Source organism: Eschrichtius robustus, chromosome 1, assembly GCF_028021215.1.
Source record: "Eschrichtius robustus isolate mEscRob2 chromosome 1, mEscRob2.pri, whole genome shotgun sequence".
NCBI classification, from domain to species: Eukaryota; Metazoa; Chordata; class Mammalia; order Artiodactyla; family Eschrichtiidae; genus Eschrichtius; species Eschrichtius robustus.
In genome coordinates, this window is record NC_090824.1 from 12,832,657 (window position 1) to 13,054,760 (window position 222,104).

General features: G+C 46.1%; 2 protein-coding genes and 1 long non-coding RNA gene across 3 annotated transcripts; 2 read left to right on the plus strand and 1 right to left on the minus strand.

The window, feature by feature from the left end:
- Window positions 1–3,714: 3,714 nt before the first annotated feature.
- On the plus strand, window positions 3,715–42,484 carry PPP4R3A (protein phosphatase 4 regulatory subunit 3A). Its single transcript, XM_068541498.1, has 15 exons — window positions 3,715–4,717; window positions 17,430–17,485; window positions 20,536–20,634; window positions 24,580–25,197; window positions 28,372–28,449; window positions 28,531–28,647; window positions 29,082–29,237; window positions 31,098–31,229; window positions 31,331–31,433; window positions 32,723–32,881; window positions 38,013–38,182; window positions 39,066–39,208; window positions 39,884–40,074; window positions 40,508–40,734; window positions 41,754–42,484. The coding sequence occupies exons 1-15, from the start codon at window positions 4,576–4,578 to the stop codon at window positions 41,862–41,864; spliced, it is 2,502 nt and encodes an 833-aa protein (XP_068397599.1). The 5' UTR covers window positions 3,715–4,575; the 3' UTR covers window positions 41,865–42,484.
- Window positions 34,584–94,908, minus strand: LOC137762943 (uncharacterized). Its single transcript, XR_011073653.1, has 3 exons — window positions 94,715–94,908; window positions 36,446–36,515; window positions 34,584–34,762 (listed from the first exon to the last, which is right to left on the minus strand). It is a non-coding gene; the product is annotated as an uncharacterized lncRNA (long non-coding RNA).
- Window positions 94,909–95,844: 936 nt separating this feature from the next.
- Window positions 95,845–218,691, plus strand: CCDC88C (coiled-coil domain containing 88C). The gene is made up of 30 exons (XM_068555346.1): window positions 95,845–95,904; window positions 96,649–96,749; window positions 103,556–103,664; window positions 146,989–147,058; window positions 159,673–159,731; window positions 160,533–160,616; window positions 162,991–163,131; window positions 163,526–163,710; window positions 164,425–164,506; window positions 164,861–165,019; window positions 171,905–172,051; window positions 172,699–172,843; window positions 175,943–176,127; window positions 180,668–180,805; window positions 182,308–183,330; window positions 185,612–185,742; window positions 186,805–186,946; window positions 187,357–187,545; window positions 188,701–188,862; window positions 190,330–190,607; window positions 193,850–193,993; window positions 195,809–195,995; window positions 197,817–197,962; window positions 200,406–200,495; window positions 201,847–202,085; window positions 207,019–207,207; window positions 210,881–210,949; window positions 213,161–213,229; window positions 214,035–214,324; window positions 217,687–218,691. The coding sequence occupies exons 1-30, from the start codon at window positions 95,845–95,847 to the stop codon at window positions 218,689–218,691; spliced, it is 6,018 nt and encodes a 2,005-aa protein (XP_068411447.1).
- The last annotated feature ends 3,413 nt before the right edge of the window (window positions 218,692–222,104 follow it).

Genomic DNA, 222,104 nt, shown 5'->3' on the forward strand with positions numbered 1-222,104 from the left:
TATAAAACTAATGACTGTGACATGGATAAAGGTAAGTAACATAGAGTAGGTATAAATATTGTGCAATGAATAGACTCCACTGCATATTTTATAAGTTTATGTTATGTATGTAGGTGAAGGTACAGGGTTCAGGGGAAAAGCTTTATATTTAGAGCACAGGAGGAGTCAGTATCTTATTTAATCCTTACAACAACCTTAGAAGCTATTATTATTCCTATTTTACAGGTGAAGAAAAGGAGGTAGAGAGGTTTAGAAACTTGCAAATATCACATTGCTACTAAGAGGCAGGACCTGGACTCACAATCTGACACCCACATCCTTGACCACTATGGTAATGTATCTCAACCTTTTGTGATTTGCAACCTCCCATTAGGAATTTTCTTACATTGTATCACTATTTGCGCATGGCATATGATTAAGTGATTATAAATTAAGGTATTTATTTATTACTGTGATGGTTAGTTTTGCGTCAATTTGGCTAGGCTATAGTACCCAGTTATTCAAACACTAATCTAGGTGTTGCTGTGAGGGTATTTTGTAGAGTGATTAACATCTACAATTAGTTGACTTTAAGAGATTATCCTCAGTAATCTGGGTGAGCCTCATCCAAATCAGTGGAAAGGCCTTAACACCAAAACTGAGGTGCCCCTGAGGAAGAAATTCTGTGGATTGCAGTGTCAGCTCCTGCCCAAGAGTTTCCAGCCTGCTGCTGACCTGCCCTACGTACCTCCAGACTTGCCTAGCCAGATCCCACTACCGTATAAACAAATTCCTCGAAATCTCTTTCTCTCTGTAGATGTATCCTACTGGTTGTTTCTCTGGTAGAACTCTAATACAACTCAACTGTTGTGTAAGATTATATTAAAAAGTTCATTTAAACATAATTATTAATATTAGTTGTATATATAATTTAAAATCTTTTTGCCATTTAATAAACCCTGCTGTTTAATTTACCTTAAAAAGATATAAAATAAAGTATGTTTTTTTTCCCCACAAATTACTTCATGTTTGGTTTGGGGATCGAATAAGTAATAACATGTGAATACATTTAAAGATGTCTGTGTCAAAAGTAGACATAATTGCTGTCATGCCCATATGCTTGAAATTATTGCATCTTACTTTTTAGAAAAAAAATTGCTCTGTTTTTATAATTTTCCAGTTTTTTTTGTAAATGGTGAAAGTCTCAGGCTGTTCTTGGCAAGCACTTCTTTGTATTTGACGTGGTAGGGGAGGAAGGTTCCAACTTCTGACTTTAAAACTGATATTCCCACATCCTGTGAAACCCCTTTGCCCTGGTCATTCGGTCAAGGCCTCTGTCTGAATAGATGGGTATAATTCAAAATGCTGTACATTGCAGGTTTGGTGAGATTTCTGATAATACTAAGCACCTGAACCTGCCAAAATGGTAGCCAGTAGCCACATGTGGGTAATGATGCCAAAAACTCAGCCTCTGTGCACTGGTGCCGAATCAAATCTCAGAGACAGAGTTTTGGGTGAAGTAGAAAAGGATAGCTTTGTTGTTTTGCCAGGCAAAAGGGGACACAGTAGGCTCCTGCCCTCGAAAACTGTGTGTCCCAACCCGGGAGGATTTGGTGAGGAGTTTTATAGCAATGGTTCAAAGGTGGGGTTGCTGATAAGATTAGGGTGTGTGCAGGAACTGCACTCCTTTCATCTGGTCTCAGGTAATCTCTGGATGAGCTTTTCTGGTTCCTTGAATCTGGCCTCAGGTGGTCTTCTCTGGAATGAAGAATCCTGACATCTTCCATTTGTTAGGGGTTTTAGTTCTATAAAGAGCTTAAAGATATTGTTATGTGCATCCCTTGAGGAACCAGGATCCTGCCCCAAAGCTGCACTATTGTTTCTTGGCTGTTCTTCCCTTGTCTCTGCATCCCCTCCCTTCCCTGATTAGCAACTGTTTGAATCTGCCCTTTGGGACTCAGGGAAGATCACAGAAGCTGGGGTCTGTTACCTACAAACAAGGAACGGGGGACACAGAAAGGCTTCTGTGCCCAGGAGTCCCATAGGGTCCTGCTCGGTTTTAGTACTAAGGCCTGGAAATGTGGCTAGTGGGACTGAGGAACTGAATTTTAAAACTTACTTAACTTTAATTAAAGTTTAAAAATACTCGATTTATTTTTGGAAAAAAGGTAAGTATATTTCAAGTAACTTTAGTATGTGAATCTACTATTTCAACTGTAAATTTAGTGAAACCTAAATACACATCAGGTATTTCCAATGAAAATTCAGCATCCAAATAGAAATTTACACTAAAGGTAAAATACACATCACATTTTGAACTTAGTATGAAAAAAAGGTAATTCAAAATATTTTTCATTTTATATTGAAGATACTGCATTAGACTGTCGACTGAAGTAAAGAGGCAAAATGTAAAAGTTGTGAGTTAAGTTCTGTTCTGGGACCTTACTGAGGGCTGCCCAGGAGGCAGCCTCTCGGATAGCTCTGAGGGACGGCTCCATAGAGGTCAGGGAGGAGCCAGGAATATATACAAACTTTTTTGCCGGGAAAGACATTTGTAGTCAAGCATGAAAAGGTTACTGCTCATCACAAAGAACAGACATCTCAATGATTTTAGTGCTTTTCTACGTTTGGGAAGATGTGAGAATCTCGGGGTCACTGAAATTTTTCCTTAGCTATGTTTCTTATTTTTCCAGGGGCCAGTGTATCCAAAGCACAGAATGCTTCCTGTTTTTCTCCTTCCTGAATTCCCCTCAGGGTGCACTGTCCGTGAGCCACTGAAGTGGCTAATGGCTGGAATGTTGTAGAAGTGGAACGGCAGGCAACATTTTTTTCTTAACACAACAAAATACATTATAAAAACAAATTTCAGCAGTTTCTTCAAACATTTTAAAGAAGCGGCACCATAAATGTAAAATTACATGCGCGCCCCACATTTTATTGCCAGTGGCCAGCAATGACCTAGACGGCGTGGCAAAGAGTAAAAGCCCCCCAAATGGTGGCTATCATTTGTGTGACAGGAATGGGAACGATATTCCTTTGTGAAGATTAACAGTGCTTAACAGTGAACGTTGAGAATTACTCATCCTGATTATACAGTACCCCGTTTGTTTTCGTAAGCCCCTCAAGTTCTTTTTGCAACATGAAGAGCTAGAAAATAACAATTCTGGAGGAACAGAGGTAGCAGCTATTGTAAGGAGAGGTTTCAGACTGGTCACTTCAGGCTTGGTCCTACGCCCAGAAATATAAAACTGTGCCAAGTTTCTAGACTCCCATCTCAGTGCGTGCCCTATGGCAGCTCCCAGGACCTACGGCTGACCTCGCTGCGCAAACCTGCGCTCTTTCCCGAAAACTTCTCAATTTCTTCCCAAAGGAGAAAGGCCCGAGTCTGCGAGGCTCCGGCGCCACCGACCTCCGCGCTCCGGGTGCCCAGTCCAGCCCCAAAGACGGCTCGAACGGCACAGTCGCGGAGGCGGGCGCGCCGCGGAAAAACCCCAGGCCGAAGCCGCCCGACGCCTGCAGGGAGCGGCGGCTGAACAGCGAGCCACCCGAGTAGGCGGCGGGCGGACCCAGAGCCGAAGACTCCAAGCGCCCGGCGGGCAGAGAGCAGCTCAGGGCTCAGCAGCCGGAGGCGGGCTCCACGCCCCTTTCGAATCCCGAGGGGGGGCTGATGACGAACACAGGGAGCGACGGACGTACACACGCCCCGCGCTCGCACGACAGTACGTGCAGGGAGCGCGAGGGAGCCTCGGTCCGTCACCGGCGCGACCAGCGTTCCGCCTCCTCCACTCTCTGCGCTCCCGCCACCTCGGCAACCCGACGCCCGCCTACCGCCTCCGTCCGAGGCCTCCGCCGCTGCGAGGCTCGCGGCTTCCCTCCTGTCTCTTTAAATGGTGGGGCCAACGGGCCGCCCCTGCAGCTGCTGCCGGGGTGGCCCCGCGCGCCGCTATTGAGGGGCGAACCAAGATGGCGGCGGCTTTGGCTCTGTGAGGAAAACGGAAGAGGCGGCGGCAGCGGCGGAGGGAAAAGGACTCCCAGTAGCCAAGAGCGCTCGTGCGCCAGGGGGCTCTCGGAGTCTCCCGCGTAGTGGTGGCAGCTGCAGCAGGACCAGGCGCCGGTCGGCTTGGGACATTTGAAGCTGGGGAGCGGAGCGCAGTCCCCGGCTGCGGTGGCAGGGCCAGGTGTAAGGAAGGAAAACATGGCGGCGGCGGCGGCCTGAGGAGGCGGCGGCGGCGGCGCGGGAAGCAGATTCACGGAGATCATGGCGGAGGCGGGAGCAGGGCAGTGAACGGCGCCGCGAGTTCCTAGCGCGTTGGGGCGGGAGGCTGCGAAGCGCTGCGCGGCCCCCTCGGGGCGGCCGGGCTTGCCGGGCCTGGACAATAGCGCCGAGGAGCCGGAGGCGAGGAAAGGCGGGGGCCAGAGCTCGGGCCCGGCGGCGGGCCATGCGGGCGGCAGCGCGGCCCCGGGGCGGCCAGCGGCGGCAGTGAGGCCGGGGAGCCCTCCGCTCGTGGGCGTCCTCTCGCCTCGGCTCCCGCCTTCCCCGGACCCCTTTCCCGGGCGACTCCGGCGGGGCCTTTGCCCCGGCCCCCGGGCGGCACGATGACCGACACCCGGCGGCGGGTGAAGGTTTACACGCTCAACGAGGACCGGCAGTGGGACGACCGGGGCACCGGGCATGTGTCGTCCGGCTACGTGGAGCGGCTGAAGGGCATGTCCCTGCTTGTCAGGGCCGAGAGCGACGGTGAGTGAACCCCTCGCGGCGGGACCCTCGCCTCGCCCGCGCCCCTGGGCCACCTGCCCGGTCCTGTGGGGCTAGCGGCCCTGAGAAGACGGAGGGGACGGAGGCGACGGCCGCCGCCTCGGGGGAGACGGGCCCCCGGCACCCCTGTCCTCCCGGAGCTGCCCGGAGAGCGCTCCAAGTGTTTCTTTCTCTGAGCGCCCCGTCGCACTTGTGCGGGCCCGGGCGGAGCCAGGCGCGTCTGAGCGGTGCCGCCGGGACGTGTGCAGAGGTCGGGGGCCTGGGAGCGGGAGCCCGGACCGTGCCGTTCCTTTGCACTAGAGTGACCTTGAGAAAGCTACTGATCTAACCGATCTGCTGCCTTAGTTCACGCGTCTGTAAAGCAGGCATGAAACTTTCTTCGGAGCTGAGAAAGTTCTTAGCTGTTTCACTTTTTGGAGCATAAACATTTTGTTGTGCTTTTCTTCTTCTTTTTCTTCTTTTTTTTTTTTTTAAACGTATCATTGCTGCATCTTTCCGATCCTGTTGCAGGTTCGCAACCCTGGCTCTGGATCTGGCAACTCTGCACTCGGCAGAGGAAGTGCTTCTTTGCCGTGGGAAGAGAGATTTGTGTTCCCGCAGCGTTAGTTGTCTTTTTCATTAGAAATGCAGAACTTTGTGTGTAGTTTCACTGGGTAAACGGCCTGCAAGTTTGGAATCATTTTATCCGAGCATTTTATCCGATTGCTTAAATGTATATTCATAATTTGGTTCAGCTAACAGGTGGGGAGAAGTTGACAGAAACCTTTAAAACCTTTCGAATCTGCCCTAGTGATGCATATGCTTCACATATTTTGAAACAGCCCTTCAAGATTCAAAGACCAAGTTGCTTGAAGATAATAAGTGTTTCACATTTTTAAAGACTTAACTCAGTTTAAGGATTGCCACTTCCTCCGGTGGCGTACCATGAATTTCCCTTAAAGAAAATGTTCACATCAGGTAAAACTTTTCAAAATAGTTCTTTCTGAATTTGAAAATCTGCCTTGTAACGATAGCCTATAATTTTATGGTAGCTAACTGTCTGAGTTTATTACGGTTGTAGGTCTGTATCTAAATTATTACAAACTCATTTCAAGGACCTTTAATTGGACTTCCTACCCAGAATTCCAATTCCACGGAAAACAAATAAGACTCACCATTCTGTAATTGAAGACTGTAGGGACATTGCTTTTCAATTTGAATTGAAAGAAAAATGGTAACTTGGAGTATATTGCCCACAGATTACTTTATAAGCCTCCCCAAGATAACTTAAAACTGGAGAAAAATTATTTTTCCTTGGAGGCATTTAAAGGGTTTTGAACACATTAGGTAAATTTTTCTGAGGCCTATATTATTTGTCTCTTAAAATACAAGTTTGAATGTGAAGTGTTAGTGTACTTTTCTGTATGACTATCATATAGTAACCAACTACTCGAACTTCTACGTTTTTGCTTGTTTGGAAAACTTTTTACATAGTGAGTTGGAAAGTATAGGCTTTATAGGTTCAGTTAATCATGTGTAGGTTTGAGATGAACTCTTTGAAACCTCATAATAATTTGAAATAAGACATACCTTCACATCATGTGTTTAGTTGGACTCATTATACAAAGTCCTTTGTTTAAAGTATTTTTAAGCATTAAGTCTTAATGTCATATTGTCATTGGGAATCATACTCTTCTAACACAATAATATAGGAATCTCGGTTTTTTCCATTTTTATCTAATAGGGAAAGAGCTGAAATAAACTGTGCCATTGTTAAATTTATAAATTGTTAGGAAAACTAAATCCAAAGAGTAGGCTTAGAAAATTCCAGGATACTTGTGAAATACTTTGTAAATAATCTTTAATTTGATGATTTATGGGTTTTTTTTTTTCCTAACAGGAAAACTCCAAATAAGAATAATAGTCAAAATTTATTGAGTATCTACTGTGTGCCAGAGATTCTTCACTTGTATCCTCTGGTGTCCTCTTGGTGTAGGTACTGTTATTAGCCGTATTTATAGATCAGGAAACTGAGGCTCAAAGAAGCTAAATAACTTAAGATCACATAGCTAGGTTAAAAAGCAAGGAAGAGGGCTTCCCTGGTGGCGCAGTGGTTGAGAGTCTGCCTGCTAATGCAGGGGACACGGGTTCGAGCCCTGGTCTGGGAAGATCCCACATGCCGCGGAGCAGCTGGGCCCGTGAGCCACAATTACTGAGCCTGTGCTCCACAACAAGAGAGGCCACGATGGTGAGAGGCCCGCGCAGCGCGATAAAGAGTGGCCCCCGCTTGCCACAACTAGAGAAAGCCCCCGCTTGCCACAACTAGAGAAAGCCCTCGCACAGAAACGAAGACCCAACACAGCCAAAAAAAAAAAATTAAATAAATAAATTAATTTAAAAAAAAAAAAGCAAGGAAGATCAGTGTTCAAATTGAGGTGGGGGAGAGGTGTCAGGGACTGAATAAGACTTCTAGTCTATGACTTGAAACTAGTATTATCAATTATTTAATTACCATCATTAAGTGTTTACAGTGTGTTTTAAACCCCCATATTATTGTCTACTTGCATTTGCTGCTTTATACTTAGATTCAAGGTTTATTTCAAAGAAAATGAAAACAATTTTTAGCCTAAAGATGTTAAAAATTATAGTTTATCTCCAAGCCACATGTAGGAGTTTTGTATTGGCTGCTAGCTCGGATTATCCATTATTGTGTGCTTCCCTCATTTTCCATTACAGGATAATTGAGAATTTTCCTTTTATTGCGATGAGCAAAATGGAAAGTTGTTTCTGGTATTCCATAAAATGAGTCATTTATCTTGTTAGAGGAGCGTATACACTTATCTGAAAATCAGGAAGGAAATTTCTGAATGGAAGTACTTGTGTCTTCCCTGTTACAGGGCACATCTGTCTGGGTACATATGCCCTTCCCCTCTGGAGCTGAGTGCTTGGCAAATCTGTAGCTCTCCTAGCCTTGGAGGAGAGATGTCCCACTTAAGTTACTGAGCCCATTTTCTGGATTGCATCCTTATTCAGTAGGTTCCTACTGGCAGATATGTTGTAGGAACATATCCTTTTTTAAAAACGAAGGTAGATTACCTCATTACCTCATAGCCATGTACCTACAAAGTTCTATCTTCCAATAAAGATTACTTAGTATTGTTTTTTTTCTTCTCCTAGTTTATGCTGTACCTGCTAGCTTGCTGAAGTGAGGGTAATGATGTCATCCTTTACTTACTCTCTCACTTTATGTTCAAATCATTCTACTTTTTTCCTCCATTATTATTTTTACCACCTCCACCTGCCAATTTTAGAATTGATAAAGAAATTGGAATTTCTCCACACACTGAAGGATGTCTTTGAACATAAAATCATGTTTATACTCTTTATTCTGGATTACTTTGCCAATCATCAAGAATATTGTTCTTATATTTGGTTTTCACCTTAAGTTTTATAAAGTATTTTTTACGTTTCATAATGGTTTTAATTCTGATTTGTCTAGTCAAAGTTAAAAAGATTTCATTTTCACTGTTATTTGAGGCATGAAGAAATGAAACATGGGGAAATGTTTTGTTCAAGGTAGTGCTGCTAGCTAATGGTAAAAACTGGAATCCTGTGCTTCTTCCTCTTGATAGAACTTGGTTGTAGGTAGATCTGCCTCTACTTCTACTATAAATAGAAAAGGAGGTCAACAGTTTGGGTAGGAGAGTCTGTTTTGTTTTGTTTTGGCTGCGGTGGTGAGAAATGAACAGAGATAGCATCAGCACTTTTTATGTTATTCTTATAAATCAGTAAGTAGTGTATAATCTTGCATATAGTAAGCACTCCAAATTTAGCTACCAAGAAGAACCCAGTGTCAGTACTGGGAGAAATATTTCACTTTGAAAAGCTGATTTAAATGCGCTTTTTTTTCTCTTGTGTAGACCTACTTTGTGGAAAATTAATAGGCTTAGGATAACCAAACCCTTATTTATCATCTGTTGCATGTGATAACTTTTGAAAGTTTGAGGGCCATTGTCTACATTGGGTATAACTGATGGGGTTGGAGTGTAGTGAAGGCTTGACACGGGGGTGGGACCTTTTAACATAATTCTACCAAGTTTTTTCTTTCCCAGGCCTTCATTTTAGGTTTTAAATGCCATGTGTAATCTGTGGTCCACAAAATTGGGAGGGTGGGACCTGGAACACAGACCTGCTATAGGTTTGAAACATACACTAGTCTCCTATCTGGATGAGATTTTGGACTTCCATTAATTCATTTTGATGGTGTTCTCTTCCTACTAAGGAAGCATAGTACCTAAGCTCTTGCCCTTAGCTTTGACCGTTGATAATGTCAATATATTGGAAAAGCCAGTATATTGCCAGTAAGGTTGAACTGCTTGCTTAAGAGCAGCAGACCTGGAAGCTCTTCATTCTGAAATCCTTAAGTATTTATCCAAATCTGAACCAAGAATCTAAGTTTCTTAACCCCAAACCATATACTCCCATATTACCCGAATCTGATTGATTGGTTGGTATTGAAAATAAAACCATAAAATTACAGAAACTATAATATATCATTTCTCCAGTGAAGGGAATTGATATCTTCTGAACAAGTGAATTTTCCAGCTAAATTAAACTGTGTAACAAGATTAAAAAATCTCAACAATTTTCATGGAATATTTCCTAAATGCTATATATTAGAAGGTTTTTCTTAGGCAGTCTAATGAGCCTGTGTTGGTTAGCCTTTTATTTGTAATGTGTTTCTGGATCATTGTTCTACTATTCAAGATTATAGTGATGCCAGGGAAATATTCTGATCATGCTGTTAAAAAAAAAGTATTGAGTGCTGGTTATGTGTTAGGTTCTGGGGTAGGCACTTTAATATAAAATTTCAGTTAATATTCAGAAGCAACCCTAAGAGGTATTATTTTTTTCTAACCATAAGTCTTGGTGCATTGATTCTTTGATTGGACAGTTCTGGGGTCTTTTTTTTCCTGTACCCAGCCAGAAATCTAGATTTTTTTTTTTTTAATGTAACATCTTTCCATTGTAAAAGATTTGCATGAATTTAGTGTATGAGTATGTTTGGTAGAACTAGGAATCAAACAAGCTGTCTGCTGGCTGGATCTATACTACGGGCACTAGTTTTAAGTTCTCTGATTTCAGCTCTTCAGATGAGACTTCATTCTGCATTCTTCATAACTACCCTCCCCCTGTCCCTGGAGGTGTTTGTTTTGTTTTGATAGGGGTGTATTGGGGGTTTGCAGCAGGATACTAGAAAAGTTCAAGAGGAACCAAGATGTGAAGTAGGGAGGGAACGTTTTTAATGACCTAATTGTTTATACTCATAATTGTACTGTTTGTTTTACTGTCACTTTTTCTTGCTATCAGCCTATGACAACTTTACCTGTAGTTGTCTTGGTGATGTTATGAGTGGCATTTCCCCTTCTTTACCATCGTCCCCCCATTTCCTTAGTGTACAGATCTCCTTTTTATCAGTATATTTGGGGCCTCTAATTGTGTCAGGATATACAGATCTATCTCATCTAAAACTAGCATAGTATTCCACTGTATATATTGAATTCACACAGTACAGTGTTGGCATAGAGTAACATTTCTCAAATTTTTTCCCTCAGGATACCTTTATAGTACTAAAATTGAGGATCCCTAATAGCTTTTGTTTATGTTTAAACAAGAAATATCTATCAATATTTACCACATTGTAAATTAAAATAAGACTTTAAAAATCTTTTCTAAAACAAGAATTCAGTGACAAGAATGCCACTGTTTTACGTTTTTACAAATCTCTTTATAATGTCTGGCTCAGTTTTTTTTAAAGTATTCTTTTCTGCTTCTGCATTCAATCTGTTGCACTATCAGTGTAGACACCGTGAGAAAAATAAGAATGAAAATGGCAAGTAATCTCTTAGTAATATTATGAAAATAGTTTTGATTTTTCTAGGCCTCTTGAGATCCCCACACTCTCCAGCTGGCTCATACATTGTTTCTAGTTTTTTTTTGCCTTTACAAACACTGCTAATGACATCTGTATTCATATACTTGGCACCTGTATGAGGGTGTAGGATAGTTTCCTAGGATTGTTGGACCAAAGAGTCGTATGTGTTTAGAAGCTTTGTAGATAAAGGTAAATGACCCTCCAAAAAGGTTGTGTTGATGTTCAGTTTTGGTAATAGTAAATGAGAATTAAGGACCCTCTTTATTTTTTGAAGAAGTATATGTGCAAATATGGCCTTGCACGCCTGTCAGAATCTTTGGGATGGACTCTGACAAGCATTTGCTGTGCAGGAGTATTCTTCAGTTCACCTGAGCGTGCCTGGTTTTGCTAGTGGTCTGAATGATAGATTCTGCAGTGACAAACTTAATTACATGTATTGATGCATTCCCCTTAGCTACATCAACCTCTCGATTTTTGTGTTTCCATATCCTTCCATATCCTTCCCAGTCATTCAGGTGGGAAGTGGGAAGGCCTTTCTCAAGTCTTGATATTGGGGTTTGCTATGTAGGCTTGTCTTTCTCTTGTCTGTGTGAGTGTCTTTCTCAGATGTGTGAGGAGACGGTGTCATGGTGGGGTGGTGGTGGTGAGAATGAATTCCTCTTGGAGGATAAAGGCATCTATTTCATTGGATAGGATGAATGTGTTTCTCAAATTAATTGGGGTGGGGGCTGTTTTACGTATGTTTCAGTTACTAAGATATACTGGATCTACCCATTATCAAAAGCATGTATGGAATCTAAGAAAAAAAAAGTCATGAAGAACCTAGGGGCAAGACGGGAATAAAGACACAGACCTACTAGAGAATGGACTTGAGGATATGGGGAGGGGGAATGGTAAGCTGTGACAAAGTGAGAGAGTGGCATGGACATATATACACTACCAAAAGTAAAATAGATAGCTAGTGGGAAGCAGACACATAGCACAGGGATATCAGCTCGGTGCTTTGTGACCACCTAGAGGGGTGGGATAGGGAGGGTGGGAGGGAGGGAGACGCAAGAGGGAAGAGATATGGGAACATATGTATATGTATAACTGATTCACTTTGTTATAAAGCAGAAACTAACACACCATTGTAAAGCAGTTATACTCCAATAAAGATGTTAAAAAAAAAAAAAAAGCATGTGTTCCCCTTAATGAGAACTTTAACTCCCTTGATGTCATTTAAGGTCTCCTATTAAGGAACATTTTCCTCATTTCTCCCCTTGTTATCTCTGCTACCATGACAAATGCCTCACACCTACAGTTGAACTCTACATCCCCTTCCATACCCACTTATTATTACTGGGATGGAACTACTGTTCCCAGTACTGTAGCTGTAGCAATCGATAACAGACTTGTTGGGGGGAAGGATTGTGTAAATGCATATTAACATTCAGCTGGATCTTTTTCTTTCAATTGATTGGATAAGTGCTTATAACTTTATTCAGTAGAAACTAGGAGATGGGAATGGGGAACCTAATAGATGGACTAGGAATAAAACTAGAAATGTGTCTTTTCATTATTATCTTACTTAGCCCCCCCAGTTAAAAGGCTGTTTCCCATATTCCAGCCTCTACAGCCTACTGACATCTTAGGGAACCTGGTATTTGGGGACCAGAGCTGGACTTCCTGAAGTTATGTCTTAGACTAAAGCCATTGGATATGGCTGAAATGGTTTCAGGAGAGATGCTTCCCCCTGACATCTTGAATGGCCCAAGAAAAAGAAAAACTTACTAACATCAGAAGCTTCTATTATGTGCTTATTCTTGTTTTAGCCAGCACTTTGGGAGGGAACACTTCAAACTTTGAATTTGTGATTGATTTTTCCTTTCTAGTCATCTTAACACTGTAACACTACTGAGAGAGTTTTGAAACAAATGCAAAAAAAAAAAGGCAAAAAAACTTGTACTCAAAAAATAATAGTTGGTGTTGGTGTTTTGTTTTAGCAGTTGCCAAGTCAGGTGTGTGGGGTTTTTTTTGTTTTTTTTTTTAAATTATTTTATTTTGGCTGTGTTGGGTCTTCGTTGCAGTGTGTGTGCTTCTCATTGCCGTGGCGTCTCTTGTTGCAGAGCATGGGCTCTAGAGCGCAGGCTCAGTAGTTGTGGCGCACGGGCTTAGTTGCTCTGCGGCATGTGGGATCTTCCCGGGCCAGGGATTGAACCTGTGTCACCTGCGTTGGCAGGCAGATTCTTAACCGCTGCGCCACCAGGGAAGTCCCAGGTGTGTGTTTCTTGAAATCACAACTTGAAGTGATAGCTCCAGCCCCTATGCCATGTGTCATTTTACCCCTTCTCTTAAACTTAAAAAAAAAAAAAAATTTTTTTTTGAAGTATAATACATCAAAAAGGTACACAAATCATAAGTATTCAGCTTGATGAATTTTTCACAAAATAACCAGCACAAAGATGAAGAAACAACATAACCAACACTCTGGAAGCCTGCTTCATGTCTCTCTTCAGTCACTATCTCTCCCCTTCCCCTCAACAACCTAACTTCTAACACCATAGATTAATTTTTGCCACTTTTTGAACTTCATGTAAATGGACTTAGGGTATATACTTTTGTCTGAGGCTTCTTTCATTTATGTTTATAAGATTCATACACATTTTTGCATTTACATATATTTGGTTCATGCATTAACATTGCTGTATGATATTCCATTGTATGATTATTTACACTTTAGCTTTTTTTAACAGAATTCACATGCCATCTCATTCAAAGTGTATAGTTCAGTATTGTCTAGTATATTCACAGGGTTATGCAACCGTCACCACAATGAGAGACCATTTTGTCCTCTAAAAGAAATCGTGTACCCATTAGCAATCACTACCCATTTGTTCCCCCTTCCTCGCAGTCCTAAACAGCCACTAATCTACAAATCCTCTAAATTTGCAAATTCTGGACAATTCATATAAATGCAGTCCTAAAATATGTGGTCCTTTGTAACTGGCTTCTTTAACTTATGTTTTCAAGGTTCATCTGTTACAGCATGGATCAGAACTTCATATCTTTGTATAGCTGAATAGTATTTCATTTTATTTACCCATTCATCAGTTTTTGGACATTTGGATTGTTTCCACTTTTTGCTATTACGAATAATGCTGCTGTGAATGTATGTGTACACAAATTTGTGTGGGCAAATGTTTTTGTTTCTCTTGTATGTACCTAGGAGTGGAATTGCCGGTAACTCTTACTTTTTGAGAGAACTGCCAGATTTTTCCAAAGTGGATGCCTTTTTATATACCTACAAGAAAAATGTATGAGGGTTCCAATTTCTCCACATGGTTGCCAGCTCTTGTCATTGTCTGTCTGATTATAGGCTTCCTAGCTGGTGTAAAATGGTTATCTTTTTGTGGTTTTGATTCGCATTTCCCTAATGACTAAAGACGTTGAGCTTCTTTTCATGTTTATTGTCCATTTGTATATCTTCTTTGGAGAAATATCTATTCGGATCCATTGCCCATTTTTAAATTGAGTTATCTTTTTACTATTGAGTTGTAAGAGTTCTGGATGCAAGTCCCTTATCAGATATATGATTTCCAAATAATTTTGCCCATTCTGTGGGTTCTTTTCACATTCTTAACGGTATTGTTTGTAGCATAGAAGTTTTTAATTTTGATTATGTCCAGTTAGCATCATTTATCAATGATGTCCGATTTTTTTCCTTTGTGCTTTTGTGCAGTTTGACTTTTAAGGTGGCATTACTTACTCAGTTTGGTTCTATGACGTTGGATCTCTTGCATCTTCTGAAATATGTTATAAACTAATCCATTTGTTTCACTCTATTATTTATGTAGTTTTCTGCAGATGGATTGTTTTTGAGAACATGATATATTTCAAAGTAGGGTTTTTGGAATGTATTTTCTCATAGAAACCCATGTTTTGAATATGATTATATGCCATGACTCATCTTTTAAAAGTTTGATCCATAATGTACCTGACATACTTTGTGATTTCATTGGGAAATAATAGGGTGCAATTTTTGTTCTAGTAATTAAACAACAAACAGTGAAAGAATATTTACAGAGATAGTTGGAAATTTTAATACTTTTAAGGGACTCTAGACATTGAGTTCGTTTGCTTGCTGCTTTTTCTTGTTATAAATATATCACTAGACAGCTCATAGTAATTACCAAAATAAAAATTTGATGATTGTGCATAAAGAAAATTAAGGGTCACTGGAAAATTTATTTTGATTATTCTGGCAAAAGTTGGAAAAATGGGAAGAAGAGTAATCAGGTTTCCTGCAGAATGTGAGCATATTTGTCTGAACCTCAGTGAGCCAAAAATAGTAAAAAGAAAAGAGCCTAAAGAAATGGGGTGTTGGAAGTACAGGTGGGAAAAATAGGGAGACTGTTTAGTTACCTTAAGTACAGAAAGGATAAGAGACAGGTTTTGGGTTAAGCAGTTCACCTGTGCTATACACTGGAAAGATTCAAGTAAAGTGGGAAGCTTTCTTGTGCACAAGGTGTTTGCAAATTAAGTCACTGCAACTTGGCAAATGCTGGTATTTTACTATATATCTTCAATATCACTGAGCACCATTACCAGCACGTGGTAGTGAATGGTCAGTAAATTACTAACACGGGGCAGTATCATAAAATTAGTAAACAAATTTTATCATTAAGGCAAAACTAGTCAAATTTGGAAATGTTAAGAGTGCCCTTTTCTCAAGTGTCTAGCCACTATTTGGAATGGATAAAGCAACTGTTAAATGTAATATGAGAAGAGTTGAAAGCTTTGGATGAGAGACAGCTGCAGAGAAAATGCTTTTTCTCAAGCATTTTGGGTCAGAACTTGGCTTTAAACTGGAACTGGTTGAGGAAGGGAGAGGTATACATTTAGTCTTAAAATTTGCTCTTTGTGGAGACATACAGATGGCCAACAGGAACATGAAAAGATGCTCAACATTGCTAATTATTAGAGAAATGCAAATAAAAACTACAATGACGTACCACCTCACAGCAGTCAGAATGGCCATGATTAAAAAGTCTACAAATAACAAATGCTGGAGAGGGTGTGGAGAAAAGGGAACCCTCCTGCACTGTTGGTGGGGATGTAAATTGGTGCAGGCGCTATGGAAGACAGTATGGATGTTCCTCAAAAAACTAAAAACAGAGTTGCCATATGATCCTGCAATCCCACTCCTGGGCATATATCTGGATAAAACTATAATTTGAAAGGATACATGCACCCCAGTGTTCATAGCAGCACTATTTACAATAGCCAAGACATGGAAAACAACCTGTCCATCGACAGGTGAATGGATAAAGAAGATGTGGTACCTATATACGATGGAATACTACGCAGCCGTAAAAAAGAGTGAAACAATGCCATTTGCAGCAACATGGATTGACCTAGAGATTATCATACTAAGTGAAGTAAGTCCGACGGAGAAAGACAAATACCATATGATATCACTTATATGTGGAATCTAAAATATGACACAAATGAACTTATCTGTGAAACAAACAGACTAGCAGATATAGAGAACAGACTTGTGGTTGCCAAGGGGGAGACGGGGTAGGGGAGGGAATGAGGGAATGGATTGGGAGTTTGGGGTTAGCAGGTGCAAACTACTACATACAGAATGGATAAACAACAAGGTCCTACTGTATAGCACAGGGAACTATATTCAGTATCCTGTGATTAAACCATAATGGAAAAGAATATGAAAAATATGTGTGTGTATATATATACACATGTATAACTGAATCGCTTGTACAGTAGAAATTAACACAACATTGTAAATCAACTATACTTAAATAAGTTTTAAAATTTTGCTCTTTGTCACAAAGCAGTAGTTATCTTCTAATACCTTGAGTATTATGATACTGCCAGGGGAAAAACAGAAATGTGCAAATTAGCTTATTCTGAGAAGTAAATTGATAATTTGAAGATGGAGAAGTGTGATTCCTGTATTAAACAGAAATATAAGACTTTCTGGGGCTTCCCTGGTGGCGTAGTGGTTGAGAATCTGCCTGCCAATGCAGGGGGCACAGGTTCGAGCCCTGGTCTGGGAAGATCCCACATGCCGCGGAGCAGCTAGGCCCGTGAGCCACAATTACTGAGCCTGCACAGGCGAGAGGCCGCGATAGTGAGAGGCCCACGCACCGCGATGAAGAGTGGCCCCCCGCTTGCCGCAACTAGAGAAAGCCCTCGCACAGAAACGAAGACCCAACACAGCCATAAATAAATAAATAAATAAATAAATTTAAAAAAAAGAAATATAAGGCTTTCTGAAGGTGAATCATAATTTGGGGATGTACTTGGGCAATGGATCATATCCTTGATGTTTTCAGACTTTTACCAATGAATTCTTATTTTCAGTCTTGAGAGAGACCAGATTTTATTTATAATGCTTATTTGCATGTTTTAAGTTATTTCTCTAAATAATACTGTATATTAGAGATTTAATCCCAGATCATCTGGCTTCACACTGTGCTGTTTCACTACCTTCTGCTGCCCAGGAGTTGTTAGATTTCTATTACCATCTAGTGCTCACTCTTTAGATGATCGTGTCTGTTTTGTTAAAAGTAAACATGTATAAAGCAAGCATTTCTTAGGTTACAGGCTATTATATTTAAATTTGTATTGTTTTAAAATAATATTTCCTCAACTAAAGTTGTATGTGCATCAATCCTTCAAAAAAGGAAATGTGTGTGTATGTAAGGGAATATAATTTTGCTGCTTTACAGTTACATAATGGAATGTGTTTGTTTTTTTTTTCCTCTTTCCTAGGTTCTCTACTTTTAGAGTCCAAAATAAATCCTAATACTGCATACCAGAAACAACAGGTAAAATTTTGAAGATGTTGTGCTTTATCTTGCATATTATCCTCTCAATTTGGTGATTAAATGAAAATTTGCCATCTGATTTCTTACAATGAAAATTTCGGAGTAGATTATAAGATGCTTTGCCAGTCTAATTCTAAAATCCAGTTCTACCAGTCTCTATATGTATAAAGCAATCATTTTAAATTAAAAAAAAAAACTTGCTTCAAGTTAAGCTAAGTTCTAGATATTTGACTAACAGCCTTATTCTCAAAAGTTAAAACCTAAAACGACAATTTTCTTGTTTCTACCTGAAGAGAATTTAAAAAGTGACCACTGATGGAATAATCACCTACTAACACAACTAAATGGTAGAAACTCCTTCCTTCACTATTGTAAATGCTAGTGCAGGAGGAACATTCATATCTCTATACAGCAACTCAGTATAAATACGAATCTGATTACTTATATAGCCTGACTGGGACCTTATAATGATGTAACAGTTTTTTAAGAACTTTCAATTTGAGTACACTCTCTTTCTTGTACCCTTCTGATGCAAGAGATATCTGAAAGTAAATCTCTCACTTAATACTTGCAAGCACTGTCATCAAAATTGGTATTTATTCAGAATATACCCATGTAGATAATACTGAGTGCTTTACAAAGCCAGTGAAATCAGTAGCAGTTCCCTCATTGCCCTGAAGGTGCATATATAAAATAACTTAAAGTAAAATATACTACCAACACATTTATATTTATATTACTTTATAAATATATAACTTTATAAATAAATTAGAAAGTGCTTTGCTTCATCATTGACCAATAAAATACTACTAGATTGAAGTTAGTTTTATTTTGCACATAAGATGAGGCCTAAAGATTGTGGCTTGCTTGAGGTCACACAGATAGTACATAGGAAGTCGGATATTTACTCCTAAATTTATTTAATGGTGATTTATTTGTCCAACAGGTATTGGTACAATATGAAATATTTTCTTGATGGTTCAGTGGTCTGTTAAATACACTTTGTTGCATTTGGTGTTCTTAAGAAAACTCTCAGGTTAGATTGCAGTGGCTGGAGACTAGAGTATTATTTGGTTTTGATATTCTATACTTAAATTCACGTTTTGAGTTTTCAGTCAGCTGAAGAGTAAAAAGCACATCCTAAGAAAAAGAAAAGATCAAGTCTATTTTGAGGATGAATGAACACATCTATATGTCTTAACCTATAGGTTGTTGGATGATAAGCAAGCAGGATGATTTGGTGAAAATTAGGCTCTTCAAGGAAAACAGAAGAGTAATTCCTAAAAATTTTCAAACTTATGAATTTGTCAAATGGATAATTAAGAGCGTATTTCTAGCTGTGCCCTGATGTAAGCCTCCAAATGATTCTGAATATACACCGTAACAGAGTAGTTGCTTACAATTGTCTTAAACTTATCTTATTACTAATGTGATAGTGGTTTTAGACTTCTTCCAATAGATCTTACCTTATTACCGGTTTTCAAAACAGTATGATCCCATTTATTTAAAGACGAAACTGAGGCCAACTGACTAATTTCTGACATGTTGATCTTACAGTGTTAATGTAAATTATTTTGAGCTGGAACAGCTACTCAGTAACTGGAACAGATTGCTTGCCTGGGATCTATGATCTCTTGAAGTTCTTGAAGATAATAAAAAGGGGTCTTTGAGCTCTTTTTTAAAATTCTGAGTAAGACTTATGGATTTATCCTCTTAGTAATGCTGCACAGCCTAATCAGAGGATTGTTTATTTACTTCTGGCTGGCATCACTTTAGTTCAGTAAGAGACTATTGGTCTCATGATTGACAGTTAAATAATTGACTGAACAGAGTAAATATGCAATTTAGCAGACAAATTTTTAAACATGGGATCCATTTGTGTAGCATAAGCGGTGTCCTTATGAGGTACTGAAAAGTATTAGAACTTACATAGATCTTTTAAGATACCTTAAAATATAGTCATGTTTCCTCCTCAATACAGGAACTTTTATCATTTCAAAAGATGCTCAGCCAGCCTTGGGTTGGCTCCTTTCAGTTACTTATTAAATTATTTTTCTTTATATTGTGTTCACATCTAATTTCTACTCCTAATTCGTCTCTTTGGACCAGTTTGAAAAAGGCTACATGGTAGCTGTTACATGAGGCTTCTTTTTCAAGTGTAACTCTCCCTAGTGCCATTCAGAAATTCTTAATATGATTCATAGATCCCTCTGGAAGAAGGCTCTTTTTTGAAATGGTTAATTGCTATGAAAGTGTATGTGTTTATTTATAGTCAGTAATTTCGAAAAGATACCTTAGACCCTATAAATATTATACCATGCATATTGTAGGATACAGGCTATTTGTACTACAGTAAATATAAAGTGGTCTCAGTATTGTAATTGTAGTGTCTTGCTGAGATTACATCTTAGTAAAAACTGTTGAACTGTTTATTAAACTTACTATCATTAAAAAACCAAAAATTGGTATGAAATGATTAAAAGGGTGGTAGGTGGTAGGAGCAGCTTGCTTCTTGAACTTTGGTAAAAGTTAAAAAACCTCTGTCCAGGTAAATGCTCACATATTACAAATTTAGCCAATAATTTCAGGGGCATCATGGGCCTCAAGTGCCCCAGGTAAAGAACACCCGATACTGAAAATTAGAGAGGAGGAGCTATGTTTATTAATCATCCTCCTAACATGCCCTTGTTATTGAATACTCAAGACTCCCTCTTTGAGTGTTTTGACTAGAGCATAAAATGTAACTTAATGTGCAAGCAAAGGATTGACATAATGTTTAGTTTGTATCTTTTGATATATTTAGATTGTGTGCTCAATTTGTAGTGCTTTTCATATATTGGTTCAACTTCTCCTTAAGGAGAACGTTGTTTTTATTTTATAGATTGGATAAAGTGAAGTGCAAAAAGGCATTGGAAATTACTGACATCAGTGTTGCAAAAAGTTAAAAATGAGTACTGTTCTCAATTCCCTATTGCTTTGTTCATTTGCCTTATACTTTGAAGTAGTTTGTGATAATATATGTTAATCATTCAGACTTCTTTTCTCTCAAGGACACTTTGATTGTGTGGTCTGAAGCAGAAAATTATGACTTGGCCCTTAGCTTTCAAGAAAAAGCTGGATGTGATGAAATTTGGGAGAAAATATGTCAGGTAATTTTAAAAATCAGAAAATCAACATGCTTTCTTTTTAAGCATTTTGTTTTTTGCTGTGCTTTATGCTAATGCCCCAAATTTTAAATAGAGACACATTTCATATAGATCTTCTAAATTCACTGCTGTCTGTGCAAAGCTTGATTTATAGGAAAGTACAGTTTATTGACATTAATCTACCCAGCCCAGACCTTTTCTGAACTCCAGAGTTTTACATCCAGCTACCTTTGAGAGCTCCTCCATGAGTGCTAACTAGCATCTCAAATTTAATAGTCTAAAACTGAACGTAATCTCACAGAGATTTGTTCATTCTCCTAGCTATCTCTCTTATCTCGGTAAATGCCACCCAGTTGCTGAAGCCAGAAACGTGTTTATCCTTCCTTCATCCTCTATATCCATTCAGTCCCTCAATTGTAAGTCTTAAATGCATTCACTTATCTTCATTTTCATTGCTATTAGTTTACTAAGCCACCATCATTGCTTGCCTGGTTTATTGCCTTCATCCTAAATCTGTACCACAGCTGGAGTGATCTTTTTAAAAATGCAAGTCTGATCATGTTACCCCTTGTTCAGTAACTTCTTGTGGCTCTTGACTATCTCTTCAACGTCATCATGCATGTTCTCAATTGATTCTGGAATTCCCTAGTGGTTCTAGTACCTCAGTGTAGTGATAAAATCTCCACAGTCTTTTGAGAATGGTCATTTTTTATGCGCTCTGATGGCTAAAGCCACTGGTTCTTGTTATGGACTTATTTAGACCATTACATCCTAAGGACACTTTCTCTATCTTCATGTTTATTTTATCTGGAGAATAAATAACTTACAGGAGATTCTTTAATTCATTGGTTCTCAAGGTGTGGTCCTCAGACCAGCAGGATGAGCATGACCTGGGATCTGATAGAAATGCAAATTCTGAGATCCCCATCCCAGATCTACTGAATCAGAAACTATGAGTAGGTACCAGTAATTCTATTTTAACAAGCCCTCTAGGTCAGATTTTCTCTGTAAAGGGCAAGATGGTAAATATTTTAGGGTTTGTAGACCATACAGTTTAACAGCTATTCTGTTCTGCTGTTGTACTGTGAAAGTAGCCATAGATAACACATAAATAAATGGACATCATTCTCTTCCAGTAAAATTTTATTTACAAAAACAAGTGGTGGGCCAGGTTTGGCTTGTTTGTCAATGCCTGCTTCAGGTGATTCTGATGCACCCTGAAGTTTTAAGAGCCACTGCCTTAAGAGAAGCCACAGTGCTCTTGAGGCACAGTTTCTCCTTAACTTGCAGAATTTATTTCTGCTATATAATTCTACTCAGCTGTGTTTTTCATAAATTAACCTGCCTGTTAAGCTGTCCCTTTCCTTCTCTTAACATGTGAAAAACTAACATTTGTATTTATGCTTTCTTCATGTTTTCTTTGCTTTCTGTCTCATACAGTTGTTTTTACAGCATGTTCCTCTAGATTTTTGTCATGTGGAGTTCTTCCATAGAAAGAGAAGAGATTAATGAGCTCAGGGTGGTGCTGAAAGCACCCGTTATTCAGACAAATCTTGTTCTCTTTCACCTTTCTAAGATGAACAGTCCCACCCTGGACACAATCTTTTATTGGGTCAATATTTAACTCAGACCTGGACTCAATCTGTTACTGTCATGCCTGGCTCTCCTTTAAAATTGTCAGAGCTTTATTATACTTTTCCTTAGTCTGTAACACTAAATTTTTCCGTCATTTTCTCTTGGGGCACAAGTAGTAGTACTTGTATACTTTTCTCTACAATAACATTCCTGGGAATCACTGCCTGCTTTGTTGTTCCTTTCTGATCTTCCCCTCCCAACTTTTACATAGTTTATGTTCAAGATGTCATTTCTCAATGACTCTTATGATCCTGTCTGCACTTCTCAATTAATTTCTGGATCCTGGCTTATTTTGGGGAATTTACTATATTTTGTTCTCTGAGATCTTATATGTTTCTCTGTTTCTTGAACTCATTATTTTTTGATCTAGAAACATCTAAAAAATCTCCCCATTTTCTAGTACTCTCCTTGAGAGCAGTTATGTCTGGGTGCATCTCTTTTTCCTTTTTATATCTTTATGATCTTCACATTCTCACTTTCTTCATATCTGTCCAGATTGACTTCTGAGATTTATCCTTTCTCATAAGTAAAGCTCTCTCTTCTAGCTTAGTCTACTTTCCTTTTTAAATTTTCATTCTTCTATTGCTTCTCTTCTGAAAGTAAGACTGAAACATATTTGTCAGATTATTACAGTTTCACCATGTTTCCCTGAGCAGATCAAATTCCTAAACACAGGTCTTTTTGATTACCTGTTCAGCCTTTGTATTTGCAAGTTAACTCCAGAAGATGGCATTTTTCATTATAATAAGGGCTCTCATCCCTTATCATTGGTTTTGTAAACAAACCCCTACCATTTTTCTATAGGTAGAGCCATAGCTTGAATACTAGGAGTCTAAAGCTGTGATGAGATCTTATGTAATTTTAAAAAATCCAGGGCCAACTTGAGACCATGCCAGGTAAGAGTTGTGAATGTGCCTAGCCTCCTTTTAGTGGTGCTGTCCACTGGGTTAAGGTCAAGACGGTATTGCCTTGCAGCATTTTTCTAGACTTAGTCCAGGACTTCTTCCCTTCTAGTATTCATCAACATCTCTTAACCATGCTAAGCAATTTAAGTTTGTTGGTCATTTCATATAAGGCCTAATTTTTCCATCCCTTTGCCATTCAGCTTGGCCTTTTGGGCTGGTTTAGTGGCAGTGTCTCAAATTACAGGGCCAAGATAGCAAAACTCATTTCATTCCAAAATACGTCTTTGACCTTTTGTAAAAATTTTCTTTTACCTTAAAATGTATTTAATTGTGAAGACTTATAACTTATCTTTTTATAATTAGAGCCCCTACACTGACATAAAGTTGGGGTTTATGACAAACTTTAGAGCTTCTAGGGGATCATGAGAGGTATAGGTTTGGGTGTGTAGAAAGGAGAACTTCCATGGTTTGGTTACTTTAAGCAGGTATTCTTAGGGGATAGCTCTACTACACATAGGTTGCAGTACTTTTTATGTGGTTTTATTTTTGTGTGGGTGCACTTGTTTCCCACTCAGTTTTTCTTAATCATCATTTTGGGCTACCAACCAGCTTTTTCATACCAAATCAGTGACCTACTTTGGTCCAAAGCCAGTTTGTAAATGCTCTTGGCCCTTGGTTTCTAAATTAACTGATATTAAATATTTTTCTTATTGCTTACAATTACATATATTTTCTATGGTCACAGCATTTGTTTGAATTTTACTTAAACTTTGAAGAGTTTGGTGGCTCTACCAGAGCACAGTGCTAGGAGTATTTCTGAGATTTGCCCTGGTCTGTTGGAAAAGAGGGCCATGGATATAAAATGTGAGTGGATGTTTTACCATCAGGCCTCTATATATTATGCGTCTGCAGGGCACTCTAAGTCACAGTCACAGTTAGTTTAGTGGATCTTTAGAATGTTTCCGTTGCTGGTAAACCTTGTACTTACAAGAAAGCTCATTCCATTTCTGAACTTTGAACTTTCTTCCTTAAAATCAAAAGTGTATGTTATTTGTAGAAATGTGTTTAGAAAAGTAGGCAATTGTGTCGAGCTTTGTTTTTTTTTTAACATCTTTATTGGAATATAAATTGCTTTACAATGGTGTGTTAGTTTCTGCTGTATCACCGTGAATCAGCTATACATATATCCCCATATCCCCTCCCTCTTGCATCTCGCTCCCACCCTATCTATCCCACCCCTCTAGGTGGTCACAAAGCACCGGTGTCAAGTTTGAAGACTTAAAGTTTGTCTAGTCTTAAACTTGAAAATTATCATTATAGTTTTCTTATAACATCTCTTGTATCTAAGAATATCATTTAGATTTGCTTTGATTATATTTTGTCAGCTATCATAAATCTTGTTTACTAGGTTCAAGGAAAGGACCCATCAGTGGACATCACTCAGGACCTTGTAGATGAGTCTGAAGAGGAGCGTTTTGATGATATGTCATCGCCAGGTTTAGAATTGCCATCTTGTGAATTAAGTCGCCTTGAGGAAATTGCAGAACTTGTGGCATCATCTTTACCTTCCCCCCTGCGTCGTGAAAAACTTGCACTAGCACTGGAAAATGAGGGTTACATTAAAAAGCTCTTAGAGCTTTTTCATGTGTGTGAGGATTTGGAAAATATTGAAGGACTGCACCACTTGTATGAAATTATCAAAGGCATCTTCCTCTTGAATCGAACTGCTCTTTTTGAAGTTATGTTCTCTGAGGAATGTATAATGGACGTCATTGGATGCTTAGAATATGATCCTGCTTTATCACAACCACGAAAACATAGGGAATTTCTAACAAAGACAGCCAAATTTAAAGAAGTGATTCCCATATCAGATCCTGAGCTGAAACAAAAAATTCATCAGACATACAGAGTTCAGTATATACAAGACATGGTTCTACCTACCCCTTCAGTCTTTGAAGAAAATATGTTATCAACACTTCACTCTTTTATCTTTTTCAATAAGGTAGAAATTGTTGGTATGTTACAGGTGAGTTAGATCATTCTTGTTTTTCCTACTTAAAAAGATACTGATTGCCTTCAGCAGAAATAATTTTCTGTTCCTTTTAGGCATCCAAATTGAATTTTAATTTTTGTCTAAAGGTATGTATTTTGGTGATACTACAAGAGATTATAATATATAATACTGTGGGACCAGAAGGTTGTGTTGGATTAGGTATGATAAATGTAATTTTTTTAAAAAAAATCTAGCTTGAAGAAATTTATAGGAAAAGGATCTTAATGAAATGCTTGAATGTGGAATTTTAGGGATATTAATCTATCAGTTATGCATAGAACAGAATAGATTGGAAGAGGAAAGAAAAAGAAGCCAAGAAATATGTCATTATTATAGAATACAAATTCTATAGCATTTATAGAACTCCCAGGTAATTATTTATTAGAGGTACAGCAGATGTTGGCAAGTTATAGCTGCATGTCTCCCTACCAGAAGGCATGCTTTTGTAATGGATGAGAGTGTGGGGAGGTTAGGCTTGAGTATGAGTTTCAGCTCTGCCTGTCACTTAATAGCTATGTGGCTTGGGCAACTTTCTTAATCTCTTAAAGCTTCAGCTTCCTGATCTTAAGTTTGTGATATTAGTACCTACGCTATAAGGTCATCTGAAGATTAAATCAGATGCATGCTTATAAAGCATTGAACATGATACAAGACTCTTGAGTATTATTTTAAAGTATCTATTAATAATTGCCTATTAAACTCCAAATTTTCTTTTCATAGTATGCCCAGTCTCTCAGGTGTGGTGTGTTAGGGTGCTTGCATCAGAACTGCCTAGGATGCATCCTGGATTCTGCACATAACACACAATCCAAATGTCTGAGCTGGCCGGTAATCTGCATTTGTAAATACTCCCAAAGTCAGAGAATCTCTCAGTAAATTATCCCATGGTGCATGAATTAGTCTAGTCCAGTTGAAATACAAGTTTGCATAGTGCAAAGATTTGTGAGTCGCACACTTCCTGTGTGTTTTGTTTCTTTATGCCCAAGATATTGTAATAATAACAGCTATGTGATATGATTTGAAAGCTATTGTAAGACCTTACCTCAGATCTACAAATAAAATAATTATTTGAAACCTGGATTTGAATTAAAAAAAAAAGAGGCAAATAAATGTCAGTAAGAGCTGCTTGGTAGCACATGTTATGAGTAAAACAGTAAATTTAATTTTTGTCTGTTCCTTTTTAGAAAATTGCTGTATTTTCAGTGACCCTGGTTTTATCACCGTAATATATATATATGAATTTAGATAGAAAAGTCAATTTTACCAAAACTGCTTTCCTGAAGCTAATGATTAAGTTCAGTTCACGTTGATTAATTTGACATGTTTTCCATTCATTTAAGACAGAGAAATAATATAGGCAATACAGTCTGGTAAGTACAACAGTATTCCTTGACATAGTGTATTGTGATTGATAATGAAAGAAGGGTGTTCTGGTACCAATTTTCATTTGTTCTTTGCTAAGGAACTAGTTCTTGCTAGCTACCTAATAGATCCTCTGCTCTGGTCTAGTTTTGATTCCTGGTTTCCTTGGATAGTCCTAAGCACTACTGGTCCTTTTCTTTAGCTCCACATGGTTCTCATTTTGTTATATAGGGATTTGTCACTTCTTTGTTTTCTTGGTCTTCAGACCTGTAAAATGCCAGTTTTACTTATTAAGTATGAATAATTTCAAATTGTTAAGTCTTTGTTTCCCTACAATATGCTCTGTAAAATGCAGGCTGCCAATGCTGTAGGTCTTTCTGTTTCTCTTGATGCTGAGCATTTATATTCAAAGTGCTGCTATGAAGGAAGGAGAGTTTCACAAATTTTTTGACAAGGAGTAATTAAAGCAGGTTCTTACCCACCTTGTACACAGTCATAACCCTTACTGTTGACTGATTCTTTGTAATACTGTTGAACCTTCTTAATTCTCTGTACTTCACAGCAGTTCAGAGAATCTTTTTTAATCATCTGATTTCCATTTGGTGGGATATATTATGTCTGAGGTGGATCTTGATATTGGATGCCATTTGAGGTGTGGCCTATTTGTACACTGCAGAAAAAGTAAAGGTGGGAATAGCCAAACTAATTTAGTGTCACAGAAAATGTTTCTTGAGCACCTGCAGCAGTGAATAAGGGGTTTATAAACTAGTGGGAGATACACACATACATACGTACATACACATATACATGTATATATATACACACACACTATATATATATATACACACACACGCATACATATATACATTTAGGCTTAGGCATGTCTGTAGGGCATGTAGTGTTGAATTTATTTCTACTAGCTGAGATAGTATGGAATTAAAATAAAACAAAATCTTAACTAAAAATAGTGACAAAAAATTGAACAGGCAATCAGGAAGGCTCTACCACCTACCTGCTAACTGATTGGGCTTTGGGTAAATTTCTTAATCTGTCTCAATTATAAAATAAGGAGGTAAGATAACATAACATGTGAGGTTATTTCCAAGTTCTGTACTCTTTTACATGCCCAGATGAGTATCCTCTGAGAGTATCTTTTGAATCATTTCCAAAATAATTTAATACATTTTAATTTAATATAGAGTAATTTAATAATGTATTAAATTATTTTGTATGTCTGTAGGTGGATAGCTTCAAATAATAGATGTTTCTTTAAAAGTTCTGAATTGAGCTTTTTATATAATTGAATCATTTCTGTTTTTAAAACATGAAGGAAGTTTTATCTTTGAGTGATTGTAGAACCTTAACTTCTAAAGTTAAGATTATGAAACCCTATGAAAATCACGGGTCTACAGACCATGTTTGTTTTTGTAATAAAGTTTTATCTGAACACAGCCATACTTGTTCATTGACATTGCCTATGGCTGCTTCCTACTATAACGGCAGAATTGAGTAGGTGTGGTAGAGTCCGCAAAGCCTAAAATGTTTATAATGTGGCCCTTAACTAGACTTAGGAAATAGAGCCTTGCCGAAATATAAAGGATAATCTTTCTGTATAAATCCCCAATTTATCCTTTAATAGTTTTTTCCTTCTCTTTTAAAAAACAGCATTGCCAATACCATCTTCCCCTTTTCCAGTTGTTGCAATTTATATCTTCTGTATTAGCGTCTTGAAAATATATTATACTCTTACTATTAGCATAATTAATTTATCCTTTGATTTCACAGGAAGATGAAAAATTTCTGACAGATTTGTTTGCACAGCTAACAGATGAAGCAACAGATGAGGAAAAAAGACAGGAATTGGTAAGAAATTTGATATTATGGAGGGCATGAAGCTAAAACAACACACCTTTTATGTTCACTTATCCTTTTGCCTAATTTCAGGTTAACTTTTTAAAAGAATTTTGTGCGTTCTCCCAAACGCTACAACCTCAAAACAGAGATGCTTTTTTCAAGACTTTGTCAAACATGGGTATATTACCAGCTTTAGAAGTCATCCTTGTAAGTTTGTTTCTCCTTATACTTAATTACCATCATATTTTTAATCCACAAAATAGTATATTTTTTATGTAGCATGCAACTGTTTGATTATAGCCAATATTTAATATCAGTTGTTAAAGTTAAAAAGCTATAAAATTCTAGTATTAGAGAGTCCTTGCAGAGAGTACTGAAAGGACAGAGGAATTTTCCATATTTTTAATATCAATAATTTGTTAACTTTGCAGCCTATTAGTTGAAATGTTAAAGTAGAAAAAAAACAGGAATAAAAGTAAGTATAACTTTATCCATAGAACAAGAATTTTACATAAGCAGAGTTTCCTTGAACTCTCTTTTTATTCAAATGTTTTCTTATAATTTGTTAGGTTTTGGATTTATATAGCTGCAAGTTCCATATTTTTATTATTATAGGAGAAATAAGTGCTTTTTATCTGCAGGGCATGGATGATACACAGGTGCGAAGTGCTGCTACTGATATATTCTCATACTTGGTTGAATATAATCCATCCATGGTACGAGAGTTTGTCATGCAGGAGGCACAACAGAATGATGATGTAAGTAAGAAGTTAACAGAGCAAAAAATAACCAGCAAGGTAAATATTATTTGCACTAACAGTAAGTATTTATACATGGGAAGCTATAACTGTATTTATTATTCATTTCTTAAAGATTTAAATAGTTGATGTTTGAGAAAAGTATAGCCATAATATCGTGGCTTATTCTTCCCCTAACTGGCTCCTGTCTCAGTTTATAAATTGTCTTACAGCAGTTATTTGTTAATGCTCAACTTAAATTTCTTTAAAAATTTTTGAGATTGTTTCTTAATTCAGAAGTTAATGTGCTATGTTGTGTTGTTTAAATCATTTAATCAATAAATTGTTCTATATGTGGAATTATGAATAACTTACCTAGGAAAACATTGGCTTTGCTAGGGTTAGAGTCTCAAAATCATCAAGAATGATGAAGCACATTCCTTTGGAAAGTGTTTAGGGTGTTTTCTTTACTGCCTAACCATAGGGAACAAGCTGTTGTGTGTACACGTACACACACACACACACACTCTCACACTCACACTCACACTCACTCACTCACTCACTTACCCACCCATCAGTTTCAGAGTCAGTGAGAGAATGTATCCTGGTGATGTGAAAGGTTCTCCCAGAGTCTGTGGTACATGGCATATGTGGAAGCCGTAAATGTGTGTGCTCTGTTTTCTTTTCAGATAATTAAACCTATCATCCTGATTTTTTATTTTCTCTTTCCCCCATAAAATCTCGGAAGTAACTTTTTACTTAAGAACAAACTAAGATATTCTGCCCTCAAACAGAGGGGGTAAAAAGACAACCTCTTAGAAAAAAATATATGTAGAATTCCAGCTTATCATATTTTTACAAAATGAGAAAATAGACTTTTTAAAGAGATCGTAATATGTTGTGATGTCAAAATGAAGTGGAATGCCTAGTAACTTCTATACTTAACACTTGTTTAAAAAATTGTAATGTCAGGGTAGGTGCAGGAAGTGCCAGTTTGAACTGTTGAATATTATGTCACATTTTGCTTTTATAAAACAGTCCTATCTTGAAAACCAAAAAATATATATATATTAAAAATAAAGGCTATTCTTGTTGGCACTGTAACCCACTAGTTGAACATACATTGATGTACTTCATTCATATGCAGTAGTCTTCTTGATTCCCAGTCTTGATTGTTATTTCCATGTATGTCTGCATTTTCTGTCTATCCTACCATTGCATATATAGGCAAGAGCAGGGATTTTTCTCACTGAATGCCTCTCAATTTTTCCTCTTCAGCCAGGAAAACCAGTCATAGTAGAGCATCAGGAAAACTAAGTCAATTTTGTATGTCATTTGGAATATCTATAATATACTTGTTCTCCTGTGTGCTCTCTAAATAACGTAATCTTGTTTGCCCCAATTTCAGACATTCAGGTACCAACTAATTTTTTCTTAAATTTATTTTAAATGGAAATTTTATATCATTTCCATAAATGGAGAATAGATGCAGTTATCATCTGCCATAAATAGAAGGAATCTATAAAAATGCAGTGAAAGAACCATGTTATAAATTCTAGCTAAACATTCTCACTGTTAAAGCCCATTAGCTTTCTTCAGAAGGGAGATTTTGTTATCCAGAGGTGTAAAAGATCTGTTAGCACCAAACTGAAACTTTGTTTTTATTTTAATCGGGATTTAAAGATAAATCCCCTTGATTAAAGATAAATTCTTTTTGGTACTATTTGTGTAATGTGCCTATACCATACTTTTGGAAAACTGCTCTGTATCCATTAAAGAAGTCAGTCAAACATTTCATTTTGTTTGCAGTTAACAAGATATCCATAACTAGGTATAATGCTGTAGCATGTCTCATAGTATATGCTTTTTCCATTCCCTCCTATAATAAGTGATCCTTATTATGTGTATTTTTCTCACCAGGATATTTTGCTCATCAACCTCATTATAGAACATATGATTTGTGATACAGACCCTGAACTTGGAGGAGCAGTCCAGCTTATGGGCCTCCTTCGAACATTAGTTGACCCAGAAAACATGTTAGCTACTGCCAATGTAAGCCACGGGCATTTTTCTCTTTTTCATACTAGTATAATTTTTATTGCTGGTAGGAACCAATGCAGTTAAAGTTCATGGAAGTGTTTTCAATTCCTTAGAAAACAGAAAAGACTGAATTTCTGGGTTTCTTCTATAAGCACTGTATGCATGTCCTTACTGCTCCCTTACTGGCAAATACAACAGAAGACAAACCTAGCAAAGGTAAGATTATACAGGTTGGTAGTTAAGTTCTTTGTTCTTGAATTCTGAAACTCAAAAAGTTGGTGTTAACCTAGAGGTCTACTAATATATTTTCAAAAGAGGTAATTTCAAGGTAAAATTTCTTTTAAAAGTGCTATAATCAGAGGTAATAGAACTGTGAAAGAAGATACTAGAGATAATTTTTTGCTTTCAGAATTTTAAAACAATTTTTTTTATTAAAGCAATATTTGTATTTAGTTTGCATTTACATGTATGAAACAAATAGAAGGAAGAAGCTATTAGAAGATTCATTTTATTTGTACTCCAAGTGTGTAGATACAGAGCAGAGCTTGTGCTTAGTATTAAGCAGTTTTTCTTTGCATTGAGGATTATTCCACGGTAGGATTATTTATTTCTGCATTTTATTCCTTTAGCTTTGTGTGTGTGTGTTTGATTTAGAAAATAGTTTTTGGGTCTTCATTGGGAAATTCCTTATTGAAGCTTTGAGAATAAGTAAGTTATTTTGTCATGAATTATCAATATAGTATATTTAACTTATGACACCACTTAGAAAAAAAATGTTAAATTTACCTTTTTTAATGACTCTAGAATCAAGTCTTGGAAATGTGATACTAATTTTTCCTGTCTACTTTATTCATAGTAGGTAAAGCTTGAGGCTTCTTTCCAAACCCACATATTCAATTCATCAAACATTTATTGAGAACCCACTGTGTGGAAGTCACTGTGCTATATATATAATCTTTAAGGGTTAAATGGGGGAAATAAAAAGTGAGTAAAACAGTTTTGGAGGCTTACTGCCTGGTGAGGAAGATAAGCCAGTAATTATAATTCAGCATGGACTCATGTGTAGTAAAAGGAGGCACAAAGCACATGAATCAAAGGAGCAGAGAGAGTAGTTCCATCAAAGCCAGATGATGTGTGGTAGGTGGACCTCCTGTGATACCTGTATATCCGTTGAGGGACATAAGACATGGTAGAGCATTCCTGCCCTTTGGAATAAAACAGATCTAATAGATTTGTATCCCAGTTTGCCTTACTAATAACATTTCACACCTGGGTCTTGTGACACTAATTCTTCACAGAGTTATTTAAATTAAATGTGAAAAAATGGAAAGCACAGTTCTTGGCACATGGTAGGCATTCAATAAATGTTAGTTCCCTTTTCCTTAACTTTAACATATTTGGGTTAATAGAAGGGATTTTACTTGATTGGAATTCGGATTCTTACATTTGGGGAGGAAAAGAATATAAGCCATTAAATATAATTGTGTTTGTTTTGTTTTGTTTAGATGATTTTCAGACTGCCCAGTTGTTGGCACTTGTATTGGAATTGTTAACATTTTGTGTGGAGCACCATACCTACCACATAAAGAACTACATTATTAATAAGGACATTCTCCGGAGAGTGTTAGTTCTTATGGCCTCGAAGCATGCTTTCTTGGCATTATGTAAGTGTTGCTTCTGGTAGAATTACTTACTGTCTGTATATTATTATTGTTATCTTTCGGTCTTATTGCCTGAGAAGAAAAGATCACTGCTTTCAGGAGACCAAGGTTCTAATACTAAACTACACTGATAATGTACTTTTGCCACATTTTGAGCAGGTGATTTTCCTGACTCTTCTTTCTCAATATACAGTAAAGGGGTTAGAGTGTACCTACAAAATGTATTAAAGTATTATTAAAATGGCACCTTAAATCATTTTATTTACCGTATTTATTTATTTTTGACTTTACAGATATAGCATGACAATCACAAATTAGACATTCTTGTGAGACTAGAGTCTCACACTGAGTCATGAAGAATACATTCGTAATTTGGAAAACATAGCTAATAGCACCGAGTTTCCAAAATAACATTTTTTCTAAGTTACAGAATGCCTAGCACAAATGCCTGCAGATGGTCCATTCATTCATTCCACAAATATTTTTCCCCCAGCTTTACTGAGACATATTTGACATATTACATTGTGTGTACCTCAGATATTTTAGAGAAGGGGTGACAAACCACAGCTGTGGCCAAATCCAGTCCATGGTCTGTTTTTGCACAACCTGCAAAGTGAAAAATAGTTTCTATGTTTTTAAAGCATTGTTCAAAAAAAAAAGCTACAGAGACCATATGTGGCCCACAAAGCCTTTATGGGAAAGGTTTGTCACCTCTCTTAGAGCAACGGATAGTCTTTTAACAAGGCTGTTCTTAGTTATACATGTTTTTCAAAAGTTGACTTTCACTGTATTCTTAAGACCCTAGTTTACAGAAGTAAAACATGTTTCTGAATTAGAAATAGGTTAACCCAGAATATTCTTCATCATGTAGCAGGTCAGCCTTCTTTGGTAAGTTGGCACACCAATTTTAGAGTACCCTAGAGGCTCAATAAGAGATGTCTGTTGGTAACTAACTCTTTTTGGCCTTTTGGTTTTTATGGGTAGGTTTGGTTTTGTTGTTGTATAAAGGCATCATAATTAGAAGCCTGAACATATACATCCATTTTTGCTGTCTTTTTTTACTTCATTTTAAATTGTTTTGCTTGGGAATTCCCTGGCGGTCCCCAGTCAGTGGTTAGGACTCTGCACTTTCACTGCCGAGGGCCTGGGTTCATTACCTGGTCGGGGAACTGAGATCCCACAAGCTGTGCAGCGCAGCCAAAAAAAATGTTTTGCTTAATTGACTTTTAAAATATCCTTAAATTATGAAAACATTGTTTATAAGGATATTTCTGACATTGATTTATTCTATCAACATTTTATCTTTAAAATGGTTTTCAAAATAGAAAGTCTAATGCATTTTTCTTAGAAGGAAACCTATTAGGGTGACAGTTGTTATGTTGAATTAGTTTTTCAGTCTGGTGTACACACTGCAGTATGAACTGAGAATACATGTGGTCAGATGTTTTTCAGCCAAAAGGAATAGTGCATATAAAGGGCTCTTAAACTCATATTCATTTTCCTTATAAACCTATCATAGCAAAAGTGAGAGTCCCAAAGCAAGTTGAGAGGAAGTTAATAATGAACACTTCTTTGTTCTTTCATGTCAGCATAGAAGGTTTTGTTTGAGTGTGGGAAAGGGAGTTTGAGCAGATGGGACAGAATGGGAAAACTGAATAAATTAATAAATTAATCAGTTTTATTTCAATAAATTTAACACCCACTACCATGTTTTATTGATTCTAAGATATGCATTTATCATCTCTCAAATCAAGGTGAATCTTAAAACTAATGGCATGTCATTATGATTGGTAGCTTTTTTTCTTTGGATTGTCTTCTTAGTAGTAGAAAGGAAGGTTTTTTGCGATCAGTGGCATCTTACATTTGATGACGTATGATGCATACCTAGTATTAGGAAAAAGATGATTAAGACCTGAAGTCAGTTGTCAAGTGGCTCAGAGTTCATTAGGAGGAGATAGTCTGTAAATACCAAAACAACATCAAAAGCACTATATCGAGGTGTGTTTGGATGTATAGTGGAAATGATTTATTCTCCCTGAATGAGGCAGATCAGGAAAATCTTGCAAAAAGAAGTAAAGTAAGTTGTGTCTTGATCATGGGAGAGTGTGAAATTCTTGGTTGAATACACAATTCAGATGAACAAATGTGGAAGTGTGGTGTGTTAGAGGTTTGGTATAGGTAGAACACATGAGTCTAGTGGGAGAGTGGCAGAAAAGGGAAAGGCCTTTTCTTTAGTCCTTCATCTCATTTTGCTTACAGTATTGCAAAGAAAATGTCTCACAGTTCAGTGAGAACTATGAAGAGAATCATGACAAATTAATGAGTTTATATTGTAGGAAATTAAGCATGCTAGCAAAAATCTTAGTTATGTTTTATTATTGTTAATATTTTCCAAACTAAGTTAGGTTATCATTAATTAAACCTTACTCTTTCTCAAATGATTCTCAGTGTGGCTTTCTTCCCAGGATTAAGAGAATGAGTAGCTTCTGAAAGAAGATGCCAGTCATTAGGAATGCACTCTTTAGGACTGGCTATACAGTAGGAGTTTTTATCAAGGATTTCTAAAAGAACTAAGCATAAATTTGCGGAGATTTAATATCTATTCAGTCTTAGAAAAGAGTACATTAAAATATTAAGTATAGTTTTTTTTTTTAAGGGAGATTTTATAAGTAAATTTAGATGTCCACTTGTAAAGACAAAAGATTGGTTAAATGTACACAGTTTGGGGACTTTGAATTTTTTACATCTGCTGCTTCTTAATTATTATACTTGTATCATATTTAAAGACAATGTAATCAAGTCTGTGAGTGAGAACAGCAATCCTATTTAATCTTTATAGGTTAGATATGTATGTGTATATACACACAGACACACACACACACAGTTTTATTGTCTTGGCCTTTACCAGATTCTTGGATCTTAAATTGTAGCTTTTTAGCTCATACCTATATGTTGTCTGGCTGTTTTTTAAAATATGGAAATCTATAAGAAGAATGAAGTAAAGAAAAATTTTGTGGTAGATGCTTTTATTCAGCTATCATTAGTTACATATGCGGCAAAAAGTTTCAGACTTACATAAAATGTCATGTTGTGTAAGGTAAAGATTTAGTATTTGTTTTAGAGATGAGTGAAACTAAGCGTAAGAGATTCCTGGCATGTTAATAAAGGTTAGAGATGTGAGTGGAAGCAGAGTGCACTTTTACACTGAAAATCCTACATTTGTGCTAACTTGACCTATCGCAAAAGCTTTCTCTAATCTCCTTCGAGCAACTTGACTTCATTAGAACTCACTGGTAAATTTTTGAAAGTAACTTTATTCAACAGCAAGAATAGTGGCTGGATATTTTTCATGCAAATTTCTTTTTGGGGAGAGGTTTGGGTGGAAATGACACGATTCTTGATATAAATAAATGAGGGCAAATGAAGAGCAAAACAAAGCCCATTAGAATTACCTTCTATCTACCTTAGCAGTTTCTGAACAAAACTGCTCTTGAGGAGATGGCAGTGGTGCCAGCTGCATACTCTGGTCTTAGTGAGTTCTAGGAAGGGAGTTTTCTTTTCACTTACCTGGGAACTGCATGCAGACCACAGGGTTCAATTAGTGTGTGTTATGGTAGGACACAAGTCTTCACAAAGCCTGCAAAGTTGGAGTAACAATTTTTAAAATAACAGCACTTGCCTTAATTACTAAAAGCTTAAAATTTGGCCTATTAGCATGAGCTCTAAAGTATTGATTTTTATTCTAACAAGTGGAACTGCCTAAGTTCCTTTATCAAGTAACATTAAAAAAAAAAAAAAAACAAGCTCTCAAATCATTGTTTTGGGAAAATAAACCCTTATTAGGCTTTGACTTATCACAAAGAAAGATGATGCTTATTGTTTAAAATGTCTTATTTCACCATGCTTATGTATTTGAAAATACTCAGTAGTTTAAAAAATAAAATGCAATTACTCTTCTATAAACTATTTTGAACTCCCTGCCCAGAGTGTCTCTTTAGTAAGAGACACTGTTAAAGAAGTTGGATTGTTAAGGCAGTTTATAATCAACTGTACCTAATTGGGCATTCACTTGTGGACCTCTTTTCTGCCAACTAAAGAAAAATTGAGCTGCTTTACTCCTCTGCCTTCCTACCCAGAAACCGTGTCAGCATGGTTGCCTGGCTACCTGCTCATGAAGGACTTGATTAATAACAAATTGGCAATTTAACGAGCCACTTCCATGATCTCCAAAGAAACCAAAATACAAACACAATATTTAATCTTGCCAACCGAAGACGATGTGACTGCATGAAGTGAGTATGCTTTTTTGAACTGTTTACAATAACCGGGGCATTAACTTACTGATAATTCCATTAGGTAAAGAGGGCTTTGTTGAAGTCTAGCTGTCTGAGTATATTTGGATCTTGACGAATGGTGACTTAAGTAACTCCCCATACCTCAAGATGTAAATATACCTTTTAATCTGTAAGTTAAAGCCTAATTAATTGTAAAAAGGAAAACTAGGGAAAAAAAATAAAAAGCATACTCGCTGCAGTAAGCATAGAGGACCACATTTTAAAAACATCCTCTAAATTGATTCCTAAACTCTGGGAAGGCAAATTTTGGGTCATGCAGATTTCTGTGGGTTTATGGCACTTCTACAAACACATCCAAAAACAAATCAATGTAAACACCATTAACCCTGATACAAAATAATAATAAGAGTGTCCAAAAATAAGGAAGATAAAATTATAGAGTGGATTGCCCTAATAAAACAATGTTTTTTCTATTGTTTTGAAGGTATATACAAAAGGATATATTTGGAATTTTCTCATCTTAAGTAGTATGATAGGTTAATTCATTTATTAGCCCTATCTTAGCTCTAATTTCAGATGTAAAGTACATTTTGGTAATCAGTAACTTATTTCCAGAATTCTTCTGGCTCTCTAAGACTTGTGTTCTATGATGACATACACTGCTTTTAGAATACATTTTTCTGATAACCTTTTTGTAATCCTTATCTTTAGGTTCATACTTCTGGAAGCAGTAACTTATTACTGCATGAAGAACTATGTTTATTTAACAGGTTTTTTTGTAATTCTAAAATTTGAAGATATGGTTATGTAATTTGAACAACAATGCCTCTGTGTTTCAGGTGCTCTTCGTTTTAAGAGAAAGATTATTGGATTAAAAGATGAGTTTTACAACCGCTACATAATGAAAAGTTTTTTGTTTGAACCAGTAGTCAAAGCATTTCTCAACAATGGATCCCGCTACAATCTGATGAACTCTGCCATAATAGAAATGTTTGAATTTATTAGAGTGGTAGGTTCTATACTTTTTCGTTAGAATTTTGGTTTTGTTTGAGAAAATCAAATATGCATTGTTGGTATTTTGGTTTATTTGAGATTATTATATTTGGAGAGAATTTTTGAAAGAAAACCAGTGTTACCAAAAGCTTATGAGATTCAATATGAACTAACAAAAAACAAAATAATCTCTCTCAGCAGCTAGTTTCAAACTATCTCAGGATAGTTTGAAAACTGATTTAACACTGTCACGGTAGTCGTTTTAAGAAAGTAAAATTATAGTTGACATAAGTATTTGGATGTGTTTTTTGTTTGTTTTGTTTTTAACTTTGAGGTTTTTTGAATTTTTCTTGACATTCCTCCATATGTCTCTAAAGAGCAAACTTCATTCTTTAATGATATATATAGTAGGCTAGTAGTTCTCAAACATTGGTGTGTCTCAGAATTATCTGTGGCATGCTTTTTAAAAATTTCGGTAAAATAAACATAACAAAATTTGCCCTTTTAACCATTTTTTAAAGTGTACAGTTCACTGGCGTTAAGTGTATTCACATTGTTGTGCAATCATCACTGCCATCCATCTCTAGCACTTTTCTGTAGTGTGATTTTAAATATATATGCCTAGGCACCACCCCAGACTTAGTGAATGAGAATCATCTAGGGTAGGACCTGAGCATTTACTGTGGAAAGAGCCATGGATAATTCTGAGGTACACCAAAAGTCGGGGGCTATTGAAGTAGCCAGTATTTGTTATGCCCATTTGCATTTGTTTGTCCCTAAGACTGGATAATAATTTTATGAAATTAAACCATTTTGGGTGGGTTTATGAGTTCACTACAATTAAGCCTCATATTTTGCTAATTTTTCCTATCATTTTTTATTATAATTCTTTTTTATAGGAAGATATAAAATCATTAACTGCTCATGTAATTGAAAATTACTGGAAAGCACTGGAAGATGTAGATTATGTACAAACATTTAAAGGATTGAAACTGAGATTTGAACAACAAAGAGAAAGGCAAGATAATCCCAAACTTGACAGGTAGATTACCACATATTTGAACCTATTCATTCAGTGACAAGTTTATGATGGTAGCTCTTTTTTGCTTGTTTATTATTTAGCTTGGCAGCAGAGGGGAAAATAAACAGATGGAGGTTGTAGTTTTCTCTAATGGTCAATGTAAATGTTTTCCTGACGGTGTTAGGTGGGTATCAGTATGATCTGTAGACTTTTCTCAGGCATATATCAAGTTAGATAATGCAAAAGAAAAAAAGCAAAACACTGATATGGCAATAAGGCTACTTTTGTGTCCGAAGTAAAATCAGAATATTATTGTATTTGCTTTGCTTTAAGGTTACAAATTATTTTAATGCAATCGTGTACATTTTTTTTAAATACCTGAGTTCACATTACTTGTGGTATATTTTAAAATCTGTAAATTAAGACTTAATTCCTAGTGTTAGCAAGTTTAATAACTGATCTGTGACAGTACAATTTTGATAATGGGAATTTTGATTGCACTAGTTAACACTAGATATGGTGGAGTGTAGTTTTTTGTTATATGCTAGGTAAAATCTGTTTGTTTTTTTTTCCCACCTTTGTGTGATAAATCTGTATTATTCCATTTATCTATTAAGACTGTAATTTGGGATAATATTTGAAGACGAAAGTCTTTATATGAGTCTATTAATTCTACTTTCTTCTCTTTACTCATAGTATGCGTTCCATTTTGAGGAATCATAGATATCGAAGAGACGCCAGAACACTAGAAGATGAAGAGGAGATGTGGTTCAACACAGATGAAGATGACATGGAAGATGGAGAAGCTGTCGTGTCTCCATCTGAAAAAACTAAGAATGATGATGACATTATGGATCCAATAAGTAAATTCATGGAGAGGAAGAAATGTATGTTGAATAGATGGGCAAGGAAAAATTGAAGGCTTTCTCACTCTGGGTTTATCCTTTCTTTCTTGACAGAGTGATTAGTATCTACTTTGTGTCACAACAGATATTAAAAGACTCTTGCTTTATAGAGTGTGAATTTAATAGCTCTGTTGGGAAGGTATAGACTAAATTTTCCTAATTTGTCTTGAGTGAGATATTTCAGGAAGGGTAGGAACACTGACTATAATACTGAAGGTCTCCTTCCTTCTCAGTAGTAAAGTCCTGTGGATAAGGATGCTTAGTATTTTGCTAAGCTTTGTTCATAAACTGAATTTCAGTGTCGCTCTCTGGCAAAGGAGTAAGCTAGTTAATTGTGTTTTTAGTGCCATCTCACTTGGAGGTTTTTAAAAAGATGCGTATGGGTGACAATTATTGACAGTATTCTCATTTTTAGTAAAAGAAAGTGAGGAAAAGGAGGTGCTTCTGAAAACGAATCTTTCTGGCCGGCAGAGCCCAAGTTTCAAGCTTTCCCTCTCTAGTGGAACAAAGACTACCCTCTCCAGCCAGTCACCTGCAACAAATCTGCCTGGTTCTCCAGGCTCACCTGGATCCCCAGGATCTCCAGGCTCTCCTGGATCCATCCCTAAAAATACATCTCAGACGGCAGCTATTACTACCAAGGTATGTTTCTGACTCCCAGACCTACCTAATTGAAGCTTTCCCAACAATAAAATTGTTGTGATTAGTAGTCCCTTTGGTTACTGCCTTTTGGAACTGGTTTTGTGAACTAGAGAATAATTCTCCCACCAGCAGTTGAGAAATTTCTGAAAGTTTTTATGACCAATTCAGAAGTTTGAATACATTCTTATTTTGGTTATTTGCATTTTAGAACCTTAAGTTCACATTTGTATGTGTCAAAACATTTACAGAAATTTTAAAGTTAAATTATTCTTTACTTTTATCAGCTTTCCCAATTAATACCCAGATAAAGACTTCATAGGAAGAAGATAATCTAAATATCTGGACACTCCTAACTTAATTTTGTCAAGCAAGGTTTATAAAAAAGAATTAACTGTCTACTATCACTAACATTTCATTTAGGAAGGATCAAAATTTTACCACCAAAAATGTAGGAAAGACATAATCTCAGAAAAAACCAATTCTTTTGGCCGCCTTATGTTTCCCCGGACTAGCAGTTAACAGACTGGCATGTGGAATTCATTGATCTGCGTCAGGACTAAAGTGAGCTGCAGTGGCTTCCGGTGACGGAGCAGGGCTGAGAGGAAGCCTGGACGGAGTAATGAGGAAGGGACAGGGCAGAGTCACTTGCCTAGCCTTGATAGTCTGTCTACCCTCATTTCTAGTGGTCTGTTTATTTTCTGTGGTTTTAATTTTGATGCTGTTTAGACTCTGTTAAAGAAAATTTTTTTAATGCATAAAGTCTTAAAACTTAAGTTTTGAATTTTAAATTCAGTAATTAGTGTTTATCTCCTGGGTGTTTCACAAGGATCATAAACTGCTTAAAATTTTATCATGGAAAACTTGGGAAATATGTAATGAACTTCAGCTGCATACAATCTCACCTCCCAGAAATAACCAGTTAGTATACTGGGGTGGGGGGGTATATCCTTTACCCAGGCTTAAGACATATGTATTTGAAAATGTAGTGTTTTCTTAAAATAATCCTTATTTCTGAACAGGGAGGCCTCGTGGGTCTGGTAGATTATCCTGATGATGATGAGGATGATGATGAGGACGAAGACAAGGAAGACACGCTCCCTTTGTCAAAGAAAGCAAAGTTTGAGTCATAATGGCAACTGCCTGTGATCAGTACCTGTTGAGAAAACTGGTTCTCTGCCCCTCCCCACTACAAAATCTATAACAAAGCAGTGGTCTCTTGTGAATGACTGACACAGATCAGCTTGCACACTTGACTTCTGCTCATCAAGTGCCAATTCAGTGGAGCAGGAGGAGGGGATAATTATACATTTAGGGGGAAGACTGACTTACACCTTTGAGGTCTCCAGCTTGGACCACACATTGCCCTTTTCTCAGGGAAGGAAATGGAAACAAAAAGCCAACAGGGCAGGGGTTTTGTAAGTGGAACTCTGGATTGACTTGTCAGTTGCTACAATCAGAATATGCTTTCTCGGACCATGTTTGAGACTCAGAAGAATAGGCTTTTCTGCCCTAATTCTTCACTAGTTAAGAAGAATGCCAGCAGTTTCTTTGTATAAAGAGACCTGCCTTTAAAATCGTACATTCTGAACATTTTAGTCAAGCTACAGCAGGTTTGGAAAAACCTCGTTGGGGGAGGGGCGAATATGAAGTTTCCTCTTTTTTATCTGTTCCCTTTGCCCTTCAAACTGCAGATTTTTTTTTTTTAAGTGGGGATTTGTCCCTACTTGATTAAAGATTGAGTGGAATTCTAGATGTGGTCATTTGTGTCATAATTTTTTTTGTTTCATTTTGTTTTTGATTTTTTTTCTCCTGAGTGTATGCTTAGTTGTTGAGTATATATATTTGGGACCATTAAAAAATTTTTTGATGTAATATAACCTAACGTTGTGCTGGTACCTGTTTTACCATGTGTAATTTTTGTTCTCCATCACAGTTCTTAAATTTGTTTAGAGTTTTATGAAAGAAAGATGGTATAGTTTTTATTGACAAAAGCAAAGTAATCTTACAACTATGTGCATACAAAAAGCAATACTATTTTGTGACTAAATATTTTATATTAAAATTTACATCAGCAACTGTCTTGAGAATTCAGGGAAATAGAGTGGAATTTAAAATTTCAGCAGTTTTGTTAAACCTAGAAACATGAAATTAGTATTCCAAAGAGATTCTGAAATTTCATATCTTGGGGAAATGATGGTACATTAAATCAAAATTGAGGATGAATAATTTTAAAATAACGTATTTGACTTTTGAGTAATAAAAAAAGTGAAGAGTAAGAGAAATTGTATTAGTTGTATTTTTCTTTTTTCTTTTTTTTAACTACTCCCTTTGGAATACCAGTTGGAGTTGTAAGCGGTGGTTCCTAAATAAATACCTGGTCAGAGGACCATCAGATACCACTTCATTAAAACAGTATGTTTAAATAGGTTCTTTTTATTGTCTTAGGTGTGCTAAAATTCTTTTAAGGAAATGAAAATAAATATCTCAATTCCACATACCTTCACTTTTTTAAAAAGTGAAGATTTTAGAACTTACTGAAGAATGTATTTGCAAATGTGAATAAAAATTCATATCTAGTAAAAGGATACTATTTTAAGTATCATATACTTTAACTGGATAATCTAGCAAGCACTGTGTGCTTCTACCTTCCTTAGCTCCTCTTTTGCTTAGCCCTCAGTACATTGTGATACCAAAAACAAGGTTATATGGAATAGTTGCATAGAAAACCAGAAAGCAACAACTTGCTACAGTCAGTCATGAAAAGTCTTATTGTTGGCTAATTTTTTTTTTTAATGAAACTTTGGGTGCGTTATTAACTGTAAGAGTTTAAGTGTATCTCACTACAGTATAGAGCTACTTCTGGGTCACAAGTTCTGGCAATTAATAATTTTAATCAACTTATCTTGCAAATAAAGAGAACAGAAAATAGGATGTAAGTTAATTATATTATGTCTTCCTTTATTACCTAGAAAGTCCCATGTGAAATGTTTGTGCCTTAAACATACAGTTTAAACTGACCTTTCTGATGATTGACTCATGGAACATGTATTTGTCTTGGTATTCTGGGGGTTCTTGGGTAGTGGGAAGAACCATCTCTTGTTTTCATGAATTGTGGTCCAGTATATTAAAAAAAAAGGTACTAACTATTGGCCTTCAACATTTAAGGGATGCCCTTTCATTGATGGACAGATGGGTTACTGAAGCGGAACTTCACACATGCTGCTACAATAGGAGAAAAGTCTAAACAGCTGCTTGTTTCATGGAGGAAGACTATTAGCAATAAATTGCTAGAAACACAACACTTGAATTGACACAGTTCCGTCTGACTGACTCAGAATTCCACACTTTGAAGTATAAATACTATTTTGATAACCGATGTGAATATAATGATGTAAATACATATTTTAATGATACCTGTTGGTTCTTTTGCTCATTTTAAAATGAAAAATTTCACTTCTCAGAGTGATTACCTAGCAATTGCTGAAAAATATCTGTAATTGCTACAGAAAACACCCTGACATCCCATCTTGTCCAGAAATGCTACCCTGGCATTTTTTTTGATAGAATGAAGCCTGATGGGTTTTCTATGCCTGATTGTACTCAGATCCTGCATGTCATTTTCTCTGGAACACCAATGTGCAAGTCAGTTTTGTGAATTTGGAAATGAAGGGGAGACATGGAGCAAGGGGGACATTCCTCGGTTTTTATTCTTTATTTAAGCAGTGGCCTTTGTAAAGCTTGCAAGATTAGAACAGCAAGGAGTTTACACTGGAAGATTTCTTTAAGTGGATAACTTTATGTTATCAACCTATTTCTAGTATTCACCATGAATAACTTTGATTAAACAGCATTGTCAAAATCCCTTTGGGGGAAAATTTAGGACCTTCAAAATTCTTCTATACAAGGAAACTTTTTCTGCCATAACATCCATTTTGAGCAAGAGAATTATAGAAACATTTTTATGGAATGGATTATTGTCTACCGTTATAGTGGGACATTGATACATGAAGAAATGGGGCAATCATCAGTGTTTGTGCTCAGTGCTAAATCAGTCTGATTTTTCTCTTTGGCCTTAATGCTTCATCTTGGCTCTTTTGAAAGGAAACTGTAGAGAGGCTCTTTTCAAATAGGTAAACGTCCTAACTGTTGGAGTCAGATGTCTTGGTCCTTAAAATAACTCTGGTTGGAGACACAACTTTCCTTGACCTTTCTGCTCGCCTAGGTGAGTTCTTCCATGGACTCAAAGGGCACAGTGATTTCTTCAACATGATGCTAAATTGGCTTAATTTCCATATATTCCCACCATGGTCTAAGTCACATCCTACCTGCAAATTCAGTGGACCCTCTCCATCTTTATATTACTTGACACTTAGGCAGCATTTGCTACTATCCATTGTCTTCTTGATACCTTATTCTCTTGGCTTCTCTAACATCATGTGCTTTAACGTTACTGACCTTTCTACTGTTTGATAGCTCCCTACTTTACGTCTTAAATGCTGGGATTCACTAGGGTTCCATCTTGGGTACTCATCATCTTTCCAAATTCCAGCCAGCCACATTACTTATATGTCCTTGATCCAGTCGTTCTGTGCCCTGAAAGACTGCCTTAACCTGTCATGTGCCCCTCTGAATGCTTTTCTTGCCTTGCCTGCTGATGAACTCATATTTATCATTCAGAATTGTTCCCCTGATACTTGGGACTCCATCCTTGAAGGAAGGGGTTATATCTTTTTCAACTTTGTATCCTTAGTATCTAGCATGATACCTAGCCCACAGATGGGTCGCCACATGTTTACTGGATGAATAAAGGAAAGACTGAGTAATGTGCATGCAGTATAGAGACTGGGAAAGTCTTTTAGCTGATGCCCTTACACAGTCAAGTTTGACTCATTCTTGACCATGAAACTCCCTCTGTGGATATAAAGGGAGGACTCAAGACCTCTGTCCTGTCCTTCATACCTTTGAGCCTTAGGGTTAACAACACAAGGGGGTATTTTTGGTTCATACGATTAGCCTATCTTAAGTCATTTCAACAACTACTAAAATTCTACTTAAGCTTTCCTGGTCTGTTCATCCTGGGCTCCAGCATCTCTAACTAACTCTTTAACTCTCTTACTGGTCTGTTGGTCACAGTTCTTCACCTGTAAGTACAGACCCCTGCCTTTTATTGCTAGACTTAGCCATAGCTGTAGATTTCACAAACCACTTATCTATTGGTCTGATGTTTATTTTATTAAATCTCATGCTCTTAAACTTTTATATCTTGGTCTTTTTCCTGGGGTGTGAGTTCCTAGAAGGCAGGCACAGATTTAGATGATTAGGTATATAGGTAGATTGGTTGGGTAGATAGATTTTCTATGTAGAATCAATGGATACTTCACAAGAATGATAAAAGGGATGCATTTTCTTCATTTCTGAAAGAACATTTTAGATAAAGAGCCTGAAGAATGTGATCACTCAAACTGTAGTACTGCATTCTAGCATTAAATAACCTTATACAGGAATGTGTTTCTGCTGTTTTGCAGAAAAGAAGCAGATCAATTAATTTTACTTTAATGCTGGTGTAATTCACAAAGGAATTGCTACTTCAGGTTTTCTCATCCTTCTAAAGTACTATTCTGGAAGAAGATGAGGAAATAATGACATGTTTTGTTAACAACTTCCTAGATGGTTCTCTGGCTCATAGATGTCCCAACAAAACCAAGAGCCCAGAAAAAATTGGCTTTTAGAATTCTCGGGTAGCTTTCAAAAAGGGTCTGAATGTGATTTGAATTGTTATTAGTGAAAACCTTTTGCCCAAAGCCCTCCCAATTCAAGTGCTTCTTGGACCTACATTGGAAGACTAGAATGGGGGTGGCGGTTGGGGATGGAATGAACAAGAGGTTGAATGAGCACTCAAGAAACTCACAATATGTGCTCCACACATGTTGATTAATCCAATTGATACCAAGAACAAATTTCCTGGGAGAAAGTGGTGTAAAGCTGCAGAGACAAGGTGTAATTGCAATAGCATTGTCAGAATGGCCTGAGTTTGAATTCTTACTCCGCTACTGAGACCTTAGACAAGTTCCTTAAGCCTTGGTTTCCCCATCTGTAATGGGAGTAACACTACAAGTGTGAGGATTGTAGAATGAATGTGTGTCTGTGTGTGTGTGTGTAGATAAAGCAACTATCCCAAAGGTATATATTCAGTAGATGGTAGCTATTTAATATATTAATGTAGTCCAAATATGGAGGGAGACGGCTAAGATGACTTTGTCTTTAAAACTTAAAACTATCCGTTTTCAGGAGTCAATTCAGTCTATACAGTGGGGGATTGATACCTAATATATTGGTTAAAAATAGTACATTCAGGACTGGCAACATGACGAGCTTGGCAAATCTGCCCCACACAAAATAATTTAAAAACCGGGTAAATTTGTCAAAACCAACCATTTCAGGACTCTGGACATTAGCCAAAGGCATATAACAAATTGAGAAGAGTTCATTCAAGAATCTTCTTTTTAAAAAGTGAGAGTCTGGCATTTTGGCCTGGGGTTACTCCCATGCCCATCTTCCACTATTCCCTCAGCTCAACCAGCTAGGTAGTTCTACCAATGCAGGACAGCTGTGAAAACAAGCAGTTTCATTACTGGAAGCGGCTGACTTGATTGGAGTGGAGGAAAAAAAATACATGCCCTCGGTTGTTCACAGCAACAGTAGCCTGACCAAGAAAAATAGAAGATTCAAATTACTAAAATCAGAAATGAAAGATATTTGGTTGGGACACTGTTACAGAAATGAAAAGGATTACAAAGGAATACTATGAATAACTATGCCAATAAATTAGATGAAACGGACAAATTCCTAGCAAGACATAAAATAACTCAATAAGAAATAGACAAAAGTTTGAACAGACCAGTTGTTAGTAAGGAGGTTGAATCAGTAATCAAAAACCTCCCAACAAACAGAAGTCCAGGACCAGATGGGTTCACTAGTGAATTCTACCAAACATTTTAAAAAAATTAATACCATTCCTTCTCAAACTTGTCCAAAGTTTAGAAGAGGAGAGAACACTTCTAAATTAATTTTATGAGGCTAGCATTACCCTGATACCAAAACCAGACATGGATGCCACAAGAAAAGAAAATTATAGGCCATATCCCTGATAAACACAGATGCAAAAATCCTCAATAAAATAGCAAACTAAATCCAACAATACATTAGCAAGATCATATCCATGGTCAAATGGGATTTATTCCAGATGTGCAAGGATGGTTCAACATCTGCAAGTCAATGTGATAAGTCCCATTAACAAAATGAAGGATAAAAACCGTATGATCATCTCAATAGATGAAGAAAAAGCATTTGACAAAATTCAACATCCATTTATGATAACTCTTAACAAAGTGAGTATAGAGGGAACGTACCTCATCATAATAAAGGCCATATATGACAAGCCCACAGCTAACCTCATACTAATGGTATAATAAAAAGCTGAAAGCTTTTCTTCTAAGATCAGGAACAGGACAAGGATGCTCACTCTAACCATTTTTATTCAACATTGTATTGGAAATCTTAGCCATAACAATTAGGCATGAAAAAGAAATAAGAGTCATCCAAATTGGAAAGTAAAGTATAACTGTCACTATTGGCAGATGATATTATATAGAGAAAACTAAAGATTCCATCAGAAAATAATTAGAACTGATAAACGAATTGAGTAAAGTTGCAGCAACAAAATCAATATACAGAAATTGGTGGTGTTTCTAAATACAAATACATTATCGGAACGAGAAATTTAAAAAACAAATTCCATTTACAATTGCATCACAAAGAGTAAAATATCTAGGAATAAATTTAACCAAGGAGGTAAAAGACCTATACACGAGAAACTTTAAGACACTGATGAAAGAAACTGAAAACAAATGAATGGAAAGATATTCCATGTTCATGGATTGGAATAAATAATATTGTTAAAATGTCCATACTACCCAAAGCAATCTACAGAGTCATTGTAATCCCTACCAAAATTCCAGTGGCAGTCTCACAAACAGAAAAAACAATCCTAAAATTTGTATGGAACCACAAAGACCCTGAATAGCCAAAGCAATCTCGAGAAAGAAGAACAAAACTAAAGGCATCATATGTCCTGATTTCAAACTATATTACAAAGCTAGAGTGATCAAAACAGTATGGTATTGGCATAAAAACAGACACATAGATAAATGACATAGTACAGAGAGCCCAGAAGTAAATCCACACATATACAGTCAATTTATGACAAAGGAGTCAATATATAATGAATGGGGAAAGAATAGTCTCTTCTAAATGGTGTTGGGAAAACTGGACAGCCACCAGCAAAAGAATGAAAGTAGACCACTATCTTACACCATACACAAAAATAAACTCAAAATGGATTAAAGAATTAAATATAAGATCTGAAACCATAGAACTCCTAGAAGAAAACAGATATTAAGCTCTTTGACATCAGTCTTGGCAAAGATCTTTTTGGATTAAGCAACAGAAGCAAAAATAAACAAGTGGGACTACATCAAACTAAAAAGCTTCTGCACAGCAAAGGAAACCATCAATAAAATGAAAAGGAAATAAAACCAAATGGGAGAAAATATTTCCAAATCATGTATCTGATATAAAAGGTTAATCCAAAATATATTAAGAACTCATACAACTCGATAGCAAAACCCAAATAATCCAATTAAAAAATGGGCAGAAGACCGAATAGATATCTTTCCAAAGAAGACATACAGATCACAACAGGCAGGTGAAAAGGTGGTCAACATCACTAATCATCAGAGAAATGCAAATCACAACCACAGTGTGATTATCATGTTAGAATGGCTATTACCAAAAGCACAAGAGATAACTAGTGTTGGCAAGGATGTGGAGAAAAGGGAACCCTTGTGCACTGTTGGTGGGAATGTAAACTGGTGCAGCCACTATGGAAAACTGTATAAAGGTTCCTCAAAAAATTAAAAATAGAACTACCATATGATCCAGCAATTCCACTTCTGGGTATTTATCCAAAAAAAAACCAAACACTAACTTGAAAAGATATATGCCCCTCCCCTCCATATTCATTGCAACATTATTTACAAATAACCAAGACATGGAAGCAACCTAAGTGTCCATCAATGGATGAATGCATAAAGAAAATGTGGCACATATATACAATGGATATTATTATTCAGCCATAAAGAAGGAAATCTTGCCATTTGCAACAACACGGATGGACCTTGAAGGCATTATGCTAAGTGAAATAAGGCAGACAAAGAAAGCCAAAGTATGATATCACTTATATGTGGAATTTTATAAAAACAAACCAAATCATAGATACAGAGAACAGATGGGTGATTGTCAAAGGTGGGGGATGGAGGGTGGGCAAATAGTTGAAGGGGATCAAAAGTTACGAACTTCCAGTTATAAAATAAATATCATGAGAATGTAACGTAGAGCAGGATGACTATAGTTAATAATACTGTATTATATTTTAAGATCTACTCTCTTAGCAACTTCCAAAGTTCTTATCACGAGAAAAAACAAATTGTAACTGTGGGGTGATGGATGTTCACTAGACTTATTGTGGTGCTCATTTTGCAATATATACAAATATTGAATAATTATGTTTTATACCTGAAACTAATATAATGTCATATGTCAATTATATCAATAATAAAAAAGAACTAGACAATTTGAACAGATCTATATAATACATGAAGAGATTGGATTAGTGACCAAAAAGCTACCCATAAAAAAAAGCCATATGGCCCCAAATGGTTTCAAAACTGAATTCTCTAATTTTTTACAAATTCTTCCAAAAAACAGAAGAGGACTCATTCTGTGAGGTCATTATTCCCTGATACCAAATCCAGACAAAGACATCACCAGAAAACTACAAAGCAGTATCTTACACATATGGTCATAAAAATTCTCAACAAAATACTAAGAAATGAATCTAGCAACAAATAAAAAGAACTAGACACCATTACTAAATGGGATTTATCCCAGGATTGTGTGGTTGTTTACCATCTGAAAATCAATGTAATACACCATATCAAAAGAAAAAAATACAAAACCTACATGATCATCGTCACAGATGCAGAAAAAAGCATTTGACAAAAGTCAACCCTCTTTCATGATAAAACACTCAACACTCTGGGGGGAGGGAACTTCCTCAACCTGATAAAGGACATCTACAAAAAACCTACGGCTAACATTATATTTAATGATGAAAGAATGTTTTCCACCTAAGATCAAAAACAAGACATAGATATCTGCTTTTGTTACTTCTATTCAACATTGTACTGGAGGTTCTAGCCAGGGCAATTAGGCAAGAAAATAAAAGGTATCCAGATTGGTAAGGAAAAAGTAAAACTATTTGTAGATGACACAATATTACAGACAGAAAATACTAAGAAATACACTATAAAACTATTAGAACTAATAAATGGGTTCAGCAAAGTCTCAGGATACAAAATCAATAAACAAAAATCAATAGTATTTCTATACATTTGCAATGAATACAAAAATGAAACAAAGGAAACAATTCCATTTACAATAGCGTGTGAAATTAGGAACACATTTAACAAAAGAAAAGCAGAGTTTATAACCTGAAAACTATAAAACACTGTAGAAAGAAAGAAGATCTAAATAAATGGAGAAACCTCCTACACTTACGGATTGGAAGACAATAGTGTTAAGATAGCAATGCTCTTCAAACTGATCTACAGAGTCAATGCAATCCCTATCTGAATCCCCACCTGACTTCTTTGTACAAACTGAAAAGCTTGTAAAATGTATATGGAATTGCAGGGGACACAAAATAGCTAAAACAATCTTCAAAAAGAAAAAGTAGGAGGACACACACTTCCAAATTTCAAAATTTACTAGAAAGCAACAATAATCAAGAGAGTGTGGTACTGTGACTTCCCTGGTGGCGCAGTGGTTAAGAATCCTCCTGCCAATGCAGGGGACACAGGTTCAAGTCCTGCTCCAGGAAGATCCCATATGCCGCGGAGCAGCTAAGCCTGTGCGCCACAATTACTGAGCCTGCACTCTAGAGCCTGCGCGCCACAACTACTGAGCCCCATGCCACAACCACTGAAGCCCGCGTGCCTAGAGCCTGTGCTCCGCAACAAGAGAAGCCACCACAATGAGAAGCCCGCGCAGTGCAACAAAGAGGAGCTCCCGCTCACCACAAACTAGAGAAAGCCCGTGCACAGTAACAGAGACCCAACACAGCCTAAATAAATAAATAAATAAATAAATAAATAAATAAATATATTTTTTTAAAAAAAGAGAGTGTGGTACTAATATATAGAAATACAGATCAATGAAATAGAATTGAGAGTTCAGGAATAAAACCACATCTCTATGGTCAACTGACTTTCAACAAGGATACTGTTATTGGCTGAACTATGTTCCCCCAAAACCTATATGTCAGAGTCTTAACCCCTAGTATCTCAGATTGTGTCTGTCTAGGTCTTTCAAAAGGTAACTAAATTAAAATGAGGCTTTAGGGTGAGTCCAAATCCAACATGACTGGTGTCCTCACAAGAAGAGGAAACTCGGACACAGATACACACAGAGGGAAGATAACAATCTTTAAGCCAAGGAGAGAGGCCTCAGAAGAAACCAAACCTGCTGACACCATGATCTTGGACCTAGCCTCCAGGACTGTGAGAAAATAAATTTGTGGTGTTTAAGCCACCTAATTTGTGATACTTCATTACCACAGGCAGACCTAGCTAATAAAGGTTTTGGTACTAAGAGTCATTCGAGAGAACAGAACCTTAAGGATAAATTTTCTAACTTGTTCTGAGATTTCTGGAATTGGTTCTCTAATCTGATTAGACTTAAAGGCACTAATGACTCTATTTCCAGAAGTAAAGAAAGCACAAATAGTCCATGGTGTGATGTGGCATGGAGATATTCAAAATATCACCAGTGGACCCTTCTAATCAAATACTTGTAAGAGGCAAGGTTCTGGGCAATCATGTATATGATACCACGGAACATTTTTGGTCAAACTAACAAGTGTAATGAGATTGGCTGGTTGTTCCTAATTTCACTGAACAAAGTAGGGAAAGAGAAGGATGAGCCCAGGGATTCAAATTTCCAGTTCAAACCCCACATAAATGACTCAAATGCCTCTATGTCTGTCTGAAAGAGATCCTTATCTCCTATAGCTGTAAAGCAAGCACTGCAGAAAATAAAACCCAGAACTTCATGCTGTGAGTGGCTGAATTACAATGCAGATTGAATTCTGAACCTCACAGGGTATATACAGTTAAAGCTTGAGCATTGACTGGTGTTGTAGACTAGATTGTGTCCCCTCACAATTCCCATGTTAAAGCCCTAACCCCCAATGTGACTGTATTTGGAGCTAGGGAGGTAATTAACCTTAAATGAGGTCATAAGGGGAGGTCCTTAATCTGATAGGGCTGGTCTTTATACGAAGAAACACTGAAGCCCTCTGCACTTGTGCAGAGGAAAGGCCATGTGAGGCCACAGCATAAGGTGGCCACCCGTAAGCCAGGAAGACAGCCCTCACCAGAAATCAAATTTGCTGGCATCCTGATCTTGAACTTCTAGTCTCCAGAACTGTGAGAAAATACATTTCTGCTATTTAAGCTACCCAGTCTGTGGTATTTTGTTATGTGGGCCCAAGCAGACTAATGCAATTGGGAAGCAATGTGATCCTGAAAGTTGTGATAAAAGATATTTTCACATATTGAGGTATGGGGAAGTCATTCTGGCTTATACGTGAGTTAACCTGAATTTTATGCTAACTAAAACAGCCTGTTTGTGGCCTGTCAAGCATACACTGTACATCTGCTTTAATTATTAAAGAAAAGGGCACACTGACCAGAAGTAAAGAATGTCCATGTTAAAAATAAAGATTAAATGCCTCCCTTCTTGGGATGCCCCTGCTGGTCCCCCATCCAGGATAAGACTCCCTTCCCAGGTGCCAACGCCATATTGACTCGCTGTGTACGTGCTGATCCGTTTTTCTCTGAAACCTTGAAGGAATGTATCCCTGACTTGTCTGATGTTCTTTATTCTGACAAGACATAAAACTGTGCTGAAAACCATGCTCCTCTGGAGCAGTTCCTCACAGTTATCTGAGAGGCTGTCTTCCACGCTATAGTCCTCAGTTTGGCTCAGATAAAACTTGTTTCCCTTCCTATTATAGACTGTTTATTGATTATTTTCATCAACAGTTGGAATGGGGATATATGCAGAGATCCTGACGAATCTGGGAGCAGAGAACCCCTTAGTTCCGATGAGTCTTCTTTGCCAGCCTATCCAAGGAGATTACCCTGCTTTGCCTGAGAAAGCTGTAATGGTCCCCCTTGCGACAGCTGCCTTGCTAGACCCTGTGGCCTCACCTCAGTGCCCACACCCCACCTCCCCTTTGCTTCTACATCTATAACTAGACTCAAGTCCCTTCAGGCTCCTCAAGGTGGGGTAAAAATTGTGACCTATGAGGAGGTGCACTATTCCAAAAAGGACCACATAAAATTTCCAGTCAATACAGAAATCCGGGGAATGTGTGTGGGAATGGATATTAGAGTATGGGAAAATGGTGGAAGGAACAAGAAGGTGGGTCAAACCGAATTTATTTATAGGGCCCCACTAGGCAGAGATTCTGTATTTAATGTTGTACTTTAGGGGGTTAAACAGGGTTCTAACAGTTTGGCTGGCTGAAACCCGAACCAAAAGGCGACTACAGTAAACGAAGCTGAAATGCCAGACCTGCCTTGGGATACTACAGAGGGAAGGATCCGAAGGCTTAGGGAGACAGGAATGTTAGGGACATCTGTCATTTGAGATCTGCTAACTCATCCTGGGTGGACACGATACACCTTTCACTACACCCAAGAAATCTGTGAGCCGAGTCCCAGCCACCTGGAAGAGCTGCGTGATCCATCATTCTTTTCTGTAGGTCAGGAATTTCGGTGGGAGCTGCTGCAATTAAATCGGGCAATCTAGGTGCAACAGGGGTCACTGGATCTGGGGGGCAGGGGCCAACACACAGCACGTGAAGGGAAATGCCCACAGTGGACAGACCTTCGAGCAGGGCACCTAGCTGTCCAATTTGCTTGGGAGGAGAAATGGCCAGGTGTGTGATTATATACCAGTTCATGAGCTGTAACCAGTGGTGTGGCTGGATGGTCAGGGACTCAGAAAGAACGTGATTGGAGCACTGGTAACAAGGAAGTCTGGGAGGAGGTACGTGGGCAGACCTCTATGAATGGGCAAAAGCCACAAAGATATTTGTTTCCCCCGTGAACGCTCACCAAGAGTGACCTTGCCAGAGGGAGATTTTAATCAAGGGACCAGGATGACCCATTCTGTGGATATCGGTCAGCTTCTTTCCCCAGTCAACCCTGTCATCACCCAGTGGAGTGACTATGGTGGCAGGGATGGAGGTTATGCACAGGCTCAGCAACATGGACTTCTACTCACCAAGGTCAACCTGGCTACAGCCACTGCTGAGTGTCCAATCTGACAGCATCAGACACCAATACAGAGTCCCCGATATGGCACCATTCTCTGGAATGACCAGCCAGCTACCTACCTGGTAGTAGGTTAATTATACTGCACAGCTTCCACCATGGAAGGGGCAATGTTTTGTTCCTGCTGGAATGGACGTTTACTCTGGATACAGATTTGCCTTCCTGCACATAATGCGTCTGCCAAAATTGCCAACTGTGGTCTTGTAGAATGCCTTGTCAACTACCATGGTACTTTACACAGCATTGCTTCTGATCAAGGAACTCACTTCACAGCAAATGAAGTAAATGCATGGGCTCGTGGTCATGGAACTCAGTGGCCTGACCATGTTCCCCACCATCCTGAAGCAGCTGGCTTGATAGAAGATGTTGGAATGGCCTTTGGAAGACTCAGTTATAGCATCAGCTAGGTAGCAATACCATGTAGGGATGGGGTAAGGTTCTCTAGCAAGCTATATATCCTCTGAATCTGAATGCTTGCTGTTTTTCCAATAGCCAGGATTCAAGGCTCCAGCAATCAAGGGCTGGAAATGGGCATGGCACCACTATTACCCCTAGTGACCCATCAGCAAAATTTTGCTTCTTGTCCCTAAAACCTCATGCTCTGCTGGCCTAGAGGTCTTAGTTCCGAAGGGAGGACGATTCCATTAAACTGTAAGTTAAGACTGCCACTTGGCCACTTTGGGCTCCTCATGCCTCTGAATCAACAGGCAAAGAAGGGAGTTCTGTGCTGGCTGGGGTGATTGATCCTGATTACCTAGGAGACATTGGACTATTTCTCCACAATGGAAGTAAGGAGGAGTGTATCTGGAATAAAGGAGAACCCTTAGGGCATCTCTTAGTATTACCATGCCCTGTGATTAAAGTCAATGTAAAACTACTACCACACAATTCAGGCAGGACTTCTAACGGCCGGGATCCTTCAGGAATGAAGGTTTGAGTCACCTCACCCAACTAGTGAAGGTAAAGAGCCATGACCATCTGAGGTACTTGCTGAGGGCAAAGGGTATATGAAATGGATAGTGGAGGAAGAAAGTTATAAATACCAGCTCTGACCATGTGACCAGTTACAAAAATGAGGCCTGTAATGGTCATGAATATTTACTTCTTCCTTATTTTGTTACATGTGTGTCCATGTGTATGTTTGTGTGTATATATATGTCACAACTATCTCTGTTTTTTCCCCTTCCTCATTCCCTTATCACATAACATAAAATGTTCTGACTTTATATATTTAAGTGTTGTTAACTGCATCATAGTATTTAAGTTACAGGATTTCAAGGAGAAAAGTGAATATCACCCAAGGACTTTGCATTCTTTTCTGGGGAAAGAATTAGTACATTCTTAGTTGTATGCAGAGTATCTGTTACCACGTTAGATGGAAGCATAACCTTGTTATTGTCTTTATTCAGAGATCAAGTATGGTTTAAGGAGATGTGTTTGGGTACCAAGTTGATAAGGGTTACACTTGAGATGGTTAATTGTATGTGTCAACTTAGCTAGGCCATGATATGCTGAGATTTCATTAAACATCTGAATGTTGCTGTAAAAATATTTTTTAGATGAGATTAATATTTAAATCAGTGGACTCTGAGTAAAGCAGATTACCCTCTACAATGTGGGTGGGCCTCATCCAATTAGTTGAAGCCCTTAAGAGAACACAGACTGAAGTCCCCCCAGGAAGAGGGAGTTCTGTCTCCAGACTGTCTTTGGACCTGAGCTGCAACATCAACTCTTCTTTGGGTCTCAAGCCTGCTAGCCTGCCCTGAACATTTGGACTTGCCAGCTCCCAAACTGCATGAGCCAATTCCTTAAAGTAAATAACTCTTTCCCTCTCTCTCTCCCCACCGTCTCTCTCTATATATTATAGATAGACATAAGTACAGATACACACACATCTTATTGGTTTGCTTCTCTGAAGAACCTTGATTAATACAGACACCTAGATCACTCAATGGGGAAAGGATAGTCTTTTCAACAAATGGTGCTGAAATGATAGATAGCCACATGCAAAAGAATGAAACTGTGCCTTACCTCATACAAAAATTAACTCATAATGGATCAAAGCCTTAAGTGTAAGAGCTAAAACCATGGAATTCTCATGAGAAAACATAGGGGTAGAACTTTTTGATCTTGGATTTGGCAATGGATTCTTAGATATGACACCAAAAACATGAGTAACAAAAGACAAAACAGATAAATTAGACTTGAAATTTAATCAATGTTTAAAACTTTTGTACGTCAAAGGATACTCAAGAGGGTGAAAAGACCACACACAGAATGGGAAAAAAATATTCAAGTCATATACCTGATAAGAGACTTGTATCTAGAATATATTAAGAACTCCAGCAACTCAAATATGAAGACAAATGACCCAACTAAAAAAATGGCAAAGGATCTGAATAGACATTTCTCCAAGAGAGATATACAAATGGCCAATGCCATGAAAAGATGCTATACAGTATTAGCCATCAGGGAAATGCAAATCAAAACCAAAATGAGATGATACTTCACACCCACTAGGATGGCTAGAATGAAAAAGTCAGATAATAACAAGTGTTGGCAAGGATGTAGAGAAATCAGAACCCTCATACATAACTGGTGGGAATGTAATATGATGCACTTTGGAAGACAGTCTGGCAGCTTCTAAAATTAATGAAAGACATGAACTAGCAATTCCACTCCTAGGTATATACCTTAGAGAACAAAAACATACATAAATGTTTATAGGAACGTTATTTGTTAAGAGTAAAAAGGTGGAAAACAACACAAATGTCCATCAACTGATGAATGGATTAAAAAAATGTGGTATGTCCATACAATGGAAAATTCAACCAAAACAAGAAATGAATTACTAATACATATTAGCACATGAAGGAACTTTGAAAATATATGCAAAGTGAAAGAAGCCAGTAACAAAAGACTACATACTGTATGAATCCATTTATATGAAATGTCCAGAATAGGCAAATCTATAGAGACAGAAAGTAGATTAGTGGTTACTGAGGGCAGAGGAAGGGGGGGAAAAGAATGTGACAGCTAAAGGATACAGGGGTTCTTTTTCTTTTTTTCTATTATTATTATTTTTTAATCAGTCATCAATTTTATACACATCAGTGTATACATGTCAATCCCAATCGCCCAATTCAGCATGCCACCATCCCCACCCCACCGTGGTTTCCCCCCCTTGGTGTCCATACGTTTGTCCTCTACATCTGTGTCTCAACTTCTGCCCTGCAAACCAGTTCATCTGTACCATTTATCTAGGTTCCACATACATGCGTTAATAGACTATATTTGTTTTTCTCTTTCTGACTTACTTCACTCTGTATGACAGTCTCTAGATCCATCCACGTCTCAACAAATGACTCAATTTCGTTCCTTTTTATGGCTGAGTAATATTCCATTGTATATATGTACCACAACTTCTTTATCCTTTCATCTGTCGATGGGCATTTAGGTTGCTTCCATGACCTGGCTATTGTAAATAGTGCTGCAATGAACATTGGGGTGCATGTGTCTTTTTGAATTATGGTTTTCTCTGGGTATATGCCCAGTAGTGGGATTGCTGGATCATATGGTAATTCGATTTTTAGTTTTTTAAGGAACCTCCATACTGTTCTCCATAGTGGCTGTATCAGTTTACATTGCCACCAACAGTGCAAGAGGGCTCCCTTTTCTCCACACCCTCGCCAGCATTTGTTGTTTGTAGATTTTCTGATGATGCCCATTCTAACTGGTGTGAGGTGATACCTCATTGTAGTTTTGATTTGCATTTCTCTAATAATTAGTGATGTTGAGCATCTTTTCATGTGCTTCTTGGCCATCTGTATGTCTTCTTTGGAGAAATGTCTATTTAGGTCTTCTGCCCATTTTTGGATTGGGGTGTTTGTTTCTTTAATATTGAGCTGAATGAGCTGTTTATATATTTTGGAGATTAATCCTTTGTCCGTTGATTCCTTTGCAAATATTTTCTCCCATTCTGAGGGTTGTCTTTTCGTCTTGTTTATGGTTTCCTTTGCTGTGCAAAAGCTTTGAAGTTTCATTAGGTCCCATTTGTTTATTTTTGTTTTTATTTCCATTACCCTAGGAGGTGGATCAAAAAATATCTTGCTGTGATTTATGTCAAAGAGTGTTCTTCCTATGTTTTCCTCTAAGAGTTTTATAGTGTCCGGTCTTACATTTAGGTCTCGAATCCATTTTGAGTTTATTTTTGTGTATGGTGTTAGGGAGTATTCTAATTTCATTCTTTTACATGTAGCTGTCCAGTTTTCCCAGCACCACTTATTGAAGAGACGGTCTTTTCTCCATTGTATATCTTTGCCTCCTTTGTCATAGATTAGTTGACCATAGGTGCATGGGTTTATCTCTGGGCTTTCTATCTTGTTCCATTGATCTATGTTTCTGTTTTTGTGCCAGTACCATATTGTCTTGATTACTGTAGCTTTGTAGTATAGTCTGAAGTCAGGGAGTCTGATTCCTCCAGCTCCGTTTTTTTCCCTCAAGACTGCTTTGGCTATTCGGGGTCTTTTGTGTCTCCACACAAATTTTAAGATGATTTGTTCTAGTTCCATAAAAAATGCCATTGGTAATTTGATAGGGATTGCATTGAATCTGTAGATTGCTTTGGGTAGTATAGTCATTTTCACAATATTGATTCTTCTAATCCAAGAACATGGTATATCTCTCCATCTGTTGGTATCATCTTTAATTTCTTTCATCAGTGTCTTATAGTTTTCTGCATACAGGTCTTTTGTCTCCCTAGGTAGGTTTATTCCTAGGTATTCTATTCTTTTTGTTGCAATGGTAAATGGGAGTGCTTCCATAATTTCTCTTTCAGATTTTTCATCATTAGTGTATAGGAATGCAAGAGATTTCTGTGCATTTAATTTTGTATCCTGCAACTTTACCAAATTCATTGATTAGCTCTAGTAGTTTTCTGGTGGCATTTTTAGGATTCTCTATGTATAGTATCATGTCATCTGCAAACATTGACAGTTTTACTTCTTCTTTTCCAATTTGTATTCCTTTTATTTCTTTTTCTTCTCTGATTGCCATGGCTAGGACTTCCAAAACTATGTTGAATAACAGTGGTGAGAGTGGACATCCTTGTCTCGTTCCTGATCTTAAGAGGAAATGCTTTCAGTTTTTCACCATTGAGAATGATGTTTGCTGTGGGTTTGTCGTATATGGCCTTTATTATGTTGAGGTAGGTTCCCTCTATGCCCACTTTCTGGAGAGTTTTTATCATAAATGGGTGTTGAATTTTGTCAAAAGCTTTTTCTGCATCTATTGAGATGATCATATGGGTTTTATTCTTCAATTTGTTAATATGGTGTATCACATTGATTGATTTGCATATATTGAAGAATCCTTGCATCCCTGGGATAAATCCCACTTGATCGTGGTGTATGATCCTTTTAATGTGTTGTTGGATTCTATTTGCTAGTATTTTGTTGAGGATTTTTGCATCTATATTCATCAGTGATATTGGTCTGTAATTTTCTTTTTTTGTAGTATCTTTGTCTGCTTTTGTTATCAGGGTGATGGTGGCCTCATAGAATGAGTTTGGGAGTGTTCCTTCCTCTGCAATTTTTTGGAAGAGTTTGAGAAGGATGGGTATTAGCTCTTCTCTAAATGTTTGATAGAATTCACCTGTGAAGCCATCTGGTCCTGGACTTTTGTTTGTTGGAAGATTTTTTAAATTAATTAATTTATTTTTATTTATAACTGTGTTGGGTCTTCGTTTCTGTGCGAGGGCTTCCTCCAGCTGTGGCAAGCGGGGGCCACTCTTCATCGCGGTGCGTGGGCCTCTATCGCGGCCTCTCTCGTTGTGGAGCACAGGCTCCAGACGCGCAGGCTCAGTAATTGTGGCTCACGGGCCCAGTTGCTCCGTGGCATGTGGGATCTTCCCAGACCAGGGTTCGAACCCGTGTCCCCTGCATTGGCAGGCAGATTCTCAACCACTGCGCCACCAGGGAAGCCCCCTGTTGGAAGATTTTTAATCACTGTTTCAATTTCATTACTTGTGATTGGTCTGTTCATATTTTCTATTTCTTCCTGGTTCAGTCTTGGAAGGTTATACCTTTCTAGGAATTTGTCCGTTTCTTCCAGGTTGTCCATTTTATTGGGATAGAGTTGCCTGTAGTAGTCTCTTAGGATGCTTTGTATTTCTGCAGTGTCTGTTGTAACTTCTCCTTTTTCATTTCTAATTTTATTGATTTGAGTCCTCTCCCTCTTTTTCTTGATGAGTCTGGCTAATGGCTTATCAATTTTGTGTATCTTCTCAAAGAACCAGCTTTTAGTTTTATTGATCTTTGCTATTGTTTTCTTTGTTTCTATTTCATTTATTTCCGCTCTGATCTTTATGATTTCTTTCCTTCTGCTAACTTTGGGTTTTGTTTGTTCTTCTTTCTCTAGTTCCTTTAGGTGTAAGGTTAGGTTGTTTACTTGAGATTTTTCTTGTTTCTTGAGGTAGGATTGTATTGCTATAAACTTCCCTCTTAGAACTGCTTTTGCTGCATCCCATAGGTTTTGGACTGTCGTGTTTTCATTGTCATTTGTCTCTAGGTATTTTCTGATTTCCTCTTTGATTTCTTCAGTGATCTCTTGGTTATTTAGTAAAATATTGTTTAGCCTCCATGTGTTTGTGCTTTTCACGTTTTTTTCCCTGTAGTTCATTTCTAATCTCATAGTGTTGTGGTCAGAAAAGATGCTTGATATGATTTCAATTTTCTTAAATTTACTGAGGCTTCATTTGTGACCCAAGATGTGATCTATCCTGGAGAATGTTCCGTGTGCACTTGAGAAGAACGTGTGATCTGCTGTTTTTGGATGGAATGTCCTATAAATATCAATTAAATCTATCTGGTCTATTGTGTCATTTAAAGCTTCTGTTTCCTTATTTATTTTCATTTTGGATGATCTGTCCATTGGTGTAAGTGAGGTGTTAAAGTCCCCCACTATTATTGTGTTACTGTCGATTTCCTCTTTTATAGCTGTTAGCAGTTGCCTTATGTATTGAGGTGCTCCTATGTTGGGTGCATATATATTTATAATTGTTATATCTTCTTCTTGGATTGATCCCTGGATCATTATGTAGTGTCCTTCCTTGTCTCTTGTAACATTCTCTATTTTAAAGTCTATTTTATCTGATATGAGTATTGCTACTCCAGCTTTCTTTTGATTTCCATTTGCATGGAATATCTTTTTCCATCCCCTCACTTTCAGTCTGTATGTGTCCCTAGGTCTGAAGTGGGTCTCTTGTAGACAGCATATATATGGGTCTTGTTTTTGTATCCATTCAGCCAGCCTGTGTCTTTTGGTTGGAGCATTTAATCCATTCACATTTAAGGTAATTATCGATATGTATGTTCCTATTACCATTTTCTTAATTGTTTTGGGTTTGTTTTTGTAGGTCCTTTTCTTCTCTTGTGATTCCCACTTAGAGAAGTTCCTTTAGCATTTGTTGTAGAGCTGGTCTGGTGGTGCTGAATTCTCCTAGCTTTTGCTTGTCTGTAAAGCTTTTGATTTCTCCATCAAATCTAAATGAGATCCTTGCTGCTTAGAGTAATCTTGGTTGTAGGTTCTTCCCTTTCATCACTTTAAGTATATCATGCCACTCCCTTCTGGCTTGTAGAGTTTCTGCTGAGAAATCAGCTGTTAACCTTATGGGAGTTCCCTTGTATGTTATTTGTCATTTTTCCCTTGCTGCTTTCAATAATTTTTCTTTGTCTTTAATTTTTGCCAATTTGATTACTATGTGTCTCGGAGTGTTTCTCCTTGGGTTTATCCTGTATGGGACTCTCTGCGCTTCCTGGACTTGGGTAGCTATTTCCTTTCTCATGTTAGGGAAGTTTTCGACTATAATCTCTTCAAATATTTTCTCTGGTCCTTTCTCTCTCTCTTCTCCTTCTGGGACCCCTATAATGCGAATGTTGTTGCATTTAATGTTGTCCCAGAGTTCTCTTAGGCTGTCTTCATTTCTTTTCATTCTTTTTTCTTTAGTCTGTTCCGCAGCAGTGAATACCACCATTCTGTCTTCCAGGTCACTTATCCGTTCTTCTGCCTCAGTTATTCTGCTATTGATTCCTTCTAGTGTAGTTTTCATTTCAGTTATTGTATTGTTCATCTCTGTTTGTTTGTTCTTTAATTCTTCTAGGTCTTTGTTAAACTTTTCTTGCATCTTCTCGATCTTTGCCTCCATTCTTATTCCGAGGTCCTGGATCATCTTCACTATCATTATTCTGAATTCTTTTTCTGGAAGGTTGCCTATCTCCACTTCATTTAGTTGTTTTTCTGGGGTTTTATCTTGTTCCTTCATCTGGTATATAGCCCTCTGCCTTTTCATCTTGCCTATCTTTCTATGAATGTAGTTTTTGTTCCACAGGCTGCAGGATTGTAGTCCAGGGTTTCTTTTTGAGGTGTTGAAAATGTTCTAAAATTGACTGTGGTGATTATTGCAATATCTAGGAATACATTGAGTTGTATACTTTGAATGGGTAAATTGTACAGTATGTGAATTATCTCAATAAAGCTATTTTTAAAAAGAAAAAAAGGTCTCAAAACAACGATTTAGTTTCCAGTCTAAGAAGCTAGAAAAAAAAAAAAAAAGAGGAAATGAGACCCAAATCAAGAAGAAAATAAAGAATAGAAATCAATTAAATTAAGAATAGAAAAATAGACAAATATTTTTCCTTTCAAAAAAAAATCAAAGTTGATAAACATCTACCTAGAATTATCAAGGGAGAAAAAAGAGAAGATACAAATAACAAACAGCAAAACTGCAAGCTGAAAGGAACATCAATAAAGACACTCTAGACATTAAAAGGATAATAAGAGAATAGTATGAACAGCTTTTTGCCCTAAACTTGACAATTTAGCTGAAACAGAGAAATTCCTTAAAAGACACAAACTACCAAAATTTAATCAAGAAGAAACAGATAACTTGAATAGTTTATATCTGTTATAGAAATTAAATTTGTAGTTTAAAACCTTCCAGCGATTAGAACTCCAGGCCAAGATGCCTTCACTGGCAAATTCTACCAAATATTTAGCAAGAATAATGCCAACTGTACACCTCTTGGAGGATACACAGAGGAGAGAACATGTTCTAATTCATTTTATGAGGTCAGCATTACTTGACACCAAAATCAGACAAAGACATTACAGAAAAAGAAAACTCCAGGTCAATATCCCTCATGAATACAGATGTGAAAATTCTCAACAAACTACTAGCAAATTGAATCTAAGAACACATAAAAATAACCAATCATCATGGCCAACTAAGGTTTATCCCAGGAATGCAGGGCTGGTGAAGCATTTGAAAATCAATTAATGTAATCTACCATATTGATAAATGTGACTATGTAACAATGCATAATTTTTTCATGGCAAAAACAAACACCACAAGCAAAGTCAAAAGATAAATGATAAACTGGCAGAAAATAGTGCAACATATATCACAGATAACGGGGCAAAAAACTCTTATATGAAGAACCTTTAAAAAACTTTTTAGACATCCAATAATCTTAGAGAAAAAATGGACTAAAGATTTTTAAACAGGTAATTCACAAACAGAGATTCAAAGGTAGCCTATGAATATGATGTTGAAGTTCACTCACAATTAGAGAAATGCAAATGCAAACTACACTGAGATTCCATTTCTTTCTGATGGGACTGCAGAGGCTCAAAAGCTTGACAACACCCTTTGCTGGTGGCGTGGTGGTGCAAACAGGTACCTAGGTCTGAACATTTAATCATAAAACGGTGTCTTCAGACCCCGAGAGTCAGGACACCAGTCAGAGCCTGCAACAGGCTCTAAAAACGCTTTGTCCTGTTCTGCCTTGGCCGTACGAGCTGAGGTTTTCAGGTAACTTTTTCAATGGCCAGGAGAAGTCGATTTCCTGTTGATTTTTTTCAAATCCCCTTAAACAAGTAAGCCTTTGTTGAAGATATGCTCACTCTCAAGTGTTGAACAACAGACAACAGTCTCACCTATAGACTGTTCCAAATGAAAACATACTACAAGTCTGGAGTTTTGAAGTGAACCAGCCCGGTCTGGGACTCAGAGAATTGCCCTCTTTGCTTCTTCCTGCCATCTCTCTCCTCACTCTGTGACACTTGGGTAGGCCTGTACATTTCAAACCTTGTTTCTCCTCCACTACCCACATACTTCTGATGCCAGACACAACTGAACATGTTTACACTGTGATGTGTCGTTTAATCCTGCATCTTTACAGTAAATCTACTTTTGCCAAAATGGAGGCTCATGCTAGAGGCCAGCTGGCAATGAAAGGGTGAATGGAAGCAGTGCGTTCTAGAGCCTTGCTTCTCCAACTTGCAAGTGCACAAGAATCAATCAGAGATCTTGTTAAAAATGCAGATTCTGATTCAAGTTGATCTTGAGAGGGTTCTAAGGTTTTGCACTCCTACTAAGCTCCCCGGTGACACTGATTCACAGACCAGGCCTTGCGAAGCAACAGGCTGTGCAAGACGTTTGGGTAAGGCTCCCAGGGATGGCGGCATCACGTAGTCTTCCTCCCTACCCCAACATTCAGGGAATCACCAACTCTTCTCTCCACCTCTTCTGCTCTAGTTTGGATCCTAATCATCCTTCAGGTGGATGACTGAAAAAATCCCCCAATTTACCTGCCTTTTCCCCTCTCTGATCCAGTCTTTGAGATTGCACAGAGATGATCTTTCTAAAACGCCAGCCTAACCAAGTCCCACCCTGCTTCAGCCCTTTTGATGACTCCTTCTTTTCCTTAAGATAATGTCTAAACTCCTTAACTGGGCCCCTCAGGCCGCTCACAAGCTGGCCCCTGCCAGCCCCACCAGCATCACCTCCCTTTATGTCTCTGCCATGTGGGGTTACCTGCAGTTCCCTCCACATGCCCTGCACAAGGAGTGCCCACCTCTCTGCAAGACGAACTCTTGTTCACCCTTGAAAACTCTGGTCAGAGATCACATTCTCAACAAAGCCAAGGGTTACCCACGTTCTCCTTTGTACTATTTCTATACCTTATACAGGCTTTCCAAGATGTTCTTTTATAAATTTATTTATTTATTTATTTATTTTTGGCTGTGTTGGGTCCTCGTTTCTGTGCGAGGGCCTTCTCCCATTGCGGCGAGCAGGGGCCACTCCTCACTGCGGTGCGCGGGCCTCTCCTGTTGCGGAGCACAAGCTCCAGACGCACAGGCTCAGTAGTTTTGGCTCACGGGCCCAGCTTCTCTGCGGCATGTGGGATCCTCCCAGACCAGGGCTCGAACCCGTGTCCCCTGCATTGGCAGGCAGACTCTCAACCACTGCGCCACCAGGGAAGCCCCAAGATGTTCTTTTAAAGTACTTTATTCACATGCTGCTCCTCCCTCCTATGCACCATAACACTCCCAAAGTCGAGAACCACGTTTTAGTCTTCACTGTGTTTTCATTGAACACAGAGTTCTGAGCGGACACACAGCTTTGCGATCTGGCACATGTCTTCCATGTAATCAGGATGAGAGAGCAAGGGACTCATTCTGGATGCCTGGCTCTCAGTTGCGAATCTGCCAACGCCCAGCATGTTTAGGCAGATCACTTAACCTAACTCCTCCACTGAGATGTGATGATAAATGACGACGTAAGTGAGAATGCTTTGAAAGATATCGAGTGCTGTAATGATTTTACCAATTAAAAGTCACTTTTCATTGGTCACCTTGGGTATGCCAAGCACTTCACAGCGATGCTCCCAACCCTCACAACATCTGTGTGAGGAAGGTAGTAGGAGCCCACTGTGTAGACAAGCAAACCACAGTTAAGAAAAGTTAAGAATCTCATTTAAACCGACACCACTAGGATGTGGAAGAGCCAGGACTCACACCCAAATTTTTGTTGGCCCCAAATGCACACATTTTCTAGTCAGATTTCACGTAAGGTTTTCTCAATACCTAAAGGTATATTGCCTCATTTAACAATCCAGCTTCATAACAAATGACAACTTTTATTTTTATTGGCCTAGATGCAGCTTTTTAAAACACTAAAGATTTAACTTGACCTGTGTTCATTTCTTACTCCCTGTTGAGAAAAGGTTCATGTCTTTTTTTAAAAAATAAATTTATTTATTTATTTATTTTTGGCTGTGTTGGGTCTTCGTTGCTGCACACGGGCTTTCTCTAGTCGCGGTGAGCGGGGGCTACTCTTTGTTGCGATGCACAGGCTTCTCATCACAGTGGCTTCTCTTGTTGGGAGCACGGGCTCTAGGCACACGGGCTTCAGTTGTGGCACACGGGCTCAGTAGTTGTGGCTCGCAGGCTCTAGAGTGCAGGCTCAGTAGTTGTGGTGCACGGGCTTAGTTCCTCCGCATCATGTGGGATCATCCCAGACCAGGGCTTGAACCCGTGTCCCCTGCATTGGCAAGCGGATTCTCAACCACTGAGCCACCAGGGAAGTCCCTATTATAAGTTATTTATATATATATATTGGGTGGGCCAAAAGGTTTGTTCAGTTTTTTCCATAAGATGTCTCTAGTAGCACTCAGAGCCATTCATTCGAAACAATTTTGCTAGATTGTATGTTACAGCTGTCATATCAAGGTGAATTTAAAAAAAGACATCAAAATTGGTGAATTTTTGCGTAGCCATTTTAATATTGAAGATGGAAGAAAAAAAGCAACATTTTCAGCATATTATGCTTTATTATTTCAAGAAAGGTAAAAATGCAACTGAAACGCACAAAAAGATTTGTGCAGTGTATGGAGAAGGTGACTGATCGAACGTGTCAAAGTGGTTTGCAAAGTTTTGTGCTGGAGATTTCTTGCTGGACAATGCTCCACAGTTGGGTAAACCAGTTGAAGTTGATAGCAATCAAATCGAAACAATAATTGAGAACAAGCAATGTGATACCATGTGGGAAATAGTGGACATACTCAATATACCCAAATCAAGCACTGAAAATCATTTGCATCAGCTTGGTTATGTGAATCATTTTGATGATTGGGTTCCACATAAGTTATCCGAAAAAAACCTTCTTGACCATATTTCCTCATACGATTCTCTACTGAAGTGTAATGAAAACGTTCTGTTTTAAAACAAATTGTGATGGGTGATGAAAAGTGGATACTGTACAATAATGTGGAATGGAAGAGATCGTGGGGCAAGCGAAATGAACCACCACCAACCACACCAAAGGCCGGTCTTCATCCAAAGAAGGTGATGTTGTGTATATGGTGGGATTGGAAGGGAGTCCTCTATTATGAGCTCCTTCCAGAAAACCAAACGATTAATTCCAACAAGTACTGCTCCCAGTTAGACCAACTGAAAGCGGCACTCGACAAAATGCGTCCAGAGTTAGTCAACAGAAAACGCATTATCTGCCATCAGGATAACGCAAGACCGCAAGTTTCTTTGATGACCAGGCAAAAACTGTTACACCTTGGCTGCGAAGTTCTGATTCATCCGCCATATTCACCAGACATTGCACCTTCGGATTTCCATTTATTTCAGTCTTCACAAAATCCTCTTAATGGAAAAAATTTCAATTCCCTGGAAGACTGTAGAAGGCACCTGGAACAGTTCTTTGCTCAAAAAGATAAAAAGTTTTGGGAAGATGGAATTATGAAGTTGCCTGAAAAATGGCATAAGGTAGTGGAACAAAAGGGTGAATACATTGTTCAATAAAGTTCTTGGTGAAGATGAAAAATGTCTTGTATTTTTACTTAAAAAACCGAAGGCACTTTTTGACCCACCCAATATATTTATACACTTTTCAGATTCTTTTCCTTTATAGGTTATTATAAGATACTGAATATAGTTCTCTGTGCTATACAGTAGGTCCTTGTTGTTCTTCTATTACGTACACAGTAGTGTGTTTCGGTTAATTCCAAACTCCTAATTAATCCCTGCCCCCGCTTCCCCCTTTGGTAACCATAAGTTTGTTTTCTATGTCTGTGAGTCGATTTCTGCTTTGTAAATAAGTTAATTTGTGTCATATTTTAGATTCCACATGAATGATATATTTGTCTTTCTCTTTCTTACTTCACTTAGTATGACAATCTCTAGGATGGACCTAGATATTGAGACGACTTACATGTTGCTGCAAATAGCATTATCTCATTCTTTTTTATGGCTAATATTCCACTGTGTCTGTGTATGTCTGTATCTATATCTGTATCAATATATACCACATATTCTTTATTCATTCATCTGTCAATGGACATTTAGGTTGCTTCCATATCTTGGCTATTGTAAATAGTGCTGCTATGAACACTGAGGTGCATGTAGCTTTTTGAATTAGAGTTTTCGTCTTTTCCAGATATATGCCCAAGAGTGGGATTGCTGGATTACATGATAACTCTATTTTTAGTGTTTTAAGGAACCCCCATACTGTTTTCCATAGTGGCTGTACCAATTTACATCCCCACCAACAGTGTAGTAGGGTTGCCTTTTCTCCACCCCCTCTCCAGCATTTATTATTTGTAGACATCTTGATGATAGCTTCACACATGACTAGTGTGAAGTGATACCTCATGGTAGTTTTGATTTGCATTTCTCTAATAATTATCGATGCTGGACATCTTTTCATGTGCTTTTTGGCCATCTGTATGTCTTCTTTGGAGAGGTGTCTATTTAGGCCTTCTGCCCATTGTTTTGATTGGGTTGTTTGTTTCTTTAAGATATTGAGTTGTATGAGTTGTTCATATATTTTGGATGTTAACCACTCATCAGTTGCATTGTTTGCAAATATTTTTCCCATTCTGTAGGTTGCCTTTTCATTTCGTTCATGGTTTCCTTTGCTGTGCAAAAGCCTTTAAGTTTAATTAGGTACCATTTGTTTACTTTTGCTTTTGTTTTTTGCTTTCCTCTAGGAGTTTTATAGCGTCCAGTCTTACATTTAGGTCTTACTCCACTTTGAGTTTATTTTTGTGTATGGTGTTAGAGAATGTTCTAATTTTATTCTTTACATGTAGCTGTTCAGTTTTCCCAGCACCACTTATTGAAGGGACTGTCTTTTCTCCATGGTATATTCTTGCCTCCTTTGTCATAGATTAATTGACCGTAAGTGTGTACATTTATTTCTGGGCTTTCTATCCTGTTCCACTGATGTACGTTGTCTGTTTTTGTGCCTGTACTATATTGTTTTGATTACTGTAGCTTTATATTCAATAGTATAGTCTGAAGCCAGGGAGCATGATACCTCCAGCTCCATTCTTCTTTCTCAGAATTGTTGTGGCTATTTGGGGTCTTTTGTGTTTCCATACAAATTAAAATTTTTTTTGTTCTAGTTCTGTGAAAAATGCCATTGGTAATTTGACAAGGATTGCACTGAATCTATAGATTGCCTTGGGTAGTATGGTAATTTTAACAATATTGATTCTTCCAACCCAAGGACATGGTATATCTTTCCATCTGTTTGTGTCATCTTCAATTTCTTTCATCAGTATCTTATAGTTTTCAGAGTACAGGTCTTTTTCCTCCTTAGGTAGGTTTATTTCTAGGTATTTTATTCTTTTTGATGCTATGGTAAGTGGGATTGTTTCCTTTTTCTTTTTCTGATAGTTCATTTTTTAAAAAAAAATATTTATTTATTTATTTGGTTGCACTGGGTCTTAGTTGTGGCAGGCAGTCTCCTTAGTTGTCGGCTCACGGGCTCCTTAGTTGCGGCTCGCGGGCTCCATAGTTGCGGCTCACTGGCTCCTTAACTGCAACACATGGGTTCCTTAGTTGAGGCAGGCGGGCTCCTTAGTTATGGCTCACAGGCTCTGTAGTTGTGGCTCACTGGCTCCTTAGTTGTGGCATGCGAACTCTTAGTTGAGGCATGCATGTGGGATCTAGTTCCCTGACCAGGGATCAAACCCAGCCCCCCTGCATTGAGAGCATGGAGTCTTATCCACTGTGCCACCAGCGAAGTCCCTGATAGTTCTTTGTTAATGTGTAGAAATACAACAGATCTCTGTACATTAATTCTGTATTCTGCAACTTTACCGAATTCATTGATGAGCTCCAGGAGTTTTCTGGTAGCATCTTTAGGATTTTCTATGTATGGTATCATGTCATCTGCAAACGGTGACAGTTTTACTTCTTCCTTTCCAACTTGGATTCCTTTTATTTGTTTTTCTCCTCTGATTGTTGTGGCTAGGACTTCCCAAACTATGTGAAATAAAAGTGGGGTGAGTGGGTACCCTTGTCTTGTTCCTGATCTTAAAGGGAATGTTTTCAGGTTTTCACTGTTGACTATGACGTTAGCTGTGGATTTGTCATATATGGCCTTTATTATGTTGAGGTAGGTTCCCTCTATGCTCACTTTCTGGAGAGTTCTTATCATAAATGGATGTTGAATCATATCAAAAGCTTTTTCTGCATCTGTTGAGATGATCTTATGGTTTTTATTCTTCAGTGTGTTAATATGGTGTATCACACTGATTGATTTGCGAATATTGAAAAATCCTTGCATCCCTGGGATAAATCCCACTCGATCATGGTGTATGATCTTTTTAATGTATTGTTGGTTTCAGTTTGTTAGTATTTTGTTGAGGATTTTTGTATCTATGTTCATCAGTGATATCGGCCTGTAATTTTCTTTTTTTGTGATATCTTTGCCTGGCTTTGGTATCAGGGTGATGGTGGCCTCACAGAATGGGTTTGGAAGCATTCCTTCCACTGCAGTTTTTTGGAATACTTTCAGAAGGATAGGTGTTAACTCGTCTCTAAATATTTTGTAGAACTCATTTGTGAAGCCATCTGGTCCTGGACTTTTGCTTGTTGGGAGTTTTTTAATTACCAATTCAATTTCAGTACTGGTAATCAGTCTGTTCATATTTTCTATGTCTTCCTGGTTCAGTCTTGGGAGATTGTATCTTTCTAAGAATTTGTCCATTTCTTCTAGGTTGTCCATTTTATTGACATATCATTGCTCACAGTAGTCTCTTATGATCCTTTGTATTTCTGTGGTGTTGGTTGTAGCTTCTCCTTTTTCATTTCTGATTTTACTGATTTGGGCCCTCTCCCTTTTTTTCTTGATTAGTCTGGCTAAAGGTTTATCAGTTTTGTTTATCTTTTCAAAGAACCAGCTTTAAGTTTCATTGATCTTTGTTATTGTTTTCTTCATTCTATTTCATTTATTTCTGCTCTGATCTTTATGATTTCTTTCCTTCTACATTCTTTGGGTTTTGCTTGTTCTTCTCTCTCTAGTTGCTTTAGGTGTGATGTTAGGTTGTTTATATGAGATTTTCTTGTTTCCTGAGGTAAGCCTGTATTGCTATAAACCTCCCTCTTACACCTGCTTTTGCTGCCTCCCGTAAGTTTTGGATCATTGTGTTTTCATTTTAATTTGTCTCTGGGTATTTTCTATTTCTGCTTTGATTTCTTCAGTGATCCACTGATTGTTTAGTAGCATTTTTTTAAGCCTCCACGTGTTTTGTATTTTTTGCGGGTTTTTTTCGTATAGTTGATCTCTAGTGTTATAGCATTGTGGTTGGAAAAGATGTTTGATATGATTTCAATTTTCTTAAATTTACAGAGGCTTGTTTTGTGGCCCAGCATGTGATCTATCCTGGAGAATGTCCCTTGTGTACTTGAAAAGACTGTGTATTTTGCTTTTGGATAGAATGCTCTATAAATATAAATTGAGTCCTTGTGATCTAATGTGTTATTTAAGGCCCGTGTTTCCTTATTGATTTTCTGTCTGGATGATCTGTCCATTGATGTAAGTGGGGTGTTAAAGTTTCCTACTATTGTTGTGTTACTGTTGATTTCTCCTTTTATGTCTGTTAATATCTGCCTTATATATTGAGGTGCTCCTATGTTGGGTGTATATATATTTACAATTGTTATATTTTCTTCTTGTATTGATCCCTTGATCATTATGTAGTGTCCTTTGTCTCTTGTAACAATCTTCATTTTACTTTAAAAAAAATTTTTATTTATTTATTTATTTATGGCTGCACTGGGTCTTTGTTGCTGCATGCAGGCTTTTCTCTAGTTGAGGCAAGCAGGAGCTACTCTTCATTGCGGTAGACAGGCTTCTCATTGTGGTGGCTTCTCTTATTGCAGAACATGGGCTCTAGGTACACGGGCTTCAGTAGTTGTGGCACATGGTCACAGTAGTTGTGGCTCGTGGGCTCTAGAGTGCAGGCTCTGTAGTTGTGGCGCATGGGCTTAGTTGCTCTGTGGCATGTGGGATCTTCCCAGACCAGGGCTTGAACCCGTGTCCCCTGCATTGGCAGGCAGATTCTTAACCACTGCACCACCAGAGAAGCCCACAATCTTTATTTTAAAGTCTATTTTGTCTGACATAAGTATTACTACTCTAGCTTTCTTCTGATTTCCATTTGCGTAGATACCTGTTTCCATCCCCTCACTTTCAGTACATATGTGTCTCTAGATCTGAAGTGAGTCTCTTGCAGGAGGCATATATACTGATCTTGTTTTGTATCCATTCATCCATTCTGTGTCTTTCAGCTGGAGCATTTAGTCCATTTACATTTAAGGTAATTATCAGTATATATGCCATTTTGTTAATTGTTTTGGATTTTAAAAATATATTTGTTTATTTATTTGGCTGTGCCAGGTCTTACTTGTGGCATGCAGGATCTTCGTTGCCACATGCAGGATCCTCATTGTGGCATGAGGAATTTTTTTAGCTGTGGCACGTGGGATCTTTTAGTTGCGGCGTGCAGGATCTTTTAGGTGCAGCATGCAAACTCTTAGTTGTGGCATGTGGGATCTAGTTCCCTGACCAGGGATCAAACCCAGGCCCCCTGCATTGGGAGTGTGGAACCTTAGCCATTGGACCGCCAGGGAAGTCCCTGGATTTGTTTTTGTAGGTCTTTTTTTTCCCTTTCTAGTTTTGTTTTCTTCTCTTGTGATTTGATGACCATCTTTAGTGGTATATTTGGATTCCTTTATCTTTTTTTGTGTATACCTATCATAGATTTTTGGCTTGTGGTTACCATGAGGTTTTTTTATAGCAGTCTATGTATATGCATGATTGTTTTAAGTTGCGGATCTCGTTATTTCAAATGCATTTTAAATACCCTGCATTTGTACTCTCCTCCCCTCATGATTACTGTTTTTCACATATTTTACATCTAATTGTTTTGTGTAGCCCTTAACTGCTTATTATGGATACAGATGATTTTACTACTTTTGTCTTTTAACCTCCCTACTAACTTTGTGTGTGGATGATTTCCTACCTTTACTATATGTTTGCCTTTACTGGTGAGCTTTTTCATTCCATAATTTTTTTGTTTCTTGTTTCCCGTTGTGGCCTTTTCTTTTTCACCTAGAGAAGTTCCTTTAACAGTTGACATAAAGATGATTTGGTGGTGCTGAATTCATTTTGCTTTTGCTTGTCTGTAAAGCTTTTGATTTCTCCATCAAATCTGAATGAGAGCCTTGCTGGGTAGAGTATTCTTGGCTGTAGGTTTTTCCCTTTCATCACTTTAAATATATCATGCCATTCTCTCCTGGTCTGCAGAGTTTCTGCTCAAAAATCAGCTGATAGCCTTATAAGAGTTCCCTTGTATATTATTTGTTGCTTTTCCTTTGCTGCTTTTAATATTCTCTCTTTAAGTTTTGTCATTTTAATTACAGTGTCTTGGCATGTTCCTCTTTGGGTTAACCCTGTATAGGACTCTCTGTGCGTCACTGGACTTGGGTAACTATTTCCTTTCCCAGGTTAGGAAGGTTTTCAGCTATTATCTCTTCAAGTATTTTCTTGGGCCCTTTCTCTCTCTTCTCCTTCTGGGACCCCTTTAATGCGAGTATCAGTGTATCTGATGTTGTCCCAGAGGTCTCTTAAACACTCCTCATTTCTTTTCATTCTTTTTTCTGTTTAGCAGCAGTGATTTCCACCACTCTGTCTTCCAGCTCACTGATCCATTCTTCTGCCTCCTTTATTTAGTCTATTATTGATTCCTTCTAGTGTATTTTTCATTTCAGTTATTGCATTCTTCATCTCTGTTTCATTCTTTGTATTTTCTCTTTGTTAAGAACTTCTAACTTCTCATTCTGTATCTCCATTCTCCTCCTGAATTCTTTGATCATCTTTACGACTGTTACTCTGAACTCTTTCTTGGGTAGGCTGCCTATCTCCACTTCACTTAGTTCTTCTTCTTGGCCCTCTGTAGGAGGCATCCTATGCATCCCAGCAGAGCACTCCCCTTGCATCACCCAAGCTATATGCTCTAGGGGTTCCCCCTAAGAGAGCTGCATGGGTCCTTCTGTTGTGGCAGGCTAACTATGAGGGTGGTCTGGTAGGCTTGGTTGGCCCCTAGTCTGAATAGGTTGCCAGGCCCTGCCTTGTATAGATGCAACTGGCTGCTGTTTAGTGGGGCCTGGTCACAAGGTGGCTGGTTGCAGAATTCTAGGGGGCCCCAGGGCTAGGGTTGGCTCACTGGTGGGTGGAGTCAAGGTCCTGAAGACTCTGGGGCTGCTGCCCACTCCCTGGCAGGTGAAGTCAGATCCTGGGGTTAGTGCCAGACTACTGGCAGGCAGAGCTGGTTCCTGGAATCTGGCTGCAGGGCTCAGGGATTCCAGAGCTCGTTTCAAATCACTGGTGGAGTGGGGCTGGTTCCTGACACAACTGGGTGTGGGGTCTGGGGTGTCCTGAAGGTTGCACTGGCCTGCTAGTCAGCAGGGCCAAGGCCCAGATGGGCTCAGGGTAAGGTTGGGCCTGCTTTGTGGGATCACAGTTTTCTTGCTTCTGGTGTCTGCCCCCTGGTGGATGAGGCTGGTCTAGAGGCTTGTGCAGGCCTCCTGGCAGGAGGGGCCTGTGCCTGTTCACTGGTGGGTGGAGTTGGGTCTTGGCCCTCTGGTGGGCTAGGCCATGTCTAGAGGTGGCTATGGGCTCTTTAGTCTTTAGGCAACCTAAAAATCCAATATGTCAGCTACCAGGAGTGTTCACACAGCTAAATTTTCCCCAATATTCACAAGTGTCTATGTTCCCAGCATGAGTCACAGCTGCCCCCCTCCTCTCCAGGAGACTCTCTGAGACCAGTAAGTACGCCTGGCCGAGGCTAATATCAAATCACTGCTTTTGCCCTGGGTCCTAGCACATGTGAAATTCTGTGTGTGCACTTCAAGACTGAAGTCTCTATTTCCCCCAGTCGTGTAGGGCTCCCGCAGTTAAGCCCTGCTGGCCTTTAAAGTCAAATACTCTGGAGACTTGTCTTCCCAGTGCTGGACCCCTGGAATGGGGAGCCTGATGTGGGGCTCAGAACTCTCACTCCTGTGGGAGAACCTCTGAAATATAATTATCCTCCAGTTTGTCATTTGCCCACATGGGGAGTATGGGATTTGATTATATTGTGAGTCTGCTCCTCCTATCCATCTTGTTGGGGTTCCTTCTTTATATCTTTAGTTGTAGATCTTTCCTGGTAGGTTTTGGTTCTTTTAAATCAATGGTTGTTCTGCAGATTTTGGTGTGCTCATGAGAGGAGGTGAGCTCAGGGTCTCTCTACTCCACCATCTTGGCTGCTCTCCTCTATAATTCCACTTATTTCAATACTTCAAGAATTTCCAAAATGTCAGATCTGTGACAGAATATAAAACTATTATAGAAGATGGCTTTTTATTCTATATGCTTGTATTTCACTTATTTTACACTGGTTTATGCAGAAATTATTCTGAAAAAGTTGTATTTAAATCAAACCTTTAAAATGAAAAATGAAATATCAAAGTTAAATGAATTCAACTGAGAACTGACCATTGAATGGACAGTTGTGACAAACTCTGCAGGCATCAATATCCATTCAACTTATTTTTTAAGGTCAAGTTTTCTTATGTAGGTTTGACTTTTTAAAAATATATTTAAGCTTTTCCTCTAAGATCAGTAACAAGGCAAGGATGTCTGCTTTGACCACTCCTATTCAACATAGTACTGGAAGTTCTAACAAGAGCACTTAAGCAATAAGAAGAAATAAAATACATTCAAATTGAGAAGGATAAAATAAAATTATTTATGTTTGCAGACGATATGATCTTAAATGTAGAAAACCATACAGATTCTGCAAAAAAAAAAAAAAATGAATTCAACAAAGTAACATAATATAAAATTAAAACTCAAGAATCTGTTGTGTTTCTATGCACTAACAATGAATAATCAGAAAAGGAAATCAGGAAGACAATTCCATTTTCAGTAGCTTCAAAAAGAATAAATACTTAGGAATTAACCAAGGAAGTGAAAGACTTGTATAATGGAAACTACAAAACATTGCTGAAAAAAGTTAAAGGAGACATAAATAAATGGAAACACATCCCATGTTCATGCATTTGCAAGACTTGGAAAATGTCAGTAGAACTGACCCCTGAGCAACATGGGTTTGAATTGCATGGGTCCACTTACATGCAGATTTTTTTTCCAATAAATATGTATTACAGTAGTACATGATATGAAGTTGGTTGAAACTGTAAATGTGGAACCTTGATTACAGAGGGCTGACTATAAAGTTATATGTGAATTTTTGACTATGTTGGGGGGTGGCATCCCTAACCCCCCTGTTGTTCAAGGGTCAACTGTATTATCGAAAGCAATCTATAGATGCAGTGCAATCCCTACCAAAATCCCAATGATTTTTTTTGCAGAAATATAAAACCCACCCTAAAATTCATATGGAAGCTCAAGGGACCCCAAATAGTCAAAGCAATCTTGAAAAAGAATAAACCTGAAGAACTCACACTTCCTGATTTCAAAACCTACTATATAACAAAAATAAGAGTTGGTTCCTTGAAAAGATAAACAAAATTGACAAACCTTTAGCTAGACTAACCATGGAAAAAAGAGACGAGAACCAAATCAACAAAATTATAAATGAAAAAGGAGACATTACAGCTGATACCACAGAAACAAAAAGGATCATAAGAGGCTACTATGAACAACTATAAGCAAACAAACTAGAAAACCTAAAAAAATGGGAAAAAAATCTTAGAAACATGCAACCAACCAGGACTGAATTAGGAAAAAACAGAAAATCTGAATAGACCAAACGCCAGTAGGATATTGAATCAGTAATCAGAATCTCCCAACTAAGAAAAGCCCAGGACCAGATGGCTTCACAGGTGAACTTTAACAAACATTTAAAGAAGAATTAGGGACTTCCCTGGTGGTCCAGTGGCTAAGACTCTGCACTCCCAATGCAGGGGGCCCAGATTCCATCCCTAGATCCCACATGCTGCAACTAAAGATCCCACATGCCGCAACGAAGATCCTGCATGCTGCAACTAAAACCTGGCACAGCCAAATAAATAAATATTAAAACAAAAAAAAAGAAGAAGAATTAACACCAATCCTTCTCAAACTCTTCCAAAAAATATAAGAGAAGAGAATACTCTAAAACTCATTTTATGAGGCCTTATACCAAAGCCACAAAGAACACTAACAGAAAAGAAAACTACAGGACAACATCCCTGAAGAATATGGATGCAAAAACTCTCAACAAAATACTAGCAAACCAAATTCAGAAGCACATCAAAAATATCATTCACCATGATGAAGTGGGATTTATCCCTGCGATGCAAGGATGGTTCAACATATACAAAATCAATGTAATATATCACATTAATAGAATGAATGAAAAAAAACCATATGATCATTTCAATAGATGCAGAAAAAGCATTTGACAAAATGGAACATCCATTTATGGTTTAAAAAAACTCTTAAAAAATTAGGTATAGAAAGACTGTACCTAAACATAATAAAGGTCATACATAATAAGCCCACAACTAACATCACATCAATGGTGAAATGCTTCCTCTAAAATCAGGAACAAGACAAGGGTGCTCACTCTCACCACTCCTATTCAACATAGTACTGGAAGTCCTAGCTAGAGCAATCAGGCAAGAAAAAGAAATAAAAGGCATCAGAATTAGAAAGGAAGAAAAAATTGTCTATATATGCAGATGACATGATTTTATATATAGAAAATCCTAAAGACTCCCCCACCAAAACTGCTAGAATAAATGAATTCAGTAAAGTTGTCCCCCAAAACTGCTAGGATAAATGAATTCAGTAAAGTTGTAGAATACAAAATCAACATACACAAATCAGTAGCATTTCTACACACTGACAATGAATTATCTGAAAAAGAAATAAAATGATCTCATTTACAATAGCACCAAAACAACAAAACACCTAGGAATACATTTAACTAAGGAGGTGAAATACTAATCACTGAAAACTATAAGACACTGATGAAAGAAACTGAAGAAGACACATATGAATGGAAAGGTATCTTGTGTTCATGGATTGGAAGAATACTGTTAAAATGTCTCTACCACAAAAGCCATCTATAGAATCAAGGCAATCTCTATCAAGATTCTAATGGCATTTTTTTTTAAAGTAATAACTAGGATTATTACTTATAACATTATACCAGAACATATAAGATTTTTAGAAATTTCATGTAATGTCTGAAACATTTATATTAACATATTTCCATACAAATACAAATACAAGATTTTTAGAAATTTCATGTAATGTCTGAAACATTTATATTAACATATTTCCATACAAATAACCCAATGAAAGTTTAGTATTAGTTGTTTTGTTTGTTTTTTTATACTGCAGGTTCTTATTAGGCATCAATTTTATACACATCAGTGTATACATGTCAATCCCAATCGCCCAATTCAGCACACCACCATCCCCACCTCACCGCAGTTTTCCCCCCTTGGTGTCCGTATGTCCATTCTCTACATCTGTGTCTCAACTTCTGCCCTGCAAACTGGCTCATCTGTACCATTTTTCTAGGTTCCACATACATGCATTAATATACGATATTTGTTTTTCTCTTTCTGACTTACTTCACTCTGTATGACAGTCTCTAGATCCATCCACGTCTCAACAAATGACTCAATTTCGTTCCTTTTTATGGCTGAGTAATATTCCATTGTATATATGTACCACATCTTCTTTATCCTTTCGTCTGTTGATGGGCATTTAGGTTGCTTCCATGACCTGGCTATTGTAAATAGTGCTGCAATGAACATTCGGGTGCATATGTCTTTTTGAATTACGGTTTTCTCTGGGTATATGCCCAGTAGTGGGATTGCTGGGTCATATGGTAATTCTATTTTTAGTTTTTTAAGGAACCTCCATATTGTTCTCCATAGTGGCTGTATCAATTTACATTCCCACCAACAGTGCAAGAGGTTTCCCTTTTCTCCACACCCTCTCCAGCATTTGTTGTTTGTAGATTTTCTGATGATGCCCATTCTAACAGGAGTGAGGTGATACCTCATTGTAGTTTTGATTTGCATTTCTCTAATAATTAGTGATGTTGAGCATCTTTTCATGTGCTTCGTGGCCATCTGTATGTCTTCTTTGGAGAAATGTCTATTTAGGTCTTCTGCCCATTTTTGGATTGGGGTGTTTGTTTCTTTAATATTGAGCTGAATGAGCTGTTAATATATTTTGGAGATTAATCCTTTGTCCGTTGATTCCTTTGCAAATATTTTCTCCCATTCTGAGGGTTGTCTTTTCGTCTTGTTTATGGTTTCCTTTGCTGTGCAAAAGCTTTGAAGTTTCATTAGGTCCCACTTGTTTATTTTTGTTTTTATTTCCATTACTCTAGGAGGTGGATCAAAAAAGATCTTGCTGTGATTTAAGTCAAAGAGTGTTCTTCCTATGTTTTCCTCTAAGGGTTTTATAGTGTCCAGTCTTATATTTAGGTCTCTAATCCATTTTGAGTTTATTTTTGTGTATGGTGTTAGGGAGTATTCTAATTTCATTCTTTTACATGTAGCTGTCCGTTTTCCCAGCACCACTTATTGAAGAGACTGTCTTTTCTCCATTGTATATCTTTGCCTCCTTTGTCATAGATTAGTTGACCATAGGTGCGTGGGTTAATCTCTGGGCTTTCTATCTTGTTCCATTGATCTATGTTTCTGTTTTTGTGCCAGTACCATATTGTCTTGATTACTGTAGCTTTGTAGTATAGTCTGAAGTCAGGGAGTCTGATTCCTCCAGCTCCATTTTTTTCCCTCAAGACTGCTTTGGCTATTCGGGGTCTTTTGTGTCTCCATACAAATTTTAAGATGATTTGTTCTAGCTCTGTAAAAAATGCCATTGGTAATTTGATAGGGATTGCATTGAATCTGTAGATTGCTTTGGGTAGTATACTCATTTTCACAATGTTGATTCTTCCAATCCAAGAACATGGTATATCTCTCCATCTGTTGGTATCATCTTTAATTTCTTTCATCAGTGTCTTATAGTTTTCTGCATACAGGTCTTTTGTCTCCCTAGGTAGGTTTATTCCTAGGTATTTTATTCTTTTTGTTGCAATGGTAAATGGGAGTGTTTCCATAATTTCTCTTTCAGATTTTTCATCATTAGTGTATAGGAATGCGAGAGATTTCTGTGCATTAATTTTGTATCCTGCAACTTTACCATATTCATTAATTAGCTCTAGCAGTTTTCTGGTGGCAGTTTTAGGATTCCCTATGTATAGTATCATGTCATCCGCAAACAGTGACAGTTTTACTTCTTCTTTTCCAATTTGTATTCCTTTTATTTCTTTTTCTTCTCTGATTGCCGTGGCTAGGACTTCCAGAACTATGTTGAATAATAGTGGTGAGAGTGGACATCCTTGTCTCGTTCCTGATCTTAGAGGAAATGCTTTCAGTTTTTCGCCATTGAGAATGATGTTTGCTGTGGGTTTGTCATATATGGCTTTAATTATGTTGAGGTAGGTTCCCTCTATGCCCACTTTCTGGAGAGTTTTTATCAGAAATGGGTGTTGAATTTTGTCAAAAGCTTTTTCTGCATCTATTGAGATGATCATATGGTTTTTCTTCTTCAATTTGTTAATATGGTGTATCACATTGATTGATTTGCGTATATTGAAGAATCCTTGCATCCCTGGGATAAATCCCACTTGATCGTGGTGTATGATCCTTTTAACGTGTTGTTGGATTCTGTTTGCTAGTATTTTGTTGAGGATTTTTGCATCTATATTCATCAGTGATAATGGTCTGTAATTTTCTTTTTTTGTAGTGTCTTTGTCTGGTTTTGGTATCAGGGTGATGGTGGCCTCATAGAATGAGTTTGGGAGTGTTCCTTCCTCTGCAATTTTTTGGAAGAGTTTGAGAAGGATGGGTGTTAGCTCTTCTCTAAATGTTTGATAGAATTCACCTGTGAAGCCATCTGGTCCTGGACTTTTGTTTGTTGGAAGATTTTTAATCACAGTTTCAATTTCATTACTTGTGATTGGTCTGTTCATATTTTCTGTTTCTTCCTGGTTCAGTCTTGGAAGGTTATACCTTTCTAAGAATTTGTCCATTTCTTCCAGGTTGTCCATTTTATTGGCATAAAGTTGCTTGTAGTAGTCTCTTAGGATGCTTTGTATTTCTGCGGTGTCTGTTGTAACTTCTCCTTTTTCATTTCTGATTTTATTGATTTGAGTCCTCTCCCTCTTTTTCTTGATGAGTCTGGCTAATGGCTTATCAATTTTGTTTATCTTCTCAAAGAACCAACTTTTAGTTTTATTGATCTTTGCTATTGTTTTGTTTCTATTTCATTTATTTCTGCTCTGATCTTTATGATTTCTTTCCTTCTGCTAACTTTGGGTTTTGTTTGTTCTTCTTTCTCTAGTTTCTTTAGGTGTAAGGTTAGATTGTTTACTTGAGATTTTTCTTGTTTCTTGAGGTAGGCTTGTATAGCTATAAACTTCCCTCTTAGAACTGCTTTTGCTGCATCCCATAGGTTTTGGGTCGTCGTGTTTTCATTGTCTTTTGTCTCTAGGTATTTTTTGATTTCCTCTTTGATTTCTTCAGTGATCTCTTGGTTATTTAGTAACGTATTGTTTAGCCTCCATGTGTTTGTCTTTTTTACGTTTTTTTCCCTGTAATTCATTTCTAATCTCATAGCGTTGTGGTCAGAAAAGATGCTTGATATAATTTCAATTTTCTTAAATTTACTGAGGCTTGATTTGTGACCCAAGATGTGATCTATCCTGCAGAATGTTCCGTGCGCACTTGAGAAGAATGTGTAATCTGCTGTTTTTGGATGGAATGCCCTATATATATCAATTAAATCTATCTGGTCTATTGTGTCATTTAAAGCTTCTGTTTCCTTATTTATTTTCATTTTGGATGATCTGTCCATTGGTGTAAGTGAGGTGTTAAAGTCCCCCACTATTATTGTGTTACTGTCGATTTCCTCTTTTATAGCTGTTAGCAGTGCCTTATGTATTGAGGTGCTCCTATGTTGGGTGCATATATATTTATAATTGTTATATCTTCTTCTTGGATTGATCCCTGGATCATTATGTAGTGTCCTTCCTTGTCTCTTGTAACATTCTTTATTTTAAAGTCTATTTTATCTGATATGAGTATAGCTACTCCAGCTTTCTTTTGATTTCCATTTGCATGGAATATCTTTTTCCATCCCCTCACTTTCAGTCTGTATGTGTCCCTAGGTCTAAAGTGGGTCTCTTGTAGACAGCATATATATGGGTCTTGTTTTTGTATCCATTCAGCCAGCCTGTGTCTTTTGGTTGGAGCATTTAATCCATTCACGTTTAAGGTAATTATCGATATGTATGTTCCTATGACCATTTTCTTAATTGTTTTGGGTTTGTTTTTGTAGGTCCTTTTCTTCTCTTGTGATTCCCACTTAGAGAAGTTCCTTTAGCATTTGTTGTAGAGCTGGTTTGGTGGTGCTGAATTCTCTTAGCTTTTGCTTGTCTGTAAAGCTTTTGATTTCTCCATCAAATCTAAATGAGATCCTTGCCGGGTAGAGTAATCTTGGTTGTAGGTTCTTCCCTTTCATCACTTTAAGTATATCATGCCACTCCCTTCTGGCTTGTAGAGCTTCTGCTGAGAAATCAGCTGTTAACCTTATGGGAGTTCCCTTGTATGTTATTTGTCGTTTTTCCCTTGCTGCTTTCAATAATTTTTCTTTGTCTTTAATTTTTGCCAATTTGATTACTATGTGTCTCGGAGTGTTTCTCCTTGGGTTTATCCTGTATGGGACTCTCTGCGCTTCCTGGACTTGGGTAGCTATTTCCTTTCTCATGTTAGGGAAGTTTTCGACTATAATCTCTTCAAATATTTTCTCTGGTCCTTTCTCTCTCTCTTCTCCTTCTGGGACCCCTATAATGCGAATGTTGTTGCGTTTAATGTTGTCCCAGAGGTCTCTTAGGCTGTCTTCATTTCTTTTCATTCTTTTTTCTTTAGTCTGTTCCGCAGCAGTGAATACCACCATTCTGTCTTCCAGGTCACTTATCCGTTCTTCTGCCTCAGTTATTCTGCTATTGATTCCTTCTAGTGTAGTTTTCATTTCAGTTATTGTATTGGTCATCTCTGTTTGTTTGTTCTTTAATTCTTCTAGGTCTTTGTTAATCATTTCTTGCATCTTCTCAATCTTTGCCTCCATTCTTATTCCGAGGTCCTGGATCATCTTCACTATCATTATCCTGAATTCTTTTTCTGCAAGGTTGCCTATCTCCACTTCATTTAGTTGTTTTTCTGGGGTTTTTTCTTGTTCCTTCATCTGGTACATAGCCCTCTGCCTTTTCATCTTGTCTATCTTTCTGTAACTGTGGTTTTTGGTCCACAGGCTGCAGGATTGTAGTTTTTCTTGCTTCTCGGCATTTTTTTTATAGAAGTGGAAAAAACAATCCTAACATTTATATGGAATCATAAAAGAGCCTCAATAGTCAAAGCAATTCTGAAAAAAAAGAACAAAGTGGTAGGCATCACACATCCTGATTTCCAGCTATATTTTAAAGCTACAGTAATCACAACAGTATGGTATTAGCATAAAAAAAGACACAATGGAAACAGACCAATGGAACAGAATAGAGGCTCCAGAAATAAATCCATGCACTAACAGTCAACCAATATTTGACAAGGTGGCCAAGAATACTCACTGGAGTCTCTTCAACAAGTGTTGGAAAACCTGGATATTCACATGTAAAAAAATGAAACTAGATCTCTATCTCATACACCTTACAAGAGTTAACTTGAAGGTGGTTCAAGATGACAACATAGGAAGACCCTGAAATCACCTCCGCCTTCAGACACACCGAATCTACAACTACATTTGGGGCAATTTTCTTTGAAAAAGACCTACAAACCAGCTGAGCAACTCTTCACATTAGGCAAATGAGAAAAAGGAAACACAGAAGCAGGTAGGAAAAGCTGAGACACAATCTTGCCAGAAACCCCACCCCTAGGGCAGTGACCCACAGTTGGGAGGGAACTCAAACCTGGAGCTTCTCCCTGAGGAGCAAAGGGTTCCTACCTTACACTGGACACCACAACTTTTTTTTTTTTGGCTGTGTTGGGTCTTAGTTGCCGCGCACGGGCTTTCTCTAGTTGCGGCGAGTGGGGGCTATTCTTTGTTGTGGTGCGCGGGCTTCTCATTGCAGTGGCTTCTCTTGTTGCGGAGCACGGGCTCTAGGTGCGCAGGCTTCAGCAGTTGTGGCACTTGGGCTCAGTAGTTATGGCTCATGGGCTCTAGAGCGCAGGCTCAGTAGTTGTGGCGCACAGGCTTAGTTGCTCCACGGCATGTGGGATCTTCCCAGACCAGGGCTCAAACCCATGTCCCCTGCACTGGCAGGCGGATTCTTAACCACTGCACCACCAGGGAAGTCCCTGGACACCACAACTTTTAGGATCTGCACCTGAGAGACAAGCCCCCAAAACATCTGGCTTTGAAAACCAACGGGGCTCACATTCATGAGACCCTAAGGGCTGTAGAAAACTGAGAAATGACTCTTAAAGGGCTCAAGTGTGAACTTACTCACCCCAGGCCCCAGTGCAGAAGCAGCTATTTGAAAAGTACCCAAACTTTATACTAAAGAGATTCATTTGATAAACTTAAAGCATCACCCAGAGGGGCAGGAGTCTTCTGGGATACTCTCTGGGGATGGAGGCTGTTGGGTGCCATTTTATGCTCTCCCTCTGCCTTGCTAAAGGCGGGGGGCATCATCTTTATTCCCATGCTCAGTGGGCACCATCTTCACACTCAGTCTCTGCTGTAATCCAGAGCAATGGCAGCTCCTGGAGGGGAGCTTTTACATGTCAGGTGCCCCCGTTTTTATGTCTGGTTCCCAGGGTTTTGTGGCTGCTGTCCAGGGGACACCCCTTGATCATTTAGCTCTGGTGGTCAGTGGGGCTTATACTCACAGGTCCCAAAGGACGTAACCAATAAAGAAAGAGTTCTTAAACAGTTATGACCTTCAGGGCACAGCAAGAAGCAACAGACCCCAGGAGCTCAGTCTTTCTCTGAAAGCAGCCTAGTAGTTTATCATCATAGCTGCAGCCTGAGGGGAGCTGACTGTAAGCCTTTCCAGAGACCTCGAAGGGTGGGTGCCATCTTCATGCTCTTCCTCTTCTGCATCCCCAGAGCACCAGTAGAGCTCTTACACATGTATGGTGCCCTGGATTTTGTGGTTTTCCCCCAGGGAATGCTTCTTGATCACCCAGCTCTGGTGGCCTGGGGGGCTTGTGTCCCTGAGCCCCACAGCACAATAACAATTAGAGAGACAGTTCTTGGCAGACACCACCCCCAGGGCACTGTGCAGACAGCAAACTGAAACACACCCCCAGTCCTTCTGTGAAAGAGGCCCACTTGCTTGTCCTGGAGCTTCTGCCTGAGGGGCAGGCTTCAAGTCTGGCACACATCCAGGTGCCTACAGAGATGCTCTCAGGGGATGTAGGGCAGGGGACTCCGTCTTTGCATTCTCCCTCTGCCTTGTTCCAGCTTGCCTGTATCTCCCGGAGAAAAGCTTTACACTCATTTACAGCCCCAATTTTCACAACTTTCACCAAGGGGACACCTCCAAACTGACGGACTCTGGTGGCCAACAGGGCTTATGCTTGCAGGTCTACAGAACTGTGCACAGTTGGATACTTTATAATTGCATACTTAAAAGCTGCTGCCTGAGGGTCTGGCTTCCAATCAGCCTGAATCTAGGTGCTGAGATCCTCCCCTTTGAGACGTGAACAGGTCTTGGCACACCCTCAACTACTGGGAGGCATTAAAAGTAAAATAAGCTTGCTTGCACAATCATAAAGGTTTGAAAGACAACCAAGAGCTAGGGCAAGTGTGAATGACAAAGTTCATCTTCTACATGAGGCCACTCCTTCAAGACAAAGAGAGGTGGCTGTTTTATCTAATGCACAGAAACCAACACACAGTCAAGCAAAGTGAGGAAACAGAATATGTTCCAAATGAAAGAACAGGAATAAACCTCAAAAAAAAACTTAATGAAAGAGATAAATAATTTACCTGATAAAGAGTAATGGTCATAAAAATGCTCACCAAACTTGGGAGAAGAATAGATGAACATAGTGAGAACTTCAACACAGAGAAAATATAGAAATTAGCAAATTGAAGTCACAGAGCTAAAACATACACTAACTGTACTGACACTAGGGGGGTTCAACAGTAGACTAGATAAAACAGAAGACAAGATCTGTGAACTTGAAAACAGGGCAGTGGAACTCATGCAATCTTATCAGCAAAAAGAAAAAAGAATTTAAAAAGTGAAGACAGGGAATTCCCTGGCAACCCAGTGCTTAGGACTCGGTGCTGTCACTGCCATAGCCTGGGTTCAATCCCTGGTCGGGGAACTAAGATCCCGCAAGCCACATGGCATGGCCAAAAAAAAAAAAGTGAAGACAGCTTAAGGAAATTATAGGACAACATCAAACACACTAGCATTCTCATTATAGGGGTCTCAAAAGGAGAAGAGACAGAGAAAGAAAGGTGCAGAAAAGTTATTTGAAGATAGAATGGCAGAAAACTTCCCTAGCTTGGGGAAGGAAACAGACGCCCAGGTCCAGGAAGCATGGACAGTTCCAAATAAGATAAACATAAAGAGACCCACACAAAGACACATTATACTTAAAATATCAAACGTTAAAGACAAGAGAGTCTTAAAAGGAGAAAGAGAACAACAACTTCTTCTATATAAAGAAATCCCCATAGGCTATCAGATATTTCAGCAGAACCTTTGCAGGCTAGAAGGGAGTGGCACAATATATTCAAGGTGATAAAAGAAAAAAACTTCCTGGCAAAGTTATTATTCAGAATTGAAGGAGAGATAGAGTTTTGCAGACAAGCAAAAAACTAAAGGAATTCATCACCACTAAACCAGCCTTACAAGAAATAAGGGACAGCTTTACACTGAAAAGAAAGGGTGCTAATTAGTAACAAGAAAACATATGAAAGTATAAATCTGACTGGTAAAGGTAAATATATAGTAAAGATAGCAGACTAATCACTTATAAAGTTAATATGAAGGTTAAAAGATAAAAGAAGTAAAAAATAACTATAACTACAGTAATTAGTCAAGAGATACAGAAGATAAAAGATGTTAAATATGACATCAAAAACAAAAAACTTAGGGAGTAAAAATGTAGAGCTTTAGAGCATGTTCAAACTTAAGTCATCAACTTATAATAGATTGTAACAAATATAAGTTATTATATGTAAGTCTCATGGTAACCACAAAGCAAAAACCTGTAGTAGACACACAAAAGACAGTGAGAAAGGAATCTAAGCATACTACTAAAGAAAGTCATCGAAGCACAAAGGAATAGAGCAAGAGATGAAGAAAGGAAGAGAGAGGAACTACAAAACATCCAGAAAACAATTAACAAAATGGCAATAAGTATATACCTATCAATAATTACTTTAAATGCAAATGGACTAAATTCTCCAATCAAAAGACAGAGCAGCTGGATAAAAAAACAAGAAAAACACCAGTATATGCTTCCTATAAGAGACTCACTTTGGATGTAAGGACACATATAAACTGAAAGTGAAGAGATGGAAAAAGATATTCCATGCAAATGAGGAAACCAAAAGAAAGTTGGGGTAACTATACTTACATTAGACAAAATAAACTTTAAAACAAAGACTGTAAAGAAGAATAGCATTACATAATGATAAAGGAGTCACTCTGACAAGAGAATATAACATTTGTAAATATTTATGCACCCAACATAGGGGCACTTAAATTTATAAAGCAAATATTAACAGATCTAAAGGGAAAAATAGCCAGCAATACAATAATAATAGGGGATTTTAATACCCCAATTACATCAATGATCATCCAGAGAGAAAATCAGTAAGGAAACATCAGCTTTAAAGGAAACTTTAGACCATATGGCATTAACAGATATATACAAAACATTCCATCCAAAAGCAGCTGAACATAAATTCTTCTTGAGGGCACACGCAACATTTTCCAGGATAAATCATATGCTAGGCCACAAAACAAGTCTTAGTAAATTTCAGAACACTGAAATCATATCAAGCATCTTTTGTGACCACAATGATATGAAACAAAATCAATTATAAGAAGAAAACTGGAAAATTCACAAATATATGAAGATTAACAACATGCTGATGAACCAATGGGTTAATGAAGAAATCAAAAGTGAAATTAAAAATACCTGAGACAAATGAAAACTGAAATACAACATACCAAAATTTATGGGATGCAGTAAAAGCAAGTCTAAGAGGGAAATACATAGTGATGAATGTTTGCCTCAAGAAACAACAACAATCTTAAACAAATAACTTTATACCTCAAAAAACTGGAAAAAGAAAAACAAAGCCCAAAGTTAGTAGAAGGAAGGAAATAACAAAGATCAGAGTGGAAATAAATGGAATACAGACTAAAAAGACAATAGAGAAGATCAATAAAACTAAGAGCTAGAAGTTGGTTCTTTGAAAAGATAAACAAAATTGGCCAACCTTCAACCAGACTGACCAAAAAAAAAGAGAGGAATCAAAAAATAAGATCAGAAATTAAAAAGGAGACATCACAACTGATCCAAAGCATGGTAAGAGACTACTATGAACAACTATAGAACAAACTGGACAACCTAGAAAAAATGAGTAAATTCCTAGAAACATACAACCTTCCAAAACTGAATTATGAAGAAATATAAAATCTGAATAGACCAACCATTAATAAGGAGACTGAATCAATAATCAAGCACTTCCCAACAAACAAAAGTCTAGGGCAAGACAACTTCACTGGTGAATTCTACCAAAACATTCAAGGAATAAATATCATTCCTACTCAAACTCTTCCAAAAATAAGAGGAAGAAACACTTCCAAACTCATTTTATGAGACCAGCATTACCCTGATAATGCAAAACCAGATAGGGATGCCACAAGAAAATTACAGACCAATATCACTGATGAACACAGATGCAAAAATCCTCAATAAAATATGAGAAAGCCAAATTCAACTATACATTAAAATGATCATATCCATTATCAAATGGGATCATTCCAGGGACGCAATCATGGTTCAAAGCCTTCAAATCAATCAATGTGATACACCAAATTAACAAAATGAAGGATAAAAATCATATATGCAGAAAAAGCATTTGACAAAATTCAACATCTGTTTATGGTAAAAACTCTCAACAAAGTGGGTAGAGAGGAAATACACCTCAACATAATAAAGGCCATCTATGACAAGGCCACAGCTAACATCATACTCAATTGTGAAAAGCTGAAAGCTTTTTCTCTAAGATGAGAAACAAGATAAAGATGCCTACTCTCACCACTTTTTTTTCAACATGGTATTAGAAGTCCTAGACAGAACAATTAGGCAAGAAAAAAAATAAAAAGGTATCCAAATCAGAAAGGAAGAAGTAAAACTGTTACTGTTGGCAGATGACATATTATATATAGAAAATCCAAAAGACTCCACCAAAAAAACTGCTTAACTAATAAATGAATTCAGTAAAGTTGCAGGATAAAATATCAATATACAAAATCTGTTGCATTTCTACACACTAATAAATATCAGAAAGACAAATTAAGGAAATAATCCCATTTAAAATTGCATCAAAAAAGGGACTTCCCTGGTGGTGCAGTGGTTAAGAATCCACCTGCCAATGCAGGGGACACAGGTTTGAGCCCTGGTTCAGGAAGATCTCACATGCCGCGGAGCAACTAAGCCTGTGAGCCATAACTACTGAGCCTGCGCTCTAGAGCCCGCAAGCCACAACTACTGAACCCGCGTGCCACAACTACTGAAGTCCGTGTGCCTAGAGCCCGTGCTCTGCAACAAGAGAAGCCACCATAATGAGAAGCCCATGCACCGCAATGAAGAGTAGCCCCCACTCACCACAACTAGAGAAAGCCTGTGCGCAGCAACGAAGACCCAACGCAACCAAAAAAAAATATTGCATCAAAAAAAATAAAATACTTAGGACTAAATTTAACCACGTAGGTGAAAGACCTATACACCGAAAACTATTAAGACACTGATGAAAGAAATCAAAGACACAAATAAAATGGAAAGATATTCCATGTTCACGGATTGGAAGAATTAATACTGTTAAAATGTCCAAGCTACCCAAAACAATATACAGATTCAATGCAATCCCTATCAAAATTCCAATGGCACTTTCCACAGAAATAGGAAAAAATAATCCTAACATTTATATGAAACTATGAAGACCATGAATAGCCAAAGAAACGTTGAGAAAGAAGAACAAAACTGGAGGCATTATGCTTCCTGATTTCAAACTATATTACAATGCTGTAGCAATCAAAATAGAATGGTATTGAATAAAAACATCACATATGTCAATGGAACAGAATAGAGTCCAGAAATAAACCCACCCATATATGGTCAATTATTTTATGACAAAGGAGCCAAAAATATGCAATGGGGAAAGGACGTTCTTTTCAATAAACAGTGTTGGGAAAACTGGACAGCTACCTGCAAAATAATGAAACTAGACCCCTATCTTATACCATACACAAAAACTAACTCAAAATAGATTGTTGAATGTAACACGTGAAAACAATAAAATTCTTAGAAGAAAACATAGGCAGTAAGCTTCTTAACATCAATCTTGGCAATGACTTTCTAGATCTGACACCAAAAGCAAAGGCAACAAAAGCAAAAATAAACTCAGACTAAAAAGGTTCTGCACAGCAAAGAAAATCATCAACAAAATGAAAGGCAACCTATGGAATGGAAGAAAATATTTGCAAATCATATATATCTGATAATGGGGTTAAAATCCAAAATATATATATATATATTTTTTTCAAAATATATTTTTAAAAAACTCATACAACTCAACTGAAAAAAACCAAATAATCCAATTTAAAAAATGGGCAAAGGACCTGAACAGACATTTTTCCAAAGAAGATATATGAATGGCCAACAGGTACGTGAAAAGATGGTCAGCATCATTATAATCATTAAGGAAATGCAAATCAAAAACCCGAAAGAGTACCTCACACCTGTTAGAATGGCTAGATTCAGAAAAACAAGAGATGACAAATGCTGGCAAAGATGTGAAGAAAAGGACCCCTGTGGACGGTTAGTGGGACTGTAAACTGGTACAGCTGCTATGGAAAACAGTACGGAGGTTCCTAAAAAAATTAAATATAGATTTACCATACGATCCAGCAATCCCACCTCGGGGTATATACCCAAAAGAACTGAAAGCAGGGTCTTGAAGTGATACTTGTACACCCGCGTTCACAGGAGCGTTATTCACAATAGCTAAAACATGGAAGCAACCCAAGTGTCCATCCACTGACGAATGGATAAGCAAAATTCAATATATACATACAATGGAATATTATTCCGCTTTAAAAAGGAAGGAAATTCTGCAATATGCTACAACATGGTTGAATCTTGAGGACATTATGCTAAGTGAAATAAGGCAGTCACAAAAAGACAAATACTGTATGATTCCACTTAGAGTAGTCAAAATAATAAAGACAGAAAATAGAATTAGGTTTGCCAGGGGCTAGAGGGAGGGAGAATGGAAAATTATAGGTATAGAGTCAGATGTACAAGATGAAGAGAGTTACGGGGATGGATGGAGGTGAGGATTGCACAACAAAGTGAATGTATTTAATAAAATTAATTAAATTGTACTGAACTGTATACTTAAAAATGGTTAAGATGGTAAATTTTATGTGTATTTTAACACAAAAAATTTAATTATGAAATTAACATATGCTCATTATAGCAAAAAGTAATTAGACATTAACAAATACCCAGTCTCCCCCCCTCCTCAAAGTTGTACAAATTATTTAAGCTCCTATCAAATTACAGAGATGCCCTTAGCTTACATTGCTGAGCCAGCATTTTCTGAGAAGGGGGAAAAAATTCCTTTATCAGAATGAAGAACATAATTAAAATACTACTTCTGTCTAAGAAGCAATGCATAAAGCAAAGAAATTATTTTTCATGCAGAAATGAACAAGAAAAAAATTTAAGTCTCAGACACATGGAGTGAAAGCCAAGGTCTGGAGGGACAGGCAGGGGATAGAGGGCTACTGCTTAGTGTTTAGTAGATGGTCTGTGTGTTTGCTTCCTGAAGCTTATGCCCCAACCCGATGGAGACTTAGGGGAAACAACTCCTATTAAAGTAGTGGTAGAAGGGGGCAAAAGATGAGACGACAGTGAGGAAGATACCTTTATAGACCCTTTTACATGCATCACCTGAACCTCAAAATTACTCTGTAATGCCATACAGGGAAAATGTTCTTATTCTGATTTTATGGAGTAAGAGGATTTCTAGGAAGTGCCTTGTCCATGTCATCCAGCCCTCTGAAGCCTTCCACCCCTGCAACCTGGGCACCATCCAGTTTACCTGACACCCTGCCTCATGTAGGAACAATATTGCTGAGCCAGCTCCTTCTGAAAGGGGTGAGATGGGGTTGAGCCAATGAACTGCTGATGCGTCAATGATAATGAATCAACACAGCAGCTAACTGACCCCAAAACACAAATTCCTGACGTGTTTGTGGCGCAGGGACTGTCAATAGCCCCTGGTGACAAATTCTCTCCCCAGGAAGGGAAATGTCTTACCACAAATGTCAGAAAGCATTTGTCCAATGTATTTCTCAGTGTGAAAGATTATGCTTATCAAATAACTTTAAAGATCACCTCCTTGTCTTTCCAGAAGAGTTGGGGTCAATGTGAAAAAATTTTTCGCGTGCACAGAACGGGGCTTCTAAACGGAGATGGGCATAGATACACATTTTACCTATTTTCCAACTGATTTTACAATATAGGCAATTAAGTAATCAAGGAATTAATGAATTTCTGGTGCACAAGAAAACCACATAAGCTCGAAATTTTAGTTCTTCTGCAGTCTCCCGCTTTCTTTTCTGTCACCCTGACTTCCACACTTCTCTTTAGGGACCCCCTAGCCGACTTGGCTACTGGGGCCACAATCTCACCCCCTCTCACCAGCTCAACAAGGTACTGCAGAACTCGGCTGCAATGCCACACTTCACCGGTAGATGTCGCAGCCCCAACACTTGACAGAGTCAACGTTCACATCACTGACAAGCAAACCAGCAGCCATTTAGCGCCTACTGTATACTTGCCGACAATTATTTTAGGCGCTTTCAGGTCAATACCGCACCGGTGGGCTCATCTGGGAAACGCGTGAGGATTCGATTAGTTAAATCGTATAAAGTGTTTTGAACAATGACTGAATCGTAGTGTGAAATTATTACCGGCCCAAGGTGAGGTGGCAGAGACCACCCGGGGTCCACCGCAGCTGTCTCAGCAGCGAGGTCTGCGTCTGGGCCCAGGGCTTGCTTTCCATCCAGTTGGGGCACTTGTCCTTTTTCCTGTCGCCTACCACCAAGCTGCTGGTACGTCCTCCAAGTTGGGATCCGGAATTTGGCTCCTCTCCGGCAAAGTGGCGGTGTGCTGGTGGGTGGAGAAAGGGGTGTCACAGTTAGGGCGGGGCCAGGTCAGGGCGGCCCCATCACCGCTTTCCTGCGGGCACTTCTAAAAGGCGGGCAGCCTGGGCGGTGGCACGGTGGGGCGCAAGAGGTCGCGCTCCTAAGGTCTAAACTCAACACAAACTTTCCTCCTTTGACTTCCGGGCCTGCGCTCTACCCGCCCGCGAGACCGACCCCGGCACCTGAGGCACGCGGGCTTGGCCCTCCCGCCACGGAGCCGGGCGGGGCCTCGGCTGCACCTGGGAGGCTGCACTTGCCTGGGGCCGCCAGTCTCGGGCTGGTGGGCTCCGCTGGGCCCCCAGCGTGCGGCGTACCCGGGTCGACTTCGGCCGGCAGGGCGCCCCGGTCGCCCGCCTCCTGGGGGAAGCACAGGCTTGGACCTACGCTCCAGCGCTCCGGCCCTCACTTGGCGCTAGGGCCCTGTGGCCGACGCACACGCGCAGAGAGGAGCCAAGTGCTGCGGCCCCAAGCGCGCGGAGGGTGCGCTCGGCGTAGGTGCGCGGCGGCCGCCCCAGGTGCCGGCAGCCGGGACGCCCCCTCCCCCTGCGCACGTGCGGGCCGCCGCCCCCTCCGGGCAACCCGCGCAGCCGCGCCCGCGCCCGCGCCCGGGCGCCTGGCCCCGGCACCGCGAGGCGGCGCGCCGACCGCCCAGGGCCGCCGAGGGGCGGGGCCGCTGCCCCCATTGTTCCTCCCCGAGCGGCGGGCCCTCCCCTTCCCCCAGTCCCGGGCGGGGCGCGGGGCCGCCGAAGCCGCGGAACGTGGACTCGCGCCCCGCCTTTGTCTCCCGGGCGCGAGCCGCCGCAGCCCCGCGCCCGCCGCTCGCTGCCACAGCCGCTTTGTGCCGCGGCGCGGGGGACGGGGACGCGGGGTGCGGAGCCGGCGGGCGCAGCCTCAGCATGGACGTGACCGTCTCGGAGCTCATGGAGCTCTTCCTGCAGAGCCCGCTGGTGACCTGGGTGAGTGTGCCCGGCCCCTCGCCCCATTGTTGGGGCACTAGCTCCTCTCCCGCCCGCCTGCAGTCGCAACAGACCCGACCCGGCCGGGGCCCCGGAAAGCCCCTGGACGCAGAGGATTCATCAAGTGCCCCCGGCCGGTCATCAAGTGTCCCGGAGTCCGGGGGTATTTCCAACTCTGGAGCCGACGCACCCGGCGCAGGACCCCGCCGCGCTCTCGGCCCGGCTGGGGGCTGAGCGGGTACACCTGTTCCCACCGGGGCGTTGGGCTGGAGGCCCTGGAGCGACAGGCTTCCGGTGGTCACCCTGGCTCCCCATGGCTTTGACCATTCGAGAAAAGGACCCATTCCCCAAAATATCCTCGTGTAGTTTCTGAACCCTTGAGACCAGCGGGTGAATGGCGGTGGGGATTAGGGGGTTCCCAGTGAGAACGTGTACAGGCTGCGCTGGGCGCACTGATTTCCAATGGATTTGAGACGTGAGAAATTTATTGAAAAGTCCCTTTTATTTTTTTTTTCCGCTCTGACACGCCGGAGAAAAGTGGCGAGGAAGTTTTCTTTCTGCTGTCTCGCGTCTGTTGCCTGGCGCGGGGAGGGGAGCGAGGCCCTGGAGAAGGGTGCTGTTGAAGGGTGGGTGGTCTTGGGTGACCCCCTTCTGCCCACAGGGGCTCTGCCCTCCTGGAGAGCTTTAGACTGTGCGCGTGGAGGTGACTTTTTCTGCCTTTCTCTCCGCGTCTCCTCCCCGCAGGTGAAAACTTTTGGCCCCTTTGGAAGCGGCAACCAGGACAACCTGACAATGTACATGGATTTAGCGGACGGCATCTTTTTGAACCAAATCATGTTGCAAATGTAAGTTATATTCGGGGAGGAAGGAAGGAGGGAATGATGCCTCAGCAAGTCGAAATATAAGGTTGTAGAAATGGAATGTGAAGTTGCAGTGGAGGGTTCTTTGCACGTCGGGCCACTGGTATCTCAGCATTAACGTGTCTTTTCCTCGTTTGTGGGGTATGGAGAACTGGCAGGACGGTGGGTTGGCAGCTTGTTTGATGAAAGGAATTTGAAATTGAGTGACTGTCGTCCACATGGTGTAGATAGTGCAATTGACTTCGAACTCAGGGACCTGATTGTTGTTTGAGTAATGACACCAAAAAAACCCTTTCTTTTTGGGGGCAAGGAACTGTAACGGAGAGTGTCTGGTTACAGGAAGTGTCGGGTGGGACCGGAGCATCCGTGAGTGACTATAAAGTTTCATTCGAGGTCAGGACGCCTGTGTTTCTGAGCTCCCCTTCATCTTCCATTTTCAGTTGCCCCAGAGCAAGTACAGTTGGTTAAGTCCCTTCTCAGGAACTGGATTTAAAGTCACTATGTTGGGAGAGGCGCAGGGAGCCAGAATACTATGGTACTGTTTGTCTTGAAGCTTGAGGCTTAAACAGGGTCTTGGTGGAAGTTACACTTGTTAGCATGCTGGTCTGACCACATCCTTTCCTGTTGCTGAATTCTGCAGAGCCTGTCTGATTGACAGCCTGCCACATGTAGGTGTTGGCTCCTGCCGCCGCATTCTGTTTTTAACTCAGGAACTGCAGGGAACATATTGGCACTGAGTGTCAGTGTGATTCACAGGCACTTGAAGCAAAATAAAACATCCTGATGTTCTCTGTGGATCAGGCCCTTATGCTCACCTACTCACCTGCAACTAAGCAAGTTGTCATACTGGAGCATGAACCCGTTAGCTGATGAGAATCAGCTTCGTTTTTGGCCCGCGTGGGAGGAGGAACAGTCAGCTTTTGTATATTCAGAAAGTGGTTTAAATACATCTACCTACAAAGATCTATTTTAAAAAAATTTCCCGAGAACATTGCTTCTTTGGTTTAAGAAGTTACCTGATGTCGTGCTCTGGGAGAGACATCTCAGTCTTAATGTTTTTTTTTTTTTAAGGCACTACCACTGTTACCAGTCTTGAGTTTGATTAGATTCGAAAGAGACAACTCTGTCGTCAGCTTTGGCAGCACGTGTCCGAGAACATTGATGAGAAGGAGTTTTCCTCGGGTTGTCTTGTGGCATATTCAAGTTCTGGCAACTCTTCCCCCCTCATCCTGTTAGACCCCGAAAATTGCTGGATTCCGTGGGTACAGCAACCAGTGAAACTTAGAGCTGTCCTGTTTAATTAAAAAAAAAAACAGCAGTATCCCCCGGCCTTTTCATTCAGCTTTTACACCCAGGCGAGGGGAGAACAAAAGCCCTGGGACTGTTTCTTTTTCTTCCCTGACCTTTGGAATTCCTGAAGCGTTTACCACTTGCTTGTAAATCAGGAAAGCCTGTTGGACCATTCCTTTGCGAAATGCCATCTCCTCACTGGTTCACACTCGGCTCGCGGCTAAATTCAGTTTGAAGGGCTTCTCCCTTCCCCTTAACAGTTTTAAACGTTATTTTCTCCTCTGTGCTTCGCCAAGGTAATCGTGCTGGAAGTGGGAACTGGTATGTTTGCGGCTCTTCGGGCCTCTAGCAGCGCTTCTGGGTCCTCTGGCCAGGTTTGGACACCGAGGAGGGGACAGTGGGGAAGATGGGTGGCTTTCCAGAAGGAGGAAATCAAGGAGGGAGAGGCGCAAGCAGCACGCAGTTTACTGACTGGGTGATCGGAATGACCCTGCACCAGGTGACAGAAATCAGAGCATTGTTTGCTCTTGAAAATGGGCAGGGATTGACTGGAAAGGGGGCACAAGGGAACTTCAGAGGGTGGTAGAAATGTTCCGTATATTGACTGGAGTATATTTCATCTTTCAAAAGTCATCAAGGTGTAACTTAAGATATATGCATTTCACCCTAAGTGTACAAGTTACCTCAAGGGGACTTCCTGGGTGGTCCAGTGGTTAAGACTCTGTGCTTCTAATGCAGGGGGTGCGGATTCGACCCCTGGTCCGGGAACTAAGATCCCACATAAAAAATTACCTCAAAAAAAAAAAAAAAAAAACAAAATAAAAAAACGAATTTCAACCCTAGTGTTGAAAGCCTAGGTAGCCAGCTTGGGTTCAAACCCTAGGTCTCTCTCATGCATGCTTTGTGACGCTGGGCACATCACTCAACCTCTCAGTTTCCTCACCTGTAAAGTGGGAAGGAAAGTACCTTCCTTAAGAGATGGTTGTGAGGATTAAATGATGTTAGCAGTTAGCATAGTGCCTGCCACTTAATAGGTATTGGCATTGGTTGTATCCACCTTCTTAATCCAGAAAGGATTTGGGGCACCCCCTAAGAGTTCTTTTTTTTTTTTTCTCTCTAGCTTTCTCCTACATTCCTAGTCTCCTAGATTACTGCATACTTTTTAGCCTTAGCTCTCTCCCAACAAGATCTAGGACAAAACTGGACTCTGGGACCCATATCCTAGCCCCACATCTAACACTACTTAAGCCAAGCCTGTTTTCACTTCTGCCAAGTGGAGACACGTTGGGCTAACTAGCAGGTGAGTGATAAGGCTGTTCTGCCTTATCTCCCACGCTAGTAGCCCCAACTGTGTTCAGTTCGCCTATTTTGATAAATTCTCTCCAAGTTGGTAGGACCTGAGAAAATTGCAGAGAGCATTGCGCTAACCTGTTGCTGGAGTTCAGATAAGAGGCGTGTTACCTAACACTTCAGAGCCATATGGACGCTGGCTGGGGGTCACGTGACTGCACCTGGGCATTGTCTCTGGCAACTGAAGAAGGCTGCGGTAGTAGTCTCTGGGCCCTGGCCTCCTGGTGACATCAGTGCCTGGAAGCTGGAAAGCCCTGTGGGCTCAGCTTTCAGGGGAGGCCCAGGTCTAGGAGAATTCCTGAATGAAAGTGAGGCATTGAGTGGCGTGGATGGAGATGCTTGGGAAAACTTGCTTAATAGCTTCTCTGTAAATGCAGTTTCTCTGGGTACCTACTGGTAGTCACGGGAAAAACTAGGTGTCTGCTTCACTTTGGACACATTTTTTGTGGTCTCATAGGAAAATTAAGAGCTTTGACTCTAGCATCAGGCAGACAACTTCACATCCTCCCTCTGCCACTTACTAGTGCTCTTATCTTGGGCAAGTTACTTTTACTCTCTAAGCCTCAATCTCCTGATTTGTAATAAGGGGGATGGTATTTTATGGATTTGGGGAGGATTAAATAAGATTATGCATGTATAGGAAATGCCCAACAAATGTCAGTCATCATTATTGTTAGCGTGAAGCCCAGAGCTGGGTTTGTGTGTGTGTGCCCACGTGCGTGTGATGGTGCACATCTGTACACGTGAGAGTGGACACCTGAATTGACGCAATGGCTGTTGAGTTCAGCTGAGAACTTAGGACTGGCTGGGGCTGAGAGCTTGTGCTTGGGCAAGGCCTGCGTTAAATCCAACACTGTTTGCTTTGTTCAGACTCCTTTCTAACCCCTTGTACTAGCTGCAAAATTACGGATAATATATTAGTTATTCAGAAGTTGGTAATAGCCTCAGACCAATGCGAGAGTTTCTTAGGCTTCTCAAAAGCATTTGAATGATAATTTTTTGCCTTAGTGTGCTGGAAGAGGGGTTATGTTCCCATTTTGCAGATGTAAAAGCTGAGTATACAGGGGCAGATACTGATTAGTTGAATGAGTTTGTGTTGGTGCTAGAGAGTTGGAGCAAAAAAGATTTTTACTCATGAACTTGAGTGATATTCTTTCATGGCTGCAGCATATGACACTCTTCATGCGGCCTTTGAGTCTGTAAAAAATTACACAAAATTCACGTTTGTTGGAGGGAGGTTGGAACATACAGATGAGCAAAACAAACATTGCCTGTAATTTTACCATGTCGAGGTAGCAGAGTTAATATTTTGGTGTTTCCCAGATGTTGTCTATGGTATATACGTATAATATATGTTCCTAATGTACTTTTATACAAATTTGGGCTCAGGTTACTGCTTAACACCTTTTTTATTAACCTATGATAGATTATCAGTATCTCCATCATCTGTATCAAACATAGTATCTCGATTCAGGGTTTTTTTTTTTTTTTGGATTCAGTTTTAAATTTAGGAAGTCTTTGGAATATGATGAAAAGTTGGGGGCTGGCCTTTTCACAAAGGAGGGAGGCAAGGTTGCTATAAATCTAAATTATAGTTCTCTTTAAAATTTTAGGGAGAGTTGATTTCTTTTTTTCAAGTTAGAAGTTTTTATGAGAAGGAAGCCCCGGGGGCCCACACTTTGGACTTGTATCTCTCCAAGTTCGGACAAGGTACCAGATGCTTTGTTGCACCCTTGTCTCTGTCCTGTCCTCTGACATCCTGATGTGGGGCTGTGTGGCTTTGCTTTCTAGGGCTGTCATACAAAGAAGATCCTTATTCTTAAGGATGGCTTTCAGGGAAACAGTCTTGCAGTGGTTCTATGATGTCCTCTTCCTGGGATCAAGAACCAGGTACCACGTGTGCCAGTGCGGACCTGGCCTCCCTAGAATGATAACCTTTTAGTGCTGGAAGGATCCTGTGGTCATCTTGCAGATGAGCACAGTGGGGCCCAGAGAACTTTGGCCAGTCCTGGCCCCATTTCCAAACCAGAATCAGTAGCTCCTAACCCACTTCCTGCTGAGGGACAGGTCGGGGTTACACAGTGCTGGGCAGAGTGGGGATAGGCCTTCCTTCACCATAATTGACTTTTGTTTCAATTTGTTTCCTAATCTCTCTCTACCCTGAGAGCCTGAGTTAAAGGAGGGAGTGCTAATGATCATGATAATTAGTCTAATTATTCATATAGAACCCCCTCCCCGACCCACGTCACCTGACAGCCTCCCAGGCCCCGACCCTGGATCCTGGGTGTGTGTTGTGCCATTGCCCGTGCAGTGAATGTCCACATGTTTGCCAAGGTCATCCAGCTTCTGGCACTCCTCAGGGGGTCCCGTCTGACTTAATGAAAGCTGGGACTACAATAATGACAAAACAGAAAAAGCCCTGCATGTTCTCGAAGTTCTGCTATTTTAGGAAGCACGTTCATTACTTTATGAAATTGCTTCTCATCTCTTAAGGTTTCTATGGTCAAGGGAGGAGAACTGCACCCTTAAGATAAATTACTTTGTTGTGCTAGGTGCACTTCTGTAGCTAAAATGCCTTTGTGGTTTAAATTCTGTATGCCTCCTCTGCTGCTAAATTAATTTCCACTGAACTGTTAACCTTTATTTTCTCAGTAATGAATGGCTCCAGGAGAAACATGTAACATGTAAATGGGTTGGCCAGATTCTAGTACTGTGTGGGGACAATAAGAAACGTTGTCCCAGGACAGTTGAAAAGAGGTCCTCTGGTTGTCCCAAGGAGCCCATATGACTGTTTTAGGAGATACAGGATGATTGAATAAAGTCCATGGCTGATTATATTGCATGTGATTCATAAAGGGGTTTGCATATACACAATACAGTGTAGGGACTCATAGTGTTTATATCAAATATTTACTTAATGGTTGAATTTTAAACAGCTTGTGTTATTAAGAAATTGTGCTTATAGTGGCATTTGAAATAATTTCTATTTTTAGATTTTTTTCCTGTTTGCCAACTTTGTATAAATTATTGGCTTTGAATGAGCTGAATGGCATTGAAATTGATTTGCTTAACTCCCCAAATTCCCCTTCTTGTGCTCTCATCATCATCATCACCATCATCATCATCGAGGAGCCCGAGTACCGAGGAAGGAGGAAGAGGCCTGTCTCTCCTCCATCACACCAGCCCCTGGGAGGCTCAGCACCCTTAGCACAGGGCTCAGATGACAGAAGAAACTGTGAAGACAGCCCTCATTTGAATGAAACATCCTTTGTGGTGCCTTGGGACAGTCGAATGGCGGGGAGGGCTATGTTAGGAAAAGCAGTGTGGGGTACATGGGGAGAGGGAAGAGAAATCCGTTCCGTTGAATCTGTTCTCTTCAAATAGGAAATATTTTTGACACTGAGAATTTTTGAGAAATGTCCTGTATGGAGATGAGTGAAATTATAAATCACTTGATTCAGATTTCTAGTTTCATCACAAGCAGACCTGACTTTTGCCTGAGATTGGAAAATAAATGACACTTTGGGGGTTTCCCACATGAATTATTTGTGTCTCTTCGCATTTCTCGTAGGGTGTGTTGTACACCACATAGTATCGCAGACTCACGGTGGCGGTTTTTTGAGATAGAATTGTGCCCCTGGAATGTAAATCACAGGCAAGAGCAATTTGGTGACATAGGCAGGAGACCAGTTTGAAATGGAACATTAATGATTTTACTGGTTTATGAAGTCAGAAAGTGTACTGTTTTCCCCTTTTCCATCTTTCTTGATACTTCATGTATTTTGTTTTGGTCAGCTTTGAATCCTTTTTAATCTTGAAATATATTTGGGGGTAGGTTATTGATGTTTACACAGTGCAACTTTTGGGTCTGCACTGACACTTGGTTGTTTATGGGTGCTCTGGGGCCAGAAATAACATTGCTTAAGGGCTGGTGGGGGGCTAGGTGCTTGGGGGGGACAGGAGGTGATGTGGCTCCCCGGAGGTCCACGGCTTGGCAGTGGCAGAATTAGGACTTGACTTGAGCCACACTGTCACAGCTGCATAGTAACCTAGGCTTGGAGAGGACCGAATGCTCAGTAGCAGCTGGGGTAGGATGGGGTGTGACAGATGCTGGGAGATGCAATTTTCCATTCTCATTTTTCTTCCCCTAGAGATCCCAGGCCAACAAATCAACGCATCAACAAACACGTCAACAATGATGTGAACCTTCGCATTCAGAACTTGACTATCTTGGTGAGAAACATTAAGACCTACTACCAGGTGAGGCGGGCCCCTCCGCGCCGCCCTCCCCGGGTTCTGTGCGTCCGGCAATACCGTCATTTGAACGGTTTCCCCACAGGAAGCCGAGAGGAAACGATGGTCAGGCATCTGCTTGTTGAAACTTGGTGTGTTTGCACATGCATCCCTTTTTTTGGCATTGTGAGAAGGGTCAGAGGTGGGATTGCTTTACTTTGTCCAGGGAATGTTCTTTGAGCCGTGTGCAAAGCATCGTGCCTGGTGCTGTGAGGGCCCCAGAGACGAGCCTTGGTTCACAGCCACGGCCCAAGCACACAGTCGAGTGGGGCCTGGCTGGCACGGGCTCTGGGAGGGGCAGCCCGACACGGTTATCACCCACAGCGCCGTGAGTCTGTGCAGGAGTGAGTCAAAGGGTTGAGGGAGAGAAGGGACCACAGAAGGGTTATGTTCAGGCCAAATATATAATCAGTGAGTGCCCAGCTGGCAGACGGGAGCACCGGGTTCACAGTATGGGGTGTCTGCTTGTGAAATGCTCCCCATATCTCATTAGCAGGTAGTCGGTGGGTCAGACGACAGGGCCCAAAGGGGGAAGGGCTGTGAAAATCCCCATCCCAGCCTCGGGAAGGTTGGGTGAGAATCTTTGACGATGTTCATGATCTTAAGGTGGCCGGCGTCGATGGGAAACAGATTTCAACTTTGCACCTCAGAGCCCTGATTGTCAGACTCAGCAGTGAAACGTTTTCCCCCATATGATTGTCTTGAGTCCCCAGGTGAAGCCCTAGCAACTCTGGTTGACTTGAGGGCTGGGGGACTCTAGCGCCCTCAGTTCAGCCCCTCTTTCTCCAGGGCATCTCTGTGGGTTCCCAGGACCCCAGGGAACACAGTTTGAGAATCGCTGCTCAAGAACCAGTCCCTTCCAGATTCATACTGGGGTTTCACTGAGCGCTCTGCCTCTGAGACCTCCCCCAGCACTCAGCTTCCTGGGCTGTAACTTAGTCTTGGTTCTGGGGCTGGGGAGCATCTTCAGAGTCATGAGGCCCCTGTCACCATGAGGAAGCCCTCCGCCCAGCTGTGGCTTCCCTCTCTGCCCTCGTGCAGTGGTGCTGCTTCTGAGGTCACTGAGGTCGCTGGCCAGGTGGCCAGGTGGAGTTTGCACTGTGGCGTTGGGCTGGGTGCTGGGTCCAGTTCCTGCAGAGGGCTGTGGTTGCTGCTGGATTTGAAGAAAGGAGGGAAAAGGAGGGAGTGGACAGTGTCTTGGGTTTTCTGAGATGGTTATTTCCATTTTCCTCCCACTGGGGTCGGGGTACATGAGAGGGGGCTTGGGGTGCTGGGATGTTTTGCTTGTGTGGCCAATTCAGCAAGCCCCTTGTGCTCGTTCCATGGCCCGTTGGTGGCACAGCACTGTGGACACTCCGAGCAGCCTTTGGGAGGCTTAGCACCAGGCCCCTGCTTTAGTAACAGATGCCAGCTGTGCTGAGGAGGGGTCCGGGGGTGAGCGAGAGCCCTGTGAGAACTGGATCTATAGGGGTGATAGGGGTTTGTTTCCTTGCTGAGGAGGGCCACTGTCAGGGCTGGGCATGCTGTCAGCAGGTGGGTCTCAGCTAGTGCTTCCCTCATGACAGCCATAGTCAGGGGAAACAGGTGCTGCCAGTGAACTTGGGCCTGGGCGTGGAGGGGGCTGCCCGGTGGCCGTGGTGGTTGTTTAGCAGCTACTCGGGGCTTGATCTCTGGCTGCAGTCACCATTCATGGTAAGCAGTGTTTTCGATGCTGTGTGCTAAGTGCCAGGGGAAGCAGATGGTGCTAACAGTTGGAGACAAGACCCCTAACTCTGGACAGGTGAGTCTCTCGCCCCAGGTGTGGCTGGGAGGCGGTAACCCTCCCTGGAAGCACTGGGCTGGAGGTGAGGTTTCTGGCTCTGTGCGCAGCATGGAACAGTCAGGTGCTTGCTGCAAGCTGTTTGGCCTGGCAGATGCTGCCCTCTGGGCTTGGCGGCCCAGTAGGACACATGCTGGTGGCACTCAGCAGCTCTGACAGTCCAGTCTGGGCCGGCCAAAGGGCTTGAGACCCTCTACTTGGAGGTAACGTGCCCCTCTTAGGGCACCATGCCGAGTTCCAGAAGATGGGAAACAGTCACAGGAAGGAAACGATCACTAGTCCATTCTCAGGGCCCAGAAAGACTTACGGGTGGAAAAGAGGCCCCTGCATCCTTGTTCTGTTTCTGCACTGTTAGCTCTTTGAGGGCAGGTCTGGTGTGTGTTGGCAGCCTCAGCTCCAACCCGGAGCAAATGTTTGCTGAAAGCACTTGCTAAAGGCCATGAGCCGTCCCTGACCCTCAGCCAGCCTTGCTCACTTGGAGGAAGCTGGCAGGACACTGCCATTTGGGCTGACACAGCTTAGGTGTGGGCAGTGTTCTGTTGTGTATTTTTTCCTTCCAACTTATGATAAAATAAAGTTTAGTTCTGGTTGTATAAGTAATATGTGCTCTTAATAAACAGCTTAGAAAACAAATAAGTAGCAAGAAGAAAAGAACCACTCATAACCCCACCACCCAGAGACAATCACTATTAACATTTTTAGAGCTTCCTTCCAGTTTTTGCATGAATAGTTTTTTGTTGTTGTTTTGTTTTTTGTTTTTAGCATCTTTATTGGAGTGTAATTGCTTTACAGTGGTTTTAGTTTCTGCTTTATAACAAAGTGAATCAGTTATACATGTACATATATCCCCATATCCCCTCCCTCTTGTGTCTCCCTCCCACCCTCCCTATCCCACCCCTCTAGGTGGTCACAAAGCACCGAGCTGATCTCCCTGTGCTATGCGGCTGCTTCCCACTAGCTATCTATTTTACATTTGGTAGTGTATATATGTCCATGTCACTCTCTCACTTTGTCCCAGCTTACCCTTCCCCCTCCCTGTGTCCTTAGGTCCATTCTCTACATCTGAATCTTTATTCCTGTCCTGCCCCTAGGTTCTTCATGACCTTTTTTTTTTTTTTTTTTTTTTTTTTGATTCCATATCTATGTGTTAGCCTGCGGTATTTGTTTTTCTCTTTCTGACTGACTTCACTCTGTATGACAGACGCCTGAATAGTTTTTGTTTTACACCATTGTGGTCGGGCCATATATACAATTGCTTACCCTGCCTATTTCCTTAGCACCTGACAATTGTAGCATAAACATACAATAACAATAATTGGTTATTATTGTAAAGGGATATTCAAGGAAGTTTTCCAAAAGCAGTACTGCCCAGCATCTCCTTGTGAGAGAGACCCTGCAGGTTGTAAGGGCTTGGGGTGAAGTGAGACAAACGTGGTTCTTCCTCTGGCTGGGGTGGCTGGGGAGGGCGGGAGGTCACCCCTTCGGGAGGGAGACTTCCTCTTGCCATGGCTTTTCAGTAGACACGCCAAAGTCATGGAGTCCAGCCCCGGGTCTTGTCTGCAAAGCAGTGGTCTGGCCGCCCCCAGGCTGTCCCCTTCTTTTCTGAGGCACGTGGGGCGGGAACAGTCAGCAGGGACAGGGGCCTCTCGTGAATAGCATGGGCTTCTTTCACAAGGAAGCTCAAGTTTTGCCCCTGAAAACCTCTGGAGACCAAAAAGGTCCTTGACATTTTTCTGGGGCAGAGGACAGGCAGTGGGTGAGAACCAGCACGGCCAGGTTCAGTCTGACGACCAGTGTCTCAGGCCTCCCTCTGACCTGCTGCTTGGACTCTTCTGGGGTTGGCGCCTGGAATCGGCATTTTCAGAAGTTCCCCAGCTGTTTGAGTCTTCACATCCTTCCGACAGGAGGGGGAATCAGCAGGCTGGAGAGAGAGGGAGGTGGTTCTCAAAGTGTGTCCCCAGACCAGCAGCGTCAGCGTCACCTGGGAGCTTGTTAGAGACGCAGGTTGTCAGGCCCCTCCCCCAGACCTGCTGTGGGGGTCCAGTAGTCTGCAGCTGTACAAGCCCTCCAGGTGATTCTGATGCACATTCGTGGGAACTAGTGGGTTAGAGCATTTCTGGTGATGCCTAGGAGAGACACCTTCAGCCAGGTCTCCTGGGGCGGAGAGGGCTCAGTTCTCACCAGGTAACTCCTCTCCATCACATACAATGGACACACATCTCATCTGCCCCAGGACGGGAAGAGCAGAGGCTCTGAGGAGAGGCTGCAAAGATGAGAAGGTGACCAGAGGGAATAGGTGTCACTGAGGGAGTTGCTGGGAAAGGGGCAGAGGAAGCCAGAGTTGGACAGGACCTTGGGCAGAGCTCCCAATTCAGTCTGTGAATTTTAAGGAAGGAAAGGCTGGTCAGGATGAGCATCCACAAATGGGACATCTGCGGAGAGGTCTGGAGGAAAGGCGGGCCTGGACCAGAACTGCATGCTGCTTTGAGCCGCCTGGCTGGTTAGTGTTGAGCCCAGCATCACATAAGGCTTGTTTTTTTTTTGTTTTTTTTTTTTTTTAAATTGGTCCTTCAATTCACTTCTTTTTTTTTTAAGATTTATTTTTATTTATTTATTTATTTTGGCTGCGCCGGGTCTTCATTGGGGCACGTGGGCTCTTTGTTGTGGCATGCAGGGATCTAGTTCCCCAACCAGGGATCGAACCCGGGCCCCCTGAATTGGGAACGTGGAGTCTTACCCACTGGACCACCAGGGAAGTCCACATGAGGCTTGTTTTATTCACTCAACAGCCAAACTCTTTTTCATCTGAGTCCTTTTCAGTTAAAATTTGGATTTATAGAATGGTTCATTGTTTACATTCAGGGCCTTGAGTATGGACATTGAATGCATGTTCATTTGATCGTGGAATCAGTAGGAAAATAAGGCTAGTAGTATACGCAGAAATCCCCGGCGTGGCAGGTGGCTGATATATGTTTATCCTTGGGGGATTGCTCATGGTGTCAACTGCCGTCCCCTGCCCTGGACACCTGTGATCTAGCTCCTTCTCACGACACTTAGAGCCTAATTGTCATGTGAAGTTTCTGAGGTTTCTTTGGCTTTCTGCTGGTGGGAAGCACTTCACACAGCGGCCTGGACAAGTGCAGTGTGTGTTGGTGGAGATGTTAGTCTTCATTGTTGACTCACATGTGGATATCGATCCTGAAATCGGGACCCTCAGGTGCATGTAGGGACCCACCTGCAGGACTGACTCTGAAATGGGAAATTGGCTGAGTTTCTCTGAGCATCTCCCCTCGCTGGCCAAGCACTGGGACAGGCAGCTTTCCTTCTGTGGGCCTCCTGAGTTCTCATCTGTCCGAAAGAGGGTGGGCCCTCTGCAGTCGCATAATGGCCAGAGACCACCAAGATTTAGAGTTTCAGGTGACCTCGAGGAAGCTCTGTAGTTCTGTATTATGAGTTCCTGGAACTCGGCTCTTCTGGTTTCTCACATGGCTGGAAGGCTAGAATGGACCCAGAATATTGTTCTTTATCTCAGAATAGTTTCTTCTCAGCAGAAGAAACAGTCCAGGGTTGCCCTATCTTCTATAATCTCTTTTTTCCTTCATTGCTTTGAAAAATTAAAAATAAAACAGTACAAATGGTTATAATGAACACCTGTGTATCTGCTCGAAATAAATATGAACATATGTGTTCATATTTGTGAGTTATTTTTCATATTTGCTTCAGACCTCTCTTTCAAGAATTTTTTTCTGATTGAAGTCCCCGGTGTGCCTCTACTGCATCCAGGTATCCTTCCCTCCCTCCCTGGAGGTACCGCTGTCGTCAACTTGTGTGCGTATACGTATTGTTTTACGTCATCTCTTCAGATAAAACCTCCGTATACTGCCTGTACCCCTTGTCCACTCAGCCTTGCTTTTGCTTTTGAGATCTGTCAGCTTTCTGTGGCATTTGTATTAGATAAGCATGGGCTGACTACTAAAAGTTAGAATTATCTTTAGGAATGTGCGCACTCAGTTTGAAAAAACGGAAGACTTGTCAAAAGTAAGAATAGAAGGAAATGTGTATTTGACATTGTTGGTGGGAACAAAGTAAACTGTCTCATTCGTGTAGTCTCAGGGTTTTTAGGTAAAGTGATGTCTCCTTAGGTGGGTGTGATGTGCTTTGCTTTGGTGGCTAGAGACCGTGTTCAAGGGAACTTAGAGTCTGCTCAGTCCCTGTCTACAGGTACCAGTGGCTTTTGCTTTATGAGTAATACAGTGTATTGAATTTGTAGGGGAGAAATTACTTTGTCTACTCTTTAAAGGTTAAAGAGTAAGGCTGTGAGACGGGTGTTCTTGTTGTAGCTTATATCTGTGTTTTGAGGAAATTAAAAGTAATGTTTTTGATTATAATTTCTTTTTAACTTTTTTTTTAACATCTTTATTGGAGTATAATTGCTTTACAATGGTGTGTTAGTTTCTGCTTTATAATAAAGTGAATTAGTTATACATATGTCCCCATATCTCTTCCCTCTTGCAATGATTATAATTTCTGATTGCAGATTGGGAAATATAAAGAAAATTAAATCTGCCCACTATCTCATCACCTAGGCATACCATTGTTAACATTTTGGTATTTATGCTTCCTGATTTTGTGTCTGTTACTACATGTGCTTCAAGATGTGGATTGTATGTAACCTTTATTTCCATTTACTGTGTAGTGAGCATTTTCCCATGTCATTAAATATTCTTTCATAATATGAGTTTTAGTGTCTACATGGCACTTCATTATGTGGCTGTACCACTATCATTGATACTGAGTTATTTCTGTCTTAGAATTATAAACAATACCCCATGAACATACTTGGTCCATAAATCTTTCAACAACTGTTTTTATGTTCTTAGGATAAATTCCTAGCATGGAATTCCTGCGTCAAAGGGCATGAACAGTTGGAGGACTTTTGCTACTTATGGCCAAAATTACCTTCTTTACAGGCCTTTTGTTTTTCTTTACTGAATTGCACCTTTGGGCCCTTCACCCATTGTGATGGTACCTGTTAAAATGATGTGTTCTATGTTGCCACGGAACACTGAAGTTTTCTGTGTCTCTGCCATGTGGATGAAGGTCTGAGATTATTTTTACCGTACATCTGGGCGAACTGCCTTGAGTTGGTGGATCACTGGATCCTGGTTTGGAATCTCCAGCGGGGTTGTGGCCTGGTGACCGAACACAGCAGTGAGGCGGGGTGGTTCGGCCTTAGGACCGGGAGGCCTTCATCAGAGGGGGTCCCGTGCCCCATCCCCATATCAGCAGTGGGAGCCTTTGTCTGCCGCAGACTTGACCCAGGAGATTACCGACTTCCCTGTGAATGCTCTCAGTCTAAAGTTCAAGAGAAAGCCTTCCAGACTGAGTTGGGCGGTGAGGCTGAGGAGGGCGGTGGTCTGTGTGGACCCCACCTTTCCTCTTTCCTTCTTCTTGCTTCCCGTCCCCCATTCTCTCTAGTGTAGGGTCGTGAAGTGTGGGATGAGGAAGCTCTGGTGGCCCTGCCGGGGGTCACCCAGTTCTCTTCTCTGTTCCTCCTCCTTGTTCTTAAGGCCAGTCTCCATGCCTGAGATGCTGTGTCTTGCGGGGTGGGAGATGGACCAGGTAAAGCAGCTGCTAGAACACCTGTATGTGCACAGAACATGATGTCACAGGACATGGGAGGGGGTTTCCCAGCCTGGGAAGGGGCGAAGCTCACAGAGAGCTTTCTGAAGGGAGTGACGCTTGGCCTGAGTCCTGAAGGATGGGCAGGGAGTTAGACTGGCAGAAAATGGGGTGCATGGGGGGTGTCCTGGGAGAGCAAAACCTGCAAAACGTAGAGACATAAAGCAGCCTGCAGGCTGTCACCTCTGAGTGGCTAGAGCTTGGGGCTTCTGTGAGGAGTGGTGATGGTGAGGCTCGAAAGATACGTAGGTTCCAGAGGGCGGATGCCACGCTAATGAATTTGAACTTCATCCTGAAGGACTTGGGATTCTTTATAGCATGTTTAAAGAAGAAAGTTTAGAACAGAAAACTCTTGACACCCGTATTGAGAACGGATTGGTGTCAGGCGAGAGTGGGGAGTCAGGGCAGGTCGTGGCGGCCTGGACCAAAGCAGGCGCAGAGGAGAGACGGGTATTGGCCACGTGGGGCCGCGGACGGCAGCTTGCTAGGTGCCCCACCTGGAGCGAACATCTGGGGGGGCATAAAGTGCTTTCTCAGGTCCGGGAGAGCTGAGCCCTGCAGCAGGGTGCTTGCCCCCAGGGCTTCAGGGCAGGGTCCGATGGGGTTGAGTGGCAGTGGCTCCAGGTCAGCCCGACAGGGGCTGGAGGGGGGCTGCAGCAGGGTGGCAGCTTTCAGGGTCACCCGAATTCTCTTTCTCCACACTAAGCAGAAGGCGTTTAGTCCTGGCCTGTGACCCTCCCTGTCTTGCTGGCCAAGGATGGAGCGGGCAGGGCTTTGGACACCTGGTCATGGGCCGCTCAGTCCCACACCTTTCCAGAGGCAGGTTTGTTTCTGCAAGATGTGAGACCAGGTGCCAGTTGGACTTGGTTTCTTTTTTTCTCTTTTCTGTTTTTAGAAGAAATGCTATGGAGGCGTATTGAATAGTAAGCAGGAACTTTGGGACCCAGCTCTGTGCCCCAGTCAAAAGGCTGAGAGAATATAACTGGGTGCCTGCTGTAAGCCACGCACTATGCTAGGAGCTTTCAGCCCTGTCACGGTGAGGAAGAAACTGCTGTCCCCATTTTACAGATTAGGAAAGTGAGGCTCGTGGAGTAAGGTGCGGAAGCCCCTGGGAGCTGCAAGTTTTCTTGGTCATCGGCTGCTTGGGGAAACGTCTAAAAATGAAGCTTTCTGCAGTCATGTAGGGAGATGGCTTGCTGTGGGCAGACCAGCTGTTCTTTGAAGGTGGGCAAGGCCATTCAGGATATCTGCACCAGTGTGGGATGGGTCCTGAGCCCGAAGCCTCGTCCGGTGGGCCAGGCTGGGAGTGCTGCTTCCCCAGGGTCTCCTGCTTGGGCTCCCCCTTATTAACCAGATTTCACACCAGCCGGGAGCTGCAGAGGAAGGGGCTAGATTGCTTCAGGCGCCTCCTGAAACCAGCACTTCCGGGGTTGGGCAGTGGGTGGGACAGAGAGAGCAGCTGGCCTCAGACTTCACCCTGCTGCACCCCCCAGAGCAGCAGGAAACAGAGAATCAGGGCTAATTGCAGAGGGTGGGGAGGGGTGAAAGGTGGGTCTGATGTAATTAGCGGAGCCAGAAATTGACCAGGCCCTGCAGGCTTAAGGCCCGGAGACCGGGGCGTGGGAGGTGGGGTGTGTGTGTGTGCGTGTGCGTGTGTGCGCACGTGCGCGTGCACAGCTGTTGACAGAATCTTTCTGGTCTCTCTGGGCTCCTCCTCCTGGCCTTGAGTCCAGACCTTGAATTGCTGGGGGTTTCCCTGCTCTCTCTGGGCAGCCAGGCTCTCCTTTGCCTTGAAGGAAAGGAAACAGCTTTCTCTTGGAGTCTTCCCTTTGCACCCGGGATGGCCCCTGAGGCCCCCGTGGGCTGCCGCCTCGCTTTGATCTGTTCTACACGGAGCTGAGCCCAAATGCGCAGTACACAGTTGGCCCTAAGACCTCCTCACGTTTACAGATCTGGACTTCCTCAGTGTTTCTGATACATGTTCTCTCGCCATGTGTTTACTTTTTTATCTTTTGCTCAACTGTTCTCTTAATCCATGGCCATTCGTTTAAAGTGTTAAGTTTTCGAGCCCTTCATGGAAGGTCCGTGCACCCAATTCCTTTTGTAACAAAAAGGAGGGAAATGGATTTCTCAAGTTTTTAAAAAGAGAAAGAGTCTCTCCCTCGCCTTGGGTTTTGGTGTTAAATGCCAGGATCAGCATGTTTGATATTATAACTGGTTTGTGAGAGGGACTCATGGGAGAACTTGCCTGGGCAGGCTTTGCCCTCCATAAAGCCGGCTGCGTGGCTCGCGTCCAGGGCTAATAACAGTTTCTCTTACTCAACTGTTCTTTGTGGAAAGGCAGTTTCTCTGCTGCTTTGCCGTGGCATTCAGGGCCTTGGTCCTTTACGATAATAACTTCAGTCTTATTTTTCTAGTAATGAGAATGACAAAGTAATGAGGATGAGGAAGCGCTTGTCTTAAGTCGGTGGGCTCAGCTGGGATTGTTGGAGAGGCTACAGCTTGTACCCCCAATTCTGAGTTTGAAGTTTTGAGAGGAGGTGGAGGTTTCAGGAGGGTAAAGAGGCTGTCAGCTGAATGCTGCGAGGGTTCCACTGGTTTGGGATTGGGTTTCAGCAGGTTAAGGGAAGAGGGATGGTGCTCTAAATATGGGGCCACTCTCCGTGGGAAAAGGGGGGTGCAGTGTAACTTTGGGGAGGAGACTTGCATTGCCCCCCATAGCTGCCCACCCCCCTGGGCTGGCCCTGGCATCGGCTCCAGCTCTGCAGGGAGAAGTCAGGTTTGCTTTCTCAGCTGGGGGTAGGCGCTTAGCCGCCGCGCAGTGGCAGAGGACGAGCTATCTCTGTGGGGTCGCTTCTCCAGTGCCCTAGAAGGTCAGGAAGGTGAAGCCAGAGGAGTAGGAGCAGGATGGAAGGGGAGAGGGCAGAAGCAAGGGCGAGTCATTTAACTTTTTCAAGGGTCTAGAAACTTGTGTGTCACTGTTCCTAGCCATATGACTTGGGGTGCATCATTTGATTTCACCTCTAAAATATGGGTAACACCATATTACAGATCGTGTGGGGCTCAGGTGAAATGGTGCCTAGTTTCTGAGTCAGTGAAGAACAGTAATAGCGGTAGCTCGTCCTCCCAGGCTGACTTTGCGGGGCTGCTCCCGTGTGTTCACGCTCTGCAGATGCAGGGGCCACGTCACCTGTGTAGGTGGAGGACCGGGGACACAGGAGATGCGCACCAGGTACAACTAAGAAGAGAGGAGGAAAAGCAGCTGCGGCCTCCTTTGTCTGCAGAGGCAGAAGGTGGAGTCGTGGGCTCCATTGAGCTCAGCTCTCAGAGTTGTGGCCTTGGGTAATTTCATCTCTGAGAGTCTTTCTTGTCTGAAAAGTGGGGATATTAATAGTGCCTGCCTCAAGCATTGCAGCGAGGGTTAAGGAAGGGCCTTGGACAGGTTCATGCTGGCAGTGCTAAGATGCCCACCAGTCTAGCAGAGGTGGGGGGTCGTTACAGAGACCCGCCACTCTGGGCTGTGCTTCCCCCGTTTGTTAGTGGTCGGATTATGGAGGGGCCCTTCCAAAGGTTACACTCTGATTTACTTGGATTAGTCCAATACGCGTGCGCATACGTGCTTGACTCTTGCCCTACACATTTTTCTCCTATATGATTTTTTAATTTAAAGCATACTGTTTGCTTCCAGTGAACTGACTGTCTGAGGCACATTATCTCTTGGCAGCCTCATGAATGTCTCTCCCACCAGCAATGACACGCCTTAAAAGTAGGTATCGCATCTCTGTCTCTGTTTGCCTCTTACCGCACCAGCATGGAAACTTGCCCGCCATCAGTCAGCGTGTGCTAGTGACAAGATACAGGGCAACAGAAGCCATGACTCAGTGGAGTAAGTAATTCAGAGAATAACGTCATTGCTTTCAGGAAACATATTACTGGCCTGGGCCCAGGATCTCTCTCCAGGCTAAATTAACCCTATAAAGGTCCTCGACTCCTTCCCCATTGCTAGACAGTTGAATAATTGGAGCACAGGGCCCTCCTTCATTCATTCTCTGTCCCTTGAGTGCCTGACACATGTCAGGGACTCAGGCCCTGACTGTTAAGGGGGTCAAGGGGGGCAAACCAGGATGGAGATGCAGTGCAGTGGGGTGAGGGGGAGACCGGAGCCTTTGAATCCCACTCTTACAGGGGTCCCCCGCGGCTTTCACGCCAACCTGCAGGCTTTTCACGTGGTGTTTGCTTTGTTGATGGAGATGCCATATGTCAGGTACCCGGGAGGCCCAGCCCCTGGGGGGTGGAAGTTAAATTGATTGTTTTCAACTTTGTCTAGCCAGCTTGGCTCCCTTGAGCTTGCCAGTGTTTAGGCTTAATGACTTTGAAACTTTAAAAATAAATGCCTCCTTTTCCAAACCACAGTAACCAAACAGGCGGTCCTCCTGTTCTTGGAACCAGTCAGAATAGTTGATTTCCCTTTACATTGTGGAATCATGTTGCTTAAGATATCAGAAACTCTAAAGCAGTTTTGGCGTTTCTGTGCTAAGTTGGTCTTCTAAACACCTTCCCCCTACCCGCCCCATTGTTCGGATGAGAATTTGTGACATTTAAGTGTGACAGAGTAGAGCTTACAAAATTGGATTTTTGCAAGGTGAATGGACTGAGTCTCAGCTGTGGATGTCCCAAGCTTGAGATGCCAAAAGAAGAAATGGTGGTTTCTGATAACTCCAAGCTCTCCTTGAGCCACCTGAGACTGAAGCTTGTCCAGACTTTTAGAGGAAAGCAGAGGAGGACTGAGGTGTGGGTCGCCTGGGAGGATGGCCGTGCTCGGGTCTGTCCGGCTTCTCTTCTCACCTACCATTACCCTGCTTTCTTCCTTTGGGAGGGAAACTCCTCTCAGGCTGCCTTTACCTTGTCAGCCCCTCACCTGCGTCCCAGGGGAGCCTCAGGCCAGTGTCCTCCCCATCATTCTGGAAACAGCCGGCAGCTGAGTCTGTCACCCCTGCCCCCCCCCCCCGCAGCCTCTCCAGGGGCTCCTCATTCTCCTGCACAGGTGGGAATCCCCTCCCCCACCAGACACCACACACAGCGCTGTGACCTGGGGCAAGCAGCCCGACCCCTCCAAGTCGTTTCCTCCTTTGTCCAGTGGGGATAACAGCCAAACTCGAAGCCCTGGGTCGTGACAGTTCAGAGAGGGCGCCTGCGTGTGAGATGCCTTGGCTTGGTGCTGCTGTAGAGCTGGAGCTGGTGAGGGTGGACCGTGCTGGTTCCTGGGCTGCAGTGCTGTTTGTGCTGCCCCGTCCTCTGCACTCAGGCATCGTGCCTGGGCACTTCTCCCGCCGGGGCACCTTCCCTTTGTCTGCCTCGGTGAAGCCCACGCAGATGCTCTGAACCTGAGTTTAATTATTTTGATGATCACCCTCATCACACTTTTCAGCTCTCATCTGCTTTCTCTGGGTCCTGCACGAGTTTGCAGGCTCCCTCAGGGCAGGGACTTTGGCGACCTTTGCTCTCCCAGGGTCTAGGAGCACAGTAAATGCCAGCTGATGGGCTGCCCTAATACCTGCTTCCATCCCGTGAACTGGGTCCAAAAGAAGCAGACGTGACTGGCCCAACCGTGCCCGCCTGGGCCGAGGGTCCTCCCTAGGGCACGTTTATGGGATGGGCTGGACTCTCAAATGTTCCTACTTTAATGCGTGGCCTGTACTGAAACCCTGGGTCTTTATTGACCCTGGGGTTCAAAAGGTGGGATAAATTGATTTCTAAAGGCAAAGCCACTTTGATAAGCCTTTAATCTCGTGCTTTTTAAACAGAAAGTAATTGGAAGTGGGACCAGTGAAGCCTTCCTCTGTTTTTTCCCTTTGGAAGTATTCTCCTCTGGTTCTGACCGAGGTTTCCTCCCTTGCTCTGGAAGGTCAAAGTCAGTACCTCAGAGCTCCGTGTCCATACCATCCCCAGCTCCAAAGTTACTGGGTTTGGTTTTGGGGGGGCATGGGGGGGCACATTTGGGAAGGGGTGATCCAGTGCCTAAGTTCATAGGTCATTTAAATTCCAGGGTGTGTTTGAACTCCTCCTAGGTACCGTCTCAGGAAGGGAGAGCTTGAGCCCCTGGAGATGGCCAGCTTGGTGGGAACAGGGCGAGCTGGAGCAGCTGTGGTGGTGGCTCAGTGGCCGCCACCCTGAGAGATCCCAGAGGTTTGGGAGCAGACAGATGGAGTTGGGAGGTGAATTCATCATGTGGCTTTGAAATCGAAGCGTACATTCAGCTGTGGCTGGAAACAGTTTAGAATGTGTGAGAAGCGGTAACTAGACTTTATTCTAGAGTAGACCAGAAATAAATAAGAAAGGAAGAATATGGTATGCTCAGGAGAACTTGACTTTTGGTCTTTTAGGAAGCTGCTTGATTTGGAAATCATCTTTGACTTTTAAAAATCAAGGAACTGGGCTTCCCTGGTGGCGCAGTGGTTGAGAATCTGCCTGCCGATGCAGGGGACACGGGTTCGAGCCCTGGTCTGGGAAGATCCCACATGCCGCGGAACAACTGGGCCCGTGAGCCACAATTACTGAGCCTGCGCGTCTGGAGCCTGTGCTCCGCAACAAGAGAGGCCGCGATAGTGAGAGGCCCGTGCACCGCGATGAAGAGTGGCCCCCGCTTGCCACAACTAGAGAAAGCCCTCGCACAGAAAAGAAGACCCAACACAGCCGTAAATAAATAAATAAATAAATAAATAAATAAAATGACTAATACCCTTAAAAAAAAAAAATCAAGGAACTACACCCACTTTCATAGTGTTATTCACAGAAGCCAAAGGTGGAAGCAGCACAAGTGTCCATCTGTGGATGAATGGATTAAGAAAATGTGGTACATGCATACAATGGAATATTATTCAGCCTTAAAAAAGGAGATTCTGACACATGCTCCAACATAGATGAACCATTAGAACATTATGCTGAGTTACATAAGCCAGTCACATAAAGGCAAATACTGTAAGGCTCCACTTATATGAGGTACTTACAGAGTAGTCAAATTGAGAGAGACAGAAAGTACAATGGTGGTTGCCAGGGCCTGAGGGGAAGGATGCTGGGAATGGGGAATTAAGTGTTTAATGGATGGAGTTGAGTTTTGCCAGAGGAAAGGAATTCTGAAGATTGGTACAACAGTGTGAATGCACTTAACACTACTGAATTGTACACTTAAAATTGGTTAAGATGGTAAATGTTAATGTGTATTTTATGTGGTCTTTCTGCTATGTGTATTCTACCATAATTTTACCCAAAAAGGGACTGAACCCACACTTTTTCCTTCTGGAGGCCCTTGTTCTTTCCATTCTCTCATTCAGGTAGGTACACCTGTGATGCAGGCAAAGGAAGTATAATAGGATGTTTCCACTCCATTCTGTGGACTTGGGGATTTTCTGTGTTGTTTGGGGTTTTGTGTTTGTTTCTAACTTGTTCAGGCTCTGGGAATAGAATGAGACCAGCTGTTGGCTCTTGGCGCGTGGAACCTGGAAGGTGGCTTCGGTGACACCTTTAGGAGGATGCGGTGGGTGTGACTGTGGGCTGACAACCTCCTAGGGTCCAGCAGTGTGGATTTGGAACAGCCAGTTAGAAAACCAAGAAGTTGGACTGGTGGGTACTCCAGCCCAAGGTTTGTACAGTCGGGGCTTAAGTTAACGCTGATACAGCTGAGGTGCCAGCTGTGTCACCTCTGCATTTAGCATAGAGCATGAGGCGGGATTTGGGCATTGCACTGAATTAGATAGGTCCCCACCCTCTCTAATATAGTAATGAGGTGGAGATGCTAGGAGCATAAATTGAGAGGAGGATAGAAGGTTTTTGTGGAACGTATGGCCGTGTGCCAGATGCTGGTCTCAAGTATTTTCTGAAGGAATGAAGAGGGCATCCAATAAGAATGCCCGTGATGTTAATCATACAGGGTGTGGAACCTCAGCCCCAGCTTTAAAAGTGGTGGGTCTTTCCCACTTAGTGGCTAAATGACCATACATGGCTAGCTGAGCAGAATCACTAAGCATTTCTTTCCTTTCCATTTTCTTTTTTAAACGCCGCCTTTTTTGTTTGTTATAAAGAAAAAACCTTTTCACTTGGAGTCAGCATGGGGGTTTTTCCACATTGAAGCACTTAATCTTAAGTCTGAATAGCCAAGATACTCCTGTTGGTGATGGGTAGTCCTAGGGTATGAGGACTTCTTAGCAGTTCATGCCTAAATCAAACCGTGATTAAACTGTCAGAAACAGAAGCATCCCTTTCTTTTTTTTTTTTTGATGCTCAGTGAACTTCATTTATTTTTTTTTTACTGAAGTATAGTTGATTTACAATGTTGTGTTAATTACTGCTGTATAGCAAAGTGATTCAGTTGTACACACACACGTGCACGTATATACACTCGTTTTTTCTATTCTATTCCATTATGGTTTATCACAGGATACTGAATATGGTTCCTGGTGCTATACAGTAGAACCTTGTTGTTTATCCATTCCATATATAATAGCTTACATCTGCTGACCCCGACCTCCCACTCCACCTCCCCTCCTTGGCAACCACAAGTCTGTTCTCTGTCCGTGAGTCTGTTTCTGTTTCACAGATAGGTTCATTTGTGCCATATTTTAGATTCCACATATAAGTGATATCATATGGTACTTGTCTTTCTCTTTCTGACTTACTTCACTTAGTATGATAATCTCTAGTCACATCCATGTTGCTGAAAATGGCATTATTTCATTCTTTTTCATGGCTGAGTAGTGTTCCATTGTATATATGTACCACATCTTCTTTATGCATTCCTCTGTCAGTGGACATTTAGGTTGCTTCTTGGCTATTGTGAATAGTGCTGCTATGAACATAGGGGTGCATGTATCTTTCTGGATTAGAGTTTTGTCTGGATATACGGAAGCATCCCTTTCTTCTTGAGGTCTTTTGGGTCTAGGTCATTGATATCAGCTTTAGACTTGGAATCACATGTGTCTAGAAGAGCAGTTGGTGACTTGCCCCTGACGAAGCCAGGGGGAATGAGGAGGAAGGTGGTGGAAGAGGTCAGGGTACACAGTGCCCGCTGTTCCCATTTTAGTGTCTGGACTTGGAGGGAGGGCTGATGGAACCACTTCTTCTTTCTCCTTACTTACCCCTGCCTGACCTGTAAAGGCCCCACTCCATTAGCCGTTAGCTGCTGAGGCTTTAAAATGAACTAATTTGACCCTCTTCCAGGCAGAGGACAGGAGTGTTCCCTGCATGCTTGGTTTTCCTTGGATTTGGTGCTGGTCTGGCATCCAGACTAATATCCTGCCTTGGGCTGGTGAACAGTTACTGGGGGAGGGGTCATATTCCATCTGGGAATGAGCTTTCCCTGCCCCTGTGAGGGAGACCTTGGCCCACTGTGCAGAATCAGGAACCTGGATGCTTTCTTGTCCGCCTTGTATTTTTATCACATAAATGATAGTAATCAGAATAAAACTTTGCCTAAGAAAAGAGAAGGCAGATGTTCCGCAGTATCCTGCCAACTCAGCACATTAAAGTGGTTCATAGTTCACTATCCTTTGGAGCCTGTGGCCGTTCCCTGGGAAGGGAATCTGTGGCTCTCACGGGGACAGCTGATGGCTATTAATACCCCGAGGAAGTCCTCTGTGCCAGCCGCAAAGAGGAGGGGTTAACATCTTCCTCCCCAAGCATGCTTCTGGGCCACGGCCCACTGTGAGAACACATCTCTGTCTTTCTTTGGATGAAATGTCACGTGTTGCGCTCCTTTTTTTAGTCATCTTCTGTGTTCCACAAGTGGCTGTCGGCTTTGCCATGTGCATCTTTTGTTTACGGATCTGTTTGAGAGCTTACTGTGAGCATCTGAGCTGAGCCTGAGCACAGACGCAGTCTCGGTCTGTTCTTCAAGGTTGCTGTAGCTTGTGTCACACAGGGAGGGCTGAGACCCTCAGCCAGGATCTAGAGTCCCCGTGGCAGAGATGACAGACACCCTAGCCTGGGGCATTTCCAGAGCAAGTGCCGCCTGGTACCTGCCCGGACTTCAGAGGGCAGGAGGCCTGGGGGTTAGAGGTGGCATCAGGAGCTGTGGAAAGCTGGGCTGAGGCGGCCCAGAGCTGCAAGGAGGGGGACCGGGTGGGGGTGGGGAGATGGGCTGTGGCCACATGGCGAGTTATCAGCAGAGCTGGAAGCCAGTTCCCACGTGACGTGACAGAAATCTGGTCATAGTTGGCTGGGGCTCATTACCACCCATCCTCTCTTTTTCTTGCTGGCCAGGGGCACAGTCGGGACATCCCTGGGCTTCATAAATGTTCCTCTGCGTTGTTAAGGCTCAGGTGACTCTAATGGAGGGTTTTGAACGAGTCCCGATGGCGTGTGGCTGGTGGAATGTTGAAGCCGGAAGTGGCCATGGGTGTTTCTGACCCCGCCGGCCGCATAGCGGGATGCCGGGAAGGTCCCTCCACACAGTGTGGAAGCCCCCTCCCCGGAGAATGAGAGATTCTGATGTAACTGGTCGGTGGGCTTGGGTATCAATATCGTTTAAAAGCTCTCTTAGGTGCTTCTTTTTTTTTTTTTTTAATTTATTTATTTATTTATTTATGGCTGTGTTGGGTCTTCGTTTCTGTGCGAGGGCTTTCTCTAGTTGCGGCAAGCGGGGGCCACTCTTCATCGCGGCGCGCGGGCCTCTCACTGTCGCGGCCTCTCTTGTTGCGGAGCACAGGCTCCAGACGCGCAGGCTCAGTAGTTGTGGCTCACGGGCCTAGTTGCTCCGCGGCATGTGGGATCTTCCCAGACCAGGGCTCGAACTCGTGTCCCCTGCATTAGCAGGCAGATTCTCAACCACTGTGCCACCAGGGAAGCCCTTAGGTGCTTCTGATTAGATGATTCTGATGTACAGCCGGGCCGGGAACCACTAATCCTCTTCCCCCTGCTCCTCGTCCAGCAAATGGGAAAAGAGAAACACGGGCCATCGAGTGGTTTTCTTTGGTCCTTTCAGCGATTCGAAGTCACAGGCAGTTTGAGTCCAGGACCTGAGGTCTGGGCTCCTGTCCCCTGAGGTCACCTCATCCCCTCCTGGCCTTGCCTTCCCGGCAGGCGTCCAGGCATCAGCCAGGGATCTTCACGAGGCTGCAGAAAGCCTCGTGGAAGTCGCTGGAGGGGCTCTGGCTCGTGTACCTGGTGTGGGCAGATGGATCGGAGAACACCTGAGTCTGCTTCCTGGTGACTTTTCCAGCGTGACAGGACGGGGCAAGAGAGCTCGGGTTTTTCTGTTTGCAGCTGGCTTTGAACTTTGAGGAGGAGTGCTCACAGGCTCGGTGCCATCTGAGTGTGGCTTCTGTGGCACATGCTGCCCTGGAGGCTGGGCCTGAGCGGGTCGCAGGGAGGAGACGCGGGGCAGCCCGCGGGCCAGGCCTCCCCGGGCTGAGGCCTGGCTGCCCCTACCTGGGGGTCCCAGCACCGCGGTCAGGAGAGCACGGAGCTCTGCAGGCGCCCCCAGGGGCTCACCTTCTCAACACGGGCCTTTGAACCTGACCGGCTTGTCTTCAAGCCCCCAGCGGTAAGGCTGGAAAACACACACTGTCGCTGAAGGCCTGGGCGAGGGTTCTTAGATGAGCTTATCGCTCCTGCTCTGGTTGCCATGTGATGTAGTTATCTTGTTTTAAATTTCAACCATCCAGAGAGGTGGTTCAGGAATGTCAGGTGCTTCTGGTCCCGTGAGCCCCTTCTCCGTTGAGAGTCCTTTGCAGAAAGCCCTGGGTGCCCCTCACCTCCATCCTGCTCCAGGCTGGCAGCCTCTGAGAAGGCCCTCCTCCCCCTGAGCACCTGCTGTGTGCCCTCTGTCTCCAGGGCCACCCTGGGAGGTGCTGCGGATGCAGGAACGGAGGGGCCACCGAGAGGTTCAGCCACGTCACTCGGCCACGAAAACACCTTTACCAGGTTCAGAGCCCAAACTATCTGACGGCAAATTCCACAAACAGATGAAACAATACTTGTATAAACATTTTGTGTTTCCAAACCTGAGGTTCATTTTCTTTTCCAACACAAGTCCTTGCATTAGCGGCTGTGCTGCTTTTATGTGAATGGCTACACCTAAAGCTGATACCACCTTGGGCCTGATCTCTCTACTTCCCTATGCCTCAGTTTCCTCATTTATAATATGGGAGTCACAACAAGGTTGCGCTGAGGATAAGTCAATGTAGTTAAAATAAAAGAGGAGGGCCTGGCACTTAGTGTATCAGTATTTGCAATCACTGCTATGGTCGCAACTGAAAGCAGAGGATGCCCGGAACTGGCCCGTTGCAGTGGGCTCTGGTTGCCCTATCTGGTGCCATAGTAGGTTCTGAGGCCCCTGAGCTGGTCTAGGGGACTAGACTGGTTCATAACCCACGACAGCAGAGCCCTGGATCCCGCAGGTCATCCCCGCGCTGGCGTGAGGAGGAAGGGCCTAGGGAATCAGCGAGGACTCCCTCCTGGTTGAACAGTCATGTCACACACTATGATGTGGGTGTCGTGGGACGCCTACAACATGCCACACAGGCTGTGTGGGCAGAACACGCAGATTACCCTCTAGAATGGAAACTGCCAGCTACCAGGGCAGGGAGGAATCCAGATGTGACTGTGACGAGGATTGTGTGTGTGCCCACATGTGCAAATAGATACAAGCCCTGTTCTAACACGAGTCTGCTGCTGCATTTACTTTTTTAATTATAGGTTCGTCATAGGAGAGAGAACACTCAGTCATTAAAGGACTATTAAAAAGTATGAGGTAGATGCTTCAGGTATTATTAGCCCCATTTGTCAGATGAGGAAGTAAGGCCCTGGGATGTTAACTGACTTGCTCAGGGTCACGTGCAGCTAGTGGGTGTCAGGCCTGAAATTGGCACCCAGGTCTTTGTGCTCCTGGTGCAGTGTTTTCTTCTGTGCCGTATGGCCTCTGAAATAACACATGTGGATAGTTTTTCAGAGATGAGGAAGTGGGTGGAGATGTGCCATAAGCAGCGAGCCGTGTTCCCCATCCAGGACAAAAATAGTTGGGGTTTTAAAACCCCAGAATATCCAGACACCTGTTTGGCACACCCTGGACTACCCAGGAAGGGCACCAGCTCCTGCCTTCAAAGCTACCTGCCACCTGGTGACCTGAAACCTGTCTGTCTCCAAGCACAGGTTTCATTCCTGCCTGTTGGCTCACTTTCTCACTGAGGCTACGGGAGGCTCCCGCCTTCGTGATGCGTGCCTGGGTACCACTGTCTGTCCGAACTGGAAGTGATGTGGGCCGTGGGCCCCAGGGGGCGGGGGTGACAGGGAGTGCGGCCCTGGCGTCTTTTCCCCTGTTAAAGTTACTTGCTTCGGTTGGACAGCAGAACCCTGGGTAGGGGACAGTTGGAAAGGCGTGTTGGACCGTGACAGTGGTTGGATGACATTTGTTGGTAGACCTCTTTTCTCCCTAGATTGTTAGAAATATCCAGAGTCCTATAGATCAAATAAATCCTTGGCCAACAGCCTGCACTTTTCACCTGGGGTTCTGAGGTTTGGGGTCCTGCAGACGTGCGAACCTAAACCTCAGAGCAGACCCAGCCTGGGGCACTGTGCTCCTGGTGGACCTTTCCTGTGTCAGAAAGGGAGGATTTGGCGGTGCAGGTCTCACCAGGTGGCTTGTTGGAAAAGGCTCTTGGGGGTCTAAGTGATCACATTGCGTTGCTTTACGGGGAGATGTTACTTTGAAAGAAAACAAAGAAAAAAATTTGTCTTTAGAGAGTAGGGACTGTATTGTCCTTAGATGCTGGGTGGATAGTGACCTAAGAGCCACCCTCATGCTGTGGATTTGCGGGGCAGGATTCAGAGCATCAGATGCAGCCACATGTCCTCCTCTGGTGACCAAGGGTGTGCCAGTGGGCCTGGGTCCACCTGGGGGCTGTCTGTGACCAGGGAAGTGAGGAGCTCAGGGCCCAGAGTCCAGCAGTGCAGGAGAGAGTGGCTGATGGTGGGGGGATAGCAAGCTGCCTTCTTCCCTGTGCTAGTGCACGGTTCACAGCACAATAGTGAAAGTCAGGGTCTTTTCTCTTGAGAATATTTGGATGATCCTCATGGCGTGGATTTTGATGCATTGATTCTCTCACTTCAGTCTTACTGGGCGCACCAGTGCACGTGGTCCCCAGGTGTGATGCCCTCTGAATGTCTTCCCAGGATGCATAGGGTGCCACGGTCCCCCAGGTGTGGTGCCCTCAGGATGTCTTCCCAGGATGCACAGGGCGCCTGGTCCCGGGGTGTGGTGCCCTCGGAATGCCTTCCCAGGATGCACAGGGCGCCTGGTCCCCAGGTGTGGCTCTCCAGAAGGCCTTTCCCTCACACGGATGCAGAATTGGCCTTCCTAGTGGAGATAGAGGGATGCTGCCTTTCTGCAGGTTTCACAGCATCATCTGTCACTGGAAAAGTTTACACACACAGAGAAATTTGTTTGCCTCACTGTCGGGAAAATGGGCCTCATGAAGTTTGATGCGACCGTGTTCCGATGGTACAGTCCTCTCTATTGGCGACTCCTGCTCCCTGCCCCAGCACGCAGCGGACAATAAAATGGTTTACAATCTGCGGGAATGCTTGTGTCTTTTCCCAGCGCTTCGTTTCCCCCCCCCCCCCAGAACAGCGCTGTTCCCAGGGGTGTCCGGTTTCCCACTGCCATTCACCAAGCCCCACACCGTCCTTAAGCAGCAAGAACTGGTTTTACCAAGTAAACCGATACCTCCACGGGTATCCTGGGCGAATAAGGATGGGGCGGCTTAATAAGTTACTGGCGGACCTTTGAGGAGGCCGAATGGCCCTGGCTCCTCACCTCTCCTGTTCCTTAACACTTGAGTGGGCAAGCAGAAGGAGGGAGGGCCTCCCCTTTCCTCCAAGTGGGGAGGAGGGCTCGCTCGATCAAACAAAGCCAGTCTTGCCTGGGGCCCACTGTGGCCCCCTGAAGTTCCTGGCCAGACCCCCACTGGGGCAGGGCAGGCCTGGCCCTTAGACTCCCTGGGAGATGGGTCTGTCTGTCCAGCTGACTGCTCCAGGCGCAGGGGCCTGGCAGAGCCAGCGCACAGGGGTGAATCTTTCACCCCATCTCCAGCTCTGCAGCTGATGGTGAGGAGAAGGGGCTCCTACAGGCAGCTGTGGGCTTGTAAGCTTTTTACGTGGTTTGGCAGGAAGGCCCTGGGGCTTGGGAGCCTGACAGGTGCTGAGGAGGGGATATGCAGTGGAGCATGGGAGCCAGATCCCCTGGGGTCTTCAGCCAGACTCTCACCTTACCTCCGAGGCTGTGGTCAGTACCTGGAGGAGCTGCGAGGAGGGAGGACAGCCCCAGCCTTGCGGGGGACAGGGAGGCGACTTCAGGAGTGAGGGCCTCCTTCTCTCCTGGAGCAGTCGGGGGTGACCGTAGGCCTGTGCCACAGGGTGTCACAGAGGCACAGTCGGCATGATGCCGCGTGTCCTGAGTGGGTACAGGTTAGGATCTAAACCTGGTGGCAGGGCCAGGTTTGGAGGGTGTGGTTGAGTCTGTGCCTCGTGTCCAGGAAGGCTGTGGTCTCCCCTTGAGTTTTCTGTAGAACACCAGACAGTCTGGGACCCGGGGACCACCCGCTCATGCTTGCACCCACTTCTCAGACTGAAGTTAGACTTGGTTTTATTCCCCAACCTTGGGGGCTGTGTCTTTTCCCCTCTTCTCTCTCTCACCTGCTGGTTGGCTTCCTTGGGGCCCAGCGTGGATCAGCTCAGCCCTGGGCCCCCAGGAGGGATGGAGAGATGAGCAGACGGCCTCCCGGCTCTGGAGGAGCTCAGGGTTAAGACACTGCAGGATATAGTGGAGGCTGAGCTGGAGATGACACAGCTTTGTAAGGGTCTTCATTCCTAACAACCAATTCAGAGTCCAGATACTCTGGGGAAGGATTAACTGTTCCCACTCTTTGTATGGTCTTCTCCTAGGTGCTGTGTTGTGGGACCACCATGTTTACGGTGTCCTTAGAAACCGTCTAGTCCAGGGAATGGCAGGTGGGTTTAGATGGCATCTCTTGGGTGCAGATGGATTAGTTGTGGCTGCTCAGAGTGCTGTGTTGAGAAGAGCTAGGAGGCCTTGCCCTGGATCTGTGGGCAAGAGTGCTTTAATCGATTAGTGATGTCTGCCATGCAAGCGGGAGGAGGAGGCGAGTAGTGTTCGCTGCACAGTGTGTGTTATCTCTGATTTTACAGATGAAGAAACTGAGGGCCAGAGAAGTTGTGACTTGTCTCCGTGTTGGGTCTGGAACTGGAGCCTAAGGCTGCTGCTCCCAACCCAACGCTCTTCCCACTGCCCTGACACTGAAGAGCCCATCCTCGCAAGAGGCCGGACGTACAAGTGTGAAGCAGTGAGGAGAAAGTACCAGACTGGGCCATTCAGAAAATACACCATAGAAGAAATCAGGATGGAGGCAGGGAGATGGGCTTTAACAGGAGAGAGGAGTGAGCTGGGTCTTGCAGGAAAGGCCCGATTTGGATGGAAGACAGTTCTGACATCCCTCCATGAGGACTCTCACCAAGGCTGTGGGCAGAAAGTGCAAAAGCTGCCACCCTCAACTCTCTCAGTGTGTCAGGTTTGAAAGTACTTTTTTTCAGGAGTAGGAAGAATGGGTGACTTTCTGGGCATTGAGAATGCAGAGAAGACAAAATCCTAGACCCCAAAGATTCTTTCCACGTTTGCCAGCTGGTTTGTCCCACCTGCCCTTTGCCCAGCACCTGTGCTCTGGTGGTGTTGAGACTTGGGGTTTGTAGCCCTTGTGGTCCCTTTGGTAGCGTGTGATGCGTCTGGTGGGTCACAGCCCCCTTCATAGGACAGGCTCCCCACGGAGTAGCCTCTGCACCTTTAACTTCCACCCAGCCAGTGCCTCTTTGGGAGCCATTGTGTGATGCAGGTGTGGCATATTCCGTGATGGGAGCAGCTGCTGTCAGCAGGTTAAACAAAGGGTGGATCAAGGCCTACACTGCTTCACGTCCCAGTTTTTAGCTCATTTTTCTTGCAGGATGAGGAGTCAGTTTGGCCCTTACAGGAGTTGCTTGATTTTTCCACCAACCACGTTACTCCACCCTTGTGTGTCGTCATTCCCCCAATTTCACAGTCTCCTTGGCCAGTGGTTGGAGTCACAGAGACCTGCTCGGGGCAGGGGGGGTGCAGGTCAGAAACGCTGCCTGGAGCCTCTGCAGGTTCACCAGCAGGAATCCTGTATGCACGCTCTGCCCGCCCCTTCTTCCTCTTCCCCGCTACCCTTCTCTCTCTCCCACTTCTGGGCTGTCCTCCAAAAACGTTCAGAGTGCTTCATTTTAATAAGCACATAGGGAAAAAAATTTCAAAGCATGTAATTGTGGTTATGTAAGAAAACACCAGTATTCTTTAGAGATGCCTTCTGATGGAGGGGTGAGATGACAAGGTGCTAGAGTTTGCTTTAAATTTTTTTTTTTTTTTATAACAAAGGGAAGAAAGATGGATGAAGCAAATCTTGCACATTGTTGAATTGGCATGTTGGGTACATGGGGGTTTATTGTTGTCTCTCCTTTTATTTACAGCTGAAATTTTCCACATTAACAGTGTTTAAAAGTGTATAAGATTCTACTGAAAACTTTGTGTGTATAATTTTTGGTGCTCTTCCATAAAACTGCTTTAACCTGCTTAGAGATGCATGTCTGGCTGACATGCCAGCACTTTGCTCTGTGTCCTTGCTTCTTTCTCCTGCTTGTTGAAACTGGTGTGCTCCTTTGTGTAGTGTTTTCTGAAAAGTTGTAGTACATTCAACCACCCCAACGTGACGAGAATTCTATCAATAACATTTTACAAAGGTTTTGGGTACTCTTGCATAAATGGTAATGTGAGTTTTGTTTTTATTGGATAAACATTTATTGAGCATCTGTGTATGGAGACAAAACACATATGAGGGAATGAATGCTGTGGGACAGGGGCCCTGCCACTCTCAAGATCAACTAGAAGCTGGGAGGTGCGGGTCCTTTTAGGATCCCACCCCATAGCACGGAGGTGCTTTCTCACAGTGGGTTTGTTCAGGCCCCAATATCTCACTCCCTTTTAAGAGACTGTAACACCTATATTCAACCCCAAACACCTTTGCCTTTACTTAAGTTTTCTCATCCTGTTCTCAGGGTAAACTCTTTCTCCACTAATTAAACTTCTTACAGGCAGAGAAAGTTGATTTTTTTTTTATGTTGGTTTCAGGCAGGCCCACTGGAAATGGGGAAGGAGTCAGGCACTCCAGTGGGAAGCCCAGGTGCCGGTGTAGGTACAGACCTGGCCGTGGAAGGCCATCGCTGGCACCTGGCGCCAAGGAGAGTAGGTGCTGGAACGGCGTGGAAGGAGGTGAGCTCACGGAGTCCTCTCTGGGGCACTGCCCACATCCTGCTCATGTGGGCTTAACGCGAGGAGGTGAGGAGTCAGGGGCAGTGAATGACGGACTGAGAAAATGCTGGCCATGGGAGACCGGGTCAGACTTCGCAGTGGCTCGTCCCGTGGGCCCCCAGAGACAAAGGCCAGATTCTGTACACAGACTGTCCTGGGGTGTCTGTGTTTCAGCCCTTGACCCCAGGCTTGACCCTCCTGGGATGTACTTCTTGATGTAATCCTCTGACTGCAGTGTCATCCTTGCCCTTCCAGCCCTCTCCCTCCGGCAAGAATTGGCCTGTTGAGTGGGAGGCCTTGGTGGGAGGGACACCAGGTTTTAGAGTCACGTTGGCTGGGGGCCAAAAGCCAGCTCTCGCACAGAGTAGTTTGTGATGCTGGGTCATCGTTTGCTCCCTGTGAAGGAGGCGCTGACCCAGGGAGTTGGGGAGGGATCAAAGGTCTTGATGGCTAGTGTGTCGCCAGTGATCACTGCAGTGTTTCCTTCTCATCCACTGCGGAGGGAGTGCGAATCGGTGCAGGCACTTTGGAAAACAGTCTGGCGTTAAAGCCTAAAGCTCAACATCCACATGCCCTCCGGCCCAGCTGATTTCACGCCTAGGTGTATACTGGAGAGAAACTCCTGTGCGTGGACTCCGGGAGACTTGGACAAGAGTGTTCACAGCATGTCTGTGCACAACAGCAAAAGACTGGAAGCAGCCCAGATGCCATCAGTGGGGGAATGGATGAATACGCTGAGATGTGACCATACAATGGAATATTATACAGCTGTCCAGACAAATTAACTGCAGCAGCACGCAATGATGTAGATGAATTTTAGCAGTGTCATAAATATTAGGTAAAAAGGGGATGTGCTCCCAAAGATTACATACAGCACTAATCCTTTTCTGATAAAGTCAAGAGTAACTAAAATAAATGTGCTTTTTAGGAACATGTTACAGATGCAGTAAAACTGTAAAAAAACAACAAAAAAAAAAGGCAGGGGAATGTGCACTTCTGATTGAGGTTGGTGGTATCTGGGATGGGAGGGGTCGGGGTGTGGAATGGGGCACCGTCTGGTTAGATGTAGGTTCTTGTCGAGGTCCCAGCCTTTGCTGGGGGTGGTGGGTTTGCAGGTGGTTATTACGTTGTGAAAAAAGCTAAATGAAAGTGAGTCATGTGTGACTACAGATGAATGTCAGGAGCCAAGGATTATGATGAATAATTAACCCAGTTCTGTGCGTGTCAGGTCCAGCACTCCCCCACTCCCACCCCAACTCGTTTTAGCAAAGGCTGTGATGGCCCAGTATTCGCTGGGCTGGGGCGGGGCCTACGTTCCCGTTGCTGCCCTGCCCTACCCCCCACTCCCTGCTTTTGTCCGGCTCAGGCCTCCGGCCTCCACGGTGCCTGCTGGCTGGAGTGACCTCGGCCAGCTTGTGGCTTTGCTCTCCCTTAACCACTTGCTTCCTATCTGTGTCACACAATCGGTGCCTTGTTATATATGGCCTCACCCACTAATCGGTTCCACATGTGTGTATCTTTCTAACGCGATGGTTATTTCCACAAGGCCAGAGGTCACGTTTTATCTCCTCTTATGTGGCAGGTCACTCCCCTGCTCCTGTTCACGCGCCCCTTCTTCCTTAATAAAGGAGCCCCCAGCCTCCCCTCCAGCTGGGCATGGCCATGCCGCCGAGGGACACGTAAGTGGCAGTATTGAGCGCTGCTTCTGAGAAGCCTTCCTAAGAGGAGGTGGCAGCGTGCCTTTCTTTCTTCCCCCTTCCTGCTGCCTGGAGTGCAGTGCAGCGCCCAGGTCCCTGACACCCTGGGGTGGGGGGAAGGGTCTTGTGGTCTGCTGGTCTTCTAATAGCTTGAACCCTGGGTAAGTCCCTATTTCCATGTCTTTGTGGCTCACAGATGAGTGTAATTCTCAGGGATATAGCATGTAACCACCCCGCCCCCGTGGCTCTGAGCACCATGAGTGCGTAATGATTGCACCCTGAGTCCTGTGGATTTAAAAGGTCAGCAGCACCTTCAATTGGCACCTGGACTCCAAGGAGCTGGCATTGGGTCCCGGGCTCCACTCCCCTGCAGGTGACCTGGGCAGGTCACCTAACTCCTGTGAGCGCCCCTAGATCTGGAAGTTGGGAACCGTGCCTGCGACAGCAGCCGTCCAGTGCCGCGTGCCCCAGACGCTCACTTGCTCGGAGTGTAATTTTCACGGCCGTCTCCACTGCAGAGTCGTGAACGCCCTCGAGGCCCACCCCCTGCGGCGGCCTCACTTTCCGGGAATGGCCTTGTGGCTTCCAGGACCCATCTGCCCATGTTGAAGACGCCCCTCCCGGCCCGATGCTTCTGTCCCTCCCTGCTCACTGCGACTCCTCGGCTCTGCGGACACGCGAGATGAGATGAGCTTGCTTTTTCAGATGGGGGAGCTTTATTATAGCTTCTGTTTATTTTTTTTCTTTAGCAAACTGTCTCGGTGGACACAGGGTGAGGGCCACTCTGTGCAGGGGGGCTGGCGGCCATGCTGGTGTGTGGCGAGCGACAGAGGGGGCAGCTTATGCGTGCGTGGAGCTGCAGCCAGAGCCAGGCCTGCCCGGAGCAGTTCTGGACCGTGTCCGGCCGCGTTCGGCCTTGCTTTCCTGGGTCTGAGTGGCCAGGGTAGTGGCAGCGTGACCGTTGGCAGAAGAGGCCTTTCCTACCTCGGCAGGCCTGGCGTGTCTGTGGGCCATCAGCCGTGGCCCGAGGCAGCGCCGTGGCTTATCCTGCTACCACCATCTTACCCCGGGCTCGTGGCCCCAGCTGGAAGGCACAGCACATCCCGCTTTTCTGCATCTTTCCTCTCTGCTCCTGGGGATTTATGATGACCGGTTGCCGGCTTTCCAGTGTTCCTTCTCTCCTTTGCATTCATTCAGGGAACGTGTATTTAGAGCTTGTCCCATGCCGATGAGAGCCCCGTTCCTGACTCTGCGCTTGATAGTGAGGGTGGTTGACAAATGCCCGTCTCCACCACGAGTCTGAGTTCCAGGCGGGCAGAGATCCCATCTGCTTTCACTCGCCATCACACCCCCAGCTCCTAGTGCACTGCCCGGAGTAGACCCGGGCTTGTTTTAACAAGTAAGTTTATTCCTGTGTCACAGTTCAAGCACCTGCCCCACTGGACACAAGATGGTGTGGACACACTGGAAAGGGTTGGACCAGAGTGAGATGTTCCTCACACATGCCCCCACCCCATGCCTAACAGAGCCTCCACGTTACTGTGTGCTCACTTAATGTGCAGAGGTGAGCCTTTAACTTTCTTTGGCTTAGCCTGGAAGAGTCCACTTGCTGCAGTGGCAAGGTGGGCACAGACTGTCATCCTGCTCAATTCGGGCTCGGGAACAGCTGGTGAGGGTGCCTGTATTTGCTTGAAGTGTGGGCTCTCAGCTGGCCCTGCGGGAGGCCGGGCAGCTGGCCTGCCGTGTGACCAGGTGCTGGGGCAGGTCTGCGTGCCTTAGTTCTCCTGCCTCTTCTGAAACGTTCTTTAAATCTGGTGGTCCTTACACCCACCTTGCTCACATCTGAGGAAAAGCTTCCCTTTTCTTTTTTTTAGAGAATGAAAGTTAGCAGATGTAAACTAGTATATCAATGTATAGGATGGATAAACAACAAGATCCTACTGTATAGCACAGGGAACTATATTCAGTTATCCTGGGATAAACCATAATGGAAAAGAATATGAAAAAAAAGAACGTTTATATGTGTATAACTGAGTCACTTTGCTGTACAGCAGAGATGGGCACAACATTGTAAATCAACTACAATAAAAATTTTTTTTTTAAATAAAGAGGGTAAAATCTTTTTAAAAATGAAAGAAAGAAAGGGGGGCTTTTTTTTTTTTTTTGGTCCTCAGATCAGAGCCTCATGCAGTAGGGCTCAGTGATCTAACTGTGGGGCAGTGTTTCTGCCCCTGTCCTACAGGGTCCACATTCAGGGTCTTCACCTTGTGAACACACACACCGGCCTGGGCCTCGTGGCCCTTCATTAGCTCATCTGACAAATGCCGAGTGAGCCCCTCCTTGTGCCAGGCCCTGGGGGGGCAGTGGGGAGGGAGATAGTCCAAGTGTCCACCCTGGGGAGCCTGCAGCCTGGTAAGAAGACTTGGAAAGTGAAGCTGGTTTAGCAGAGGAAGTTCAGGTCGCGGGTTTATAACTAGTGGCAGAGGATTACTGGTCCCTCCCTCACATCCCTTCACAATTTTATACCGTGTTACAGTGCTTATCACGCTGGGTTACACAAGGGTGTGCCACTGCCGCTTAAGTCCTGGCTCAGGCAGACATCACTAATCAATCATCTCACTCTCTGCCTCTGAGCCCAGACCTGGCCTCAGAATCCTTCTTAACACAGCACTGCACAGCTACCAGTCACCTGTGCCTGACACCCAGGCTTAAACCCTCTTTATAACCCCTGGTATCGTGGTGAGTTACTCGTGTGAGCACTCCTTGTGCCTCCCAAGGCTTCAGAATGGGCTGTCAGACCGTGAGGACCACTGCACTGCTGGCTCTGGTTAGGCTGGGCCACCACCAGTATCGGGCTCAGTGGGACTGCACAGCATGTTCTAGCCACCTTCCCATTTGCTCTCCCCTCTGCCTGGAAGTCTCTTATTCCACATGTCCACCTGACATGCTTTCTCTCTCTCTCTCTCCACTTGTGTTTGTTCAACTGTTGCTTAATCAGAGGACCGTCTTTGACCACCTGTCTGTAATAGCTTTATTTTCCTTCACTCTTGGGTCATCCTACCCTTATTTTTCTTCTTAGCACTTCTTACTTCCTGGCACATCATATGACCTTTTCATTTACCTCTTTATCTCCCTCATTTACTATGGCATCCCCAGCAATCAAAAACATTTGATCAAGTGCATCTTGTGTTGGCAAATCCTAGTGGGCCAGGCATACCCCCTGCCGGTTAGGATTAAATGAGATAATACAAAGTGTGGAGCCCAGGCTCTGCTTTAGCATCGTTCAGAAGAAAGTGTTCTTTGCACTGTAGCAGGGAGAAGGCGTGTTCAGTTGAGACCCTTCCTCCCTGTGGTCAGTTGGTTCAGTTTAGCCAGCAGCTGGCGAGCGTGTCTGCTGCGGGCAGCACGTGCAGAGGCCAGGGGTGGGGGAGGATTCAGAAGTGAGCACGCTACGGTACCTTCCCCCGGAACCCAGGGTTCCCAGTCACCTCGAGTGTGGGGTACACTGCGCTGGGGCTCAGGGGGCACAGATGAAGTGATTATTTCCAGCCAAGGGGTTTGGGCAGGGAAGGAGGCACTGGAGGTGGGTGTAGGGGTGGAGGGGATTGCATCAGGTGCCCACCCCCCCAGCGTGGACAGCTGCCTTGAAGTCGATACCATCTGTTGAGATTTTCACTTCCTGCTGAGATGGTAGTTATTACAAACTCGTTTCTTAACCTTTCTCCTCCCCAGTTTTTCAGCTGTGTCCTGAATTGCCCTCCCCCAGTTTCCTGCTATAGAATAAGTTTTGGTGACAGAATGAAAGAACCTTCCAGAGTTTCTTGCTCTCTGGGTGAAGTCTGACCATTTGTTGCAAACTCCCATGATGACGAGAAGTGACTGGTTTGCAGGATTTGTTTGCTTGTACCACCTGTTTCACCGGCAGCTTTTTCAGAGGGGCACGCGGGGGCGAGGGGAGCAGTAATACGGTCTCACCTCGCTCCCTTATCCGCCACGGAGACTTCACTGCTCCCTCAGTGCTCCCACAGAACTTGACCCACTTCTCCAGCCTTGACCATTCTCTGAGGCTCAAGTTCTGTTGCTGTGCCCAAGGCAGGGATCGCTAATCAACCATGCACACTTTGCCCCTGGAGCCAAGACCTGCACTTAGAACTCTCAGCCTAGCACCCCGCCAGCCCTTCAGAGTTGAAACCTCTGCCACCCTTCGCAGTAGAAACTGTCGTGTGTATGCTTTTCCTCTTGAGACCAGAGGGAAAAGAGAGAAAGCAAGAGCAAAGGAGGGACATTGAGAGGCTCCTGCTCAACCCCTCCTCCTGCCTGGCCCTAAGCCCCGAGGGATAGAGCAGGAAAGGGGTGTGGTTGAGCCCAGGGGTAGGGAGGATTTCCCTGGGCCTGGGGATCTCCAGGACAAGCCCCTGCACCCCAGTAGCTGTGGCCGTCTCTTTATGGGTTTCACTTTCCAGTCGCTGCGGCCCTCCTGCATGTGTGCACCGCAGGGCTGTTCTAAGTTGGGACCCTTGAGGCAGGAGGCAGGCGTGCTTGTTCTCCCTGAGCATGTCTGGGACAGCGCCCATTGGGGGCCTAACTACATGCCAGGCGCTCCTGTGGGTTGGGTGTGATACCCGCCTGCCTAGCCACCTGGGGGGGGTTGAAGCAGTGATAGGCTGGCGGTGGACCTGGCTAGGGGACTCCAGAGCCACTGCTGCCACTGTGGAGATAAGCACAGAGAGGGTGCCAGGCCCCAGCTCCCTGTGCAGGGCTTCTCTTTCTCCATTCTGGGGCTGCAGTGGGTGGGGGTGGGGTGGGGGGAGACACAGGGTGGGGGAGGGTCTTCTGTTACTTCCTTTGCCTTTGTTGCCACCTGGATGGCACCTGCTCTTTGTTTCCATTTTAGCTGAATGCTCCCTCCTCCCGGAAGCCTTTCTGGATTAGTCCTCTTGTGTGCTCCCATCGTCCCCCAGCTCAGATGCCTCACATCCGCTCTGTTAGGGCACCAGACTTGCCAGCAGGCCCGTCCCCTGCCAGGCTGTGGGCTCCCCGAGGGCAGGGCCCCGCCCCATGCACACACCCTGGACACCCTCACTGCTCCCTCTCGGTTTTGTTGAGCTTGTCCGTCTGTCTGCATTTCCTAGATTTGAGGACAGAGGTCTTGTCTATGTATTCTGCCACCACCACCTGACCAGCACACCGCCTGACCTCCAGTAGGTGCCCAGGAAATACCGTGGTGTAATTAACAGAGTGAACGGCTACCCTTCTGCTCTCCCTGCCCGCCACCCCCTGCCCTGGGGCGATGGGCGTTAGGCCTGGCTGACTCGGGAGCAGTGATGCCCCGAGGCCTGCAATGCCCACGCTCTGTGGTGGCAGCGGTGGCCTGGCTTCCCTGCCTGCCTCTCTCTGCCCTCACAGGTCCTGGCAGGCTGCCACCTGCCGCTGATGCGCCCACGTACACTCTGCCCCTCCTGCTCCCCCGTGTCCCCCGGGAGTGAGGGACTGGCGCAGCACCGTCGGGTAGTGGGTAAGGGCTGCCGGGGTGTGCCGCCCGCCCCGGCCCGGCCCTGCCTGCCCTGAGTGGTGGGTGGAGCAGAGTGGGGCACAGTGGCTGCAGAGACGCATGATCCCCAGCGCAGCTGCTTGCTGGGACAGGGGACGGCCGCCCCTCTCCCGCTGAGCTCTTTGGGCGTGCCCAGGGCAGAAGGTGCCAGGAAACCAGCCTAGAGCCGCCACCTGGCGAGGGTGCAGGGGAGCAGGATGGGTCCCGTGGACCTGGTGGTGTTGGTGCCTCCACCAGCCCCGCATGACGGGCGTCCCCACCCTGCTGTGACCCCGCACGCTGCGCTCTGGCCTAAAGGTGGTGCCGGCTGTGAGCCCCGTGCCCTCCCTTGCCTGCCCATCAACAAAAATGTTAACTTTTGCAAGAAGCCCAAGGAAAGGAACGCTATAGCTGCTGATCTGTAGCTTCAGGATCCCTCACCACCATAAGATAGGGTTCTTTGCGTCAACCCCAAGCACGGATGCTGCTGTTTTGCTGGGAAGAGAGGACAGGGCAGCCCTGAGCCACTCTAGGCATTGAAGTGGCAGGATAGGACCCCGCCCTCCCTCCCCATCCTGCCTAAACCTCTAAGTCCTTCTTCTCCGTCCCCCAGATCCCCACTGCAGCCTGGTCGTGGCGTGTAGTAGGCCCTCAGTAGACACTGTTGAATAGAAGTGAGCTCCTTGGGGCAGAGGAAAGGAGCCCTAGGGCAGAGCTGAGAAATCCTGGCTTTATAGACCCAAATGGGGATGCTACACCCCTGTGACGTTCCTCTCCAGGCCTCGGTTTCTGTGTTCCGTAGATAATCTATAAGGCTCTACCGGTTTTATTTTTTCTTTTTTAAAATATTTTTATTTACTTTTGGCTGTGTCGGGTCTTAGTTGCGGCATGTGGGATCTTTCGTTGCGACGTGCGGGCTCAGTAGTTGCGGCGCACAGGCTCCAGAGCGCGTGGGCTCTGTAGTTGTGGCGTGTGGGCTTAGTTGCCCCGCGGCATGTGGGATCTTAGTTCCCCGACCAGGGATCGAACCTGCGTCCCCTGCATGGGAAGGCGGATTCTTAACCACTGGACCACCAGGGAAGCCCCCCTCTGCTGGTTTTGAGTGCTGATTCTCACCACCCTCCGCTGTTGGCTGGGGTGGTATGGGTCCAGCTTGCCATCGCCCCCGCTGGCCCTCTGCTTGCTGGTGGCCTCACCGCAGATGTTCTTCCCTAGAGCCCAGCTTTAGCCGCTGGTGACGAGGCTTGTATTTACCATGGAAAATGGTTCCTGAGACACCATTTATGGGCAGAAGTTCTTCTCAGAGGAGATGAATGTGGTACCCTGCCCGTGCTTCTGGAGCTGCCCCCACCACCTTCCTTGGTCCAGGGGCTCAGCACAGATGCTTCCTAGCATCAGAGCAACCCAAAGGGAGGGTGGCAGGCGTTCTCGGGGACATTTGAATTGTCCTCCAGTCCCGTCCCTGTGGGTTTCCCCTGGCTCTTCTGGGACATGTGGGCACTTGGCTGTTTTCAGAGTTGGCAGCCCTGAGTTAGTAACTGTAAAGATGTGCCAGCACCCTCACCCCACCCTCCCTCTAAAGGAGCCAGACATCCCTTAGAGGTGGTCCCCCTCCTGTTACGGATGAGGGTGTGGCTCACAGAGGGACCGTGACTTGCCTGAGGTCACACAGCGAGTAGCTTTGCCCTCACTTGGTGTTTGAGTTTCCAGGTGTTCCTTCCCACACATCTCTTCCTCCTGGGTCAGCTCAAAGGAAATATTTGTTTTCCTCTCTGGGAACAAAGGCTGGGCTTGGTTTGTTTCTGTGAATGCAGCCACGAGGACGGGCAGTCACCAAGTGTTCAGGGGTAGGGGGTTTTCTGACGATCTGGGAACCACAGATGGCCCGGGTTGGTGGCCTTAAATCGCTGGGTTCTGAGACTCGGTGTGGCCTCATTAGGGGAGCCGGTGCTCCTGGGCTTGTGCGGACCTGAGCTAGTTTCAAGCCCTGGGGACCCCAGGATTAATTGAAACTAGGTGGAACAGATGGGTTGAGTCTATCAGCAGCTTTACGTGACAGTCTCTTAACATAAAAGCACTTCATTACCCACTCATTTCACCAGGGCTTCCTGCCCCAGTCGGAGGGAACGTGGCGGAAACGAGAGCCCCTCGTCCAGATGGAATCACAAGCACGTGGCCCGTGGGCCCGTCTCTGAACAGGCGGCCAAGGATAAATCATCAGGCTTACGTCTCCACTCAGCAGCTAAATTAAAAAAAATCGTTCTCCTGGCTGTAACATCGCAGAACGTGGGCTGTGTCGCTGCGTTTGGGGGTCAAGTCCCTGTTGCTCTCAGATGGGATAGCATCGTGGGAGGCATGATTGGTTGGGGGTGGAGGCAGCAGGCTGTCACTAGGTATGAGACAAGCGTAACTCTAGAAAGTGCCCCGGTCTGTGGTCTCGGGGAAAGCTCACCAGCCCAGAGCACCCAACCTGGCCCTCACTCTGCATCCCGCCGTTAAACCCCGTTACCAGCGTTGTGCTGTGGTTCCCTCCGAGTGGAAATGCTAGTGATTCTCATCCTGACCACTTCACATGATGTTGGGAGGAGGAAAGAGAGGGGACCCTCCCTGTGTTTGTGTGTGTTTTTGTTTGGGCCAGGATGTTGTGGAAGGGAGTTCAGGAACCCCTCTTGGACAAATCGAGGTGGGAGTCCGGAGGAGTGCTAATCGATGGCAGGAGTATAAGCCCCGTGATGTGTGCAGAGACTGCCAGGAATACTACTCCTGACTTTCTAGGTCTGTCCGTGTGAGCGTCTTGGCCTTTCAGAATCCCAGAGGCACCTCACCTGTGTGAACCTTAGCTGTGCGGTTTCTGGAAGAGTTACGGCTGTGGGGTTTGCAGTCTCTCCTCCTCTCTCGGGGCACTGGAATAGACGCTGGGGACATTGGAACACGTGTGGTGCCTTTCCCATCTGAGTCACGTCTGCTGTTTAGGAATTTTAAATTCCCCTTGCTTTGCTTTGTTTCCTCATAAAACTATCACATTTGGGATTTTACAGTTGGAAAGCCTGGCATATTCAAACCAGCATTACAAATTCACTTTGAGATGTTTTGAACTTTGGTTAACATCTACAAGCCGTGAGATCTTCAGGCACATGGTGGCCAATTTGGCTAGGTAAAATAGGAAGTAACTTAACAGGGGAGTAAAGTAACTTGTAATAGTGGAGCAGAGTAGTTAGTTTTCAGGACTTGGTCCCCTTGTTCATGTGAGAAAGAGAAGACACCACTTCCAAAAAAGAGACTTAAAAAAGAATAAAACCGCACTCAGTATAAATTTTGAGGAATATTTTCTGATCAGTCTCATTTTGTCAGCTGTCACTTAGCTGCTTTTTGCTGCCTGTGTGTGGGGAGTCACTGGCGAGGCAAAATGTGAAAGTGCCACAGAAGTGGGCGGGTGAAGCATTAGGAGTTGAGGGGAAAGAAAATCATATGTGATTAAGGGCATCAAGGATGGCTTCATGGAGGAGGTGACATTTTTGCTGAACTTCAGAGGATGGATAGGATTCTGACTGGTGGTGATCGGGACCAGTGATGTGTGAGGACGAAAGAGCGCCCCAGTGGGAATTGCAGAGTATGTACAGTACACTGTAACCAAAGGTTTGACTTGCTGGCCACACTTAGCAGCTAATACATTTCCTGGCTCTCTCCTTCACCTGCGGGACTCTAAGCATTCTCCGCAGCCCAGCTTAGAAGCTGCTGCCTCTGAGACGTTTTCCCAGACTTGCCTGGGCAGAGTTTGGCAGTGCTCCCCGTGCTGTGCTGCTCTGACACCTGTCATTTTGTGCTGTGACGGTCTACCTCCCTGCCTTTTCCGCCAGCTGAGAGTTCTCAGCTCACAGCTAGGCCGCTCAGTATGTGTTTTTGAGTATCTGAACCCCAGGTTTAAAGGTGTGCTGGGTGCGCACTCAAAGCTGTTATTGCTTGTGTTACTGATTCTCAGTATTGGATAGGTCTCTGTGTTGCTTGGGCTGTGTGGACTGCACAGTTTTGCTCTCTGCACCATCCTGATCTCCTTGGCAACCGTGAGCATCATCTTCTTCCTGGATGCCTCGTGTGGGTGTTTGTCTTAACTTCTCTGGGATCTCCCTCTCATTTCCTCTGTATTAACAACCCCTTTTCAAACTCTCATGGAGGGTCATTCCGTGCACCTAAACTCAAGGCATTTAGCAGCGTTTATTCTTCCTTCCTGGCAAAATGTCGAGCCATAAAATTCATTTGGCAAGAGAAAAGGATTTCTTCCCATTTCGTCGTGAAATCATTGTGCTTAATCCAACAATCCCAGTGTTTCCAATGGAAACTGAAGATAACCTTTGCCATAGACACTCAGAGTGTTTCCACCCTGCAACTCTCCGGGACCTTTCATTTCTTCCACCAGCGGAGAAAGTGACCTTTCTGTTTGAGCATGCACAAAGGTTGACATGAGCCTTGGCACGATTTTAAGCCTTTTCAGTGAGGCCCCTACGTTGCCTCAGGCGGTGGGTGAACTTCTCCGGGATTCCTGAGCCTCCGTTTTCCAGGGACTGGTGCTCTGGGAGCCCACCCCTTCCCGCAGGGCCTCCTGCCTCAGGTCCCAGCGCAGGGCCCAGGGCTGTAAGCCAGCCTCTGCCCTCATCCCTCAGTTCTCCTGGCTGGCATCTCTTCTTCCCGGCCGATGGAGGCTTTGCAATTTCTGATGGAGGATGCTGGAATACAGTTTGATTGGGGGGGTGGGGGGCGGTGATTAAAAGAACCAATAATCCACAGCATTTTTCATGTTGGATACGTTGTGAATTGTCTCAGGAGAAAGGCTTTTTTTTTTTTTTTTAGTGGATCTGTCATGTTCACGGTTCAATATCTGGTAAATAGATGCTGCTGACATTCTTTGTGGGAAGCCATGCCACAGGGTTAAAATAATTTAAGGTGTTAGAACCACATTACAGAATCTTCTTTAAATGTTGGGAAAGCTTGCTCTTGTCCTGATCACTCTAATAGAGAGGGTTCTGTCATTTTAGTATATTTCCTTTGAGGGTTTCTTCTTTTTTAGCATATTTTTAATTTTTTACATTCAGTTAGGTATCCTTTTATTCATTTAAGCATTTTTTGCCCTCTTCCTAACCGGGATAGCGGCCATATCTTCCATTACCTAACCATTTCCCAGTGTCAGTTTGTGGCACAAGTACTAAAGTGCTGCTTCCTTACCGCACACCCCGTTATACTTGGATTTGTATTTTGAAGGTGGGTGTTTTAGAGCCTCCATTTAATATTCTGCTGTTGACAGTTTTGTGGTGAAGTAGTCAGCTTGCTAAGAGTTTGGGGTACACACACTTATTCTCAGAGGTAAGTTGAGGGGGTCGGTTTTGGGGGGGGCCGGAGCTGAATCCTCCCGTTCCAACCAAGGGAGGAGGACCTGGAGAAAGCACGGCTTATCTGAGGGCTTCCAGGACGTTCACTGCCATGGCTCAGTGGGTGCTCTATTTATAAGTCCTGGATAGAGACTGGCTAGAAAGGAATTAGGAGGCCCATCTCCCACCGGGACTGAACAATTTGATGGAGGCAACTGGGCGACACGCAGAAAATGAGCTTCGCCTGCAAGCCCCGGGAACTGCAGGTCACCTCCGGCCCGAGGGACAGACCAGGTGGAGTGAGGCGTCCAGGCTTGTCCTGGGGTCCCTCCCAGCTCCTGCTGTGCGGCCCCCAGCCTCTGCCTTCCCTCCCCCTGTCCCCCTGCCTCTCCCAGAGCCCCACCTCCAGAGGGCAGTGACGGAGCCCCCAGATCTTGTTATCTCAGGACTTAACACCACCGACACCCATAACGTGCAGGCACTCGGGAAACCTCGAAGCTTCCTTGGGAGGAGTGAGCTTTGAGGGAGTTTGGGAAGGAAGGAACATTTAGGCTGGAGCGCTGGCCTGTGTGAAGGCTGGTGACAGGAGGGATGACGAGGGCCCAGGTGACCCCCAGAGCCAGCTGGGAATCGCAGCCTGGGCCCCATATTGGGTTCTGACACGTGGGGAGCCGTGCTCACCGGCAGGGACAAGCGTTTGGTGTCGTGGGTTCAGTGAAGCCACGCGCCTGGGTGCTGGTCTCGTTTACTCTGGGGGGGCTGGGAGGTCCCGCCACCACCAAGGCCGCTTGCTTAGTTGTAATCGTGTGTGAGTTCTGCGCATGGCCTGGTGCCTCTGGAATCTGCTCTCCCCCTCCTGCATCATCCTTCCTGCCACTAGCAGAGCTCCGTCACCTGTGAAGCCTGGACTGGGGCACCCCCTCCCGTGTCCCGGATTTTCCCCACTGGGTACGTTTGTACTTGTCATGAGAGGATTCTAAGAGGAAGGGAGCGTCTTCCTTCCACTCGGCTTCCTGGTTCTGTTCTGAGAGCTTCTCTACACCCGTGACCCCTGGGAGCCAGTGCCATGGCCTCGAGACGGCCCCTTGGCACTCCCTGTTTCCCCCCCAGGTTGCCTCTGGAGGGTCCAGATCAGGAAGCTGTCAATCAGGGCAAGCTGTCAATCCGAGGGCAATCTCTGGGCTTATTGACACTGTGTGCGAAACCAGATGCAGCCCCTGGGACCCCCAGCTGGTGTGCCAGACGCTTCCTGGAGAGTGTCCTGCCCGCCCCATCCCTCCCCCAGGTGTAAGGGCCTTGTTTGTGTCAGGACAGCCGTGGGAGGAACTTCAGAGTTGATAAGATCCTAAATTTTAGATTTGCAGCCTGGGTGGGGTCGGGTGGGTTCTTTCCCCTTGTACTTACAAAGCGCTTTCTAGCCCCGGCCCCCTTGCTACATGAGAATCCAAGTACCACCACCCTGCTCTGACCTACTTTTGTGACTTTTCTTTTAGTTTGTTTAAAGTGGTTAGCAATGAGGTCCCTCCAGGATGCAGTTAGTGCGGTTTCGTTTATGAAAAGGAAAATCTGGGGTTTCCCCGGCATCTTATACTAGGATCTCAGAACAAACCTAAAGCAGGTGCACGGAGGAGAGGGGACGGGGGTACAAAATCTGCTCTGGATCTCGGTGCTTAAACCCATCCCCCACCCTGCTCCTCCTCCTCCGCAGCCCAGTTTTCTGTGGAGGGCAGGGGTCTCTGGGAAGGCTGCACCCCAAGCCTGACTCTTCCCTCCTGCCATCAGGCTGCAAGGATGGCATGAGACAAGAGGCCGCAAGGCTCGTGTGTGCTCTCATCCCTCATCCTGGCCTCGGGATGTGACAGTGTCCTTTGTTTCTGCCTTTGCAAAGGCCCGGGTGGCACCAGGAAGGCTTGTTGGCAAATTTGGGGGCTACTCAGAGCACACCTTGGGGCCTGTGCTCTCCATCCTCACTCCGTCCCCACTCCCGCAGCCAGCCGGGGTGTGACCAGTGCCCGCCGAGCCGGCCGGTGTGTCAGCTGCGGTCTCCACAGTGGCTTTCTGTTCTGCGTACCAGGCAGGAGGGTCCACTCGTCAGCAGCCTCCTCACGTCCCCACTAGCCGGAGGGCCTGGCCTGTCGCCCTGGAGGCCCCGCCGCCCTGAGGGGACGCGTTTGCTCAGCTTTCCTCAGGGAGTCCCCTTGTCACCAGTGTTGCAGAGCACGGCAGCCACTAGCATGTCACATGTGGCTGGCGGGGCCTCCAGATGTGGCTGGTGTGACTGAGGAAGTGAATTTCTGATTTATTTAGATTTAAAAGCTGATACTGGATTCAGTTACTGGAAAATTTTTAAGTGTGTTTGGAACAACTTTGGTATGCGACTCTGCTTATTCAGATCATGTTTCCAATGACAGTTTAGCATCTGAATTGCGATGTGCTGTGAGTGTAAACTACACACTGGATTTCAAAGACTTAGTGTGAAAAAAGAATGTGAAGTATCTCATTCATGGTTTTATGCTGATTATGTGGTGAAACAACATTTTGGAAATGTTGGTTTAATTAAAGTATATTATTTGTATGTTGTCACTTGTTTCTTTTTACTTTTTTAAGGTGACTGCTAGAACATTTGAAATTAATGTGTTTCATGTTGTATTTCTGCCGGCCAGCTCTGACCTTGGTACTCAAACCTCTGAGCCTGTTTTTGCTGGAAATGTGATTGGTGGTCCTTTGGGGGGAGCAGTTAAGGTCTTGGGGGTATCTTTGGCCCCCAAATTTTGGATTAACTTTTGGGAGGCCCATGATGTTTTGAGAGGAACACATCAATGAAAAAAAAAATTTAAAAAACATCTTTTTTTTGTTTTTATTAAACATAAAAACATATTTTTATGTTTAATAAAACATTACTTCTTAATTGTGCAAGTGTTACATATTTCTTGTGGGAAAATTAGAAAATACTGATTAGACGAAATTAACCATCCAGTTTTGGAAGGAGAATACATGGATTTTCCAGCAATGTTTTCTAGCAGTGTTTCCAGCAGTCTTTTGCTTAGGTAATCATTAGCATAAAAATACCACTTTGCATTATTGCAGAGACCTTCAAGATGATTTCACATTCTGTATCTCCTTCATAAACGTGTGCACCCTTCTTCAAGCACCCTGATAAATAGGGCTGGTGCTCCAGGCAGTTGGACCATGGCAGAGGAAACCAGCCAAGACTTCAAAGGGGGCTGTAGCTGGTTGGACACTGATAAGAAGGAAATCTTCTAGAAGTTGGGCTGAGCACTTGAGTTTAGTGTTGAGGCTGGATAGGGACTCCATGACAGAATGGACCCATCTGGTTGGGAGTCCTTCCTTGTGCTGGAAGTGGATTTACCTGATTTTACTCACAGTGTGTGTTTTGCCCCCAGGCAGGGACTGTGGAATCCTTTGGTGAGCTCATTCAATTGAGAAACAGTTTTTTCCGAGTCCACTTTTCCAAGCCCTGAAGGAGAGCTGAAGCTGTAAGACAACTCAGACTCTGTCCAACACTGAGACTTGTTTGAGAAAACATTGGCCACCTCTGATGCGGTGACACGTGACCTCAGATCGTAAAGAAAGACATCCTCCAACACTGAGTGCAGAGGGGCCCCGTGTGTTTGGGAGTGGGGATACTCCTCCTGGTTTAGCATCCCCTCCCCTCAATTTCTGGTGTGGCAGGAGCCATGGAAAGATAATAAGGAGGGTGGCTCAAATCATTTTGTACATTCTGTGAAGGTGTTGGCCTCTCCAGGCATGCTTGCCTAGGCCACCATTCTCAGGATTCAGAGAGCTCTGAGGTGTCCAGCTGGGCCCTGTGGGATTAGCCGACTGTGTTAATTGTCCCCTTTTTCTTCATCAGTGCTGGTTGGCAGTGTACTGAGTACAGAGATTCATCACGTCATCAGTAGAGCGACTGCTGGAAAAAAAGTCGTGTCTCAATGGAGACATTTTTTTTTAAAGGCATAAGAGGAGCTTTGTTGGTCACGAGTTTCTATAGTGACCACTTTTGTAAGACCAAGAATACTTATGAATCCTACTACCTTGCTTGTCTTCTGTAAAATTAGATTTTTTTATCTTCCGATTTGTGAAAAGCAAGGCACATCTGGGCAGGGAAGACCAACGTGCCCCGAGAATTGCTCTGGGAAGCATGAGTGGTGGGTCGGCACGCTCCAAGGAAAACTTTGTTAGCCATCCCTACCTCAAGGGGACATGGCCGATGGCTGGTGCCTGGGCCTTCTTTCAGAGGCCCTTGGTGTGAGGGCAGAAGGCATCTCACTTCCCATGTGCCCCCTCTCTGACAGGCACAGAGTAGCTGTGATTTATCCCTCCCCCAGGGAAGTCACTGCTGAAAAGAGAGAAGTCTCACTTACAGCCTGTACCAAAGACCTGCTGAATGCTAAGATCCCAAATCGTCAGCTTGTAAAGACGCAGTAGCATCCCTTTAAACTTTATTCTGTATTTTTTAATTGCACAAGCAAACCATACCGTAAAAATAAAGACATCTTTTAAAAAGAAATTCCTAATCCTGCTAATCTAGCATCTGATATATCTTCTTTTTCCCAAAGTCTCTGTACACACGCAGACCTAATTTTTATTTGGTAATAATCAAGGCGGAAGCACAATTAGCTTTTTTGACTTTTCATTTATTGGTATCTTAACTATTCTTTCCTGTTATATAGAGTTTTCATAGTTACTGTTTAATGGCTGGCACACTCATCCAGCAACTTGGTAAACTGTAATTGTCTTAATCAGTCTTTATTTTGTTTTCTGTTCTTAATGGTATCCTTTCCCCCTTTGTTTCTGTAGGAAGTTCTCCAGCAGCTGATCGTAATGAATTTGCCCAATGTCTTGATGATTGGCAAAGACCCGCTGTCTGGTGAGTGAAAGCCACCGCCCGACACACCACCCCACCCCCTGTAGAGCCTGGGCAGTGCCATCGGCCCTGGGCAGCTGTCAGAGGCAGAGCTCTGGCTGCCAGCTTGGAGCCAGCACAGTGAAAGCACGTGATCATTCGGGTGTGATTGTAAAGGGTGGGTTTATTACCCTGAGGCATCACGCCAAGAGCACGTTTCTTCCTTAAGAATATATCCTCTGACCCCTGGGATTCGAGCACAGAGGCAGGCGAGGCCTCGGGCTTAGGGGCCTGAGTTGTATGGTGGACCCCCAGCGGTCTCTCCTCACACCATCGTGGGGTGTGGTCTCTGTTGGCAGGAAAGAATCTTTGGAGGGAGCTAATGTCCCTTCCGCTGGGATCCTGTGCTGCTTTATTCCCCTCACGGTAGATCTCACCGGGACATCCTGTCGTGTGTCTGTTTTCATGTCTCCCTCTGGTCTCTGAGGCCCGAGTGGGCAAGGTTCTAAGTCCTAGTCTCGGACACTCGGTGTGACTTTGAAAGACTGAAATGTCCTCCTGGACACCTTCCAGAGAGCCAGAGCTTAGTCCATACCTGACAGTTAAGACACTGGGTTGGTTAAACAGGGTGATAGATTTCCTCCCCTCCACATTTGTGTGCGTACACCTGTACCCATGGCTCATGGATGAAAGCTTGCAGGCCCCAGGGACAGATGTGCTTGCTGACTGGAACTTCCCTGGTTCCCGTGGAGACCTCGTTAGCCTCCTGGACTAGGTGTGGAGTCAAGGAATGCAGGAAGGATCCCCCACATTAGAGGCTTTGCAGAAGGAACTGAAGCTTCCCTCTGTCGGTACCTCCTCGCCCTGCTCTCCCTGGAGTCTGGCTGTCCTTGCTCCTGTCCACGTGAGCTCAGTTGGCTGGAGAGCGAAGGAGAAGTGTACCAAGTGACCCGTCGAGGACGTTTCTCATAGAGGAGCCCTGGCCCTGAGAGAAGCAGCAGCTTCTGGGGCCACCGGGCTGAGGGCAGCTGAGCACTTAATCACTTTGTTCGTGGAGGCGGGCCTCCTGGGTCCTCCTGGGCCCCACTTCCCTTTTTCTCTACGGGAGCCGAAGGAAGGGAGTTCCTTGACCTCCTGTTCGTCTTCGGCGCCGCTGACCCGTGAGCACCCCCAGCCTCACACATTGGCTCTGCAGAGCGCACCCAGGCCCACCTGGTGGCCCCTGGCCGTGAACACCCTGCCCCACTTGGTACATTAATAACAGGGAGCCCTTGGTTCACGCCACCCCCAGCTCTGCCTTAGGGCCATTTGTTTACTGGCTTTATTTCATGGTTCCCCCAGGTAGGGGACGCCAGATGCCGCCCTGGGCTCCAGGGACAGTTGGGACTCTTGTGTTTCTGCAGGAACGTCAGGAAAGTGAGGGTCTGCTCTGCCGAGCAGAACTGTGCTGCTTGTCCTGACTTATTTGAGGGGCTGCCGTTAGAAGAGAGATGCCCGGAGAGCTTGGTGGTTCAGGCTTAGTTCTACTATTCCATCTGCTCTAGAGACAGCATCGTAAGATGAGGAGAGGAAGGCAGCGGAGCAGGAGAGAAGGATGCTCCCTGCTTGAGCCTTTGGTGAGCCTACTGTGTGCTGGGCATTGGACACGTGTTTAAAGATGGAAAGGAAAGTGTGCTTCTGGGCTGTGACCGTGCCATCCCGTTTATAGATGAGAGAACGGCAGCTCACAGAGTTGAAGTGGCAAGCCCGCAGTCACGTGGCCCGTGAGCAGAGGGGCCGATTGGGGATTTGCTCCGTCCAACCCACGAGCCCGAGCTCCCGTCCGTCTCACACACGGACAGGTGTGAGCCTGAGCTGTAGGCGATTGCCAGTGTTCAGCCAAACCATTTGACCTACAAAAATGACGGCGGCATATGACTCAACCTAATACCAACCACGTCCTCCTCCCCGACCCAGGCAGCCTGTCACCCCATCACCCCATCATACTGCATAGTTTGCCACCTTCCCGTTGTCAGTGCCCCCCCACCGCCGGCTGCCATTTGGAAGCCTGCCCTCTGGGCGCCCCTTCTCCGGCAGGCACCTCCACTGGCCAGAACCCTGGCTCCAGCCCTCCCCCTAGCTGAGTCTCTGTTCTAGCCCCTTTGAACCACATGGGGCCAAGAGACTGTCCACATGCAAGGAACCCAGGTCGCACCTCGGGTCTGGCGCCGGACAGAAACACCTGCAGAGATGTGGACGCTGATTTTTTTTTTTTTTAATAGCTTTATTAATGTATAATTTGCATACCACGAAATTCACTTATTTTAAGTATACAACTTAGTGATTCTTTTTTCATGAATGGACAGAGTTGTGCAACCTTCCCCAACAATCCAGTTTTAGAACACCGTGGGGAAGCCGCTTTCAAGGTGACAGGTGACTTGCCTGCCCTCTGGTCCCCAGCACTGTATAGAATCAGTGCACATCAGTTGAAGAGGTTCTGGCCCCAGTTCTGATGGAGAAGCTGGAGAGATGAGATGGGGAGCCCTGGGAAACTTAAGGACGAGAATCCCAACCGCTGCAGCAAGCTCAGAAGGCCCCTGGCAGGCGGGGCCTGACTGACAGCAGCTTCAGCGGGCTCTGCTGAGAGGGGAGGGGCTGCCTCCCCTGAAGCCAGGGCTGGAGGGGTGAGAGCTGGGCGCACGCATGGGTAGGTTTTGACAGGAGTGTCGGGGGGCTCCGAGAGCAGAGGAGGTTGGCAGGAGAGGTGCACCAGCGAGAAGACGCAGACATGAGTGCCAGAGACATATTTGTGGAATAGTGTTTTCTGTTTTAAATTTTAAAAATAGATGCGTGAAGCATTTGGGGTTTCTTTTAAAATAAAGAACAAAGTTGGTTTCTTTCTTGTGGGGAGGCTTTTTTTTTACGAATTCTGCCACATGGCTCAGGAGCATGCCTGTGCTCTTTTTGGCTGATGTTGACACTGTACTGTTATTTATAACGTTTCAGTTTTCGGTTATTTTTTGTTTTTGGTAAATGCATCTCAGTGGAGCCAGGGCAGGGGCAGGACAGATCCCAGCAGAACATCTAGTCAAAACACACACACACAACACACACACAACACAGACACACAGACACACACACACACACACACACACACACACTCACTCTAAATGATCCCAAGACACCAAACATTTATCCCCCTTCCTCTGACCTAAAAAAGGAAGCTGTCATGACTAAATACTATTAGACGATTTTTCTATATGTCTATCATCCTGCACCCATCAGACAAAAGGATGTTCTCTTTTTTCCTACCCTGGGTGGGATTCAAGGATGGTTTAATGAATGTGAGAAAACACTTCATGTACTTTAAAAATCTGTCCTCAATGTCTGCCCTCCTGGCCCCCAATCCCCATTCTCTTATTTCCTGTTCGTACCTCGAATGACCTCTGGATTTCCTCTCTGATTGTGTGTGATTTTATAATCATCTCCCTGGACACCCGTCCGCAGGGAAGCGTCTGTCCAGCGCCTCGTTACTGTCGATGCCGCTTCTTGGAGCCTGGCCTGGGGTCCTGCAGGACCCTGCTCTAACCCTCCCTCACGTCCATACAGTGGCGTGTGGCAGAAAAGCCTTCCCCGGTGGCTGGGCTGTGTGTGGACCCCCAGGACTGGATGTTGTAGGGTGTCCTTTGTCTTGTTTCCAGTTGGCCAAAACGTATCCTTCCCTCCTACCCCACACCCATTCCTCAGGCAGTGCCCTGGCTTTAATTTCCAAACAGCTGAGCTCTTCTCTCCTCCTGCCCCGCTGCCCACCGGTTCCAGCCACCACCATCCTCCTGGCTAGCACCGGAGTGGCCTTCTGTCTGCCTGCCTCTCTACCTTTGCCCCGTGCTGTCTGTTGCTGTCTGTTCTCAACACAGCGGCCGGTCCTGTTAGAAAGTTAGATTATGTCACTTTTCTCCCTGTGCTGTGCACCGGCTGTTCCCTCTGCCTGGAATGCTTTTCCCAGATTCTCACAGGAACAGATCCTTCCAGTCTTTGCTTGAATACCACCTTCTCAGTGCAGCCCATCTTGATGACCTCCCTGTTTGCAGCTGCATCCCTCCCTCCTCCTCAGGACTCCCAGCCCTCTTATCCTGCTCTGCCTTCCCTTTCTTCATAACACTTAACGCCCTCCAGTATACTCTCTCATTTACTTATTTTTCCATGTCTGTTGCACTGCTTATTTTTCCCCCTCTAGGATGTAATCTGTCATGAGAGCAGGAATCTTGGGGGTTTTTGTTGTTGTTGCCAATGTCTTCTAAGTGTCTAGAGCAGTGCCTGGCACATAGTAGGTGCTGAATAAATAGAGCATAAGTGCTGGAGACCCACTTTGTCGTTTCTCTCTCCTGTCCCCACTTCCCTCTTCCATCAAGCTAGTGATCCTTACAAATGTTAACCACATGCTCTCACAGATACAACGGTCAAGTGTCCATGGTCAGGGTCAAGTGAGAGTCGACCTCGGCCCACCACCATGCGTGTGGCTGCCCTAGGCCGGTAATGATGCACTGAAAACTGCCTGCACCCCCATCTTGCCAGCTGTGCATCCATTAAACATATTTACGTGGCTTATCAAAGAGTGTATTCTACATGAGAACCAAGAGATCACAATGTCCGCGGCATCTCTAAAATGAGGGAAGGCGTTGGCCAGCACTTCAGGCTCTGGTTTCTCAGCAGCCAGGCCTGTCACTGTGCCACACACACGAAAAAGACTAGATTTGTCTGACAAGAAGCCAGGGTGTTAGCAAATTAATTTCTGCAATGAATCATAGAGCAATCATGCTGGAAGAGAGCACTGTGTTTTCTTCCAAGGTTTGTATCCAAGTGCAGTAGTGGTTTTCAGACTTGTGAATTGCTGATCACTCCTAAGCTGTTTAGAATGGAAAGGGTGGAGCCATGTAGGTGCAGAAACCCAGCCCAGAGAGGGGAGGGCACTCATTCAGAGGCACACAGCATGGTGGTCCCATAGGTAAAAGATGTATTTGTTACCGTAAGTTACGCAGATGGTTAGGTATGTGGACAGTCAGCCACTGGTTCCAAGCAGGAGGACCAGCCACTGTCATTATTCTGCCTGGTGTCTCTTGAGTTCTAAATGCCAGGCAAGATTCCCGGGTCCAAGGAGGGGCTGATCCCGTATTCGCACCCTACTGGGTCATGTCTGTGAACACAGCTGGAACCTTTGAGGATAGCCTCCCATTAATTGCTGTTCGGTGATCTGGTCCTCGTCCTCAGTTTTTTCTCTCGTGACGGTTACAGAAGGGGCTTCCAGGGACAGAGAGAGCACCTTGAGGAGTCTGAGATCCTGTGCCCCCAGATTCTGTAAACATCCTTCCTTCACAGCTCTTGCAGACCTCCGTTCTCCTGCTGCTCTGGCCAAAGACACTAGAAGGCCAATTTCTGACCCTCCCAAATAGAAGACGGGAACGCGCTTGCATCCCTCCTCCTCACAGAGGAGCTCAGCCCAAGCCCCTCTCCAGCTTTCTCTGTCAGATGCCCGCCATGGGTCCGGTGGCCATGGAGACGAATAGGCTGTCTCTGTTCAAGGAGCCCCCAGTCTGCATTGGGGCAGGAGGGGAGGAAAGTGTCCATGACTAGCCTGTTGCAGGGCGAGAAGCGGTGCGAGCATGCGTCCCACAGAGTGCAAGGCGGGCAATCAGTTCTGCCTGGGCAGGTCAGGAAGACTTCCTGGAGGAGGCGGTATGTGGCAGAGCCTCGAAGAACCCTCGACAGAGCAGCAGAGGGAGGTGTCCAGGTGTGACAAGTTCAGAGGCGTGGAAGTGTGCTGGCAGTCCCATGAGGAGCGGCAAGCTCAGGGCACAGGGAGGAAGTCTCTGTCACAGCTGAAGTTTAGGTTTCAAAGGCCAGCGGGAAACGGAACTCCTGAAACTCCTTGGAATTTAATATTTAACCCTCTAGGATTTACTTGCTCTCCTATCAAGGGCATCCTTGATGTGCTTCTCGGATCCCATGGAAACCTTCCCTCACTGCACCGCTCTACCTTTTGATGACGAGCTGGAACCCCTGAGGGCCAGTGCACCCAGGGGCTGGCTCACCTCCAACCCCGGTGACCGGAGAGAGGCCTCCAAGTCTGGTTTATTACAAACAGTCTTCCTGCCGCTGAGATTGTTCTTTTAGAAAGCGGGCGGGCTGCCTTCCCTCCCCTGCCACCTTCCTGTGGCTCTGCCCGCCCCAGTGCCCTGCTTGCCAAGTGACGTGGTGGGTCGAGGGTCTGCCATTAGGTGTTAATGAGCGATTCTTGAGTTCTTTTTCCCAACCTTAAGCTATTTTTTCATTTCTCCTGAATTCTGATCATGTTTGTATATATATATAAAACTTTCGTGTTTGCAGAAACCTTAGGTCCTTTAAATGAGGAGGGAAGAAGTAAGTAAATAAAGAAAAGCTAATCTTGCAGGCATTCAATCCTCTTCATGCTTCCTGTTTTCTCCTGGAGGGAGCAGGTTCAGAAAAGCGCCCACACGCGATTTCACATGGCATGGCTTGCGGCCTGCTTCTTTGCTTCTGTGCGGCCTGCTGGATTGAGAAATGAATTCTCCGGTCCATGTAGAGCGCAGGGGGTTGCTGGGCCCTTGAGCTGAGTGCCAGCACTTAGCTTTTCTAGGAACGTGAAAAGCTTGGTTAGCAGCAAGCACAGCAGTCGTTAGAGCGTGGCCAGATGCCAGCCTTCGGAGCAGCCGCGGGACCTGCCTGGAAACCAGACTTTGTTTGGTCACCTCCTAGTGATGGGCTGTACACAGAGAGGGGGCTCCCCGGCTGCACGACCGTGCATGGCGTCCAGCGGGACTGCTCTCTGTGGCCGTGGCTGTCCGAGGAGGAGGGATGAGCTCTTACTTGTCAAAGGTCTCTGTGTTCACCGATAATATTGGGGCTTTGCGTTTTCTGCCTGGTGCGTGGGAGGGACCCTTTCTCAGATCACCTCCAGCCTCTGCCACCGTCTCACCTGCAGCCAGTGCAGACTCTGGGTCGCAAGCTGCGTTCTTGTGGTTGCTGCTCCTTTTCTGATCTTCAGTCGTTTGGTGCTAGGGAATGAATTAGTTCTCAGCTTCTGCAGCCTAGGCAGGCTGGGCTAAGGCGTCCTGTTTGATGATGGCGCTGTCTGAGGGGCTTGATGTAGCTGTTGAAGTTGCTCTCTGGGAGCGGCTGCCTTGCGGCATCTGGGCAGAGGTTCTCGTTACCCACACGGGGTGGTGTGAGGGATCCCTGCGGGTGGGGGCAGACTTGGGGTGGGGGTGAAGGAGAGACGGTGGGATAACAGGGCCATGGGTCAGGGTACGCTCTGGAGCCACCCACATCATTTCCAACAGACGTGTGGCTTCGTGCCTGCAAAGTCCACATGTGATAAACGTTTGCTGAATGACTAACGGGGAGCGCCTGGTGGGGGTCACACGTGTAACGATCTAGGTGTAAGAAGTCCTAAGTGAGGGTTTCCTAGGAGTCGCTCTCCAGGCTGTGAGGTGGTATGTAGAGGTGCTTGCCTCCCATCCCATGACCTGGGACGGGTATTATGGAGGGTCCCTAAGTGCCCACCCGCGAGGAATTACCGTCCACACTGTTCCTCATGGAACCCAAGGTAACCGTGTCAAAATAATAACAGCTCTTCTCAGTGTAAGCAGAGCCCCCAGGAGGGCCCATAGAACTGTGCCTGTGCGGGTGAGTCTTGAGATGTCATTATGCATTGAGGAGAAACAGGGTCACGTTCAGTGCAGTGCTATCTTCAAATCAATGAGACAGCCCCATAATCATCCTTATGAAATGACTGGTTTTTAACTAAGAAACCAGGGAAAGCACAGTGAGTGGTTGACTCCAGCACATAAGTCAGAGGAGAGCAGAATGTAGAATTATTAAGAGAAAAAAAAAAAATACACACACACACACACACACACACACACACACACACACACACACACACACACACACACACACACACACACACACACACACACACACACACACACACACACACACACACACACACACACACGTATATCTCCATCCCAACAAGAATGGAAACTGAAATGCTAACAGTTACCATCAGTCACTCAATCAGCAGACGCTGGCTAAAGACCTGCCCTGTGGCACGGGGATCAGACGCTAAACCAGAGAGAGCCCTGCTCTGGAAGGAAATGTAAATAAATAATGGCAGTTTCAGGGAGGGGGTTGGTAGCGAGTTAGGAGAGAGCAGCTGGTGACCAAATCTCCGTTCTGTGGCTCGGCTTGTCTGAGCCTCCTCTTGTTTGTAACATGGAGCTAATACTGGCCTTTGGGGATTGCTCTGGGGATTAAGTCAAATGATAGCATGTTATATGAAAGTGCTGTAATGGACTGTAGACGTGAAGGGCACTTGGGGAGGGCAGGATTAACTCCAGTGGGTCAGTCCTTCCAGGCTGAGAGGGTTAAACCCTCACCCTGGCCGGCGACTCACGGATCCAGGACCTCTGGGGTTGTGGTCCTCCTGGAAAGGGCTGTTTGCCTTCCTTTGTCTAAATCCCCACCTTGACCACCCCAGTGATCACTTATACACAAGATTGATTTTCCGTATCCAGAGAATGTATGAACATTCAAATGACTGCATCTTAGGGAATCAAAGAGTAGAGCCAAAAGGACCCCACTGATTGTGTACCAGGCATGGAAGCTGGGTTTTGTTTCATGTGCCAGCTTTCATTGCGTGTCAGGCAGTGGCTACATCGAGAGTGCTGTGTTCAGAAGGATTCTGAGGCCTCCTTCCAGGCTCGGTAAGAAAGTGTTATGATTGACTAGGTATGTCTGCCACAGACTCAAGATTAGAAAGTCAGGGAATTTTCCAATCCTGATCTGATTCAGTCTCCACATTTTAGAGGCTGGTGTACTTTAATTGCCCCACTATATTTCTATCCCCAGGTCCACCTTTATCACACGTGCGGTATCAGTTTCCCTTCTGTTTTGGAAGCTGATTGCTACACACATCTGTAGCTTTATGTATAATTTAGGTCAGCCTATATGCATTCCGTTTCTGCTAAGAAAGGCTGGAGTGAGTTTCTCTGTGTCAAGACTCCAGGAAGCAGGTAGTAAAGTAAGTAAGTAAGATTTTTCTTAGACTCGACCATTAGCTCAGGCTGTCATGGGATTTCCCCCTGGGGTTGTGGGTAGGTGCAAAGGGTGTCTGATGTGTTCGGCCCTCCCCCCACCCATTGGTTGCTTGTGACTCACTAGGTACAGAAATCCACGTTGCTTCCTACCCTGCCTCCCATTTCTCATGAAAACCCACTCTAATAAGCTTAAGCACAAAGCGTTTATAATTTGACAAGCAGCACCATATTCTCTTGTGTCTAGGCCTTTTCATGTGCTATTCCCTGTGCCTGGAAAGCCCCCAAATCTCTCCTCATCCTGGGGTCTCAGCTCAGAAGTCATTTCCTTTAGGAAGCCTTGACTGATCTTCACTACAAACTAGTTGCCCTTCCTCTGGGTTCCCATAGAAGTTGCTGGTTTTCTTGGTCTGAGCTCAGAGGACTGTGTTGATTATGGGTATGTTCTCAGCAAGCACCCAGCACCTAGTAGGTGCTTGGGAGGGAGCTGTCTGTAGGGTTGTTTCTTCTTTGCCTGTGTAACTGTGTCACTGAGCCATCCTTGCCGGCAAGGACCCGGTAGAGAGTCTTATGATGTGTTTTGGAACTATTCAAAACCCACAATCTGGTAGATTTTGAAAATAGCAGAAATCCTGAGAGAAATTGGGCATCAGCTTTCCATGAGAAATGAGAGAACTTCTGCTTTTCTCTCTCTCTCTCTCTCTCTCTCTCTCTCTCTTTTTAAGTTTCCTAGGAATTTGTGTAGGGGTAAAAACCACAGGATACATTTGTTAATAGCAAATGTTTTTATTCACTTAGCTTGGTGAGAATGAGCACAGCACCACTTCACGTGAACGAAGGCAGAGGTGAATTTCCTAGTGCCCTGTTCACCACCAAAAAGCATATTTTAAATAATTATTCCCTGAACATTTTTCTAAAATTAATTCTCTGCTTTTAAAATCCTTTTTCCCCCTCTGTTACAAAACCTAACAAACTGGAATTCCATACTTTTCCAACAGTGCTCTGGATCAGATTTAGTTTTTTCTTGCTGTCTGATGGGTGTAAATGAATGAAGGAAGGAATGAATGAATGACTCACGGTTGTTATTGTGTGTAACTACAGGATGCTGAGGGAGCAGAGCCCTTCATTCTTTCACTGAACAGCCTCAGACTGTAGTTTTAAGCCCTCGTGTATGTGTGCAGGGTTTCTCGTCTCTTCCTTGCTATCGGATAACCGGCTTATCCTCTCGCTACTCACAGTGGGCCTTTCGTGTGCTCCTTTCCACTTTTAATTTGCCGGTTTTGTCTGCTGTAGGCTGGGAGAAGGGATCATCGGAGTTGTTTAAGTTATCCAGAGTATGATATAATTAGGTCCTCTGGGGCCTTTGCTGTGAAGAGTACATAAAGCTTCTTCATGAGCTCTGACTTCTGTTTGAGCTGATCCAAGGCCCTTAAAATGCTTTCTTCTTGTGTGTCAGCTCTGCTGGCTACAGCACCAGGTACACGGCCTATGAAAGGTGAATCACTGCAGACGAGGAGCTGGTGACAGCTGCGGGGGCGGGGGTCTGTACTTGTTATATGCACCAAAGGGCTTACGAGGGTCCCTTGCCAGTCATCTGGGGACTGACCGTGAAGGGAGAGAGGTGAGGACAGCCACGTGGGCTGGCATGAGCACTATCGCCAGGGGAAGATTTTGGTGAGACTGATTGGAATTTTTAATACTCTGGTGGGCATGTCCTTTTCTTTGTATCAGAACTAAAACCGTGACTGATCACCACCTCAGCCTTCATAGAGAAGTGAGTCATTGTGGTGGTACACGTATTTATGTCTATGGATTAGAGCCTCTTGGGCCAAATAAAAGGCCTCAGGTGGAAAAAAAATCCAATAAAGTCTTTGAGAATTTTTCCGTTTCAAACATTGATGAAGTTCTACACTTATTAGCAAAGAGAAGGTTTGATTGATCATCATGGGTTGATCTGCAACACCAGACCTGATTGATTCTTAAGAGTGTGGAATCTGAGTGCTCTGCAGGGACCCTTTTGTCCAGCCCCCCAGCCCATCCCACCCACATTCAGACTAGGCGGTGGGAAGGGAGATGCCAAGCCCCCAGTTCTGAGACTCGACCATAATAATGTCATCTCAGGAAAAGCTGTTTTTAGCTATTTCTCAGGTGAGAGATATTAGGATGAAGTCACATGTTACTCCGTACACGCCTGACACCCAAGGACCCGAAGTGAACCACAGCACTAGTTTTGAACATGAGTTTGGTTTTCTTCATCCCAGGTGTCATGGATGATGCTTTGGACCATTTTAGCACAATGTGAGTGGGTGTTGGTAAGCCTTTCAGGAAAACAGTGCTTTTTCTAGCATGTCCCTTCTCCCCCCAAAGAGAACAGGATATTATGAAAAGGGCAGAGAACCGTAGAGCTTCTCATCCGAAAGGCACCCTGCACGTCACCCAGGCCAGCTGCCTCCCTTTCACAGATGTGGAAACAGAGACTGGGAAACAAAGTACGGCTTGTTCCCGTCACAGGCCTCCTGGTGACCAACTCAGGTCTGGAGCTCCTGTATCCTGACCCTGTTTATTTAAGTGACTGAAACTGATAAACAGATGAAGACGCATTTGGCCTCAAGCATAATGGAAAAGACACAGTGTAAAATGATGAAATAGGATTTTCTGGCCTGATTGGCAAAGCTGAGAAGGAGCAGTAAAACAGTGTTGGTCTGGGCGTGGGGAAGTGGAACTTACGGTATATTGGTTGTGAGAGAGAAAAATGTCAGAGCCTTTCTGCAGGGCAGTTTGGAAGTAGGAAAAGCTTGAAAGATGAGTTTATCCTGAAGGAGGGAGTCAGGATGTCCATAAAGAATTAGCTGTAAGATGTTCTTTGTAGCATCGTTTAGATTAAAATATTGAAAAATCAGGTCTCTGGAAAGTGAGTGGTTGAATTCGTTTGTGGCCTTTGTACAAAGTAAGTATGAGACCATCAAAAATGATGTGTGTGTGGTGTCTGGGACTTGCTTTGGGGGTTGCTCCAGCCAGACGTTGAGAAACAAAGGCAGCAGCGGTGGGGAGGAGATGGAATAAATGTGCAAAATGCTGGTAATGTGAAGCGGGTGACGAGCATGGGGGTTCACTTGACTCTTCTCCTTCGTCTGTATGAGATTTTGCAGGATGGAAAGGCAAGTTTGTGTCCGTTCTTATTTCAGAGTCGATTGAGTATTTTCCTGTGGGGACTGTTCTCATCCATTGTACTTTGCTTACCACACACACTAAAAAGCGATGCTCATGTTCATTAATTATCATGGAAAGATTTTATGATACATGTGAACGGAAAAGGGCCACAAATAGTTATGGACGGCATTCTCATTTGGTTTAAGTAAAAAACAAACCCATATGGAGAAGACAGATGGAGTGTGTACACCTTAAGTGTATATCACTGGGTAGAGAGGGTTTTTTTTAGTTTATTTGATTTTTTTTTTTCCCCCTGCAGCAGATCTGTATGTATCACTGGTGAAATTTTACAAACAGTTGAGCTTAATTAACTGTGTTGCTCTTTTGATTTAGGGAAGAGTATGGAGGAGATTAAGAAGGTGCTGCTGTTGGTGCTGGGCTGTGCTGTCCAGGTAGGGACTGGGCAGGGGGCAGAGAGGAGGGCTCTTAGGTTTGGGTTTGTGGGGATAAAACACCCCCTTCGGTGAGGTAGGAGTGAAGCTGCTTTCAGCCCGATAGGGTGGAAGGTCGCAGGGTTCCTGCGAGAGACGTGACACCGTCTTAGGTGGCAACCATTTCTAGCACCGGGGCACCTTGGGCAAGAGGCCAGGTGGGGATCCCTGGGGCCGGGTGCCATTAGCAAATTGTCCCCAGTGTAGGAACATCTAGAGCAAGGGTCAGCACACAACCTGTGGGCCAAATTTGACCTGCCACCTATTTCTGTAAACAAAGTTTTAGGGGGACACAGCCATGCTGATTCCTTTACAGATTACCTGTGGCTGCTTTCACACTACACCAGCAGAGCTGAAACCCATGGCCTGTCCAGTCTAAGATTTTTTTTTTTTTTTTTTTTTTTTTTTTTTTTTTTTTTTTACCATCTGGCCCTTTACAGATGAAGTTTACCAACTGCTGCCCTAAACCAGCTGTTCTTGATCTTTACTTGTTTAAGAATCCCCTGGAGAGCTTGTCTGTGTCCCACCCCCCGGTGTTTTTAAAGACAACCCCCCCAGGTGATTGTGCTATACGTAGTCTGAGCCGCTTCTAGAGAAACCTCAGTGTGAGGGGCTGGCTGGTAGGAGGGCAGAGCACTCTTGATTATAGAAGAAAAAGCCAGGGATGGGGTAGGTGTCTCCTTTTGAAACTATTTCTGTGGCTCTGGCGGCCCTAGGTTGCCCTTGTAAAACAGTTTCATTAACACTTGTAACCCTCCACAGTGTGAGAGGAAAGAGGAATTTATCGAAAGAATCAAACAGCTGGACATTGAGACACAGGCCGGGATCGTGGCCCATATACAGGAGGTAGGTGGGGAGCTTTGTGGGGCTTAGCCGTGGACCATTGCTCCCATGGCACCCAGCAGGCAGGCCCTCTCCACCAGTGAAAATTCTAAAGAGCACATCACCCATTAATGATTTTGCTAATTTTAGGTTTCAGACACTACAGACAAATTGATTCGATTTGGAAAGGTAGCTGTCAGCAAGCTAAAATAAAGTGGCGGCTAAAATGAAAAAAATTTTTTTAAAAAACCTCAATCAAGTCTTCTTTTGCCTCTTCTTCTTGCCTAATATGGATTCCGACTATTTTTAAGAGCTGTCAAGTGGTTTAGGCTCAGAATTTGATTTACAGTCCCTGAAAATGTATTCTGGCAAGTGTCACCCTGCTTCAAATGGTTGATCCTTATAGAGAGATTCACTGCTTCTGTCAGTGACATGGCAGAGAAACCACTGCCACCCCTTGGGAAGTTAAAACCCGGCGAGTCCCAGAAGGGCTGTATCCGGAGACTCGGCCCCCTGGGTGGGGTCAGGAGGGCTCTGCACTAAGGGCAGCCCCTCCGCCGTTGACTTTGGCAGAGGTGGTATCAACTGAAGGGGTAGTTTCCCTGGAAACCAAGCACCCACCTGAGAGTCCCCAGACCTCCACCCCACCCTCCTCCAAAAGAAGCCTTGTACGTTTTAATTATCTTAGGGAGGTATGGTTCAGCCTTCCATCTAATTGGACAGATGAGATAAATGCATGAAAAAGACATGAGCAGGAGCACGTAGGAGCAGGTGTGTAACTGGCAGAGGCAGCTGAACACAGAGCTCCCCACGCCGGCTCTGGGGACAGGCTGCTGGGCTTCCACAGCCGCCTAGGGCACTGTGGGTTGCAGTCAGGATTTGAAGCAGGAGACGGAGGCAGCTTATGGCGGGTAGAGGGTCCAGCAAAGCCCATCAGTATCGTAGGAAATATTCTCAACCATTCGTGTCAGTGACCTGTTAGCTTAAGAACCATTCTGCCTTTTAACTTTCCTCGTGTGTCTGTGTGTTTTGAAAATGTATCTGGGGACTAGGTCCTCGAGACTAGCTAGGTCTTTGCTACTCACTGTCTCCCCTCCCCTGTTCTGCCAGCAGGATATTTTTTTTTAAAAAGCATGCACCCAAAAAAGAAGCCCTGCGAGATTATCAAGTTTGGTGACTGGCTATGGAAACAGGACTTCAGAATTAGTTGGGTGCTTCTTAAACATTCAGGTGCCCGGGCCCCACAGGAGACCCATTGAGTCAGAACTGGGAGGAGGAGCATAAGCCTTTCATTACAAGCTCCTTGAGTTACTGGTGTGCAGCTGTGGTTGCACCCCTGAACCCCCTTTCCAGAGGCCTTTCCCAAACACTGGTATGGAGCAGGCCTGGAACCCGGCCTCTCAATCCCAGTTCCGGGCCTTTAGGGTGCCCTGTACAATGGGGTGAGATTTCTCCTAATTCTCGGAGATTTACTGAATCCCAGCTTCCCTTCGTAAGGGAGGAGAGGTAAGAAAGCAGGTGTTTTTTGAGAAACTGAAGGGCCCTGTCTTTGTTTCTTTGCTTTTAAACTATTCTGTCTCTCCATTTACTGCTCTGAAAAACTTAAGAACTTTTGTTGGTGTGCCTCTCTGGTTTCTTTTCGTTTTCCCCTGTTGAGGCTTGAGTGTGCTAATACTCACGTTCCCAAACTGGAAGTATGGGGACTCGAAATTGATCTTCTGCCTCCTCTGGCTGGTCTGGGGGTGTCGGGTTGAGAAGGTCAGGTCGGCAGAGTCGTTGAAGAGGCTGCCCAGTGTAGACATAGCTACAGGCCTCCGCTCACATCTGATGGAAAGGGAAGATCCAGGAGGTCTTCTGTGGCCTGTGGGGATGAGATACAGGCTTACCTGAAAATTGTTAGACGATGAAATATTTCCCAAAAAGTAATGTAAGATTGTTATGTACCCAACATTCCAACATAAGATTTTTAACACTTGCCATATTCGCATTAGATTCTATCTTTTTTTAACACACAGTTCCTCTTTGTAAGTCCTGGCATCCCTAGGACTTATCTTCTTTGTGTTGTAAATTGATGCTTCAGTAAGAATATCTGAGGACAGTATATTTTTAGGGAAATACTATATTATAAGGAGAGCTCTCTGGTATTAAAAACAATCCGTGTCCTCTTGGAGCCAGTGTTGAGACTGACTTAACACCCTGCCTGACTTGTGCTAGTGGAACTTGGCTGAGGGGCGTCTGCACTCGCTTGAGGAGCCCCCTGCTCTCCACGGAAAATCTGTCAATGATGTCAAGGGACCAAGTCAGCTGTGACCCCACCCCCTGGCTGCGGGGTCGGGGAGCTCCCGGAACCCCCGGCCGTACCCTGCCCACCTCTGCAGCGCCTGACCTGTGCCCGCAGGTGACCCACAACCAGGAGAATGTGTTCGACCTGCAGTGGTTGGAGCTCCCGGACGTGGCCCCGGAGGAGCTGGAGGCCCTGTCGAGGAACATGGTCTTTCACCTCAGGCGGCTCATCGACGAGAGGGACGAGTGCACGGAGGTGCGTCTGCGGGTGGGTGGTGGGCTGGCAGGTCCGGGAGGGACGCCTGGGCCCTGGCCATGCGGCCACCCTCCTCGTCCTGACTCTTCGTCTCAAGCCTGCTGCCCCCTGGTCCTGTCTCTCTGGTTTCTGGGCGGGGTGGGGGAGGGAGCCGGGCACTTTCCCTGCAGCCCACGGTCACCTCCGAGAGCCCCATGGGAAGGTAGTTGTTCATCGAACGTGGAGCTCAGAGACCCTCCTCGTTCACATGCTCCTTTTTACATCCCGTTACTCCTGCTTCCTCCTGGTTTCTCAGTCTCGGCCGACGCCTCTCACTTTCTTCCTGTCCGCTCACCACTGTGCCCCAAGTTCGGGTGCAAGCGCTCCTTCCCTTCCCCCGCCCGCCCTGCTGCAGCTGATCGTGGACCTCACCCAGGAGCGGGACTACCTGCAGGCCCAGCACCTGCCCAGCCCCCTCAAGTCCTCCAGCGCCGAGTCCACGCCGAGCCCCACCAGCAGCCTCTCCAGCGAGGACAAGCAGCACCTGGCCGTGGAGCTGGCGGACACCAAGGCCAGGCTGCGCCGCGTCAGGCAGGAGCTGTGAGTCCTCCGGTCGGCTGGGCTGTTTGTTCTGCTCTTGCGCTGCGTGTCACAGACACCCGTTTCTAGCACGTGTGGTGCAGCGAACAGGAGAGCTCTGACTCGGGCCCTATAGCGTCAGCTGGGCTCCGCTCAGAGCGCCATCTGCGACCCTCCCCGGGCCTGCGCAAGGAACCTCCCAGGGCCTGCGCGAGGAACCTCCCCGGGCCTGTTCTGCCAGGTCTCTAGGGCTCCTGCCGGTCCACGCTCAGGCCCTCTGGGCGTAGATGACCACCCACTGGTATGGTTTTGGGCTGGAGGGAGGATGTGGCTCGCCCCCGTCTGGTGAGCCGGCCCCGTTGCCTGCAGCTGGTGAATATGCCACTTTGCCCATCGCCTCGGGAGCTGCCCGCCTCCACCTCGTCACCAGTGGGCCCTGCTGCCTGCCTGGCAGTGAAGTGGTGCCGCTGCAGCCGGGGTCTCCTTACCTCTCTGTACCCCCAGAGGGAAACCCACTGCCCAATGGATGCAGTTTGAGGGTGGGCATTGAAAAGTTAAAAATGGAAAAGACTTGGAGTCAGGAACATTTCCGCAAGCCCCACATGCCAGTTCCCCTCCTCATCCCCAGAAACGCAGTTCCCTTTCCTTTTCCTGCTGGGGGCTTGCAGGGTGGCGGGCCGCTCCGCTGCTTGCCAAGTAAGCCTTTTCACCACACTCCCTCCGAATCGCCCCCAGGGAGGAGAAGACAGAGCAGCTTGTGGACACCAGGCATGAGGTAGATCAGCTGGTGCTGGAGCTGCAGAAAGTCAAGCAGGAGGTGAGCAGGAAGGCCTGTCTGTGTGTCTGCGTGTGTCGACGGGACGGGGTGGCTGGGACTCCCCGGCGACTGTGGCCCAGGGGTTCGGGAATGCAACGGTGGGAGCTTCCAGCAAAGGCTTCCGTTTCCTTCCCGCTCAGAGTAACACTGCCCGAGAGCCGGTTGTCCTGAGAACAGCTGAGGGGGTGACTGTTTCTTAGTGACAGCGAGCGGGGACCCCACGCGGTGGCCTGCACGTGGAGCCCCTCGGCCACCGAGATGTCCTGGAAACGCTGCGCTTCAGAGACTTGGCCCTCTCTTCCCTCCCCAGAGGGGTGCCCTAAGCTAGGCTCCCCTGTCTTTCCTGTCTCCCAGAATATCCAGCTGGCGGCTGACGCCCGGTCTGCCCGTGCCTATCGCGATGAGCTCGATTCCCTGAGGGAGAAGGCGAACCGTGTGGAGAGGCTGGAGATGGAGCTGGTGCGCTGCCGGGAGAAGCTGCACGACGTGGACTTCTACAAGGCCCGCATGGAGGTACGCGCCCAGCCTCCGGGTAGATGCAGGGGAGGGTGTCGGGGCTGAAGGGGGCCCAGAGAACAGGATCCAGGTGGGGGCACTGATGCTTTACCCACCAATCCTGACTGCCTCGCATCAGCTGCAGGTTCCTGGACTCTCTTTTCTGAGAAATGAAGTATTTTGTCCCCGTTGCCAATCTTGGGGTTTGGAGATGGTTCTAACCAGCGGGGTGAGATCAGGATGTCAGGACGTACCGAGTAGCCTGTTTGACAGTAAGAAATAATCCCCAAGTCTCTTCTCGCCACCTAGGTGGCTTTTGAAGGGGTTGAACGCAGGTCGCAGGGGCCCTGTGTTGCCCTCTCCCTGCTCAAGGCCTCCTGCCCAGCTGCTGGCAGGCGTGCTTGGGGACGGCTGTTTGGCCCTGACATGCTCCCGGGCTGGGCGGAGGTGGGATGGGGCAGGCTGTGCTCCAGGGCCCGTTAGTTCCTCAGACCTACTTAAGGAGCGTTTGTTCCCTGAGGAATGTTAGTGGCACATTGGAGTCGGTGCATTGTCCTTGCAAACCACCTGCAGACGTGCCATCCGCCCTGCTTAGCCAGAGGCTTCGTGTGGACCTAGTGCCCTGAGGGCAGGGCCTGGGTCCTACCTGACTACGCGGGGAAGAAGCATGAGTTTTTGTCTCTTCTGGAACAAGACAGTGTTAGGTGTGACGGGCAGTAGGGCAGAGAGAGGAGCACGGTCGTGCTCTCGAGCTGGCTCACGGCTGTGGACAGCCATCATGCAGGGACGCTCCTCTGCGTACGGGGGGCTGACAGGCAGCGCAGGTGCCCTCGCCCGGAGCCTGTCCAGTCTCACCGCTGAGAAACAGCTGCATGTCACAGAAGGAAGAATGCATTGGTGCCATGTGGGAGGAAAGTTAAAGGACGGGGATTCAGGGAGAGGGCGAGGTTAATTTTGGTTAGAATAATATGGAACACAAATTTCCATGTTCTGTTTTTAAACTTCTGGTGGCTTTCATGTGGGTCCTAGTCTAGTTTACATAAGGATTAAAACAGCAAGGAGAGGAAAGCGGCGTGGGCACCCCTAGGTACAGTGGGACTATGTGGGGTGGATGCACAGGGTGGTCCTTGACTTGCTTTTGCAAAGCATGGTCTCACCTCACTGCTCTCAGGGCACGGGGGTTGCTGTCCAGAGGGCCGCGTGGGAGGAGGACAAAGGCAGAAAGATTGCCTGGGAGATTCTTGTTGTCCCATGTTTTGTTATGGTCTGAAATTCCCAACACTGAGGACAGGTGCATTGGTGCCGTGTGCGTCCTGGGTAAAGATAAGGTGGGCCTGTCTCTGCTCCTCTCTGGGATTTATAGCTTCCTGGTCTGTGCTGGCTCTGAAAGAAACAGTAGTCTGAGAGGCAGAGACATAGCAGGGCACGGTCCTAGCTGCCACGCCAACTTGGTGGGTGTTGGGCAAGTCTTGTCCCCATCTGTGAAAGGAGGAGTGGCCTGGGCGTCTCTGAGACCCTTGTGCCCTGGTGTCTCGTGACACAGGAGCACGTTTCCAATGAGCTTACGCTAGCAAGCCCCTCTCCACAGAGATGGGGGCCTCTGGAACCAATCCATGCAGTGATTGCTGGGTTGTTGGCAAGGCAGTCAGGAGCTGGGTTAATGGTCAGCCCTGGGGTGCGGTGCACACACACATCACATTCTTACGATATTCCCCCGCAGTGCCCAGGTTCAGGAGGGGAGATGGGCTATGGTCTGGTCTGCCCTGCCCTGCCCATCCGGCTGGGCCTGGGGAATGGGGCCCCAGCTCGACTTCCGCCCTGGCCAAGCCTCTCTGACCCCAGGCAGGGTCGCTCACCTGCGCTCTGGGGTTCCAACAGCTCTCCCCACAGAGTGCAGTTCATGAAGTCAGAAACTACATCTCTGTCATCTTCAGCAGGGGGAGGTGCTCAAGATACATTTGTTGATTTGAGTCCCATCCTTAGGATCCTCAAGATGCTCTCACCTTTAGTTTTTATTTTTCACCTTTAATTAAAAAGAAAATCAAACCATTCCCACTCTCCCCCGACCCTCTCGAGCTACCCCGGTCCCTCTCCGAGCCTGTTTGAAAGGAGAGAACACCAGCTGTGCCCTTCATTGCCTCACCTTCTAACCCACTCCTCCAGGTCTGCCTCTACCTCTGGTCGCCTGAAACCATGCTTGAGAATCAGGGCCCACGACTCCTGTGCCAGTCCGGTGGGCACTTCCCAGCCTCCCTTGCCCACCCTCTCTGTGAGCTCGGACACCACCACCCTCCACCCCTCACTCACCTGGCTTTCCTGAGTCCCGAACTTCATCTTCTTGGGCCCGTGCGGGTGGTGGTCACCTTGCTCTGCTTCTACCATCTGGCCTTTCTCCATTATGTCTTCTCTGCCTTCTGCCTCTTCTTTAGCTGGCACGTACAGACTAACAGGTCCCAAATCTTCATCCCTGGGCTGGGCTTCTCCCGCACTCCAGACCTCAGTCTGTCTGAAGGTCAGCGTGTCCAAATCCAGTGTCTCTCCCTCCTTCCGACCCGCCCATACTGTCTCTAGACTGGACTCACCATCCACCGAGGCAGGTACTCAAGCCAGAGCCGGCTCGGCCTTGATTCTTCTTTCTCCTCCACCTCCTCCTGCAGCCCCAGGTGCTCTCTATCCTCCAGAGCCCATTTCCCCACCTCCCAGCCTGTCCCTGGCCGAGGCAGATGTTTGGAGAGTGAGTCCCAGTGTCCAGCCGGCCTTCTGCATTGTTGCTTGTTCACATTATTCCAGTGCCTGCGCAGGAATAACATTATCTTTATTCCAGAATGCCCTCCACAAGCATCTGAGTTGGCCGTTCTGCCCCAACCTCTTTTCGTTCACATCCACCTGGGCTGCTGCCAGAGTGACCTTTCTAAGAGCTCCTCAGGCACCTCCCCGTTGCTCTTGGGATAAAGTCCACACTCCACCCCTTCTTCTGACACCCACTCTGGTCCCCGTGGAACTCTCTGCTCTGGCCACACCGAGTCCCCTTCAGGTCCGCTGGTGCCCCCTGAGGCCCCTCGGCCCAGCGCGTCTCCCAGGCACAGGGAGGGCCGGTGAGGGGTGGGCAGGCCAAGCTCTGCGGGCTGCATCCCCAGCCCCACCCCCCATTCCTTTAGGCCCCTTCTTACCCCCGGCAAACTCATCGCGTGGTGTCGTAATGATGCATCCCCTGTTTCCCACCCACACCGGGAGCTCCTTGAAGACGGAATCTGTGCCTTCCTGACCTTGAGTCTGAGTCTCCTTGGTGCCCACATTGTCCAGCTCAGAGATGGCCAAACTTCCATCAGTCCCGGGGCGGTGTCCGACCCACCGTCAGCTCTTACAAGTGAAGTGTTATTGGAACACAGCCACGCCTGCTCATTCACACGGCCCGTGGCTGCCTTTGAACTGTGCCTGCAGAGCCGAGTAGTCGTGACAGACTTAGGACCCGAGAAGCCAGAAATATTTACTCTCTGGCCCTTTACAGACCCATGATCTGGCCCACAGTAGGTGCAGTGAGGTTTTAAATGAGCAGCAATAACTGTGTGTTTATGCAGCTTTTTCCACACGCCAGGAACTAACTGTGTTAAGCTCAAACCGTATCACCACATTTAAGCCTCCTGATGGCCTGGTGAGGTTGAGCAGCCAGCGTTAGGTCCTCTCATTTTTTCAGGTAACGAAACTGAGAATAAATTAATAACTTGCCCAGCATCGCAGTCGGTGAAGAGGTGGACCAAGGTGGCGTTGAAATGCCTCTCTCCACCTCTGGGACCCCAGCCTTGCCGAGGAAGGAGGAAATAAAAGGGGTGGGGTCACGCAGACAAAAGGGGTGCAGGGGAGGGGAGCTGGGGGAGAGGGTGATGGCGGCCACTGCCTCAGACGCCATGGGGGGTAGAGGGACGCCCGGCCTCTGGCAGTTCATGTCAGCACCTGGACATCACATTGTAAGCCGAGAATGTTGAAATGCAGGGAACTAAGATCACCTTGAGCAGGGAGACTCTGTTCCCACTTGGGACTCTGTGTTTCCTAATGACTTTTAAGGAGTTTTGATAAAATTCGGTAGAAGAAGAAGTTAGAGCAGGACAGACCTGATGCTTGGTTTATGGTTCAGTCCACCACGCTCCTCGAATCAGAAATTTAAAAGCAGGCTGGTCCTCTATGAAGCTTAAGGGGCTGCAGCGGAACCAGACGGAGGTTAGCGAGGGGCTTGGGTGCTGTGGTCCCAAGTGCAGGGGGCAGGAGCCCGTTGTTTCTTTGGTTCTGTCCCACCTCCTGGAGTTTGGTGCTTTTGTTAGCCTGTCGCTTGGTGATGCTCAGTGAGTACTGCCCTGAACAGTGTCTCACGGGGGCGTGACAAGATGGTGATAACGGCAGCCGACCTGCTTACTGGGCCTCGGGCCCCGTGCACGGACTACTTCACGTGTGCTATCTCCTCTGATCCCCACCTCAGCCCTGTTTTCATGCCCAGCAGAGGACGAGGGATCGGTGGTTGAGAGACATGCGTTTGCTATAGGCCCCACGGCTAGTAGCGCACGTGGCGGGCGGGGGACCGGAGCCATCGGCCCACTTTCCCAGTCACTGCTCCTGGTCATCACATAGATGAGCAGGGGCAGCTCTCGAGCCATTTGGGGACCAGCCGTCAGGCCTGGCCTGTGATTTCCTAAACGTGGCCCCTCAGCTGATTGCCGGGCTGGGTCAGGCCTTTAAATAGCCACCTGATTCAGTTGGGGTCAGGTCCTCGGGGCGGGCTGGCCTTGGGTAGCTGCCCAGGAGGCAAGGAGGCGGGCGTCTCTCTGGGGGCCGAGCCCTGGGCTTCCCGAGGGAGCTTGGGCTCACTTTCTTGTAGATCTGGCTTCTCACTTCTGAGGCAGTGAGGTGTGCAAGGCTGGTTATTTCTGTTGCCTAATATATGGTGGAAGTTGATACCACCAGAAAATTGAGATGTTTTTGAATAGTATTGATAGAAGTCATCCTACCCAGTGCTATATTCTGCTCCTGGTCACCTTTGTCTGTCCCTGCCTGTTGGAAATCTCTGAGGCCTTCAAGGCCCACCTCGCATGCCACCTGTACTTCCCCCTCATGGCATGATTCAGCTGACAGGTGTTCATTGAACACTTCCGTGAGGCCCACAAGAGAAGTGGGATAGTCCTGCCCCCAGGAGTTCACAGTCTGGGGGAGAAGGACAGGCCAGCTCACCGTTGCCTCACAGCATACCCAGGGTGCTCTGGGAGCCCAAGTACCTGACTCAGCAGGTGGGACAGAGAGAATCTGCCACCACTTCTCAGAGGGGCCAACTCAGGCTGGGCTTTGGAGGTTGAATAGGAGTTGGTCGTGAGGATGAAGGGGTGGCCTGTGCTGTGGGAGCTCAGGGCTGGGAGTGCTGGTGTGTAGACCTGTTGGAATGCCAGGTGAGAACAGTGGGGACGGGACGGTGGCCAGAGAGGGGGGGGACCAGGTCTTCTTCCTGCTTGAAACCCCTCTGTTTGCTGTGGCTCACACTGTTATCGATAGTCTGGGCCTCTTATCCACACGAGCCCCTTGAGGATGGGCTGCAGGCAGCTTGAGGGCGGCGGAGAGAACACAGGTCTGGAACTCTCTGGCCCAGGTTCAAGTCCCAGCTTCACCTCTTGCTGGCTTTGTGACTGGGCTTATTCCTTAATTTACCCAAATCAGCCTCTTCCTCCGTAGGAAGGCACTGTTCCTACCTCCCCCAAGGGCCATTGTGAAGAGTGAGTGGGGCAGGGACAGGCACACAGCGGACATCATCTGCAGCAGAGAGAGGGCGCCAGGGAATTTAGAATTTCAATGATTATACCTTTTATGGCTGCTGGGCTTTGATCAGAACTATGTCCGCTGATCGGAAGGCTTGCAGTTTTCCCTCTACCAAGTATCTTGGATTCTGGCCTTTGCAGGGCGAATGAACGGGTGGTGGATAAGCAGAGCTCCCAGCCCAGCTCACAGCTGTTAGAACCCAAAAGCGGGGCAAGCCTTAGAACACTGCCCACCGGGAGAAACGGACACGTTCCCCTGTGTGCACGTTCACCAGCTGAAGGCATTCAGGGGAATCTCAGTCCCCCGGAGGTGCTGGAAGAACTCTGGGGAGAGCAGAAACCGAGAAGCCCCTTAACCGGTGGGGGAGGGGAGCAGAGATGAGGTGAAAGCTCTGAATCGCTTGTGTGTGCTGGGCTGCGTGCACGGGACCAAGAGTTCCTCGGACCCCTTGCCTGTGAGGGACCCTGCGAGGGAACAGCCATCATATTCTACACCCGGCACGTGCCCGGCACACAGGAGGCCTAGGGACTTATTTATGGGGTTCACAGTCTTAAAGACTCCCTGTTTCCAGGACATCGCTGAGAACTGTTGTTTTTCCAAGAGTATGTGTGTAAAATGTGCAAATACGAGCTGTGCATTGAACGAAAGCTTGTCTGAATAGCTGTTTTTCCCGAAGACCCTGATCAGTGGAATGAATGTTGAATTGAGAGGACTAGACTCAGTCCTTGAACCTGGGACAGAGACTCTTAGCCCAACCCCTTCCTTGTTAAGGAAATGGAGGCCCAGCGAGGTCCCAGATCTGTCAGTGGAGTCCACTTGTCCGACCAGACCAGGTTATAGATGTCACATGCCTTTGCACTGTGGCCGGCATAGGAAAAGTTACCTTCCCGGATTTAAATATTTTCTTTCAGTCGAGAAAGTCCATTTGGCCTGACCCAGTGAAAAAGGTGGAGGTGCTCAAAAGTGGAGACGAAACTCTCGCAGCAGCAATCTTATCCCTGGATTGTTTGTTTTGGTCCAGAGGCCTGGAGGAGCTCTGGTCTCAGAGCCCCGTCGTCCTGAACCAGGTGCCTTTATCTGATGGTGCTCATGTCTGTTTTTGCTGCCCAGGAGCTGAGAGAAGATAATATCATTTTAATTGAAACCAAGGCCATGCTGGAGGAACAGCTGACTGCCGCTCGAGCCCGGGGCGATAAAGTGCACGAGCTGGAGAAAGAGAACCTGCAGCTGAAATCAAAGCTTCACGACCTGGAATTGGTATTGCAGGCTGTTGTTGCTCAGATCTGTCTAAACAGATTGGGGGAGGTTTCGGGTTTGTGCTGCGCCCCTCTCTGGCTTTTCCGTCACTGGGTTTGGTGCCACTGCCGACACAGTAACTCGCTGACTGCAAAGAGTAGCTCGCTCAGCTCAGCGGGCTGGGGTGGGCACCACTGAACGCCTACAGACGGATAGGACGGTACCTCTGGGTTGCTTTTCTGTACAGATGAGCTAACGTGTGTGTCTTCTGCAAGAAGGGTCTCTGCTGGGCTTTTATGGTGTGGGCTGAGCTGTGATTTGTGAGTTTCTTTACAGGCTTCTCAAGGCATGTTAGGTGCCCTAGAGCCTCGAAGCCACCTGTCACCATGGTACTTGCTCTAAAGCCCTGGGCCGTAAGTCACTTTGTTCAGACAGCATTCAGTTAGAGACCTCAGCTCTCTTATCACCTCCGTTGCCAGTCAGGGTATCTTTCAGTGGCTGTAACTCTCAGAGCTGTGCCCTGTGTTGGACTCATTTCTGTGCAGGGAAGTGAGCAGGTGCCTGGGGTCCATTCATCCTCGGGGAATGAGGGTGGATGCACGGGGGCCGGGGCCTGTCCAGAGGGGCCCCCCGGCCACGATCTCACTCCGTCCTTCTTCCTGCACTAGGACCGGGACACGGATAAGAAGCGAATAGAGGAGCTGCTGGAAGAAAACATGGTCCTTGAGATTGCCCAGAAGCAGAGCATGAATGAATCTGCCCATCTCGGCTGGGAGCTGGAGCAGCTGTCCAAGAATGCAGACCTGTCCGACGGTAGGTAGCGCCCGGTGCCTGGGAGCCAGCCTGGCTGAGGCCGCTTCCTCATCCAAGGAGCGGAGCCCTCAGCTCTGAATCTTCCATGTCAGGCCATCCATTCACCCCAAGTAAGTAGGATTTCCTTCAAGTGCCATTTGGAACTGTTTCATTACCCTTCTCCCCAAGGAGAACATGAGGGGTCTGGCAGCCTTGATGTCAGGACATGAAACACAAATCAAGTGTTGCCAGGTTTCCCATTTCCCATATGGACGGTCCCAGGAGCTTCCAGATTACAGCACGCTGACACCGGAGGACATCATAGGCCTGTCTGTGGATGGTTGAAAGCTCTGGATGGCAGGAGACGTCCCCAGTGGTCACTGATCCCCACTAGAAATGTACCTTGGGCATTATTTCCTCCATTCATTTGCATAATTGGGCAAGACGGGTGCAGTCTGTTCTCTGTCTCTCTGGGTGGGAGCTGCTAAGAGGCTGCTTCTCACAGGACCCAGGCCTCTTCTTTTCCCTCCTATGCTTGCACCGCTGCCCCTGCACAGACAGATGGGGTGTCGGCCAGGGGAAAGTGGGTGGGGCAGCAGTCAGCACCGCAGCAGGAAGCTTCGGCGCCCAGCAAACAATAAGCCAGTTCCTGTGTTCAGAAATAGCACACGTGCCCCTGATAGTGCGAGTTATTGTTTACTTAGAGCTGGACAGACCGAGGTAGGGCTTTTGGCTGGCTTGGGGGCTGCTTCTTCAGTTCTGATAAACACCCCCTCAAATAATGGCAAGGTCGTTGAATGTAGCTGGAAACGTCTTCTCTTCGAGGGGTCCCATCAGTTCCACACAAAAAATCAGCTTATTAAACTGCTCATCTGTGAGGGAAGTTAGTCGTATCTGTGCTTCGGTGCCCGCACACTGTGCTGGGGGCTGAGGGTGGGATCACCCTGATTCCCGGCTCTGGGAGGAGTACAGGCCCATCGGGGAGGACCACTGCCCCCTGGCGGAGCAGAGAAGTGGTGCAGGCCTCCTGGGACAGTCCCAGACCAAATGAGAGTCTTTCTGTTAGAAACCAGGGTGACCTGTGGGGTCAGAAAGCCTCACCCCTTTAGATGACTACTCAGTATAGTTTGTGGGCCCTTTCAGGTCAGTGAGCATGATTTATTCTTGGTGTTCCCAACTCCTGGTGCTTAGCTGGGAGCTAATGAACATTGACTTGAATGAAGGCATGATGCAGGCAGAGCCTGAATATACTTTTGCATGTGTGGTGTGCTGCCTTCTTGATTCAGAAAGACCTGGCTTAAAGTCTTGGCTCCTCCACTGGAGGTTAGCTGGGTGACCTCTTTCAGACCTCAGTTTCCTTATCTGCAAAATGGGGGTAATGAAGCTGCCTAATAGGAGGAGACAGTGAAACATGATGCCATGCCTGGCCCACGGCCAACAATAAGGGACAGCTGTTCTTACTGCCACGGTCTTATTGAAATACATCCCATCACTCTGGTTGCTTGGGGTGCTAATGAGCATAGCACTCAGTAGTAAACTGTTGTGTCGTAGTAATAGTCTTAGAAGCACTGGCTTTTATGGGAGAAGAAAGGAGGCTTGTGGTCAATGCTGTTGTTTAACTTGTAGGACCTTAGGAGTTAGTCGCCATGAGTACAGAGTTTCAGTTTGGGATGATGAAAAAGTCTGGAGGTGGATAGTGGTGACGGTTGCACAACAATGGGAATATAGCTAATGCCACAGAACTGTACACTTTAAAATGGTACACTTTATGTTAAATATATTTCACCCTAACTAGAAGATGTTCTTTTTTCATGAATGCTGCCAGGGTACTGTCCCAGTGATCCCAGGCTGAGAATTAGCTGAGTTTTAGCTGAGGTTTGTTTCATTTGTAGCGTAGTTTCATATGTTGCAAGCACGTGTGCTTATGTGCATCAGCGCTGGGCCTGGGTCAGAGCCACGGGCACTCCGTCCACCTCCACTGCTTCACTGCCTGTTGTTGCTTGGGGTCTTGAGGACGTTCAGGCTTGTTGGGTCTGAACTGCTGTCCTCAGTGGAAGATGAGAACTCGAAGAGGGTGGCACATGCCTTTTAGTCCTTACGATCACCCAGAGGATCTGAACACACACACTTGTTTCTAGCTTGATGTGCTCACTATGGAAGCCATCGTCCTGTATGTACCCCTGCCCCTGGGGTGATGAGTAGGAAGCAGGTCGGGGCGCAGCCCTCTTAGCAGTGTCATAAGGCTCCCAGAGCTGAGTCCGTGGCACTGATGGGACAGGCGGGGACGGAACAACACCAACCCCTTCTTTCAAGGACTTTCATACACGTTCCTTTCTCCTCCTGAAAAAGCCCCATGACTTACCTAAAGTCATGCACCTGCTGGTGGCAGGAAGGAGCTAAGAACTCCCATTCCTGACTCTCAGGTCTATGCCCCCTTCTCCATTTGTATTCCAGCTCTTTGAAAGAAAGCAGAGTAGATAATCTCCCTTTTTCTATCTTTAGCTTATATTTTCATCACACTTAGAATTTTTAAAGCAATTTACATATGCTGTCTCATTTTTTGTCAACGTAATTGTGAAATTACAAAATGAAGTCTCTGTCCAAAGGACCTTATTGAGGGATGGCAGGTACTGGGCATACGTGCCCACAGAGCCTTCTGCCACCAGTGGCAGACATAACTAGTCGATTATCGTGCCCCTCCTGCTGAGCCACCCAGACTCCCACTACTCTCAGAGCTGGCACAGAAAATGTCGCCTATTTGCCATCTCTATTAGGCTCTAAGACCCTTGAGTTGTACGGTCGGTCAACTTGGTTAGCAGCTTGGTAAAAAACAGTTCCCAGCAGTTAACACAGTCTTAAACTTTTGCATTGGCTTCTTCACTGTAATCTACTCTCCTCTTAAGCTCTGGGCCCAACTGAGCCAGCAGAGGGACCGAAACTGCCTGAGGGACTTTCAGGCACTAACAGCGACGGCAGCCTGTGAAATGGGGGGCACCCAGCCGACCTACGGGAGCCCTTCCCAGGCCCCTCAAACCTAGGGCACGGGGGCCCGATGGCCCCAGCTCGTGGCCGGAAGCAGAGGCTCCTGGATCCCGGGCCTGACTCAACTTTGTGCTTCAGCCTCCAGGAAGTCATTTGTGTTCGAGCTGAACGAGTGCGCCTCTAGCCGCATCCTGAAGCTGGAGAAGGAGAACCAGAGCCTCCAGAGCACCATCCAGGGGCTGCGGGACGCGTCCCTGGCGCTGGAGGAGAGCAGCCTCAAGTGCGGGGAGCTGGAGAAGGAGAATCACCAGCTCAACAAGAAGGTAACCCGGCCCGGGGGGGTGGACACCCCTCCCCCAGCCCGGTCTGCACTATAGAGACTAGTCGGTGGCCAGGCAGGGCAGTCAGGTGTCAGTGAGGATGCACCGCTGGGAGAAAAGCAGAAGCCAGTGCAGCCGCAGTGAATTATACAACACTAGAAGAACAAGAACAATTGTGAGAGGAGTCAAGAGGCAGCGTGGCTCGTGCCTGCACTGCCTTGAGGGTATGTCTCGGACAGTACTTGACCTCTGTGTGCCTCCTTGTCTTCATCTGTGAAATGGGGTTAGTGGGCTTCCCACCTCATACGTGTTGCGTGGACTCTGTGAGCTAGTGTGTGTAAGGAGTCTGGCACGCGGTAAGGGCTCAGTGAAAAGAAACCAGTGGACCGTGAAAAAGCATAGGATGGGTCATAGGGGAGAGGAGGCAATGATGTAAGACGTACCTACGTGTGGGGGGAGTAGGGACCATTGATGGGCATTTTAGGGCACTGCTGGTGGTAAAACAGGATCAGTGCTCACCTCCTTCCTCTCTCAGTTTATGAGATGGGGAAGAAGAGATGGCGGAACTGTATTTGCCTTTCAGGACAGCTGCTGGGTCTTCCCAGGAGCACAGGAGAACCCAGACATCTGGGAGAACAGGCAGAGGCTTACAGACCAGTCTTCCTTCTACAGTTAGGAGGACCCCCGCATTTGCACTGGGGATTCAGTCTCAGGTGCAGGAAGGGGCCGTTGAGAGGCTAGGGATCGCCTCCAAGTCTTGGTCACTCCAGGTCAGAGGGCCTCAGAACACCTAGGCCACATTGCGATGGCACAGTTGCATCGTGGGCTCCGAGCACACCAGCTGCCAGAGTCCAGCTGAGGAAGAGGACACAAGCCCCGTTGCTTGCTGACCGCCATGCAGGCCTGGTGCTTTCGGGTGTCCCACCTGCCCGTGAGTCCTGCCAGCGTCATTTACTGCTGTACAGGCAGTGGGAGGGACGCGGGCTGCAGGGAGAGACCTGGGCTCCGCTGGTCCTGGCTGTGCCGGTCCCTTATCTCTGTGTGAGGCTTGGGACAGCCCCTCCTTCTGTGAACTGGTCTCTGGAGCCCCCTCTTGGGACCTCCCAGGCTTGATTACTCGCTCTTCTTGTCCCTTTGAAGCATTGTGTGCCTTGCAGCATTTCAGCCGACAAGCATTTTGTCCTGTCTTCGTAGGACAATAGAAAACCCCACCCCATCTCATGCCGTGTCTCTCAGTGTAGAACAGCATGGGGAAGGCAGCTAGACAGTTTAGGTTTTTTAGATTCACATGGCCCTAGCACAGGAAATGTCTTTATAAGTGGCAGTTCGACCTTGGCCAAGATAAAAAAGAATCAGCCTTTAGAAAGATGAGAACCGTTGACTCCGTGGGTCCTCACGGGTCTGCTGCAGAAAGCCTGCAATGTAATAGCGCTGGCCCAGCGCCCAGCAGCCCTCTGAGATGACCGCTCACGCTTTTCCCCGCCCTCGTGGTTCACTCTGGCCCCTCCTCTGCACAAACAGGATGGCAGTGGGTGCTGCCTGCCCGGCATTACTCCTCAGCCCCCTGTCTCTCGGTCCCCACCCTCCTGCTTCCTCTTGGGGTCAGTTCCCTGGTGGGACACCAGCCCTCTCCTGCCATGGTCCTTAAGAGGCATGTCTTGGCATAGAATCCCTGGCAGGAGGGAGGTGCCACAGTTCCCAGGCCCGTCCTGTGTCTGGTGCCGGGATCCCTGGGAGGCGGCCCTCTGCCCACCGGAGTGCCTCTCCCCATCCTGCTCAGCCTGCCTGCGGCCTGACCAAACCTGTCCTGGCCCAGCAGGCGTGGTTTTGCTCTCTCCCCCCAGAGCCCAGCACTGACGGTGCCCCCTAACATTGGATGGGTGGACACCTCAGCCCCAGCTGGAGGGCTCACTGGACCCTAATCCAGCTCAGCTCACCCCAGTTTCCTTTCTCCAGCCTCAGCCATCCCACCCTGCTCGACTCCTCCCCACGTGGCCTGTCTGGGCCCCAGCTGACACTCCTCAGTCAATCAGTGAACCCCCAGGTCCCGCTGGTGCCAGCCTGGCTCTTCCACACCCCAAGCATAGCCCAGGCTGCGAGCTTGCTTAGGTCTGAAATGTCTGTGGAAACCCTAGTTCCCTGAAGTTAGTATCCTCCCCTCTAACCCGCAAAACTTCCAGGCACCTTAGAGAAGCTGCCTCCTTCCTGCGACTGTGAATCTGCATTGATGTCCTAAGAGTTTATTCCTTAAGCCAACAAGTAAAGAACCCTTATTTTCAGGGGAAGGGGGCAGCCCTTTGGGGGCCTGTTACTAGAAGGAAAGAGCAGCCTGGGGCTGAGAGGCAGGCCCCCTGGCACTCACATGCTCTGGGACCCGGAGTGGCACCTGCAGCCCAAGCCAGGTGCTTCAGGAAGGAAGGACAGGAAACCTCTCAGGGCTGGAAGGCCTGCAGCCAGCCCACATCTCAGCCCAGCGAGTTCACCCCAGGGGCACCGAGGTCCTTCAGGGATGGGCTCTAGTTCCATGGCAAAAAGAACCAGAACAGGAGAGGGATGGCGTGGGTGTGGGACCTGGGGAGATCACGTCTTTAGACCAGAAGCAACAACAACAAGAAATGCAAAGGTTGGAATAATGTTCCTTTCTCTGGGAGAGAAAGGGCAGCAGGGATAGGCTATTAACAGTAAGGTTGGGGGTAAGCCAGCAGGCCCCCCTGACTGTGAGTGAGGACTGGGGGGTCGGCCACGGGGGTGTGTCCCAGCTCTGCCCCGTCCTCATTGCGAGGCCTCGGGCAAGTCGCTGAGCCCTTCTGGGCCCAGTGTCCTCCTGAGTACTTGGTTAATAATAGCAACTGCTCGTTGCCTTTATTCCTCAAGGCCGTTGTCTCAGGTGTAGGCTCTACCATCGTAGGTGATCCCTGGTGCCCTGCCGAGTCCCAGGCCTTGTGCCGGGAAGGGGGGCAGAGATATGGAAGGATTAGAAGTACGTTCTTGCTTTTGAGAACCACTCAGATGTTTGCGTGTTTTCCTGTCGACCCCAGCTGGGTGGGGCTCCCCAGTCCTGGGGTCCCCGGGTTGGGGCAGGGGGTTGAGGTGCTGACAACGTGATATGACAGTAGGAGTATGAGCTCGGCCCAGCTCTCCCCGCTGGTAGGGGAGGAAGCTTTCCTGCTGCTTCCTCCTGTGAGGGTTTGAGAGCTCCCAGATCTGTGAGCCAGGAAGGCAGGGTGCCCCTCACCCAAGGACAAGTACGCAGAGTCTGCTTTAGAGCAGCGATCCTTCCGGGAGCTTTGGAAACCTCTCCGCGCAAGGCCCTGGCCCAGATGGGCTGAACTGCAGCAGGCTCAGACCTGCTGCTCCCGGGGGTCGTTGGGCATCTCGGGGTTGTGCCCCGAGGTCCAAGATCTTTCAAGGCTTCGAGAACCATCTGGTCTTTGCAATCTACTTTTTCAGAACAGCCATCCCAAACCAGCACATCAGGATCTTTTAGGACCATGTCAAAATGCAGACCGGCTGGTCAGGAGTTCTGTAGGTGGCCGGGCCCAGAGCTCTCACGGGGAGGGGCAGCGAACATTGCTGCACCCGCCGCCTGCTAGGCGTGTGCCGAGCACGACACAGTGACAGAAGCTCTCAAGGATGCTCGCTGCTGGTCCTGCGTCAGTTGCAGAAACTTGCTCGTGGTGACGTCATTAGTAGGGAGGGACTGGACTCTGAACTCTGTCCCTGTGACACCAGAGTCATGCCTCTTTCCCAACTCCAGTCCCCCGCGCTGAGGGGTTTGGTGTTGGCGGGAAGGGGAGCGGCAGCCTTGAAGCCCTCCCAGTGCAGACACCAGCATGGGCATCGCCTAGGAGTCCAGTCTCAGGCCCGGCCCTGGACCTGCTGAGTGAGGATCAGGATTCACCACCTCATCCAGGTGTTAGATGCGATGAAGTAGCTAGTTCATGTTTTAGGATGGTCAGGCAGGGTGACCCCAGCGGAAGAGCTCGGTGTCAGGGAGGTGATTGGATGGTTGTCCAGGCCAGAGGGAAGGTGGCCCGGCCCTAGCTAGGCAGTGGCGGTAGAGCAGCTTGGGTAGAGAGGGCAGGACTTGGGGACAGAGTTACTGGAGGGTGAAAGAGGAAGGAGGGACATAGCAGAAGACCACTCTGAGCAGCTGGGCGAATAGGAGTGTCACCAAGTGAAGTCCGTGGGACAGCCAGTGGTGGTGGCCCCGGGCATGTGGTCTGACCCTTGGGAAAGCGGACAAGGCCTGAGATGGGAGCAAGGAGCCCGGAGGCACTTGGGCACATGGCAGTGAGGGTGAGGAGAGGTGGGCTGGGAGGAGGCTGACCGATGGTGCCCGTGAGCTGGAGATGCAAGTCGTGGGGTAGGAGCTGAGGGTAGAGGGTGCAGGGAGGTCCCTTCCGAGCAAGGCCTGGACACTTTCCCTTGAGAAAAGCCCCGTTAAAGTGTTCTGTGGGGCTGGTGGGTTTTGGATTTGTTTTAAGACGTAGTTCACTTCGTGAAGCCAACTGTTGCCCGGCTGGGTCTTTCGGGTCTGCAGATCGAGAAGCTGCAGACCCAGCTGGAGAGGGAGAAGCAGAGTAACCAGGATTTGGAGACCCTGAGTGAGGAGCTGATCAAAGAGAAAGAGCAGCTGCAGAGCGACATGGAGACCTTGAAGGCTGACAGAGCCCGGCAGGTAGGCACCTCCCGAGCAGATCCCTCTCCTGGAACCCCTGCCTGCAGGAGGGAGAGTCCAGGATTTAGCCATTTCCTGGGAATCCATCGGGGCAACGTGCATTAGCAGGTACCTAGCCTAGCTGCAGCTCAAACCAGCAGGTCTCAATCAGCTGTGGGGGGCGCGTTTGCCCCCCAGGGGACATTCGCAATGCCTGAAGACGATTTTGATTGTCATGACTTGGGGAGGAGAGAGGAGATGCTCTTGGCATACGGTGGGTGGGGGCCAGGGATGCGGCTAAACGTCCTGCAACACACAGGACCAGCCCCGCATGACAAAGAATGATCCAGCTCCAAACGTCCATAACGTCACACCGAGCACCTGAGGTTTGTTTGCCTCACGCCACAGGAAGTCCCGGGTAGGAGGCAGTCCGGTGCTGGTGCAAAGGCTCTGTGATGCCGTGCAGGGGCCAGGCCTCTCCTCCTGCTCTGCCAGTCTTAGCAGTGGCTGCCACACACCCTCAGGGAATGAGAAGAAGAAGGTGGAGGGCAAGGGGCAGAGGGAAACCCTCCTGGGACCTTCTGTCACATCTTATTGACCACACCCAACACATGACCACCCCTACCTGCGCGGGATCCTGGGGTATCCAGTATTTGAGTTTTTCAGCCTCTGATGTAGAGCAAAAATGGGAGGAATGGGATGGTGCCACGTTTGGTGAAAAGACAGGCAGGGCTTCTGCCCAGATGTGGCTTACATAGAGGGCAGAGGACAGGCGACAAGGCAGTTTCAGACATGTGCTCTTGAGGGAATAACGCAGAGGATCCTGCTGGATGCAGGCGCTGAGGAGTCATGGTGCAAGGCTGTCCTGAGGAACTGCTCACGCTGAGCCCTGGAGAAGGAGGGGGAACCAATGATGCTGAAGACCAGTGGCGGGGTTGCCCAGGGCAGAGGGAAGACCCTGTGCAGGGGCTGCAGGAGGGGAGTGGCGTAAGGGGAGCCCACAGAGGTGGGAGGCCAGGATAAACGTACCAAGGGAAATCACTATCATTGTCTTATGTGAGAGGGAGAGAGATGGGGTTTCTGTTTCTAAATCATTCTGGCCGCCGTGAAGGCATTTTAATTTGAACCGTCTCCGTAGGGGTCTCCATGCTGTTCACCTTGTGTCCGTATTAACCCCTGGGAACGTTAGGACTTCTGTTTTTTTTTTCATTGAAGTATAGTTCAGTTCTGGTGTACAGCAAAGCGATTCAGGGGTGTGTGTGTGGGTGTGTGTGTGTGTGTGTGTGTGTGTGTGTGTACTCTTTTTTTTTTTCAGATTCTTTTCCATTATAGGTTATTACAAGTTATTGGATATAGTTCCCTGTGCCATACAGTAGGACCGTTAGGATGTGTTTTGGGTACATGATGGGATGGTCTTTTAGGGCCTATGCTTTAGTCCCCCAGATTAAATCAGACTTTAGCCCCAACTCACCCAAATACGTTTGTGCAACAGCCGCCGTCTCTCCCGTCGTGTTTTCCCGCAGATCAGGGACCTCGAACAAGAAAAGGACCATCTCAACCAGACAGTGTGGACGCTGCGGGAGAGGTCGCAGGTCAGCAGCGAGGCCCGCGCGAAGGACGCCGAGCAGGAGAGCAAAGCCCTGCACGGGACGGTGGCAGAGGCCAGCAGCCGGCTGAGCAGGCCGGAGCTGGAGCAGGCGCAGGAGAAGGCGGGGCGGGCGGAGGAGCTGCAGCGGGAGCTGCGGCGGCTGGAGGAGGAGAAGGGGAGGCTGGCGCAGAGGGTGAGCTCCCTGCAGGCGGCGGGCGAGCGGGCGGACGCCGCGGAGCGCGAGAGCCGCGGGCTGGCGCTGGAGAACCGGCGGCTGCGCAAGTCCCTGGATGCCCTGCAGAACGTGCAGGTGCGGCTGGCCGGCCTGGAGCTGGACAACAGGCAGCTGGACGAGGAGAACCTGGAGCTGCGCAGGGTGGCGGAGGCCACGCGCTTCACGGGCGCCAAGGTGGCCCAGCTGGAGCGCGAGAACCAGGAGCTCAGGAGGAGCGTGGAGCTGCTCAAGGCGCTGGGCAAGAAGTCAGAGCGCCTGGAGCTCGGCTACCAGAGCCTGAGCGCCGAGAACCTGCGGCTGCAGCAGAGCCTGGACAGCGGCGGCCAGAAGGCGCAGGCCCTAGAGCGGGAGCTGGGGCAGCTGGAGGCCGAGAACCAGGCCCTGCGGCGTGACCTGGAGGCCCTCCGGCTCGCCAACCGGCAGCTCGAGCGGGCCGGCCAGGACCGGCAGGCGCTGGAGCAGGAGGTGGCCCAGCTGGAGAAAGACAAGAAGCTGCTGGAGAAGGAGGCCCGGCGTCTGTGGCAGCAGGTGGAGCTCAAGGACGCCGTCCTGGACGACAGCTCCGCCAAGCTGTCCGCCGCCGAGAGGGAGAGCCGCGCACTGGACAGGGAGCTGGCCCGCTGCCGGGACGCGGCCGGCAAGCTGAAGGAGCTGGAGAAGGACAACAGGGACCTCACCAAGCAGGTCACCATGCACACGAGGACGCTGACCACCCTGAGGGAGGTGAGTCGGGGACAGGCAGCCCCTTCGGTGGGGGGTCGGCAGGGTCACCGTGCTGCCCGGCAGGGGCTTCTGGAATAGGGGTGAGACAGGGAGAGGCCCCTGGCATTTGTCCCCTGCTTCTAAACAGAACGATGCCCAAAAGCATAAAGAAGAAGTAGAAATCACCTGTTAGGATCTTACTGCCCAGAGATGACCAGGGCTAATAGTCCAGCGTATTTTATTTCTTCTTTTTCCTTGTGCGTTTGTGTATACACACACTTGATACCCTACCTTCTCCATCCTAGCCCTGTTCTGTTTCTCATTATTACTATACTTTTTTCTCATTACATTAAATAGGTTTCAAGCCATGATTTCTAATGGCAGTAAGGTATTAATTTTATGGATTTCCTATGATTGCTTTCTGGATGTTTAGATTGTTTCTGATTTTTCCCACTATTTTAAATAACACTGGAACTTCCCTGGTGGCGCAGTGGTTAAGAATCCGCCTGCCAATGCAGGGGACATGGGTTCGAGCCCTGGTCCAGGAAGATCCCACATGCTGCAGAGCAACTAAGCCCGTGAGCCACAGGTACTGAGCCTGCACTCTAGAGCCTGCGAGCCACAACTCCTGAAGCTTCTGCACCTGGAGCCTGTGCTCCACAACAAGGAAGCCACGGCAATGAGAAGCCCGTACACCACAAAGAAGAGTAGCCCCTGCTCGCCACAACTGGAGAAAGCCCGTGCACTGCAATGAAGACCCAACACAGCCAAAAATTATTAATTAATTAATTTTTAAAAAACACTGGACATCCTTGCACATACGCACCTTCACGAATGTATTTATTTTCTTAGGATATATGCCTAGAAGTGCAATTACAGGATGAAAGGGTACAACTGTTTTACAGTTTCTTGGTAAATATGTGTCTTACTTTTCCCTGGCAGTTTTTGCGTGGCTCATCTGGGCTTTCCTGCAGTGCCTTAGGGTGAGTCACTGCTCTAGTAAACGACTCCAGCATCTGAGTGGCCCATCACAGAAGCCGAGTGTCCACACGTGTAGAAGTTCTGTGTGACTGTTCACAGACACCTGGTGCCCTCCATAATGTGGCCCGGCTGTCCCACAGTGGAGCCCTCTTCTGGCTCCTCTACCTGCAGCAGGTAGATGAAGAAGAGAAGGACCACACTTCATGGGGCAGAATATGGTCTCATAGCCGCACCTGACTGCCAGGGAGGTTGGGAAATGTGTTCCAGCTGTGTGCCAAGGAAGAAAAAGAAATAGACTTGGTGACCACGGAGAGGTCTCCACATTAAAAAAAGATCACTGACTGTCAGTGCAGGCAGATCAGTACACTGTGGGGGAGAGATGCAAGACACCAACCTGACCCATAGCCCCTGCCTCCGTAAGCATAGGTTAGGTTATGCTGCAGTAACGAATGACCCCAGAATCGCAGGGCTCATCACATCCAAGGCTGGTTTCTCTTTCACGAGAGTCCAGGTGACTCTCTGGAGAGCCTGTCCTCTGTGCTGGGGCTCAGCATCCCAGGCGGCTTTGATCTCACGGCTCCACCATCTCAACGTGGGGTTCGGGCAGTTCCCGAGGCAGGGGAGAGGCAGCTGGAAGATCACGCGCTGGCCCCTCCACGCTGCAGCCAGGGAGCGACCCCGGAACGTTTGGCAAGCACCACCCTCTGTCACACTGTGGTTCCAGGCCTCGGGGTGTGGTAGGGGGTCCTCGTGTGTGCACGTCGCTGTGACACTGGGCAAAAAACGGTATAACTACCTGGAGAGCTACAGAGGTGTGGACTAGAGTAAGTGGACCCCTAAATGAGGTCAGCGTCCACTTTTGAAAAGTAAATCAAAACCAGTGTTGAAAGTAAAATCTTTCTCCTCTTTATACTTTGTTCTGAGTTCTCTGCAATGAGCTAACTAAATAGTTATTGATCCATACTCCGCGGAAAAGGCAATCGCGTTCACAGAATTCAAACCCGCTCCTCAAAGGTCACCATACATGGTATTTCAGACACCTGTCTGGATGTGTTTGGAGCACGTTTGATCCTTCCTGGACACGCTGCCACGTGGTCTGGTGTCTTGAACTCCGGGGGCTGGGAAGGTGTGCTCATCCGTTCCCTTTGGAGACATCCCTGAGGTTCCCCGTCCCCATAGAACCGCCTCCTTGGCCCTCGAGACACCCGAGCTGGCCACGGCTCGAGAAGGTGGTCGCTCAGCCCTGAGACTGGCCTGTGCCCGGCCCTCCTGCCGTTGCTGCTGGGCTCCTTTCCCACGCCCGTCCGCACTGTCCCCACAGGACCTGGTGCAGGAGAAGCTGAAGAGCCAGCAGCTGAGCAGTGAGCTGGACAAACTGAGCCAGGAACTGGAGAAGCTCGGCCTCCACAAGGAGCTGCTGCTGCGGGATGACAGCAGCAGCAACGGTGACACGTGAGGACCCCTCCCTGGGTGGCTGCAGGCTTTCAGGGCTCACGTGCGTCCCCGCGCCCCGCCCCCTGCAGGCTCCACGCTCCCCCACCCCCACCCCTGGAGCTCAGTTTACTTTTTACACCCGAGGGCCTGTTGTCACAGGTGCTTTATATCCCGGGCCTCCTTCCTAGATGTTCCCAGGCAGGAGTGGAAGGAGATTCTTCTGTCCAAAGAAAAGGCTTCTTAACTTTTTTCTAGTTAGACTTTTGTCGAGCAGTTTTAACTTCACAACAAGAGTGAGGAGAAGGTGCAGAGACTTCCCGTGGACCCCCTGCCCCCGACGCATACCCTCCCCCATCAACACCCGCCCCCCAGAATGGTGCATGCATGACGCTCGGTGAACCTACACCAGCACCTCGTCATCGCCCAGAATCCACGGTTGACATTGGGGTCATTCTCGGTGTTGCATGTTCTGTGGATTCTGACAAACGTATGATAACCTGTATGCACCCCTATAGCATCATACAGAGTATTTTCACTGCCCTAAAAATCACCTGTGTTCCACCTGTTCGTTCCCCTCTCCCTCCACCAGCCCTTTAATTTTTTAAAGTTTTAACTCTTGCTGCCTTTGCCAGCAGTGCTTTCCTAAATCATCTCGCTTTTCAAGGAAATCCAACATCTTGGACTTTTGTTGGACTTGTAACCAACGTGATGTCCTTTAGGTGTGGTGAAAAGGCCACACAGATTTACCTCTTACCTAGCACTGTGGTCTTGGATAGATTCCTTAACCTTTCTGAGACTCTTGTTTCCCCAACTGTAAAATGGCCATACCAGTACATAAAACGGCGCCTGGAAAACTATAGCAGTGATGTTTCATTGATGGTGTCCCAGACATATCTATGCCAACAGCCTGGGGAACAGCTCTAGGTGATGGTTTTTGACTCCTGCAGTTCTTCTGGGCCAAATCTTGCAGCGTGATGCGGAAACCAGCTTAGTGGAGGAGGGATGTGTTGGCAGCTGGGAGACTGGGAGCTTGTGGGTAGAAGAGGCAGATGAATTCTACTGTATATTTGTATTTTTCAGGAAATACAAGATTTTGGAGAGCATAAATGAATCAGCATTCAAAACAACACTAGCCAGGAAAGAAGAAAAGATTGTGTTCTTAGAAGCACAGATGGAAGAGAAAGCCAGCCTGAATCACCACCTACAGAACGAGCTCCAGGTGGTAAGAGCAGCCGCCTTAGGGTCAGGCCGTGGGTCCTGGCTGTGAGGTCCCTGCCTCATCTTTCCCAGCCCCTCACCTGAGTAGCAGAGGGGCGGCCTGGATGCCCGTGTTCTGGAGCAAGTGTCGATGGAGTGGACCCCTGAGTCTCAGGGGAGGGAGAAGACTGGCCGTGGTCACGTGGCTATAAAGTCGGGACTGAGTCCCGGCTGCTGCCCAGCAGTCGCCTCTGCAGGGAGGGGGCAACATGCAGGACGGAGGTCGTGTGCCCTCCCCCCAAGAGCAAAGGCAGGAGTCTGGCGGGTCCAGTGCCGGGCGAGGGGTCGGGCATGCTGAGGGGGACGGGTTTGGTGCGGGGCCCCGAGTCCGGCCTCTTCCTGCCCCAAGTCTGCTTTCCCGTTCCCCACCCGCAGTTGAAGAAGGAGTGTGAGATCCTCAGGAAGAACCAGGAAGAGGGGAAGCAGGTGCGGAACTCTTTCAAACACCCTGTGGGGCCGTTGGTCGAGGGTCACGCGGGGAAGGAGCGCTGGGGGCCCAGCCCCAAGGAGGCCACGATGGAGCTGCTCCGCGTGAAGGACCGGGCCATCGAACTGGAGCGCAACGTGAGTGGGGAGAGGCCGTCCTGCCGACAGTCCCGCAGACGGAGCAGGAACTCCCATTACCGGGAAGGACCCAGGGTGTCAGAAGCTGTTGAGATTTATCCAGGTCTCGTTGGCCTCTTCTTGAGTTTCCTGGCGAGTCCCGTTTGCTCCTTGCCCCTTGAGGTCCCGTCAACCTTTCTGACTGAAGGGGCAGGTCCCCTTTTTCCCCGGGGACTTGCTCTATGCCTCCTACACTGGATCTGGGGCATCTCCACCAGCACTCTGTTTCCGCAGTGCTCTGTGTTTCGGTGCTCTTCTGGGGGTCGACAGACCACGGTCCGCCCCCTTGTTTTCATAAATAAGGTTTTATTGGCCCACAGACACACCCTTTGCTTACATATCGTGTGGGGCTGCCTTCCCACGGCGACGGCAGGGGTCACTGGCTGAGGTAGAGACCCTGTGGCCGGCAAACCCCAAAATAATATTTGCCGTCTGGCCCTTTACAGAGCAAGTTTGTCCATACATGTCTAAATCCCTGATCTTGTTTGATGTCTTCCCAACAGCCTTATGAAGTAGATAGTGACGATTTTCCTTTGACAGATGAGAGAGGTGAGACGGAGTTTAAGAGACTTGACCCTAAGCCCCATGCTGGTCAGGGACAGCGCAAGACCACACCCCAGGCGTCCGGGCCCAGTCGGTGGCGTATCTTGCTCCGTCTTTATCAGTCTCGTGGAGCATGAACCGCCTTGTTCTACCCGCTGTCACCCGAGTCGGGTGAGGCTTTAGGGCAGGCTCTGGCTCCTTGTTCTGTGCGAGAAGCTCACAGACATGCATTCTCAGGGTGGTCAACAGAAAACAGAGAAGAGCCCAAAAGACAGAAAGGATGAAGCAGCTTTAACTCCAGCTCGCCTTTGCCTCACACTCACATGCTCAGGTTCTTTGCAGTATCTCCATCATGTGTATTCACTTCTATTGTGAAAGCACGTAGAAAAAATTTTTTTCCAATTCTGTTGTCTTTCCAAGAGGGAAAATGTTACTTCTCTCATCCAGTGGATTTTGGCTTTGGCCCCCCAAAGGGTTCCTAACAACTCTGTACCTGCTAACCAGCCATCCCTGTGGCTGGTTAGCAGGTACGGAGCCGGCGTCTGATTGGTCTCATGCTTCCCCCTTCCCCAGAACGCGGCTCTGCAGGCTGAGAAGCAGCTGCTCAAGGAACAGCTGCAGCATTTGGAGACCCAGAACACGGCCTTCAGCAGTCAGATCCTGACGCTGCAGAAGCAGAGTGCCTTCCTGCAGGAGCACAACACCACGCTACAGACGCAGACGGCGAAGCTGCAGGTGAGGGCATGGCTGGGCAGCTCTTGCGGCGGGATGCTCTGTGTCTCCTAGAGACTGGCCCCAGCACTCTGACGACTCCTTATCAGTGAGACAAAGCATGGGAGAGTTCGGTGTTTTGTTTTATTTTTTATTTTATTTTTTTTTTAATTTATTTATTTATTTATTATATTTTTGGCTGTGTTGGGTCTTCGTTTCTGTGCGAGGGCTTTCTCTAGTTGTGGCAAGCGGGGTCCACTCCTCATTGCGGTGCGCGGGCCTCTCACTACCGTGGCCTCTCTCTTGTCGCGGAGCACAGGCTCCAGACGCGCAGGCTCAGTAGTTGTGGCTCACGGACCTAATTTCTCCGCGGCATGTGGGATCCTCCCAGACCAGGGCTCGAACCCGCGTCCCCTGCATTGGCAGGCAGATTCTCAACCACTGCGCCACCAGGGAAGCCCTGTTTTGTTTTTGATAGACTCATTGTAAACCGAGGTTCCTAGCCTCAGGATCTTTGAAGTTGGTTTTCAGTGACTGAACACGGCTGCCCAGGCAAAAAAAAGTTTATTTCCCTGCTTTTCCCTTGCAGTCTTGTCTGTTTCCCAAAATCTCTTTCTTGAGATGCTGTTAGGAATGACTTGGAAAAGAGGTTCTGGGATCAAATAAGTTTGGTTCAACAGAGTTAAGCACATTTCTTCACTGTAGGACCTGGCAGAGCCTTTCTGAAGCAAATGTGTATTTTTGATCTCTACGAGTGAAGTAAGGCATGAAGTAGCTCCCGGGCTGGTGAGAGCATCTAGCCAAAAGAATGTTCTGGACCACACATTTTAGGATGTTGGCTTTTATTTACCATTAATAGATTGTGGGAAAGTAAATGATCATTTATTGCAGTTTCTGAGAAAGGTGTTTGAAAATATGTAACGTATGGGTCAGAGACAATAAATAGGAGACTGTTTGTCAAAGAGGTTGGGATTTGTTCTGTTAAAACAAGCAAATAGGATGTTGGTTTGTAGTTTTGTTTTTGTTGGGGTTTTTGGTTATGGTTGTCATATCTTTGTCTGGTCTTGATATGAAGGTAATTCTGACCTCAGAATGAGATAAGAAGTGTTCCCTTCTCCTAAATTTCTAATAATTTTGGATGTTGGATGGGTGTTCTGTAAGCGTCAGTTAGGTTAAGGTTAAGGTAGGTTGTTCAGGTATTTTGTGTCCTCAGTGATGCTCTATCTTTTAAAAATAGTCTTTTAAAAGTATTCAGAGAGGGTATCCAAGGAGCTTATTCAGAGAGAGGACCTAATTTGCCCCAAAAGGTCACGTCTACGGAGAGGGGCTCAGGACTGAAGCACCACACAACAGTCTGTTGATGCCGTCTGGCCTCCTCCAGCAGTTCCTTAAGTCCTGGTAGAACTGTCCTGGGTCCCAGCGGCGTCTTGCCTGCGCCGGTGATCCCTGTTATCTCGGTGTCAGCCTCCGGCCCCCTCTCCCTCTCGGCAGGTGGAGAATTCCACTCTGAGCTCCCAGAGCACCTCACTCACCGCGCAGTACGCGCTGCTCCAGAACCAGCAGACAGCCAAGGAGAGCGAGATCGAGAACCTGCAGAAGCAGCAGGAACAGCTGACAGCCGCCTACCAGGCCCTGCTGCAGGACCACGAGCACCTGGGCGCACTCCACGAGCGGCAGTCCGCGGAGTACGAGGCCCTCATCCGCCAGCACAGCTGCCTGAAAACACTGCATCGCAACCTGGAGCTGGAGCACAAGGAGCTCGGGGAGAGGTGTGTGCCGGCGGGGCGGGCTCCCCTGGGCTCCTGTCCCCGCCTCTGCTCTGTGCCCCTCAGGTCTCCTCTTGGCCTGCAGCTTCACACCGTCTGCGGCACCGGAACTTTCCAAAAGGGAAGTAAATCAAAGTCACCCTTAGCAATTTGGAGTTAGTGCAGCTGGAGACCGAGTGTCGGTGGATCTCCAGGTGGAGAAGGGGCGTCATGGCCAGTCTTGGCTCAGGGAAACCTGTTGTTGGTGTGGGGTCCCTGCTCCTCTAAGGATTTTCTTCTCTCCTCCCTTTTCTCTCCAAACTAAGAATAAGGAGGAAGTTCACCGCAGTTGCCAATTTACAATGACGCATCTTACCCTGGCTTCTCAGTTCTTTTCTTGCCTGTCAAGGTCTGGGCCGCGTTTTGTTTTTTTTTTTTTTTTTAATTAATTAATTAATTTATTTATTTATTTATTTATTTATTTATTTATTTATTTTTGGCTGCGTTGGGTCTTCGTTGCTGCGCACGGGCTTTCTCTAGTTGCGGTGAGCAGGGGCTACTCTTCGTTGCAGTGCGCGGGCTTCTCATTGCGGTGGCCTCTCTTGTTGCGGAGCACGGGCTCTAGGCGCGCAGGCTTCAGTAGTTGTGGCTCGCGGGCTCTAGAGCGCAGGCTCGGTAGTTGTGGCGCATGGGCTTAGCTGCTCCGCGGCATGTGGGATCTTCCCAGACCAGAGCTCGAACCCATGTCCCCTGCATTGGCAGGCGGATTCTTAATCACTGCACCACCAGGGAAGCCCTAATCTTAAGTATATAGAAAGTAAACAGAATGGTAGAGTGAAACCCCTGTATACCCACGACTGGCTTCTGCATTTATCACTATTTTGCTACCCTCATTTCATCTTTGCTTCCCGTTCTCCAGCCCCACACTCTTCTTTTTTTGTAGGTAAAATTTACATACCTTGAAATGCACAAGTCTTAACTTTGCACTCTTGACAAATCGGGGTCCTGGGTTTTGTGTGCATTCAGTCAACCAGCATCACCTGAGCTCCTGCCCTGGCAGATCCTTGACTGTTCCAGGCTGCTGGGCAGGGGTGGCAGGACCCAGCGTCTGGGAGCAGGTGTGGTGTGCACATGGCTCTAATGCAGGAGAGAGAGGCTCTCAGACACTTGGCACGGGTGGGTCGGTGGGTGAGGGGGAGCAATTGGCCTTGTCCTGTGCTTGTGAGACGGCCCTGCTGCCAGTGTTTTCCTTGACTCGGCCTCAAGACGCTAAGTAAAGCTGAAGTGCAGGGCGTTTCATCACAGACCCAGGGGGGTTGTTGGGCCAGCAGAGCCTCGTGAGGGCATCTGATGATGCTGTGGGCACAGGGTGATGGCGTTCGTTTATCCACTCACCCGGTGCTTCCTTTCTGCCTCTGTCTGGAGTCCTCCAGCCCTTTGATCCACCCGGGTCGCCGTCCTTCAGGGGCTGCTAGCCCAAATGAGCATCTTCTGCTTCCTCCTGCACCCATCCTGGATCCATGCGACACTTGGTAAACACCTACTGTGTACAGGGTGCTGTGTCTAGCTGTGGTAGGAGAGGCACCCAGTTGACTAATGATGTGGAGTGAGACGTGTTCGCTCAACTCTAAAGCTAGCACGGTGCCCAGCACTCACCAGGCACTCAGGTGTCCTATTATGTGTTATAATAACATCTTATGATATTCCTCATGTCTGCTCAGCAGGGGAAGGTTTTTGCAGGTGGAATTTGGACTGGCTCTGAAGGAAGAGTTCATTGTTGCTTTCCCTGTAATTCTTTGCTCAGTACAGCACAGAACCACTGTGTTACCCAGTACTTTGTCGCACAGAGGCTGGAGGCCCCTTGGGTCTGTCTGCAGCAGGGCTACACGTTCAGGAGTCTGGGTACCTGGAACACAGGGGTGATGGCTCTACATTCATTTCATTTGACACTTAAATCAGGCACTCACTCATTCGTTCTCTTAACACATACTGAGCACTGTGCCTCGTACTGGGACTCGGTGGTGAGCCAGACTCGCCCGGGTTCTGGTGTAGTTTACTAACGGTCAGAGAGATGCTTGATCAGTGGGCTTTTCCAAGACGTTACAGCAGGGAAGCGGGAATCGGGGACCTTGATGGTCAGCCGGTGGCCCTAATTTGTCAGACCTTGGATGACTTTTCCCAGAATTGTTAATCTGGATGAGAAAGGTCACCCCTGAAAGCCAGGCAGAGCCCCACGCCCAGAACCACGTCGGGGATCCTCTGCTCTGAAGCTAAAGGCCACACAGATGTCTGTCTGTAAACAGCTACCTGAGCAGGTTTCTGAGCTTGATTCCACACAAGCACAAGTCTGGGTTCCAGTCAGGTGGTGCGAGTACAGCTGCGTGGGGACAGGTGGGGTCAAGGTAGAGGTCTGGAGATGCAGGCTGGAAGCCCCTGGACTTGGGGGCTCTTGAGTCATCGTGAGCTTGGAAGGTTCCAGCAGGTGGGAGGGACAGCCTGGGCTTATCGGGGACTCTGTCCTTGTGCTCTGCTGCCCTCCAGAGATAGCTGTGCAGTACCCCATACAGAGGGACAGAGGAGAAAATACAAAGAGGAAAATGAAAGGGCCGGAAGGAGGGGTGTGTGTGTGTGTGTGTGCGCACGCGCACGCGCGTGTCCCCCGGCAGCTGCCTGGGCCCCCCAGGCAAGCCTCTGCCCCCTACTCGAGGTCTGACAAGAGCAGGAAGGGCTCCCGAGGGAGAGTAGGGCTCACCCCGTCCCCAGTGAGCAGGGATTTGCTGTGAGATGAGCTGTCATGTGCAGTGGAATTCAGCTGTTTATTCCGTGGTTTCTTTTAGATCAGTTTGTGTTGAGTGAACCCCCTGGTAAGTCCTTTGCACTCCCTGAGAGGAGGGTGTGGGGTTCAGAGGACGTTGTCTCGGCGTTCCCCGGGGGCCAAGGGAGGAAGGCTGCTGTGACAGGGAATCGAGGGGGCCGTGGGGGCATGTCGGGTGGGAGGAAGAGGCCTCTGGCCCTGGGGCTGGAGGAGACCCCGAGCCTCCCCGCCTAGGCGCTGCTCGCACCCCCCCGGCGCCTCTCCCAGCCACCTCCCTCCGATTCCCTGCCACGCAGCCTTGCCCTCTGCCCGCCCCCCTCAGCTCTGCAGAGAGAAGCCACCAGACGAGCCCCGCCTCCTCTGCGGAGGCTTCACGGTCTCCCGGGGTGTGCGTTGCCTGTGGGAGAAGAAGGCCCGGGATGGGCTGCCAGCGGTGTGTCCCCTCCCACAGGCACAGCGACATGCTGAAGCGCAAGGCGGAGCTGGATGAGCTGGAGAAGGTTCTGAATGCCGAGAGGGAGGCTTTGCAGCAGGAGCGGAGGACGAGCGCCGTGGCCGCGAGCGAGAACCGGAGGCTGCAGGAGGAGCTGGACAGGTAAACGCCGGGGCCCAGGGGCCCACCTGCCCGCGGGCAGCAGCATCTCACGCACTCTGCGCCCGCTGAGCGGAGGTCAGCCTCGTAATACAGCCCCTGCCATGCTAACAGCTGGATGGTAGTGAGGTCAAAGGGATGGTGCTGGGATGCAAGGACCAACGTGGTACCCAGGGACAGCACGTCGTCTAAGCTGGTGGTCCTCACCTCCTGCCCTGAGATGACAGTGGTTGTGTCAGCCACAGGTACCTTCGTCATCTAATGGGTTCCCTGTTTGTGAATTCACCTCCTTGCTGACATTCATCTATAAGCCCCAAATCAGCGCTCGTGGAGCTATCATGGACATCTGGGTGGTGAGACATTTGGGGTCGCCTGACGCACACATTTCCAGCTGAGGATGAACAAGGCGTTCGACCCCTGCAGCTCATTCTGCAAACGAGCGTCCTTTTTGTGGCCTGTTGAGTGCCATGGTTTTCGTATTTTTGTGCTTTGGGGTGAGGATTTCGCTGTTTAAAATGGCCCACGAGCAGAACACTGTCTCGTGTTCCTAAGTGCAAGGCTGTGATGTACATTATGGAGAATATGTATGAGTGAGGTAGATAAGCTTCCTTCAGGCGTGAGTTACAGTGCTGTCGGCTGTGAGTACATCACACAAGGTGTCTTTAAACAGAAGCCACATAAAACGAGGTATGTCTTGATCAGCTGACAAAATTGTGTGACCAGACTCACAGGAACCCACCTGTGTGTTTCCCCCAAGAGCTAATTTAGTGTCTCAGGGATCTTATAGAACGTTACTACCAAGAGTAACAAGAACCTACAGAATTATTATCCTTTTTTTAAAACAGATGAAGAAACAGGCTGAGATTAAAAATGCCTTGTTCAGAGTGGATGCTTGTCGTCAATGGCAGAGTCAGGATTTGAAGCAGGTCTTGTCTCTGGCATGGCCATGGGTGCTGCTTCCTCCCCACCTCCATGTGTTCACGTGTACCAGGGGCTACAGACTCAGGTGCCAGGCAGGTCAGGCACGTGGGTGAAGAGTGCCAGTGGTAGACCAGACATGAGTGACGTGGAGAATATACAGTAACGGTTGTCGGCTGGGAGGAAGGCCTGGGGCCACCAGGTTATCCCTTTGTTTATGCTTTTTCTCTTAAGAGAAGCTGGACATTGCAATGTTGCTGTGAAACTTTCAGAATTTTAGGTGTTGACCCACTAATTCATTTAAAAAACACTGTAGCCAAACAAGACACATCTGTGTCTAAACTGAGTCCATGAGCCCCTGGTACTTCAAGCTTTCTGTTATAAATCTTCCCCCGAGAAAGCCCAGTTGGATAATAGTTATTATGATGGTGATAATTTTAGTGGATTTACATCATACCCCAGCATCTCATATTTTATTTATCTCGGGAGTTGAAATTAGAAAGGGCCTTGGAACTGAGAAGAAGAGCTGGGCATAGACAAAGAGTTTTAGAGCAAAAATGTTCTGGTTCAGTATTTAGAAAGAAAGCTTTTAACAACAGAACCTTTTTTTTGCCAAGTAGGCAGATATGCCAAAGCTTTAAATACCTAAGAGATCATAACAGTGACGCTCTGTTGAAGTGGGTGTCCGGGCCTGCCTGTTCTGTCTCCCCCAGTGCAAGGTGGGGACGCCAGGGGCACCTTCATAGAACCCCAAAGAATCCAGTTTGAAAGCCTCTGATTTTGTTCAGCTCCCTCATTGTGAGGCCCAGAGAGGTTGTGGTTTGGCCTAAGGTTGCACAGCTGTGACAGGGCCTGGGAGCGCTCCTCGGGCCTCAGCCCTGTGGCTCTCCACCCCGCCAGGGTCAACTTCCTGCACCATCAGCTGAAGGCGGAGTACGAGGAGCTGCACACCCACACCAAGGAGCTGAAGACCTCGCTGAACAGCTCCCAGCTGGAGCTGAACCGCTGGCAGGCCCGGTGCGACGAGTTGAAGGAGCAGCACCAGGGCATGGACCTCTCTCTGGCCAAGCTGGACACCCACTGCGAGGTGCGGCCTGGCGCTGGGCGGGGCCTCGGGACGCCGGGACGCGTCCCCTGCGGGGACGGCCTCGGGCTCAGGGGGGTTGCGATGGGTCCTTCTTTGGCGTCTGTGCTCGAAGACTGTGTGAAGGTGGTCCAGAGGCCGCGAGGAGACCAGAGGCATTTAAAAAGGGGACAGACACCACGACTGGTAGGGATGCGTTAGAAAACACCTCTGCACCTGATCTTTGCTTTTTGCAAAGGGTCAGAGCAGGCGCACGGAAACAGCCGGGTACTGTTTTATTTCTGTCCTCTTGGCTGTGTCCACACGGTTTTTCCATTTCTTTGCATGTAGCAGCTGTGCTGTTGTAGAGAAACGTCACAGATACTTTTTTCCGTGCTTGGGTTTGGCTGACTGGCTCCTGATCCCAGCGTAGTCGGGATGGAGCTTGCACACAAATCCCCTGGTTGCCAGAGGGGCAGAGCTCTGCCTTCTGGTGCACTAGGTTGGAAAGTACCTTCTTAAGCAGCAGACCCCGCTCAGATGAAATTGTAAAGCAGACCCCGGGACAAGTAAGACAGGCAAAGTGGGTGGCACAGGGAAGAGCAGCTGGGTCCTGTCCCAGCTCCGGGACAGCCAGGACCCCAGACACAGCTCCTCTTGCCCTTTGTTTGTTGAAAAACACTCTGAGGAGCCTTTTCCTTTGAGCTCACGGTAGCCCTGCGGGGCGTCACAGATGAGGAAGCAGAGGCCAGGGTTCTGAGACGCCCAGAGGCCCCTCTGGGCTGGGTCTGGGGCCTGTGGAGGAGGCGGGGGCCAGGACACAGGCAGACAGTGGCTGGGGGAGCCCCGTCACCACAGGCTGTGCCTCACAGGGCGGTGCTTTAGGATTTCCCAGGGGACCTCAGGCCAGGGCCTGCAGTAGGAGATTGCCACCCAGTCTGTCTGAAGCCAAAGCTTGTCGTTTTCCTGCTACACCGACCATGATAAATGTATTCTAGAGCAAGAGTTGGCCATCCTCAGCCCAAAACTAAAATCCAGCCCCCAAACCTGTTTCCATACAGCCGTGAACTAAGAATGACCTTTACATTTTATAATGGTTGAGAAAGTGAAAAAAAATGTTTTGTGGCAAGTGCAAATGGTATAACACTTAAATGTCAGTGTCCATAAGTCAAGTTTTATTGGAACGCGGTCACACCTGTGCATTTACATATCGTCTCTGGCTGCTTTCCTGCTGTAACAGCAGAGTTGAGTGGCTGCAACAGAGACCACCGTCTGGCCTAGAAAGCATAAAATATTTGCTACCTGGCTCTTTACAGGAGAAGTGTGCCGACCCTCGTCTAGGACGGAGCTGGCCACTAGAAATGATAATGTAGCCGCCAGATATAATTTAAAATTTTCTAGTAGCCACATTAAAGAAGTGAAAGGAAACAGGTGGGATTAATTCTAAGTAATATATTTTGTTCAGCCAGTATATCTAAAATGTCATTTCCACATGTAACCACAAAAAACTCATTAATGAGATCTTTCACATCCTTTTTTTTTTTTTTTTTTTTTTTTGGTGAAGTCTTTAGGATCTGCCGTATTCGCCCTTGTGGCACACCTCCTCGTGGGCTAGCTGCGTTTTCAGTGCTCAGCGGCCACGCGTTGCCCGCGGCTGTCAGATTGGACAGCGTAGCTGCCAAGGGAAGCGGCCGTTTGGGTCCTTTCGAGTTGTCACGAGCACAGATAGTACTGAGATGGACCTCTGGGCGCACGTGGCCTTTTCCTTCTTTGGGAAGCTAGGTTCCCAGCAGCAGACTCACGGGGTCGCACGGTATTTAAGACATCCGTTGGTCTGTGTTTTAGCTGCTCTCCCGCCTCAAGGGGAACTTGGAGGAAGAAAACCATCACCTCTTGAGCCAGATCCAGCTGTTGAGCCAGCAGAACCAAATGCTTCTAGAACAGAACTTGGAGAACAAGGAACAGTACCACGAGGAGCAGAAACAGTACATGTAAGGGGCCCGGGTGGGGGACGCCTGGCGACACGGGGGTCCTGGCTGCTCTGGCCAAGACCTGCCCCGTTCTGGGCGAGAACAGCGCCGGAGCCTATTCTTAACAGCCTGTCCTTCTCTCTCTTTCCCTGGAGTGTTTCTGGGTCTCTGCAAGTGGTGGTGGTTGGCTTTCATTTGCTTTTTAAAGGCACTGCCCACCGCCAGAAGCTTCTTAGTCTGCTTTTGGAATTAGGTGCACGTCTAAAAATACAGCCGTGCCAGCAAGAGAGGTATCTCAGGGAGAGAATGCACAGCGGAGGCTGAGCACGGGTGCCATACCCAATCCCTTTCTGTCGCCTGTGGCTGTGTTCCCTGATCGTCTGGAGCTGTGGGTTACCTGTGTGCCACGGTGTTGGTTTATGTGGGCTTTGCTGTGGCCCCTGCGCTGGTAACCAGGGACTAGTGGGGGTGATGAGATGTGGGCATACCAGACAGAGGTTGAGGAGCTTCACGGAGAAGTGGAAAGAAGAGTTGGGGTTCTGCTGCTGACACAGGATGGGGCGAAGGCAGGGCAGATGGGGGGACGTGAAGGCGGAGCACGGCAGGGGTCTGGGTGCGGGGGAACGTGCGGGAGCCTCAGCGGAGGAGGCTCCCGTGCCTGGCTGACGGGTCGGGATCCATTGGGAAGTGTTTAAAGGGTGCTGGTCTCGCAGGGCCTAGGAAGCTGCCAGAGATGAGGTCAAGAGGAAGAGCCTGGCACTGAGAACCTTGTGGTTTGGAAGTGAAACAACCCAGGATGCATCCGTGGATCCAGGGGGTTTCCACCGCTGTGCCGTGTGGTTGAACTGTCCTTGCTCGCGGGTGGGAATGGCTGGCCGGCGTGGGGAAGGCAAGAGGAGACAGGCTGCAGAGGGACATGGCCAGAGGTGGCTCTCCACCTACCAGGAGATGGTTTACCTTGAAAGCCGCACTGTAATTTGGGGATAGAAATGACCGTTGCCTGAAGTTGGCCCTCTGTAATCCAGCTGATAATAATTGCCAGCAGACACTGGGCAGGTGCTAAGTAGAGGAGTAGGCGCCTGGACCCCAGGGGGATGATTGGATGACAGTCCTGCGTTAGAGAGCGTCTGCAGAGGGCCAGGGGTTGGCAGGCTTCCCGGAGGCTGCGCTGAGCGGAGCACTGTGCTGGGGGCCGAGAGGGGCACGGGACCTGTTCTCTGAGTTCGTGTGCATCTCTGGGGCGAACCCAGCCGCGAAAGCACTCCGAGCTTAGGGCAGGGCAGCACGGCCGTGAGGACAGAATAACAGATCACAGACGTCGAGTCCAGGAGGCTGGGAGCAGCGAGGGGTTGGGGCTTGGGGGTCGGGGCCCAGTGGTTCGCAAAGCTGCCACTTTTCATGATGTGCCCGCTTCGTGGGGAGCTCCTGGGAAAGTCCCCAGTTTGGGTGGAACCTTGGCAGCTTCTTGACAGAAAGAAGCCTGAGCAGAAAGTTGCCTCTGGCCCAGAGGCCTCATTTTCCAGTGAGGAAGCCAAGGGTCCGAGCTGTAAAGACAGCACAGGTGGTGAGAGGCTGGAGGGGACAGGAGTTGGTGGCCCTTTGGGCAGTGTTGTGTGGAGTCCACCTGCCTGACTCCCTGAGATAAAACAGAAGCACACCCTTCGTATCAGGGAGGCCAGAACTTCCCTCCCAGGAAGCAGAGGTGCCCTCTGGCAGCCCAAGGTTCAAGAGGTATCTCTTTGGTCTTTTCTGTGTTTTTGAAAATACAAACTGGTTTCCAGCATTTACAAGTCAGGAGATTTTGCTTCGCAGTCTTGAGTTTCTGGCTGCTCTGAAAGATGGGAAGGTCTACGTGCCACCCCAGGCAGTGATCTGCTGGGGTGGCCCAGTTGTGCCTCAGTCCCCACCGCCCCCTCTGGTTCTTCCAGGCCCGCTTTGCTCCTTATCTTCTCTCTGGAGCCTGAAACCTTTTGAGTTTGTTCCCATGGAAGTTTTATCAGAAACCCAACATTGGAATGGGTCCAGGTCAGAGGTCTGAATTTGCTGAAATGACTTTTTCAACCTTGATGCCCACCCAACTCCCTGAGGGCAGACCTCTCCCACCACCAAGGGGTTGTTGATGCGCACGCCCAGGAGCTGGCCTCGAGTCTGACCCTGGGGTGTCCCACATTCTGAACGACCTGGCCAGAGAATCCTTGCTTCCGAGCTTGGGTCGTCAGACGGTTACGGGTTTGCTCCCCTGAGTTCCCTCACAGCTAGATCCCGGGTGCTTCAGCAGGCCTCTTCAAGGCGTTAGGGCTTCTGGAACTATGTCAGATGCTTCCATTCGCATATTCCCAGCTCAGCGACCATGGTGGTCGTGAGCGCTGCGATGTCCACTGGGCCAGGTCCCAGGCCGCGCTGGTGAGTAAGTTCCTTTGTTTTATTTCAGACTGGCTTGATTGTCTTTTCCCCCTCTCCACAGAGACAAGTTAAATGCCTTACGAAGACATAAGGAAAAACTGGAAGAAAAAATCATGGATCAGTACAAGTTCTATGATCCTCCTCCAAAGAAGTGAGTTGATTTACGATTCAGGGACTTGAACACAGAACAGAAAACCTTCCTTGTTCACGCTCAGGGTGAAGCTTTTTGTAGGGCCTGTGTCTTCCACGGTGACAGGTCCCCCCTGTGCATATCCCTCCCACGTGAGAAAGACCTCAGAATTTCTTTCAGCCCCATCCTCGTGCTTGTCCTGTGAGGGGTGGCAAATGCCAGCTGACCCTGACGAGACACAGGCTTAATTGAGCCGCAGCCCTTCTAAGGGGGCAGAGAGTCAGTAGTTTGGGAGCCATTAAAGCGGGATGGAAGGGTTGGTTGCCTTGTCGGCTTCTTCTCAGGATTTAACGGGGTGTAGAAAACCCATGTTTTCTGTTTAGGGAAGGAACCTTGGGTAGGACACCAGGCCCAGCACTCACAGTCTTCGAACAGGGGCACCTTTTGGCCCTTATACAGATTCCTCTGGATTCACTGAACCCCAGGGCGGCTTCACAGACATGTCCCCTCCTCCAGAGGGCAGTGGGTTGCAGGGCTGGCTCCATCCCCCAAGACTGCCAGCCTTGTCCAGCACCGCTTCCCCCAGGAGTCGGCCCTGCACGTGGTCCTGTCCCGGCCCAGCCTCAAAGTCAGAATCACTGCATCCTTCAAGGCCTCTGTGTTGAAATCACACAACCACAGAATTTCAGAACCTCAGTCTCAGCCTTCTCTTTGACAGATGGAGAAGTTGAGGCCCAGACGAGGAAGCGGAGTGATTTGTGTAAACACAGTGCAGTGCAGTTCAGAGCAGGACTGGGACTCGGGTGTGGTTCTCTTTCTGTAACACCAGGAGCCTCCATTTCCCGTTAGCTACAGCTTCATCGCTTACTCACTGAATTCCCTGTTTCTAATTCACACGGCACACTCTTCCCTGCCCTCTGCCACCTCGCCCGGATTCCTCAGTGCCGGGAGTGGTCAAGGAAGGCCAGCTTATTATGCTCACTGTGAACTTTAGCAGAGGATGAGGAGGAGTGTGTCACTGAACAGGGCATTTTGGCAGAAAAATTGCCATCTAATAGATCACATTAGCAGAGCACTGCTTCCTTTATTTCCCAGAGATAATCAAGAGTTAACGGGCGTACTTGACGTTCTGTTTTCCCAAGAGACTGGTGTGAACTTCTGACCCGATACATGCATCTAACTATCCCCGAGCGCGTGCGTGACCGAGAATTCTGTTCTACCTCCTGAGCCCCAAATACAATGGTCATGGTGGTGGTTACTGGCCAGCTTCCCAGGCTGGTGATGGGAATCCCAGCCCGCATTAGGGCACCCAGTAACCTGCTGGAGGGGGCAGTGAGGGTTGATTGTGTCCTAAAAATCTACTCCTAACTAGGAAAAACCACTGGATTGGAGCCAAAGCTTTAGTCAAACTCATCAAACCAAAGAAAGAGGGTTCCAGAGAACGATTGAAGTCAACTACAGACAGTCCTCCCCGGCAGCAGGAGTCCCCGGACCCAACCTCGCCATCCGCTTCTCAGCCGCTCAGATCCCAGCCGGAGAACCCCGAGGCCACCCCGTTGGGCTCAAGCTGTGCAGAAGAGCGTGACATCCACAACGGGACCCCGGGAAAAGGTAGGCGGGCTGACCTGGCTGCAGGGGGTGGTCTAAGGGACCCTCTCATTGGACCGGGTAGAGAGGGAGATGGCGTGTGGATGTGCACATGTCTGTGTAAGAGCGTGACGGGGGTGTGCTGTGTACACGCACATCTGCCTCCGTATGTGTGTTAATAACCAAGAAAATACAAACCCATGTCGAGCGAGAAGCATCGCTAATCCTGTAGATGGTGGGAGCGACTCAAACCAAAGCTGGTAACCACGCAGGCACCAGAGGCAAGCTCAGTAGCATATGTTTGGGGGTTTCCTTGTACGTGTCAGAGATTTAGAGTAGACTATTTCTGTAGGGAGATCTCCGGCGCATTTAACGGGCAACGTGCATATGTGCGATCTTTTGCAAGTCCACGTGTGACTCCAGTCTTTTTAACACTTAAATAGGCAGTCAGGTTTTCTTCTCCAGCCTGACCTGGTCTTCAGTCTTACCAGCCAGGGGGCCCGGCTTACCTTTCCATGAGGGCTGTCATTTGGAGTTTGCCGGGGGTTCTGAAATGGATTTCTAGTTGAATGTGCTTTATTCCGTCAAACTAAGAGGCTATCAGTTATAAACTGCCCAATTACTTTATATACCACTGGCAGTCAAATGATGCAATGCTTTACCACTTAGAATTTTTATTATACTCTTGTTGAAGAGCTCTTCTAAAAGACTTAATTAGACAGATTTTTGTGTACACACATAAAAGGAAAATATGAGTAAAACATATTGGTCACAGCAGTGACAATTCTGTCACAGTTCCATCTGGCCCCAGTGGTGACTATAAGACACTGTGGAAGCAGCATCCTGATTTCAGTGATGTTAAGATGGGGGGGGTGGGGATGTGCATCTTAGAATCGATTAAACACAGTAGTTACTTCAAACAAGGTTAAATTTCCAAATTTACTTTTAAATATCACTTCATGGATTATTTATGCCAAAACTGCAGCCTGAATAATTTAAATTTTTATGAAAGACACCAGGACTCTCTGAAGATCAGTCCTATGCCTGAGACCCACACACTCTCAGGGGTGGTGGCTGACATAGCACTAAGGGCCTGTGACAAGCCACCCTCTGAGTGTGACATGTGCACAAGCCTTTCAGGAGGCCACGTTCACCACTTCAGGTACTGCTGTGTCACTTTCAAATGCACAAAAGAAAATGCATTCACGCACACATTGTTTGGGGGCTAATGCTTGCACTCCCGTTCTTTACAGGAGGTCAGATTAGGTAAAAGGCTCTTGTGCAGGTAAATGATAATGAAGCTTAACATTGGTTTTTATCTAGAGGGGATCTGTGGCCCCAGGTTTTCATTTTGACTATTTAAATGTTTTGACATTTATCACCTCAATTTGTATTAAAGTTGACTTAATTAACTATAACCAGCCTAATTGAGTCAGGGAAACTTTCAGAGGGAAAAAATGCTTGTTCCCATCCATGAATGAGCAAGTCAGTGATGATTATCAATAACGGCAGCCATGCATTGGGTGCTTTCTTTGGGCTCAGTACCTTGTCAGCTAATTTACTTTATCTGCCTTGGGTTTAGTCCTAACTACCCCGTGAGGTAGGCATGATTAATCATCCCCTTTTCAGAGCTTAGAAAGTGAGGCTTGACAAGGTGAAACACTTGCTGATATAGTAAGTGGCAGAACTTGGATTCGAACACAGGTCTGTCAACTCTGGAGCCTGAGCTCTTCACCAACAGGTGCACTGCCTGCAGTTAAAGCTGAACCAACATGCTGCCTAACCAGGGGCCCCAGCAGAGCCATGGGCCCCAGCATCACATAAAGTCGGTCCCTTATCCTGTGGTGTGAGCATTGGCCACCAGGTGGTGCTATAGAGGAAGAAATAATGGAGGTTCTGGTACCAAATTTAATTCTAAATCAGAAATTGGATATACTGGTTGTTTCTGTATGACATGTTCAAAAAGTTAGACCAGTTGTCTGCTCTGATAAGACTCTGTGATTTAAAGGTCATGAATTAGAAGATGCATAGGAGATCTAAAAGCGTATAATAATTCTTGGTGTTGAGGGCTTTGGGGTATGAAAAAGAGGTACTTTGATTATTTTTAAACTCATCCTGCCAAAAGAGGTTATTTCAGATATACAAGAATTATTAGTGAATACTTCAGGTAGACTGTTTCATTACAGCAGGCCAGAAATGTACTGTGTAGCATGTGAGCCAGATTGTCAGGGAGTCAGTCATTAAAATGGATGAGTAAGAGAAGCCGGGTCCTACATTAATAAACATTCTTATTTAATAATTTCACCCTTTGAGATTGAAAAATTGTCTAAGCCCTTCAGCTCCTTGAGCAATATGTAATTCTCTTCACGTGCTGAGTAAGTAAAGTGTTGGCACTAAGATGCCGCTAAATTAATTAAATTGAGGCAGAGCATAAGTGATTCACTGAGTCCTGATCCTGGTGTTGTCGTGGCTATTGTTTCCATCTTTCCTGGGCTGGACAGGATTCTGATTTCCTAAGTACACTGAGCTAATTTAGAGTCATTTGTTATTATTCATTTCATTTATTTGTTGTTTTTTTTTTTTTTTTCCTTCCTCTCGGGTTATCCTGGGGATAACAATTTAGCAACTCAACGCAAAAAGAGTCCCTTTTTGAGAAGCAAAAGCAAGGACAAAGACAAGTCTCCAATGGCCCACCCGGCTCTCTCTAAACACCTGCGGTTCTGGTCTTCCTCTGACATCCCATCCTCTCCTAATGAGCCTCTCCCTTTTTCAGAGATTGGAGATTTCTAATCCTTTTCCTTTACCATGTGTCTTCATCGTGTATCCTCCTTCATTTCTGAAATTCACTTTTCAAACAATCGAAAACAAACAAACAAAAAAAAACAGTACCTAAAGGCCAGATGACCTATAGCGGACCCCTCCTCCTGACCCCAGTTCCAAGCCAAACTTAAAGTAGCCAGCGTGGATTCTGATTTCAAAAGAGAAGATGAGTTGCCACACCCTCTGGACCGTTTCTCCAGTACAGCACAGCTGTAGGGGAGCCTCGGGACATCTGTGCACAGGTCCCTGGGCCAGGATGTCCGTGCTGAGTAAGTCCAGGGGCCGTGTGCTGCCCCCCTTCTCTCGCACCTGCAGGCTTTTGTCATGCCCGCGTGTAAAGCAGAGCTGGTCTGTTGTCGCTATGCTTCCTAAAATATACAGCCTCTGTCAAGTGAGTTTTTTTAAGACTTACCTTTAAGCATCTAAATTTAAAACCGCTGCCCTTTTCTCCTCTTTCTTTGTCAGAGCCCTGAATTGTTGGCTTTTGCCAGTAAGGTCCTTTTTAGAGGTGCTCTGTGTTTTGAAGGATTTATTGTGCTCCATTCAAGCGTTTTGAATAATTGCATCGATGTTGCCCAGCCAGAGTTCAGTCCAGAATGAAGTTTTATGACTGTACTGTCGTTCTCTGACATCTTGGATGCTGAAGTGAAAGCAGCAGTGGACAGAAAGAACATCAGCACGCCAGTCACACCCAGAGCGGGGGAAAGGCTGGTCGATAGAGGCCTTTAGCTACTGCCGTTTTTTCTGTCTGCAGTCATTGTTGTACCATCTTCATGATTTTGGCCACATCTTTACATCACCTTTGTGGTTACTTACATATTTTCCCTTGAATTGACTCACCGTTTCCACTTAAATTTATCCTAAAAGGAAAGATTATTACCTGTACTGTAAGTGGAAAACCAGTACCATAAAAATAAAGTAACTATAAAAAATAAATACATACATATTAAAATGCTGAAGTCGGCTGATGTGGCAATGACTTCATCTCACGCGCCCTGCCTTGGGAACCCTGGGCTGCTGTGGTCCTGGCCTTCCAGGCCTGTCCTCCGAGCATGCTGCTGGAATGGTGCTGTTTCTCTGCTGTTCGTGCTAACTGTGTGGTCATCTCCGCCTCCCCTCTGCTCCTGATTTTAACCTCACCTGTTGGATGTCTGTCCCATCCATCCCACCAGACTTGAGTCTTGCTTCTCATCAAGGTTATCTTTCAAAATCCAAATTTTACGTTGATTTCAAGTCATAAGATTTAGGTGCTTAAAACTTCACAGTGAGTCCAGACTTGGAGTGGCGAAGGGGCAGACAGGGTCAGGTCCGTGGAAGAGGCTGGAGAGGGGCCGAGATCCTGACAATGGTCGTGGCTCTGTGTCTGCAGCCTTGGGTCTGCCTAGAGTGAGGCATTATGCAAAAGAGCCCTGTCTTCATGCTAATAGGAACTCCAACTGCATGAAGTTTTGTCTCATATTTGGAGAGCCCATCCCCTTTCTTATTACTAGATAGTTGGAGGGTTTTTTTTTTTTAATGTTTTCATATAGGATTTTATTTAACTTTGACAAGAGTATGTCTTCATGGTAGAAAATTTAGAGACTGCAGAAAAGCATAAGATACAAGGTAAAAATTCTTGTAGTCAGTCTCACCATACAGAGATGAAAGACTTCTTACCCTATTGTTAAGGTGACAGTGAATTTTTTTCGCAGATTATAAGTGAAGCCAGTTGGCAGGCTGCACATCCTGGACCTTCAGGGCCTCGGCCTCAGATCCGAGTGATCCTGAGCAGACATCGGCCAGGATCTTTTTAAATCAGGGATTTGAGTCATATACAGTGCTATGTAGCAGGTGTGCTCTGTAGTTAATATGTTGGACTTTTACCAACATTTTGTTTGTCCTCTTGAGTTTTTCCTTTATTTCCTCCCAGCCAAAATTTCAGGGCTGACAGTTTGGCACATCATTGGAGGTGGGCCCTCCGACACAGGCCTGTAGCCAGGGCCCTCCTGTTTAAACCACAGCCCGGGAGGTGGGCAGCTCAGCTTTTGTACCTGTGGTCCGTGTGCCCTGCCACCCCTGCTTCTAGGCCTCCGTGTGGTAGCCCAGCCTGAGCGCAGGATTCTGCAGCCCCGTTTCTCAGTGTCCTTCTCTGCCCCAGGTCCTGGGGACCTAAAGCCAAAGCAAGGGTCCCCGCACAGAGACAGCCTTGACCGCAAGGATGCCTCTGCTGACCCAGCCATGAAGACCTGGCCCGTGGAGCTGGGCCCCCGGCCCTGTTCGTCCTCAGCCATCACCTCAACCCCTTCCAGCTCTACCCCCATCTCGCGGCACCCAGGCCGCACCAAAGGTGAGTCGTGGGCCCCTCACCTTGTCCAGAAACAAGAGGGCCGAGCATGTGGGGCTCAGGTTCCTTCCTAAAGACCCCAGACTCTCAGGGCCGGGAGGGGTCTCAGGCTGAAAGGTGGTGAGCAGAGTGGGGAAGCTGCGGGCTGGCTCTGGCATCACACGGACACGGGTTCAGGCCTCAGCCCTGCCTGCCAGCTGGGTGGGTGACTCTGGACAGACAGCTTCACCCTCTAGAGGCCTGATCCCAAGCCACTGGTGGGAAAGCCCCGGGACCCACCCTCACCACCACCGTGCAGGACTTGGTGGCACCAAGCAGCTCCAGAAGGGAGGTCCAAGTTTGGGCCAAAAGCAGGCAGCCTCCCTCAGCCCAACCTGGTAGAAGTCTGGAGGTTTATTCTCTACGGAGGATACACAAGAGGGTCTCTGAACTGGAGGTCGGTTAGTAAAGTGGAAGGCAAGTGTCCCAAATGAAAGACAAGGAGGTTGCAGGGAAGGCTTTACAAACTGAAGGTCTCCCAGGTTGCCAGTAGCCATGTGTGTTCACATCTTTAGATGTGAGATTAAAACATTCTTCCAGTCATCTGATCAGCTTAAGAAATTCCCAGTTGAATGTCCCCGTCAGATCTGTCCAGGTGAAGCCCACGGACACCTGGGGAGAGCCTCCAGTACCAGAGACCAAAACCAGTGTGAGAGGCAACAGAGTAAACAGAAGCACGGAGATGAAAGCTTTACGATGCCCGTCATTAATATAGTCAGAGATGAGCCAAGCTGTTGCACCCATGAAACAAGAATGGGATGCTACCAGAAGAGCAGTCAGGGGTGGGTGGAGCAAGCACTGGGAAATTTAAAATATGCCAACAGAGAGGAAAAGATAAAGCTTAAAACCAAAAATGACATTCTGCTGATAATGTAGCGATATGAAACTATCCAAAGGAACAGCTGAAAGAACGGAAAGTGATTGCCTCTGGGGTGTTAGAAATTGGAGAACAAGAAGTGGTTGTTATTTTTCATAATAATACCACCCACTCGGCTCTTGAAACCAGGGACTTGCACAACCTTGGTTTGACAAGCAAAGCAAAGACAGACAGGGTCCCTGCCCTCGTCCCAGTTGCTTACAAGTAGGAAGCCCGCCTGGGGAGAAGGTGAGTTGGGTGGGCACAGGGCACCCGGGCAGTCTCTCCCCACTGCTGGCCAGACACTGCAGGCGCAGTCACTTGCTGTTGGATGTCAGTGGAGCCGTGCCGTGTGCTGTCTGGAACAGGCATGCTCTGAGCCCGGCGTGGCAGGGGTGTCTGTTGTCCACAATCATCAGTCTCCCCTGGTTTCCTGGGCTCTGGGGTACAGAGGCCCTGCCTGGTCTTGGGAAAGAGCTGGGAACACCGTCTCCCCTGAGTGGTCTGTGTGGCTCAAGGTCCAGCCCTCCAGGCTAACCCTGGGCTGTCTCAGTCTGGACCCCATCCCTGAACCAGAGCCTAAGCCTGGAAACATCACTGGCCAGTCACACGTCTGCAGAGCATGCATGAGGGTCCATCAACGCTGCAACCCCAGCACTGCCCACGGCGATTCCCTGGCAGCCCAGTCCTCACACTCTGGGTACTCATCGCCAGTGGGCATGTAACCATCTTCAAAATGGACAAACCCGCCCCCCCCCCCCGCCCTTAGAATCAGCATTTCTTTAAGTAAATCTAGTTCCTTTTAGAGCAGAATTTAATAATCAAGATCTGGACACTACAGAGTTGTCATTACTTTTAGATCCTTTCAGTAAAGAAAGGACACATAGATATTATGAGTTCATATCAATATTTCCAATTCCAATTTAACATTACAGGGATTTTTTCTTTCATTGCATATGCGTGTGTCCTTTTCTTACACAGAAGTCTTGTCTCTTGAAACATCTACTTATTTTTCCTGAAAATACACAGTAATGGTAAAAAAGTTATATTACTAACAATAAAATTACTAAGTGATGTTTGTTTTCTTTTAGTTCTTTTAGTTCTGAGATTATATCTCACTAAGGATGCACAGAGTTTTATATTCAAAATTCACTGGAATTTTTTTCTCTAGGTGATTATGTTAGCAGTTTGATAGGCAGTAAGGTTCACTTGTTTCTGTTTTCAGTGTTAGAATTTTTTCTTTTTAAATTAATCCTGTTTTTTAATACATAAAATATTTATGTAATTTAAAGCTAAATTATGTAGGAAGGCATGCTTAGATTTCTAAGTCTCACATCTCTCCCTTTCCCCCTCCATTCCATTCCAAAATCACCCTATGGATAACCTTGTTTTTTGGTTCCTTGTTTATACTTCCAGTGTTTCTTTTTTGCAAAAATAAACAAAATAATGCACCTTGATATTTTTTTTCATTTAGCCATATGTCATGGAGACCTTCCTCGTTCTTTTTAAGAGGCGCATAATAATTAAAATGGTGGTATGACAGTTCATTCAACCAACCAGTCCCCAGAGTTTATCCCTAGAAGTAGAATTGCTGGGTCAAAGGACAAATACAGATATGCTATTCCTAAGTAAGATGCCATATTTTTTAAAAGTTTTCCAGAGAATCCTGATATTAGCCAGGTTTAACGACCAATAACCTACATATCACTAGCCATGTTATACTGTAGTAATCAAGGCAGCAAGTTTTCATTAAAGCCACTACTTTGTGAGTTGGGCATTAGGGGAGAATTCAAAATGTAGGCTTCTCCTGCCTTCAATGAGTTAAAAAAAGGAGTTGTCCTGCCCTCATCTCCAGGAGACAAAACCTGCGAAGGAAGCAATTAGACCATACCTAACTTTTAAAAAAGTTTTTATTGGAGTAGAGTTGATTTACAATGTTGTATTCCTTTCTGCTCTACAGCAAAGTGAATCAGTTATACATGTATCCACTCTTTTTTAGATTTTTTTTTCCCATATAGGTCATTACAGAGTATTGAGAAGAGTTCCCTGTGCTATACAGTAGGTCCTTATTAGTTACCTATTTTATATATAGTAGTGTGTAAATCATACCTAACTTTGGGTGTATCTCACTGCCAGAACTTTTATAATAGGAATTGGGGGCAGGGGGGAAACCCTCTGGCCATTTGGTTGGACACAGGGTCTACTGTCGGAGAGAAGTGAGCAGGCTTGAGGCAGAGGGCATCTGAGTCCCTCTCAGGGAAAGGGCAGTTGCCGGGTGGCCTGTGCTTCCAGGTCTATTTCGGGTGAGGAGCTGCTGCGCCAGGGCTATTTCCAGGGAGTCAGCCTCTCCCCTTAGGTGCTGGATTCTTTCCTCTGCCTTCCTCCCGCCTCCTGAAGACAAGTGTGGTCTCCAGACCAGAACTGCTGGCACAGCCTGGCCTTGGAGGCTGGGAGGCGCTCCCCAGGGCCCTAAATACTCACCTCCTTTTGCTGTGTAATCCTTTGGCCAGATCACTGCTTTAGTCTTCAAGTCTCTGTCACTGCACAGGTGGAAATGGGATTTGAAGTTAAATCTAACAGGAGTCGGGAGTGAGGGCTGTGCCAGCAGGAGGCATAGGGGGAGGGATGGAAGAGGCACGTCCACACTTCCCTCCCTCGCCTCCAAGGGCGGGGCGCTGCCGTGGCTCAGGTGCCAGTCAGAGGTGGCCGTCCGGCACAGGACCCCGTGTTTCCCTGTGGATGTTCCGGGACCCCTGTATCATCACCTTATTTTTACCACAGGCTATAATTCTGATGACAGCCTCTGCGAACCATCCCTGGAGCTCGAGTTCGCTCCCCACAGGCAGTACGGTGAGTGGTCAGTGCGATGTCCCCTTCCGCCTGGGTTCTCAGTCTTGTTCTTATCAACAGTCAACAGTGCTTTTCCTTTAAGCTAAGTCCTGTATGGAAGTCCAACACACAAAACAGGTGAAAGTGAAGTTGTTGTATGAAGTGGGAATGGGGGGCCCACAGTTCCTCCAGTCTCCTTCCTTGCCCTCCTCAGGGCCTGAGGATGTGACTTCTACTTACATACCTCCAGTGACGGGGAAGTCACTACTTATCAAGCATCCCACTTCTGGAGACTTTAATTCCTTTTGCTTTAAAGCACCCCTCGTGTTTGCCAGGAAGTTCTGCTGACCCACACAGGGAGCGTTGATTTCAGGAGGATCTGTCACTGTCCTCACTTGGATTTTAGTTGCCCAGAGTGGCTCCAAGTTATATTTAGTCTTAGAAATTGTTAGAAGCACTTGCCGTTTGATTCAGGCATATTGTAAATTTAGGCAGAAGGGAAACCAGGAATTATACCAACCTTCTCAAAAATTATAAACAGCTTTGGGTTTTTTTTTAATTTTTGCAAAAAATAGTCATAGAAGCGTTGGAAGGTAATTCTTTAAAAAAAAAAACTCAAAGTTTACATTGAATTCAGTTTATTTCTGATCGACAATAAGCGTTATCTCTACCCTATCCATTGTCTTAAAAGTATTATGATACAAATACAGACGTTTCCAATTGACATGAGTAAAGACAGGCTCTGTGGTGAAACAGTTTGACACAGGGCGCCCTTATGTCTTTACATTGAGTGGTGGGTAACACAACAGCAGGGATCTCCTGCAACGTTTGGTAAACCTGAGTAGCCCAATTTATGGTTGTCAGCTGACCAAAAGGGTTTTCTTCCTAAGTATTCTGATTCCTTGAGCTTCTCTTATCGGGGAAAAAGAAGGGAAAGGGGTTTTTGATGCAATGCTTAGATAAACAAAAGTGCTTTGGGGTCCCATTGATTTGTATCACGATTTTCTTTTAGTGAAACTTATTTCCTTTTTAAAGAGGGATGTGCTTTTTTTTTTAATTTCACATATTCCCTTCTCAAAGAGAGGACTTGTTCTGCTTTTATACCATGCACGAAAACCATGTATTTTTTGGCTCGGCCCCAAACCCCGTTTGCTAGTAAGTGTTTTCCAGATGCCTTCTATTTGCAGAGAACACATCAGCACTTGGGAACTGGGTGCCCTAAAGACCCAGAAAAACAAAAGCAAACTTGCAGGCAGGAGGGGAGGTGGCTTGTGAATGGTGCGTCTCCAGTTCTCAGTGCGGTCTACGCCAGCTGTGTGCTGGGAGGATGCAGAGATGACAGAACCACAGTCCACGTCCCCCAGGGGTTCACGGTCCAGCAGGGCAAACACTGACACAGGGCAGGCTGATGAGGGCCGTGATGCTGAGTGCTGCTGGCGGAGGGGACCCGGAGAGGTACCCTGCAGGCCTTGAAGACCCAGCCTGCCCTGTGCCGTGTGGGCGGGGTCCCTCCCTGGACCTGGTTATTCACCCTGGGATCCAAGAGCCACCGCCACAGACCTGCTCAGGCACAGACAGCAGCCCGGAGGGCTGGTTCCCTCCAGCACTTGTCACCATAAAGGTCAGGTTTTCCCTCTGGGGCAGATGTGAATTTGACATGGGTGAGCCGAAGGACAGCAAACAGCTGGGAAAAGCAAGTGCTGGCTCTCCTGCTGAGGGTCCCAGCTCCCACTCCCGGGATCAGGGAGCTGAAGCCACTTGCACACGTGTGCACACACTGCCGTTTCCTGGCTCCCGCCCTCACCGAGCTGCACTGTCATGGTCTAGGCAGGAGATTTTCACACGTGTTCCAGAAAGCTCTGTGCAGTAATAGGGGTGGGCATTCCCACCCCAACCCTTGGCTCACCCAGAGCAGCCGGGTTTTTTTGTCTGCTTTTTCAGTTCTGCATGAGATTTTCTTCGTTAACAAAATTGCTTTAAGCCACAGCCCTAGGCCTAATAAAAAAAAAAAACAAAACCATCGGCTGTCATTTTTGGACGGTCTACTGGGTGCCACGCCTGGCACTCAGGGAAGTTAGCTGTCCTCATGGGAGAGCACAGAGGGTCCCGAAGCCCGTCCTTCCTGGGGGCGCTCAGCTTCACTTTGGCACAGAGTTACTTTGTTCCATAGTTTTCCTCAGATGAGATGGTTTACCATTGGCCTTTAGGTTATATGTTGGCGTTTCCTTTCAGCATCCCGGCCGGGGAGCTTGGAGAGCAGTAGAAATGCATCCAGCGACAGCTCACCTCTTAACCTGAAAGGTGAGCCGGCCTTTCCTTCTGGGCACTTTGCAGTGTATGTGGATCTTTGACTCTGGGCTTATAGTATATTTGTAATTTAAAAAATACGGTTCCCAAGATCCTCCATGCATTCTGCGTTTGCATTCCTAGGCCACATCACGCAGTTTCAAGTGAAGGCCTGGAGTTTGGATGGATTGGGGTTCAAATCCCTTCACCCCCTCTGACAGGCTCCGGGCACCTGGGAGAGTCACCCATCCTCTGAATCCGAGTTACTTCGTCTTTAGAATGGAGAGAGTGACGCTAGTTCCATTCCACTGTGGTCAGAGAACATAGTGGATGGCTTTGATTCTTTTTAAGTTTTTTAAAGTTTATTTTATGGTGCAGAATATGGTCTGTCTTAATGAATGTTTCCTGTACATCTGAAAAGAATGTGTTTGCTGTCCCAAGACCACAAACCCTTATGCAAATCTTTTCACTTCTCAAGAGTCCACATGACCAGCCTCTAAAGAGCACCTGGCACATAGCAGGTGCTAAATAAACCTTTAACTATATGAACAGACAAGAGCTAATGAGTCTGGTGCCGTATAGATCCTAACAATTGAAACTTCAGCAGAAGCTTTCCACTTTTATCTCAAGTTACTTTGTTCTGAATTCTAAGCATTCCAGAGTGTTCTTAACATCCAAAATCCCAGGCTGGGAGAAGTGCGCCCTGGGTTCTCAGGCAGCGTCCTCTCTGTCTTAAGTGAGCTGGGGGCAGCACAGAGCCCCCCTGGAGACAGAGAGGGGGACTCACGTGTGTTCTCTGTGTCGCCCGCCCCGACCCCAGGTTCCTCCGACCAGCTCCACGGCAGGTCCGAGAGCTTCAGCAGCGAAGACCTGATCCCCAGTAGGGACACAGCCACTCTGCCGCGGGATGCCAGCACCCCGGGGCGCACTGCCCTCAGCCGCCATGAGTACCCCCCACCCCGGAACGGGCCTCTCCCCCAAGAGGGCGCCCGGAAGAGGGGCGCAGCCCAGCCCCATGGCGGGGTACGGCCCTGCTCAGCCTCCCCGAGCAGTGAGATGGTCACCCTGGAGGAGTTCCTGGAGGAGAGCAACCGGGGCTCCCCTTCCTCCGTGAGTGGCCCAGGGCTCAAAGGGACACAGCGAATCCCTCTTCCTTTGCTATCTCCCCAAACTGGGACAGTAGGCAGAAACCGTGGCAGCAAAGTCACAGAAAGGGATGGAGCGGGGGTGGCGTGGCCTAGGTGCAGGGCTGCTTGGGTGGGGAGCAAACCCACGAGCCAGCAGATCCCTGGGTGCCAGCAGCCAGCCCCAGACCTCGGAGGCTGTTTCTCCATCTGTGAAGGGAGTGGGCAGAACGTGGTGCCGGCATGGAGGGCAGGGATGCTGTGCGCCCCCCGCTGGGAGCTTCTCGAGAGAAGAGTGACCAGCACCCCACTCACGGAGTTAGCGTCTCACGAGGTTTTGTGGCAGAGCTCAGAATGCCCACTTCCCCTGAGCCTTCACCAGCAGAGAGCAACAAGTTTTTTCTATAAAGGGCCAGATAGTAAATATTTCAGGCTTTCCAGTCCAGACGGTCTCTGCTGCAACTACTCGACTCTGCCGCTTTAGCGGGAAAGCAGCCACAGACCATCTGTCAATGAGTGGGCATGGCCATGTTCCAGTAAAACTTTACTTATGGACATTGACATTTGAATTTCATATAATTTTCACATGTCCCAAAAGACTGTTCTATAAAAAAATTTTTTTTTCAATCATTTAAAAATGTAAAAACTATTCTTAGCTCACAGGCCATACAAAAATGGGCAGCAAGCTGGACCTGGCCCGTAACTCTGGTTTGCTGACCTCTGTTCTGCAGCTCTAACCCCCAGACATCACCTGTATTAGGATTCCCTCCACTGTCACCTTTCCAGCGTCTCCATTTAGCTTTTCTGAAGCTGCATGTCTGTCTGTTACATACTCTGTCTAAATTCAGTCCCACGAGCTATTGGGTTATTCGACAGATGACATATATACTGTCTTGCAACTGAGACCTTTTAAGGTTTAATGCTTCAGTGATTCTATCTCATTTCCCTTAAACAAATACAGTCGAACTTTCTCTAGCCATATAGTAAACTCTGTGACCACGTTAATGGGTCACAGTGACACAGAATACAAAATATTTGTTTGGGAGATACTTACTGAGCAGCTACCGTGTGTTAGGCAGTATGCATGGTGCCTGCGCTAAAAGAACAAAGCAAACCAGTTACTGGGCAAATTTCTATCGCAACTTGCTAGGTGCTTGGTCTTGTGGTTGTCTATGTATCAAGCGCTTACTGTGTGTTAGAAGCTGGAGAACCCAAGGTGGGAAAGACAGAAAACCTGCCCTCCAGAAGTTTACGGTCTGATGCAGTGGGTCTTAAACTCCAGTGTGCATCGGACTTGCTTGGCAGAACACAAGCTGGATCCCAGAGTTTCTGAGATTTTGCATCTCTATGAAGTTCCCAGATGACGCTCTCCCTGTCAGTGTGGGTCCAGGCATCACGCACTGAGAAGCACTGATCTAATGGAATAAACAAGAATGTCCAGAAATCAGGGGTGCCTGCAACTGGACGGCTCCTCTTCTCAGTCCTTTTCCGATTCTGTGCCGGTCCCCGTGAGTTTCCTTTCTCTGGGCAGATCTCAGGGGGTGGGTCCTAAGCAAGGCGCACGGCCCCTCCCCACTCAGGTCAGACCTGTCCAGATACTCACTGCTGCTCACCTGTCCCTGTTGGAAGCTGACGCTCACCCTCTGAGAGCCACCCTCCTCCTCGCCCCATCTGCCCAGGTGCTCACCCCCGTAGCCCCACCTGACACCCCTACCCTCCTCTGAGCAGGCCTGGAGAAGCCACCCATGCCCCCCTTTCCCAAGCACTGATGATGCTGGGGGGAGGGGGTGTCACAAGATGGGCTCCCTGGGTGGCCCTGAAGGTGGGTGTTAAAGAAGTTAGAAGTGTGCAGAAAGGGACCAGGAGGTGCTGAAAACAGCTGCAGAGTCTGACAGCCGTGGGTTCTAATCCCCAATCTGCCACTCTCTAGATGTCTATCCTCTATGACCTCAGTTTTCTTACATATTAAATATTGTTTTACTACAACCTTAAACAACCCTTACAAGGGTTGCTTTCAAAATTAAACTAAGTTTTTTGCGATTATACCCCTGGTTCCTGGCACAGCACCTGGCGTGTGGGAAGCACTTGATAAATGGTTCTTGTCCATATTGATGAGCCAGGGTCTTACTGCACACACACGCCAAGAGCGAGGCTTCCAACTAGCATGAAACAACAGATTGCACCTCTGTCAAGTTGAGCATCCAGATGTTGTCAGGGGCCAGGAGTTGTTGGCAAGTGGTTCCTGAGCTGCTGACCCGTCCTGCAGACTGATGCCCCCTGACAGGTCACAGCGGGCTGGGGTCTCATTGCAGCAGCTCTCGGCCCCTGACTCTCAACGCTGATGTGAACTCACTTCCCTTCCGCTTTTTGCAGCGTCAGCCTCAGGAGAAACCTCCGCTTGGCTGCTCTAGGCTGTGAGGTGTTGGCAGAAGGCTGAAGTGAACCTGAACACAGCCATCGAGCTTGGCCTCTGGCGGCTCTTCCTGTCCCCACGATGGTGGCAAAGGACGCCAGTTGCCTGGCCAGGGGAAGCCCAGCTAGGTGGCAGCTCCGTGGCAGGGGGCAGCCGCTTGAGGGGGAGAGTCTAGAGGGCTGGGCCACCTCCCTCTTCTCCTGGACGGTCAACCTTTCTGGTTCCCACCGCCCTTCCCCTGCCCCTTGTGCCTCCTTTTCCCCTTACTTCTCACATTAGGAGAAACATCTGAGAGGCAGTGAGGGTACTGAGTGTGGTTGATTCTGGCTTTTGGGAGCTGGTCTTGTTTCTCTTCCTCTCTGTGGCCCACAGTAAAGCCCTTGCAGTGTGTCTGAGCCTGGTGCGCTGACAAAGAAGGTCCGGTCCTGCCGGTCAGCTTTCTGCCACTTGCTCTGCTTGGTGAAAAAATGGGAACCAGGTTGAAACAGTTGGCCTGACCCTTCCATAAAGTGGATGAGCCTTGTGGGAAGTCATTTCCTCTCTGGATCTGCTTTCTTACTTGTAAAGTTAAGGGGCTACTTGGGAATTCCCAGGCGGCCCAGTGGTTAGGAGTCCGCGCTTCCACTGCAGGGGGCACAGGTTCGATCCCTGGTCGGAGAACTAAGATCCCACGTGCCACAGAGCGCGGCCAAAAAAAAAAAAAGAAAGAAAAAAGGAGGCTACTGAGTGGCGTCTGGGTCCTCTCCCTGATGATCCTTGTATTGTCCCAACCCCTGACCAGAGCAGTGTGTATGGTGGGGAAGTTAGACCTTCAACAGGCCGAGCGGGGAACTTCAGTCCTGGCCATGCGGGCGGCACAGGGGACATCCTGGGTGGGAGGAGGGGTCTCCAAGGCCCCTCTGGCCCTCACTCAATTCTTCCTCTCTTCCCTGTAGGACGCTCCCAGTGGCCGGGATGACCTGCTAAGTGACTATTTCAGAAAGGCCAGCGATCTCCCGGCCATCGTAGGCCAGCCAGGCCCACCTACCAGGAAAGAAGGGGCCAAGATGCCCACCAGCTTCGTGGCCCCCACCATCAAGATGCCCGTCACCACCTCCGAGGGGAAGCCGCTGAAGCCCGGGCAGTACGTGAAGCCGAACTTCAGACCCGCTGAGGCCGAGGCCCTGCCCAGTGCCCCCCAGAGGCAGGCCCAGCCACCCCAGAGCCTGTCACTGGGCAGACTCCGGCAGGCCGCGATGCCCCCCGCTTCCCACACGCCCACTGGCCGGAGTGCATCCCTGAGCCGGGCCTTCAGCCTGGCCTCCGCCGACCTCCTCCGGGCCAGCGGGCCAGAGGCCTGCAAACAGGAGCCAGGGGGTCCCGAGGCCTCGGGGGGCAGAGACACAGGCAGCCACAGCCTGCAGAGCTCCACAGCTCCCAGCTCCCACAGCCTGGCCCGGGAGCGGACCCCACTTGTGGGAAAGGCTGGCGGCTCCTGTCAGGGCCCTGGCCCCCGAAGCCGGCCACTGGACACGAGGCGCTTGTCTCTGGCTCCCCCGAAGGAGGAGAGGCCAGCTCCCCTGCAGCAGTCTGCCACGTCCCCAGCCATCGCCGCTGGAGGTGGCAGTGGCAGTGGCAGCAACTCCCAGCTCCAGCGCTGCTCACCTGCTGCAGCCCCGGCTGCCAGGACTAAGCCCCAAGCCTCCCCGCACTCGGGAGAGGCGGCCACCATCGCCCCCGTCCGGGCGGGGTTCAGCCCCTCCGAGGGGGACGGGGTCCTGGGGCAGGGCCACAGCGAGGGCCTCCCTGCCAAGGGCCCGGGCAGGTCTCCCGACCTGGCTCCCCATGGCAGCCGGGCCTCCGAGGACTTCAGTCGTGGGAGCAGCTCGAAGAGCACGCCGGCATCCCCCGAGCCGGCTGGGGACCAGCAGACCGTGTGGTATGAGTACGGCTGCGTGTGACTTGGCTCCTGGACCGGCAGCTCCTAAACCTTAAAGCTACTGACGCACCTGCTGATCACGATGGCCTTTCCCCGTCTGCCCGTGGTGCCAGGAAAGGGCTTTACAATGAGGAAAGTGTTCCCGTGCATTTCTTCTGTTTGTTTTGTTACTAAAACACCGTGCCAAGCCCTGAGAGGGTTGCACCCTCCCCCCGGTGTGTAACGTGTCTTCTGTATCTGTAGCCTCCAGCAACTGGTATCTTTTGAACAAATCCACTTTGGCATGGGGACACTCAGAACGCAGTGACAAACTGACCCCAAAGCAGACACTGTTTGAGCGCGCCCCTGTAGAACACTCGTTTGCAACTTGCTGACCTCCACTGAAGCATGTGTGTATATGGGCGTGTGCACACGCACATACACACACTCACAGGACTGAGCCCTGGTGGCTCTGGAAACTCTACTCCCCTCCCAAAAGCCATTTGATCCTAGGAGAAGCCCCCACTGGCCAAACTACAAAGATCTGGAGGCCCTTGGGTGGACCCCAGAGGCAGGCTCGCTGTTGAAAACCAGGCACGCTGCCGTGCCATTGCTGGGGTCCCAAGCGCTTCCCTTCACCCCAGAGCCGAAGTGGCCTTCCAGGCGGGCGGTGGTGGCCTCAGGTGTTTGCCTCCCCCCTGCAGCCAGTTCCTGGGCTCTGCAGGGTGGGCTCCAAGGCCACAGGGCCACCTGCCTTCCCTGACTCTTCTACAAACACTGGATCTGGGGGCCCGGGCAGAGAGAAGCCCACCCAGCAAGTGTGCATAGCATACAGAGGGGAGGCGTGTGCAGGAGTGAGGTGCGCCTCGGTTTACAACGTGGCTGCAGTGTCCCCACTTCCCTGTCTCAGGTGAGATGTTGATTTATTATTGCTGAGTAACTTCTCGTGGTAGAAACCAAATCTCTTTTAATATATTACATATGTATGTACACACATGTGAAATATATGTACTTTGAGGGGATCTATTTATGTTCCATGGGGAGTCATTCTTTCCTATCAGGAATCTCACCTGCTGCTTTGTGTATTTGGTCAGATTCCCGGCACGTTTTGTTTCCTGTTGTTTAGTAAAGGTGCTCTTCCAGGGATGCACTAAACCTGGTGATTTTTTTTTTTTTTTTTTGAAGATTTCTTTTTCCCTTTGATTCAATATAAGAAAGAAATGGGAAGCTAAGATCAATTTTAGGAGTGCTTCGGGTTGTGTATTAAATAGCCATTCATTCTGGAACACTAGGACAGAATTGTAATAAAAGGACATGGAACAGTACTGAGTCCTGGTTTTCCTCACTGCACATTATGGCAGCATTGACTAGGCTCTGGGGGCTCAGGGTCCCTGCCTCAGCACCAGTCACTGGAATCCACAGCTCCCTTGGCCCCTAGGTCATCAGAGAATGTGGAGGGCAAGGTTTTTCTCTTTACAGCAGCTTTTTTCCAGACTTGAATTTATTTTAACTTAGTGTAAATTGAATTCTGTTTTGATACGGGATTTGTGTCATGGCAGGAGCTCAGCTTAAAGTGGTCCTTTGGATTTTCCCAAGGCTACTCTACTAGGAAGTGCCAGACCTGGAATTTAGACCTTGGGGGCCTCAGATTGGAGGCTTAAGTCAGATGGAGGGAGGGAAGGAGGAAGGAAGGCAGGCATATAAATATCCACACATGTCAAAATCTTTCTTCTAGTAGATTTCTGTCCATCTGCTGCCTCAGCGTCTCCTTTGCTGTCTCACCAGACTTTTTCGAGAGGATCTCCTCTTGTCTCCTCACCCGTTCTTTCCCGAGCCTCTGCAATCTGGGTATCTCACCACTCAGCAGAGCTCCTCCAGCATATGAACAGCGGCCACCTTGCAGGCTTCATTCCCTGTGGCCTTTGCAGCATTTGACCCCTGGCCAGTCACCCCTGGGAACTCCCAGTCTCTGCCTCGTGATTCTCCCCCTTGTGGGATGGCTATTCAGCCCTCAGACTTGCCGGCCCCTCGTTCATTCACTCATTCCTTCCACAGACAGTCACTGGAAGCGTCCTGTTTGCCAAGTCCTAGGTTGCGCCTTCGAGACCTCTCCCTCCTTGCACCCCTCCGGGGCTGGTCCCACCCTGCTCCCGGAGTACTGACTGCCCCTCAGAGCCCCTGCCTGGACGGCAGCCTTCCTCAACTCCTCTCCCTGGCTCCTCCGGCGACACCAGCTGTCACACAATCACAGATGCCTGTGATGCGGGCCTCATCCCTCCTCTCTTCACATCCCACGTTTTATAGTTCACATCCCACGTTTTATAGTTCACATCCTGGACCTGAGAATGTGTCTGGAATCTGGCCCCCCTTGTCTTAGCCAGCTGTTCTCATCCTAGGTCACACACATACCCTTGACCCTGGGTTTTGGTAGTAGCCTGCCAACCAGTTTGCCTGCCTCAGACAGCTCAGCCCTCATGGCACCTCGGGACGTTCACCCAGGTGACCCCCACACCTGCCGCACCCATCCCTTTGTGGCTTGGTCCTTTGGCTCACCTCAAGGCGCACCCAGACTTATCACTCCCTTCTCTGCCCCAGACAAGCTCATACACATCCACAACTTTCATTACAATCTGTTCCCAGAGGCTCCAGATGTATCTCCAACCCCAACCTCTCCCCAGAACCTCCAGATCTGGTTCCAGCTTGGATGTCCTGAGACACCACCAACGCAAGGTTCTCAACACGCAGTTCCCCGTCCTCCCCCCATCTCGTCCCTCGAGACAGTGTTTGAGGTCCCCCACCCTCCTCCCCATGCCCTATCCATCACTCCATCAGCTGGCTCCAATTCTGACACCTCACTCGCATACACAGCCAACCCCATGCAATGGTCCTCCTGGGCAGTACCCCAGGGTCCTGTTGCTGAGGGGGGCAGCCCAGATCATGCCCCTCCTGAGCTCCCAGGCCCCACCTTCTCTGCACTGGCCCGGGAGACACATGACCCAGTGTCTGGGAAATATCCAGCTGGCCACTGGATATTCACGCCCACAGCTCAGCAGTGAGTTCTGCCTGGAGGGAGATTTTGGATCATCTGTGAGACAAGAGGGGCTCACCCTGCAGAGAACATTAAAGTGAGAAAATTAGAAAGCGTAGGACAAATCTTATGAAGCACCAGCCAACATTAAACATCCAGCCAAAATGTTTATCAGCCAACCTGGGGGAGGGAATACACACATACACACATACACACATATTTACGGATGTAAAAGATTGTGACACAATTTACAAATAAGCTATACGATATATGAAATATATAATACTTTTTATTGTAAAATCCATACAGCCGATTGATTCTCTTAGAATGCTCTCACTGATTTTTGCCAAACTTGTGTATTTATAGCCAACCTATTCTTGCAGCTGACGAATGAGTGTAGTTCCAATGTGAATGTCGGTTGATGTTTT

Coding starts and splice junctions, on each gene's coding strand:
- PPP4R3A (XM_068541498.1), top strand. CDS start 4,576: ATGACCGACACCCGGCGGCGGGTGAAGGTTTACACGCTCAACGAGGAC. Junction 28,648..29,081: donor CAGCTTTAGAAGTCATCCTT/GTAAGTTTGTTT, acceptor TTTTATCTGCAG/GGCATGGATGATACACAGGT. Junction 40,735..41,753: donor CGGCAGCTATTACTACCAAG/GTATGTTTCTGA, acceptor ATTTCTGAACAG/GGAGGCCTCGTGGGTCTGGT.
- CCDC88C (XM_068555346.1), top strand. CDS start 95,845: ATGGACGTGACCGTCTCGGAGCTCATGGAGCTCTTCCTGCAGAGCCCG. Junction 176,128..180,667: donor ATCACCAGCTCAACAAGAAG/GTAACCCGGCCC, acceptor TCGGGTCTGCAG/ATCGAGAAGCTGCAGACCCA. Junction 186,947..187,356: donor TACAGAACGAGCTCCAGGTG/GTAAGAGCAGCC, acceptor CCCCACCCGCAG/TTGAAGAAGGAGTGTGAGAT.